The sequence below is a fragment of the Bos javanicus genome, chromosome 12 (assembly GCF_032452875.1).
Source record: "Bos javanicus breed banteng chromosome 12, ARS-OSU_banteng_1.0, whole genome shotgun sequence".
Classification (NCBI taxonomy): Eukaryota; Metazoa; Chordata; class Mammalia; order Artiodactyla; family Bovidae; genus Bos; species Bos javanicus.
The window spans coordinates 36,212,799-36,501,156 of record NC_083879.1 but is presented as its reverse complement, the minus strand read 5'-3'; the positions used below and the strand labels follow the sequence as shown (position 1 = coordinate 36,501,156).

Below are 288,358 nucleotides of genomic sequence, written 5' to 3'. Positions count from 1 at the left end.
TTAATATGACCCCAGCCCGAGAAGGATTTGCCATCCACTGGGTTAAGAAGTCCTGCCCACTGTTTAACTCTGAAGAGGTTGGCATCAGAAACATTTTGGTCCAATGGCAGTACTGTATTTAAATAATGTAAAAGATGGAACAGTTATTAATTTCCAACACCTGCAGAAAGAAGACAGAAAACAAGCTACTTTACCCAAACTTCAACCTAGCACAAAAATCTACTGAGTATTTCTTATATAAAAGACTTTAGCAAAGCAATCAAGGAATTAGTTACATATTTTTTTAAATGTCCTCAAAAAAATCCACACTGAGGGGATCAAAAATCAAAGTTCCCTCTGATTCAATCAGTTATGGATCAATTTACACAAGTGATAATCAATCAAGACCTAAAACTAAGGGAGCAGGATTCCCTGGTAGCGCAGTGGTACAGAATCTGCCTTTGCAAGAGACTTAGGTTCGATCCCTGGAAGAGGAAATGGCAACCCACTCCAGTATTTGCCTGGGAAATTCCATGGACAGAGAAGCCAGAGTCCATGGAGCCACAAAGAGTCAGACACGAAGGAGCACAACACAACAACAAAAAACCTAAGGGAGTTAAAGCTCGTCTCAGTTATTTGATTACCAAAAGAAAAACAAAAAAAGAAAGAAAAACAAGTCACTATCTATATCCACTACTACCCGCTTTAACCACTTTCAATGCTTCTGACTGTAGTCCAATACTGCTTCTTTGCCCAACCAGGGAAGCAGTGTTCCTCCTAGTTCCAGAACAAGTCACCACCACCCCAAGGCTTTATCTGGCACCGTCTCCTGTTGTCCCTTCCTCCTCTTCCTATAACTACCTTCCCGCCCACGAGGCAGTCTCTTATCTGTATCCCTAGAGGTCTCTGACATCACTATTTTGGCATTCCTCTCATTATTAGTGGCATTTTGTTTTTGTGTTCATAATCTACCAAGTGAACCATCCTACACTGTTGGTGGGAATGTAAATTGCTACAGCAACTATGGAGAATAGAATGGAGGTTCCTTAAAGAAACTAACAACAGCGTTACCATATGATCCAGCAATCCCACTCCTGGGCATACATAGAAAACTCTAATTCGAAAAGATACATGCACCCCAATGTTCACAGCAGCACCATTCACAACAGCCAAGACATGGAAGCAACTTAAATGTCCGTTGACAGATAAATGGATACAGATGTGGTCTATATATACAATTGAATATTACTCAGTCATAAAAAAAGAATGGAATAATGCCATTTGTAGCAACATAGATGGATCCAGAGATTAAATGATATCATTTATGTGTGGAATATTTAAAAATGATACAAATGAACTTATTTACAAAACAGAAACAGACAGACACAGAAAACACTTATAATTACCAAAGCAGATGGAGGGAGAATAAATTAGAAGTTTAGGATTAACAGAACTAAAGAGCCTCTTGATGAAAGTGAAAGAAGAGAGTGAAAAAGTTGGCTTAAAACTCAACATTCAGAAAACGAAGATCATGGCATCTGGTCCCATCACTTCATGGCAAATAGATGGGGAAACAGTGGCAACAGTGGCAGACTTTATTTTGGGGAGCTCCAAACTCACTGCAGATGGTGACTGCAGCCATAAAATTAAAAGATGATTGCTCCCTGGAAGAAAAGTTATGACCAACCTAGACAGCATATTAAAAAGCAAAGACACTACTTTGCTAACAAAGGTACATCTAGTCAAAGCTATGGTTTTTCCAGTAGTCACATATGGATGTGAGAGTTGGACTATAAAGAAAGCTGAGTGCCAAAGAATTGACGTTTCTGAACTGTGCTGTTGGAGAAGATTCTTGAGAGTCCCTTGAACAGCAAGGAGATCCAACCAGTTCATCCTAAAGGAAATCAGTCTTGAATATTCATTGGAAGGACTGGTGCTGAAGCTGAAACTCCAATACTTTGGCCACCTGATGTGAAGAACTGACTCATGTGAAAAGACCCTGATGCTGGGAAAGATTGAAGGTAGGAGGAGAAGGGGCTGACAGAGGATGAGATGGTTAGATGGCCTCACTGACTCAATGGACATGAGTTTGGGTATACTCTGGGAGTTGGTGATGGACAGGGAGGCCTGGTGTGCTGCAGTCCACGGGGTCACAGAGTCCAACAGGACTGAGCGACTGAAGTGAAATGAGGATTAACAGATACACACGACTACACATAAAACAGGTAAACAAGGATCTACAGTATAGCACAGGGAACTACACTATCTTGTAATAACCTAGAAAGGAAAACAAACTGAAAAGGAATATGTACGTATATATAACTGAATCACTTTTCTATTCACTTGAAACACAACACTGTAAATTAACTATACTCAAATTTTATTAAAAAAAAAAAACAAAAAAGGCTAGAAAATTTTCCTCCCAGACTGACAAGTGCATTTTCCCTCTGAGACTTGTCTAGATGCACTGATAAGGGGCATCACCATTGTGATGCAACACTCAGGCGTCTGCATCTGAAACACCCTGTGATCCTTGCCCAGGGGTCCTCAGCCTGCCTTTTGTCTGTGGAAAAACTTCAGCCAAAGAATAAGTTCAATCAGAGAAGGAAGGAAAAGCAGAAGTAAAGAAAAGCAAACAGGACAAAACAGTAACAGCTTAAGTCATTAAGCAAAATCAAGGCCCTGTAGTTCCTTGTCATGGGTTAGTGATAATATTGCGAGCCATTCGGGTGAGCGGTCTTGGAGAGACTGAAACTCCCACCAGGTGGAAGACGTTAACTCCATGATGACCAACCAGACACTAGCCATGACATAGCTGCTACAATTCTGAGACCTGGCCTTGAGAAAATGTGAACAAACCGACTCTGAAACTGAAGATTAACTGTACTTAAAACAAACAAGATGACCCCAATCAGAGGACCGTCATGACGGATTTCAAGATGACTGTCAGAGCCAACTGTGCTGTTTCTCCATGTAGGTGCCTCCATCCACCTAATGGAGAGGGGGTGGGTAAGGTCCTGTCTTCTTTCCACAAAACTTGCCTCTTTATTGGCTTTGAGCAGTGAGCAGGTGGACCCCGCTTTGGGTAATACACCTTTCCTCCACCTATAAAAGAAACCTCCACTGCTCCATTTCAATTTCATTACGATGATCCTGAAAGTATATTTACTGTCAGCATGATGCACAGAAATCCTGTTTTTTCAGCATAACCTGTTATTTATTATTGATACTAAGGCCTTGGTAAAGGGAGCATACTCAGCAGAATGCCTAGGACTATCAGCATGTGAACTCGGATTTTCCTATTATCAAAATCTGTGTGAAACAAACAGACAGCCTTAAGACCTCCAAAAACTGCTACACAAGCTTTCTTTAAAGCACCGGGGGAGGAGTTAAATTCTCGGCAACGCGAAGCAGAAAATGTAGACGCAAACAATTCAAACCCACCCTCAGGTCTTGAAAACCAATTTGTTGCTTAGGGAGGTGAATTTCCGGTCTCCCAAAGAACACGTCATTGAAACCCACCGACCCACAGCAAATCTTCAAACCCACAGCTTTGAATAACCGCGGACAGGGCACCCTGCACGGCCCCTCCGCGCCCAGTGGCGCGCCCCCACTGGCCGAGCCGGTCCCTCCGCGCACCGCCGGCCCGCTTGGATTCAGGACGGCAAACTAACCAGCTCCTTAAGTCCCTCCCCACGAGAAGTCCCGCTCGGAGGCCGGGGCCCCTCAGGCCTCTCAAGCCAGAGCCGGAGCGGGGGAGACGCTGCACTTACAAACCACCCGCCACTGCCGCCGCCGCTCCGCCCGCAGACCCAAAGGCTCCTGGAAACTGTAGTTCCTTCGGTCCCCCTGCGCTTGCGCGAGCGCGCCGTCGGACACACGCAAACTACAACTCCCAGAGAAGCCCGGAAGACACCCGTTAGTGGGAGCTCGCGGCCTGGCACCTTCCGCCCAGGCGTGGGCTCGGGGCCGGAGTAGTGGGCTGCTAAACAGCGGGGAGATGGCTGCTGCAGAGCACTTCCGGGTCCGAGCGACCCTCTCCCTTGGCCTTTGAAAGCTTCGCTGGCGCTCTCGCGAGAAGTGAGTCTCCTCGTCCCCGGAAACATGAGGCTGCGGATGCTCTGATCGGTGGAGGAAGCCTTTCTGCCTAGATTTCTTAGAGTTTTGTTGTCTTTGCCAGGCGGGACCGAGTAAAGGCAGTCAGCCATACTATTTCATGGCAGAGACAACCTTGTGATGAATTAACTGCTTGTCTTTATCGCTTGTCTTTGCTGCCTAATGCGTAATTGGCCGTGTGCGCAGTGTTGAAAATAAGTATTTTGAACACTGGCGTGCAAAGCTCGAAAACTGTTTTCTTAATTGCCATCGCAGAATGCTGCATAGAAGCGGACTCAGCAATGCAAGGTAGCATTGTGTACACAACTTGGGCTTTGTGCCTGTTTATAAATATTTAAAGTGTCCAACTCTTTGCGACCCCATGGACTGTAGCCCACCAGGCTGCTCCATCCATGGAATTTTCTAGGCAAGAGTACTGGAATGGGTTGCCATTTCCTTCTCCAGGGAAAGAAATCAAAAGAAGTGCCATTTGTAATAACCGGTATAAGAAAACAAACTAGCGCCTACTGCTGGCCCTGCAGGACAGGACAGGGCAGTAATGGACAGTTGTTGGGGCAAGGAATGATAACTTTATTCCAAAAGCCAGAAAACAGAGAAAATGGTGTACTTGGGCCCGTAAAGAATCATCTTGGCAGAGTTAGACTTCCAACTTCTTTTGCACTGAAAGCCTCCAGAGGCAGGGCAGGGCAGTAAAGTCACCTACTCCTGGTTCCCCTCAGCATCTGGAGGAGATGTGTTAATTTCTTCTTTCCTGCAGTCATTCAGGGCTGGGCCTGGTCAGGATGTTTCTAGTCAGGAAGCTTGAAATTGGGGAAAATATATATTTGGTACGAGTTCTACAAAAACAAAGGTACTTTAGCTAAACAAAGGTATTTTAGCTTAATACCAATTACCTGGAAGGCAGTGTTCCTAGAGATGAGTCATTATGTATAATTTAAGCTGATAGGCAGAGGAACCAGAGATCAAATTGCCAACATCTTGTTGGATCATAGAAAAAGCAAGAGAGTTCCAGAAAAGCATCTACTTCTGCTTTATTGACTACACCAAAGCCTTTGTGTGGATCACAGCAAACTGGAAAATTCTTCAAGAGATGGGAATACCAGACTGACCACCTTACCTGCCTCCTGAGAAACCGCTATGCAAGTCAAGAAGCAACAGTTAGAACAGGACATGGAACAAAGGACTGGAAAGGGAGTACAAATTGGAAAGGGAGTACATCAAGGCTGTATGCAGAGTACATCATGCGAAATGCTGGGCTGGATGAAGCATAAGCTGGAATCAAGATTGCCAGTAGAAAAACCAATAACCTCAGATGTGCAGATGCACAGATCTGCAGATAATAACCTTATGGCAGAAAGCGAAGAGGAACTGAAGAACCTCTTGATGAAAGTGAAAGAGAGTGAAAAAGCTGGTTTGAAACTCAGTGTTCAAAAAACTAAGATCATGGCATCCAGCCCCATCACTTCATGGCAAATAGATGGGGAAACAGTGACAGACTTTATTTTCTTGGGCTCCAAAATGACTGCAGATGGTGACTGCAGCCATGAAATTAAAATTAAAATTTTCTTGCTCCTTGGAAGAAAAACTATGACCAACGTAGACAGCAAATTAAAAAGCAGAGATATTACTTTGCCAACAAAGGTACATCTAGTCAGAGCTATGGTTTTTGCCAGTAGTCATGGATGTGAGAGTTGGACCATAAAGAAAGCTGAGCACCAAAGAATTGATGCTTTTGAACTGTGGTGTTGGAGAAGACTCTCAAGAGTCCCTTGGATTGCAAGGAGAGTCAACCAGTCCATCCTAAAGGAAATAAGTCCTAAATATTCATTGGAAGGACTGATGCTGAAGCTGAAACTCCAGTACTTCGGCCAACTGATGTGAAGAACTGACTCATTGGAAAAGACCCTGATGCTGGGAAAGATAAAAGGTAGGAGAAGAGTATGACAGAGGATGAGATGGTTGGATGGCTTCACTGACTCGATGGACATGAGTTTGAGCAACCTCCAGGAGTTGGTGATGGACAGGGAAGTCTGGCATGCTTCAGTCCTTGGGGTTGCTCGGAGTCAGACACAACTGAGCGACTGAACTGACTGAAGCTGGTAGGCAACATCTTTTTAGTGATTAACTTGTAATAGACTATGAAAGTTCTTTCCTATTACACTACCACTGAGTTAAAGATAATTTTAAAAAACAGGGACTTCCCTGGTGATCCAATGGCTAAGACTCCATGCTCCTAACTGCAGGGAGCCCAGATCAATCCCTGGTCAGGGAACTAGATCCCACATGCCACAACTAAAAGAATCCACATGCTGCAACCAAGACCTGCCTGCTAAGTCGCTGCAGTAGTGTCCAACTCTACGACCCCATAGACGGCAGCCCACCAGGCTCCACAGTCCCTGGGATTCTCCAGGCAAGAACACTGGACTGGGTTGCCATTTCCTTCTCCAATGCATGAAAGTAAAAAGTGAAAGTGAAGTCGTTCAGTTGTGTCTGACTCTTAGCGACCCCATGGACTGCAGCCCACCAGGCTCCTCCATCCATGGATTTTCCAGGCAAGAGTACTGGAGTGGGGTGCCATTGCCTTCTCCGAACCAAGACCTGGTGCAGCTAAATAAATAAATACATATATGTGTTTAAAGATTACTTTAAAGACACTTCGAAAAAATTGGGCTTCCCTAAAGCATTTTGCTAGCTACTTCAAAAATAGTCCTTCTTCCCGAAATCATGGTTTTCTTGTTTTTTTTTGTCTTTTTTTAATTATGGATGAAGTCAAAGCCCAAGACTTCCAAAGTCAAACAGCTAGATGGCACACAAGGAACCAAATGCTCATCCTCATTTATTATAGTCCTTTGGCTTAAAGCTTGCCCAAAAGTCTTATTTTTTTTCAAGTGTGTATCTTTTTAAAATAGTTAAAATATTTCCTACTTTCTTTGCCTATATTTTACTCTATTTTTATTCTAATTCAGTCCAAGTATCACATTGGTTATTGGTTGAATAAATTAGTCTTTTACTACATTCAAGTCTTAACTGACTTTTAGATCAATGTTATATAAATGTTCACCTGTAGCCCAGGTGCCCACTAATTTTAAAGGTTCTTAAAATCCATTACAAGGTAGAAGGGGGAAAGGGGAGGAACTACCAGACAATGAAAAATATTGCATCTTCAAGTCTTGCTGTAGAGAAACGTCAGACTAAGCGCTCCCACAAGGGATTTTAGCCACAAATTATCCATTCTGATACAATCTTTTATGTCATCACTGGAGGCAAGAGGGCACTGTAATATAATGGCCAATGGCCCATGCTTTGGAGTCAGGCAGCCTGGGATCAGAGGAGTTCTGTTCTCAGAAACTGTTCTCATCTGCAAAATGGGGATGTTAATAACACACTTGGCTCTCCTAACTGTGGTTCCACGTCTGCGGATTCAACTCAACAGAGATTGGAAAAACAGCAGGGAAAAAAATTACACGAATTTCCAAAGAGCAAAACTTGAATTTGTTGTGCACCCACAATTATTTACTACATGGACAGAAGAGCCTGGCGGGCTGTAGTCCATGAGGTCACAAATAGTCAGACAACTGAGCAACTAACAGTAGGCCTGAACACTACAATTATTTACATAGCATTTACATGTACTAGGTATTATAAGTAATCTAGAGGTGATTTCAAGTATAGGGAGGATCTAAGTAGGTTACATGCAAACACTATACATTTTATACGAGGGACTTGAGCATTCAGGGATTCTGGTATCCGTGGGGGTCTTGGAACCCGTCCCCCATGCAAACTGGGACACAACTGTGTCTGCTTCATAAAATTATCAGGAATGTTAGATCAAAAGAATATGTCTAGGGAGTTCCCTAGTAGTCCAGTGGTTGGTTGAGAATTCACCTTCTAATGCAGGGGATGTGGGCTCAATCCCTGTCAGGAAACTAATATCTCATGTACATAAGCCCTTAGGGCCTTAACTAGAGAGAAGCCTGTGTGCCAAGGAAGAGCCCTGCATGCCACAGCTATGACTTGACACAGCTGTACATAAATAGTAAAAAATACATATATATATGTAAAAGTATGACACTTACCATGTGGTAAAAATTTAGGAAATTTTTTCACTTTTTAAAATCCACCACACTGAAGTATGACTGACATACAAAAAGCTATATATAATACATATAACTTGATGAGTCTAGAGAAGTCCTCACCCAAGAAGCCATCATCACATCTATACCATAAACAAATCCATCAAGGCCCTTTCAATTTTATGACTTCCAGCTGTTGATGAACTCAGTTTGTCTGCCAAAGTCCAGCTCAATAGGTCATGTCAGATGGTTCTGCAAGATATAAAAATAATATGTAATTCTCAAGTCATTTGGTAAGAATACTATTTTAATTGGGCATGAAAAATCTTCAGAGAGTTGAGGAATTTTCTTTGCTAGTTATGATAGGAGTGACCGCTCTGTCCAGAAAGGACAGAATTTCAAGCCTGGCTATGGGAGGCTTCCCATGCAGATGCTGTCCAGGCTACACCGGGTGACCCCAGCAGGGGATGGAGGGGCCTGAGAGATGCGAGTACCCAGCCTCTAAGCAAAGGCAAGAAAAGCCACAGCCCACTTTACCTGTGGGAAGTAGAGTTCCTCACTAAGGTCCTAAGGCTCAGATTTCCAGAATGTTACCTCAGTAAGAAAATTTCTAACAACTACATTGGATGCAGAAAGACATCTTTAAAAAAAAAAATCTTGTCATTTTAATATGGACAGAACTAGTGCTGGTGGGTTGGGCTTGCAGCAAAAGGTCATGGAAACCTGTGAGTCTAAACAATGAAGGGATTATCACCTGCACTACATTCTAGAATGTCCAAGCAATAATTCGGAGTAGAAATAAAGAGGATTCTAGCCTGAATCTGCTGGGATCACAGCAGAGCAATACAATGATGGTTAAGACTTTACTGTAATTATTGTGATGTGATGGTTCTTGACACATTCTATGGGTTTTTATGCTTCAGATCAACTTGCAGCATTCTATGGGTTTTAAATGTTTTATTACACATTTTTAAAGCAGCACATTTACCCTTCAGAAATAAGATTACTGATTCCAGGGAGGGGAGATCAAGATGGCAGATTAGGAGGACACAAAGTTCGCCTACCCTTACAAACACATCAAAAATAGATCTACATGTGGAGCAATCCTCACTGAAGACAAATTGGAGACAGACAGTCTTGTAAAACCAAGCCTGTAAGAAAGATACACACAGAATCAAGGAAGGGAAGTAATTGGCTCAGGACCTGCACCCTGGAAGGGGACACAGAAGAGGAGAGAGATGACATCATGGGCCTGAAGACCTTTCCTGGTGAGGGGGTGGTTTTAGCCACTATTGGGCACCCTAGTCCTGGTGTCTGACATTGGGAAGACATACCCCCTTAGGTGGCGTGAAAACCAGTGGAATAAAAAGGCTATAAGAACCCTAGAATCTACTTGTGAGGGACATGCACAAGCCTGCTTACTCCAGAAACAAGGGGAAGCAGACCGACGCTGCCTGGGTTCTGGCTGGTTTCCTGGGACTGCCCCAGCACACAGCCCAGCACATACCCATAGCTTCATGTTAGGGTAAAGGTGCAGCACCTGAGGCAACTGCAAGACTGTGAGGCACAGAACAGGCTCAGACCCCTAAACCGGGTAGGGGAGGCATAGGTGCACTTGCTGAGGAGCGCATCAGAGGCAGCGCAGCTCTGACTGGTGCTGCAGCCCATGCCAGCTACCTGCTCTAATCCCACCTGCTCCAGCCCTGCGCTCTTGAGAGCAAAAGAAGGGTCCTGTGCAGGATCCTTGCAAGGGTGGGCAAACCACCCAAGTAAAGCCTCCTCGGATCAGTTCCTACCCTCACCCTATTTAAAGAACCAGGTCGCCCCAGCTCCTGGAGCAGGGGCACCTGATGTTTGTTTTCACGTCCTCTTACTGCAGCACAAGTCTGACCTCATCAATTTCTATCGATAAGGAGTCCAAGGGGACTTCCCTGGTCATACAGTGGATAGGAATCCTCTTGCCAATGCAGGGGACACCGGTACCCTCCCTGGTCTAGGAAGATCCCACATGCCTTGTAGCAACTAAGGCCATGCTCCACAACCAGAGAAACCACCACAATGAGGAGCCTGTGCACCCCAACAAAGAATAGCCCCCCTCGCCGCAACTACAGAAAAACCCACGCAGTAACGAAGACCCAATGCAGCCAAAGATTAAAAAAATATATAAACAAACATTTTAAAGAGAGTCAAGGACCCCAGTCTATAACATTTATACATCTGCTTGTTTGTTGTAAACCTTTGACTATCTTCTAGGATCTGGTAAGGTACTTTCTGACAGGTTTTGTCAAGTTTTAAAAGATGTTTCAAAAATAAATTTAAGAAACTGTTTTGGGACTTCCCTGGTGGTCCAGTGATTAAGACTCCGAGGTTCCACTACAGGGGGATAAGTGTTTAATCCCTGGTCAGGGAACTAAGCTCCCACATGTTGCTCCCACACACAGTCCCCCAAAATTGTTTTGGGGTAGGGATGGACCTTGTACCATTTTTGCTGATGTCAGCTAAATTGATTCTCACACAATCTTGTAAGGTAGGGGCCCCCAACCTCTGGGATCTAATGCCTGATGATCCTAGATGGAGATGATGTAATGATAATAGAAATAAAGTGAACAATAAATGTAATGCGCTTGAATCATCCAACCCCTTCTGCAGAAACCGGTCCCCTGGTGCCAAATGGTCCCCATGGTCATCTTCCATGAAACTGGTCCCTGGTGCCAAAACTGTTGGGGACCGCTGCTGTAAGGTAGCTTGTCCATAATCCCCTGGGAATTAAGTAGTAAAGTCAGGATTCATATCCATATTCTTTCTACATCTTTTTTATTCCCATTTTATTCACTATTTGGAGAATTAATTTCCCATTAGGTCTGTCTAGTCAAAGCTATGGTTTTTCCAGTAGTCATGTATGAATGTGAGAGTTGGACTATAAAGAAAGCTGAGTGCCGAAGAATTGATGCTTTTGAACTGTGGTGTTGGAGAAGACGCTTGAGAATCCCCTGGACTGCAAGGAGATCCAACCAGTCCATCCTAAAGGAAATCAGTTCTGAATATTCACTGGAAGGACTGATGCTGAAGCTGAAACTTCAATACTTTGGCCACCTGATGCGGAGATCTGACTCATTGGAAAAGACCCTGATTCTGGGAAAGATCGAAGGCAGGAGGAGAAATGGACGACAGAGGATAGGATGGTTAGATGGCATTACCGACGCCATGGACATGAGTTTGGGTAAACTTCGGAAGTTGGTGATGGACAGGGAAGCCTGGCGTGCTGCAGTCCATGTGGTCGCAGAGTCGGACACGACTGAGTGACTGAACTGATCGGCCCTCTACTCAGTGAGTGGCCAGCCCCTCCTCTCTGGAATGGCAGATTGTTGTCGCCTTGTTTAGCCCATAAATCCTGTTTGACTCTGTGCGACACCCCGGCGCTCCCCACGCCCCGCCCCGCCCCGCCACACACACACACCCTCCCCCCTGGACGGCAGCCCTCCAGGCTCCTCTGTCCATGGGATTCTCCAAACAAGAATAACTGGAGTGGGTTGCCATGCCTCCACCTCCAGGGGGTCTTCCCGACCCAGGTATCGAACCCGGGTCTCCACAATTGGTAGTCCGATTCTTTACCATCTGAGCTACCAAGGAAAATACATATTTCTAATTACTCAGTAACACTACCAAGAACTACAAACTCTGAGAATCCTGCACTAAAATTAGCCTCATGTTTCCCCAATCTCAAATCCTCTCGAAATTGTTCCTTTCCCACTCCGGAAAACTGCCCTCCTTCCTCAGGCAGCACCACCACCGCTTTCCCCAAACTACGAAGTTTGGAGTTCTCCTCATAGCCCAAATCCCGCCTGAAAGATGAATCCGGGTCCTGACGCTGGAAGACCGCGCACAGTCCTGTCGCCATCCGCGGCGCTATACGGCTCCGCCGTGCGCGCCGCGGCCAGTGCAGGGCGGCGCCGGAACCCCAGAACCCGGAGCGGGGGGCGCGCCCGAAACCCGGAAGTGCCCGGACACGGGAGTCCCGAGTCCTGAAGTCCCGGGAGTCGGAAGGCGAGAATTCAAGGCCGCCAGCGCCTGAGTGGGCCGGAGCCTCAGGCAGGTGCGTGGGCGCCGCTGCGGCCGACCGGTCGGGCGGGGAAGTCAGCTGAAGGTCCGGGGGTGAGGCCGAGAAGGGGACCGCGCCGATCGTCCGGGAAGGGCTGGCCCCCTCGCCGCGGCGGCCGCTGCCGCCGCCAGCTGGGAGACGCCCCCGCTGCCGGGTGCCTCGGGGTGTCCCCAGCTCGCAAAAGCGAGCAGATGGAGATAGAACTTAGTTTTTTCTTGGGTGGTTTTTTTTTTTTTTTTGGATAGTTTTTTCTTGTTTCCAATGTGCTAAATAGGCTTTCTTCTGAAAGTTAGGTTCCAGAGAAAGAAACTTGCCTAATACTGCATTTTGGTGACTAATCAGGGACTGTAGCCCGACGTGGCGAGTGACAGGGAGCCCGGGACGGAAACACGGAAGATACCTGCGAGTCCAAAGTGGAAAGCCCGGAAATGAGTAGCTGATGCCTCGGCAAAGCGCACGGACGTGGGTGCAGTCTCAGCTCCTTAGAACATGCTGCTGCCCTGTGTGGAGCCGTGAAGTGTATTCTGGGGCGGACGCAGTGCCGCAGCGTGTGGGCTTTGCCATTGCAGGGGTTTTAACAGTCCCATTAGAGATGTGCGGAATTAATGACATTTAAGCCCAGAAATGCAGGTTTTGTCAGAAGGGTTTTGGGTTGTTTTTTTTTTTTTAAATACTCCTAGGCTTAAATTCCGGGAGAAGGCAATGGCACCCCACTCCAGTACTCTTGCCTGGAAAACTCCGTGGATGGAGGAGCCTGGTACGCTGCAGTCCATAAGTTCCGGCTTCCCTGGTGGCTCAGACAGTAGAGAATCCGCCTGCAATGCAGGGGACCCAGGTTCAATCCTTGGGTCAGGAAGATTCCCCTGGAGGAGGGCGTGGCAACCCACTCCAGTATTCTTGCCTGAAGAATCCGCATGGACAGAGGAGCCTGGCAGGCTACAGTCCATGAGGCCACAAAAAGTATGACAGGACTGAGCGACTAAGCACAGCACACAGCAGGCTTTAATCATGCTTGGAAGAGTTTATAGTTAGCAAGCGTTTGTTGAATGCCTGCTGCTGTTGCTGCTGCTGCTAAGTCGCTTCAGTTGTGTCCGACTCTGTGTGACCCCACAGACGGCAGCCCACCAGGCTCCCCCGTCCCTGGGATTCTCCAGGCAAGAACACTGGAGTGGGTTGCCATTTCCTTCTCCAATGCATGAAAGTGAAAAGTGTAAATGAAGTCGTTTAGTCGTGTCCGACTCTTCGCGACCCCATGGACTGCAGCCTACCAGGCTCTTCCATCCATGGGATTTTCCAGACAAGAGTACTGGAGTGGGTTGCCATTGCCTTCTCCTGTTGAATGCCTACTGTGTGCCAAAAGATGTCTAGATTCCAAGGATATAAAGATGACCAAGGACCAGCTGTTCACATAGGCTTGCCATCCTGGAGACACTGATAATCTTAAGAGTGCAGGCCATCCCATGATTACAGAGAGATGTGTGATTAAAGCCACTGCTGTGGGCTCTTGAAGTGAAGGGAAAGCGTTAGTCCCTCAGTCCTGTCCAACTCTTTGCGATACCGTGGTCTGTAGCCTGCCATGCTCCTCTGCCCATGAAATTCTCCAGGCAAGAATACTGGAGACTGTTGCTGTTCCCTTCTTCAGAGGATCTTCCCTACCCAGGGTTTGAACCCAGGTCTCCTGCACTGCAGGCAGATTGTTTACTATCAGAGCCATCAGGGAAGGAAATGCCAGCTGTAAAGATGCCAGATTGGGTGGCAGTGAGCCTCTTGCTCCCAGATGCATCCATGGTTTCTGGATAGAGACAGGATTTGTGAGGGGAATGCTAGAGTTTCTTCGGACCTGAAGCTGAACTGGGCCTGATGGGTGGAAGACACCCAGAGCTCACATACGACAGAGCAGTCTCCATTGAAGATGTGAGATTGACTTCATGTAGAGAACGTATGAGAAGAAGATATTGACAGATGGTGTGTGTCTGTCAGGAAGCTGCTCACAGAAGAGGCAGGTGTTTGAGGGAGACTCCAGACAGAACCTGCAGGAAGACAGGAGTCAAGGCCAGACTTGAAGTTTCACAAAACTTAGTGTTAGTCTCTCTCCTGCCCATGCAGCCTCTGCTGGACCAGAGGAGGCTCACAGCCACCCAGTCTGGCATCTTTTCAGCTGGCATTTCCTCCCCTGGCGGCTCTGACGGTAAACAATCTGCCTGCAATGCAGGAGACCCGGGTTCAAACCCTGGGTAGGGAAGATCCCCTGAAGAAGGAAACGGCAACAGTCTCCAGTATTCTTGCCTGGAGAATTCCATGGACAGAGATTTATTAATATGTTTAAAATCTTTATATTCTGGTTTCACAATGTGAATATACTTAATGCTACTGAGCTGTATGCTTAAAAATAATTATTGTTGTTCGGTCATTCAGTCAGACATGACTCTTTGCAGCCCCATTAACTGCTTCCCTGTCCTTTCCATCTCCCAGAGTTTGCTCAAACTCACATTCATTGAGTCGGTGATGACATCCAACGATCTCATCCTCGTTCCCTTCTCCTCCTGTCTTCAATCTTCCTCAGCATTAAGGGTCTTTTCCAATAAGTCTGCTCTTTGCATCAGTTGGCCAAAGTATTGGAGCATCAGCTTCAGCACCAATCCTTCCAGTGAATATTCAAGGTTGATTTCCTTTAAAAATGATTAAAATAGTAAATTTTATGTTACGTATACTTTGTTGTTGTTTAGTTGCTAGTTATGTCCAACTCTTTTGCAACCCCATGGGCTGTAGCCAGCCAGGCTCCTCTGTCCGTGGAATTTTCCAGGCAAGAATACTGGAATAGATTGCCATTTCCTTCTCCAGAGGATCTTCCTGACCCAGGAATCAAACCCACGTCTCCTGCATTGCAGGTGGATTCTTTACTGCTGAGCCACCAGGAAAGCCCATGTATACTTTACCACACAGGAAAAAAAATGTATATACTAACACTTTCTTCAAAATATATAATGAACAATTTTAGATAACCAAATACCTGATGACAGGGTAGGAGTTAAATAACAGAAAACTTATGCCCCACTACAAATTCTTTAAAAGAACATTTAGTGCCATAGGAAAATTCTCATGAAAAGTTAGAGAAACTGTCCATAAACTTAAATAAACAATATGAATAAATAACATTTTATAAGAATACTGTACAAAATAGTAATGATATGGGTAAAATAATACCAAAAAGAAATATTGCCGTATTAACAGTTGGGGTTGTTTCTGGATGGAGGGATCACAGGTGCTTTTTCTTTAATACATGTGTGCTACATACACGTGTGCAGAGTTGGTATAGTGGTGAGTGGTGGTATAGTGGTGAGTGTAGCTGCCTTCCAAGCAGGTTCGATTCCCGGCCAACACAGCATTCTGAGTGTTGGAGACTGAGAGCAAAGTGGATGAACCTGAATAGCATAGTCCCATATCTTTCACAGTGTCTATCAGCATTCTTGTCTATGCACAGTGCTAATTATCAATCTATCTGCATGTGAAAGACAGTCAACACCTGTGAAGTTAAGGAGTTAGTAAACATTAATGCCGCAGAAAGGCAGAGTTAAATCCAGGCACTTCCGTTTAACTGGATCTTAGACCATATAAGAAACAAGAAATGTGAAGCCTTAGTTTGTTGATTGTTGGGCAGACACCACTAGGTCCTGGGTGGGATACAACAGTGTGAGTGGCGGCAGTGGGTGGGTCCCGGGGAGAGGAACAGCTGTGTGAAGGCCCTGAGGGTTTGCCAACCTGAAGAAAAGCCACCTGGGCCAGGATGAGGCTGCGGGGAGGCCATGTCTTGAACCCTGACAGGGAAATTGAATTTGATTTGAAGCATAATTTTCAAAATAAGAAAATGGTTATTCATGCTTCAGTGTGGTGAAGGAATGAGAGGCGCAGGGGAGCGGAGGTAGGGAAACAGGTTCCACTGCCGGGGGTGGGGGGAGGTAGGTGGCTGGTAGGGGAGTAGGGAGGGCTGTAGGGGTGGGAGGGAGCCTGGCTCCAGAGCTGAGGAGAACAGTTGCCTATGGCAGGTGCCCGTGGCGGGTGGGGCCTTGACCTAGAACCACAGCCCAGTGGGGGCTGGCCAGGAGGAGACTGGACATGTCAGGGGCCCACGCTGAGACACAATAGACCTTCTGTGCTAAACTGGGGGTCGTTGGCACACAGGTGCATTGTGGGTCTCCCGTGGGCACTACGACCCAGCAGAGGGCCTAGGGTGGGACTCCAGCCAGGGGTACCCAGTGATCAAGGGCAGGTGCAGCAAAGGAGGCCATCCTGAGAGGTCACCTGCTCACTGACCGTTTTCAACCCAGTGGGACCCGAAGCCTTCTGGAAAGTACCAGCTCACTGTGGACAAGCTGTCAGAGAAGACTCCAGGTTCAAAGCTTGACAAATAGCTACTGTCTATTAAACCCAATATCTCACCACTCATTAGTTAAATACACATAAAAGTTCTTTCAGTTAAAAATATGCTTATTTTTCTTAGAAGTAATTCTTTTTTTCTATGTTATGTCTAAAAACAACAGTATTTTTAATATTAATGGTTCAAATTTTTTCCCCCAGAGTGGTTTTACAGAAACTTGTGTAACTAATGAGCCTCTTTGAGTTTAGAGAAGAATTATATGTAAAAATTCATGGCTTCACTGTCACATAATCTTAATTTTTAATTTAGAAATAAATGCTTCTATGGTCTTAAAATGGGCTTCCCTCATAGCTCAGTTGGTAAAGAATCCGCCTGCAATGCAGGAGACCCCGGTTCAATTCCTGGGTCGGGAATACCCGCTGGAGAAGGGATAGGCTACCCACTCGAGTATTTTGGGGCTTCCCTTGTGGCTCAGCTGGTAAAGAATCCGCCCACAATGCGGGAGACCTGGGTTTGATCCCTGGGTTGGGAAGATCCCCTGGAGAAGGGAAAGGCTACCCATTCCAGTATTCTGGCCTGGAGAATTTCATGGACTATAGAATCCATGGGGTCGCAAAGAGTTGGACACAACTGGGTGACTTTCACTTTCATAGTCTTAAAACACACCCATTTATAACCGATACCTGCTACATTTTCATGAAGATGAGTATCATGAGTCTATGCACAAGGATTTGGGGGTGTTACAGTATTAGCCACAAAAATTAGAAACCAACATGCAGTTTACAAATTTGGATAATGTTGAGATTTTGTGATTATAACATGATTGCAATATCTTTTAAAAAAAATAACATCCAACTGCCCCACAGTTTTCCTGTAGAACAATTCTAAATTCAGTGTCAATTATATTCACTGGAAAGAGAATCCTTAAGAACTCAGACTTGAAACTTTTTTTCCTACAGGATGACTGTGGGAATCTTCGCAAACTGTACCTTCTGTTTGAAAGCCAAGCACTTAACTCGTCAACAGAAGAGAAAACTACAAACTGATATTAAGGAAAATGGTGGAAATTTTTCCTTTTTATTAAATGCTCAGGTATTTTCAAATTTTATGACAACTGTATGATAAACATTGTGCATTACCTGAGGGCAAGTCATGGTTAGAAGGGCAAGCAGAGGAAATCGGCAGCAGGAGAAAGCCAGAAAAGGCAGGAGAAAGTGTGCAGTTGTTTCCAGTTTTCACTGTTGTGGACAGTGGTGTGCTGGATGTTTTCTTGTCCCATCTTCATACATTTCTTTAGTTACTTCCTTAAGAGTAGAATGAGCGGTTCAAAGGCATTCATTATTTCTTTTAATTTGTTGATTTATAATTTTATCCATTTATTTTTGAATAAATATGAATATCTATACGTTGTAGAATATCTAAAAAGTAAAACAATAATAAGTTAACTTATTTCCCACTGTGGTTCCCGATTCTGGAGCTGCTCTCTGCATAGATAGCACACACGAGGACATATGAGTGCACACAAGCACACAGCTCTGTTTCAGCCCAAACGCAGAAAACACATTCTGCACTTACTTTTCCACTTCACAATTTGAGAGATCATTCCTCACTGTCACGTATCGAACTACTTCCTTTGTTATAGTACCTGGTGTGCACATTTCAGATGTTTATATATATTGAAAAATAATGTCCAAAAAGATTGCAAAGTTTCTAAAATTAGAGACCCTGTTGGCATTCTCTACCCAGAAAATGGACTGAGAATAGGCAGGAATTATTCATCTATCCACAGAGATGGTGAGGTAGGTTAAGTTGTATGATTCTGCCTAACTGGTGGCAAATTGGGACATTTCATTTCTGACATTCACAGGCAAAGTATTAAATGCCAGAGAAGCACCCAGTACCTCCTGGCTGGAATAGAACGTACCTCATAGAACAAGCAGGCTCCCTGTGGGCTGTGGTCCAGGATGGTCCAGGATGGGAGTTGGCCCCCCCCGCCAGTGACCCAGAGGGAAGCGCAGCCTAGGGGGCAGGCCCTGCATTTCAGGCCTGGGGTCTAATAACTGGACTTCAAGTTTTACTTTTTATGATGAGGTGGTTAGTTGGTTAATCAATTATGGTACACCCATATCCATACTCTGTTGATTTTTAAAAACTTTTATGTAACTAGAGATTGTCATTCATAAAAGTTTTAGAAATCTGAGAAATATTAGTACCAATGGGGTGAAAAACAGGTACAAATAATTTATTTTTGTCTTTACTAATGCATAATTACTTGTTTTTTCTCAGTGCACACATGTAATCTTAGACAATGCTGATGTTCTGAGCCAGTATCAGCTGAAGTCTATTCAGAAGAACCATATTCTTATTGCAAACCCAGATTTTGTATGGGAATCTATCAAAGAAAGAAGACTGCTGGATACAAAGATTTATGGTCCCAGTGAGTCATTGGACATCACATCAGCTTCCAGTGAAGAATGGAGCAGCCCTAGTAAGTATTTCATGTCAAGTGCCTAATGTTTTGGGCTTCCTTGGGGCTTCCCAGCTGTTGATAGTGGTAAAGAACCCACCTGGCAATGCAGGAGATGTGGGTTTGATCCCTGGGTCAGGAAGAGCCCCTGGAGAAGGAAATGGCAACCCCCTCCAGTATTCTTGCCTGGAAAATCCTATGGACAGAGAAGCCTGGTAGGCTATAGTCCATGGGGTCACAAAGAGTCATACACAACTTAGCGACTGAGCACACACACTTAATGTATTAGAGTTTCTACAGTAAACATTTTGGTATATCAAAGATATTATTGACAAAAGATTGTCCAAATACTATGAAACTAAGCAGGCTTCTTATCATCCCAGAAAAGGGTCAGCAAACTAGTGAAGGGCAAAATACTGCTTTAGCAATAGAAATAGATTTCTCAATATTCTGTCTGGTACACTCAGATTCAAAATGACTACAAAAACACTGATAATCTCAGAAAGCTTGATGTGTAATTTTTTTGAATCTATTCAAAATTTCATTGTCATACAAAGGCTACATTAGGTTAAATACAAAAAATACTATGAGGCAATTTTACATTTATTAAACTATTGTTCAAAGCATAAATTTACACATTATATATACACTGAACATATCTGCTGAAGTCAGGACTGGTCTTCCATTGACATTTGATACATCTTAGTGAAAGATGTTGACTTTGCAAAACTTTTTAATGTGAATCCTTAATATGAAAACTTGTACTACTTGTATGTAAATTGTTTAATGGGGAATCCAGTGAGTAGGCTTCCATCACCACCACATCCTCCATTTTGTTGCATATTTAATTTTAAATGCATATAAGGTAGGGCAAAGCGTCAAGTTTAAATCTGAACACATTACCTAAATCTCCCAATTACCCACAGTGAATTATAGATGAAAGCTGGTTTGATCTGGTCCCAAACACCTAATACTAATGGTTTTTGTTTGCAAGAGAATTAACAGAATAAAACTGTTCACATGGTTCCACACTGGAATGTAGACTAACTTCACCTGCTACTTCAGATCTTTCTAAAGAAAGTGCTGATGCCTGTTGAAGCATCAGTGGAGAAGCTGTCTTGGAGGCTTGGCTGAGTGGGTGAAGGCACAGAGAAGAGCTTTCATCATTGTGTCCGAAGTGATTGCAGCATCCTCCCCTCTTGCCAGTCACTGAATGACATCCTGTGATAAACGGCTGGCTCTGAAAAAGCGTTCAAAGCAGATGGTTTGTGGAAAGAATCTGCTTCCATGCTATCAGAGAAAAGCCAGCCTCCAATATTCAATAAGAGAGTTTTCCACAGTTTGATCAAGCTCATCACAGGATGGACCCCACAGCCTGCTTGTAAACTTCATCCTTGTATTTCTTGTGAATCTTCGGGATGGTATTTAAGTCCTTAGACAGTTTACTTGCAAAAGAACCATAAACCCCATCATTCGGATAATACACAAAGTCTGGCTCATCACTTCTGGTATTTTCTATTCCAGAGAAAAATGTTATCACTTTCAATAGCTTTCTTTTCAATGATGTTAATAGCAAATGTAAAGGCGGAAGACACCTAGTATCTTCTAGGTCCTGAAGTTGTCTTAATGCTAGATCCTTCTGGAAATTGGAACATCCAGCACCGGCTGGCAACATATGAACCTCTTTCAGCTGAAGTTTAGTTCCTGTGACCGTCCCCCTCCCCCATCCACAACGTCTAGCGTGTTCATTGTGAGGCTGAGTTCTGCAGCCACGTCCCACACTGGGCATCTGATAGAGCGTGGGTGTTTACTTGAGAGTCTTTGCAGGCCCTTGAAACATGAAATTTGACTCCAGTAATTTAGACACCAAGTTCCTTAGCACATTGAAAAAAAAACACCTATTGTTCTTCAGGGTAGTGCTGCCCTCGGTGTTAACCTTCTGCTGCAGTAGGTAGTGAGACCTCAGAGAAGGGGAGATGGGGCAGGGCTGGTCCATGCCCACAGCAGCACATGTCGGGCCTGCAGACTGGAGCTGTGTGGACGGTGCTAGCGCCCCCAGACCCAGGACTGGAGAACCAAGTGAGCCTCACAAAGTACAGTCTAGATTACAAGTCTTTTATGTCTCCTGCATTGGCAGGCAGGTTCTTCACCACTAACGCCACCTGGGAAGCCCATAGCTAATTTAAAGTGAAAGTGAAAGTGAAAGTCACTCAGTCGTATCTGACTCTTTGCAACCCCATGGACTATACAGTCCGTGGAATTCTCCAGGCCAGAATACTGGAGTGGGTAGCTGTTCCCTTCTCCAGGGGATCTTCCCAAGCTAGGGATCAAACCCAAGTCTCCGACATTGCAGTCAGATTCTTTACCATCTGAGCCATAAGGGAAGCCCATAGCTAATTTAAGGACACCTAAGAAAACATAACAGCATAGCAAGATTTATTGTTAACTAATTTTAATATATATTTGGGTAGTAAACATGCTTTGTTTGTTTTAATTCTAGAAATGGAAATGAATGATTCTTCATTCCTGGACAGTTCCACAGAGAAGGAGAACACTGTTGAACTCACTAAGTAATCTACTTTTTTTTTTTTTAAGTTTTTTTTTTTTTATTTTATCAACTTCATACTAAGTCACATTGTTCAAAAATAAAAAGGGACATTACCTAATAAACACAACAAAGTACTGCTAAAAACAAAGTCACAGTATATCCAGAGAAATAAAAAAAAATAAAATAAATAGAAACACAAACTCTCAGACAGTAAAATAGTAAAAGAATATCATATTGAGACATTTCTGACATTATTATATTGTATACCTGAAGATTAATATGAAGTTGTATGTCATTTATACCTCAATTTTTGTGTATTAATTTTGTATAATGCAACTTTACTGACTTTGCTGACTAGTTCTAACAATTCTTGGTGCACTCTATGATTTTCTATTTACAAGATCATGACAGTAACATTCAGAGACAATTTTATTTATTTATTTATTTATTTATTTTGCTTGTAGTTTTCCTGAGTTTGTTTATGCTTTTGGATATTTCTTAGTGAATTCAAATAATTTTATTTAAATTTTTCCCCCATTTTTTTTAAAATTTTATTTTATTTTTAAACTTTACAATATTGTATTGGTTTTGCCAAATATCAAAATGAATCCGCCACAGGTATACATGTGTTCCCCATCCTGAACCCTCCTCCCTCCTCCCTCCCCATACCATCTTTCTGGGTCGTCCCAGTGCACCAGCCCCAAGCATCCAGTATCGTGCATCAAACCTGGACTGGCGACTCGCTTCATACATGATAGTATACATGTTTCAATGCCATTCTCCCAAATCTTCCCACCCTCTCCCTCTCCCACAGAGTCCATAAGGCTGTTCTATACATCAGTGTCTCTTTTGCTGTCTCGTATACAGGGTTATTGTTACCATCTTTCTAAATTCCACATATATGCATTAGTATACTGTATTGGTGTTTTTCTTTCTGGCTTACTTCACTCTGTATAATAGGCTCCAGTTTCATCCATCTCATTAGAACTGATTCAAATGAATTCTTTTTAATGGCTGAGTAATACTCCATTGTGTAAATGTACCACAGCTTTCTTATCCATTCATCTGCTGATGGACATCTAGGTTGCTTCCATGTCCTGGCTGTTATAAACAGTGCTGTGATGAACATTGGGGTACACGTGTCTCTTTCCCTTCTGGTTTCCTCAGTGTGTATGCCCAGCAGTGGGATTGCTGGATCATAAGGCAGTTCTATTTCCAGTTTTTTAAGGAATCTCCACACTGTTCTCCATAGTGGCTGTACTAGTTTGCATTCCCACCAACAATGTAAGAGGGTTCCCTTTTCTCCACATCCTCTCCAGCATTTATTGCTTGTAGACTTTTGGATCGCAGCCATTCTGACTGGGTGAAATGGTACCTCATAGTGGTTTTGATTTGCATTTCTCTGATAATGAGTGATGTTGAGCATCTTTCCATGTGTTTGTTAGCCATCTGTATGTCTTCTTTGGAGAAATGTCTATTTAGTTCTTTGGCCCATTTTTTGATTGGGTCATTTATTTTTCTGGAATTGAGCTGCAGGAGTTGCTTGTATATTTTTGAGATTAGTTGTTTGTCAGTTGCTTCATTTGCTATTATTTTCTCCCATTCTGAAGGCTGTCTTTTCACCTTGCTAATAGTTTCCTTTGTTGTGCAGAAGCTTTTAAGTTTAATTAGGTCCCATTTGTTTATTTTTGCTTTTATTTCCAATATTCTGGGAGGTGGGTCATAGAGGATCCTGCTGTGATGTATGTCGGAGAGTGTTTTGCCTATGTTCTCCTCTAGGAGTTTTGTAGTTTCTGGTCTTACGTTTAAATCTTTAATCCATTTTGAGTTTATTTTTGTGTAAGGTGTTAGAAAGTGTTCTAGTTTCATTCTTTTACAAGTGGTTGACCAGTTTTCCCACCACCACTTGTTAAAGAGATTGTCTTTAATCCATTGTATATTCTTGCCTCCTTTGTCAAAGATAAGGTGTCCATATGTGCGTGGATTTATCTCTGGGCTTTCTATTTTGTTTCATTGATCTATATTTCTGTCTTTGTGCCAGTACCATACTGTCTTGATGACTGTGGCTTTGTAGTAGAGCCTGAAGTCAGGTAGGTTGATTCCTCCAGTTCCATTCTTCTTTCTCAAGATAGCTTTGGCTAATCGAGGTTTTTTGTATTTCCATACAAATTGTGAAATTATTTGTTCTAGCTCTGTGAAGAATACCGTTGGTAGCTTGATAGGGATTGCATTGAATCTATAAATTGCTTTGGGTAGTATACTCATTTTCACTATATTGATTCTTCCAATCCATGAACATGGTATATTTCTCCATCTATTAGTGTCCTCTTTGATTTCTTTCACAGTGTTTTATAGTTTTCTATATATAGGTCTTGAGTTTGATCTTTAAGACTTTACATAGTTTGTAAAATGTTTTGTAAACCTCAGTATTAAAATGCTATTAGTACATCAGTATTTTTATAGTATTTTAATTTATCTTGCTTATCTAACTATTAAGTTTTTACTTATTCACTTACTATAGTGATAATTATTTTTATCAGTATTATATGAGACTAGATGTAATTATTAGGTTGATTTTAAAAAAGAAAAACCACTGGAGATGAGATTTGGGCAGTCTGCTCTTTCTGTTACCTTCCTGAACAGCGTTCAGAATAAAGACCATTCATTAGTCTCTACCTGATACTTTAAAAGACCCTGATACTGGGAAGGATTGAAGGCAGGAAGAGGAGACAACCAGGGGATAAGATGGTTGGATGGCATCACCAACTCAATGGACATGAGTTTGAGCAGGCTCTAGGATTTGGTGATGGAAAGGGAAGCCTGCCGTGCTGCAGTCTATGGGGTCACAAAGAGTCAAACATGACTGAGCAGCTGAACTGAACTGATATTTTAAATAAATAGAGATAGAAATAACACAACCTTCCCCAATGACATATATGAGTCTAAAGTTCTATATGGACTCTTAAAGTGTACATACCCTCAGCTGCACTGTCATTTAAACATCACAGTTGATCCCACTTTATTGTTAATCTTCATGTTACAAGAGAGAACAAATATCAAAAATAAAAATACAGATTATAGGAAATCTGATACCCTTAATTAATTAGTTTGTTAATTAGCTAATTATTGTAAAGAGGACTTGAGTGTAGTCTGGAGAGGTATGGGTCCCTCTGGAGTGACTGGCTTCCACGGGCCAGAGCCCAGGGTGAACACAGGTCCCCCTGCCCCCATCTCCGTGACACATGTCACCCTCCCCACACCCTGTTGTAGACTCACAGCACTCAGAGCTCTAGAATTGTGTACAGAAGGGATCAATCCATTCTCTCCACAGGACCTTGTTGCCATCTTTAGAATATCTAAGGAGGTGTTAAGAACTTAAATTTTGTATGGAATTAGGAGAGCTACAAGAAAAATTTTACGAAAAGTCTGTTTAGTCTAAAGCTTCATTTTAATGTTAATATTGTATTATACAAATTTCAGGTTTTATGCAGAGGGTGTTGAAATTCCTCATTTTCCTCAAGATTTTGAAGTTGCAAAATATAACATCTTGGAAAAAGTAAGAGTCTAATTTCTAGTTGAGGGAACAAAGCTGTTTGAAGTCTTCTGATTATTTTTCCTGTTTGATAATCTTCCCGTTTTTGAAAAATTATGCATCTCCTGAATAAATACTCCTTAATATATGAATTGATTTTTAATAGTAAAAAAACTTCACATTTAAAATGTTTAATTTTAGTGTTTTTATTATAAAAGAAATGCATGCTTATAATAAAATATAGTAAAAATATAAATAGCACAAAAACTTAATATGACATTAAAAAATGAAGATATTCCTCTCTGTTAACAGTTTCTTGTATTTTAAAAGAGTAGATTTCACACCAAGTATTTACACTATGTTGAATTTCCATTATTTTTCATTAAAAAGAAAAACAAAAAACTTTTCCTCTGACATCATATAAATGCAAAATAACAGTAGCATTTAAAATGATGCTCCATTTGTATTTTTAAGATATTTTAATAAAATATAACTTGAAAATAACATTTTCTCTGTGATTAAGAAAATGTGAAAAGTGGGATGGTTTAAACATATACAAGTATATTTATAACAAAAATCCCAGAAGGAAATATAAAAAAATATTAATAGTGATTATATATCTGTAGTAGGACTCCAGATGATTTTTATTTTCTATTTACTTTCTAAATTATATCTGCAAATGATATAATTTGTATCAGGTTTATAATCAACATTTTTAAATGGCATGTGTAGTTTGTTATTTAATGAATGCAGTTTATGAAAGAGCAACATGTTTTCCAGGTTGTGACAGAGGGAGGTAAGGAGACCGCAGTGGTGGAGCTGCAGTGCCTCCAGGGCCCTGGGGACCGTGGCTTTCTGATATGCACACACTTCCTCCTGGCCACTGGCACCCAGGTAAGGGCTTCATGGTGACACCTACGTTTTTATTGTCCACCTTGTTGATAGCGAATTTGGTAAAAACTGGTAAATTGAACCAGCCAATCTGTTAGCGTCTCTCTTTTTAGCTAGTACCATTTTGAAAAGTGGAGAGGTGCTCTTTTGGGATATGGAGGTGAGGAGTGCAGGCTGGGAGCCAGGAGAACATTCCCTGGGGTGCAGGTTCCTGCTCCTGCTCTGAGTTACTTACAGAAACTTTGCTAATGTTTGTACCTTGGCACTGGATCCCTTCACTCACTTCATTAAACACCTGCTCTGTACCAGGGAGTCGCCTAGAGGCCACTCCTAGTGTGAGGTGAAAAGACAACACACCCACCCTTGGAAATTGGGAGGGACAGCAAATCATGGTCCTGCCCCCGCCGTGACTCAGCTGCTACTGAAATGTGTGAAGTGCCTGGGCTCAGGGACAGCAAGTGGGGCTGTCCATGCCCATGACCTTCTCGAGGTCAGTGTCAGGTCAAGGGCAGGGTTCTGACCTAAGACAGGTAGGGAAAAAAAACAACCCAGAGCCTACACCTGAAGTTCCAAGTAAAGCCTGCAGCCCTGTCAGAGTCTTCTGTGAGATGCTAACTGACCGGAGGCTCACAGGCTCCCCTTCGAGTGACCACACAGTGGTTCTCTCAGGCTCAGGACGCGCCTGCCTCACCCATTCCCCACAGTGGGGGTCAGCTGTCGTCCAGGAAGGAGACATCTCAGGGCCCAGACTGCTGGTGATGCCCCCGGGTTCCTGACGCCCAGCAGGGAGACAGTTACACAGTCCTGGGCCCAGGGCTGAGGCTGGCCATCTGTCGGTGTACACTGCTGACCTCCAGTCCTGGTGTGGAACTCCATTACCCAAGCAGTTCTGCCAAATATTACAGCTGGTATCCCACACCTATCAAGATTCCATGAGGACATAAAAGATTAACCCAAGGTCAAGTGTGTCCAAGAAAGAGAAAGACTTTGTTAACCTTTTACCCAGAAATGTAGACCATGTTTTGTGGAGAATTTAGGTATGTGGGTGAAAAGTAAGTAAAAATCAAGTTGAAAACCAGGTAGAATGTGTCAGAGCTGCTTCTGCCTTCCCAGCCTCCCTCCTCCAGCCTGGCCCTTCTGCTCCTGGGTGAGTCTGTTCCCTCAACGGGCATAACCCTCCCTGATGAAAGAGACAGAGCTTCTCTGGCCCTTGTCCTTTGTTAATCCATTGTGGCAGAAATCTTCCAAAATTAGGTTAAATTTTACCTTTTTTTATTTTGTTTTTTTTGCAAAAATTGATTTTATTGAATCTTGGCCCTTGTTCATTTTTTTTTTTTTTTAACTTTCCCTGCTTGAATGGAGTGACATGGACGTGGTGTGTGTCCTGCGGCCAGTGGGGCAGGGTTATTGGCCCCATGCGATCCAACCCCCATGCACAGCCCGCAGGGTCTCCACAGCCCACTGGGCAAGCCCTCCATGTTCGCTGAGGTTGGGATGGGGCAGGATTTGGGGGGGACAGACACCCCATCAGGACGGCAGGAATGATCACGGTGTTTGCCTCTGCCTTTGTCTGCGTGACCTGCCAGCACCCCTTCCTGTCTCCTTGGCTAGGGCAGTCCTTTCGTTTAGGCTGTGCCTGTCTCCAACGATGCCTCATCTCTGAGGTATTTTTCTTTCCTCGCCCCGCCCGGTTTTTCTTATTTCTGGAAGGCTAGAAGCCAGACTTCAAAGCGGGGTAGGATGGTGTGTAAGGTCAGATTCTGGGCTCTGAACACATGTCCTGAGGCTCTTCCGTGAGTCCAGTGCTTCTTTCCCACCTGCCGTGCCTCTCAAACTTTCCCCCCAACTTGCAGATTTTAGGCTGTTTTGTCAAGAATTGAAAATGTGAAGTCATTCCTTGAAATACTAGTTTCTCAGCTCTGTTACAGCAGGAAACTAGCGGAGGCGCCGTATCTGTGACCCTGTTCCCCACCCCCACCCCCACCACGGCACCCAGTAGGTGTTCAGCAAAGGTCGATGTGCTAATAGGCTTCCATGTGCTCATGTCATGACACTGTGCTGCGTGCTCTAACTTACAGACCAGAAGGCAGTCCTCTGTGAAGAAAACCTCTGCTGACGCAAGTGAATACTATGAGAATTATATTGAGGAACTGAAGAAACAAGGCTTTCTACTGAGAGAACATTTTACACCTGAAGCAACCCAGTTAGCATCTGAAAAACTGCAAGCAGTAAGCTTGATTTCTACATATTCTTCTGTATTACTGATTAAATAGATTTAACAGAAATGTTTTCTTCATGACAAATAAAAAGCTGGCAGGAGATGAGAATAGGAGTTAAAAGAAGGGAAGAGGGGCCCACAGAGAGGCTCAAAGTCGAGTGGGGAGTGAGTCCCAGGATGAGCCACAGACCTCCTAGCTTCCCAGAGATTTTACTGGGAGCCAGGCCCAGGAGTCAGGGTCCTCAAACCCTTAATGCCACTTGATCTTTAATGCCACAGCAGGCCTAAAGAATTGCAGAGTGAATAAAAAGGCAGGAGGGAAAACAGCATGGGGGTAAAAGAGAAGAGGGTCAAGAGAGGAGGACAAGGAGCAAGGGCAAGTTGGGAGGGGCCCGGGGTTAACAGTCACCCTCTCCTGGGATGACATGGGCTGTTTCCTCTCACACCTCTGCTTATCTCAGGTTTAAAGGAGCACACTCATGAACTCTTTGTGGATGTTTCTCTATTTCTCTGTGGTTGCAGTTGCTTTTGGAGGAGGTAATAAACTCGAATGCCCTGAGCCCCGAGGTGAGCGGCTTGGTGGAGATGCTCTGGGCAGAAGCCCTCGGCCGCCTGGAGGACACACTGCTGAGACCTGTGGGCATGATGAGCCTGAATGACGTGAGTGCCGTGTCCTGGAAGCAGGTTCTGCCAGGCAAGCCTGCCTTCTGCTTGTGGCTTAGAGGCCTGTGCCTCATCTGAACCAGGCTCCCGCTGTGCTGCTGCTCTTCCTTCTCTCGATGGAGAGAGGGGCACGAGGGGCGCTGCTGGGAAGTGGACTTCCGAGGAAACTAGAGTCCCATCTGCAGCATCAGCCTCGGGAGCAGAGCAGGGCAGGCCTGGGACATGGGCGCTGCAGATCCTCAGGGAGAGGTACAGACCCTGGTCCACTTCAGAGTGACCGTCTTGAGCCTTCGACCGTGTGGGGAAGGGCAGGTGCACCTGCAGCCATCAGGAAGCTCTTCTTGACTGTGTACAATTGAAGGAGCAGGTGAAGAAGGTGTTCCCAGGGGTAGAGCATGTGTGGCTGCACCAGCACATTGAAATAACTCGTGGAGAGAGTAATGGGATCAAGTCCAAAGGCACTTGTGTGATGAAAAAGGTGTTCTGGTGGGCTTCATCCCTGAGCCTGATCCAGACATCTTTCTAAATGTCTCGTGTGGAAGGAAGTCCCCTAGTGAGAACTCCTCTCTGTGGACTCGAACGTGGATGCAGACACGCTGACACTGAGGACTCTGGTTCCCTCCTCTAGTTAAGCCCAGCCCAGTTTGGAAATGAGATGCATTTTCAACAGCATCAAGCTTGCTTTGTACGTGTCCAGTCGAAAGCTAATAGTCATGTATCTAAGAACCATCTTAGGTATTTTTATACAAGTTACTTTACTTTTTCTATATTATCAAGTTAAATTTTAATAATCATGTGTCATCTTCTATTTAAAGGTGAGCAAGGCAGAGGGAATTCTCCTCCTGGTAAAGGAAGCAATGAGAAATGGAGAAACACAGGAGCAACTGCAAACGATGCTGACCGAGTTCTACAGATTAATCCCTCACAGAGCTGCTGTGGCCGAGAAGGTCAGCCTGAGCCTGCTGGCTAAGAAGGAGGACCTGTGCCAGGTAAGCCTCTGCACCTTGGGGTTCAGTTTACACTTTGTGGGGACAGGGGAGAGGGGTCTTCACATCTGACTGAGATAACACTGGATCACAAAATTTGGCTCTTGAGATTCCTCAAAAACAAACGGTTGAGCCATTTGGGGGTGATTGGGGTCCTTATGGAAGTTACCTGAATCACACTCCCAAAGGAGCCTGTGTTGGAAGAATGGTGCAGAAGCAAGTGTTTAGAATTGTTACGCTGGGGACTTCCTGATGGTCCAGTGGTTAAGCATCTGCCTTCCAATGCAGGGGATGTGGGTTCAATGCTTGGCCTTGGAACTAAGATCCTACCTGGTCCCAGGCAATTAAGCCCACACACCGTATCTAGAGAAGCCTGTGAGGAAGACCTAGCACAGTCCCCCCGCCACACACACACACACACACACTCACATACACAAAAAAAGAATTTTCAAAATTGCTATGTTGTGAAATGACTTTCTGGATCAGGAGATAGGTAGGATTCTTTCCTAGAAGAAACAGAAAGCTGCTCCTGACTTGAACAATGAGGAGGCTTGTCACCCTGTAGGACGAGTAGTGCAGCTGTGGGGTGGCCACTGGTCCAGTTCACTCAAGGCTGCGACCTCACTGGGGCCTGGTCTCTTCCCACTTCTGTGCTTCCTGTAGGAATGGCTCCCCCCTCTGCCAACTCCCCTTCCCATCAGCCCACAGCATCCTTCCTGGATGGTTTCTTCTTATGTTTCTTGGAGGATGCCCCCAGTACCCTCTTATTTTTCTTTTTATTATTATTTTTAAATTAAGTATAGTTCATTTATAATATAGTGTTAGTTTCAGGTGTACAGCGAAGTGGCTAGGTTTTATATACACACATAGCTATATACATATATATTGTACACATATATATACACACACGTACTTTTCTATGATAGGTACTGTAAGATGTTGGATATAGCTCCCTATGCTACAGTAAATCCTTGATTTTTTATTTCTTTATATTTACTTCTTTTATATGTAAGGGTATGTATCTGTTAATCCCAGACTCCTAATTTATCCCTCCCCTTTTGTAACTATAAGTTTATTTTCTATGTTTGTGAGTCTATTTATGTTCCATAAATAAGTTCATTTGGCTTCCCTGGTGGCTCAGACAGTAAAGAATCTACCTGAATGCAGGAGACATGGATTTGATCCCTGGGCCGGGAAGAACCCCTGGAAAAGGGAATGGCTACTCACTCTACTGTTCTTGCCTGGAGAAATTTCATGGACAGAGGAACCTGGCATGTTGCAGGCATGGACAGAGGAGTCTATGGAGTCACAAAGCATTGGACATGACTTAGCAACTGAACAACAACAATATTGATTCCACATACAAGTGACATCATAGATATTTGTCTTTGTCTGACTTACTTCACTTAGTGTGATAATCTCTAGTTCCATCCATATTGCTGCAAATGGCATTATTTTAGGCATTATTTCATTCTTTTTTATGACTGAGTAGTATTCCATTGTATATATGTATTACATCTTTATCCATTCATCTGTCAGTGGGCATGGGTTGCTTCCATGTCTTGGGTATTTCTTTAGCCAGAAGCAAGTCATGTGTGCATAGCTAAGCCAGTTTCTGCTGAGGAGGATAGGATTACTGAGACTGCTCGGAAGTGGGGGAAGGAGCTGTTCTTTCACAGAGAACAGCAGGAAGGCAGACAGGGCTCACCCTGTCCCGGGTGAGGCAGCACCCACTCTGACTCTGGGTTGCCACATCTGAACATAAAGGATTTGGGACAAAATCAGAGATCCATGACCTCTAGACTTCAGAGGAGTTTTTGGATGTTAAATTTTGCATGTTTGGGGGAAATTACAGCTTCCCACAGATTCCCAAGTGGTGCTAGTGGTAAAGGACATGATTGAAGCGACTTAGCATGCATGCACACACCGATTCCCAGAGGAGTCTGTAATCCAAAATATGTGAGGAACCAACAAATGAGATGAGCTAGTGAATGAGCTGACAATGGACCTCCATGTTTAAAGTTCCATGATTTCCTCAACACTGAGTGTAACTTCAGTTCCTGGTTTTGCTACTGAGAGGGTGTGTGTGCTGCCCACCCAAATACTGTTAACCTGAATTCTGTATTTTCAGTAGATCACACATCCCCATGATTCAGAAGTCAAAATTATATTTAAAAGGTGTACTATGTTGCACCCTGTCCCCACCACCCCTATTCCAGCTCCTCTTCCCGAACACATAACCATGCTTGTTAGTTTCCTGTTTGTCTTTGCACCATTTCTTTATGCAAATAAACGTGAAAATGAACAAGCATACTTAGTCCTTCCCCCTTTTTCTATGTAAAAAGTCATATACCCTCTTCACTGTCCTACACCTGTTTTCTTTACGTGACATAATGTACTCTGAGTGTGGAGACCACCCTCATTCTGGTCCACGGTGGGACATGCCCCTGGGTGGGCATCCTCCACCCATCCCCGCCAGACACAGTGAATGACGCCACAGGAAGTAAACGCTCTGTGTGTCTGGTGTCTTGTTCTTGCGCAGGGACATCTCTGAGAGGCAGTCCCCAAGGGAGAAGTGCAGCCCGAAAGAATAAACACGTCAGTAACGGGTGATTTTGTCTGCTTCCCTCAGGGTTTCTCTGTGCTGCCCTCTCACGGCCGATGAATGACAGTTTCCTTTTCTTGTCATCTTATGAGCTGTGTCTTTGTCAAACTTCACCATGTGTATGCACTAGAAACGGCTTCAGTGTAGTGAGTCTGAGCACCTTTCCAGATGTTTTAGGGATGTTTGTGTTTCTTCTGTGAACTGTCTGTTCATGTCCTTTGCCTCTTTCTCTCTTGGGTCTTGATGTTTTTATTCATGGTTTTTAGGACCTGTGTAAGTTAAGAAGCTTAATCTGTGTTATGAATTGTGACTATTTGGCAGTTTTTGCAGTTTATTTGGGTTTCTTTCTTTGCTCATACTGAGTTTGTTGGTGGTGAAAAAAGCTTATTCAACCTTTTTGAGAAATGCAGTATGATATAAATTATTTTGATATGTGGTCGTTCTGACGTGTCAGAAGTAGAAATGACTGTAATCATTTCTGCTTACAGCTAATAAGAGACATGGTTAATGTCTGTGAAACTAATTTGGCCAAACCCAACCCACCGTCTCTTGCCAAATACCGAGCTTTGAGATGCAAAATTGAGCATGTTGAGCCGAACACTGAAGAATTTTTGAGAGTAAGAGAAGAAGTGTTGCAGAATAATCACAGGTAGGATTACAGGAGATAGGTGAGGGTCTACTCTTTAACTTGCTTCAGATTTTGGTAGAGCAGATCTTCACACACCTAGATAATTAATCCTCACTGCAGAGTAATCACGATGTGATGACAGATACTCACTTCTGTGTCTATAATAGGGCTCAGAGCTGTGTTCTGTGCTTAAACACTCCCCACTGTTGCAGTCCATTCCAAGTTCACCTACTGTTGCACAGAATTAAATTCTAAAAATTGAGATGTTTTGTTTGTTCACAAATGCAGTGTTTAAGTGCTGAAGGGTATTGCATGGGAAAATCCACTCAAATTAAGATTTTAAGGTGAAGAAACATGTTTTGGATCTCTCTCTGAACCTGGCTGGACTGCTAAGCAGCACAGAAGGTCAGCTGTTTATTACTTTCTTGACCTTGTCTCGTCAGGGTGTCAGCTTGGCAAGGCTGAGACCGTGTTTTCTTATTTCTGTTGCTGGTAGAGTACTTAGCACAGAGTATGTTTGTTAAATGAATGCATGAATGTTGAACGAAGGAACATATTCAATTTGTATATTCTGTATATGTTTGATAAAATACGGGATATTTTGTATGATGTTTTATAGCCTACTTATAACACTTACATCTTACTATAAGTTTTGTTTCACATCCTTACTTATTTTTAAGAGAGTATTTTTTAATGGCTGCATAGTATTTCCAAGAAATGTTGCATTGTGATTCATTGAATCAGTTCTCTAATAATGGACATTTGGGCGGTTTTGGGTTTTCTGCTGCTGCTAACAATTTTTTATTGTGCTTTCAATTATGTAATCTCTTCTAATTCTACAGTAAGGGTCCAGTGGACATCTTGCAGATATTTAGAGTTGGCAGAGTGAGTGAAACCACAGAGTTCCAGGGCCACCTTGGCAATGTCAGGCACTTGCTGCATGGGTCTCCTGTGCAGAGCTTCATGGGAATCCTGTCCCGGTAAGAGCACACCATCTCTATTTTCCAGACTTTCAGCTCACAGTTAGACTTTTTTTGCTGTAGTACGTGGATCTATTCCATTGAAGTCAGCCAGCTTATTGAATTGCAGAGAAAACTGAACACTTTATAGTTAAGTGTGTAATTTAAGTCATATGTTAATTATTATATATTTTAAAGTGTAGTGCATGGAAATGAATTGCTTCTTGAGGAAAGGGGATTCTCTATGTCCTGAGTCTTCTCTGTGTATCTAACTCAAAGATAGTCTAGAAATTAGAGCTCCCAGATGCCACGAATTATCTATTCAAAACATAGCTCTAATTTCTGTTAGCTTTGAATAACACTTAATATTGGAGTTGAAACTGAAGTCACAAGGAGCAAGGGAAAGCATAGTAAGTCTAGATCTTAGTTAAATCCCCTGCTGCTGCTGCTGCTAAGTCACTTCAGTCGTGTCTGACTCTGTGCAACCCGATAGACAGCAGCCCACCAGGCTCCCTGTCCCTGGGATTCTCCAGGCAAGAACACTGGAGTGGGTTGCCACTTCCTTCTCCAATGCATGAAAGTGAAAAGTAAAAATGAAGTCGCTCAGTCATGTCCGACTCTTAGCAACCCCATGGACTGCAGCCTACCAGCTTCCTCCATCCATGGGATTTTCCAGGCAAGAGTTAAATCCCCTACCAAAGACTTACAAACATGCAGGCTCCACCTGGAAAAAGCTTTAACTGCTTCAGAAGAACCCAAAGACAAGCTGATTAGAAAGATACAGGTTTTCCTTGAATTGACCTATGCATTTTGTGCTATCACAATAAGAATACTAACAATACTAACAATTGACTTCCCTGGTGGTTCAGTGGTAAAGAATCTGCCTGCTAGTACAGGAGACACGGGTTCAGTCGCTGATCTGGAAGGATTCCAGATGGTGCGGAGCCACTAACCCCATGCACCACAGCTATTGAGCCTGTGCTCTAGAGCCCAGAAACTGCAACTACTGAAACCTGTCCACGCCAAAGCCCATGCTCCGCAACAAGAGAAGCCACCACAGTAAGAAGCCCGTGCACCACGACTAGAGAGAAGCCCATGCTCGCTGCAACTAGAGAAAGCCCACGAGCAGCAACGAAGACCCAGCACAGCCATAAATAAATAAGTAAATAAACCTACTAACAAGATTTTTTTTTAAGAAAAGAAAAGCTGATTCTATAGCCCATATTTTTTTTTAATTTGAATTTACCAGGGTAATTCTGAAAAAGAAGGATAACCAGAGAGGATTAACCAGTCAGATGTTAAAAACATAAAGCTTTACTGGGTAAAACAGTGAGGTGAGAAATAGATGAAGCAACAAAATAAAAATCCACAAATAAATGCAAAAACATAGGGGATTTAATATATGATAAAGTTAGCTTTTATCTCTATGGGAAAGTTTATTTTCTTCAGTACCATATATGGATATAAATGGTTAACTGTCTGGGAAAAAATATAAAGTTGGATCCTTACTTCATTCCTCACACAAACTCCATGTGGATTGAAGATTTGAAAATTTAAAATAAAATGAAGCAGTAAAAACAATCTTTGAGTAAGAAAGATTATTTTAAGTACATCCCAAAAGCCATTTTACAAAATTAATTCTATTTCATAACACGGAACATAAACCAGATGTAATAAAAGGCAGGAGTCTCTCTTTTACCACCTTCCCAGAGATAATCTAGTTTGTTTGATTGCAGAGAGTTCTAGAAAGCAAGAATCTGCAATGGGAGCACAGTCAGCCTTGGCCTCATGGCTGTTCTGGTGAGCCCTTCATGGGCCCAGCCTGAGGGTGGGCAATGGCTAGCTGGCCAACCAGTCCAGATGGTGATGAGAAATAGCCTTGGCTGGGTCCATTTCAATGGCACCTGGAATTCCTACTCTGAGGTTACTTTGAAATATATTTTTCTTTTCACTTCATGCTAATTATTTATTTATTGACTTTCAGTTGGTATATTTTTTCCAGGTTTGTTGAGTTATGATTGACAAATAAAAATTGTGTATCTTTAGGTTGTACAACGTGACTTCTTAAAGTTGTACAACATGATGGTTTAATATATGTATTTATTATGAAAAGGTCTCCATGATCAAGTTAATTAGCATATCCGTTAATTAGCATATCCGTCACCTCGCAGGCTTACCTTTTCTTTTTCTTGTGGTGAGTACAGAAGGTCTAATACTATCTTAGCAGACTTCCGGTGTACAGTATCATCACAAACAGTCACCACTGTAGGCATTGCATCCCCAGAGTGTTTTCGTCTTGTAACTGGAAGTTCGTGATTTTTGACTAGCACCACCCCCTGTAGCTTCCCCCACCCCCAGCCCCTGGAAACCACAACTGTACTCTCTAGGTTTATGAGTTCGACTTTTTCAGATTCCACGTAAGTCTTGTAGTGTTTGTCTGTGTCTGGCTTGTTTCACAGAAGTGCTTAAATAGTTTCTTTCTTGGCCAGAATTGTGAGGCTATAGTGAAAGATTCCTTTTTTCTAGTAAATCACTATAATGTTCTTTTCCAGTGGGTTGCTTTTACCCAAAGTAGTTGAAGATCGTGGCATGAAGAGAACAGACATTGGAAATCTTGGGAGTGGGATATATTTCAGCGATTCAATCAGGTCAGTACCTTATCTTTTTAATTACATCATATACACCCGTCACCAAGGAGACATGACCAATACTTGCTGCAAGTTTTCACCAAGTTTTCACCTGTCTTTGCTTGGTGAGGATTTCTCACCAAGAACAGATAATTAAAACAGCCAGTTTTCTCAGTATATTGTAGAAGCCTGTCTTATGGTGGATATTTGGGAAAATTATATTTGAAATCATCTTAGTGATTTTACTATCCTAAGAGCTTTTACCTGTATTTACTCACTCAGTCTCACAGCAAACCTCTGAGGTCAGGCCTTGTGACTCCCACCCCGATCACAGATGAGAACACTGTGGGACAGTGGGGGTGACTTGCCGTAAGCCACACAGAACCTTGTATTCTCCAGAGCCAGCGGTCCTGACTTCTGCAGCACATGACCTCGCTCACAGACAGGGCCTGGAATAATATCTGAGTCTGTCTTCATTTCAGCCACAGCATATTGAACTTACTAAGCACCAGGTTTAGTGCTTCAAGTATGTTGTTTGATAACCTCACAGTGGTATTGGGAATCATTTTATGAAGATGAAACACGTTTATGGAGTTTAAGTAACTTGCATTCAGGTCACAAAACTAAGAAAATGACAGGTTCAGGCCCAGGACAGAGGATGATTATCCAGGAATTTAAGGAGTCCCCCCAAATCAATGAGAGGAGGAATACCCAGTAAGCAAAGGGCAAAAGATATGAAGAGGAAACATGTATGGACACACTTGAAAAGATTAGTGATCAAGAACGTGAAAATCAAACCAGAATGAGACCATTTCACACCTGTTGTATCAAAAGACACTTCAACACCTTTAGGTGTTGGTGAGTCTCCCCTCCTGGAAAAGGGTCCCATCATCTCATGGAGCTGAAGAGCAGCTGTGCTGATGTGACTCAGCGGTTGGGAGTCAGCACACCCCATCCTGGCTGCACGTGGAATCACCCTCGAGCTTTCAGACAGTGTTGGTGCAGAGTTCACTCAGATCAGCTCAGTCAGGGTCTCGGGGGCTGAGATTGGGCTCCCAGTAGTTTCTCTGCTCCGTGTATGACTTTAACACACAATCTGGGCTGAGAATCACCACCCTAATAAATACTGGTATACGTAGACAAGTGGGGATTGGACAGTGGGGTGGTGTTGTGCTGGTGTGGTCCAACGTTTCCATGTGTGTGTGTGCGTGGGTGGGTTAACCAGGTGCCCTCCACCTGCACGTGTCAAATGGATGAGCCTTAGAACCAGATCACAGAGTGACTCTCTCCACATAACATTATTACCGAGGGGCATGTGCCTATGTGCTGACTCCGAGAAAGAAAGACAAAATAATGATGCTCTTTTTCCTGAGCTGGTGGCAGCTACGATAGCTGTCTTATTATTGAGACTGAATATTTATAGAATAAATGCTTTCCTCTGTACAAAGTATTTCCAAGTAAGCACTTTTATATGTTAAAATATTTTTCAAAAGACAAACTGGCAGTCAGTTGAATTTAAAGTCCTCAGTGGATATGGACAGTGGGGTTTTGGTGAGGAAGTGCAAGCAGACCAGACTGCAATGGGTTGAGAGCTGGTTCACAGACAAGCCAGAGAAACAGTTGCTGATGGTGAGGAGCGAGGAGGGAGGAGAGGGGGGCGAGGGGAAGGGGAATAGATGAGCAGGAGGAGGGTAGGGTAGTCAGGGTCCTGTGCTTATAAATATGGAGCACCCATTAGCACAAACAGAAGTGCAAGTTTTAGAGGTGTGTCCTCAACAGTGCCCCCCAAGGCGCCCAGCCTGAATTCTTGACACAAAAGTTATTTTATTAAAGCTGTTGGTTCCTAAGAAAGTTAAATGGAATTGCTCATTTGGGCATCACTTGACATTTTGTTTTTCCACTTGGATCCAGAAGGCTTCATGAGGGTGCAGCATTGTTTGTCCCTTGACCAGTTCTTACATGGCATTTCATGTTCTTTCTGAACTTCAGTGCCAGGAATTAATCCACTTTTTCTTCTTATCAGGTGGGCTTCTTCCTTCTCTTTCCTCAGTCTGTATATTTTAGTAGCTGATAAAGAGCTGCCTAGCACAGCAGAGGAGCAATAAATGTGTGTTTTACATAAAAATTTTAAATAAATAAGTAAATAGAGTTCTAAATGGAATCTTCAGAGATATTTCAATAACAGTAAAATTTGAAATATTCTACTAGCAAAGTCGTTTGGATTCTAGTTTTCCTACATGTATAAAATAGTGTTGCCATGCAACTGTAAAGTAAACCACATATGTGCTTACTTCCTGTGACATGCAGTACAAGCATCAAGTACTCGCACCCTGGACAGACAGATGGCGCCCGACTCCTGGTCGTCTGTGATGTCGCACTCGGCAGGTGCATGGACCTGCACAAGCGAGACTTCTCCCTGACGGAGGCACCACCCGAGTACGACAGCGTCCACGGGGTGCGGGGAACGGATATGGTCAGCTCGGACTTTGAGGTATTTCTATCGAGGCAGACAAACAGGCTCCTGTTTTTATCAAATATGTTTAAGTTTAAATAATTACTGTATAGCTACTGTCTGAATTCAACAGTTTCTAAATTAACAAACATGAAATTCTGCTTTTATGAAAACATTTGCCAATAAAGTTTCTTTTCCTTTATTATTAAACTTCTGTTTTCTCTAGGATGATGAATTTGTTGTATACAAAACCAATCAGGTTAAAATGAAATATCTTGTTAAATTTTCTGTACCTGGAGATGAAATAAAGGACTTTCATCCTTGTGACAATACGGAACTAGAGGAAGACAGACCTGAGTTTTCAAATTTTTCAGCAGTTGAAGGTAAGATGGCTTTTTTGACTGCTGTTCTCTATGATGTTTATAGAACTTAAACATTGTATTTTCAGTGAAATTTATATTCATGTCTGGTAACTATATCTCTGATTTCTTACATAAATGCTTCATTTCCTTTTTTATTTTGTAAAAACAAAACCTGGGGTGATTGAGAGATCGGATGATGTCAGAGCCCCCTGTTACTTCATTAACGCGCTGAGGCTGAGCTACCACCCCCCCCGAACCAAGTCCAGGTGTCGTAGTGTAGAAAACGAAGCCTTAGAGTTGAGTAGCTTGCCAGTTACCAGGCTGTGCAACCTCAGACAAACCTCATAACCTTTCTGGGCTCAGCTTCTCCCCTGTGGGAATGAGATCAACACCTGCATTACGTGAAGGGGCTGCAAAGTCACCATGTGCAGCTTGTGTGTCAGCAGAAGGTGACCGCTTCTCAGAAAATTGTAAATTCAAACTAGTATAATATTAATTGATAGCATTTAAAAACACATCAGCATTTTAAACTGTGATCAAATTATTTTTTATCAGAAATATATGGCTTCATGTAGAACATAACCCCTGTTTTCTGCTGGGAGTCACTAAGTGTGTATCTCCTAAGAGTGTATCTGCCTCTCTAGCCCAGTCCGGCACCTTCCCCACGTGACTCATGGGGACATGGGCTTCCTGGGACTGAAGTCTGAGAGACCTTCTGTTGCTGCAGTTCTATGGCACAGTGACAATGCTGACTGAGCAGGGAGTGCAGAAACCCAGATTCATACTTGAGATACACTTAATAGGTGTTCTGAAGACCTGTGTGTGCTTGTGTATGTTTAAACTCTGAATTTGCGAGATGATGCCGCGTAGTTAGTAGACTTTAAAAAGGCAGCATGCCCGTTGGGAATGCTTCCCTCACCCCATCTCATGTGGGTTAACTTTTCAGAAATGGTGACTGAGAATCATAAAATGCTATTTGTCCACTTACCCTAAAATGCAACATTTGAAGGGAAGGGGAAGGAATAAAGGTCAAATTGACAGAAACAGACAGTGGAGGGAAGGCTTTCAAAGCTGATATGAATGTTTCTGACTTGCAGATCACAAGCTTCCAGGCAGCACGCCTTTCCCCGACATCAAGGCCGGCCTCCAGGATGCCTCTGGGAATTCAGTTCCTCTGGAGGACGTTCACATCAAGGGGAAAATAATAGACTTTGTAGCCCAGGTATGTTCTTTGTGGTTTTGTGATGCTTAAACTAAATGAATATAAATCATACACAAGAATTGGATTACAGTTGTGTGAACTAAACACGTACATTTCTAAAATTTGTTCATTGAGCACCCAGTGTGTGCCTGGGGCCGTCCTAAGCTCTAGGTGAACCGCAAGGAGCAGGCTAAGGAAAGCCTGCCTGGTAGAGCAGGACCAGGCAGTGCACTCGGGAAATAAATCAAATATGTAACATGGGCCTTCTGGAGAGAAAACCAGGGCAGGTAGGAGGGGATGGACTGGTGAACATGGTGGCCAACAAGGCCTCCTGAGAAGGGACATCTGAGGTGCCCATTCCAGGTGGTGGAAGGGCATGTGCAAAGGCCCTGAGGCAGGAGTGCACCTAACATGGGGTGCACCAAGGACCAGGGTGAAGAGGGGTGGGGGGAGCACGGAGGAGCAGTGGGGGCACCAAGGAGCAGGGTGGAAGGGACACTGAGGATCAGCATGGGGGGTGGGGGGCCCAGAGGAGCAGCGTGAGGGGGCCATGGTTGGAAGTGCATGAGGAAGCGGCAGGCACTCTTGTCAGGCACAGACAGACACACGGTGTGAGCGGAAAGCCTTTGGAAGACATTTGCAGTGACGTGTCAGAGCTGTGTTCTCACGGGATCACTCCAGCCCCTGCCCTCCTCCCCAAGTTGAGGACAGTCAGAGGATGACCAGTTAGGAGATACAGGTCTGTCCAGGAGCACACCGTGCAGGGATGCGGGCTGGAGCAAGGCCTGCAGGGGGAGGGAGGCAGGCTGGCCAGAGGGACTGGCTGTGGTCCTTCAGAGGGAAGTGGGGCTGGTCTTTAGTGAGCACCTGACTGGGGAAGGCGGGGGTGGGGCGGGGAAGAGCCTGCCTGCCACCCCTGAGGCTGACACCGAGTGGGTATGTCTGACCTCCACCCCTGCCAGTGCTGACCCACCCCCACAGCCCTGAAGCCTCTAGGGGCACCATGTCCGGCTATGGGAAGGACCCAGGTGTGGGCTCCAGGCAGGGCACTACAGGCGCTCCTCTCTGTGGGGCCGTGTAGAAGCTGTGAGCACATGACTGCCACTTCCTGTGACTCAAGCTTCATCTGCACGTCAGTTCTTCCCAGACTGCACAGGGTGAGCACTTGTACTGTTGTTTGAACGAGGAGGCACTGAACAATATGATAAAGACCAGTCTGAACTCGTCATTCCGACTGGATAGTCTGGGATGGATTGAGTTGTGGGGGGACTGGTGTTGACTGCAGAGGAGCCCTGGGGTTTGAGAGCCCAGTTAGGAGTTCGTGCTCATCCTTCTCCAGCCTGATCATGTGGTGGTTTCCTCAGGTGTAGATGAGACAGCAATGCTGGGCTGCCCATCGGTGGTGGCTGTTCCGCGTAGTTTCCTCAGGTGCAGCTGAGACGGTAACGCTGGGCTGCCCGTCGGTGGTGGCCATTCTCCGATGGTTTCCTTGGATGTAGATGAGACGGTAATGCTGGGCTGCCCGTCGGTGGTGGCCATTCCACAGTGGTTTCCTTAGGTGTAGATGAGACAGTAATGCTGGGCTGCCCATTGGTGGTGCCTGTTGCGCATAGTGAACGTGATAGTCCCGGTGCACACAAGTGTTGCAGGAGCGGCCTGTGTCCTCCGTGTGTCACTGTGGATTAGACACTGTTTGATGAGGCTTTTCCGTGGAGAAGTTTGCCCCACACATATCTCGTGGTGCAGCTGTGAACCTTCCTCTCATTTCTGGATAGCTGGCCTGTTGTTTGACTTGAGTGTCCACACAGGCCGGCAGCAGGGAACTTGGCTATACGTGGCCCACTCTGGACTTCTCAGAGTGAGCTTAATGTTTTCAGTTTAACAACTAAACTGAACTAAAACACTAATTGCATTTGAAGGAGGAAGATTAAGATGTCAAAAATGTGTACAGAGTATTGGTTTCTGTTGTAAGTCCTAGTAAAAATCCTCCATCATCTTTACTTAAAATTTCTTTCTTTTGGTGCCTGTGCATCATCAAAGGCAGTGACTTGGATGTGGTCTTGACCTCTGGGCCTTACATGCACAGCAGTTTCCATTAATAGCTGTTCCTGCAAACATCATTAATGCAGTTTCATCAAATATATGGGTTTTTCTTCTTCAGGTCATTGTTTTTCAAACATACACAAACCAAAGTCATGTGCCCATTGAGGCAAAATATGTTTTTCCCTTGGACGACAAGGCAGCTGTATGTGGTTTCGAGGCTTTCATCAATGGGAAGCACGTGGTGGGAGAGGTAAGGGAGAACCCCGGCTGTTCTGTGGGAATGGGCCATCCTAAGTCCCTTAGTTTCGGGCTGAGTGGCAGCCTGGTCATAAAACAGGATGTTCCTGGAAGAGTCAGGCCCTTGTACAGCCAGCCTCCACTCAGACATCTGGCGTCCCTCCCTGGTTAGCTAGCCTCTGTCCCTGCCTGTCCAGATTCCTTGTCCAAACACTTCAACAAACAGTGATTTCAGTATCAAAAGTTTGAGAGACACATTGGAAAATTGGTGAAGCCCTTTATGTATTTTTGCAAAAATACTGATCCTTTGTACCCTGCTATAAAAGCCAACTGAAGTGAAGAAAAATATGTCCAGAAGAAGTATAAATTGATTAATTCTTTGTTTATTCTAAGAGTCCACAGTTGCAATAGTAACTCACATTTTATCAAATTTAAGACGAACTTAATTTTTTATTTATTCAGAGTAAAGCTCCAAACTTCCTTTTCACTGTCAACTCTCAAATATTTTCATCCCAGCTTTTAAAGAGCATCCTCTTCAATTGGCCTTTTCTGATTCAAATTCTTATTAGATAAGTACATTTTTATGATCACTGTATGTAAGTTTTCATTCATCTTAGATGCTTAGTTTTCTGTTTTTGCCTGGGTTTTAATAAATGTTGATGAAGTTTTCCTTATTAAAGTCTGAAGTCACTGTTCATATCGTGACTGGTACAACGCTGTCTTTTTCAGATTAAAGAGAAGGAAGTGGCCCAGCGAGAGTACCGAGTAGCGATCAGTCAAGGTCATGGCGCCTACCTGATGGATCAGGACACACCCGTAAGACTTGATGTTCATCCAAGTCAGTTCCGTGTGCTTGCTAGAAAGGGGAGAATAGGTGGAAATTTATTTAGAATATGAAATTCTAATTTTCACTAGAAATTTAGCATATGAAATTCTAATTTTCACTAGAAAGTGGAATCATTTTTACTGGTTTAGGCTCTGGAGTTTCATGTGGTTGGGAAGGGAGGTTGGGCTAGTGAGACCCATATGACTTGTTTAGATAAAGGAGGAAATGGCCAGGGTCACCCAGCGGATCCTAAGAGCCATTTCTGTCCTTGGGAACTGCATTCCCCAGACGTGACAACGGAAAGAAACCATGTGGGCACATAATTTCCATCTTCCCGTAGAAGCGTAAGATATTTACATTTCCCCCAGAACTAAGCTAACTTAGCAGTTTATCCAGTTTTCACAAGTTGTGTCTCAGGAAGGCGCATCTGCAGGGCTTGGACTGGTTCCACGGTTAGGGTTAGGTCTTCACAGGGTCAGATGTGGAGATCTGGGAGGAGGAGCCACAGGGCCGCGTCCACGCTCTTCTTGCCTTAACTGTAAGATGTTTTAAGTATGCTTCAGGCAGGTGCTGGGCCGCATGCAGCCTCTCCAGCATAGACACATCAGTCGTTTGTAAAGACAGCCACAAGCTTCAGACACACCTCTGAGGAGGACTCATCGCCAGAATACTGTCAAAATGTGATGTTTGGAGCAAGCAGTTATTAAAATTACAATAGATTTAAGGGATAAATCTGCAGAATGGGGATTAACAAGAAGAGGTGATTATTCCACAGGGAGCTCACTACCCCTGTGCTCAAGTGCTGGGTCCCCTGGGGTCCCTATAGGGGCATGGTGCTATTACACAGGCCCCTAGTGCTCTTTATGCAGGTGGAGGCCCAGCTTGGAATCCCAGTGTTTAAGTGGTGAAGTAACAAGAGAGGTTAGATAAAAAGTTAATGGGAAAACAAAGAGAAAATTTGAGTGCCAAAAGCAAGGCTGGAAACGGTGCCCAGCCTCTGTGGAGAAGGCCTGCAGGAGTTAGACCCCTGTGTCAGGAGGCCCAGGTGCCCTAACCATGGGTCCCCTCTTCCTCTGAGGGATCAAGCTGAAATTCAGTTCACCTGGCTGCCTGGCAGCTCGGCCTTCCTTCAGGTTTGGGATAAGTTAGGATTCTGTAGGGGACCTGGGTGACACCACATGGGTGACAGCTGGCACCCATCCAGACCCTGTATCGGCAGTGCCACCATACACCTCCAGTGGTGCCTCTCCAGGAAGCCCTGGCCTCCATACCCTTCCCTTGAGGCTGAGCGCTGCTGCCGTGTGATAATCCTGTCTTCATTGTTTATTCCCACCTTGATGTCAAAGATAACAACAATTGACTCCTCAAATCCACATTAATCGTGATATCATACACCCCTAGTCTAAGCACACTGAGTTTTCACAGCAGCACTGTTGAGTGAAACAGAGCACAGGCTTGGCCATGTCAGGAGGCACCCAACATGGGTTCAGAGGAAGTGATCCAGCCTCTTTCTGACCTCACTAGGCATAAAGTTGTTTCCTTACACAGTGATTGGCAATACTCACTAAAAGAAAGCAAAGCAATTACTCTGAAAAGTAAGATGATGAATTTTCTAGAAAAGAGTTAAATGAGGGCCAAGCTTGGTGTGACAGGCTCCAGCTCTATAGCCAGGAGGAGTCTCCTGGTATACTGTGTCCGCAGAGAGGCCTTGGGGTTGAGGGGGTGGTCTCCAGGGAGGGGCGGGCAGGCATCCTGGGCAGAGCCCTGCGGCCACAGAGAGGCCATAGAGTTGCAGCGGGGGTGAGGGGGGGTAGTCTCCACTGGAGCAGAGGCCACTGGGTGCAGCTGCTCGGATCCCAGACCGCTGGGGAAGGGCCCTGGGTTCTTCTTCCGCACAACCAGTGCTGGTCTGGAGGCCACGTCCCCTTCTCTGAGGAGGAAGCAGGCAAGTTGTGATCAGACCATTTATGTAACAGGAGGGGATCGCCCAAAGGATAGAGATGCTTCTGAGACACAGGCTAAGTCATGTACTTCCATTTCAGGACATCTTCACCGTCAGCGTCGGGAACTTACCCCCAAAGGCCAAAGTCCTGGTCAAAATCACCTACATCACGGAGCTGAGCATCCAGGGTGCCTGCGCGGTCTTCTTCCTGCCGGCCACGGTGGCGCCCTGGCAGCAGGACAGGGCTCTGAGGGAGAACCTTCAGGTCTGTTTGGCGACAGCAGCTTTGTTGTGATTTATGCAGAGGGAAGAAACAGCATCTAAATAACCTAACCTTTGGGCCATAGAGTCAATTGTAGTGACATTTAGGGATTTAGACACAATTGTAGTGACATTTAGGGATTTAGACACATGTAACGTCTGCTTTATTGACTATACCAAAGCCTTTGACTGTGTGGATCACAATAAACTGTGGAAAATTCTGAAAGAGATAGGAATACCAGACCACCTGACCTGCCTCTTGAGAAACCTATATGCAGGTCAGGAAGCAACAGTTAGAACTGGACATGGAACAACAGACTGGTTCCAAATAGGAAAAGGAGTACGTCAAGGCTGTATATTGTCAACCTGCTTATTTAACTTATATGCAGAGCACATCATGAGAAACGCTGGGCTGGAGGAAGCACAAGCTGGAATCAAGATTGCCGGGAGAAATATCAATAACCTCAGATATGCAGATGACACCACCCTTATGGCAGAAAGTGAAGAGGAACTAAAAAGCCTCTTGATGAAAGTGCAAGAGGAGAGTGAAAAAGTTGGCGTCAAGCTCAACATTCAGAAAACAAAGATCATGGCATCTGGTCCCATCACTTCATGGGAAATAGACGGGGAAACAGTGGAAACAGTGTCAGACTGTATTTTTCTGGGCTCCAGAATCACTGCAGATGGTGATTGCAGCCATGAAATTAAAAGACGCTTACTCCTTGGAAGGAAAGTTATGACCAACCTAGATAACATCTTGAAAAGCAGAGACATTACTTTGCCAACAAAGGTCCGTCTAGTCAAGGCTATGGTTTTTCCAGTGGTCATGTATGGATGTGAGAGTTGGACTGTGAAGAAAGCTGAGCACTGAGGAATTGATGCTTTTGAACTGTGGTGTTGAAGAAGACTTTGAGAGTCCCTTGGACTGCAAGGAGATCCAACCAGTCCATCCTAAAGGAGATCAGTCCTGGGTGTTCATTGGGAAGGACTGATGCTGAGGCTGAAACTCCAATACTTTGGCCACCTTATGTGAAGAGTTGACTCACTGGAAAAGACTCTGATGCTGGGAGGGATTGGGGGGAGGAGAAGAAGGGGACGACAGAGGATGAGATGGCTGGATGGCATCACCGACTCGATGGACATGAGTTTGGGTGAACTCCAGGAGTTGGTGATGGACAGGGAGGCCTGGCGTGCTGTGATTCATGGGGTCGCCAAGAGTCGGACACGACTGAGTGACTGAACTGAACTGAACGTCTGTGAGATGAAGAGAATAAACACAGATATGCTCAATGACATCCTGTTTTTATTCTGTTCAGTCTCTTTAAAGTTTATGTTGGTACTGCCTGCTCATTATGAAGAATTTTGATAAGCATAAAGAACGCCAATAAGCCAAAGAGGAAACTTTAAACCATCCTTAATTCCGTCGCCAGAGACACCACCAAAGCTGCTGTTGCTGCTTTCCATACAGTGTTCAGACTCCCTGCTTTGTGTGCATCTGTATAAATTGTGTACTTGTGTGTGTGTGTGGATTCTTGTGGTGAAACTGAGCAGATACTTAGTTGTGCATATGTATTTTTCTTTTCACAGGATACAGTGGAGAAGATTTGTATAAAGGAAATAGGAACAAAGCAAAGGTTAGTACCTAAAATACAAAAACCTGTCAATCATTCAGTGAACATTCATTTTATAGCTTAAGTTATCATTAAAAATTACACAGAAGAGCTGCATGTAGTTGGTCAGTAATTGGGATGTTGGATTGAGCCACCTCTCTGTTCACTTCGGTAGCTTTTCTCTGAGCATGTCTATCGAGATGCCGCACATGATTGAATTCATCTCCAGTGACACGCACGACCTGAGAAAAAAGGTTAGTAGGTCTTTGCTTTCACTTCTTAAGAACTCGTATTTTAACGTTAGTTTTCCAAAGCAATACATGCATGTGGTTTAAGTTAAATTACACCAAATTACATCAGCTTATAATCAGGAGCAGCAGCTGGTCCTGCCTCACCCCTCCCCACACCACCGTCTAGGGACAGAGACTGACTTTACATGGTTTAGCTCTTTTCTGGTGGCTTCCAAAGATTTAATTAAATTTTTTACTGCTTGTTCTTGTTTCAGAAGAGCAAACATCTGTTCCAGAAGTTATCTTTTTTTTTTTTTCCATGTGTGCTTCTGTTTATTTATGTTATGGCCATTATGTGTGTGCACATGTTAAGTCTCTTCAGTCGTGTCCAGCTCTTTGCGACCCTATAGACTATAGCCCACCAGGCCTTGTCTGTCCATGGGATTCTCCAGGCAAGAGTACTAGAGTGGGTTACCGTGCCCTCTTCCAGGGGGTCTTTCTGACCCAGGGATCGAGACCCTGCATCTCTTAGGTCTCCAGTATTGACAGGCAGGTTCTTTACCACTAGTACCACCCAGGAAGCTCTTATGGCCATTATATTGAATATAAATTTTTACATTTGTTTTTTTCACTCTACTTTGTATTGTAAATATTTTTGCAAGTATTCAAGTTATTCTGAGATACAGCTTTTTATAAGCAACTATCCATTGTGACTATATAAGAATCTATCATTCACCTCTCGTTAAGTTTATAGGTTCTTGTTTTGTGGTTGTTGATTTTAAAAAAGCTCTCCAATGTCTATCTGCTTGTCTTCTCTGGTCTCCATTCCTTCTTGCTGGAGGATCTTTCTCCATCTAGTCTTTCTTAAGGCTGCCAGAGGTATCTATTCTCTTTCTCTTATGGCAGATGAAGATGTAACCCACTTGCCCTCCTCTCACCTCAGTGCACATGTTTCTAACCCACTTATTCCAAGAGTTATAGTATGGTTTTTGGTTAAATCAATTTGCTGCTATTATTTAGTCACTAAGTCCTGTCCAACTCTTTGCAACCTTGTAGACTGTAGCGCTCCAGGCTCCTCTATCCATGGGATTCTCCAGGCAAGAATCTGGAGTGGGTTGCCCTTTTCTCCTCCAGGGGATCTTCCTGACCCAGGGATCAAACCCATGTCTCCTGCTTGGCAGGCAGATTCTTTACAGCTGTGCCATCTGGGAAACCTGGTTAAATCAATAGTAAATGTTTAAGTTATTATGAGTACATAAATGATAATTACACTGAGCCAAGAAATGTATTATGATGGCTTTTTTCTTTTTACTTCTTTATATTTCTTGGGGGGAAAAATTGCCATTTTCTTCGTCTTCTAGTACTGTTTCTTCTCATTTGTTCTAACCTGTCATGTAAAGCCCCTCTGGGGCTGTTTTCGCTGTCTCAGTGAGTCAGCAACTCCTCTTCCCTGACCCTGCCTGCTCCCCTGGGGCTGCTGTCCACGAGGCTTTTCCTCTTTAGTTCCCAACACCTGACAGCACAGTCTCCCTTATAACCCGAACGTCTGAAAACATCCTCTTCTGCGTGCTTCTGCGTGGGTAGGTGATCCCACTCAGAACCTTGAAAAAATTGTCATCCCGCCCCCAGCATTACTTCCGAGAGATTAAACCTTTTTATCCCCTGTTCTTGATAGGCAGTTGTTTTGTTTTCGAGCCCTGAAAGAATTTCATGTCTTCTCTTTATCCCTGATGTTCTGAAAGTTCATCAGAACCTGACATTCATTCATCATATATGTAATTCCTGGCCTTTAGTTCTGGGGGATCTTCTTATATTTTAATGCACAAGTGTCCGTCTCCCCTTCGCCTCTCAGTGGCTCTTAGTGAGACGTCCCTGAATTGAGCCCCTTGTTTTCTTACATTTTCTCTCCTGTTGTCCATTTCCTTGTCCTTTCATCCTGCTTTCTGGGTGATTTTCTCAGTTGTAAGTTCCAGCCATTTTATTTAAATTTTCATTCTCTCTCTCTTTTTTTTTGGCAAGAGCTCTTTTCTGTTCTGTAAGTATTCTCTTTTTTTCTGGCTTTTTGCTCAGTTGGCCTCCATTTTCATGTTAAAGGCTTTTCCTCCAGCATCTGAGTGGCCTCTCTCTATGTTTGTCCTCAGAAGTCAGTTACGTGCTGTGTGGTAAGTGGGGCAAGTGGGCCCCGGGTCCCGGGGGCTCGAGGCTGGTGGCAGCTGGTCAGCTGGTGTCGGGGTGAGTCTCTTGTGTGTTTTTACCCTTGCGGGGTTGTGCAGAGTACCTCCAGGGTGTTCACAGGTATGACTGGGGATGCCAGCCTTCACTTCACTGCCCTCTGTGTCTATGCTTCGTTATACTTAGGACTCCCGAGTCTGGACTCTACTTGGTTAAATTTCTCTAAGTAATAAATCCTCAATTTCCATTAGTGAGAAAACAGGTGCCAGCTGCTTGCTACCAAGGGCAGGGAGGGGACCTGGGCTAACAGCTCAGGGCATGATCTGCTCTCCGGTGCCTCTGAGGGGTCCTTCCCAGGGAGCTGCAGGCCCTGAGCCCACAGCTCATGGCTGCCCCGCCATGGGGCTCGGGCAGTGGCTTCCTCTCCTCTGGCTGAATCACTTAACACAGCTCTGTCAGTTCTCCATCTTCTTATTGAAATTTGCTGGCATCTTCTCTGCTTTTATCTTTGTTCCCATTTTCAATGTCTTTATGCCCTTTTTATTGTAGGGAGTTTTGGGATCTTACTAGGGAATAGAGTTGTCTATGTGCTCAGTCGTGTATGACTCTTTGCGACCCCATGGACTGTAGCCTGTTAGGCTCTTCTGTCCATGGGATTCTCCAGGCAAGAATACTGAAGTGGGCTGCCATTCCCTTCTCCAGGGGATTTTCCTGACCCAGAGATTGAAGCTGTGTCACTTGCATCTCCTGCATTAGCAGGAAGCTTCTTTACCACTACACCACCTGGGAAGCAAGGGAATAAAGTTAAACACATGTAAATAAATTCTTAACAAAGAACCCCTTGGCATCAGAGCTTTTGCTGTGTAACAATCCCAACATTTTGTGGATTAAAACAATAAGCATTTGTTGTTTCTCAAGCTTTCCTCCTGTTGCTGGGGACAGGATGGGCTGGGACAGGTGGCTGACGGCCTGGTGTCAGCCAGGGTGCTGGCCCTGGTCTCTCACCTGCCATAGGTTAGCTCAGAGCTCAGCACAGCAGAGGAGGGCAGCCCGTTCCACAAACACAGCACAAGCCCCTGCCTGCATTCCATCTGCCAGTGTCCCCTTGGCCACAGCACATTCAAGGGCAGAAAAATGGGCACGACCTCCTGAGAGGAGGAGCTGGAGAGTTTTACTACAGAGGGCAGGCCCAGAAATATACCATGCCGCCTTTGTCACTTAAAGCCTCCCCTCTGTATTTTCAGAAGGTATTTTATACTTATAAAAATACTATTTTACAATAAAGGCATAATTCTAAAATTCCCGTTGGATTTTCTGTTTTACTATTCTGTGTTGTAATTATCTTCTGCATCCAGATAACGGGATACACAGACCAGTCACCTTTGGGTCCAGGGTCTGAGACTGTCTCCAGGGGGTTGAGTTTGCTTGTGTGTATCCACTGTAGATGGAGAAGGAAATGGCAATCCACTCCAGTATTCTTGCCTGGAAAATTCCATGGATAGAGAAGCCTGGTGGGCTACAGTCCATGGGGTTGCCAAGAGTTGACCATAGCTGAGCGACTGAGCACATGTACCTTAGAACCAAGAGGATAAAAACATGATCTGGTGAATGGATAGGAAAGCTATGGTACATATACACAATGGAGTATTACTCAGCCATTAAAAGAATACATTTGAATCAGTTCTAATGAGGTGGATGAACCTGGAGCCTATTATACAGAGTGAAGTAAGCCAGAAAGAAAATCACCAATACAGTATACTAATGCATATATATGGAATTTAGAAAGACGGTAACTATAACCCTGTATGCGAGACAGCAAAAGAGACACAGATGTATAGAACAGTCTTTTGGACTCTGTGGGAGAGGATGAGGGTGGGATGATTTGGGAGAATGACATTGAAACATGTATAATATCATATGTGAAACGAATCGCCAGTCGAAGTTCGATGCAGGATACAGGATGCTCGGGGCTGGTACACTGGGATGACCCAGAGGGATGGTATGGGGAGGGAGGTGGGAAGAGGGTTCAGGATGGGGAACACATGTACACCCATGGCGGATTCATGTTGATGTATGGCAAAACCAATACAATATTGTAAAGTAATTAGCCTCCAATTAAAATAAATAAATTTGTATTAAAAAAATAATAAATGAATTTTATTCTTGTTTTAAAAAAAAAAAAACGTGATCTTGGTCACACTTGTAAAACCTACAGTTCACAATTTGGGGATCTGTTGACACATTGTTGATTTTTAATAGAGTTATGTAAATCATGCATGGATTTGCTACTTGATAGTATGGTGTAATTCACTTATTTACTTTGTTCTCACGGTTGTTTGTTTGCAGAGAACAGACTGCAAAGCTGTGATTAGTACTGTGGAAGGCAGCTCCTTAGACAGCAATGGATTTTCTCTCCTCATCGGTTTGGTTGATGTGTATCTCCCAAGAATGTGGGTTGAAAAGCATCCAGAAAAAGAAAGCGAGGTATACTCATTCTTACTTAGAAGTAGGAGATACTGTTGAAAAAGTATTTTAGGATAGATCATTTAAATTTGGAAATGATTGATAGTCTTGAAAAGCTAGCGTTACATAAAGAGCTCTCACCACCCCAGGACTTTACAATGAAAAATATTCGTGATAGAGGAGATTCCTTGGCAGTCTAGTGTTTCCACAGCAGAGGTTTCAGGTTCAATCCTTGGTTGGGATCCCTGCATGTGAGAGGCACAACCCAAAAATACTTAACGACATCAAGAATGAAAAATTTTTGTGGTTTCAAGCAAAGCCCCCATGTGGCATATTTCCCATAAAAATTGTCATTTTTACCTTTGTTGTTGTTTAGTAGCTAAGTTGGGTCTGACTCTGTTGCGACCCTATGGACCATAGCCCACCAGGCTCCTCCATCCATGGGATTTTCCAGGCAAGAGTACTGGAGCTGGCTGCCATTTTCTTCCTCAGGGGATCTTCCCAAACTAGGGATCGAACCCAAGTCTCTTGTGTCTCCTGCATTAGCAGGCAGATTCCTTACCACTGCACCACCTGGGAAGCAATTTTTACCTTAATAGTGTTCGTTGCTCAGTTGTGTCTGACTCTTTACGACCCCTTGGACTGTAGCCAGCCAGGGTCCTCTGTCCATGAGATTCTCCAGGTAAGAATACTGGAGTGGGTTGCCATTCCCTTCTCCAGGGAATCTTCCTGACCCAGGGATCAAACTCAGGTCTCTGGATAAAGGCAGATTCTTTATTGTCTGAGTCACCAGGGAAGCCCTAACTTTTTTTTTTTTACCTTAATCCCTAACAAAAAGAAAATGTGCCTTCATATATTACATTGGTTAGTCTGTATACTTTTTACAGCTTTTAAAACATTGATACTGTAAAAAGATAGAAAATTATTTACGGCTGTTAGACCATATTATGTGGCTGTTATAATCTCTTCTAATTAAAATAAAAATTGAGAGCAATATCAGCAAGATGGTCAAATAAGACATCCTTTGTATGTACCCCAAACAAATGGGCAACAGGTTCATGAAAAGATGTTCAGCATCACTAATCATCGAGGAAATGCAAATGAAGACCTGTGGTATCACTTCACACCCATTAGAACGACTGTTTTCAAAAAGACAAGTGTTGATAAAGAAGTGGAAGAAAGGGAACGCTCAGACATTATTTATGGGAATGTAATCCAGTGTAGCCACTATGGGGAACAGTGTGAAGGATCCTCAAAAAATAGAACTACTAGGACTTCCCTGATGGTCCAGTGGTTAAGAATCTACCTGCCAGTGCAGGTCCGGGAAGATCCCACATGCTGCAGAGCAGCTAAACTCATGCTCCACAAATACTGAACCTGTGCTCTAGAGCCTGGGAGCCGCAACTCCTGATGCCCAAATGCCCTGGAGCCCTTGCTCCCATCTCTGCAATGAGAAGCCCGAGCACCACAACTAGAGGGAAGAGCCTGCTCACCACAGCCAGAGAAAGCCGTGTGCAGCAACCAAGATCCAGCACAGTCAAGAATAAATAGTAAATAAATATTACAAAATAGAACTACTGTATAACCCTGCAATCCCATATCTTGGTATATTTCAAAGGAAATGAAATTGCTGTCTCAAATACTCGCACCCCAGTGTTCATTGCTGCATTATTTATAATAAGACATGGAAACAACCCAAGTGTCCTTTGATGGATGAATGGATAAAGAAAATTAAATATATACACATATGTGTAACATGTGCAACACATATGTAATATATGTTACCTACACATACAGTAGAATATTACTCAACCATAAAAAATAAGGAAATCTTGCCATTTGCAACAATACAGATAGACCTTGAGAGTATCATGCTAAGTGAAACAAGTCAGACAGAAAAATACAAATACTGTATAATCTCATTTACATGTGGTGTTTAGAAAAAGCTGGGCTCACAGAAACAGAGGGTAGAATGGTGGTGGTTACCAGGGCTCAAGGGTGGGGGAGTAGAAATAAGGTGGTGTTGGTACGAGGATACTAAAGTCTAGGTATAACACAAATAATTTCTGGGGATCAAATATGTAGGATGATGATTGTAGTTAGGCATACTGTGTTGTGTATCTGAAGGTTGCTAAGAGGCTAAATCTTAGATGTTCTTGCTAGCTAACCTTATTGTGGTAGTCATTTCACAGTACTGTGTGCTAAATGGTTGCACTGTAAATCTTGAACTTACACAATGCTGTATGTAAATCGTGTCCAGTAAATCTGGAGGAAAGTTTTCATGGAAAGTAATAGTAGTTCTATTTTGAGTGTTGGTTGGTTATAAGATAAAAGGTCAGTGTGTGCATTTCAGTCATCACACACCACAGTGCCAGAGACTGGGACATATTCATTATTTATTCATCCTGAAGACACTTTTGATATCACAGCAATGTTCAGATATTAATTCTGTATCAGTTCTGAACCTCTCAGGGGTTTATGAGGTTCACGTTGGGAACCCCAGCTCTGACATTCTGCTTTTTGTTTGATCTCCTATAGGCCATCTCATTTTTGAATAAATCTTATTATTTTTGTTTTTATAGTAGTATTTTGCCTGATTATAAAGTTTTCAGATTTTACAAGTAAATCTTTTCCAATAAAAATTACACATTTATGCCAGATGTTGCAAATCCTAGGTACATGTGTATCTTGTTTGTACCTTAGAGGGTTTTGTGAGATACTGCTGCTGCTGCTGCTAAGTCAGTTTGGTCATGTCCAACTCTGTGCGACCCAATAGACGTCAGCCCACCAAGCTCCCCTGCCCCTGGGATTCTCCAGGCAAGAACACTGCAGTGGGTTGCCATTTCCTTCTCCAATGCGTGAAAGTGAAGTCGCTCAGTCGTGTCCAACTCTTAGAGACCCCGTGGGCTGCAGCCTACCAGACTTCTCCATCCATGGGATTTTCCAGGCAAGAGTACCATTGGAGTGGGGTGCCATTGCCTTCACTAGGTGTGTACAAACTCAAGGGTCTTTGAAGTGCAACAGCTGATTGTGGTTTAAAGGGGCAGGGTAAGTTGCTGAACCCTGTAAGTAGCAAGAATTAGTACCTTTTCATTCATCTTGCCTGTGACGTGGGTTGTTGTACACTTGCTATGCTCCTGATGAAGTGCACACTCCTATGTACATTAGTGTGGGGTGTATCTCCCTTCTGGAGGCTTAGAGGATTTTTTTTTTTTTTTTTGCCAGCCATTCCCATTGACAAGTGGCACATTCCCATGAGGCTCTGAGAAGTAGTGAGAAACCATGGGCCTGAGCCCATAGGGCCTCATTGTTTAGATTGGTGACTCAGTGTTTTATAACTGTCCCAACTATGAGTGCATCGTTCAGAAAAGCTGTGGCATGGGTTTTAGAGTGAAGTTCTGGGTCTCTGGGTGCATGTAAATAACCAGATGAACTCAAGTGATAAGAAGCACCAGCCTAGCTCCTGTTTTTCTCCCTTTAGGCCTGCATGCTTGTGTTTCAACCAAATCTTGGTATTACCGTCCCTGACGAAGCTGAGAGGAGTGAAGTGATTATTTGTCTTGATTGCTCCAATTCCATGGAGGGCGAGACATTCCTGCAAGCCAAACAGATTGCCTTGCATGCACTGTCCTGTGTGGGAAAGGAGCAGAAGGTGAACGTCATCAAGTTTGGCACAAGTGAGTGCTCCGCCCTGCGCCTCCTCCAGAGTGTCAGCACGTCAATGGGAAGGGGTGACTGTAACCTGTCTGTGGAGTGAGCGGCAGCACAGCGAGGTTCAAAAGCAAGAACTCTGGAGCCAGGTCCCCAGCTTGAATCCCAGCTCTGCACCTGAGCCCTGGATGTGGCCTTGGGCAGCTTACTGGAACTTGGTTCTCTCTTCTATAACAGGAGAGAAATAGTCCCTCCTCATAGTGCTGTGGTGAGGGTTGAGCTCATGTATTTAAAGGACTTTAAACAATGCCTATCATATAGAAAATGCCAGATGAGTATTACTATTGTTATTGTTACCAGTTGAACTGAGTGTGAGACCCTTGGTTTGATGAGTTCGAGGGTCCAAGGATCAGGACAGAACCTCTGAAATCAGCACAGTGGTAGAGGAGCTGTAAGGAACAGTCTCAGGAGGCACCAGACAAGCCCCACTGAAGAAAGGACTGTCCCCTTCAGGTGGGGTCCAGGGGCCTCTCAGCCCCTCGGAAGGAGCAGCATGGGGTGTGGGGACAGCCACACCCTGCTGATTATTTACTGTGCCGTTTGGTGGAAGAGGCAGCCCCTTCACGAAGGAGGAAGGAGCCAGGGTCTGCTGCTGCTGGTGGGGAGAGTTCAGATGAGCAGGGACATACTGAGGGCCGGAGGGCGGCGTGGCCTGCTGCCTGGGCTGTCCCAATGTCCTGTGTCTTCCTCTGCACGTAGTTGGCTGAAGAGCAGACTCCTCATGCACAGCCTGACCCAGGTCGTTTTTGCTCAGTAAAGTGCGTCATTTGAATGCAGTGGAATTTTTTAAAGGAATGCTGTGGTGAATTTTTTTTATGTATTAAAATTACCAACCATTATTATTGTTTGTTAGTGGTCAAAAAGTGAATATTTAATGGCAACATCTTACGCCAGTCTTATCATACAGGTTACAAGGAATTATTTTCATATCCTAAGTGCATCACGAGCAATAAGATGCCGACAGAGTTCATCATGGTGAGTACCAGTAGCTACCTTTGTCCTCTGTCTTCTCTCCGTCAGGCTTCAGTGGTTCTGCCAGTCTCCCCAAGAAGCCCTAGTCCTTCCATTTCTGTATGCGGATGGGCTCTTTTAGTTCATTAATAAAAGTGACATGAACTCATTAAGAAAATGGAAAATTAAAAAATAAAGAAAAAATCATTCACAGTCCCACCATCTGAATACAATCAGCATTAACAGCTTTGAATGTTTTGCTCTGTCCCCTTTCTTTCTTTCTTTTTTTAAATTGAGCAAACTAGGAATGACCAATTGTGTCCTCGGTCCAGACTAGCTGGCAATCCCAGGGGTGTTTTGATGTAATAGTTCTTTGAAAACCGTAAAGAAACGCCAACTAATAATATTATAGGTACTGTGTGACATGAAATAAACTAAAAGGATAGTTGTTCCACAAATGAATCATTAGGAAAGAATTTCCTTTCGGTGACAATAACCCTCAATAAGGGGTGTGCTTCAGTAAGTAATTACAGTTGGTGGTGAAGACACCCCAAAAGAAGTAAATGATTTTGCTTCAATTCCTCCAGTCTGCTACACCTACCATGGGAAACACAGATTTCTGGAAGACACTTCGATATTTAAGTTTGCTGTACCCTTCCCACGTGTTACGGAACATCCTCCTCATATCCGACGGGCACCTCCAGAACGAGAGCCTGACCTTGCAGCTCGTAAGAAGAAGCGTGCCACACACCAGGCTGTTCTCCTGTGGGGTCAGGTGAGCACAGGCGGGCCGGTCCCACGGGGAAAGTCAGCAGGTGGGAGCTGCTTGGTGCAGAGGGGCCAGCTCTGGGCTCTTGGCCCCGGCCGCTGCCTGGGTCTCAGAGCCTGAGCAGCCTCAGGTTAGCCGTGCCTCTGGGGGGGCACCTTCACCCTATTCTGTGAAGTGGAAATGACAGAGGGTCTAATAAACTTACTCTGAAAATCTCGTGAACTTGTATACATGGAAACAGCCAGCAAGCTCCACTTCAGTATTGGAGACTGTTACTTGAATAATTGAACCTAACCTGGCAGGCCGGGCACACCCAGGGCTGATGGTCACCCCACCCCACCCCACCCCCGGCTGCTCTGTCCCTTCCCTGCACCCCTCTGACTGATGCCATTTTCTCACTGGCATTTGCTCACCCTGCTGTGTACAGGAATCTTTCTCTAGAGAAGCTAAAACCCACGACTGTTGGGGTTCACTCCCTCCCCATTTATAGTTAATGTTTTTGCATTGAATTGAGGATTATGGTATAAAAATAAGGAAGACAGCGGAGAGCAGGGGCCATGCTGGCATTTGCACACAGCATGCCTGACCCTGCCCCCCTGCCCTCCCCCGCTGTGAGGTCACTGTCCTGACCAGTGGGCATCGGCCTCCCTGGGCAGGACGTCCCGCTGCACAGGCAGGGGTGAGGAGGGATGTCCAGGGCTCTCCTATCCATAGTCATAGAGCAAAGGGAGCAGATCATGATTTGGGGGGGGAGGTGACCCTGAGCTTGGACACAGTTTGTCCAGTTTTTAATGTTTTCTACGGGTTTCTTCTTCATTTTATATGTACGCATTCGTGTTCACATGTTAACCACATTTCGTGAGTCTTCAGGAGCAGAGACTGTTTATTCCACCTGTTTAACAAGTGGTCCTCTCAGGCTCACATGGCACCCTCACTAACCTGTAAAAGCTGTAAATACATATAGACTCTGTCTTAAGGATTTTCTAATCAGTGTTGTAATCAAATCAGTTAGTTTTTATCACCGAAGACATACCCACGTTATCAATAGGCTGAAGTGTATTTCCAGAATATCTTTCTCAAACTCTTTTTCTGAAAAAATTATTGATCACTTGTCTAATACTTCAGGAGGAACTTCTCTAACAAAGTACTCTTGATTAGTTGTAGAATAATTGAGAGAAATGTAACAGAACATTGTCAATTAAATATCAAAGATTACATTTGCCGGAATGAAAGTTACTTCCTAGTTCTTTGTCATCTAAATGTGGACCAGATTTTAAGACACAGGCTTGGTTAACTCTTCTGTCAGCCTTGACTTTAGAATCAGCTGAGGGCAGCTTTGACATTCATTGAGAGTGGATCCCAGTCACCATCCCTGTCACAAACACTCCGGAGGTTTCTCAGAATCATCTCCTCCCTCCTCCAGTGAATCAGAAGCCAGAAATTTATGCTTTTTTCTCTTGTGAAAGAGACATGAGTCTTCTGATATGTGGGAACATGGATTACCCAGACCTGTAGATGTTTCCTACTTTCTGGCCTAAGTTTTATATCTGCCTTCAGCTGCAGAACATAACGTGTCTTCCACTGAGTCCTAAGCTGTGTCAGTATTCACTATGTGTACTTCAACATGTTTCTAAAATTCCGTTAAAACGTGAAATGTTATCAGTTCTACAGCAAATCGTCATGTCTTACGGAGTCTGTCCCACTATGGCGCTGGAGTATTTGAATATTTTAACTCAAAATCCAAACATAGCTGGAAAAAACAGGTATGTGTCTCAAACATCTTATTTCAGTCTTATGTTTAAATGTGGAAATCTTATCTTCTTAGAAATCTAGTGACAGTAACTTCTGTGTTTTCATCAATGGAAAAGGGAGCTAGAAAAAGGCAAAAAGGTACCCAAAGCATATGTAACCCACCCTTAGTTACCCCTAGCCTTCCCTCCCACCCTTAGTTACTGCTAGGCTTGCACAGGAAACACTCCACTGGGGCGTTCTTCTAGCTAACTTTTTTTTTTTTTTCCAATTCATGTATTATTGCATGGATACAAGCCTTAACCCTGGTTCTGACAACATGAATTCCTCTTCCCATCTTTAACCACTGATTACTATAAACCTCGGCATACTGTTTATTTTAGCCACATGGAGCTTGGCCATTTATTCCATCTTGTCATCTGGATGAGCTTCAGATTCAAAACACACACTAACCAGAGCCCTGCAGGCAGTTGTAGCTAGTGGTTTGATTTCTGCTTTATATAATGTCATGGGTTGGTTTTTAAAAGTGAAATATTACACGTTTTTTTGGCTCAGATTAATTTTTTATTGTGGCAAAATATACATAAACTTTACCATTTTCAGGTGTACAATTCAGGGTTATTAAGTGAACTCACAGTATTGTGTAGCCATCACCATGATCTAGCTCCAGAACATTTCCATCATCCCAAACAGGAAGTCTATCCCTAATTCTTTTCTTTTTTTGGCTGTGCCATGTGGCATGTAGCAATCTTAGTTCCCTGACCAGGGATCAAACCTGTGCCTCTGCAGTGAAAGCACAGAGTCTCAACCACTGGGAACCCAGGGAAACCCCCTACCCCTGGTTAAACAATGACTCCTCACCCCTGCTCCCCCAACCCCCTGGCACCCACCCTCTTCTGTCTCTGTAAATTTAGCTCCTCTAGGAACCTCATATCAGTGGAATCCAGCAATGTTTGTCTTTTTGTGCCTGGCTTATTTCATTTGGCATAGTGTTTTTGAAGTCCATTCATGTTGTAGTATATGTGAGAATTTTGTACCTTTTTAAGGCTGAAAAATATTCCATTATATGTATACACCACATTTTGTGTATCCATTTATTGTCACTAGACCCTGGGGTTGTTTCTGCCTTTTGACTGTGAATCATACTGACCTGATGATTGGTGTACAGGCATGTGTTGGAGGCCCTAATTTCAGTACCCAGAAGTGGGATTGCTAAGTCATGTGGTAACTGCACTTAGTGTTTTAAGAGCTGCCATTCTGCGGAGAAGGCAATGGCACCCCACTCCAGTACTTCTGCCTGGAAAATCCCATGGACGGAGGAGCCTGGTAGGCTGCAGTCCATGGGGTCGCTGAGGGTCGGACACGACTGAAGCAACTTTGCAGCAGCAGCATACTGTTGTTCACTGGCATTTTACATTCCCACTAGCAGTGTGCCAAGGTTCCAGTTTATTCCACATCTGCATCAACACTTATTTTCACACTTTTTGATTTTATATAGCCCTCCCAATGGATGTGAATTTGTATCTAATTAAGGTTTCGATTTGCATTTCCCTAGTAACAACATGTTTTCATGTGCTGATTGGCCATTAGCATATCTTCTTTGGAGAAATGTCTATTCAAGTCCTTTGTAGGGTTAATTTTTATAACTGGAATCTACTACACGACAAAGTTGTTTATTGGTAATTAATTAATAGAATAATTCTAAGATGGTTTGTGAATTTAAATTGTGTGCTAGTGCTATTATTAAAAATTTGACTTAGAATCCTGTTGGAAATATACCCAGTAGCAGGAAGGAGGGAAAAAAAAGAGCTACAATTCCCAAAGGACAGAATGTAAAGTCATTTTTAAGTGTTAGGTAACTATTTTCTGAATGTAACACTGAAAGAGAAATAACTCCTCTTGATAAATAGATAGAAGCCCAGATGGATAGGCTGAGTTCTCCCAGTTGCCACTCGGTCTCCGTCAAATGGCAGCAGCTGAGCACGGACACGCCCGCACCCCTGCAGGCCCCCACCCAGGTGCAGTCCCTGTTCCACAGCGAGCGACTCCTTGTCTACGGGCTCACTCCTCACTGTACACAGGTGAGGAGCACGCAGGCTTTTTATTATGGGAACAGCAATGTGTTTTGCTAATAACTTTCTTTTTCTTTTTTCTTCCCTTTCCTTTACCCCCCAAGTCATAATATGCTACACAGTTTTTCCTGGGATCACAGTGCTTGGTTAACCAAGGGCACTGGAGAGCCTCTTAATTCTCATTAAAATCACTGAAAGAATCACTGTTGAACTAACCAGGACATTATGAAGTAGAAAAACTATAAGGAATTTTTTTTCCCATTTCAGGCAACTCTACATGCGCTGATTCAAGAGAGAGAGTATTCTACAGTGGTGTCAACTACTGAACTTCAGAAGACAACTGGAACGGTGAGATTAAAAACTTAAACTGTGCACTCACTGTTTTTGAAAGTTAAAATAATTCTGTATTTTCATATTTAATGCACCACGTCCTTCCTGCATTGTTTTCTGTGTTGACATCTTAGCACCTGATGTGATGTGGAGGGTTGTTATCTCCACAAGCGAGGACACTGACCATCAGTTTCTAAGGCAGCAGCTCTTCATCCGGGGTCTTGAGTCCAGGAGTATCCACAGGGGCATCAGTGGGCATAAATAACTGCAGTTAAACCTGGTGTTTTGTGAATGAAACCTTTAAAGGTGGTTCTCAAAGATGTGCATGTCTCCCTACAAGTTCAGTGTACCTGCAGTGCCTGGTCCTTGCCTCTTATTTTAGAATACTGAGTATAACTGTACTGGATTGCCGGGGACCAGCCCCAGCTGATCCAGGGTATTCGAAGGAGAGACGGCCTAGGCGACTATTTATATGCTAATTAGAGATATAAAGAATAATAGAATGAGGATAGCTCAGTAGGAAAATTCAGTGGAGAAAAGAGGCTGAGTAGCTTGGTTTACGCGGGAGACCAATAAAACTTCAAGACAAGAAGTTTGCACCACTTATGTAGGCCGCAGGCGCCCTCTCAAATAGCGGAAGGTGCCTCACCCTAGACACCTTCTCGAGTGGGTCTTAGAAACCCAGGCATAATTAGTAAGCGTGGTGGGTTCCGCGCTCCAGATGGAGACTCAGCTGGAAGTTAAAGGGAAGAATGACATGGGGAGACCAAGCGCTGGTGAGCAAGGCCCATAGCTTTATTTTTAACAGGGGCTTTTATACCCTAAGTTACACATAGAGGATAATAGGGGATGCAAAGTCAGCAGTCTTTGATTCTTATCAAAAACCAGGGTTTCTTTCCTGCAAATTTATCGTATACAAATGGTTTAGGTGATTTACATCATCTTCTGGCCAGAAGGCCTACTAACATTTTATGACTCTTGACAAGGACTTATCAACAAAGACTTATTTTCTCTAAGAGTAATTATTTTAAGGTGTGGCGCCATCTTCCAAAGATAAAATTGCATTCCTATAGGGCGGATGTGTAATGGGTTTACAACAAAGGAAAGAATTTATTACCTTAAGGGTCTAAAGTTACTAACACCAAGGCCACTACTTATTTTTTCTACATACCCACTATTAATTAATACACATTCAAGGATACAATTCAGAGGATGTGAAAACTTGGCAACAAGCATTGACTCATCAATGAAATCCTTTACTAGTTTATTCTGACAGTTTTTAACTCTCTGAGAGGCTCTAAGCTATTTGAATACCTTAAGCTTTCCGTGCCTCTCGAGGCTGGGAGACTGTAAACAATCGTATGCATAGCTGCAGGAGTCCGGGTAAACTTGTCAGGCGAGTTAGAGAGCCATCTGAGGGGTTTGGATTTAAACACTCCTAATTGCCCAGGACCTTTATTAATTGGAGCTGTAAGTTAACTCTTTGACAGAGAGAGGGAGATGGTGGTAGGGGACAGCCCCCAGTAAAGTCAGAGGTGAGAGCACAAAGCAGTAAAGTAGGCAGACTCTGGTTTTTTGGGGGGTAGATGCTCGAGAATATCCGGGGGGACTCCTGAGGCTCGATCCCGCCTTTGCATTTGCCGAGCCTCATTCCTCATGACCTTTGTCATGAGTGGAATGCCTCACCGGCTCCCGGCACTGGATGATGAATAAAACATTGTATATTGAGGATGTGTTTTTGTTTTTCCTATTTTTGGATTAAAAGCAAATGAATTTGTAGTATTTGCATTAGTACCAAATCTGCTATAGTTAGATCTGGAAAACTCCTAACCTGTCTATGCTGTATGCCTGGAGAATTCCATGGACAGAGGAGCCCAGTGAGCTACAGTCCATGGGGTTGAAAAGAGTCAGACACGACTGAGGCAGTAACTACTACTACTATTCATAGGAGTATTTATATAACCAGACAACCATTCCTTATTTATATCTATATAATCAGACATTGCTGTGGCTCAGTGGTAAAGAATCCACCTGCCAATGCGGGGGACACAGGTTTGATCCCTGGGTGGGGAAGATCCCCTGGAGAAGGAAATGGCAACCCACTCTAGTATTCTTGCCTGGGAAATCCCATGGACAGAGGAACCCAGCAGGCTACAATCCACGAGGTCCCAAAAGAGTTGGACATGACTTAGTGACTAAACAACAACAACAACAACAACAAAACTAAAGCAAAGCTTTCATTTTGGCATTGAATGAAAACTTATTACTTGCCAATGACTTATGTATAGAATTTAAGGGTATCTTTGTATTGTCTGAAAAACTGAATCTCAGTGGGATTTTACCTGGGAGCAGGTCATTTTCCATAAAGTCACAATTTTTATAGTTGTCTTTCCACTGTGAATCGTGGCCTTACCAGTAAAAAATGGCAGGAGTTGGAATTGTCACTGATGGGAGACGTTGCCTTTTGAGTCCTGTTGTTTCAGCCATTTGAGGAAAGGGTGGTGCCCTGGCCCTTGACTTCCTGGTGCTCTGGCTGTGGCCCCTTCAGAGTGGAGATCACAGTCAGGCCTCACAGCCCTGGGCTGGCTCTTCCAGTAGAGCAGGTCACACGTGTATAGAAAATGCCAACTATAGGGACAGAATGGAGACGAATGGGTGCCAGGACTGGAGGTGACTGCACAGCGACACGACACGAGGTTTTAGTGGGAAGAAATCCCCTTGTCTGTGTTTCAGTGGTGCTCACACACCGTCTGTATGCATGTATACTCAGTCACTTCAGTCGTGTCTGAATCTTTGTGACCCCATGGACTGTAACCCACCAGGCTCCTCTGTCCATGGGATTCTCCAAGCAAGAATACTGGAGTGGGTTGCCATGCCCTCCTCCCAGGGATCTTCCCAACCCAGCGATCAAACCCTGATCTTCTGCATTGCAGGCAGATTCTTTTCAGCTGAGCCACCAGGGAAGCCCCCACATACAGTCTGTGAAAGTGAAAGTCGCTCAGTCATGTCCGACTCTTTGCGACCCCATGGACTATACAGTCCGTGGAATTCTCCAGGCCAGAATGCTGGAGTGGTAGCCTTTCCCTTCTCCAGGGGATCTTCCCAACCCAGGGATCAAACCCAGGTCTCTCACATTGCAGGCGGATTCTTTGCCAGCTGAACCACCAGGGAAGCCCACACAGCATCTACATTAGTTAAAACTTATCAACCTGCACACCTAAAGGGGGTGAATTTCATTGTATGCAAATGCATCTCAATTATGTAAATAATTTCCTATGTATGACATGAATTAGAATCTTTTTTCCTTTGGTGCCTGAACAGATGATTCACAAGCTGGCAGCTCAAGCTCTGATAAGAGATTATGAAGATGGCATTCTCCACGAAAACGAAGTGAATCACGAGGTTTGCTTTTTCATGTGAAAGCCATTGTCTGTTTTTTTGGCCTTTCTTGAGTTGCTTTATCCTTGGAAATGTGAATGAGGATCAGCAGATGGAAAGGGACCCCTATCATCATTGCCGTGTTTTCCATGCCGGGGTGCAGGGTGCCCCATAGTTACTTGATTTAGTTTTTAGTTAGCTTATTTAATGAATTATTGACAGAACAAAGGAAACTCAGACACCTCCCTCGGTGCCTGTAAAGACACCACCTAGGTGCTTGTGTGTTGTAGGGTGAATGTCTCCATCTGTGATGAAAAGGCCGGGTCTGGGGGGCTGAGCCGCCTGGGGAGCTCAGCAGAGCCAAGCCCACCTTGCCCCCCCCCATCACTGAGCCACTGAGGCCCTGGCAGGGGACTCCCTCTGCTACCCCATACCCAGATGACTGCTGTCAAATGATGGCTGGAGCATTAGCGCTCAGCACACTCCTCCCCAGGCAGTTGGTTCCCTCAGAGGTCAGCACCCTCCTTCTCACCCTCAGGTCAGCAGCCTTGGTCCTGCTTTGCTCAGGGTCCTTTTCCATCTGAGGGCAGCTGACCAGCCGCACTGGCAAACCAGCCTGGACCAGTCCCTCTACCTCCTGACACCCCTGGGCTCCTCATCTTTACAGTGAGAGACAGACTCAATGTGACAGGTCTTGGCAGCTCAGCAGCCTTGACCTTGAGGGCTCCTTATAAACACACCACAAGCCACAAGAAGCTCATGAATATGAATTGCTGTTTCTGTACTTTAGCCTCTCGTTGAGCCCAATTTTTGCAGGAAATGGCAGGTTAGCCACTTGAGATACTTAGGCAGAGCCATCGACTCAATGTTGCGTTGGAAATCCTAATTATAAAATTGCTGCTAAGTCACTTCAGTCGTGTCTGACTCTGTGCGACCCCATAGACGGCAGCCCACCAGGCTCCCCCATCCCTGGGATTCTCCAGGCAAGAACACTGGAGTGGGTTGCCATTTCCTTCTCCAATGCAGGAAAGTGAAAAGTGAAAGTGAAGTTGCTCAGTCGTGTCCGACTTTTAGCGACCCCATGGACTACAGCCTACCAGGCTCCTCCATCCATGGGATTTTCCAGGCAAGAGTACTGGAGTGGGGTGCCATTATCTACTTCTTATAGAAAGACACCTTTTTGTATTATGTAGTATTCATTTAATTGGTCAATAGGACATGATTTCATTTGTTATTCATTATTATTCTGTCTTATTATTCATTTTTCTTAGATGAAGAAGCAAACTTTAAAATCTCTGATTATTAAACTCAGTAAAGAAAACTCTCTCATAACACAGTTTACAAGCTTTGTGGCTGTGGAGAAAAGGGTATGTATTGTTAATTCACCGTCATTTTATCTATATTTGCGGGCTAAGAAGATGATTCTTGCCTTCGCTGTCACTGGTGGCCCCTGCGTCTGTGAAAAGCAGCAGAAAGCCTCTTATCCACGCAGGGCACAGGGCTTGCGTGATCTCTGCATGAGTTACCTGTGCTGTTATTTTAATGTTACAGTTGAATTAGTACACAATTAATAAAGATGAGAAATGCCAAAAATGTAACAAATTGTTGAATATGTGAATTTTAAGATATACTACAATTTGTTACATTTTTGGCATTTCTCACCTTTATTAATTCTTGACCCTCAGAAAATAAGAGAGGCCTGGGCTCCCCTTACCCTGTGAGTGGCCCTTTCGTCTACACAGTTTGCGAGGAGAGCCCTCCAAGGCACTTGGTACAGCGCCACCCAGCAGGTGCTCTATGAAGGGGACCCTCACCCCAACCTGACCATCTTCTCCCCCAGGACACAGGATCCAGTCCGACCCCCAAACATATTCCAAACCAAACATTCATGAGGCTTTAGAATTTGTAATAATAATTTAATGTGATAATGTCTGTTTTCTCTTTACCTGATTGTTATTCAATATAGTATGGTAATGAGTCACCTTCTCCTGATATTCCAAATACTTTGGAACTTATTGCCAAAGAAGACATAGATTTTCTGCCATACATGAGCTGGGAGGGGGAACAACCAGATGCCAGCAGGATGCAGGTGAGTGTTGATTACAAATCAATTGATATAATTGTGTGTACAAGTTGTGATTACAAATCAATTGATACAATTGATCAATTGTGTGCTCATGCTTTTATGATGGTAAGGGGAACCCTTCGCTAAAATAGCACCCTTTTGATCTGTATACGCAGATACTGATGTCTCCCTGATGATGGGAATTTTTGCACATTTTTAAAAATGCTGTTATGTGAGAAAGGCTCCATTTACAAATGTAGCTATAAAGTGTAAAAGAGGAACAATAGTGGTTACAGACAAACTGTGGTTCAGGAAGCCAAAGGCCTTATCTCTAAGAGTGACAGGCAGTTCATCCTGAAAGTAGTGATAAAAGCCTATCTAATTATCTAACTTCACCACCAATATTTATTAAAGTTTGTAGTGCTTTATGCTGTGGCCTTTGTGACCACATGATAGAAGTTGAGAAGCACAACTTAAATAAAAACTGGAAGATGTTAGTCACTAGTCATGTCCAACTCTTTGCAACCCCATGGACTCCCACCAAGCTCCTCTATCCTTGGAATTCTCCAGGCAAGAATACTGGAGTAGGTTGCCATTCCATTCTCCAGGGAAATAAAACCTGGAAGATATATACAAAAGCAAAGGAACAAAACAGTGGTAGTAAGACTCTGGAGTATCCAAATTAGAGAAGTAAAACTGCCAAAATCTAAGGATTTAAAATCCAAGGGAAAAAATTTATGTGCTTCCAAGGTGGGCCCAGTGCTAAAGAACCTGCCTGCTGACACAGGAGACATAATAGACACCAGTTTGATCCCTGGGTCAGAAAGATCCCCTGGAGGAGGGCATGGCAACTCACTCCAGTATTCTTGCCTGAAAAATCCCATGGACAGAGGTGCCTACAATTGGCGGGCTACAATCCATGGGGTTGCAAAGAGTCTGACACAACTCGGCAACTAAAGAACAAAATGTAAAGGATCTTGGCTAGCTAAAACACCTTTGAAAAGGAAGAAGAGGTTGGAGGCCTTACACCATCTGATATTGAGGCTTACTATAAAGCCACAGTAAGTAGGAAAGTGTGGTATTAACATAAAATGGACATCTAGACCATTGGAACAGCATGGAGAATCTAGAAATATATCCAGATATATAGGGCCAATTGTCTACAGAGGCCCAAGGCTATTCAATGGGGGAAAACGATCTTTTTAAAAAAAGATTCTGAAAAGATTGTATAGTCATGTACCAAAAAACAAAACAAAACCCCTCTACCCTTAGTTCACTCCATGTAAAAAGATTGACTGGATTATTGGCTTAAATGTAATAGCTGAAACCTGAGTATCTGGGAAGAAAACAGGAGAAAACCTTAATGAGCTAGGGTTGTACAAAGCTTTCCTAAATTTAAAGAACAAACCACAAAAAAAAAATTGGTGAACTGGACTTTATTAATATCAAAAACTTTTATTCTTCAGAAGACACTGTTAAGAAAATGAAAGGGCAGACCACAGACTGGGAGAAAATGTTTGCAAAACATATCTGACAAATATGTTTATCTAAAATATATAAAGAAGTCTTACAATCCGATAATAAGAAAACAACCCAGTAAAAAAAAATAAGCAGAAGATCATTTTAGAAAACTCTCAGTTTCTTAAAGAGTTAACTATACACCTATCATTTGACCCAGCCAAATGAAATGAAAGTATGTGTTTACACAAAGACTTGCGCATGAGTATTCATTGTGGCTTTACTTGTAGCAGCCAGAAGTTGGACACAACCATCAGGAGATAAATGAGTAAACAAATTGTGGTACAGCCTTACGAGAGTAACTACTCAGCAGTAAAAAGGAGAAATAGTCTCTCAGCCGTGTCTGACTCTTTGCAACCCAATAGACTGTAGCCTGCCAGGCTCCTCTGTCCATGGCGTTCTCCAGGCAAGAATACTGGAATGTATTGCCATTCCCTTCTCCAGAGGATCTTCCTGACCCAAGGATTGAACCCAGATCTTCTGCATTGCAGGCAGTTTCTTTACCATCTGAGCTACAGGGAAGTCCTGTAGCTCAAAAAAAGGTTAAAAAGGAGAATTAACCATTGATATATACAACAACATGGATAAATGTCAGGGCAGTTATACTAAGTAAAAGTCAAAGAATATAAGCTGTAAGCTTCCATTGACACAAAATATGTGCAAACCAATCTGAAGTTACAGAAAGCAAGGAGGAGGAGTGAGATGCGGCACAAAAGGGCACGCTAAAGGAGTGTGTGCTGAATATGTCATTGCCCTCGTTGTGACAATGGTCTCAGGGATGTATATTTATGCCAGAACTCATCACTCTAAGATGTAGTTGTTTATGTCAATTATACCCAAATAAATCTATTTTGAATATCTAATTAGCTTTAACCAAATTGCCTGTTTGCGTGTCCAACTCTGTGGCCCCATGGACTGTAGCCCATCAGGTTCCTCTGTCCATGGAATTTTCCAGGCAAGAATACTGGAATGGGTTGCCATTTCCTACTCCAGGGGATCTACCCAACCCAGAGATCAAACCCGCCTGTCTTGCATCTCTTGCATTGGTAGGCAGATTCTTTATCTCTAGAGCCACCTGAAAGCCCAAATTGCCACTACATAGGTTATATCAGTTCACTCTCCCATCAGAAGCACTTGAGAGGCTGTTACTCTATTCTCTCTTTAACCCAGTATATTATTCAAATTTTTGATCTTTACAGATCTGGTAGGTTAAAAGTATATTAGTGATATTTTAATTTTCATTTATTTCTTTATGAATGAAAAGGAACATGTTTTCATATTCCTAAGAGCCCACATATTCATCTTTTCTAGGTATCGTCCATTAATGTCTTTTACCTTTTTAAATTGTGAGATTAGTCATTTTCTTGTTTATCTTAGGAAAATTATATTTTGTAGGGAAATTAGGCCTTTATGATACGAGTTGCAAAAATTTCTCAGTTTGTCATTTGTATTTTGATGTTGCTTATCATCATTTTGTCATGCAGATATTTTAATGAAGTCAAGCATTTTCATCTTTGGGTTTCTTTGTTTTGTATTGCTTTGTCTTTTGTCATGCTTAGAAATCTTTCCTTCAGATATTATGCTTTATAAAAATTTCCCATGATTTCTTTCTTTAAATAGTTGTATGGCTTCATGTTTACGTTGAAATTTTCTTTCCTGGTATAAGATGGGACATATGGGAACAACTTTATTCCTTTCCAGATGACTTCCAACTTTCTCCAGCACCATTTATTAAATAAGTCTTCTTTTCCTCTAATTGATTTTAGGAATCTTTGTTGTCTTTATCATCTCCTAACTCCCAACTTGTGTTAGGATCTGTTGCTGGACCCTGTATTCTGTTTCCTAAATCAGTCTGTTATAATTGTAATTTTATAAAAGTCTTTAATGTCTGATAGGTCTGGTCCATCACTTGCTCTTTTTTCACTTTACTCATCTAATTAAGAAAAATTTAACCAGAAAAATTTAAATATTATTTTAAATGTGTGTCTTGTCCTGTGTCCTGCAGTATTAATTATATGTGCTGAGCTGTGCTTAGTCTCTCAGGCATGTCTGACTGTGTGTGGCCCCATGGACTGTAGCTTACAAGGCTCCTCTGTCCATGGGGATTCTCCAGGCAAGAATACTGGAATGGGTTGTCATGCCCTCCTCCAGGGCATCTTCCCAACCCAGGGATTGAACCCAGGTCTCCCACATTGCAGGCGGATTGTTTATCCTCTGAGTCACAAGGGAATCCCAAGAAGACTGGAAGGGGTAGCCTATCCCTTCTCCAGGGGAGCTTCCCAACCCAGGAATTGAACTTGGGTCTCCGGCATCACAGGAAGATTCTTTACCAGCAGAGCTACCAGGGAAGCCCCATTAATTATTTAAATATACACATTTGTCTGAACTGGGAAGGGACTACTCCTTTTAAAAAAAAAAACCTCATTTACATTGGTAAAACTAAAAGCTGATTATTTTCAAGATATCTCAAGGACTAGTAATTCATATAAAATTTGATTTTATTTACATGTATGTTTTTAAGGAATACTCTTTAAAATTTATTCAGATAATAGTAGTGACAGCATCCCTCATTCTCTTTTTTTTTATATATTTTCATATTCTAATATAAAAGACATTAATTTACTTAAAGCTTTGGAGTTTTTTTTTCAGTTTTCTCATTTTCTTAATATTTCTTAAAGCAGTATAAAAGACTGGAATAATTTCATTCTATCAGTTTATTTTAGGGCTGCTAAGTTGCTTTAGTTGTGTCCAACTCTCTGTGACCCCATGGACTATAGCCCACCAGGCTCCTCTGTCCATGGGATTCTCCAGGCAAGAATACTGGAGTGGGTTGCCATGCCCTCCTCCAGTGGATCTTCCCAAACCAGGGATTGAACCTGCATCTTTTATGTCTCTTGCATTGGCAGGTTGGGTTCTTTACCACCAGTGCCACCTGGAAAGCCCATTTTAGGACTAATTTGACACTATAATATTGCTTATTGTCAAGTCTTTGGCAAGTCTCTTTTATGGTCCTCAGTTTCCTCTTGTGGAAAATAAGGGATGTTTAAAATTCTGTGATTCTAAGAACAGAGAGAGATTAAGATATTTGGTGTATTTACCACTGATATTGTCTCCAGCTCTCCAACTCCATGTCTGTAAATGAGGGCACTATAGGTAAGTGACCCTGAGTGTCTGGTCTTCTCAGTGCCCTGGGACAGACAGTTTCATCAGTGCTGAGAGGTCAGCTCCTAGGAAGCCTGGCTTCTTGATCATCATCCACTTAACCTGTGCTTTCCTTATATTGTCACTTCTCTTTCTGGCAGACACTTTCAGCATCGTCTGAATGGAACCAAGAACCCAAACGTAAATGTAAACGTAAACAGACTAAAAAGAAGCGTTCATCACTTAAGATGATACTTTCTGAAGATTTTGAAGCCTTTAGCTCAGATGCCCCAGAAGAATCTGAAGCGGTCAGTTTTGTCTTCAGGGATGCGGAGGAGCCCTGGGGTTTGGGTCCGATGGAGTCATCTAAACAAACAGAAGTTAAACCACAATTCACAGAAGCTATCTCACAGAAAACGGCCGTTTCTGACATTCCTACTGCCCCTAGTTTCTTAACTACACCCCTCCATGTTGGCTCTGGTTTCTACCTTCAGGCCAGTTCAGCACTGTTTGGTTCTCCAGCTGGTCCCAAACACTTCGGTTCCCCTAAGAAGTACCTGGAAATGGGCAGTGGTGCCGACGTTTCCCTGGACATGGCGTCTTTTCCCAGGCTGCATCTCCAGGGGTCACCTTTGCAACTTGCTGCTGCTCCCAGGGTCTCGTTTAGCTCCAGGTCTCAGCTGCCCAAAACCAATCAAGGGGGTGCCACAGGCTTCAGTGCCCTCACTACCCTTCAGCCAGACCCTCTCTCACGGCCGAATCTTTTTTCCTGTTCTGCAAGTCTTCTCCCTTGTCCACTTGTAAAGTCTGTCTTTTCTTCCCCTGCCTCTCCTCCCTCCCTACCCAGGGGCGTTGTTCCCCCTCCTCCCCCTCTACCTGGGTGGTGTGGTGTTCTTCCTTCTCCCCCTCTTCCCCCTCTAACTGGGGGACTTGTTCCCCCTCCTCCCCCTCTATCTCAGAGGGTTGGCATTCCTCCTCCCCGTCCTCCCCCTCTACCTGGGTGGTGTGGTGTTCCTCCTTCTCCCCCACTTCCCCCTCTAACTGGGGGACTTGTTCCCCCTCCTCCCCCTCTAGCTGGGTGGGGTGGTGTTCCTCCTCCTCCCCATCTTCCCCCTCTATCTGGAGGAATTGTTCCCCCTCCTCCCCCTCTATCTCAGGGGGTTGGCATTCCTCCTCCCCCTCCTCCCCCTCTTTCCTCTCCTCTTCCCTCTCACCATCTCCCATCTCCTAGGAGTGCCAGTTATAAGCTGCCAGTGGCTCCATCTGGCCCTGCTGAGGATGCCCGGCTGGACATTCCTCTGTTAGCTGTGTATGATAAACCTTTGTCATTAGACTCCCTCCAATATGACTGTTCATTTTTTAAATGTTCTTCTGAAACGGAAAGTGATAAAACAGGAGAACTTCTGGCAAGTAGGATTTTTAAAAAGCTGGCAGAATATGACCTGAGAAGTGGCTTTACTGCAAGTACTCAGGCACAAAAAGATGAGGATGGCCTAGTTGGCAAAGCAAGCTGGAGGAATTATGTGCCTTCGACTGAACTCTTCAGGCTTCAGACCAAGGTACTAGTCTTCTCTCTCCATAAATCTGCTTCATTAGCTTCAAAGTTCAGGATGGTGCTACACAAAGTAGCTACTCACCAGACTGCTGCTGGTCCACACTGACATGAGGAGCTAGTCCCAGAACGCAGCTTCCTTCACTGAGAAGCCAGCCAAACAAACAGTGTGCTTGAGAAAAGCTGGTGCTTACCTACCTATTTTTAACTGTTAGGCCAGAATATCATGAAAGGGAGTGTTAACATTCCTCAGTTGAAGGTTAGCATCCCTCAGTGGGTCCTGGGGTAAGACATTAATCTCCTAGGTTCTAAAACTGCTGAACTGCAATTCACACAAATTTCACATTGCAAAGTAAAGCACAAGTGTTGTAAGTACACTTTAAATATTAAAAGTTCTCAGGAATATGACTCAACATGTGAGCTTATATTAGAGATTAGCATTCCATTTGTGAAGCTAAATCACACTATAAATTTAGTTCTTGCACTGGTACTAAGACCCAATCTGATATCTGTAATTAACTTGTTTTGATGTAATATGCTCAATCTCTCAGCCATGTCTAATTCTTTGCAACCCCATCCACGGTAGCCTACCAGGCTCCTCCATCTGTGGAATTTTCCAGGCAAAAGTATAGTAAAGTAGAAAAGTAACTTGGTTTAGTGTCAGTTCAAGTCCCAACCCTTCCACTCTGTGATCCAGGGCAAGTCAGTCTTTCAGTCATCCACGTAATGAAAGTAATAAAAGTGTCCAGCTCGCAGAGAGGTAGACCAGCTGCCCGCAGCCTCCACCTGGAGAAATGCATGTGAAAACAGCATAGCACAGCAACAGTCTTTGAGCCAGAGTGTTGAGGTTTAGGTCCTGCTGCGACTGCTTGTCAGCTGTGTGACTTTGGACAACTTGCTTAAGTTTTCGTACCTCAGTGTCCTCATCTGCACAGTGGGTTCAGTGACAGTACTTCACAGGAAGCAGCTCACAAGAAAACAGCACTCCACACTAGGTGAAGGCCAGCTGGCACAATGTGTCACTCCTGTTAGTTTTCAAATTGTTGCCATAGATCCTTTCACCCATGTGCTTGCCTGCACCCCACCTTCGCCTCCACGCCCTGTGTTAGTTCACCTTGGACCTGGAGTCTGTCTGCTTCTCAGTTAGGATCCCAGGATCAGGCTTGCAACACTTCTGTAAGCATGTGATGAAGATCCGTCTTAGCTGGAGTGGGCAGAGTATGTGAGCACAAGGAAGGTAGTTTCAAAGAGCATGTTCAACATAATTTTATCTTCAGTAGAAAAGAGTCATTTTCATATTTCATCATAAGGACACATTTTAATGTTGAACAAAAGGAACCATGTTATTTAAAAGTTTGAGAAACATTGTTTCAAAGAATTATTAGAAGAAAAAAAGTATAATACTATTTTAAAAAACGTCCATACGTGAACCTCTCTACTGCTTTATTACAAATGCTACCAGATATAATACTTATTGTCCATAGTATTTATGAGATTCCCAATAATACTGTGTTTGCACATGAAGAAACTTCAATTTTACAGTATAGATGTCTTAATTCCCTGAGTGGAAAACATATTATTCATCACATAACTCATGTGATGAAATTGTAATAATGTGGCTGAAATTTTGTTTTGTTAATTTCTTAGGATGGATGCTGGAAACTTACACAAGAACTGGGATTTATATTAAAACTTAATACAAATATTTTAAACAGCTTTCTTGAGCAAAAAGGCATTCGATCTTTAGGTATGTCACTAGTTTTCTATTTATAAATGTCACGCTCTTAAATGTTACACGTTTTTGTAAACCAGTGTTCTAATATATTTGTTTCTTCCAGTCCAGCATTTCTCATGATGTACTCTGCATATAAGTTAAATAAGCAGGGTGACAATATATAGCCTTGATGTACTCCTTTTCCTATTTGGAACCAGTCTGATGTTCCATGTCCAGTTCTAACTGGTGCTTCCTGACCTGCATACAGATTTCTCAAGAGGCAGGTCAGGTGGTCTGGTATTCCCATCTCTTTCAGAATTTTCCACGGTTTATTGTGATCCACACAGTCAAAGGCTTTGGCATAGTCAATAAAGCAGAAATAGATGTTTTTCTGGAACTCTCTTGCTTTTTCCATGATCCAGCGGATGTTGGCAATTTGATCCCTGGTTCCTCTGCCTTTTCTAAAACCAGCTTGAACATCTGGAAGTTCACAGTTCACATATTGATGAAGCCTGGCTTGGAGAATTTTGAACATTACTTTACTAGTGTGTGAGATGAGTGCAATTGTGCAGTAGTTTGAGCATTCTTTGGCATTGTCTTTCTTAAGGATTGGAATGAAAACTGACCTTTTCCAGTCCTGTGGCCACTGGTGAGTTTTCCAAATTTGCTGGCATATTGAGTGAGCATGTTCACAGCATCATCTTTCAGGATTTGAAATAGCTCAACTGGAATTCCATCACCTCCACTAGCTTTGTTCGTAGTGATGCTTCCTAAGGCCCACCTGACTTCACATTCCAGGATGTCTGGCTCTAGATGAGTGATCACACCATCGTGATTATCTGGGTCGTGAAGATCTTTTTTGTACAGTTCTTCTGTGTATTCTTGCCACCTCTTCTTAATATCTTCTGCTTCTGTTAGGTCCATACCATTTCTGTCCTTTATCGAGCCCATCTTTGCATGAAATGTTCCCTTGGAAAGCTGGAATCAAGATTGCCGGGAGAAATATCAATAACCTCAGATATGCAGATGACACCACCCTTATGGCAGAAAGTGAAGAGGAACTAAAAAGCCTCTTGATGAAAGTGAAAGTGGAGAGTGAAAAAGTTGGCTTAAAGCTCAACATTCAGAAAATGAAGATCATGGCATCCGGTCCCACCACTTCATGGGAAATAGATGGGGAAACAGTGGAAACAGTGTCAGACTTTATTTTTGGGGGCTCCAAAATCACTGCAGATGGTGACTGCAGCCATGAAATTAAAAGACACTTACTCCTTGGAAGGAAAGTTATGACCAACCTAGATAGCATATTGAAAAGCAGAGACATTACTTTGCCAACAAAGGTCCATCTAGTCAAGGCTATGGTTTTTCCAGTGGTCATGTATGGATGTGAGAGTTGGACTGTGAAGAAGGCTGAGCGCCGAAGAATTGATGCTTTTGAACTGTAGTGTTGGAGAAGACTCTTGAGAGTCCCTTGGACTGCAAGGAGATCCAACCAGTCCATTCTGAAAGAGGTCAGCCCTGGGATTTCTTTGGAAGGAATGATGCTAAAGCTGAAACTCCAGTACTTTGGCCACCTCATGCAAAGAGTTGACTCACTGGAAAAGACTCTGATGCTGGGAGGGATTGGGGGCAGGAGGAGAAGGGGACGACAGAGGATGAGATGGCTGGTTGGCATCACCGACTCAATGGACGTGAGTCTGAGTGAACTCCGGGAGTTGGTGATGGACAGGGAGGCCTAGCGTGCTGCGATTCATGGTCGCAAAGAGTCGGACACAACTGAGCGACTGAACTGAACTAAATATATTTGTTACATGTGAAAGGGATTATATTTGTTAATCATCAAAGGATGGGACTAGTTTCTAGTCATCTTTACCATTAAGTAGGGTACTACCTGTGCAGATCTATTTGCACGAGTAGCAATGACTGCTGTAGAAAGATCCAAGTAGCCTAAACACAAAGATCGCTTTCACGCACACCTCATAGTCAGGTGTCGGTCCATAGGAAAGTCCCACCCCATACAGCGGTTTGGACACGTAGACTCCTTCTATACTGCAACTCATCCATCACCAACATGTGTCTTTACAGTTACTCCTATTGAAAAGAAGAAGAAAAGATTACTCTGGCATCATCCACCTGGTAGACCAGAGGGAGAAAGAGAAAATGTGGCAAGGATGAGGCTCTGAGCCCCACCCAGATATTAACACAGGGAGTTGGGAAATGTACTCTTTGAATTGCACTTTGAATTGCATTAGACGAAATGTAACAATGAAAACTTGCACAAGCAGAGTGTTCTAGTTTCTGGAGTGAAAGAAGAGCTGATTAACTCCTGCCAATAACATTTATTAACCCTAGACAAAGTATTTTAAAACCACTCTCTGAAGGCCTGGAATATAATCAGAAGCAGGCAGAAACTAGCAGGGACACAAACTTTGAAAGAAGAGAAACAAATTAGGTGAGCTCCACTTTTATCCAGCTTTTCACCTGAAGGTGCGTCTCAGTTCACGAGGCACATGGAGGTTAGAACTGAAACAAAGTGTTCATGGGATGATAGCACAGGGGTCAGCGTTTGAGGCTGAGAGCACCTCGAAATTAAAGGTGAGAATACTTAATGGAGGGGACCGAAGAGCAGGGAGCTCTGAAAGCTGCACTGAAAGCTCCCTCAACTTTTGTTTTGGGATTGTGTGTTTGTTTTTTGTTGTATTGATTTATTTGCTTGTTTTTAGAGAAACAAACTGCTACATCTGCTAGTGGAAGAAAATGCTTTGGTTTGCTCTGAAGATTCTGCAATTGTTCAGGTGTATCATAGTTCATAGATTGCCATGAATAATGCTAATTAAATGCCAGTAAACTTTATTTATTCTTTTTGTATGGAATGTACAAATTTCGGGGGATGATCGTATCAGTGGGCCCTGTTCTTAACTTACGTAAAACATTCTCATCAATATTGGCATCATCTGTGTAATACTCCCAGTAGATTTTCTCAAAGTCTGTTCACTTAAAATTGTATGGAATGACATAATAAAAAAATCTGACTTACGCACACACACCTCCCTCAGATCCTTGGCTGTCCCCTAACCTATACATACACCAGTGTGCCTTCAAGGAATCCAGAAAAAAGCAACAATCCAGAAGCTAGAGGGCTGAGCAGAGATTTCAGCTGTCACCAAGTGTTAGGAAGACAGAATTTGGTGTTCAGATTACAATTTAGACTTGATAAATGTCTCAGGCTTTCCACTGAAACCCTAGAAGAGCCATAAAGACTGTATATCATGATCAAGGACTGTCTGACAGGATGAGGGGGGGGAAACTGAACAGTCCCACCCTAACAAGGCCTAAAGCAAAGCCTTCAGAGGATCCACCAGAACAAATGTAAAACTATGAAAGTCCTAGAAGGACACAAGGAAAACTGAAAAATTGAAACATATATGGAGATTATGCAACATGTTACAGAAGAAAACGTGAGTCAAAAGAGAAATTAAAAAATACCTTAAGACAAATGAAATTGGAAATTGTGGTGGTTGTTATAGTTGTTTAGTTGCTAAGTCATGTCCAACTCTTGGGACCCCACGGACTGTAACCTGCCAGGCTCCTCTGTCACCTGGTGGCTCAGCAGTAAAGAATCCGCCTGCAATGCAGGATGTGCAGGTTTGGTCCCTAGGTCAGGAAGATCCCCTGGAGAAGAGAATGGCACCCACTCCAGTATCTTTGCCTAGGAAATCCCATGGAAAAGAAAAGAGAAAATGGAAATACAACATGGCAAGATTTATGGGATACAGCAAAAGCAGTTCTAAGAGAGAAGTTCATAGAGATAAGAGAGAAGTTCATAGAGATAAATGCCTAATTAAAAAATAAGATGTTTAATAAGCAATCCAGCTTTTTCTGCAGCCATTGAGATGATAATATGATCTTTATTCCTCGATTTGTTGAACACATTGATCAGTGTGTGCATATTAAACCGTGATCTTAACTCTTCTCTACATATTTTGCTAGAATTCACTGTGAAGCTGTCTGGTCCTGGACTTTTGTTTGTTGGGAGGATTTTGGTGTGTTTTTTTTCCCCCTAATTCAGTCTCATTACTGATAACTGATCTGTTGATATTTTCTACTTTTCTTCCTGATTCAGCCTTCTTGTTGTTCAGTGGCTCAGTCGTGTCTAACTTTTTGCGACCCCATGGACTGTAGCACACCAGGCTTCCCTGTCCTTCACCACCTCCTGGAGCTTGCTGAAACTCATGTCCTTTAAGTTGGTAATGCCATACAACCACCTCATCCTCTGTATCCCCTTCTCCCCCTGCCTTCAATCTTTCCCCTCATAAGGGTCTTTTCTAATGAGTTGCCTCTTCCCATCAGATGGCCGAAGTATTGGAGCTTCAGCTTCAGCATCAGTCTTTCCAATGAATATTCAGGATTGATTTCCTTTAGGACTGACTGGTTTGATCTCCTTGCAGTCCCAGGGACTCATGAGTTTTCTCCAATACCACAATTCAAAAGCATCAGTTTTTCGGCATTCAGCCTTCTTTATGGTCCAACTCTCACATCCATACATCACTACTGGAAAAACTATAGCTTTGACTAGACAGACCTTTGTTGGCAAAGTAATGTTTCTGCTTTTTAATACACTGTCTAGGTTTGTCATAGCTTTTCTTCCAAGGAGCGTGCGTCTTTTAATTTCATGGCTGCAGTTACCATCTGCAATGATTTTGGATCCCAAGTAAATAAAGTCTCTCACTGTTTTCCCATATATTTGCCATGAAGTGATGGGACTAGATGCCATGATCTTAGTTTTTTGAATGTTGAGTTTTAAGCCAGCTTTTTAACTCTCTTTCACCTTCATAAAGAGGCTCTGTAATTCTTCTTTGCTTTCTGCCATAAGGGTGGTGTCATCTGCATATCCGAGGTTATTGATATTTCTCCCAGCAATCCTGATTCCAGTTTGTGCTTCATCCAGCCTGGCATTTCACATGATGTACTCTGCATAGAAGTTAAATAAGCAGGGTGACAATATACAGCCTTAACGTGCTCCTTTCTGAATTTTGAACCGGTCCGTTGTTCCATGCCTGGTTCTAACTGTTGTTTCTTGACCTGCATACAGGTTTCTCAGGAGGCAGGTAAGGTGGTCTGATATTCCCATCTCTTTAAGAATTTTCCACAGTTTGTTGTGATTCACACCATCAAGGGCTTCAGCATAGTCAGCAAAGCAGAAATAGATGTTTTTCTGGAATTCTCTTGTTTTTTTTGTATGATCCAGTGGATGTTGGCAATTTGTCCTCTGGTTCCTCTACTTTTTCTAAATCCAACTAGGACACCTGGAAATTCTCAGTTCACATACTGTTGGAGCCTCGCTTGGAGAATTTTGAGCATTACTTTGCTAGCGTGTGAAATGAGTGCAGTTGTGCAATAGTTTGAACATTCTTTTGCATTGCCTTTCTTTGGGATTGGAATGAAAACTGACCTTTTCCAGTCCTATGGCTACTGCTGAGTTTTCCAAATTTACTGGCATATTGAATACAGCACTTGGGAGATCCAGTCTTGGAAGATCATATATCGCTAGGAATTTTTGCATTTCCTCTGTGCTGTGTTTAGTCAATCAGTCGTGTCCGACTCGTTGTGACCCCATGGTTTGCAACCTTCCAGACTTCTCTGTCCATGGGGATTCTCCAGGCAAGAATACTGGAGTGCGTTGCCACGCTTCCTCCAGGGAATCATCACAACCTAGGGACAGAACCCAGGTCCTCCCACATTGCAGGCATTTCCTCTAAATTGTCCATTTTCTTGGCATATAACTGTTCATAGTCATCGACGATCACTTTCAAAAGCAGTGTACATCACAGGAATGTCAGTCCCCAGATCAGAAGAGTGTTTATTTTGAAAAGCTGAGGGAAGGTTGGAGTGTAAGTGGATGGATTGGAGGACGTATACAAGGGGGGCTTCAACTTAAAATATTTTCTTTCTTTTAAAGAAAAGAGAAAAATTCAAAACGTGGAAAACTGTTAAGAGTAGATAAGCTATGAGGTGATGGGGATATTCATCATATTGTTTTTTCTACTTTTCTGTAGGCTTCAGATATTTTTTAAAAAACCATTGAGTGACTTTGTTGTGGTGATGCAAACAGTGCTACGTATCGGACATTTTGGAAACAGTTAATTGACCTGGGAAACTACACGTGTACATAGGCGTGTATGTAATTCAAGTTGTTTCTTTCTCTTGTTACTCTAATGATGATGAAGATTGTAGGAGAGGAAAAATAACTCTCTCTCTACCCTTCTGGTTCTTGGCTGAGACTCCCCTGTAATTAAAGGTTAACAAGAGAGAAACAACTTGAATTACATACGTGCATATGTACGTGTATGTATGGGAGCCAAAGAAACATGAGACTCAAAAGGCAGCCAGGCAGCTGAGAAAGGGAGAGGGACAGGGGCTGTAGGGCTCCCTGGAGGGTGGGGAATGGGCAGGTGAGGGGACAGAATGTGTGGTAGACAGATATTTGCACTGCCTGGCGACAGCTCTCTTCCTGTTATAGCCCCTCTCCTAATTTATTTTAGACTGTTGTGGGTGGGGGATGTAGTAAAAAGCTTTTCCTGAGTCTCCTAAGTGTTGATTGCCTTTAGCTTTTCACCAAAGTGGTAGATTCTGGGGTGGCTTATTTTGAACCCAAAAAGATGTGGAAAGTTTGGTTTCACAAAGTTTGGGATTGGAAAAGTAATATTTAAAATGAAAATATTTGTATAAAGTCATCTCAAATACATAGGTTGCATTTAGGAAATAAAAATGGGTCAATTTCTGGGCTCAGTAGATATAAGCATTCATTTTCAATGTTGGTATTTTTCATAATAGAGTAAAATATCTTGATTTGGATAAGGACACTGGTTACCTGTATGCACTGTTAAAATCATCAAAGAGAGCAATTTATTGATCTTGAAAAGCAAAAAGATTTTAATCTCACACTTCATAAAGCAGGCAGACTCCAGTCTCGAGCCCAGAGAAGGCACAGTAAGGAAGGGGCTCTTAGCTTTTATAGGAGGGGGCAGCAGGGGACAGGAGGTGCCTCTGATTGACTGGTGCATATCCGACTTCTCAGAAAGACCCAGGAACAAAAAAATAAGCAGAGACCCTAGGAGCTGATTTAAGAGTTGCAGGCTTGGCTGCCTGAGTGTGTAGTGCTTCTGGTCAAGCAGAGCATTTACAGGAACATGAAAATTATCTAAATTTTGTTTTACTGACAGGGCCCCCAAGGCACCAGTAGTGCTAGAAAGTCTATTCCAAGACTACTGATCACTTAGGAATAATTTGATATTAATACAGTGGTCTAATCAATGTATCAGTTGTTCATCTGTTGTATGCTTAGGTTTATCCCCCTGAGGTATTTGCAGCAGGAGCCTAGAAACTAAATTTCTTTCCATGAACTTCGCACATCTCTGGTTATGTGGAAAGTTAGGGTGCAGGGGGGACTCTGGATGGAATTCAGTTTCCTAACAACCATCAGGATATTATGATAAACCCTTGTTCCAGTTGCCCTCCTTTTTTATTTAAATAGCTGGTTAGTTAAGGACCTTGTTAAGTATTACAGAGTTTTGTGATGTGCTCATGTGTTATGGTTTAATAGTAATATTAATGTAATTCTTCAACAGAACTGTTATAAACAGGTACCGTTTGGGATGCAGTGTCTCTAACAGACATAAACAAATGCTTCACTTCCAGGTGTAAGAGGAAGAGAGCGCCTTCTAGACCTGATCGCCACGTTTCTAGTGCTGCAGTTCCTTCGCACCAAGTTGGAACAGGAGGGAATAATCGTCAAATCGCTGATGAGACTGGATGATGCTTCCATTCCCAGGTGACTTTAACTCATTTATATTTTCAGTCATTTCTTTTATTATATTTGCTTATTTATTTGCCCTCAGCCTGTTTGTTTCATCTTGTTTGTTTTCATCATGAGCAAAAGAAGCTATATCAAGTGTATGTGTGTCGGCCAGGTTTTTATTGTACTGTTTTGTGGATCCAGTGTAATAATTATGGAGAGTAATTCCTAAATTAACAATGATGCCCCTCTTCCCCACAGAATTATCTTAATCAAGAAAAGAAATTGTTTAGGCTACAGGGAAATACATTCCTATTAGGTACCCTAGTTAGCAACCAAACTCTTTCAGTGGATTTCTTGTAATAAGCAAGACACGGGTAGAGAGCAGGCCAGGAAGCAACTTTAGGTGCTCATAAATAGCACCCCAAGTCTTAAAGCATTATGTATAAGGCTAAAGGAAAATTTGTCTTTATATATATTTTTTATTCCAGAAAATAGTGGAGTAAATAGGGAATGATTTTTTTTTTATTTTTTAAGTTTTTGTGTATAATAAGCCTCTACATTTTGAAATCATCTTTGAATTTATCTTTAAAAATTAACAAATTTTTTCACATCCATGAGTCTTTTATTGGTCATTTATATGCCAGGTAGCAGCGTCAGCAAAAACAAACAAAACAAGCGTTTCCACCTAAAACAGCATCTTGTCTCCTCATTTGCCTTTTCATGGAGTGCTTCTCTCCCAACTCTAGATCCACATAGATGAAAACAGCTTTACTGGCAACAGATCTTAAGGGGAAAAATATTGATCAGGAGGCAAGAAAGCTATTGATAAACACCTCCCAAATACAAAAATACTAGCCAGCAGTTATTACACCAACTAGCAGTTTCACATACAGTCTCCCTTTAAGGCTAAGATGATCCTATTTTATAAGGGGTAGAGGCAACAAGTTCCAAGAGAATTCAACCTTCTTTGAAACTAGCCCACATGCTCTACAGCAGACACTATAAGCACAGCTTTTATGGCCACCGAGACCAGGGTTCAGATCCAATGGGAAAGGGAACTGGAGAGTAACAATTTCTTTAAACACTTTTACATTGAATAAAAGTGGATCATAATTTATGCTGATCAATTACAAATCAGCTATGTTTTTACAAAGTAATTGGAAGTAACTATTTTACAACTATTTCCTATTTGAAAACATTTTTTCAAGGCTGTAGTTCACAAGTGTGTGTATGGAGGGCAGGGATGTGGAAAAGATGAAGATGGATTATTTAGTTAAAAAAAAAAAGGCTCAACCATTTCTTAACTACCTTGTAAGAAGCTGCAGCGAAGTATAAGCACAGAGATAACTGTTCAAGGGAGCCTCTCACCGGAGCTCTCCCACTGTGTGTGGGTCAGACAGTGTTTTCACAGGAAACGGCTCAGAGAGTTACTGTGCTGCTGGGTCCTGGTTCAGTGCTCCTCTCACTACAGCACATGGCTTGTATGTGCTTCTGGAAAATCTAACATTTCCTGGGCCTGGGACAAGCATACAAATAGAGATTCACATGCTATATGTCTTAAGTATTTAAAAATTGCAGATTAAACCTTCAGTTAAATATGTTTAAAGCTCTACTCCAACAAATACAACTTTGTAACCACCTAGAAGACCAGGTTCAGATTTAGAATTCTGGGGCCTCCCTAAGTTTTATGCTTAAATGTGGCAGCGTGTGACAAGTGTGTGACAAGTTCTGGGGCCCCAGCCCTTGGCTGATGCCTGGTACCACGGAGGCCTTGGGGGCAGGTATGAACACCCTGCTCGCTCATCGAAGCCGCATCTGTACCCATGCATATGGTACAGTGTTGTGTGTGTACACATATGCACACACACATACACAGTGTTTTTTCAAAAAAGGCAAGATAAGGGGAAAACTAACAAAACTAATAAAATATTTTCTTTGGGGGAGAAGGAGGAGACAGGATGGAAGTTAGGTTTCTCATGTACTTTGTTTTATGATTTTGACTTTGAAACTGTGTAAATCTTTTACCTAATAAAGACCAGGTATCAGAGAACAGAGATTGAGCATGTTAAATTATACCATGGAAATGTAGTCAGCAGTGTCTGGAATATGAGGAAATAAATGACAAGAGAAAAAAGAGAGGAGAGGTGAAACCTATAAATTAAAGGACATTTAAAAAAAATAGAAGGACGTTTGAAAGGAGGCAAACGTAGCCCTCATTTGGATCCTGATTTGAACAAGACCCATTGTACTTTTTTCTTTTAAAAAAAGACAGGGAAATTTAAACATTACCTGAATATTTTGTGATATTAAAGAATATTCATAACTATTTTTAAGTTTCACATTTAAGAAAAAGTTGTCATCTCTTAGAGATAATATAGACGAAACTAAAATAAATAAGTAAATCTACTTGTACCTTCTCACAAGGACTGATTAAATTCTCCACTTCTGGGGAATTCCCTGCTGGTCCAGTGGCTAGGACTCCACAGTCACTGCCAACAACCCAGGTTCAATCCCTGTTCTTAGAACTAAGATCACACAAGCCACGCAGCTCAGCCATAAATAAATTAATAAATTCTCTACTCCCAACAGCATCAGACCGGAGAAGGCACTGGCAACCCACTCCAGTACTCTTGCCTGGAAAATCCCATGGATGGAGGAGCCTGGTGGGCTGCAGTCCATGGGGTCGCTAAGAGTCGGACACGACTGAGCGACTTCACTTTCACTTTTCACTTTCATGCATTGGAGAAGGAAATGGCAACCCACTCCAGTGTTCTTGCCTGGAGAATCCCAGGGATGAGAGCCTCGTGGGCTGCCATCTATGGGGTCGCACAGAGTCGGACACGACTGAAGCGACTTAGCAGCAGCAGCAGCAGCAGCAACAGCATCAGACACAAAGGAGGTACTCATAAAATAATTAACTGAGCATTTTACTATATGTAAGCAACATGTTTTAAATGAATATCTGGAAAAATACATTGAAGAACTAGTGGAAGGGACTGTTTGATTTACAGGCACAACCAGTGAGCCACCTCCTCTTTTTAAATCTTTTCCAATTATGATAGCCACTGGAATAACTTTGAGTCTCCTTTTGAATTGTAGTGGCACAAACTATTAAGTGAAGATTTTGAAAAACGGTGAAGTATATTCCATCACACATCATAACACCCATGCTGTTACCCTATCACTGTTATTGTGTGGGCAAAATTATTTGTTGGCACTTTACAACAATATTTTAAGGAATTTTTGTTTCGTATTTATGCATATTTAAAGCTTTTATATATTTTCGGCTTCATGATATATATAACATTAATGCAGTAGCACATTGCTTGGAGGTATATGATCAAAATTTTCATTTTAGTAGAACCATGAAAATTTAGAGGCCATTTGGATTCGTGAGAATATTTAAAATCATCTTGCTGCTTTCAGTAGTTAGTAACTGTCAATAAACTAATAATTAGTGGGTCTTTTTAACCATGTTGGGTATGCCAGCTATTTAGTATGTTCATGTCATCATATTCAGCTAACATTTATTGATTGCCCACTTTGTGCCAGAGACTGTTTAAATTCATGCTTTTTGTTAATCCCCACAGCAAACCCATAGGATCTTGTATCACTGTCATAACTGAAGAAACAGACTTCCGGTGATAAATGAAAGCTGTAACAATATCACACAACTAGAGAATTCCCTGGTGGTCCAGTGGTTAGGACTCTGCAGGTTCACCACTGAGGGCCAGGGTTCAGTCCCTAGTCAGGGAACTAAAATCCCACAAGACAGGTGGCCAACAACAACAAAAAACCAATATCACAACCAGTGAGTGCTCTGTGATCACAGAGGCAGGATTTGAACCCAGCTCTTAACCACCACACTACTCTGATGGCCTTTTCCCAGTTCATGGGGGGGCGGGGAAGATGGAGAAAATTCTCCAGGTTTTCAGTTTCCCCCATATTCTTTAGTATATATCAACATTTGTTTGCTAGCAAGTTCTAGCAGACAACAAACCAATGAGGAAGTAGCTAACTAATACTAATGAGCAATCCCACGGTTTTTCTGAGTCTTTAGTTTGAATAATTGACACCATTTTCTGGACACAAACTTGAAGTTTTTATGTTACGCACATTTTACAAGTAAGTTGTTCCTCGTTTGTGTGCTAAAATTAGATATATACCAGTATCTTGGGTGACTCTCAGGTACTTTACAAGTAAACAATGGAGTTGAGAATTCCTGGGACAATAAAAAGGAGAGAAAAATGAAAGCCTTTGTAAAATAGCATCAAGCTTGTCCTTGAAGGATAGAAAGGAGATGACAACAAGCAAACATGTAAAGGGCCAGAGAAGCGATAGTTGTCCTGGAGCGAGAAGAACATGTGTCACATGCGGGGAAGCTGGGCAGTGAGGGGGCTACTCTGTTTCCAAGTAGTTGAATAAGTTAAATGCACCATGTCAGACAGGTGGAAGAACTTTCACAAAACGTCAGAGGAAAAATAAAAGAGAACTGCTTTTATTAAGTATCTTAATTTTTGACAGATTTTGTCTGATTTATATAATGTGCTAGATTTGGCACCACATGACATTTCGTATGTAATTATATTCTGAAATTGATGGAAAGATGTGTTTAATCTAGGAATATTCCCTGGGATTGCGAGAAAATAAAGAAAGCCAGTGAGTGGCTCAGAAGAACTGAAGGGCAGTACCCATCCATCTGCCAGCGGCTGGAGCTGGGTAAAGACTGGGACTCCGCCACCAAGCAGCTGCTGGGTATCCTGCCCAGAGATGCCGCCTCCCCTCCTCACAGGCTCCTTAAGCACAGCCAAGGCTGACGCACATGCACTTGTCTTTTAACATGCACTCATGCCTCATGTATATGATAATCAGATATAATAGATGCCTATAATGAAATCTAATTATGATTTTATTCAGTATAGCAATCACTTTAAAATAAATGGAAAAAGGCTATTGTTTCAGTGAACTAACAAGCAACTATACAATAAAAATTTCAAGGAATTCCCTGGTGGTCCAGTGGTTAGGACTCCAAGCTTTTAACACTGTGATTCTGGGTTTGATCCTTGGTCAGGGAACAAAGATCCCACAAGTCAAGCAGTACAACCAAAAAAAAACTTTTTTAGATAAAAATTCTAATATTACAGACTTTTTTTTTAACCAGAGGTTGGGGGAGGGTGGAGATTGGATGAAGGTGATCATAAGGTATAAACTTCCAGTTACACGATAAATAAGTACTAGGATGTAATATGCAGCATTAAAATATACTTAACACTGCTGTATAGTACATGTGAAAGTTGTTCAGAGACTAAATCCTGAGTTTTCATCACAAGGAAAAAATGATTTTCTTTTTCTTTTACTCTATATCTGTATGAGGTGGTGGATATTCACTAAACTTACTGTGATCATCATTTCCTGATGTTTGAGAGTCAGATCATGCTGCTGCCATCTTAATCTTATACTGTGCTATATGTCAATTATATCTCAATAAAACTGGGAGAAAAAATTAAATCACTACCCTCTTTGACCTATAAACTCCACTGGTAGGAATTGTACTTATAGAAATTAATCTTACAGAAACATGGACACATTGACGCGTGCAGGTATCATATGTGCATATATACATAGTGCCATCACCCAGCGTGTGCAATAGAGCTCATTTTAAAAGTTATATAAATAGGTGTTTATGAGATAGAACTCTATAATGTCATATTCCAAACTAGTTACCTTTGTGGAATAGAAACTTTATTTCTGTCTTACACACTTTGAATTTTAAAAGTTGAAATTAAAAAAATTAAAAAATTTTACAGGGAATGTATGTATTTAGTTTTTATTTCACAAATACATAAAAGCAGAGTAAATAGTGTAATGACCCCCATCAAGACTTAAAGTATTTTGTCAATTTTTTTACATGTATAACAGTCTTCTCTCCCCTCTTGCTGTCTTACCAAATGTCTCACATTCGGATATGTCTGACTGTGTCCATTTCTTTTTCCCCATATTTCCTGTAAACTGGGAATTAAATCTGTAGTCCCAAGGAGATTAAGGATCAACATTTTTGTCAACCTGAACCATGAAGTCTGGTTGATCTGCTTTAATAATGTTAACACTGATTAGCAGGTTTCCTATATGAAGTTGTTTCCGTACAACCAGCATATATCTGTGGAGAGATATACTTTGACATCCAATTCCTTATCAGTCTTTCAGCTAATGATGCTGTTGTCTGAATCATTTTAAGAAATATTGTGATTCTCTATTTTATTTCCTTCTCATTAGCTAGAATTCTGAAATAATAAGCTGTCCCCCATCAACTAATATTGCTTTATAATATTTTTTAAATTATAATTTAAATATTTTATTTTATTTAAAATATTGTATTTAATATTGTAAATATCTCAAGTTATTAGAATTGCTGTCCTTCTTTAGAGGCTGAGAGTCCCTGGAGGGCAGGCTGTGATGTATTTATCTTTATGTTCCTAACGCCTAGGATGCTCTTAGCGAGCCAGCACAAAGATCTGCTGCATCAGTCGTAATCTGTTAATTTAAAAGAGTTAATTTTGTAAATTAAGTTGTCAACTAAAAACTGTCACTTGCCATCTGCCTCTACAAGGATGAGGTCATTAGTCACTGCAGTCTCTGACCTACAACACCCCCTAAAAGGAACTTGGGGCCAGGATTAGGAATGAGGCTCTGTGCTCTGGGAAAAACTCGCAAGACTGGCTTCAGATAGATATTTTCTGGAGATTTTATGAGCCCAATTCTCACACCTCCTCATACCTAGAAAAGCACTAAAGTCATTAAAAAGGACATCTGCTCCAAGCAACTAGCAGCGGCCCTCTGCCAAAGCAGGTGCTTGAGTGTGAGTACCCTCTTCACCGAAGTCACACCTGTGCTGAGCCCCCACCTCTTTGGAGCAGTTCCTCCAGTGCTGGAGAGAGCCTGTCATCTGCATAGAGTTCTCATTTTACCCCAAATAAGACTTCGCTCACAATTCTCACCTTGTGCATTTATATTAATCAACAAAATTCAAGGTTAAAGAAAAAGCTCCACTGCCACAAAGTCTCTATTTGCTTATTTGCAATTCAAAGAGAAAAATATTTCACCTAACTACTGTGGGAGCAAAGAAGAACTAAAGAGCCTCTTAATGAAAGTGAAAGAGTGAAAAAGTTGGCTTAAAACTCAACATTAAGAAAACTAAGATCATGCATCCGGTCCCATCACTACATGGCAAATAGATGGGGAAACAGTAGAAACAGTGACAGACTATTTTTTTGGGCTCCAAAATCACTGCAGATGGTGATTGCAGCCATGAAATAAAAAGATGCTTACTCCTTGGAAGAAAAGTTATGACCAACCTAGCAGCATATTAAAAAGCAGAGATATTACTTTGCCAACAAAGGTCTGTCTAGTTAAGGCTATGGTTTTTCCAGTAGTCTGAGAGTTGGACTGTGAAGAATGCTGAGCACTGAAGAATTGATGCTTTTGAACTGTGGTGTTGGAGAAGACTCTTGAGAATCCCTTGGACTGCAAGGAGATCCAACTCTTTAGGATTGACAATCCTAAAGGGAAACGAGTCCTGAATATTCATTGGAAGGACTGATGGTTAAGCTGAAACTCCAATACTTTGGCCACCTGATGCGAAGTACTGACTCATTGGAAAAGACCCTTATGCTGGGAAAGATTGAAGGCAGGAGAAGGGGACGACAGAGGATGAGATGGTAAGATGGCATCACCGACTCGATGGACATGAGTTTGATTAAGCTCCCGGAGCTGGTGATGGCCAGGGAGGCCTAGTGTGCTGCAGTCCATGGGGTCGCGAAGAGTCGGACACGACTGAGCGACTGAACTGAAATGTGGGCGAGAATTCATTTGGGGGGGGGGCACTTTTTGTCAATCACTTATAACCTGGGCAAATTACTTTTTATCACGTTCTCTGATTTTCCGAGGCGGGGGGGGATGGAGGGGCGGAGAATCCCACCTAGAACTTGGAAAATAAACGTTTTCCTTATCTTTAAACAGCACGCCCCTAAACCGTAACAGCACTATGAGTTGCGTTTGATTGGATCCTAGGCGTTTATCCTAGCTACATCACCCAGATAAGAATCCCGGTATCTGGACAGCATACGGCCAGGGAAGAGGTTTCGCCGGGTTATCTTTCTGGCCCGCCTGCTCCACTGCCCGCCCGCTTCCCGCAAGCCCCGCCCGCCGCGCTCCCCACGGCGCTCCCCGCCCCGCCCACCGCGATGCCCAAGTCCCTCAAGCCCCGCCCCCCGTCGCTGCCCGAGACTCTCGCCGCGGCCTTACGTCACGGCTCTTCCTTCCACCCAAGGCACTTCCCGCCTTGGCCCGCCCACCCGCTTCCTGTGGGCGGTGCAGGGCTGAGGCGCGCCCGCGTTTACGTGTTTGTTGTGCGCGCGCGTCGCATCTCGGTCCCGAGCCCGCCATTGGCGCTTTCCAGTTAACCGCGCCCGACTGACCGGGGTTCGGGGCTGAGAGAGGGGCGCGCGTAGCGGCCCCTCTCCTGGCAGCTCGGAGAGCTCCGTTATGGCGGAGGCGAAGGCGGAGGCGGAAGGAGCGAGCGTGGCTACAGTTCCTGGTTCGGGTGCCGACGGCAGTGGTCAGTTGCCTGCAGTCGAAGGAGAGGGATTTGGGGCGAGGGGTAAAGAGAAGGACGCGGCCGCGAAAGGAAAAGAGGCCGGCGGGGACAGCGAGGAGGACGGCGAGAATGTGTTCGAAGTGGAGAAGATCCTGGACATGAAGACTGAAGGGGTAGGTGCGGGCCCGGGGTGATGCTGCCCGCGCAGAGGGGGCTCCGGAGGCGATGTGGCGGAGGTCCACGGCGCGGGGGCGCTGAAATCTCGGCTCCCTCCTAGGCCGCCGTCCTCGGCGCGAGGGCGGCGTCTCGGCTCCGAGAACCGAGTGTCCTCGCCGCGCTCTGCCCAGCGCTTCCCCATCTCTCGTGGGGAACCCTGCTCAGTGTCTTGTTTGACCCTGGTCCCCTCAGAGTGAGGTGCTTCCTCCGTTTGTGCCCTTACGAAACTTTGTGTAGACCTCTGTTTTACATTTCAAGACTTCGTTCTTTACATGTTGGTAGTCTGCTAGACTGTGAACTCCCTTAGTACAGAGACTGTGCTCTTTATTAACTTGTTAACGCTGGCACTTGAATCCGGTGCCTAGCATGCAGTAATTGCTTAATGTGTATGAGGTTGTTAAGTGAGTGAATCATTTGTGGGCTGGGGGAAGGTGAGTGGGTGAAGGATGGGCAATGGGAAGATAATATATTTTAGTAAATAGGTGTAGGGCGACCAAAGGCCCTACACGATCGTCCTCTGTGTGTTGTGTTTTTCAGTTCAGTTTCTCAATCATATCCGACTTTGCAACCCCATGGACTGCAGCACTCCAGGCTTCCCTGTCCTTTTTATTCCCTATGTTTTTTTAATTGTCTCTCATTTCCCATTTGTCGTATGCTACCTTTTTTTCTTTTTTTTTTTTTTTTGCGCGTTCATTTCGGTAGAGTTTTGCTTTCAATTACTGCCTGGTAGGTGCCGTGTTAGGTCCTGAGGATATAGAGATGAATTGTAGCATACACAGTTGCTGACACAAAAGATTCTCTTGTCCAGTGGGGGATAAATAACTAAAATCCAATGTCGACAATATTATTGTTAGTTGAAGTTAGGGACGTTCTTATGTATTTAATTTTCCCAATTAAGTTGTAAGTACCTTGAGGTGAGAGGTGAAGCAGTCTTACACTTTTGTATCACTTGCGTTTAACATAGTGCGAGGCAGGTGGAAGATATTCAGAAAATAGTTAAGAAGGTAATGTCTTCACAATTAAGATGATTCACTTCTTAATACAATATTTTCTCTTGTTAGCTTCGAAGGATTGTAGGAACTGCACCTAAAGCCCCATTTTTAAAATCTTTTTCCTTTAAGTGGAATCTCACTATATTTGTTTGGTGTGCATCTGCTCTTTTTGCTCAGTAACATCTTTGTGAGGTTTAATCCCTGCTGTTGGAGCTATAGTTTGGTGTTTTTTGGTTGCTGCTTAGTACAGTTGACCTCAAACAACTCGGGCCGAGGAGTGCTTGGCCCCGCACAGTTGAAAAGCCAGTATAACTTTTGACTCCCTCAAAACCTAATTACTAAAAGCTTTTATACCAGAAAGGGAAGCCTTACCATAGTGTAAACAGTTAACAAATATTTTGTATGTTATGCATATTATATACTGTGTTCTAATAAAGGGCTTCCTTGGCTCAGCTGGTAAAGAATCCGCCTGCAATGTGGGAGACTTGGGTTTGATCCCTGGGTTGGGAGGATTCTTAATAAAAAAGTAAACTAAAGGAAAGAAAATACTAATAAAATTGTAAGGAAGAGAAAATATATTAATGGTATTGCCTACCCTATTTACATCATTTGTTTACAAGGTGAATTACCTGTCAGAGCCTACATCAATATTGTCTTAAATAAAACATTGTAGGTGTTGTATGTATTACTAATACTGACATCAACAATGAAAAGATAATGTGAAAAAGTTGAATGATTCAGTGTTTTATGGTAGCCTAGTGTAATCAGTCAGAGAAGGCAGTGGCACCCCACTCCAGTACTCTTGCCTGGAGAAGACCATGGCCGGAGGAGCCTGGTGGGCTGCAGTCCATGGGGTTGCGAAGAGTCAGACACCACTGAGCCATTTCACTTTCACTTTTCACTTTCCTGCATTGGAGAAGGAAATGGCAACCCACTCCAGTGTTCTTGCCTGGAGAATCCCAGGGATGGGGGAGCCTGGTGGGCTGCCGTCTATGGGGTTGCACAGAGTCAGCCACAACTGAAGATCCGCTGGCGGAAGGCATGGCAACCCATTCCAGTATTCTTGCATGGAGAATTCCATGGACAATCCATGGGGTCACAAAGAGTCAAACATGACTGAAGCGACTTAGCACAGCACAGCAGTCTAACCTAGACGCTAAAGAACAAATCATTAGAAAATTTTTATGGCATACAGTATTACAGTCCTATTTATAATATAGTATGAGAAACACTGTTACATTTTTAAAGACATCATTTACCTTGAATAATAGGCTAATATTCAGTTTCTCCAATTAGAAAAGAATGATATAATTCTTTGAAAGCAGAGTTATAACACATTAAGAAAACTTAACACATTAATTTTCCATTAACTGTCACTCATCTTATACTCTTGTAGTAATAGACCAACATCTGCATATTCTTCATGCATTCTTTTCATACTTTTTTCTTAATTATTTTAACATTTCTAGACTATATATGGTTCATCTGCAATTTTTTGCAAATTGTTGAAAATCCCTAAAAATCTTTCCAATATATTTATTGAAAAAAGTCTGCATATAAGTGGATCCCACAGTTCAAACCCATGTTGTTAAAGGGTCACCTGTATTCAGTTGTATGAATATATTACAGTTTTATCTTTTCTACTACTTTTGATGGGCACCTGGGTTGTTTCCAGTTTTGAATAATGCTTCTGTGAACTTTACTGATGGAGAAGGAAACGGCAACCCAGTCCAGTATTCTTGCCTGGATAATTCCGTGGACAAAGGAGCTTGGTGGGCTACAGTCCATGGGGTCACAAAGAGTCAGACACGACTGAGTGACTAACAGGCCAGGAACTTTACTGGACATGTCTCCTGGTGTATTGTGCACAAATGTTTCTCTCGGTTGTATTGCTGTGTACCTAGGAATGGGAGGTATACACCTCAGAGGACAAGATGCATATGTCTTCAGCTCTAAGAAACTGTTTTCAAAAGTAGTACCAATTTACACTACTACTACTGGCTTATGAGAATTCCTTTCGTTTCACATCCTGTCAATACTTGATATCATCAGTCTATATTTTCAGCCAGTAGTGGTGGTGTATTTGTTGGTATTTCCTACTTATAATTTATATTTTTCTGGATTTTATATTAGAAATCGGCGTTGAAATCATTGAGCGTCTTTTCATATATTTATTCATCATTTGGTTATCTTCTATGAACTGCCCTTTCAGATCTCTACTGAGTTGTCTTTATTGATTTCTTGTATTCTGGATTCAAACCCTTTGTGAGTGGTGTCATGTAAATCTCTTTTCCTGCTATGTCTTTTTGGTAAATAGAATATGATTAATGTAGGAAAAGTTAATCTTTGTCTTGGTGTTGAGTGCTTTTAATGTCTGGTTTGAGAAAGCTTTCCTTACTCTAAATATTCTTTTTTTTTTTTTTCTGAAAGCTGTGTTGTTTTGTCTTTCTGACTTATGTTTGCACTTACTTGTAATTGATTTTGTGTATAGTGTAATGTAGGAGTCAAGTTTCATTGAGCACATCTTTTTTTATTCTTTAACAATGCCTTGTAAATTTTAGAATCAAGTTGTCAATTTCCTTGCACACAAAAACTTTGAGTTTTTATTGAGGTTTGCATTGAATTTGTGGATAAATTTAGAATTAATTAAATTTTTTAAATAATACTTTATAACTCTTTTAAAAAAATATTTATTTGGCTGCACCTGGTCTTAGTTGTGATGTGTGGGATGTTTTTTGTTGTTAGTTTCTGCAGGTGTGATCTCTTTAGTTGCAGCCTGTGAACTCTTGGTTGCAGCATGCAAATTATTATCTGACCAGGGATGGAACCCAGGCCCCCTGCATTGGGAGCAAGGAGTCTTAGCCACTGGACCACCAGAGAAATCCTGTTTTATAACTTTTTATGTTTTAGTAAATTGATTTTTAGGTGTTATTGATTTTTCAGTGCAGTGGTAAGTGATTTTTTGAAAAGTTTCCTTGTCTTACTGTTTGTTGCTTATGCAATTAATTTTTGTATATTTACTCTTTGTTAAAGAGATTCCCTTTATTTCTGGTTGCTAAATACTTTTATTGTGAATGGATGTTGAATTTTATTAAATTGTTTTGCTGCATCTAATAAGATGATTGCATAATTTGTCTCCTTTATACTTCTAATGTGATGAATTACATTGATTTCAACTTCATGTTCATAGAATAAACCAAAGTTGGCTGTGATATTATCCTTTTTAATATTAGATTATATAGTTCTTAATTATTTCATTTATTTCTGCTTTTTCTTTATGATTTTCTTTCTTTATTTGTTGGTCTTTTTCTAACATCTTGAGATGGGTGCACAGCTTTTTAAAAAAATATTTATTTTTAATTGATGATTGTTTTACAGTATTTGTTTGATTTGTCATACATCAACATGAATTAACCATAGATGTACATATGTCTCCTCCCCTCTTATCTCCCTCCCACCTCCCTCCCATCCCACCTCTCTAGGTTATTACAGAGCCCCAGTATGAGTTCCCTGAGTCATATAGCAAACTCCCATTGCTTGTCTATTTACGTATGATGGTGCGTATGCATTCATGCTGCTCTCTCCATTCATCTCACTCGCCCTTGTCCATAAGTCTGTTCTCTATGTCTGTGTCTCCACTGCTGCTCTGCAAACAGATTTGTCAGTATCTTCCTTCTAGATCCCATATATATGCATTAATATAAGATACTTGTTTTTTTCTTTCTGACTTACTTCACTCTATATATTAGGTTCTAGGTTCATCCACCTCATTAGAACTGACTCAAAAGAGTTCCTTTTCATGGCTGATGTGATTGTATATACGTACCACAGCTTCTTTATCAGTTCATCTGTTGATGGACATCTAGGTTGCTTCCATGTCTTGGCTATTGTAAATAGTGCTGTGGTGAACATTGGGGTACATGTGTCTTTTTCAGTATTGGTTTCTTCAGGGTATATGCCCAGTAGCAGGACTGTTGTATGGTAGTTTTATTCCTAATTTTTAAAGGAATCTCAATACTGTCTTCCACAGTGGCTGTATCAATTTATGTTCCCACTAGCAGTGTGCTGCTGCTGCTGCTAAGGGGCTTCAGTCGTGTCCAACTCTGTGCGACCCCATAGACGGCAGCCCACCAGGCTCCCCCATCCCTGGGATTCTCCAGGCAAGAACACTGGAGTGGGTTGCCATTTCCTTCTCTAATGCATGAAAGTGAAAAGTGAAAGTGAAGTCACTCAGTCGTGTCTGACTCTTCGAGACCCCATGGACTGCAGCCTACCAGGCTCCTCCTTCCATGGGATTTTCCAGGCAAGAGTACTGGAGTGGGGTGCCATCGGGTGTAGTGGTTCCCTTTTCTTGATACCCTCTCCAGCACTTGTTATTTGTGGATTTTTTGATTATGGCCATTCTGTCTGGCATGAGGTGATATTTCATTGTAGTTTTGCTTTGCATTTCTCTAATAATGAGTGGTTTTGAGCATCTCTTCTCGTGTTTATTAGCCATCTGTATGTCTTCTTAGGAGAAATGTCTGTTTAGGTCTTTTGCGATTTTTGATTGGGTTGTTTGTTTTTCTGGTATTGAGTTGTATGAGCTGCCTGTATATTTTGGAAATTAATCTAACTCTGTCAGTTGTTTCATTTGCTATTATTTTCTCCCATTCTGAGGGTTGTCTTTTCACCTTATTTATAGTTTCCTTTGCATAGCTCACTGTTCTTAGCCTTTCTTTTTTCAAATAACATACCTTTATGTTATGTTAAATTATGTTCTCATCTTACTTTAGTTGCAGTTCATAAATTATGTTTGTTTTCATTCAGATAACATTATTTTCCAATTTCCATATATTGTGTACAAATACATTGCTTAATTTCCAAACATTTGAGTATTCATAAATGTTTCATGCGCTTTAAAAGGATTTTTTACTTTCACTGACGTAAGTTCTTATGTTGTTTTACATTGAATATTTGCCTGATTAATTGTCTTGAAACCGTTCAACTCAGTCACTCAGTGGTGTCCAACTCTGTGACCCCATGGACTGCAGCCTGCCAGACTCCTCTGTCCATGGGATTCTCCAGGCAAAAATACTGGACTGGGTTGCCATTCCCTTCTCCAGGCGATCTTCCCTACCCAGGGATTGAACCCAGGTCTCCTGCATTGTAGGCTAATTGTTTATCATTTGATCCACCAGGGCCCAATTGGGTTACTTGAAACCTATAATACATCTGCCAGCAAGCAAATGAACCATTAGTTAAGAGCTTGAAACTGTGGGAGAATGGGGAAGTAATGTGAGAATAATTTGAATGCAGGAGGCTATTCTCTGTTTCATTCAGTTTCAGTTCAGTCGCTTGGTCGTGTCCAGCTCTTTGCAACCCCATGGACTGCAGTCCACTGGGCTACCCTGTCCATCACCAACTCCCCAAGTCTACTCAGACTCTTGTCCATTGAGTTGATGATGCCATCCAAGCATCTCATCCTCTATCATCCCTTTCTCCTCCCGCCTTCAGTCTTTCCCAGCATCAGGGTCTTTTCAGATGAGTCAGTTCATACTTCATATTCTTCATATTATTGATTAGTATAACTGTCATTTTTTGTGATGTGTTTAAAGCAGTACTAAAAGATACCAGATATTTTTACTTCTTTTATTACTCATTTTTTGCCTCACCATTTTAGAATATATTCGCTATTTTTACTTCTTTTATTTATTTATTGCCTTGAAACAAGGCATCCTGACCAGGGATTGATCCCCCAACACCACATGAGAAGTGCAGTCTTAACCATTGAACCTCCAGGGAAGTTCTTGCTTTTATTATTAATATACTTGAAGTCCATTAAAGTGCCTAATTACAGTTGTGCTTTTTTTTTTTTAATTTCATGTTCATAATACACTCAGACTCACTGGCCTTGAGATTTTTTTTTTTTTAACTAATTATCTAGTATATAGAATCTTAAGAGGATAGGAGGACCATCTCCTTCCTTATAGTTTGGCTCATGGGTTAAGCTCAGCTACCAAGAAAATAGAGATTATGGTAGTTTTGAAGATAAGTTTATAGATCCCAGGACTGTCATGATATTTTTTAGTATACAGCAAAGTCTTGGGCAATATATGGGTTGACATTATTCCTATTAAAAAAAGAAATATAATTCAACGATTTCATTTCTTTTGTATACTGCTGTACACATAGTGACCCTCAGTAAACATGTGTTGAATGAATGAATGAAGCAAAACTGCTGAAATAAAGGCTGTTATTTATCAGTCAAGTCTGGAGCTAAAATTGAGAATGTGCGCTTTATACTCAAAAATGATTATTAATATTCTTCATTGTCATTGACTAGATCAAACTTAATTGATAACTAATATTAAATTTATATCTATGTTCATTGTTGAAATAAAACTTTACTAGTTTGTTTTTTTTTTTCCTTAAATCAGAAAAGCTGCAAGAATTGTGTAGAATCTCCCACATGCCTTCACTCATATCCCCCAATTGTTAATATTGGCTTTGTTTTTTTTCCTCTATATACCTTTTTTTTCTGCTCATATGAAAGTAAATGGTGTTTTTTTTTAAAGCTCCCTTGAGTAATAAATTTAGCATTATTTTTATCCACACAAAAATCAGGTGGCCCCAAAGCAAGGATCATTTGTTTCCATGCCCTATTGTTGGTACATTAAGGGGTTTTTCCACTCTGCTGTAACAGTGTAACTTCTCGTGTGATACTCCTACCAAGACCAAGAATACTGCTGCTTGAAGGCAGTACAGCACACTATTGACTAAGGTTTTTTTCCTTTGCCTCCATTGGTACAGTGGAGTTCAGCATCATGCAACCATGCTGTCTCACCTTGGTGTATCTGGTTTTAACTACACCTTCATAGAAGCTCTTGCAATGTTGTATACTAATTCTCTTTTTCCACACTTTTGCTAAAAAAAATGTGCATACATTTTCAGTTGGTATAATCACTCCTCCCCTGCCCCCGCCCCCACAGCTGCATAACTGAACCATTAAACTGACAGACTTTTTCTTTTTTTGGCCACTTTACGAGATCTTACCCCACTCCAGTACTCTTGCCTGAAAAATCCCATGGATGGAGGAGCCTGGTAGGCTACAGTCCATGAGGTCGCTAAGAGTCGGACACAACTGAGCGACTTCACTTTGACTTTTCACTTTCGTGCATTGGAGAAGAAAATGGCAACCCACTCCAGGATTTTTGCCTGGAGAATCCCAGGGATGGGGGAGCCTGGTGGGCTGCTGTCTATGGGGTCGCACAGAGTCGGACACCACTGAAGTAACTTAGCAGCAGCGGGATCTTAGTTCCCTGACCAGGTACTAAGAGAGCCTGCTCACCCTGTAGTGGAACCAGAGAGTCTTAACCACTGGACCACTGGGAAGTTCCTACGTAGGCTCTTAATTATTATTTTAAAATTATAAAGATTTTCAGGATTATTGTTGAAAGTTAAGAGGCTATATACTTTTCCCATCATCTTTCACTTTCTCACCCTTTTAAAGGCTGATACTGAGTCTTCCTACAGGTAGCAGAGTGTCTGGAAAGCAGTGTGGGCATGACTGGGGGCTGACCTGGGAGGGCACTCAGCTTGGAAAGCTTGTGGCCTTGGTGGCTGTGTGAATAAAATCAGACAGTGTTAAAAGCAGAGCCAGAATGGTGCTCTGCAGATTGTGCGGGAACTATTGAATTGAGGGCTTCTTGCTTCTCAGTGAAGTTGGGCATTAAGGAGAAAAAAAAATCAGAAATCTAGAAAAGCAAGAATTTGGAATATATATGACAAAGACTTAATAGTCATCAAGTATTAAAAAGAAAGGGACCTCTCTAGTAGTCTGGTGGTTAGGACTCTGTGCCTGCTGTGGCCCAGGTTTGATCCTTGGTCGGGGAGCTAAGATCCTGCAAGATGCATGCCATGACCAAAAACAAAGGTTTTAAAAAGAAAAATTCTTATAAATGAACAAGAAAAATGGACAAAAGACACAACAAGGAACTTTAAAATGTTTTTGTTGTAGTTTATGTATATGGGCTTCCCTGGTGGCTCAGATGATAAAGAATCTGCCTGCAATGAAGGAGACTTGAGTTTGATCCCTGGGTCGGGAAAATCCCCTGGAGAAGGGATATAGCAATCCACTCCAGTATTCTTGTCTGGGAAATCTCATGGATAAAGGAGCCTGGTGGACTACAGTCCATGGGGTCACAAAAAGTTGGACATAACTGAGCGACTAACACATACATATGCATTCTATATGTGTATCTTGAATTTTCCACTGTAACCACTCTTCAGTGTACAGTTGAGGGGTAATTAAGTACATCCACATTGATGTGCAGCAGCACCTCTGTCCAGCTCCGGAACTTTTCCATCTTCCCAAAGTGAAATTCTGTCCCCATTAAACACTGATTCCCTTTTCTCTCTCTCTCAGCCCCTGTCTCCTTTCTGTCTCAGTGAGTTCCCATGTTGTAGGTGCTTCATGTAAATAGAATCATAAATATTTTCCTCCTGTGCCTGGCTTATTTCACCTAGCATGTTTGTAAGGTTCATCCATGTCATAGCATGTGTCAGAATTTCCTCCCCTTTTAAGACTGAATACCACGTTTTGATTATACATTCATCTATTGATTGACTGATTGGGTTGTTTTCCACTATAGCTATCGTGAATAATGCTGCTCTGAAATGTGTGTTCAAATATGTCTCTGTTTTCAGTTCTTTGGGATATATGCCTCATAGTGGAATTGCTGGATTATGAGGTAATTCTCTTTAACTTTTTGAGGAATTGCTGAACTGTTTTCCATAGCAGTTGTATCATTTTACATACCCACCGTCAGTGTGAGAAGGTTCTCATTTCTCTACATCCTCACCAACACTTGTTATTTTCTGTGGTTTTGTTTGTTTGACCTAGTAGGTGTGAGGTAATATCTCGGGTTTTTTACATTTATTTTGGTTGTGCTAGGTCTTCATTGCTGCACAAGCTTTTTTCTAGTGGTGGTGAGGGGGGCTACTTTAGTTATATTGCAGTAGCTTATCTTGTGTGGCTCCCCGGCTCTAGAGCACAGGCTCAGTAGTTGTGGTGCACGGGGTTAGTTGCTCCTTGGTATGTGGGATCTTCCTGAATCGGGGATCAAACCTGTGTCTCCTGCATTGGCAGGCAGATTCTTCACCACTGAAGGGAAGCACAGTTGCCTATTTCTTAATCCGATTGGTTTTTTTTTTTTTTTTTACTGTGTAGTTGTATCGGTTCTCTCTTTTGTTTTTTTGGCCACGTGGCACGCAGGATCTTAGTTCCCTGATCAGGGATCGAATCCACAGCCCTGCATTGGAAGCCTGGCGTCTTAACCACTGGAAGTTCTCAGTTCTTTATATGTTTTGAATTTGACTCTTTATCAGATACACGACTTGCAGGTATCTTCCCATTCAGGCGGTTGCCTTTTCATTTTGTTGATGACTTGCTTTGCTATTAGAAGCTTTCTAGTTTGATGTAGTGTGGCTTTTTTGCTTCTGTTGTTTTTGCCTTTGGTGTGATACTTTTTTTTTTTTTTCATATTTGTTTATTTACTTATTAGGCCGTGCCAGGTCTTCGTTGCACCACCTGGGGTCTTTAGTTGGAACAAGTGGGATATAGTTCCCTGACCAGAGATTGAACGTGGGCCCCCTGCATTGGGAGTGCTGAGACTTCACCACTGGACCACAAGGGATACTTTTTTTTAAGGCCACTTGCTTCAGGAGAAGAACTCCCCCCACACACACATTTTATTGTTGTTGTTACTTAAAATTTTATTTTTTTTAATTTAAAAATTACTTATTAAGTGAAAAATACCATATATAAAACAGATTGAAGATGAACTCTCCTTCCGCTCTCCTCCCCAGAAACTTGGAATCACTGGTTTCTGTCTTAGAACATTTTAAGAGATGCTTTTAGGCCAGTTCATGTTAGGAGGGGACAGAAGTTAAAATGTGACTGATGTCTTATTATTCCACTGTGGTAAGCAGTTGCCCTCAGAGGAGAAACTTTAGCTGGACTTGGATTGGGTAGAATTTCATTACGTGTTTTAAGGAATTCACAAATGATCTCAGGAGATGAATTTTTTTAGATGAACCTTCTTTATCATGATTTTAATCTCCATTCTAAGTTGATTCATTTGTTCTCAGCAACCGTATGGCTTTGGAACTATAATCAAGTCTAATACCTTTTATTTGCCTGTTTTTAATTTATGTTACAGGGTAAGGTCCTTTATAAGGTTCGATGGAAAGGATACACAGCAGATGATGATACCTGGGAGCCTGAGATTCACCTTGAGGACTGTAAGGAAGTTCTTCTTGAATTTAGGAAGAAAATTGCAGATAACAAAGCTAAATCAGTGAAGAAAGATATCCAGGTATTATATTTTATCTCTTAGTGGTTTTTTTTAATATAATAAGTTTACTATAAATATAATGGTATACAAAATGTACAGTATGGAATTTACAAGGAAAAATGAAATATACAGCATGTTTATTGTAAGCTCTGTATAGCCAATTGATTCTCATAGAATGCTTTCATTGATTTTTGCCAAACTGTTCTTTCTGTAGCCAGCCTGTGATTGCAGGTGACAAACAGCTATAGTTTGGACATGTTGATTAAGTTACAAGTAAGAAGAAAGTGGGGAGAAAAGAGACGTGGGGAATTTTGTTTGTTTGTCCATGATGTGAACATTCTGTTTTTGTATACCTGAGGAATACCTTTTGTGCTATTCACGTTACTACTGCAGATACAACACACACTTTTATATTTAATCAGCTTTCAATTCAGTTCAGTTGCTCACTCATGTCCAACTGTTTGCAACCTCATGAACTGCAGCACACCAGGCATCCTTGTCCATCACCAACTCCCAGAGTTTACGCAGACTCATGTCCATTGAGTCGGTGATGCCATCCAACCATCTTATCCTCTGTCGTCCCCTTCTCCTCTCACCTTCGATCTTTCCCAGCATCAGGGTCTTTTCAAATGAGTCAGCTCTTTGCATCAGGTGGCCAAAGTATTGAAATTTCAGCTTCAACATCAGTCCTTCCAGTGAACATTCAGGACTAATTTCCTTTAGGATGGACTGGTTTGATCTCCACGCAGTCCAAGGGACTCTCAGAGTCTTCTCCAACACCATAGTTCAAAAGCATCAATTCTTTGGCACTCAGCTTTCTTTATAGTCCAACTCTCACATCCATACATGACCACTGGAAAAACCATAGCCTTGACTACATGGACCATTGTTGGCAAAGTAATGTCTCTTGCTTTTTAATACGCTGTCTAGATGGGTCATAACTTTTTTTCCAAGGAGTAAGCGTCTTTTTATTTCATGGCTGCAGTCACCATCTGCAATGATTTTGGAGCCCAGAAAAATAAAGTCTGACACTGTTTCCACTGTTTCTCCATCTGTTTACCATGAAGTGATGGGACCGGATACCATGATCTTCGTTTTCTGAATGTTGAGCTTTAAGCCAACTTTTTCACTCTCCACTTTCACTTTCATCAAGAGGCTCTTCAGTTCTTCACTTTCTGCCATAAGGGTGGTGTCATCTGCATATCTGAGGTTATTGATATTTCTCCTGGCAATCTTGATTCCAGCTTGTGCTTCCTCCAGCCCAGCATTTCTCATGATGTACTCTGCATATAAGTTAAATAAGTAAGGTGACAATATACAGCCTTGACATACTCCTTTTCCTATTTGGAACCAGTCTGATGTTCCATGTCCAGTTCTAACTGGTGCTTCCTGACCTGCATACAGATTTCTCAAGAGGCAGGTCAGGTGGTCTGGTATTCCCATCTCTTTCAGAATTTTCCACAGTTTATTGTGATCCACACAGTCAAAGGCTTTGGCATAGTCAATAAAGCAGAAATGGATGTTTTTCTGGAACTCTCTTGCTTTTTCAATGATCCAGCAGACGTTGGCAATTTGATCTCTGGTTCTTCTGCCTTTTCTAAAACCAGCTTAAACATCTGGAAGGTCACAGTTCACGTATTGGAGAAACCTGGCTTGGAGAATTTTGAGCATTACTTTATTAGCATGTGAGATGAGTGCAAGTATGCGGTAGTTTGAGCATTCTTTGGCATTGTCTTTCTTAGGGATCGGAATGAAAACTGACCTTTTCCAGTCCTGTGGCCACTGCTGAGTTTTCCAAATTTGCTGAAATATTGAGTGAAGTACTTTAAAATCGTCTTTTAGGATTTGAAATAGCTCAACTGGAATTCCATCACCTCCACTAGCTTTGTTCGTAGTGATGCTTTCTAAGACCCACTTGACTTCACATTCCAGGATGTCTGAGTCTAGATGAGTGATAACACACCATCGTGATTATCTGGGTCGTGAAGATCTTTTTTGTACAGTTCTTCTGTGTATTCTTGCTACCTCTTCTTAATATCGTCTGCTTCTGTTAGGTCCATACCATTTCTGTCCTTTATTGAGCCCATCTTTGCATGAAATGTTCCCTTGGTATCTCTGATTTTCTTGAAGAGATTGCTAGTCTTTCCCATTCTATTGTTCTCCTCTTTTCCTTTGCACTGATCACTGAAGAAGGCTTTCTTATCTCTACTTGCTATTCTTTGGAACTCTGAATTCAAATGGGTATATCTTTCCTTTTCTCCTTTGCTTTTTGCTTCTCTTCTTTTCACAGCTATTTGGTGTGAAATAGTGATTAGTAAAACTAATCACCTTTAGTAACATATTTCTAAGTCTGACTTGTCTGCTAATTAAAACAATTCTTAGATCACTTTATAAAGCTATAGTTTTTAATCTATAACTTAAAAGCTATACTTTTAATCTATTTCAGATTATTCACAAGTCTGATTCAGTTTTTAGCCACTTTATTGTTTTTTAGGAGCTCTTGTTGATGCTAAGGAAGGGTAACGGATTCAAAGGAACTCAGATGAGTTAAACTTCCTTCATCAGCGGTTTGTAAAAAGACTTGATGGTGGTTGAAAGTGGGATAATGTTAAAATTAATGCACAAATTGGCTCAAGAGTTTCCTTCTAGGGGTTTATCCGTTGTTTTATCTTTGATTCTTGTATTCCACACATTATTGAATTGACTTTATTTATGAATCTTCTGAGAATTTCCTGTTTTACTATAAGTTTCATTTATAACTTTTATTTATAAATCAAACCTACTCTTGTGCAGTTTCTTCTTTTTGCTTTTAGTTTTCTTTTTTATTAGAAATAATTTTCATTTTTTAGACTGACAAATGTTCTTGAACTTAGAACTATTAATATACAGTGAAAATCACTCACAACAAAATTTCTTATTGAAGTTTTTATTTTAAGGACTGAATATTGATCCCTTCTTTCCCTACAGTTTGAATTTTACTACATACTTAGTATCTTTTAAATGACAAAAGCAATATTAGGACTTGACTGTGTGTAATGGTTGTTAATAATAATTGTAGTGATAGAGGCACCTCTGCCTGGCTAGTGCTTGTACTCTGTATGTACCAGATACCCGGCCAGCACTTTTATGGACTAGACTGGAAAACTGAGGCTCAAATGAGCTAAGTAACTAGGCTCAGTTCACCAGTTAGTACTGATGGAGCCAGACACTATGGTAGGCTTTCTTTTGGTTTAGGCTGTAGTTTAAAATTGATTTAGAAGAGTGGAATTACCAGTTTTTAAAATGTATGGTGTAGTGGCAGGGTCTTTAATAAATAGTTTTTAAATTACTAAGGAAATTCTTTAGTGCTTTTTAAATTTTTGTAAAGGAAATACTTTATGAGTTCAGATTAGAGCCTTTTTTCCTTAAGTGTTTTGCTATAGTCATACTTCACTTTTCTAGAATGGGTGCCTACTCTCTCCTTCCCTATTTCTTTCATTAAAAATACATACATACAAATCCACCCATCGTACTAGGTGATTGGTTCATAGGCAATGGCACCCCATTCCAGTCCTCTTGCCTGGAAAATCCTCTGGACGGAGGAGCCTGGTGGGCTACAGTCTGTGGGGTCGCTAAGAGTCAGACACAACTGAGCAACTTCACTTTCACTTTTCACTTTCATGCATTGGAGAAGGAAATGGCAACCCACTCCAGTGTTCTTGCCTGGAGAATCCCAGGGACGGTGGAGCCTGGTGGGCTACCATCTATGGGGTCACACAGAGTCAGACACGACTGAAGTGACTTAGCAGCAGCAGCAGCAGCAGCAGCTCTCAAAAGTTAGACATTTTGATTGAGTTTTCTTAAATTTATCTTTAACTTTACTCCCTGATTAGTGAGATAAGTTTGCTGAAACTTTTCTCAGAAAGTCTTGACTCATAGAACACTGGCTTTGTTGTCCCATCACGTCACCAGGGCTCTGCTTCAACCCAGCTTGCACAGGAGTCTAGATGAGAACGACTCCTGATAGACTGCTGGGTTTGAGGCTGCTTCTTAAGCTTAAAAATCCTTGTCCTAATGGGAGATACTTTTCAACTAGAAAGTGTCTTTTTCTAAGTTGTCCTTACTATTTTATAAATAACTTAAAATTTCAGGCACTAATAATGTTTTGAATCTTTATAAGACTGAAATCTCTATTTCTCTTTATTATTATTTTTTATTTTATATTGGGGTATAGCTGATTAACAACATTGTGATTGTTTCAGGTGCATAACTGAGCAACTCAGCCATGCATATACATGTATCCATTCTCTCCCAAACTCCCCTCCTATCCAGGCTGCCATATTAACATTGAGCAGAGGTCCCCTGGGGTACACAGTAGGACCTTGTTGGTTACCCATTTTAAATATAACAGTGTGTGAAAATGAATGTGTTAGTCACTCAGTTGTGTCTGACTCTTTGCGACCTCATGGACTTTAGCCCTCCAGGCTCCTCTGTCCATCATGGGATTCTCCAGGCAAGAATACTGGAGTGGGTAGCCTTTCCCTTCTCTAGGGGATCTTCTTGACTCAGGGATCGAACATAGGTCCCAGATTATGGGCAGATTCTTTACCGTCTGAGCCACTAGGGAAGCCCATATTTATACAGTATTCCAGTATTTATATTGCTATGACTTTCAACCTAATTATTAACCTAATGGTGTCAGTAGACAAGCCTATGGCAAAAATGCAACTACTCATTAACCTTTTCCCACTTTAGCAAAATAGTTTTGCTGTTCATAAGTTCTTGTGATTCTTTCACTCTAGGTGTAGAAGTAGAGAGTAGGAGAAAATGCTTCATTCATCTCGTCATCACTGTTCATGTAAGAAACAGACATGTGCCGCCTGTAAAAAACGATATTTGCCTATCACCAAAATCTTTGTCTTATGGAAAAATGTTACCAATTCTGGGAACCCTACTTGTTCAGGACTCAGTCAGCATCACAGAAACAGAAATGGTTTCTACCAAAAAGTGATTGTTGATTCTATTCACCAGAAAATATACATCATGCAGAAATGGTATTTGTTCATTAAAATACTTTTTTTTAGCATTTGGATACCTTTATCTTTTGCTGACCATCCGGCAGTTTGAGATTTTTTTTAAAAAGCAATGAAGTATTGTTTAATGTTGATTTGTGTGATACAGTCTAGACCTTCAGTTTTAGTCAACTAAAAATCCACAGCTAGGCACTGGCTGGTTTCCTTGAGAGCTCTGATGATGATGTTACATGACAAAGAATAACCTCTGCTGGACCATCCCAGCAACATTTTACTGCTTTTACCTTCCTGGTTTTCTTTTTTAGGGGTAGCATTTTTTTTTTTTTTTTTTTTAAGTAAATACCAAGTGTCTTATATGGGCCAGACTCTTAAATGGTCTTAGTTTTATGAGAATAGATCATATCTATCTTTTGTTCTTGAGAAGCCTTACAAGTTGTCCATGTGTGATCTTACTTTTAAGAATAGTTCCATATACTTGCCTTCTGCCTTTCTTTTAAAATAATTTTTTATCAGTACATATTCTAGCCAGCAAACAGATGTGTATTTTAATAATTAACCTGTGTCCCTACTCCTCAGCTAAGAGATAGTTTTGCCTTTATTTTAAAAATTTTCTGAGGCTAGTTTTTTTAGCTTCTTGAAATACTGGCTATAAAGTAATACTGGCTAATTCGTTTTAATATAAAACATGAGAATTTGCACACCCAAATAAGCTTTATTTTTAAAAGTGTATATTTTGTGAAGTAAACATTTATTCCAGTAGTGCCATGAACCAAAATATTTTTAAACTTACTGTTTTGCAATTGTCTTCATAAGAATGTGAATGTCATGCAAGAAAATAATTTCTAATGACGCCTCCTTTTTGTGTGCAAAAAAATGCATGAGATGATGGTCTAACAGTGCAAAAGTGCACTTCCAAAAGTTATTTGAGCAGTGGTTGCACTGTCGAAGAGCTCATGCTTCCCAGAGGTGATTAGCTAGAGGGAGTGACCTTGAGGGGGGTGTATATTGTGCGGTGATTTTGTCATCACACCTTGTTCATCAGGTGTTGACCTAGAGGAGGAGGGTGACTGAGTCAGCCCCAGTGTATGCCTGTTGACTTACTGTAATCATGATCAGAGCCCCCCTTCATTTTCAGATTTTCCCTAGTTTGTATAATAAATAATATGCTTGTTGTGTGTGTGAAACTATTCAAGTAAGTAAAAAGACATTACTAGTGTACTGAAAGTGCTCAGGTTTGTGATATGTGTGGTTTTAATTTTATTCGCTTTTTAGTTATTTTAAAAGTTAACACTAATTCCTTTCTATCATCTAATACCTGTTTATCAGTTGGTAACTAATTTTTATATCCTGACTTCATTGAATCTGGCCAGTTATTCCAGGGCTGGATCACCCCAGTGCAACTAACCCGGCGATTCATTTGAAATCAGCTAGATAATTTCACAATGTGAAGTTACACTTTTTTCTTAATATCTTCTAATATCTAATCTGTTCAGTTTCTCTCAGTTGTCTCAAACAAAGCATGTCTTTGTTGACTTGATTGAACTAGGATTCAAAAAAGGTCTGGATATTATATATCCTTGATAATCTCTGCATCTCTCTTAATCTATAACAGCTTTTTCCTGTAACCTTCCTCCATTTTTCCCCATCATGTCTATTTGATGAAGAGACCAGATTATTTTTCTGTAGAGTTTCCCGTATTCTAGATTTTGAGCACATGGTGTCTGTTAACGTGTTCCTCTGTCCCTCCATGTTTTTGTGAACTGGTAGCAGATGGAGAAGCAGGATTGCACGGGAGTTTATTGGCTTTTTTATTGATATTTTGCGCAGATGGTCGTGAGCCTTGCTGTGACCTGTCAGAATGCCCATCTTGTCTAGTTGACTCCTCTCCCGTGAGGTTAACAGAATCTCCGAGATGAGTTTCAGTCTGATCCATGTGACAAATCCTCACATTTCCTGTGTAGGTTTTATGAGCCACTGATGGTCATTGCCTGGAATCATTATTTCATTACAGCTTGTGATTTTGTAATTCTGACATTCCTTTGCCTTTATTACTTTCATTACTGGGAAGATGATTCTGAGACGCTGTGGTCCTGACTGACTCTGGAAGGGGAAAAGGGAAGAGCTGAGTTGAGGTGGTGAGGTGCAGAATTGATGCACAACCGTCAGTGGCTGAGGGAAGAGCGGACTCAAGAGACAACTCGAATTACTGGATTGGGAACCTAGATACATCATGATGTTATTTAGGGAACAGCTCCAGTTTTGAACACATGAGACTGTAGTTATTTGCTTGTTGTCCAGGTGAAGATGGCCAGTCTCCCGTTGGAAACATGGGTCTGGTCTGAATTGAAGAGGAAGATTTTGGCTAGAAATGTAGATTGGGGAGCTGGTGGTGTGTGTGGGATACTTTTTCTTTTTTTTTTACAATATTTACTCTTTATTCATTAATTTTGTCTCTGTGTTACATTTATTTTTTTTTAATTTTATTTTTAAACTTTACAAATTGTATTAGTTTTGCCAAATATCAAAATGAATCCGCCACAGGTATACATGCGTTCTCCATCCTAAACCCTCCTCCCTCCTCCCTCCCCATACCATCCCTCTGGGTCATCCCAGTGCACTAGCCCCAAGCATCCAGTATCGTGCATCGAACCTGGACTGGCAACTTGTTTCTTACATGATATTTTACATGTTTCAATGTCATTCTCCCAAATCTTCCCACTCTCTCCCTCTCCCACAGAGTCCATAAGACTGTTCTATACATCAGTGTCTCTTTTGCTGTCTCGTACACCGGGTTATTGTTACCATCTTTCTAAATTCCATATACATGCATTAGTACACTATATTGATGTTTTTCCTTCTGGCTTACTTCACTCTGTATAATAGGCTCCAGTTTCATCCACCTCATTAGAACTGATTCAAATGTATTCTTTTTAATGGCTGAGTAATACTCCATTGTGTAAATGTACCACAGCTTTCTTATTCATTCATCTGCTGAGGGACATCTAGGTTGCTTCCATGTCCTGGCTATTATAAACAGCGCTGCGATGAACATTGGGGTACACGTGTCTCTTTCCCTTCTGGTTTCCTCAGTGTGTATGCCCAGCAGTGGAATTGCTGGATCATAAGGCAGTTCTATTTCCAGTTTTTTAAGGAATCTCCACACTGTTCTCCATAGTGGCTGTACTAGTTTGCATTCCCACCAACAGTGTAAGAGGGTTCCCTTTTCTCCACACCCTCTCCAGCATTTATTATTTGTAGACTACTTTTTCTTATTAACTCTGTTTCCTCTGATAATCTGACTATAAGATTGACTGTATTTTGGGGGGGAAAATTCAGTTTTAGAATTCATTTAAAAAATTTTTGAAGCAGTCAAAGCTTTGTCTGTTCTTCCTCTTCGCCCCCCACCACCACCCTGCTTTCTCCCCTTTTTTTTTTCTTTTTTGCAAAGAAAACTTCATTAAATGCTTTGGAAAGACTGACTAAAAATGAGTCACTTAAAAAAATCACAGTTGACAAAGAGACATTACATAATGAGGAAAGTTTAAATTCTCCAAGAAGATATAACAGTTCTTAATTTGCCCCCTTTATCAATGCAGAAAATTTAAGTAAAAACAGTGTATTCTGTTTGGAAACAAGGCATCACCACTGTTTCAAGAAGGTGGAAGTCAGTTGTCAACTCTTCAGGATTGAGGGAAATTTGAGAAGGTCTCCTACAGGCAAGTAGTTCTGTAGACAGGTGTCCTGCAGAACTTGCTTAAAGCAGAGGGGTAGCTTTCTGGTGAGTTGCTTTCTTGATTGAGTTGCAGGCTTTGCCCTTGGTTTCTGCGTGTGTATGTTCGACGCAGCAGAGACCCTCTTCTGTGTCAGGGCGCGTGACACCTCAGCAGCGTCCGGCAGCAGCGCTTTTGTCCCAGGTGCAGCCGGAGTCTGGCCACACTGTGTGGGTTTCCTGGTGGTCCTGGGGGGGTCCGTCACCGACCTCTGTCCTGTCTTCTCGGTTTCCTCTCATCTAATACCCCTCAGAGCCCCCCTCCTTTTCAGAATCCAGGCCAGTAGTTTTATAGAAGCTTCTTCATATTGGAATTAGATGGATGCCAATTAATGTTAAATCACAAATCGTATTTTCAAAATTGAAATTAGATGATTTGTAGATTAAGCATAGACATTGGGCACATGTATTCTATGGGTAAGGTACATGACATCAATAGATGAGTCCTGTGTCAGTTATCTCATTGCTGGTGTTAAATTATAATTATGTGATAAAGTGAGGTCTATCATTTTTTGTTCCCTTTTAAAGGGAACTTTCCCCCTGTAAAATAGTAAGTAACCTTATAATAAGTAACCTTTCAGACTGTGAGAATCACTTCTTCAACAACCTCTCACCCATGATTTTAAGATAATTTTGAATAATTTTGCTTTAATTGGTTATTACTGTGGTGGTTGCAAATAACAACTCTTCTAATTCTGTTTTCTAAGCTTTTTAGTTTGTGTCCTATAAAGAACAGCTCCTCCCTCCCCGTTAAATTTTTTAAGTAGCGGTACACACTCTTGGAGTCTTCTTACTTGATTGCTGTTGTTAAACCAGGCCCACCCCTGGGTGGGAGGCCCTGTGGGTGAGCTGCTGCGTCCTCCTGTGGTTTCCCTGTCTGTCTGGGCACGTCTTTGCTCCCTGGACAAAGTGTCCCCATGTACTCTCCTCCAGCTCTGGCACCAACCTTTATTCAGGGAATCTTGATTCTTTTTAGGGCAGAATAGAATTTAGAAAGCAAGATGCAGTTATTGCTACTGGGATATCATTATTTCTAGGCCCTTTAGACAGAGATAAAGGGGGAAATACATGTTAGTTTTAAGTCAAGTTCATATTGATGTCTAATTTCAGTCCGTCACCACTGTGTCTTCCTGTCATTTTTAGTGTCTGTAGTTCTGTCTCTCTTTTCTTCCATGAGAACTCTGGTGTTCTTCAATATTATATGTAGTCATTTACTGAGCCCTGCAATAATTAGAAATTAGTTTCAGATTTACTATGCCCATTCTACTGTGAAATTCCAAATTTATTTACAGTTGTTTTTGTTCCTACAGTGTATTCATTTCTGGTGTTGATTGTTCAGAAGTTACTTGGATTAATTCTTTTTTTTCTTTGCTGTGGTTATCAATTTGATAAATAGGTTATTTGATGATGTTGATTAGTACCTGTTTTCTCACATTCTTCCCTTTCCCTCCACACCCAGTTTGAAATACGGATCTCTAATGACAAATCTGAGTTTCTTTCTCTTAAATGACTTGGTCTTTTTTACCTGATGCCTCAAATTTTTTTATTTTCACTGTTTTGTATAAACCAAAATTCAGCTGAGTAAATTTGAAGCTCTGATTAGCTTTATCCAATTCATGAATCAGACAGCATCTATCTAACAAACAGAAGGATGCCCCCAGGGAGCTCATGAAAGGAAAGGTTGTTAATTGGCAGATGGAGACGATTCAGTTCAGTCGCTCAGTCCTGTCCGACTCTTTGCAACCCCATGGACTGCAGCACAGCAGGCTTCCCTGTCCATTACCAACTCCCAGAGCTTGCTGAAACTCGTGTCCATTGAGTCAGTGATGCCATCCAACCATCTAATCCTCTGTCGTTCCCTTCTCCTGCCGTCGGTCTTTCCAAGCACCAGGGTCTTTTCCAGTGAGTCAGTTCTTTGCATCAGGTGGCCAAGGTATTGAAGCTTCCGTTTCAGCATCAGTCCTTCCAATGAATATTAAGGTTTGATTTCCTTTAGGATTGACTGGTTTGATCTTGCAGTCCAAGGGACTCTCAAGAGTCTTCTCCAGCACCACAGTTCAAATGCATCAATTCTTTAGCACTCAGTGTTCTTTACGGTCCAACTCTGAAATCCATACACGACTACTGGGAAAACCATAGCTTTGACTAGATGGACCTTTGTCGGCGAAGAAATATCTCTGCTTTTTCATATGCTGTCTAGGTTTGTCACAGCTTTTCTTCCAAGGAACAAGCGTCTTTTAATTTCATGACTTCAGTCACCATCTGCAGAAAATAAAGACTGTGAGACTATTTCAGACCAGATCACCTTCCCTCACGGAGAGGCTGGGGGTCCTATTAGAGCAAGTAGTACCCTTCACCAATGCTGATCAGGAAACTCTAGACTGCTGGTTTATAATTCTTAGTGTGGTTAGATATTTGTCTTGGTGGGCTTAGGATCAGCGACCACATTTGGGGCCTGTTGTTTCTTTCTAACAGTAGGTGTGTCTCTCTTGCATCCTGTTGTTCTTTTTAGGTTAATTACTCTGTTCCTTTGTCTGCTTTCTCTTATAACAATTTAATAAAATACCCTGCTTTAATCAATTTATATTGCTTATATTTATATGAATTACTTTTTTGAAATTTTAGTAGGCAAAGGAGAACAAGATAGTATTTTTTAACTTCATGACTGCTGAGCAAGCTTTATTTATTTTATGAAGAATCAGACAGTATAACCTCAGACTTTATGAGGGGTTTTGGGGGCTCTAGTTTCACCCTGCCACCACCACCATTGTTGATTAGTCACTAAGTCATGTTCAACTCTTTTGCGACCCTATAGGCTGTAGCCTGCCACCACCATCACTTATATCTGAATCTTCTATTTTCTTTCCCCTTCTTTGTTTGGAATCTGATCTCAGCAGTTTCTCATGGTGGGGCCTTTTCCGGTACACCTGGCAGGGAGCATCGGCTGGTTACTCTAGAGAATGCTCAACCTGGGCCATCCCTTCACGGTCCAGTGCCCAGAGCTCCTGCCCTTTCAGCAGCTCCCTTCCCGGTGACCCGCTAGACTCTTGAGTGATTTCTTCCATTCTCCTTGCTACCTTTGCTTGCTCCTGTGTGGATATTTGTACCACAGGGGTCTATTGCTGTTACTAGTTTGTTCCTAAAGTGAAAAGTAAAGTCACTCAGTCATGGACTATACAGTTCATGGAATTCTCCAGGCCAGAATACTGGAGTGGATAGCCTTTCCCTTCTCCAGGAGATCTTCCCAACCCAGGGATCAAACCCAGGTCTCCCACGTTGCAGGAGGATTCTTTACCGCCTGCAGTGTTTGTTCTACCAGCTTATATTCTGGGGTTCATTGAAATACTTGGACACTTAATTTTGTTGTAGATGTTGTCTGTGGTATGGGGTGGGGGGCGGGGGTTGTTTTGCTGTCCTGGTGAAACTGTGTACCTCAGGTTGGGACTTGAACCCACTGTCTTTTTAAATCCCTGATCATACCTGGGACTTAATGAAGCTCAAGTACTTGATGTCACAGAAAGAATTCAGTGAGAGACAAAGTGATGGGTAAGAAGTGAGTTCACTTAGAAACAGTCCACAGAGTGAGGGCCATCTCAGAAGGCAAGAGCAGCTCCAAGCTATGAGATTGTCAGTTTTTATAGGTGAGTAATTTTTTATACTCACCTATATTTTTTATAGGTGAGTAAGTTTTTATAGGCTGATAAGTGGGAGGAGTATGCCAGCTGTTTTGGGGAAGGGGTGGGGATTTCCAGAAATTGGACCACTTGTTGACCTTTTGTGCTCGACCTTGGAACTGTCAACACTTCCCAGGTGGCTCAGGTTCCCTGAGAGGCCCAGGTTCAATCTTTGGGTGAGGAAGAGCCCCTGGAGAAGGAAATGGCTACCCGCTCCAGTATTCTTGCCTGGAAAATTCCATGGATGGAGGAGGAGCCTGGCAGACTACAGTCCATGGGGTCGTAAAGAGTCAGACATGCGGAGCCACTAGCACTTTCATTTTCTTGGAACTGTCATGGTGCCTCTGGGTATGTCACGTAGCCTGCTGGTGTGTTACAGTGAGAGTACACTGAGGCTCAAGGTCTAGTGGAAGTCGTCTTCATCATCTTGGACCTGGTTGTTCATTGTTCAGTCACTTAACTCATGTCCAACTCTTTCGGCCCCATGAACTGCAGCACACCAGGCTTCCCTGTCCTTCACTATCTCCCAGAGTTTGCTCAAACTCATGTCATTGAGTCAGTGATGCCATCTAACCATCTCATCCTCTGCTGCTCACTTCTCATGCCCTCAGTCTTTCCCAGCATTTGTGTCTTTTCCAGGTAGTCAGCTCTTTGCATCAGATGGCCAAAGTATTGAAGCTTCAGCATCAGTCCTTCCAATGGATATTCAGGGTTGATTTCCTTTAGGATTGACTGGTTTGATCTCCTTGCTGTCCAAGGGACTCTCAAGAGTCTTCTCCAGCACCGAAATTCAAAAGTATCAATTCTTGAGCGCTCAGCCTTCTTTATGGTCCAACTCTCACATTTGTACATGACTGGAAAAACCATGGCTTTGAGTATACGGAACTTTGTCAGCAAAGTGATGTGTCTGCTTTTAAATACGCTATCTAGGTTTGTCAGACCTGGTTAGTTCTAACCATTTATGTCCTCTCCTTGGGCCATGTCATTCTTTTAAAGACTGTGCTTTACCACTCTCCCTCCTGTTTCACTAGTCACTTTTTTATGAAGTGCTATAGGAAGAGTCAGAAAGTTTTGCCAATGCCACCACATTTCCACTACCTTATTCAACTTGGTGGTGGTCTTGCTGAAGCACCACAGGGAAAACTTAAAAATACACCTATCTTTATTCTCCTTTTTGTCCTTCCCCAAGTCATTTAGAAGAGATTGTGGGGAAATAGGACCTGAAAATGCTTTGCATAGTGTTTTTATATCTAGACAGATACTTAATTCTTAAAGGGTTATTTTGACATCAAATAAATAAATCTTTACAAATTACTTATTGGTGTTTTGGAAATTTTGAAGTTGAAATTATACATAACCCACCATACATATGATGTTAGCACCTACAGCAGCACTGATAATTTCTGCCCGTCTGTGTTTGTCTGTTTCCTTAAATTGATGCTTATTGTCACCTCCATTTCTTAAGTTAGCAATGTAAGTAAGTTATACAACCTCAGTTACATAAACAATTTTAAGAAGTTGAGAAACTGGAGGAAAAAAAATTCCTACCAGATTTCATTAGTACGAGTATTCAAAACCTTTTAAATTACTGTGTTCTTAATGAGTTTTTAAATCTTTTTTATACTTTATAGAGACTGTCCTTAAATAATGACATATTTGAGGCAAACTCTGATAGTGATCAACAGAGTGAGACTAAAGAAGACACTTCTCCAAAGAAAAAAAAGAAAAAAGTAAGGCATAAGGAAGAGAAAAGCCCCGACGACCTGAAAAAGAAGAAAGCAAAGACTGGGAAACTGAAAGACAAGCCCAAACCAGACCTGGAGAGCTCCTCTGAAAGTTTGGGTTTTGATTTAAGGACAAAGAAAAGAATTTTGGAAGCCAAAGAAGAATTAAAGGAATCCAAAAAGCCCAAAAAAGATGATATAAAAGAAACTAAGGAGTTAAAGAAAGTTAAAAAGGGTGAAATAAGAGATTTAAAGACTAAAATAAGAGACGATTCCAAAGAAATTAGAAAAACAAAAAAAGAGAAATGTGTTGAATCTCAGGTGGACTCTGACCTGGGTGTACTTAGTGATTCCCCGCTTCAGGAAGAGGACTGTGAAGATTTACAGGTTGACAACAGAGAGGAGAAGCAGAAGTTTAGAGGTGCTAAAGATAAAGCTGAGCAAGAAGCCAGTCTAGATCCTGCTTCTGACATACAGCAGGATGGCAGTGTAAGTGCTGATGAGGACGAGGTCAAAGCAAGGAGGAAAAAAAAGAAACCAAGAAGGACAGAGGAACTTAAAGAGAGCAAAAAGCTAGAAAACAAGAGCCTCTTCTTAGAGAAGAAGACTACACAGAAAAAGCAAAGGAATCAGGACAAAGGCCAGAGCAGCACAGAGTTGGATAAGCCAGTGCCTGCCTCTGCTCTGACACCGCCGAGGATGTCCAGGCCCACAGACTCCCCGGGGGAGGTGAGTATGCAGGTCCGGGTGGAGGGTGGTTGGATCCCACGAAGGTTTGCGTCTGACAGAATACAGGGACGTTCCACTCAGGCTGGTGCTCTAAGTAAAGACTTGGAGACAGTGGAGCACAGCCCATCCTCATTTCGTTTCACTTAGCAGATAGTGCGTTTTTTATTAGACTGAAGGTTTGTGGCATCCCTGTATCTGAGCCGGTCTTCCTATAGTATCTGCTCACTTCTGTCTCCGTGCCCCATTTTGGTAATTCTTGCAATATTTTAAACTTTCGTTTTGCTTTTTGGCCACCCTGTGTGGAACTTTCCTGACCAGGGATGGAACCCATGTCCCTGGAGTCTCAACCACCGGACCACCGGGAAGTCCTAAACTTTTTCATTATTACTGTACTTCTTACAGTGTTTGTGATCAGTGACCTTTGATTTTGTTTTTGCAAAAGCTGAAGGTTCAGGCAACAGCCAGCATTTTTTTAGCAATACAATATATATTTTTAATTAAGGTAGGTATGGCTATTTTAGACATAATGCTGTTGCACACTTAATTCTATAGTGTAAATGTAACTTATATGCACTGGGAGGCAGAAAAATTATAACTCGTTTTATTGCAATGTTTGCTTTATTTCATGGATTTGAAGCCAACCCTGTAGTGTCTCTGATGTGTGCCTATAAGAGAAGTTCTTCTACCATTACAGAGTTAATACTTTATCGGGAGATTTTCTTCTCCCTCCTAGATTCTAGGTTGCCTGGCTGCTCTAGAATTGAACTGACATGAAACAGATTAACATGGGGAAAATTAAAAGTTTACTAACACTTACACATGAAAGAGACCTAGGAAAACTGAGTAACTCTCCAAAATGGATGAAACCCTCACCTCAGACACCACCCTCAGCCAAAGACAAAAGAGGATGCTGAGGATGGGGAACCAGTCCTGGGAGGAGAAGCACCGTAAACAAGGGCGAGGTTGCCACACTGACTGGTGAGTCCTCGCCTGCCACTTGAGAACTCTTAGACGCCCTTGCCAGAGGAGATTTCCCTCAGAGTTGCAAATGTCTCTCAAAAGGGTGGCTCTGACTTGACTTTCAGAGTTTTTTCCTTGCCTGCTGTTACTTATCAGTAACCAGCTTAAAATAGTTAAAATGCTAAAGAGACTATTCCCCTACTCCCCTACTAGTCTGTCTGTGCGGTGCTTAGTCGCTCAGTCATGTGCTACTCTCTGCAACCCCATGGGTTGTATATAGCCTGGTATTCTCCTCTGTCCATGGAGATTCTCCAGGTAAGAATATTGGAGTGGGTTGCCATACCCTCCTCCTGGGGATCTTCCCAACCCAGGGATCAAAGCCAGGTCTCCTGCATTGCAGGCAGGCAGGTTCTTTATCAGCTGAGCTCCCAGGGAAGCTCTGGTCTTCCCACTAGTCTGACTGGTGGGAAGCAATTATAAATGCTAGTGATCCCGCTTTTGAAAGCACCTCAACTCTTCCCTTAGTCTAATCCAGACTTTCTTTTGGACTGACCGCAGCTGGAAAACTGGGGGCTAATTTGTGAACAAGTCAGGGTTTTTAGAGGAATTCAGATACGATGTAGCATTGTGAAGTAAAGCTTAGAGCTTTGTCGGCTTACTCTATTAGCTTTTCACATCCTACATATATTTTCCCCATGTTCTTTTAAGAATATACCACTTCTGGGAAAAAAAAAAAGAATATACCACTTCTGGAACTTCCCTGGTGTGTGTATTAGTTGCTCAGTTGTGTCTGACTCTTTGAGACCCATGGACTATAGCCTGCCAGGCTCTACTGTCCATGGACTTCTCCAGGCAAGATTATTGGAGTGGGTTGCCATTTCCTTCTCCAGGGAATCTTCCCGACCCAGGGATCGAACCCCAGTCTCCTGCATTGCAAGCTGATCCTTTACCATCTGAGCCACAGTGGACTCTACTGGTAGTCCAGTGGCTAAGACTTCCGTCTTCCACTGCAGGGGGTGCGGGTTGGAAACTAAGATCCCACATGAGTGCAGTGAAGCCACTCTACCCACCCCAGCTTGTGACGAAGAAAAGGGCAGCCTTTATGGGAAAGGCCCCAGTGCAAGGAGAATGGGTGTGGCTCCTGCTTGAAAACCCCAACTCTCCAGAGGGTTTCAGCATAGCATTTTTAAAGGGGGGAGAGAGCAGGTGGTGGCAGGACCTGTGATCAGTTGTGCACAACTCTCTGGTTCATTGATGGTGAGATTAAGTGATGGTGTCACAGGGTTAATATTGATCCTTAGACTCCATTAGGCTGGGAGGGCCATGTCTTCATGGTCCTTCATGGTCATCAAGCAGTTAACTAACACCTTCCCTTTGGTGGGGGATTTCACATCAGTAAAACTACACAGGAAGTGTGCACCGGACACTCTTACCCAGGTTCTCCAGAGTGGTTAGCTGCAGCAGATATGGGATGTGCAGTGGCGGGGGGTCTGCCCTGGGAAGGCCCCATGGGGCTCCTGCTCTGTTATTAAACTAATGCTATATCAATAACCTCAGATGTGCAGATGACACCACCCTTATGGCAGAAAGTGAAGAGGAACTAAAAAGCCTCTTGATGAAAGTGAAAGTGGAGAGTGAAAAAGTTGGCTTAAAGCTCAACATTCAGAAAACGAAGATCATGGCATCCGGTCCCATCACTCCATGGGAAATAGATGGGGAAATAGTGGAAACAGTGTCAGACTTTGTTTTTTGGGGTTCCAAAATCACTGCAGATGGTGACTGCAGCCATGAAATTAAAAGACGCTTACTCCTTGGAAGGAAAGTTATGACCAACCTAGATAGCATATTGAAAAGCAGAGACATTACTTTGCCAACAGAGGTCCGTCTAGTCAAGGCTATGGTTTTTCCTGTGGTCATGTATGGATGTGAGAGTTGGACTCTGAAGAAGGCTGAGCACCGAAGAATTGATGCTTTTGAACTGTGGTGTTGGAGAAGACTCTTGAGAGTCCCTTGGACTGCAAGGAGATCCAACCAGTCCATTCTGAAGGAGATCAGCCCTGGGTTTCTTTGGAAGGAATGATGCTAAAGCTGAAACTCCAGTGCTTTGGCCACCTCATTCGAAGAGTTGACTCATTGGAAAAGACTGTGATGCTGGGAGGGATTGGGAGCAGGAGGAGAAGGGGACAACAGAGGATGAGATGGCTGGATGGCATCACTGACTCGATGGACGTGAGTCTGAGTGAACTCTGGGAGTTGGTGATGGACAGGGAGGCCTGGCGTGCTGCGATTCATGGGGTCACAAAGAGTCGGACACGACTGAGTGACTGAACTGAACTGATACTAGCCTGTCTAGTCATGAGGGAAAAAGTTAAGAAAATATAATAGTTGGGGACTGTTAAATATCCACTGAAATATTATGAGGTCAGCATAGCAAAAACAGAAACATTTACAAAATGTTACGGTGAAGAAAACCATACATACATGCGAACAAAGTAAAGTAAAAATATCTATGCAGTGTAAATAAAAATAAATTTTAAACAACAAAATTATCTGTAAAATTACAGAGATCCGAGGGACAATGTGGAGAATTAAAAATAGTTATGTTTGGTTAGTATGACTCTAGATGAAGTGTTTTGGAATTTTAGTAGTAGTAATAAAAAATTCTTCAAGGAAACTTGGTGTTGGGTTTTGAATGTGATGTTTTGTGAATTATCGAGGTTGGGGGTAAACTTGACCAAGGAAGCAGTTGACGTGAGTCGTCAGGAGTCATGTGCACAGTTCACAGAAAGGGGGCCTAATGCCAGAAACCTGTTTCCCAGTTTTCAGAATCAGTATCAGTTCTGTCTGTGTTTGGGGTCTTACATGTGTCTTTTTCAGGAGAGAGAGACCAAAAAATATGAACCCAAAGAAAAATACCAAAAAAAGCAAGATTTGGACAAGGAAGAAAAAGGCCGAAAAGAGCCCAAGGCATTAAAGAGTGAGTGAATAGTGACATTTGTCATTTATGTTGGTCTTTCAGACAGAGAGTCTAGTTCATTGTGAAGACAGACTCTCTTCTAACCTGCAAAATTTGTTCACTGGGGACTTGAGAACATTATGCTACTGTTGTTTACCAGTAATCAATGTATACTAGTATAACAAACTCCTCCCCCATCTAATCATGTTTTTCTTTTTCCTTTTGGGTATGAGATGAAATACGTTATCTTCATTTTTTTTTTTAACTTTAGTTTTTTAATTGAAATAGTCAATTTACAATGTTTTAGATTCTGGTGGGAATACATTATCTTTCAAGAGACAGGAAATTAGTTTTGACAGAAAAGTAAATAAGTATCTCTTCTAGTAGATGCTGAGATAAACTTCTGTTTAATCAATTTATTGTGTTTAGCTCTGTGTCATTTGTATAAATAAAATTAATATACATTTTGATCACATCAAGATTTAACTCAATTAAGAATCTATAGTGCATGTTAGTATTAGAACAAGTACTTTATAAAACATTCACCATTACAGTGTTTGAATAAAACTGGATATTTCAGTTCACACACCAAAAAGTACTTGGAAAACAAGTTCTTGTGGAAGCAGTGATTTCTAAGAGATGGCTGATTACTTGAGAGTGTTCTCCCACAAACTGTGTACCTGAGGTAATACTAAAAGTGAGTTTGGGCTCTAAACCTCAGTTCAGACTTGGCAGGAAGTGGCAGCTTTGATGGAATCTGGGAAGGAACAGCTTTGATGGCTTGTGTGCAGGTGAGTGATGTAGAGACTATGCTTCTTCATGGTGATACTGCAGCTCTAAGCCTCTCTTCAGAGAGTGACTGGAGATTCAAAATATTGTAAGATTAGAAGTCATTAGGAACTTTTTCTTCCTCTGAGTATCTGTCAGTTTCAGGTACATTTTTACTGTGAATGTTCAGTCTGTTCCTTAAGTTCAGAAGGCCACACCTGGAGTCCGATTTTCAGTATTCCTGCTGCTAAAACCTACCTGCTTCCACCCCAAGTCCAAAAGGTGCTATGGCTGGGACTCTGCCGGCCTCACTGTGTCTGCAGTTTTTCAGAGTCTGTTGACCGTAACCTTGCAGCTTATATATACCTGTGCTTCTGTCTGATCCTTGGCTCCCAGCCTCCAGGACAGAAATAAAATTGCATTTGAGGGTATATTTTGGGAGTGTGTCAGAATCGGTGAACATGAGTCTTTACATTGCATTATGCTGTGTTACAATGGATTCAGCATCCTCTTCATACAGTAGCTTGGGAAAATACCAGAATTCAGTTGCCTTCAGATTTAAATGTGGAAAAAAGGACTTACCTGTGGAAAAAGGAAAGAATGGTTAACACTTTTATTTCTGAACATTGAATGAGATGTTCCACTTGCTATTCTCTATTTTTGTTACTGGACTGGTGTTCTATGTAAATAATCAGGATATTCAGAGTTTAAATGTCTGGGACAAGCAGCTTTAGTGCTGCCACTGTGGTATTATGTTCTGCATATGTCGTTTTGTTGTGTCATATACTTGGTGAGGTTTCCTCAAGGCACATAGAAAACAAAATTGATAAATTGCTCAGATTCCTTTCACTGTGATTTGGAAATGATACATCTTGATAGAATGAGAGCCTTTTTTTTGGACTAGCTTTCTTATAGAAAAAGAAAAGGTTCAATTTGTGTTGGTTAGCACTGCATTCATGTAATGCTTGCTTTTCCTCTGGTCACACTGTGTTGTGCCGTTAACCAGGATACCTCTACTCGTAGCAAACTGTCAACCCACTCCAGAGTTCTTGCCTGGAGAATCCCAGGGACAGGGGAGCCTGGTGGGCTGCCGTCTATGGGGTCACACAGTCGGACACGACTGATGTGACTTAGCAGCAGCAGCAGCAGCAAAACTGTTTAAGCCTATGCAGTTCTTACAGAGGAAAATAAATGAGAGATGTCATCTAAAAGTACTATTGAGAAGGTATTCCTATTTAACATAAAAGAATTCAGAATTTAAACAAAACACCTGTCTGCTATATACCTAAAATTTATAGTTGTTCACTCTGTTCTGTTCTACCCCTTTTTGGGTGTTGTTATTACAGATCTGCTGCTTTGCCAGTCTTCTCTCTGCTTTGTCTTTAAAGCGAGTGGATTATCGCAGGCATCAGGTGCAGTGTTGCTGGGCCACAGTCAGTGTGCTGACACTCTTTCATCTCCCAGTCTCCACCAAAAGTCATTTTTGTACCAGGTCACTTCCGGGCACAGTGGAGGCGGTGTCTCAGCAGAAGGGTGGTTGGTGACATGACTAGGATTATTCTGAGGCTCATGGGCTGTGGTCACCTTTGTCAAAACTGCGAGTAGTTCAGACCCCCAGAAGAAGAGCCATTCACTTTGGCTGTCCTTTCTAAGTACGGAGCAGCCAACACAAAGATGAATGGAAAGGCTTCATGGCTGTGATAGTCAACCTGATCAGGCTTTCTAAGCAAGGCAGATATTAGTAAGAATTAAGAAAATATCCAGTACTTTGGCCACCTCATGCGAAGAGTTGACGCATTGGAAAAGACTCTGATGCTGGGAGGGATTGGGGGCAGGAGGAGAAGGGGGCGACAGAGGATGAGATGGCTGGATGGCATCACTGACTCAATGGACGTGAGTCTGGGTGAACTCCGGGAGTTGGTAATGGACAGGGAGGCCTGGCGTGCTGCAGTTCATGGGGTTGCAAAGAGTCGGACACGACTGAGCAACTGATCTGATCTGAAGAAAATATCTGTGTGTTTTTTTTAAAACACCCAGATTTTCTTTTGATTACAAAGAAATTAGTGACTCATATCAATTTTATTTTTTTCCAGTAGCATTTAAGGAAATTAGAAATGCGTTTGATTTGTTTAAATTAACTCCAGAAGAAAAAAATGATTTTCCTGAGAATAATCGGAAGAGAGATGAAATACCGCCAGACTATAAAGTCACAGAAGACCACAAAGCCAAGGAAAACAAGCCGTTACTTAAAGAAAGAAGAAATACAAGAGATGAGACTGACACGTGGGCATATATAGCTGCAGAAGGTGACCAAGAAGTTCTGGACAGCGCGATCCGAGTGGAGGAGAGTCCTGGTGAGTTTGTGTGACTGTCTGCAGTTTTCTCAGGGCTGTGTGCAGAGCTCTCTCCTCACCTTCCTCTCCTCTCTGCACTTGTTATGGTCTCGGGATGGAGTAGAAAACTGTTTCAATCTATTTTCTGATTCCCTGTAGAATAGCTCAGCACATTTACAATTACAGAGATTTTTGGTTTGCTACCTTATCTCCTCTTGTCAAGTTGTCTGATTGTATCTCTTACTATATTGCTTTCAGAAAACTGTCAAAATACAGACTTATTTGTATTCTTCCCTTTCAGCTTTGTAGTAAATAACACTAAATGAGGTTATATTGTGAGTGCTGTTCTGAAATACTGGAATTAGCTGAGGAGGCAAGGGCTGTGTATAGAATGAGGAATAAAAGTATATTTATGTATTTGTAACTAGGGCAGGGGTTTAGAGATTTGTCTGATAAAACTTTGTATAATTTATAAATCTTGTAAAACAGTTGAAGTTTTGAAATATTTGGGGATATATAACAAGCTAGATGTTAGGTGACCCTCTTACTGCAAAACGCCTAGGTTCTGGGATCCTTGGTAACACGATTGCCCAGCTGGTTGGAAGCTGGGTTCGTTTCTTCAACCAGCATACGGTGGGGGTTGCAGGGGCCGGGAGGGGACTGGGCTGCCCAGATGTCAGATAGCAGTGCTGCTGTTGAGATACCAGGCAACAAAGAATAGTCCCTCATCAGAAAGATCCCCTGGAGAAGGCAATGACAGCCGATTCCAGTATTCTTGCCTGGAGAATCCCATGGACAGAGGAGCCTGGCAGGCTACAGTCCACGGGATCATAACAATCAGACATGACTTAGTGACTTACCAGCAACAAATACCTTTTTAGGGGTGGGGCTACTATACATATATGTTTGTATGTAAGCCACATCTTTGTTTTCAGAGGACAAAGGTGTGCAATTAAAAGTCAGAGACAGAGTCTGTCATACAGAGTGAAGTTAATCAGAAAGAGAAAAACAAATATTGTATATTAGTGCCTATTCGTGGAATCTAGAAAAATGGTATGCTGGTGCTAAGTCACTTCAGTCATGTTTGATTCTGTGTGACCCCATAGACGGCAGCCCACCAGGCTCCCCCGTCCCTGGGATTCTCCAGGCAAGAACACTGGAGTGGGTTGCCATTTCCTTCTCCAGTGCATGGAAGTAAAAAGTGAAAGTGAAGCCGCTCAGTCGTGTCCAACTCTTAGCGACCCCATGGACTGCAGCCTACCAGGCTCCTCCGTCCATGGGATTGTTTCTGTGTTGGGATGTCCTTAAATCCTTTTAACTTTTTTTTTCTCGAAGTATAGTTGATACACAGTGTTGTTAAAGTGTACAGCAAAGTGATTCAGTTACACATACACACATATATTCTTCTTCCGATTGTTTTCCATTATAAGTTATTACATGATACGGAATATAGCTCCTTGTGCTATACAGTAGGTCTTTGTTTATGTTATGTATAGGAGTTTGTATCTTTTAATCCCAAACTGCTAATTTAGTCCCCTCTCCTTTCCCCTTTGGTAACCATTAGTTTGTTTTCTGTGAGTCTGTTTCTGTTTTGTCAGTAAATTCATTTGCATCTTTTTTTTTTAGATTCCATATGATATTTGTCTTTTTTGTGTCTGACTCACTTCACTTAATATGGTCATCTCCTGGTCCATCCGTGTTGCTGCAGATGGCATGATTTCACTCTTTTATGGCTGACTAGTATTCCTTTGGATATGTATATACATACACATATGTGTACACACACACCACATTTTCTTTATACATTCATCTATCGATGGACATTTTGGATATTTAAGTTGCTTCCATGTCTTGACTGTTGTAAATAGTGCTGCTGTGAACATAGGGCTCCATGTATCTTTTTAAATTAGTTTTCATCTTTTCTAGATATATGCCCAGGAGTAGGATTGATAGGTCATATAGTAGTTCTGTTTTTAGATTTTTGAGAAACCTCCATATTGTTCTCCATAGTGGCTATATCAATTTACATTCCCAGTTTGTAGAAGGGTTCCCTTTTCTCCATGCCTTCTCCAGCATTTATTGTTCGTAGATTTTTTTTAATGATGGCCTTTCTAACTGATGGGAGGTACTGGCTGTCGCTTTGATTTGCTTTTCTCTAATAATTAGCAATGTTGAGCATCTTTTCCTGTTAGTCATCTGTTTAAATCCTTTAACTCTTACCATCAAACATTTGTGCCTTTCACTATTTAAAATAGTACAGCCATTTTGAGTTCTTCCCAAATGTCCTCTATTCCACTGCCAGTTAGGGAATAAAAGATTTTCATCCCTAGTGTTGATGAGTCCATGGGTCGGACATGGGTTGGAAACTAGCACTTGCATCATTTGTAGTGGGGGTATCTCAGGGCCCTGGTGGCTGTGGGGCTTGGTGCGAGTACTTGCAGGGGGAGAAGCTTGAGCCAAGTCTGACAGGATCACAGGCAATGACTTATTTATATTTAGAGTTTACCTACATGAATATTGGAAGCAGTGTACATTCATCCCTTGTGTAACGTTAACCCTCTGTCTCTGGCCCTTCTGGTTGCGGGGGGGCTGACCAGCTGTCCAAGAAGAATGGCCAAAGGAACAAATCACAGGGCTTCCTCTTACTGAAGCCCTGTGATTTCTCGCTTTCTTTCAGCTACTAAAATTCATGTTACTATTTTACAGTTAATAAAATACCTATTAGTCTTTATGCCTCTTCTTGTATGACATCTAAAAGTGGACAATTCATATTACTACCCAAAGAAAGTCAGAAATTTAATGAGAAACTCAGATAATGATGTAAGTTTAAAGTGTAACATTTGGGTTAGGACACCATATGCTTAAATAAAAATGGCATTGTATTTTTTATAGTCCATAAAAGTATATCTTAATAAGGCTCTTCTGTGTCGCAGATGGCAAACAGCAGGTTCTGAGTCTGGGCATGGATCTGCAGCTGGAGTGGATGAGACTGGAGGACTTCCAGAAGCATCTTGATGGAGAAGATGAGAAAGTTACTACAGCGGATGTGATTCCAAGCAGTGAGTAGTTTTGGAATTATAGGGATCTTCTTCATGAATCTAGTTATTGAAACCTAATTTATCTTTTCTTTCATTTTAGATTTATTGAGGGATGCTGTGAAAAATGGGGATTATATTACTGTGAAGGTTGCACTTAACTCAAGTGAAGAATATAACCTGGACCAAGAGGTGAAGTGTCTTTGTAAAAATCTGATGAAAGGAAGATGGAAAATAGCTCTATTAAAATAACTCAGGTTTATTCTTTAACTATAAAAGTAATACATGTTCACTTTATAAGAGTCAAACATTGTAGAAACGTGTAATAGAATTACAGTTCTTGTAATTCCAGCCCTGTATAATGCCCTTTAGTTACCATGATATGCCTGGTTTTGTCTATGGTTTAACCTCTGCGTTTTGAGGGGAAAGTGACTCCTTGTTTTGTCACCATTTGTTTTTGATTGATAGTTGCCTATTTACAGCAACTGCCCCTGTCTATTGTTTTGGGGTTTTTTTTGACCATGCCCTTGGCTTGCCAGATTTTATTTCCTGGACCAGGGATTGAACTCATGCCCTCTGCAGTGGAAACACAATGTTAACCACTGGACCTCCAGGGAAGTCCCCAATCTTTTATTGTTGCTAGGTTTTTTCACACTGATTTATAAGCATACTTTAATAGAAGCATATTAACCCTTTCTGTTTTATGTTTTTGAATCTTACTGCTTGGTGCTTGGGGAGATTTTATTTTTAGGTAGTTACATCATTTGATCTTTTCCTTTATGGCTTTTGGTCATCTAATCTTGCTTAGAAAATATTTTTATATATTCCTTTTTTACTTTTCTTGCTTTAATTGTGGACTTTTTAGGTTTAATCCCTTAGGATTACATTAAAATAGATTAATATGGCTCAGAATTGACATTTTAACATTTTGAGTCTTTTTTTGAGAAACGTATCTACTCTACATTCATTCAGCTCATCATTTCTTCTCTTAAACCAAATTCTTTGGGTTTTTTCTTCATGTAGTTCTTGTACATTTATTTTAGATGCATTCATACAAATCATCTTATTGTGTTCATTGGGATCTTTCTCTCCCACACTTTTGCTACCACGTGTGTAACAAAACCAACACAGGATTCGAGCGGGATGACACTGCTGATGCTCGCGGCTGCAGGAGGGCAGGACGACCTGCTGAGGCTGCTCCTCAGGAAGGGGGCGAAGGTGAATGGTCGGCAGAAGAATGGGACTACAGCACTCATCCACGCCGCCGAGAAGGTGGGCCCTGCAGCATGCTGTTCTTTCACAGTCTTGGAGACAGAATCTGTGTCTGTGGGGCAGTGTGCTAGTCACGCAGTCACATAACTTAGTTCAGTTCATCTATGACTTGTCATAAATCAGTGTTTTTATTGACAGTTGTACTTTGAAACTTCCAAATATCGTGTATCTAGCTGGAGGTGATTTGTATTGAAAAAGAAGTTCTGATTAAGGTATTAATATTGATTTAATTCTTAGATTTTTAAAAAATCTTTTCCAATCTAAAGTATTCCTTTGGTTAATAATTTAATTAAAATATTCCCATGTTATCTTATTAAAGGACTGAGATGAAGAGGTTCTTTATCTTGAAATCAGTGGTTAAACTTGAGGTTGAAGTTGCTGGCAGACAGTGTGTGGCTGTGCAGGGTGCCAGTGGGAGGGGCCGCTCCATGCAGGGTCTTCCTGGGACCCTGGAGGGCGGGGGCGGGAGGGAGGAGCGAAAGTGGTGGTCTGTGGTATTCACCAACCTGCAGGAGATGGAATCTGAGTACTTTTGCTAATGGCTAGAAATTTCAAAACATCTTGAAATATCTTGTAAAGAATTTGAGGGGATTAAATCCTTTTTTTTTGTTTTTTTTAACAGAACTTTTTAACTACTGTGGCTATTCTTTTGGAAGCAGGAGCTTTTGTAAACGTCCAGCAGAACAATGGTGAGACGGCGCTAATGAAGGTAAATGCCTCCCTGGGAACATGTTCCCACAGGACCTCCCACTGCCACTGTACTGGGACTGGTGATCAACGGGGACAAGACAGTCTGTGGACTTGAAGGGGTTGCAGCTGAGTGACAGAAACAGTCCCAGAAAGACGGAGTTACTGAGTGTGACGAGAGGAAGCACAGGGAGCTGTGGGCTCTGTAACCTGGTGGCCAAGCTTTGTGGATTCAAGCTGAGCCTTGGAGGGAAGCTGGCAGCTGGCTCAGCTGCATCCTGAAGACCTAGGTTGGCTGGGATAAACCGTGTCAGTGGAAGGGGACAGGGTGTGCCCTGCAGAGACCCGGGCATGGAGCATATGGACGGGGATTCGTTACTTCACATTGGTGACTTCATCTCCTTGGCCTCAGGTTTCCTCACCTGTGTGTGGATTGTGGAAGCTTGGAGAAGTTCCCCACTCCCACCCACAGCTCCAGGTTTTCTGGCCTGAGGTGCTGTCCACCCACCAGGTTGTGACCCTGTTGTGGAGGCTGTGGCTCCCGCCTCCTCCATGAAGGGAGAGCTCACCAGGGGCTGGTGGCTGCAGTTCCTCTTCTAACCTTCTTTCCTGAGTCAGGCAGATGGTCAGACCCCTCGTTCACCGTGGGCCGGACCCTAAGGCTGTGCTGGACTCCGCCATTCTTCTTCCACACTAGGGGGTTAAAACTTGTTCACTGCTGGTGTTTCTGTTTCATTTTTGGTTCATAGAAAACTTTATTTTGTTCAGGCACCCTCTTGAATTTTAGTTATCCTTTATGTGTTCCTATTGAAGTATGTTTAGAGCATAAGTGGCAGCTGAAAGCATGAATTTAAAACTTAGTGAGAAATCACCAGGCACATTCTAAACAACAGATATTTAAATAGGAGCATAAAGGGTGTGTGTGGAGTGAGGGTTGCACAAAACTGTCTACATCTGTGCCAAGGAAGTAGGAGTTCATTCAAATAGCAGCTGGGAGCCTTCAAAAAGTTTAACCTCGAGAAAGACTTAATCCGAATAGAGGCTGGACTTTGATGCTGCTGTGTAATATCCCCCATTACAGTGGGTGGCATGGATTGGTTTGCAGACTTGTGGTAGGATTTTTATACATATTGTAAATGCTCAGGTGTTTAACATGTGAATCTTAAGCTCAGGAGAGAGGCAGGCTAAACTCAAATTGGGAGGGAAATGGCAGAGAAGCAGGAGGGAGGGACAGTCGCAGGAGGACCACAGGACTTCTATTTCCAAGCCAGTTTCCAGCCCCAGGGATCCTTCTCCATGGAGAACTCTCAGCTCAGAGAGAAACAGACACTGATCACAGCTGAGTAATTTGTACTCCTTTACTCCTGACACAGGCTTGTAAAAGAGGAAACTCAGACATTGTCCGGCTGGTCATTGAATGTGGAGCTGACTGCAATATTCTGTCAAAGCACCAGAACAGTGCGCTGCATTTTGCAAAGCAGTGCAACAACGTGCTGGTGTATGACCTGCTGAAGAGCCACTTAGAGACGTAAGTGTGGGAGGAGTGTGCCCTGGATGTAATGGACAGTGTGTATGTAACAGCTCAGAAAAAGATAAGTACAAGTCACAATGGGTTTCTGGTCTAAGAAGATGAATTTTAAAAGTGGTGTACAAAGTCTGCAAGTTATTGAGGACTTAGAAACCTTCAAACTTAACGCTGTTCTATCTAGGAGTATCATCTTAAAATATTAATTACACTCTTAACTTGGCTTCCAAACATTTTCTTAAAGCCATTTAAACTTCATTGTTTCTAAGAGATACAATTTTTGAGAGCAGTTTTTAGATTCTGAGCGAAGTTGAAAAGAAAGTAGCGATTTCCCACATGCATTGTCCTACCCTGGCAGTGAGGCTGTTACAGTCAATGGACCCACCATCATGGCTGACCCACACATCCCCCTGACCTAGAGCCCCCCAAGGTTCCCCTTGGTGTCACAGATCCTGTTTTCGGGCGAATGTGTGATGACGTGTACCCACCATCGCCCTGTCACACACTCAACTCACCACCCTAAACATCCTCTGTGCTTCCCCATCTGTTCAACTTGCCCAAACCCTGGAGACCACTGATGTTTTTACTGCTAGTTGGACTCATACACTATTTGCCCTTTTCCAGGTTTGCATCTTTGTGATAAGCATTCATGTCTCCCCATCTTTACGCAGCCTGATAAACTTGTTTTAGTGCTGAATGGTTATTACATTGTCTGGAAATTATCACAGTTTAGTTATTCAAGTTCCTGCCTTTTCAAATGAATTCAAAATCATCAGATGTTATTGGAAGTCCATAAAAGTAATCTAGTAGTTTTTTATTACTTCTCTTGCTCACATGTAACAGGTGCTTCAGGAGCAGTACTGTTGTAGGTAAGGTGCTTTCTGTCAGGTAGCAGAGCCCCTCTCCTCCCCACCCACCAAGGGTAAGATAGGACTTGGATCTTCACACCTGAAAGATGGTTATTCTCATTCCAGATATAAGCAAATTTCAGACAAGAGACAAAAAAAAAAGGCAAAAGGGGGTGTTTCTAGCAACCTGGGCTGCCATCCCTGAGAGCCTCAGCAGCCAGGTATTGGTTATAGGTGGCCACCAAGTAGAGAGACTAGCCTGCCTGCTTTGCCCACAGCTGAGGGGGGGTCCGGGCATTGCTGGGCTTTGTTTCACATCTGTGAGTAAATGGTTTTGGAGATTTTATGCTCCTTAAAGCAGAGCATCTTTTGGAAGGTGGCAGGGGGGGTTCGGGTCAGATCAGTTACACTTTACCTGCAGGATAGTCTCAAAATACTTTTCTGAATTAGCACCAATCATTTTATTTGACTGCTTTCTAAACCAAGTACTATAACAAGACTTTGTGTGACAATTCTTGGCTTTATTTTCTAGCAGAATTCTTATTTCTGATTCTCCTTGATCATTCATACACTCACTTGACGAGTGTGTGTTCAACTCCAACTGTGTGCCTGGCACAACGCAAGAGACTCAGGGGGTGGGGCGTGAGAGGACATCTAAGACAGACAGGTGTGTGCTGAGCACACAGGAGTGCTCAGAACAAAGAGCAAGGGGCAGGAGTTTTTCAAGATGGCTCTGGGGAGGCTTCACTAGTCCTACTGTTTTGTGCCTCAAGATTCTTACATGAACAGCGTTTACTCTGTTTTTTTATTAGACTTTCGAGAGTAGCTGAAGAAACTATCAAGGATTACTTTGAAGCACGTCTTGCGCTACTGGAACCAGTCTTCCCAATAGCGTGCCATCGCCTCTGTGAGGGGCCAGATTTCTCAATGGATTTCAATTACAGACCCCCACAGACTATACCAGAAGGTAAGCCTTGTTTTTCTCCCACTTTGAAATGTGACATTTTAAACATTAATAACCTTTTCTTTGAAGAAAACCTTAACAAACTCCATCATGTATACTAATTATATAAAATAGGTAAGAACAAAATGCAGCCGATACCATTGTAGCTGACCCTGAGAAGTCTACACAGCAGTCTTTACATTTGTTTTAGAAGTTTAATAAGTTTAATAATACTTTTTATTAAAATTTACTGAATCTAGCTTTCAACATGGTTTAAGTCCAGAATCAATATTTTTCTTGAGTTTTATTATTGAGTCTTGCCCTTTAGAAGAGATCAAGAATAAAGAAAATGTGTTGCCCCATTGTAAAGTTGAGTAGTAAGAGATGAGAATTTCAGTCCTGCCTCCTATGAGTTTATGCTTAACAGCTACTTGGCAGGTGAGACCATGGCCGCCTCTAGGACACGGGTGCCGAATATATGGAATGGAGACAGCACTTTCTTGGCCTGAAAGGTGGGAATTGGGTTGGGTTCTGGCTTTTGTTTTGTTTGTTCTTGTTCAGTTGCTCAGTCGTGTCCCAACTCTGCAACCCCATGGACTGCAGCATGCCACACTCTGTCCTCCTCTGTCTCCCAGAGTTTGCTCAAACTCAAGTCCATGGAGTCAGTGATACCATCTCATCCTCTGCTGCCCCCTTCTCCTCCTGCCTTCAGTCTTTCCCAGCATCAGGGTTCTTTTCCAGTGAGTCTGCTCTTCACATCTGGTGGCCAAACAATTTAGGCTTCAGCATCAGTCCTTCCAGTACACACTCAGGGTTGATTTCCTTTAAGATCAACTGGTTTGAAATGTTTTGTTTAAATATTTGTTAATGGAAACTTAAGCTACAGCTCTACCAATCAAAGCCAGTCATTCCTAACATCTTAGTTGTTAGTCAGCTGTGGATTTGACTGTCCAAGTGGACCATTTGCTGGGCACCCACACCAGTGCTCTGGTGCAGCTGGACAGCCCTGGGTTACATGTGGCTTTTTCTGCACATGCACAATGTCTGCAACCACTAACAATGTTTTCTACTCATCTGAAATCTTACCAAGACAGCCAGCTATAAGACAGCCAGCTATCCTGACTCTTGAGACTTGGCATATGGTCTTCTCAGTCTGCTCTCAAAGTCCCACCCAGACCAGGACTTTCAGCCAACACCTTTAAAAGTACTCAAGTTTGACAGACATTGACCTTGGTATCTTGAGGGGTATGTAGCTCTTAAAATTGAAGGAAAACAATTTATATTGATAACCATGAAACAAATGCCAGCAAATTGACTAGAGTACCTTGGTCATACCCTTTGTTTGGATCAAGTATGTGTCTTGTCAGACTAGGGTTAAGGACCACTCTGCTCCTGGATCCCAGTCTCAGGTTGGCAGGAACATAAACATGACCTTCATGAACACGTTTTCTAATAGGATTCCCCTGTGGATGGCCTGTGCACTTAAGCTCTCATGATGTCCTCAAGCTCTGCGAGGTGCCGTCTTTGGATGGAAATTAAAATCTGTATTTACATCTCCTCGATTCAGGCTCTGGCGTCCTGCTGTTTATCTTCCATGCAAACTTTCTGGGTAAAGAGGTCATTGCTCGCCTCTGTGGACCATGTAGTGTACAAGCTGTTGTTTTAAATGATAAATTTCAACTTCCTGTTTTTCTGGTAAGTCTCTGTAGTTCATTACTGATGAGTACATTCTTCTAATCAAAAGCAGGGATGACCTATAAATTCTTCTATTAATCGCAGTTTTTGGAAATGGCAATAACCCAATAATCACTGTTTTAAAATTCTCGGTCTAGAAACTAATTTTCAATATGCCTTTAAATGCATTATAATTACAAATGTTCACTTAAAATTCAAAAAGAAAAGCATGCTGTTGATGTTTCAAAAAATCCCAGTGCAAACACTGTGCTGTTATATAGTGACCATTTTACTCTAATTTTTTTAAGTTAAAAATGCCCTTGAAGATGTTCCCTGGTGGCTCCGACAGTAAAGCTGCCCAGAATGCAGGAGACCCGGGTTCAATCCCTGGTCAGGAAGATCCCCTGGAGAAGGAAATGGCAACCCACTCCAGTACTCTTACCTAGAAAATCCCATGGATGGAGGAGCCTGGTGGGTACAGTCCATGGGGTTGCAAAGAGTTGGACACGACTGAGCGACTTCACTTTCACTTGCCATATACAAAAGTCTGTCCTTAGGCTGAATTAAAATTAACTGGTTATGAAGATTTTTAATACTCATGTTATATATATATGTCTGGATACATATTAATGAAGGATTTATCTCTATATTGCTTTTCCAGATGAAGGTATCTAAGTCAAGGGAAAAGTAATCACAGCATGTTGCCTTATAAAGAAACACAAACAAAATGTATTTTCTTCTGTGTCATTAGAGTCTAAAGATGTCTGGAGTCCGGCTGTTACTAGATAGAGATGGCTGTCTACAAAAATGCTCATCTTTCATTTGCTCTCTTCCCCAGGACAGTCATTTTGTTTACTCATTCAGCCCTGTGGCAGGCCTCAATAAAATGTTCATAAGGCTGACAGAAGCACCTTCTGCTAAGGTGAGAATCCTTTCCTTGCATCTATTGTCACTGCTCGGGTGTTCCTGCCTGGATCTGAGATGGGCTCAACCCTCTTGATGTCCATGGAACACAGCCGTAGGGGATGTTCTATACTGTGATACCTAATTTTCCACGTGTATGATCACTAGCTAGACTGAATAAGGGAGTAACCTAAAAATTCAAGTACTTGGATCTTTAATTAAAATAATGGTACTCTATCCACTACACCGATAACCAATTTGAGAGTCCTGCCAAAGAGACAGGGTTTTTTCCCCCTCTCTTCTAACTAAGGAAAACTAGAAATATATCCTCGTTTTTTTTTTTTCCTTTCAACAGGTTAAGTTGCTAATAGGTGCATACAGAGTACAGCTACAGTGACCAGAAAGAATTGGAAGAGTTTCTCTTAAGACCTATTTCTAAATACTCTTTGAAGCAGTTTGGAATTCTGGCACAGCTAATATTTCCAAATTTAAAGTTTCTTCTGTAAGCCTCTTGCATTGAAGGCCAGTCATCTGTTACAGTCTGTTGAGATGGGACACAGTGGGTCTAACATAAAACACAGCTGTAAGTATTTGTGCAAGTGTTCTGAGTCTCAGTGTTGTGTCCAGACTATGTTTTTCCACAATGTGGAATGGTACATATGAGGATTATTTAAGAAAATTAAAACTTTTTTTTTTTAACTTGAAATTTTTTTTTACTAGCCCTAGTGAATTTTTGTGTTAAAAAACCCCAGCAGGAATGTTACATTAAGTTATCCAGGCACTAAGATAAGGTATGAGTTTGCAGCCCTCAAAGTAGGACGAATCTTAAAAAAACACGAGGAAGGTTGAAGGTTTGACCTTTCCAACAAGCTGTTGACATCAATCCTGAGTAAGTGACAGCTTTGTATATGTGCAGTTATCCTTTATTGTTTGCAAAGAAAATAAACCAGAATCTGAGATATAGCAGAAAAAACAAACTGGGACATTACATGAGGCATAAAAAGTGATATTACATGTGAACTGTATCCTTGTTCTTGAACCCAAGTCATCAGATGGTCTGTTATTCTGAACACTAGGAAGGCCAGCCACACTGTGCCTCCAGTCAAGTGATTTCCCACGGGGCTAATGCTTCCATTCTTTCAAGAAACATTTGGCAAACTAATAAACCAAGATGTCTGGATTATTGAAATGTATAAAATCATTAAGTTCGATTGGTTTTATAATTGAGTTAAATTTTAATGAAAAATTTTCAGAAATGTCTGGGTTCCAGAACCCTGTCAGATACCAAGATCCAAGATGCTCTAGTCCTTTACATGAAATGATGTTGTACCTGCATTTAACCCGTTTGAGTCCCACCTTTTACTTTTAATCATCTCTGGACTAACAGTACCTAAAACAAAGTAAATGCTAGGTGTTAATGTTAATTCTATGTAGAGGGTTCCTGGTGTGCTTTAGGGGAACTTTTTTCTGCCCTAGACTCAGGCAGAACTTGTGGATACATAGAGCAAACCACATACACTGTATAGACATTTCAGGGTTAAACTGACTTTTCCTATAGTGTCCTCAATAAAATACAATGTTTGTCTGTTTTCTATCTCAAGTCTCAGAACTTCAGCAAAAAGGTGATGTGAAATGTCTGGAATGTCTGGTTTAGCAATAGTAATACCTGCGTTAGACTTTTCAACTGTATTGGATCCTGTACTCCTCTGCATCTGACTTCACAGCTGTGAGATCTATGTCAGCAGCAGTGCACTTTGTCCAGGATTGTAAGAGAAGTGAGTTTTTAAAGAACATTCCTGTTATCTTAAGAGCACACCTTTACAAGAGCACTGGGAATATAACCACTTGTAGAGCCATGCAGGTTAATATAGTTGTTTTCATCTAAACTCACTTCTCTCTATAGTAGGTGAACCTAAGCAGATGTGCTCTTGGGTGGGGAAATTCTGACCCTTGTGGCTTAAGGATGATGAGGTCTTGAACCTCTCAACTGCCAACTGACAAGGCAGCTGATTAGATCAGATCCTTCAGTTAATATTTCCATATGTGTATATAATGATTGCTCTGAAAAACCCAATTCTCAAGCAGTACCTTATCAAAGGTTTGCAGATTTGCTGCTACTACTATTGAGTAGAAACCAAAGCCATCTCAAGCCCCATAACTACAACTGAGCTTAGGGCCACAGGAGATCTCAACTATAATGGGATTGCATTGCTCATTATCCAGATTCACTGAAGAGCCATTAGTACACATTTTTCTACTTCAGTTTTCTCTTAACTCTAAAAACCTTGACTCCTCAGCAATTACTACTTTCCAGTGTATATACTGGGAGAAGGAAATGGCAACCCACTCCAGTGTTCTTGCCTGGAGAATCCCAGGGACGGGGGAGCCTGGTGGGCTACCATCTCTGGGGGCACACACAGTCGGACACGACTGAAGCGACTTAGTAGTGTATATACTGAGGTAAGAACATAATGCAAAATTGGGTTGTCAGTTTAACTCATCAGAGAACTGGGCAACTCTCATGAATGTGACTCCAACAGAAAGCACATTATACATCCTTGTTTAGGGTACCAGCACCAAAGAAAAGTACCTAATATACCTACCAATAAATGCTGAAGTATGGCTGGATGGGGAGTTACTGCCTTTGCTAGACATTCTCATCTTAACTCCTTAAGTAAGTGGAATGTCAGGAAGTTTAAATTTGAAGCTCAAGTGCTACTTTTAAAATTCTACTTGGAACTGTTACACTTCCAGATTTGTCATATGAAAATTTGCTAGTTTATTTAGTAGTAAGACTTTAGCATACAGAAAGTTGACAGACTTTAGTGTGTTTTAGGGTTAGGGTTAGGGAATAACAAAACATGATTTACAAAATAAGAATTCAGAAAATTTTGGGACTTGCCTGGCAGTCCAATGGTTAAGACTCCATGCTTCCAATGCAGTGGGTGCAGGTTCAATTCCCAATCAGGGAATTAAGATCCCACATGGACAAATATATAAAGTCTTTGAGAATTTAGAAAAATTTCATGAATGCAGTAAAATCTGTTTCACAGCATAATACAGTACAAACCCTTTTAAGTTATTCTGAAAAACATTGCTAGGTAAGCTCAGGACACTGAGGGCGTCTACACCACTTCCCTCTGCCAACCTGCAGGCAATGAAGCTCTTTTCCAGGCAAACCTGGCGTTTCCAGGCCTGACTTCTTCCAACTGGTACAAAAGAGCTTTACTCATGGGCTGGAAAATGGTAATAACAACGGTGAGGTCCACAATCTAGTCAAGACACACTCACCCTGAGCTCCCCAAGAACCACCCTCCTGTCTGCCATCATTTTGTGGAAGAAGCTGACTTGCAGAAGCTCTACCACAGTCTGTCTTGATTCATGTCTCACTACTTCCTTCCCTTGGGCCAAGATACATGTCAGTAAAAACATGATTCTTCTCACTTGAACAAAGAAAAATTTCTTATAAGTAGTTCCTTTGTCTTGGGGACTAACCCAAAATTGTAGGTTACTTGGGGTATTTTTTTCTTTTTTTTAAAACCTACAACAATTTCTAGTTCCAGGGGGTAGGGGCTGGGTCTGTGGTAGTCAGTCAGTGTGCCAGGGGAAGGTATACAATTGAGGAAAACAAACCTGGATAAAGTGTCATGACTGCTCATCTATCCACAGGTTGTTTATAATGGAGTGGTAATAAATTGAAAAATAAAACAAAATTCTTCTGGCTCATTTCTCCTTGTCATGAATTTCTCCCACAGAATGATTTCACCTGGGGGGAAAAAAAGTAAATTCATTGTTAAAAAATAGTAATAGTATATATTTTCTAAAGAAAAAATAAGGTTTCTGTTACAAATAATTTGCTGGGATAGAATTCAACACCTGAAGTCATATATTTGACCTATAAAACTAGTATTTTGTTGTGAACTCGTATACAGAGATTAAAAGTACCTTAAGAGTTTGGAAAACCAGGTCCCTAGCCCAGAGCAGCACCACCTTGTTAAGAAAGGAAAATTCTTGGGCCTTTAAGTCACAGAGTGGGGCCCAGCAGAGTGGGGCCCAGCAGTCTGTTGTATGATTTCTGGCAGAAAAATAAGACACTTCTTCCTTCTTCTAGAATTAAATATACATCTTCCATTTTATTTAACTGTCAAAGTTACTGTTTTCCTTGAATGAAGTTTCTTTTCACTGACCAGAAACTAAAGTCTGGAATGAAAAGCAGTAGATTGGCCATATAAAACCATATCTTCAGCATCATAGCACAGTTGGCCTATGTACATATGGGTTTTTTTCTTACCTGTATTTTTTTTTACTTAAGTAAGGAACCTACGTACTAAAACACTTTGAAAATTTAATGCCAACAAAATGCCCAGAGTATAAAGTAATTCTCTGTAAACCTATTTTCAAAGGGCAATTATAAATTATAATTGATCAGTAAAAAAAGGGTTTTTAAAAGTAAAACATTATTTTTAAAGGGGGCAGCAGGGTAGAGCTCCTTGGTCTAGAGCTTAAGAATCAGTGCCTTCACTACCATGCCTTGGTCAGTGACCTGAAATCCCAATAAGCCATGTGGTGTGTTCAAAATTTTTTTAAACTGCTGGATCCCACCACACACCACCCCCCACCCCCTGCAAGATCCTGTTCAGTAGACAATGTGTAGAGCTGGGAATTGGCATTTCCAGGAAGTTTCCAGGTGATAATGATTCTGACTCGGAGCTTCAAGAACAACAACCCAATGTAATTCCAAGGCTGGATAAACAGCTGTCATATTGTGTGTCCATGAGACCTCAGATGCTTTGAAAAGGTGACATTTCCCAAAAGTGTGGCCCCGGTCAGTGCTGCTCACTCACTGTGGATGCAGATCCCCTGGGACCCTATTAAGCCAGTGCTCTGATGTCATCAGTCTCATCTCACAAGCGATAATCAAGAAAGGCTGAGGTTCCTGCTCCCCAAGACCACTGTAACAAGAACAGATTAAAATCACCAGATTAGGGGTGTGGGTGAGGGAAAAAATATCCTTAATACTTTTGGGATCTATTAGGATGACAATATACCATTCATGACGGTTGTCATCATAATGACTCTAAAGAACTTTATAATTTTTAAAAATATTCGAAAATCTGTTTCTAAAATCCTCTTTAAAAGGTGGAAAGCAGCAAGGGAAAAAACGGAGTTCATGTCCCAGGTTGAATCTGAGTTTACGATGTTGAGTCATTTTTAAGATTATACGCTTTCCTAAGGGACACAAGACTAAAATTTTAGGCTGAGAATGACTAGAAAACAGGAGGAACTTTTTTCTGCATAAATAGGACCCTGTTTATTGCATTTCTATTCCCTGTCCAGTCTCGCCTAAAGACTAATCAGTATATTACTACCAGTGGGGGAAATTGGAGCTAAAAATAACCTCAAATCTTCCACAAAGAGAAGAGCAGCAACCCTCTGAATCACATACAAAGACAGAGAAGCACAGGTTTCAACTCGCCCATAAACTGTTGTACTAATGCTAACACATGGACCAAGTCATTCAGCAAATCCTGGCATCGGGAAGATGAAAGCAGTGGTGACTGCAGGTGCTGGCTGACCTGAAAGGAAACTCTGGCAGGTTTTCCTCAGCTCTCAACTTTGGGCTCACACAGGAAGCCAAATTTCAGGTAGCTTCATCCATGTTTCCTTTTCTCCTAGGATTACAATAAAATCCGATTTAGCCATTTAAAAACAAGTTTAAATGATCAATTAAAAACCATGTGTTATCTCATTTCCCACAGTCCACGACAGTAATTAAGTTCCACCAAGACGCCATTTAAATCTCTACCTCATCTGATTATGTCCATTCAGTCAAGATTGTTTGTTTCGTCAAAGAACATCAACTGACTTAAAATTCTGCTCAATTTTGTGTTTCAGCAGCAGAGAAAACACTTCAATCCTAGATGGTAAAGTGTCCTGTTTTCATCTTCCATAGATAGGTCCTCTTGTCTGGACTGCTGGTCCCTCATCACAGCCCTGTGATGCTTGTAATACAAAATCCTACATAGGATCCCGATTCCTATCCTATCTACAAAATGTTATTCGGCTTGTTCCAAGGTAGGGCACACAAAACCTGCTGTGCTCCATCAGATGACTTCTTACCTACCAAGACAGCATGCACTCCAGGTTTTCTGCTGGGGTACAGTTTGTGTTTATTGTTACCTCATCCGTATGAAGTGTGTCTTAATAGCATCCCTGAAATACTAGTTCCGTAGTACACAATTATAATTGAGAAGTAAATAACTAGTTTTAGGCTCACTACTACTAGTGACCCAAATATACCAGAAGTAACTATCCTCAACTGGTACTTTTCAAACCCGTTTAGGTCTCAAATTACCTGAGAATTGGATGAAGTATCACCCTCCCTGCAAAAAGCATGCAAAAATTATGTGAAAATCCTGGGTGTGCAACAGGCTCACAGCCAACTCCATAGTCCCAGTTTAAGAACCTTAAATATATTTTCAAGCAAAGCATGCCATAAATCAACAAAAATTATGTTTTATATTATTTCCATCTGCAACTAGCATTCTACGTTAGTTTTATAACTGTATTACCTATATATATTAACCTTTGGTAAAATCAAGGATGAGAAGAAAAATGGAAATAAATCAAAATGGACACCCGCATTACTTAACTCTTACAGACACAATGACACCAGGACTACTAAAGATTTTAATTATCTTCAGTGAACCCACAAATTTTGCAAAGCACTAACTACACTGAAAACTAAAAAGGTACTCTCCAGAATTTAGAAACTGCTAGTTGGCAGTCTTAAAAAGGGTGGTTTACCTTAATCCTTTAATTCAATATTAAAAAACAATCACTAGAGTTGTTTAAAGAAGTAGTCTCTGGGATTCCTTGGTGGTACAGTGGTTAAGAATCCACTGCCAATGCACAGGACACAGGTTCGATTCCTGGTCTGGAAGTCCCACATGTCCTGAGGCAACTAAGCCTGTGTGTGCCACAACTACTGAAGCGCACCCACCTTAGAGCTGGTACTCTGCAACCAGAGAATAGCCCCCACTCTCCACAACTAGAGAAAGCCTACACACCATCGAAGACCCAGCACAGACAAAAAAACAAAAACTAAAATAATGACGTAGTCTCATACCAAATGTGGCCAGATTTACTCTGCACTGGGTTGTAACCAATACCAGTAAGACACACACAGGTGTCCTGCTACCCACATCCATTCAGTGATGCTCATAATTTAGAGTTAGGAATCTGAGGAGATGTAGAAGTTTGATATACTTTTAATATGTTCTGATCCTGAGGAATATTCAAAATGTGAAGATCAACCAAAAATTGTATTTAAATAAAAATAATTTTTTTCACAGTGCCACAAGGCTTGTGGGAAATTAGTTCCCCAACCAAACAACAAACCCAGGACCGTCAGTGAAACTGCCAAGTCGTAACCACTGGACTGCGAGAGAATTCCCTAGGAAAAGTCTTTAACTAAAACCTGAAGCTGTAACTATACAAAAACTATGTGACAAACGTGGTCCGTTTTTAATTTTAGGATAAAAGGCTCAGTCAGAACTTTGTAAGGTCTTCACAGTGCATAGGAATCTGCCTGCAAATGCAAGGCACACAGGTTTGATCCCTGGTCTGGGAATATTCCATATGCTACAGAGCACCTAAGCTCTCGTACCACAAATACTGAGCCCACGTGCTTCAAGAGAGAAGCCACCACGATGAGAAGTCCGAGTACTGCAACGAAGACTAGCCCCCACTTGCCAGCACAAAGCACCCATAAATATTTTTTTAAGTCATAGGCAGAGTTACTTTAAAAAAAAAAAAAAGCTGTGTGAGAATTAATGTTTGATTTTACATTCCATTCCAGTACATCTGAAATGGCTGGTAACAGTGAAAACAAAAATGACTCCAACCACACCGTAAGATTTTTTTCACATAGTCAGAAATGTGAATGGCCGATACCACATGTACTTTTCTGATGACTTTTCTCAAAGAAACAAACATTAAAAATACAGAAGGCATATTCTTAACAGTCAACTATGTACCAATGAGATTGAGTACTCACATTCTCATTTTCCGCTGAGTTAATACAAGTCAATCATTATTACATAGTCTATTATATAAATTACATATAAATAATAGTACATTGCAAGAAATTACTATGGAAGATAAATACTACATAATTCAACAAGTATGGAGGTTGAGGAATACTCTACAAAGCTCTTCCAATTACAACACATGAATTGTAAAAACTGAATAAACAGGATTTTAATAATGGCTCATGGTGAAAAATAATACCTTGCCAGAAATCACCCCCAAAGGTAATGTTCTCCTCTGGAGCAGACTCCTGTGGTATTGAACCATAAAGGAATCACATTCTTTATTAGCAAGCTCACAAACGCCTTCTGAGAAATTCTGAAGTTCGTAGTTATGGAGAAGGGGACATCCTCATGATTGTCACCCTCTGTGATCTTATGCAGAACCAAACATGATCCTCGGCCTTGATGGCAAAGACACCACAATAATGGCCACAAAAACAATAAACCAAAGGCAATTTACAACAGGCAAAATATGTACTGTACTCTTTACTGAAGTAATCTCATTCTGTTACCTAATACATTCTCTTTAAGCAACAAAGAATATGTCTTCAGAGATTATAGAGAAATGGTTTGTGATTAAGAGAACAGTATACCAAAAATTCAGAAGTCATTATTTTCCAAGAAAACGTAAAAGCAGTAAATCTGTTAAAAACATAACAATATATATATTTACAAGTTCTTCCTGCTTTTTGATGTAATACAATTTCAACTGATGAACACATGATACAAGAAAATACACCTTAAATTGACTGAATTCATCAGAAGGTAGACATTTTTTCAACATGACTCTAATTTTCATGACTTCTGGATTGAAAATCTGCAATAAAACTTAAAAACTCTAAGGCTTTGACTTTCTATCAGGTTCATGGATCTTCCACCCATGTTATCATGACAGAAGATATCACACCGTAAGATTTTTTCAACTAATAAGTTTCATCTTTCAGCTGGCATTATACAAAAATATGTAATAAAAACATTCAATTTTGGATTCCCAACATCATCTGGCTTTTCAGAATTCTAAAAGCTATCTGTACTTAAAATATACATATATATTATCTCATAGGTTATATACACAGATCAGTGAGTTTTATATCAACTAGTAATGAAACTTACACAACCTAGTTGTAAACAGCAGTTAAAAGTATGGTAAAAGAAAGGCAAATGTGCTTCACTAAAAAGGTACCTTAATGGCCAAAACTATCTGAAAAGATAATCAACATGAGAAGTTACTAGGGAAACATAATGTGCCTGCATCTCAACAGTGAATACCAACAGGACTGATGCTGGCATGGATACAGAGCTGTAGGCATCATCACTGCTCGGGCTGCAAGGCCAAGCAACTCTGGAAAACTGCTTGGCTGTTTCATACGCAACACTCAGCAACTCCACCCTTAGGTATTTTCCCCATGAAAAATGAAATGTGTAACTAATTTGCAGAAGAACATTCATAGCAGTTTTATGAAGAGCCCAGATTTGTATGTGTCTGCCATATGTGCAAAATCGATTGTCATGAGAGAAAGAAAGACCTTGGAATTGAAAAACACCACTGAAAATTGTCAAACTTAATTATGTTTCCAAATTCCTACAAGGCATTTTAAGTTAAAAAAAAAAAAACCCCAAAACAAAGAAACCAAAACTCTTCAAAACAAAAGTGAAAAAAAAAAAAAATCCAGGGACTTTACTGATGGTCCTGTAGTTAAGAATCTGCCAGCCAATGTAGAGGACACCGGTTCAACCCCTGGTCTGGGAAAACCCACATGCCTCAGGGCAGCTAAGCCCCTGTACCACACACCGGAGCTCACAAGCTGCAACTACTGTAGCCTACGCACGCCAGAGCCTGTGCTCCACAGAGAAGCCCATGCACTCCAACTGGAGGACAGCCCCTGCTCTTTGGAACTAAAAAAAAACACATGCAGCAAGGAAGACTCAGCACAGCAAAAAAATGAAATTTTAAAGGGAAAAAGCCCAGCAGCATTATCGGGTTGTGATAGTATTTCTCAAGTGCCCTCCCCAAAAAAGCCAAAGAAAACCAGCCTCTGTGGTCGTATACTCAGGTTAAGTTTTAAAAGCAAGTTCAGCTACAGCAACAATAAACTGTGTTTTTTGCTCAAGATGACATTACTTGTTCAGCCTCCACTGTTTTCTTTAAAAATTCAATATTCCAAATACATTACTGTCACAAAGAATCCCACAGTAGTTACTTCACAAATTAACCGTGTTCACATATAATGAAAAGGAAAAAGAATGAACTATCAAATGACAGTCAACAGTTATTTCAACATATACTTCAAACCACTTAAACACAGCATTTAACATTGAAGATACCATGTAAATGAACAAACTAGGAAAAGCATTTCTTGCAGAACCCATTACGCATTCATATGCAGTGAATAATATCACAATGCTGTACTTAGGAGACGTCGTTCTTTAGTTGCTCAGTTGTGTCCGACTCTCTTGCAACCCCAAAACATCAAACAAGTTTAATGTGCACTGTTGTGAGTTGATCATCTACTTAAATACAAGGTGGAAATAGGTGCTGAGCAACCTTAGTGAGGTGGCTGGAGGGTCACCATCTCAGAGACACTCTTTCACTCTGGGTGCCACCTACCAAGCCCCTCTCACGGGAACTGCTGAATTAGTGTGTCCCAAACAGTATTTCCCTGAAAATTCGGCAGGCGAAAAAAACGTCTGTTTGGGTTCTCCATAATAGCTTACAGAAAAAAATCTAAATGAACTTTTTGGCCAACTCAATACACTGAGGTGGTTAAATGTCTTAATGCTCTGTTCATAAGCACTGCACAAGATTCCAACCATTTCTTCAGAAGAAAAAAAGAAGGGGGGGCTGAAAAGTCTAAAAATGGGAGAGATTTTTAAAAATCCTGTGTCACATTTTTTAAAAGCACAAAATTTTTTTGATTATTGGGGAGTTTGAGAAATGCACACTCTGCAAACTAGATGACTAGAAAACATTAAAACAAGGCTTTTTTTTTTTTTAAACATAAAATCATCCATCATAAATCTCATTTCTCAAACTTTTTATGTCTCCACAACATCTGAACATGCAACATGCTCACCTCAGCAAATGCTAGGAGGGCTGCTTGATGTCCCACCACTTGGCCAACGACTCCACAACCCTTCACAAAGCACCACAGGAACTACAGAAATGTGTGGGCACTTCGGCACTCCCTTGAGTACCTTTTTAGACTATATATGCTATCGTATTTCCCCTTTTTGGTCACCATGAGGACTTATAAAGACATATTAAAAATATCTCACTGTGACTTCCAAGAACTCCAGTGAGAGCCTAGAAAGTTGCCTGCTAACTGATTTCACAAAGCGAGGTGGGCAGGGCAGCAAGAACCCCGTAAGAGCCTCAACTCATACCAGTGTCCCTCCATAAACTGCTCCAGAACTACTTTACTCCAAACAGTATTCAACTTAAACTGTACACGTACTAATGCATGAACACTGCTACTGTGGTAAAACAACAAAAGAGAAGGCAGGCTTTTAAACAGATCCCCCCTTTTCCCGTCCCAGAAAAGTCTGGAACAAAAGGCATAAGATATAGGGGCACGTTCCTGCTGAGACAAAACAAAAAGTTGAAACAAATCTGGAGTTTTGAACATTCTCAATTTGTGCGTGTGGGATCATATAGCTACATCCAAGTGACTGAAAAATAGAAAATTTAAATGGCTTCAAGGATGAAAATCAGACTCCACACTCTCTGTCGTTTCCTGGCTAAACCTCACTGAGGCCCAAAGATGAGCTCCCCTCAACAGTAGACACCTTTGATGACCATCAAAGCTGAGCCCACTGCATCTGAGTCATCGAAAACCTATGTGGACCAAGCCCAGCTCCCCTTCCCTTCTCTTTACTTGTCATTGGTCTGCCTGTTGCTTGCATCCTGGGCTCTCCTTCAGTCAAGTCCTTCATCAGCTGCTACAAGCCTTTCAGGTCAGGTCAGTTCAGTTGCTCAGACATGTCCAACTCTTTGCGACCCCATGGACAGCAGCATGCCAGGCTTATCTGTCCATCACCAACTCCTGGAGCTTACTCAAACTCATGTCCATTGAGTCGGTGATGCCATCCAACCATCTCATCCCGTTGTCCCCTTCTCCTCTCACCTTTAATCTTTCCCAGCATCAAGGTCTTTTCCAGTGAGTCAGTTCTTCACATCAGGTGGCCAAAGTATTGGAGTTTCAGTTTCAGCATCAGTCCTTCCAATGAATATTCAGGACTGATCTCCTTTAGGATGGACTGGTTAGATCCCCTTGCTTGGGAACTCTCAAGAGTATTCTTCATTCAATACCACAGTTCAAAAGCATCAATTCTTCAGCACTCAGCTTTCTTTATAGTTCGACTCTGACATCCATACATCAGTACTGGAAAAACCATAGCTTTGGACCTTTGTTAGCACAAACCAGGTCACATCACTGCCCGGCCCGGCCCAAGCCTTTTCTCTGGCTTCTCATTTCAAGTAAGAGTCTCGTGGCCTCCACATACGTGGCTCTAGACTTGTGTTCTCAATAGGCCAGAACTGCTCCCAAGAGGGAGAAAATTAGTTGGTCAGCAAAAATTTTAAATTTTATGTATAAAGCACAAATACAATACACAAACAGCTATCTGTGGTGCTAAAATTTCACTGAATGGGATGGTTGAGGGCTTCAGTCAGACAAAAATGGGAGGAAAGAGGGGTAAGAACCCTCGGTTCACTCAATTCCAGCCACAGTCCCTTCCTTGCTATAAATGGTACCCCTCAGCTTGAACAGGGCTCACCTTCAACCTCTAACCTCCCAAGCCCCCTCCTCCTGTCATTCATAGCAGCTCAAGAGCTGCCACCTCTCCTCAGGAAAACCTCCGGGGCTGTCCTGGCTAAGTGGACAACCCGCCCCCTCCCACCACCCCCAGTGATGTGGATCCCAGCTGCAGCCCCAGCACCAGCAAGGCCACACCACATGTTCAAGAACACTGCTCACCTGCACTAATAACCACCACGCATAAGGGAACAAACACCATGGAGAGAACACTCATATGACAGTAGATACTGGGAAAGTGACCTGTGACCAAGGACATTCCAATGTTTCAAAGAGCAAACTACTCAGTCCTTGGGTATACAACATACATGTAATTATTACTACCTTAAGAGACAGAAAATTTTTAATTAAGTCATTTCACGTTGTTATATAATGTTAAATTTATATAATAATTCATTGAATAACAAACTGCAATCCTTTGGGAATGAACATAAGCGTTTCTAAACATTTTATTAATTTTACACAAAACTTAAAATATAGCTTAGGGACTCCACCATTTTTGGCTTATAAATGAAGTATATCTCCCCCTCCAGTATTTCCAAGTAATATCAGATTTTAAATTCAAAGTGAAATTTTAACAGCAGCAAAGAGAGGGAGGATTCTTCTAGAATAAAGAATTCCCAGTTCTTCCTACTCATGCTATTTAAGAAGTGAACTTCAAGTCAAGCACACCACTGTTAATACACTGACCCATTAGCTCTCCCCAGTTCAATCATATAATTTCTCTTCCAAGACTTTTACCATCACCTGCAAAGATGCCATTATTTCCTATCAACATATGACATTTACTGAGTTTATGCCCTCAGCTAAGGACTGCTGGGGGTAACGTTAAGTTGCCACTGTCCACAATAAGGACAGGCAGCATCTGAAAAAAAAACATTAAAAACACACATACCTGGGCTTCCCTGGTGGCTCAGTGGTAAACAATCTGCCTGCCAATGCAGGAAACATGGGTTCATTCCCTGATCTCGGAAGATACCACATGCCACGAAGCAACTAAGTCCCTGTGCCACAACTACTGAGCCTATGTTCTCTACTGAAGCCCATGCCCTAGAGCCCATACTCTTCAACAAGAAAAGCCACCGCAATGAGGAGACCAAGCACCACAACTAGAGAAAAAAAGTCCACATAGCAACAAAGACCCAGCACAATCAAAAGAAAAAAAAGAAGACCCCAAAACCACACATACCCTATGGCCTAGTACTCTATGTCCTACAGACATAGTCACACACAGTCTCTATTCTGTGTACCCAACAACATGCTACAAAGCATATAATGGGGAAAAAAAAAAGAATCAATGAAACACTATCCCCAAAAGATCTGGTACACACACCTATGACCTACCAATAAGTATAAGAAGAGTGAGGGATCATTTAGAACACTGAAAATAGAATATTGTGAGATGATTAATAGGAGTGTGTAGTTGCTTGCATATGTATTTAGAATGTAAACAAACATGCCTGTGAATGCACAAAACCTTCCAGATGGATGCACAAGAAATTGTGACCATGGCTGCTCCTGGACAGAGAAACTGGGTGATGTGTAGACAGTAGCAAGAAAGTTTCACTGTGCACCAATCTGGATCTCCGTGTTTGTGTATTAGATACATATTATTCAAAAACTCACAATATACTGAATTAGTTTATGCATCAATAGTATTTGAAGGCCTCTTGATTTTTATGAGATGTCGCTGCTGCTAAGTTGATTCAGTCGTGTCTGACTCTGTGCGACCCCATAGACGGCAGCCCACCAGGCTCCCCGTCCCTGGGATTCTCCAGGCAAGAACACTGGAGTGGGTTGCCATTTCCTTCTCCAATGCATGAAAGTGAAAAGTGAAAGTGGAGTCACTCAGTCGTGTCCGACTCTGTGCAACCCCATGGACTACAGCCTACCAGGCTCCTCCATCCATGGGATTTTCCTGGCAAGAGTACTGGAGTGGGGTGCCATTGCCTTCTCCTTATGAGATGTTAATGCTTTCTAATACACAATGGTGTGACAAAGAATTTCCAGGTCTCCAAGGACTTGAATGCTGCTACAATACACAGCCTGCACTAAACAGGGCTTATTCCACCTCTGGTTTCCACACTGTCTAATGCTGGCCATTAACCAAGTATGAATTAAGTAAGTCATTTAAGTGTGCATTTCTAATGAATACAATGGCAGTATTCTATGGAGCCTTAAAGGTTTAGCTGTATTCCAGTATAAGACTCAGTTCACCAAAGCCTTCAAGTTCAAAACCTAAACATCCACAGAGATGTGTGAAGGGTGTATCAGCCCCTAAACTATATACATGTGCACTGGTCAACTATCTGCTTCACACTTTATCAATTGGTGCTCACTGTTGATGACTGTCAAAATTCTCAAGCCAAGATCATTTCCTAAGCTGAATGATTTTCCATACTCAGCACCCTTTCTAGATGTCACAAGAACGTGAAGAGCTCCATCCTGACCTCACTGCTCTGTTCCTGTAAGTTGGTGGCACCAAAATGGTATATCGGACTTGGGGTTCAAAACCAGTCAATCTTGCCTTTCTTCCACATAACCTCCCCAACATTCAATTAACCACCACCTTCTGATCATTCTGTAATTCAATGCTATATCTTGGTTTGATGCCTACTTTTACTCTCCAATCCTTTTCCTGATCTCAACAAGCTGTCTGGCCGGCAGTCTGAGTTTAACCAAAGTTGTCCTTCCACAATCCAGGTAACCTTGAGATACAAATCTCAGGACTTACTCTCTTGCCAATACATTCCTTATGGTTATTATGGAGTAAGAGCTGACTAGTTTTCCATTCTCACTTTGGCTAACTTCTCACTTCACACAGCTTTGTTCATACAGAGTCCTCTTTGATACCACCTGCTCCCGAAACAAGATGCAACTCACCCTGGAGACAATACTAGGACATCTCTACCTCCCCAAACCTTGGACACACTCATGAAGTAACTCTCCCCTTATGTTCTGAAGGGTCCTCTAACCCTCCTGCCCTGAACAAAAACATTCCCTTCTCATTCATAGTATGCATATCCTTCCCAACTAGTTTATCTTATTTCCATTTCTCTTCTCCAAACTCCCTGTAACAATTCTGAACAGGTTTCATGTGTACTGTACCAAGTTGCCAAGTGTCCCCAGCACTGCCACTGAACTGTGCACACAGCAGGTGATTATTTCACACGAACACACACTCTAATAAGCCCAGCACAAGGTACACTCTTTCCTGATAACAACACTCCAAGACTTATTGTGTATTCACACATGCTCTCTTGAATTCTCCCTTCTGCTTCCCAATTCATGCAGATATGACCAATCTCAACCCTGCTGGTGTTCACCAGCCGTCCCTGCACTGCACTTTAGTTCCTGTGCTGTACTTGAACCGCAAGAGTTGAAGTTGCTCAAAAACATGAACACCTTGTGTCCACCCAACACTGGCTCCTTGACCTTAAATGAAGCAAACCCTTTTCGTATGGAGCTAATAGACCTTCTTTGGAACCAATGATTCAGAATCACCAGCCACTTCTAGTGAATACCTAGGCTTTATCCACATCTAACAATAATGTGATCACTTACAATTCATTTGTGAGCCCTATACGATTTTTAAAAAATCATTTATTGAAAAATGTAGTAGTAGCATATATCCAAGTATCATGACAGCAATAAAATGTCTACATTAAATTAGCATTTTTAATACCTACATCATGATGTGATAAAATTCATTTAAAGAAAAAAAAAGCAAAATTCACTGTGGCACTAGCACCCATGGTAAGTGTATGTGCGCTCACACACTGTCCAGAAGAAAAGAACTAGTAAAGGACAAACTGGAAGAGAATTGTAGTTAACAGTCACGGTGAACTGTCCAGGGTTCACTTAAGGCTGATCTTGCCGAGCACATGCCAAGAGGAACACATGGATCCAGCAGAGCCCTGGAGCGTCAAGGGGCCCAGGGCCGCTGCAGCTGTTGACAGCTCGGGTGGGCGCAGACAAGGCCAGCCTCCAGAAGGCGCCACGTAAAGACAGCGATGAGAAGCAAGGGAAACTGAGGAAATGTTCAAGATAAAGGGCACTGGGAACATTTTATGAAAAACTGAAATAGTCCAAACACCTAATTAATTGGTCTTAAAAAACAATTCTCTTTCTACACTAGTAAGTATAAAGGCAGGAAATTGAACCATAATTCAAATAAATGTATTAAAACATATTTGTATTTCAAATACTACATATTTGCTATATATATAAAAAAATTAAACCTCTAACTCAACGTGATTATATTTGACCTTCATTAGAAGTTAGGACAATATACACACAACTGTAACATGCTGATTTTTACCTGAAATGGCACTATATTGTAAACTAGAAAAAATTTTTGATCCTCTCCAACTGCATTTATCTCCTAACTTTTCAGCAGCTCTGACGTCAGGAGCAAAGAAATCTCAAAACAGAAAACTGCTGCTTGCAGGTTCCCAGGTGGTGGCACCCCACCCACTCTTCATACTCTGCCCACATTAAATTTGTCTTCACCGTAAAGCACCTAGTCAGAAGACTTACAGAAGCCAAAATGCAGGGACTAAGTATTATCACTATACAGTTAAGTTTACTATATAATCTATAAACATTTCAAAACACCATCTCAAAGGGAACCCAGAAAAGCAAACAATGACTGTAAGTAATTTTAAAAATCCCCAGAAGCCATCCAACTGAACAGTAATAAATGTTAACCAAAAGACCACAATAATGGAAGCAAACAAGGGAAAACAGGGTGCAGTGAAAGGGAGCCAGCAGCCTTAATCAGGGTATGGAATAATGACTCACCCTTGAATAATAGGAATTAACAACACAAAAGACCAAAAGAGAGAAAATTCTTCAAATTACGTATTACATGCTTTTTCTCCTCCCAATATTTGCACAAACTAATATCTCAATCTTTTTTGATACAATACCCAACTTACTAAACAAAGCCTGAGAAGAACAACTATTCCCTTCAAAACAGAGCATTACTGAACTATTTCTCCTGGAAACCATAACCACGGAGCCACCTGACAGTTCAGTCACTGGAGGAATTATCACCATCACCATCCGTGTCCGCTGGAGTACACATGACGATCACACTCCCTGAGAGCTGTTCTGGCCCACTTGTCCCCTTCTCTCCAGGTCATACCAATGCCAGGAAAACAAGACCGGAACCTTCAAAAACCAGCAGCCTTTGATTGACACTCAATTAGAGAACACCAGACTCCCCTGCAGAGGACAATGGCAACCTGCTGCCCTTTCTCATGTATGCCTGGGGCTCCTCCGGCACCAACCTCCACTGCACGGAGCTCAGGCACTCACAAAACTGCAGTGAGAGCCTTTTTAAGTTAGAACTGATACCAGCAACCTCGCCTCCCCAGGCTCCCCTGTCCGTCCCAAATCACTCCCTTTACATTCTCCCTTCTTTCCTAGCTCCTCACTCTTTCTTTTTAGACATATTTCTATAGATGTATGTAAGGGCATATAGTCTCCCAAATTCTGTTACACATGCGGCTTTGCTCAATGTTCTGCCTCCTCTTCTTGCTCTAACTCCCCACTGTGATGACAGCTAAGAACTTGCCAGTTCTCACCGCGTTTCCCTCACCATTCACCAGACTCCAAGCTCACAGCAGGGAGAGACCAAGTCTATTTTCTTCATTATTTACACACAGGCTAAGACAAAAGCTGCTTAAAAACTGTCTACTTAATGAATAAGCAACCTGGGAGGCTCATCCACACACATGAGCTGCAAACTCTCAAGTCTATGCCATTTCCTCTTGGGTATCTCCTCAGACCAGTTCAAGAAATAGAAGTACCAACTGTGCCATGATACTGGGAACATTGATAAAAGATAAGTAAAAGGCAGGTACAACAGACAAACAAGCACCACACACTGACGAGGTGACAGTAATGAGAAGAAGTGGTCTAGTTCTGTGGGGAAAGGGTCCTCCTCAGAGACCCAGGGAAACAGGTGCCATCTCAGGGCTCAGTGTGCAAGGGCAGAAGGATGGTGGGATGGAAACAAGAGAGCAGGTCAAATAATGCCCATGGCCAACAAGACAGCAGGGGCTCTGTTCAGACAGAACTACTGCATCTGGCACAGGGTAGGAGCCTTTTAGAAGGAAGCACAGGATATTATATGGAGAATAACTGCAAGAGGGACAGTAAAAGCAGGACCAGCATGAAGTGTACTAAGTCACCTTCAGTGATAAATGACAAGGCCTTTCTAGGTCACTGTTCACCAGAGAAGCTTTATACAGTCTTTAAAACCCCAACAAACCACTGTAGGAACTCAAATCCAAAATATTACAAAACCCAGTGGACAGCCATTCTCTCCCTCAATCAGCTACACCCCATGCCCAGTCCTGAGCACTTACCTTCCGTGTCTCAGCAAACAGTATCACCACTGGCCCAGCACTCAGACCAAACACCGCAAGGTCACTAGCACCCTAACCTCCTGCTCCCATCAGATTACTGCAGCCAGCCCTGGGCATGCGCAGGGGGCTGGTTCCAGAACCCCCTCAAAACACCAAAATCCACTATAATATGGCAAAGCATTTGAATATAAATCATACCTCCTATATGGTAAGTATCTTTAGATCACTTACAATACCAAATATAAATGTTATGTAAATAGTTGCCTATGACAAATTCAAGTTTCAATTTTTGGAACTTTCTGGAATTCCCTACCCCTCCCACCCCCACACTTTTCAGTCAACTGTTAGTTGAACATGTGGATACAGAATCCAGGGACACAAGAGCCAACTGTCGTCTCAAACTGCACTCTATGTGTAAAATACTTAGCTGTAATCTGAAGAACCCTCATAAATACTAAAGATCCTGTCAAGGAGCAAGTGTAGCTGGGGAGTGGGGGTAGGGAATCAATGGTCTATGTGGTCACCTGTCTTTCCATTTATGACCTAGCCACTCCTGTCCTGACCCCTCCTCACCTCAAACTCAAAACTTAGCAATCTTCACTTCTCCACCCTGACTCCTGGCCCTGGATAGCTCCTTGTTAACTACTCATTGCCCCCGAGTCCTCTCTCCAACTCCCACCTAAAAGTCTACCCTGGGCACTTACTTACTCACCTTTAAGTCCTGCTCAAAAATGATCATCTTAGTGAAATCTTCCCAACATGAGTGGATATTCGCTTCTGGGTTTCCAGAGCACTTCCTAATTGTTTCATTACTATCAACTGGCCTAATAGTTTGCTTAATCTCAAGAAGGTGCCGTATTTTGTTCATTTTTGTATTCTCATTAGTGAATACAGAGTCTGTCTTACAGTTGGTGTCATTCATCCACTAAATATTTAGTAAGGACTTGCTAGGAACTGAAAATATATCACTAATTGACAGATAAGGTCCTTAACTTTCTCAGAACTGACATCCTAGATTAAATGGAGTAAATAAATGAAGAAAATTTCACAAAGTTTTAGGAGAAATCTTACATGACAAAGTGTCTTCAGGAGTTAAGAGTAAATATTTTATAAAGAAAGTGTCAGGTAGATAATATACAAAAGTAAAGGGAGTAAAACGTGTGTCGCTACTTCCTGAGAACTGGGAGTTCAGCCGCGCTGGCCACTCCTGCACAAACACCAACTGATCATACAGGAATGCTGTCCCACCCTGACACCTCACAGTGAGCATACACTCAGCAAACCCTCAACCTCAAGTTATTCTTTTTAAAAGATAAAAATAAACAGATTCATAACTACAGGCCATGTAACAGGATTCGAGGATTACAATCATGTAAGGAAAATAACAGAATTTGACAGTTACTATCCTAGACCAGCATTTCCCAGAAGAAAAATAATGCAAACAACAAAAGAAATTCTAAATTTCATAAAAGCAACATTGAAGGGGGAAAAAAAGCAGCAGATGAAATTAGCTTCATAGTAAACTTTATTTAACTGAATATATCCAAAATATTACCAATCCAACAAGTAGTCATATGAAAAGTTAAGATAGTTTATTCTTTCTTCATACTAAGTCTCTGCAATTTTGTGTCTATTTTACACATCTACTTCAAATGGCAAATTTTCTTCAATACTTATGTATTAGGTTTCATTAAATTTAAGATGCAAAAGTAAATTCACATATCCAAATTACCCCAAATATGTTTACTACTGCATTGATAACCGAATTTAAGTTAATTATAATGCAATTAAAATCCAGTCCCAGCCTCACCAGTCCTGTTCCAAAGACTCAACAGCAACCTGTGGCCGCCACATGGAACAGTGCAGCTACCACGTGGACTGACTGTACCACTCACTCGACCACAATTCTGTTTTATCAGTACAGACTACATTTAAGAGAGTTCTGTCCCTTTATCTCCTGAGATGGTCATTTTCCAGTCTCCTTTAATAAAACAGCTATCATTTTCTCTAGTCATCTCAACTATCTGTCACTGAGTGTCTTCAGATCTAGAATGCAAATGCCAGAGAGCTGAAGGCAGGACTGTCTTTGGCACAGCTGTCTCTGCAGTACCCAGGCTGCGGGACACTACTGCCAATATCCAACTGCTGAAATCAGTCTTGTTTACATGTTGCTAAATTATTTAGTATATGTATTATATGGATATGACCAAAAAAAAAAAAAAGACTGGACATGTTGTGTCAGGCAGTGTTCTTCCATATTGTTCAACTAATTACAAGATAATTCAAATTATCAGATCTGTATTTTTAACCCAGAGAAATCATCCAGTCATTGTCTAAAAGATCATAATTTGAATAACTTGGCTTACCTTATCTCTAACACTTGAAGCACAAACACTAGAATATATATTTAGTCTTCCTGAAATATAAACACATTACATTGCAAAGCAGAAATTAAGAATCTGAATAGGTATTTTCTATATTGTACTTCACAGCCCCCAAATTTGGAACATGTCATTTTCCAAGAACTTCTGATCTTCCTCCTACATATAATATACATGATTTAATGGCTCAAGATAAAGGCCCATTAAGCATAATATACAGCTAACAAGCAAAAAAACAAGGTCTCTTACATTTTCCTAATAAATCATTATGCATAAATCTAAATAGCAACAACACATCATAAAACTTTGATGGCTTCCTGGGAAGATAATGGTGGGGGGCTGTAAGAAGCAAACGTCAAGTCTGAATCCAAAAACTACAGTAATATAAAAACTATAAACAGAAACCCAAGACAGTTTCCTTCTTCAAAATTTATCATTTTTCTGCATTCATATGCCTAAAAATAGTTAAGCGCTGACTTTTGTAGATGTCCAAGGACTTCCCTGGTGGCTCAGATGGTAAAGCATCTGCCTACAGGGTGGGAGACCTAGGTTCAATCCCTGGGTCAGGAAGATTTCCTGCAGAAGGAAATGGCAACCCACTCCAGTATTCTTGCCTGGTGGGCTACAGTCCATGGGGTTGTAAAGACTCAAGACAGGACTGAGCAACTTCACTTTCACTTTCAAGGACTGCCAGCCACAGGACTTGGCTGAAGAAAACTAGCAATAAACATTTAAACAGGAAAAACAAATACATTTAGAAATCTATATAAATTTGCTTTAAAGGATGTATGAAACAAAGCCTTCCTCTCATTGACCTGCATGAGAATTTCTGTTTGAAAAACAGGTTAACAAGCCACCCTAGGATAGAAGTTGAGCCTCTTAAGTCCTGGACTCTGAAGGAGCAAAGAATCTGACTCCTTAATGGGGTCTGTGGATATGACGACTTTCTAGACCACAGTTAACACTCCTTCCTGGACCCACACCCATTTCTAGCTCATAAAAGAAAAAAAAGCTTGGTCGAAGTGGATTTACGGTGTCAGGGTTATTAGTCTGGTGGGAAGCAGGACAGAGAGGCACCTAGGAGACAGCTGGATTACAAGGAGAAACAAGTCTCCACACTTGTTTGCTTTGCACAGATATTCTTAACTAACATATACCACAATGTTCTAGAAACTATATTCCAAGATATTTAGAAGGCTGCAAACCAGGCGATTATTTCTTTGCACTAACATAGTCACAACTGTTTGGAAGAAATTATTGTCAGTATATTAACTATGTGCTCTCATTATGAACCAGTTTGATTATTTCAACATACTATATAATTTTAAATAGACTTTTAAATCACATATATATGTAGCATACATATATATCAATATATGTAGCATACATATATATCAATATATGTAGCATACATATATATCACTGTAAGGTCTCACAAAGCAGGTTATAACTCTACCTAAAATTATTTAACAATTCTCATTTACTAAACTGCCAGATGGGTATCACTAAAGTGCGTAATAAAAATTGAAGCTGCAAAGCAAAAGAAATTACATTTAGTAAATATACACATGGTCTTAGAAAAAATAATTTATCAAAACTTTACCCTCAATCTGGAAAAGCAAAAGGTGAGCTCACTTACAAAACCCATTATTTCATCAAAATAGTATCATTCTATTCATATTCACCAGGATGGGAAGTAAAGATCAGCAGTTTTCTAGCACCTTCACAGGTCATCTGGCACAAGCACATTCAAATACACTGACACAAAAACAAATTATTACACTGTTTCAACCTCATACTGGTAAGGATAGCTGAGAATCAGTTAAGTGAAAAAACTTTACATTTCAAAGTGTGTATTTCTCTATACGCCCCCTTCACTTAAACTAACTAGGTTTATGAACACACACATAATAAAATCCTACTTCAAAAAGAGCATTATGTTTAGGACTCAGCACTCAATAGCCAAGCCATAGCCTGATAACAATAACAGATTTTTTGCAGTTCTTGCCAGTTGGCAGAACCTGGGAAAGCTTGAAGAGTGTTTTGGTTTCTCTTAACGATTGGCTAAGGGTTCTACTCAACATACAATGTACCAGGACAATCCCCTATGCCACCACCACCAAAAACAACCAACTGAAAGAGTTACTGTGCCTCTTCAGAGGAACACTTTAGAAAACAGGTTTTAAAGTGGGGTCCCCAGACCCAACATATGGGTATCACCTGGGAACTTGTTACAAATGCCTGCTGTTTAGCCCCACCTGAGACCTGCTGAATCAGAAACTCTGGAGTAGGGCCCAGAAGTCTGTTTTACTGAACCTCCAGGTGATTCCAGTGCACACTTAGCCTGAGAGCCATCAATTCAGAGGACATCCACGACTACTGAAATTTATAGCAGGGATTTTTTCCCCCACTGTTGTATCTCAGCTCTGGAGATGGGTCCAAAATACAAGAGGACCTCTCAATACATAACTGGTGCAACAAATAAACAAATATAGTGAATTCTTAATGACAGAGCTCCCATAAACATTTTTTGTCATAAAATGATATATTCGTATTAGATACCACACCATTTATTTCTCACAACCCAGTTTGCTAAGTTTGCTAAACTGTTGGCTTCATAGTTATTCTGTTTAAAATATTCTAACCACAGGCATAAAAATGTAAATATTTTAACCACAGGCATAAAAAAAGAAAGATTATAGATTAAATAACCACTGAGCAAGTTATTATTATTTATAACACTAAAAAGGTCAGAAATTATTAAAAGAGAATCACTATGTGAAGTTGTTTAACATCTGTTTAGTACATAAAAAGTCACACTTGTAAATCTAAGCAATGTATCATATTTTATATGAATTTACATTATCTAAATTAAAACATACCTTGACAAGAAATTAACTAAAATCATCCTGGCAAAATGTACAATGAAATAAGATGGTTTGTTTATTTTTATGTATTAGATAATATGAATAATCTGCAGAAAATAAATTTTTAAACAAGCATACAAAAATAAAAATGTACATAACTTGCACAGAACACGGCAAGGATAAAACATACACAAAGCTTCATTCACAGAAGCCTGGTTCACTGACACTTCCCATAAAAGACATCAGAACTCGAAGACTATTTCTTAAAGATCCACTCACAAATATGCCATGAAACATTATAGATTCCTACAGCTTTTTATATTATTTCATATATATATATTTTACCTTAAACTGAGATGTATAACACACAATAAAAATGAACTTGATCCTGTAGTGACAATTTCAGAGCTGGAAACAAATTCCAGGTGTAAATATCAATTCTAAAACCTTCAACAACATGCCATTTAAGACATATGGTACACTTACATTATTACGGAACCAATCAACACAGGGCCCTTGTATTTAATGAGTAAATTAAAACCATTTATTTTTTATACTTTTTAAAAATATAAAGAATACGTAGAAAGAAAAATTCACGTATTCAAATTATATACACTTCATTCTACCTAATCCTAACAATTCAAGTCAATTTTTACACAGAAGTGAACTGCCTGAAACTTGACATTTTACTTAGAAGCAATACCATCTCTTTTGAAACTCATTGCTTTAATTCGGGATGACAAACTGTAATTTTAATGAAGATTTTTAAATGAACAGTCAACAAAATCTGAACAGAGGAGTTGGTAGTTACAACACTGATTTAAGCTATAATACAATATACTTGAAAAAGAATTCTTTTAAATATGCATTACAAACTCTGGCTACATTACTCTAAGAAATGTGATATTCTTCATCTAGAAAATGAAAGTTTATCATATTGAAAGTATCTCAAAACAAAAAAGTACACACTGCTAATTCCACCAGGTGAATAAAAATATACCCTAATAATAGGTTTCAACCAAAAGGAATCCTTAAAGATACTTATAATCTAAACACGATTTTATAGAAAAAGACAAAAGGTCAAATAATATTCCCAAGGTAACACAGCACTTGGACCTTTAAATATTCAGTCATGTAAGATTCAAACTTCAATCAGTAATAACATTATTCAGTAATCAAGACCCTTTGAAACAAAGACCCTTTCAAGATATTTTTTCCTATACTCAGAAGATAGTGCTATTGATTTTAAAAGAACTAATACACAATATATAATCCTGATTTTAAAGATCAGAAAACTTTTTAAAAAATCAGATTCTATAAAAATAGTGAAATTCTTCACCATTTTCCCAGAGTGACATTCTATAAATTACTTAACCACATTCAATCAGGAAACTGTATGTGTATACTTCATTATACACACTGGAGAAAACCAGTATCTTATACTACTACAGTTTCCCATTTTTAAAAATTTAGTAATGAAGGGTACTGGAAAGGAAACAATGCTCTTGAAAAATGTAAAACTACTGTCAATTTATTTAACCATTATTTGTTTACAATGAAATAACCCATACTGGGCTACATGTACCACTTAACAGATGGCCTGGCTACTTACTCTGAAGTAGCCCCTCCTCTGACCCCAGGAGTTCCTGTGGAGGAGCATCTAACCAACTAGGAAGGAAAAGACAGGGCAACATTTACAATGGTGAAATCTAGGAGTCAGGAATGTGCCTTATTCTTAAAAGTAAGTCTGACTTTAAAATCAGTTATGCTCTCAAATTTCACGAATATGGTTAAACATACTACTACATATTATAACAAAACTCCTAACATACCAAAAAACCCACATTTAAGTATCATACTCTTCCCTAGTAAGGTATCTTTTTCATTTCTGACTAGCACCATTTGACACTAAATATCAAAAATTTTAGAGGTTTAAACACACATTTATCACATTCTTCCACAAACCATCTCCATTCAATCACACATTTATGTACTTTCTCTCATTCATAACCTAATTTGTAATTATAAACCCACCCCCAAATCATTAATGTGACTATTAACCATTCACTGTGACATTTAGCAATTATTATAGAGTTTACATGTAACACCAACTTTCTGAAACTTGTATGTTCGACAGGTACATTTCTGAATAAAATGTGATAGCATAATTCAATTAGGTATTTGAGAAACAAAATCCAATTCAGATACTGTCATTGTTGATCATCTCTGGTTCTATTAAATGGCAATTCTAGGTAAAACAAATATTTTTCCCATGTTACTGATATTGTAGGATTCAAAACAAATATTTAATATCTTCCAATGAATGCTCAGCACTGATTTTAAGCATAAAAATCTAAAAACTCAAAATAACAAATTGAGCTTTATGAAATACAAGTTAACCAATAGCTTTTTAAAGACAGAATCACGTCAAGAAGAAAATGAATACATTCATTCTCAAAATAAAAACGGAGAAATTAACAAAATACATCACTAAAATAAAACAATTAGGAAAATGGATATTCATTTTATTTTGTGCATATTAATAACAGCATATGAAACCTAAATCATGCAGACTTTAAATGCAGTGTTTCAAATCATTACACAAAAAGAAACATAATACTGTGATGTTATACTACTAATATTGTTTCATATTATCTTTTTAAGAAAAGAATTATGGGAGCATGGATGACAAAATCACATTTATTTAGAAAAGCTAATACTATTCTTTATTTTTATATCTACAAGTTTTAAGCAAATTGCATTCAAATGTTTTCCTTGGCATACTTTTCCACAAGAAAAAATAATGACTGAGCCACAAAGTTGTTTAACTGGACAAAAACACTAAAAACTTGAGTAACTAGGAGTTCACAGATGCTCCACTTGACTCACTCAGAAGCTGTTTCCAGGGTAAACTTGGTAAGAACTGGAACAAGGACTTTCTCGATGAAGGGAAAAAGCTGTGTAGAGCTCTGTTCTTGGAGCCAGAATGAGCCGGACACTAGAATGTTCAGATTAGGGCATCTCTTTGTGCAATGGTTTCAAATGTTCTTGAGTGAATCGTACGGAATTTCACAGCCTTGGCCAAAGCTAGCTTGGTATTAACATCAAGGACAAAGTTTCTCCCAATTTTAATTCAGTTTTGAAGCAAAATACAATACTAAAAATTACCTAAAGATTTTAAGAATAAAAATACAGATGACAGGAAAGGTATATTCAGGTGCAGCAGATATCACTTAAAAATTATAGCTGATGTTAAAACTCCCCACGCTGCAATTAATGTCACAAACATTACAAATTACACACCCCTTGCCAACTCACATTCACAGAAAATGTGATGAGAATAGTCTATTATTTTACAATCTCCTTATCGTGTTTTCAAAGATTTGCCAAAAACAATAGAATGCTGCCAATTTTGGAAAATAACTACATCCATATTGTTGTGTCTAAAAAAATAGAACATAAAATAGTACATAAGAAAAATTTGATACAAAAGCATGCATCTCAAGCATGCCTTATAGTCAATTGCTTTTATGCAATCTTAAGTAACCAAACTTTTTTCAAAGGATGCCTTCCAGCAAAAATGGGTATTACCATGCCTGGGTAATATTTACACACTGCTCACTTTTTTAAAACACATTCTTCTTCAGAAAAATGCTAAAAGCATGGTATAGTAACACACTGAAATGTTATGTGAGAAGTAACTGTGCTACAACCAATGCCTGATGCCTTAGATTTGTGGCTTAAATACATGATTCCTCAAATGTAATTTTAAATTAAACATGGCTAACATACAAAATTTTTAATGAGAACCGTTTTAGAATAAAAATCCTAATGTGATGTTTCTCCATACTACTGAAAATCAATCTTCAAAACATAATTGATAGGAAAGAGATCTAATCTGATTGCTGTAACACTCACCACATGAACCATATTTCTCGGAGACAAGCACACCTCGCCTGTCTGACTGCAGAGAGACTCCTGAACATTCATAGCCTGCAGAGTCAGGCTACCTTGAACATTTCTGGAAACAAACATGCTCAAGAAGTGCCCAATTTCTTTTAAATACCACAGCAAATTCCCAACTAACATCCTAGCTAATGCTATTTATTGTTTGATTTTAAAGAAAATTTAAAGAGTAAGATCTAGATATTGACACCAAATAAATAAAAGCCGGTAAGATTAAAAATAGATATTTTATAAGCAAAAGAGATTTGCCTTCAAACATTTTTTTTCAAGATTCAAAAGATTTATTTGGAAAACTCGGCACAAGACAAAGATATCCTTAATATTCCTCCTGAGAATATCTGAATATTCAGAATCTGTATGAAATGTAGACAGCAACTCTGATTTCACAGGACATCAATGGTGCATACAGGTGTAATCCCCACACCCGCCCTCCCCCACTTGCTACTCTGTCTGCCCCTTACTGACATCAGTTTTCACTAAGCTCCTATTTCAGGGCAACTTGCACAAATGAAAATCATTGTCATTTGTAAATGGCTGGGGTTAGTTAAAGCAATCCAAGTATTACCGTTACAGCAAAGTTTAATAAAACTGTAAGAGAATACCACTAATAACAGTTTAAAATTATCCAAGATGATTTCTTTATTGAGATTAACTACACAAAATTCACAGTACTGTGGCATACTTATATTTAGCTAAAGTCACAAACACATTTGAACATTCACAATGATGAGTATCATCATTACCATTCTAATCTACAAAGCTTATGAATAAAGAAAAATACAAAAACTTCAAGTATTTAAAAAAAAATTTAAAGTCTAAATACAATAACAATAAAACTTTTCTTCTAGGTAACAGGTAAAAGTTATTTTTCTCCTCTAAACAGTCATGAACGAAAGACTGTTTAGTATCTACGACGCTTGTTAGGGCCTTCAAAGTTGGCCCCTTGGCTCCCTCTACCAAAACCACCAGGACCACCACTAACAGGACCTACGCCACTCATCGGTGCTTGAGGGGTTTCAGAACCTGTTCTACTACCCATAGGTGATCCCATCTGAGACGGTGGTCCTTGCGGAAATCTATCATTGTGCTAGAATACCACATAACAAATGTGAAGTCCATTTGGAACACGCCAAATATAAGTGACAAGAAAAATTGGCACAATCCCAAGTGGTGGTGTCATGAAGTTCAGCAGAAAGTCCAGCAGAATCAGGATCACACATAGAAGGAAGAAAGGAGCAATTTAATTAGTTACTATGTTTTAAAAATAAAAAATAAAAGAAGCATCTGAATGAAGAGTTACATTTTGCTAATGCTATGCCCCAATTTCATGAAAAACGAACTGATTTTACAAAGTGAATGCCATCTTAAACTTAGTTATTATTTTACTGTTCTGATCTCTCTTTTTATTTGTATTTATTTTTCGCTTGGCCATGCTGTATGTGGCTTGTGGGACCTTAGTTCCCTGACCAGGGAATGAACCCAGGATCACAGCAGTGAAACCACACAGTCCTAAATACAGACTGCCAGGGAACTCCCTCTCTTTCATTAAAGTTTATACTGCATGTAACAGTTCAATTAATAAACGTACTGTGTTTTAAAAATCAGAGACAAAACTGGGGAGCAGCATCACATTGTTTGAAGAAGTACTGGGTTGGCCAAAAAAGTTCATTCAGGTTTTTCTGTGCCATCTTATGGAAAAACTCCAACCAACTTTTTGGCCAACACAGTAAATATTATAAAAATTTCAACAGTAATGCATTTAACATAGAAAGTATAAATAAACACAGTTATAATTTCAGCATGAAAACTTTCAAGGAAGGTGCTTTTCTGTAAAGACTATTACTGGGGAAATAGTTTTTAGAAGTCAACAAAAGGCAGAATTAAACATGAATTATGTATTCTGAAAAACTTCACAGTAATAACTACATATCATAATTGCAAAGGTTGAACAGAACTCCCTATAAGCAGTAGTAAAATACCACTGTGAAAAAGACTAAGAGGGACATTTAAATAAATGTTACCATTTCTGTGTGAGGTAGGTAAAAGCAGACCAGTTACTTTTACTAAGTCTCTGCTGATTACATGCTACACAAAACTTTAACCAAAGTATTTTTACAAGTTTTTACTAGCTCTCAGACACTTTACTACGAAATAAGCCTCCACTGAAGGACACAGGTACACTGATCAGTATGTAACACCGGATCTGATCACAGTCAGTATTATGTTACTTCCTCGGTATCTGTGTAGATACTCATTTAAAAAGCCTGTTGGCATATCCAGTTTGTCCAAATTCTTAAAGGACTATATTTAAAGTAAATAAAATTTAAAATAGAATAGTGCATCCATCGGTTCTAAGACCCATATTCACTGCTTGTGTCTCTGAGATCAAGAGGGTTTAGAGCTGATGGCAGGTCTGAGTCTTAACAGCAATACCTTCTCTTTCTCAGCAGTAATGGTATCTTCTATTCCAGAACTGAGCTTCCTTTCCCAAATACACAGTCAACTAATTTCCCCTTTCTTAATGTTACTTAGGACAACCATTAACAAAAACCAAATAAGAAAATGTTTTACCAATATAAAGTCTCATTTAAATAGTGACAGACTTTAAGGGAAAAGAAAATGGTATGAGTCTTGTCACTGATACTTAAAATATGAAGTACAACTGAAAAACATTTTTATAATATGTAACCCAGGCAAAGATATCTTCACACTCTCAAACCAAGATATGAAATTGCCTAAATTTAGTAGTAAATGTAACTGAAATTTCTAAGTCTATTTAGTGAGAATGCAATATCAATATGTTTAAAATATACTTTAAAACTTTAATGAAAATTTTTTTACAGTTAAATTCTCTGAAATTACTCATAAGTGATTTTTTTTTAAAAAGACAGAAAACTGTGTTTTCATACATATTGGGGCTTCGTACCTCACCAAAGGTAAGGAATTCAGAGGAAAAGAACACAATCACAAAATACTAGAATGTACGCTGAATGGTGGTAAGAGGTGTATACAAATGAAAATCACTGTAAAATGACTGTAATTAACATATACATCTGCCATACACTCATATACAAAAGCATGCCGTGGATCATAATCCTAACTCTTGAGATAATAAAAAATTGCCTCTCATAAATCAACATCTAAGTTCATAATATTATCTTTTCTTCATTGGACACTGATCTTTACTGACAAAACAAATGATGCCAAATTATGTTAAGTGTGAAGTTACCTTTGGGGCAGAAGTAAATACTACTGATATAATCACAATAATGCGCATGATACATTACCACTGCTCCATTATCTGGCATCATTGGAGTTCCCATATTTGCAGCTCCTTCTGGCCCCATGGCAGGACCAGGACCCATTGGCGGGCCAGGAATAGTTCCTCTGTTGTTCATATTCATACCCATCATTGCAGGAGGACCTTGGTTACCAGCAGGTGCTGGGCTAAACGCATCTACGCAAAACAATCTATACTTAGAGCTGTCCTATCTTAGTTGAGTAAACATTTAAAATTTAACAATACTTAGGCAATCTATATAACAAGAATATTATCAAAATCATTTTACTTCCTTAAGAATGGAACACTCAATTATTGACTCTGATAGAGCACTACATTTGCTAAACAAATGTACATATAACAAATGAGAAAACTATCAATTATTTTATGTCTGAGACTATCAAAGCTTGAAAAGTTTTCTTTAAAACATCAGTATTATTTGCTGCAGTCTGCTTTTTAACCTAATTAATACTCCCTTATGAGTGAAGAAAGTATGACATCTCTCTATCAGTTTAAATTAACAGCAAAGGATTAGCACTTACAAAACCACTTAATTTTCTTATAGTCATGACTAAAAATACTGGCATGTAAACTATATTAAATTGTGATGGAAGAAACCACACCCTCATATATAGGTATATATGTGTGTGTATATGTATATATAGTGTAGGTATGTGTGTGTGTGTACATTATATATATACATATATACATACATATATAACACCCCACTCCAGTACTCTTGCCTGGAAAATCCCACGGGCAGAGGAGCCTGGTAGGCTGCAGTCCATGGGGTGGCTATGAGTCGGACACGAACTGAGCGACTTCACTTTCACTTTTCCCTTTCATGCATTGGAGAAGGAGATAGCAGCCCACTCCAGTGTTCTTGCCTGGAGAATCCCAGGGACGGGGGAGCCTGGTGGGCTGCCGTCTCTGGGGTCACACAGAGTTAGGACACGACTGAAGCGACTTAGCAGCAGCAGCATATATATAAAGTTGACTGTAAACAAACTGACTTTTACATAGTTACTGAACGCCTCCCAAAATTACAGGAGGTACTTGTTAACTTTATATAGAAATATACAATAGAAACAAACTAAAAAATTGAAATGATTCATCATGACAAAACTTTTTTCTAAAAGCAAATGCAACCAAATACAGATAAAATATTGATACAGCTATTTGAATTTTTTTTGAAATACTGAATAAAGAAATTCTGGAAATGAGAACAATCGGATACCTCAAATTTTTTTTTCACCAAGACATCCATCCACCTGCCTCATGTTAACTACAATAATGTTTAAGCTGTAATACAACATTTATAATGACTTCAAATACATTTTTAGGTATCCTCTTGTAACTTTTTAAACTTTTAAACTAGTTATACTTGTTTATTATTAAAAATTCATGACAAAGACTGAATTTTCTTCTAGTATTAGCTAATTTCATGACATTCAGAACTCAATTTCTCAAAAACACATTATAATAGGAGTGGAACTTGTCATTCAAATTCACAATTCAGTATCCAATGAAGCTCAACTTTGCACAAGGCCGAGTACAGGAGCAGCTGAGGGAGGAAGTCTGACTTCCTGTTGTCCTGGCAACATACTCTGTGGCTCCTTCTGAACCCAATCCCCAGACCCCAGCCACTTCCTGGAAAGGAAGAAGTTCCTTAATCCCAAAAAGTTCTCACTAGTAAATCTACACTTGAACTACCCAACAATGTTTCTATTCCCTTAGGATAGCTACAAATAAAATTTTTTACTGCTGCTGCTGCTAAGTCACTTCAGTCGTGTCGGACTCTATGCGACCCCATAGACGTCAGACTCTATGCGACCCCATAGACGTCGGACTCTATGCGACCCCATAGACGGCAGCCCACCAGGCTCCCCCGTCCCTGGAATTCTCCAGGCAAGAACACTGGAGTGGCTTGCCATTTCCTTCTCCTAAACTTCTACAACTTTTCCCACAAGCAAAATGATTAAGGGCAGAGGCATGATCCAGGAGGAATCCTACCTCAACTTTCCCCAAAAAGAACAGATCAAGGATTAGGGTTTTGTTTTTTTTTTCTTTTAATTAAACGTAATTATCACACCTAACTTCTAAGATACAATATAACTATACAAGTATGTGTATAATAAAAGACAAATATTTTCAAATATCAACAGTTGAAGTACTCTTATTTTTAGTAATTATGTTCTTCTACCAGATGGCTGTAATTAGACTAAATGTAAAGATCTAATAAGGAATGTTAGAATTATCTGGTCCCCTGAAAAGCAATTTTATAAACTGTGTTCTACGTGGAGTACACCAGAAAACCTACTGTCACATATCATCTATGTAACTGGAGAGAATACGACAATTTACCAACTGAACAGTGACAATCAACTGCATGATAAAGACTTAAAAGTCATAACTCTCACTTTGAGGATAAACTCTCACTTTGAATAAAATGTAAAAAGGAGAAAATTAAATGGAGTGGATGTTAGGGGAGCTAACTAAGTGTTCAAACAAGGTTCTTTAGTGAATAAATTGCCATCAAAACTTTTAAATCTCTTAAATTCCTAACTAAATAAGAAATCTAAAGGTATATTCTCCCATTTCTTCTAATAAAGTTGCTCATCAAGTCAGACTGTTTTCATGGTCCCTAAAACATCAGAAATATTTCAAGTTTGGTTCCAATGTTAATGGACAATCTAACAATTATGGTGGCATTTCAAACTACCTGTAAATGGCATTTCAACCTCACACTGAAAATCCTTAAATCCACCTGGATTATATTATACACCAGCCCACAATTCACTCTGAAAATGATATAAACACTCAACTACTTGTACATCACTATACCCTCAACTGTACTACCTGATTTAAAACTTCTCATGTACTCTTGGTTCTCTGATTTTTTTTCATGTACCACTGTACTACAATTGTACTACACAATTAAGTTCTTTGAGTTAAGGGCCATGTTTTGTGCTTCGTCTGCATCTCAGAGATGGTCAATAACCACTTTTTTGCAGGTAAGAAAAGTGACAAAAGTAAACAGCATTTGTCTTAAATGATTTAGATTAGCTAATTGGCAAATGGCAATAAACTGGCATGGTGGGAAGTGGTCGGTCATGAAAAATGCTCGACCTACATATTAGATGCTTTCAGATTTCTTATTCCACACACCGTGCATACATTCTAAGCACAATGTGGATCTCCTCACTGGGAGTGCACTTGACGCACTGGAGTGTTCAGGTGATGTAATCCTTGCAACAATATGTACACTTGACTTATGTAGATTTAACCTCAGCTTCTGTGAAACTCTTATAAAACTTATTTATCTAAATCTCGAAGGTGTGACAGTTAAAATTTAATAAAACTTATGAAAACATGCCACTTATGTTTCTCTTAGCTTATTTACTTAGTATTGCTCCCCTGACCACCTGGGTAGACAAGCAATCAATATTAAAGTGCTACTATGAACATTTTCTTAAAAACTTCACATCAGTTCTAAAGATATACATGAGCTTAAATATGTAAGACATATCTCATTTACTTGACAAGTCACACATGTCTCCAAACAGTGCATTTCTGTGTACGATACTGTGGGCTAGTGCAAAAGAAGTTAAACATTCAGTAAAATAAATAAAAATAGCTTCAAAGTTATGCAAAATGTTATGTTAAAATAGAAATATATAAAATACTCTCAAAAAGTTTAAAGACACTATAACTCAGAAGCTAGCAAAATTCCAACACCAAAAAAATTGCAGGGCATGAAGTTTGATTTTTAAAAGTACATCATTGCTGTATTATATCATGTGATGACTACAAGTTTCAGGTTGTTAATCAAAACCTGTTTACAGGTTTCTTTCGTTGCATCTATTAAAACATAATACATCTTTTAGCCTTCGAATAAACAAAATAAAATTGTTCTTCCTAGCACGTACTTTAAATATACTGATTTTTTTCTCAGTTTAATAAATGTAGGAAATTTCACCACTTACAAATGTTGGTTCCAAATTTTTGTTACTGACATACCACAAATAGCATGTATAGTTCCCTGAAAAATGACAAGTAAGTGACAGAAGCCTGTGCTTCAAATCCCTACCTCCCATGTTTATTGCTCCACGGGGACCCATATCACCCATTCTCATTTCCTGTTCTCTCTGTAAGTAAACATAGTTGTCACAGTCAACCTATCGATCTTAGGACTTAACATTTCCCATCTAAAATTAAAAAGAAAAAGATAAATTGGGACATAATGTTCCATTAAAATTTTAAATTTCCAACATCATTTACTTAATAAGAACACTGAAAAGAAACCACTCTCACAGCGTTAATTAAACATATTACAAATGCTTAGGGCATCCAATTTATACTTCTATATATTACCAGTGAGTAATACATAAAATCTATTACATGACATTTTTAATATTATTCTTCCAAGAGATCATAGACACATGCCTAGAGTCTAGAAGAAGAAAAATCTAGTAATAACAACCAAGAAGACCAATTATTTCTCCCACCTAGGTCTCTAAAGTCTTAAAACAGAAATGACCATTACCGCTTTCACATTCAAATGTATTCAAACACACAACACAGCTGTGGGGCACTAAGCCAAAAATAAGGTTATAGACAATTTTCATTTTTGCAATATAATTCACCTTTGCATTTTTCTTCAAGTCCTCTGGCATTATTTCACCAGGTCTTTCAGATATACCATAAACCCTCCACTACATACAAGCAATTATTGAAAGCTCAACATAATATTGCTTCCTTTATCTGAATAAGAATTTTTTTAGAAACTGAAATAAAGTGTTATCACACAGTCATCAAGTTCTGAAACAAAATGCTCTTGAGGTTACCTATGACATAAAAGGCCACACAAATGTACAAAACATTTTAAGTTTCAGTACAAAAACTAGTCCTTAAAAACTCATTTACCAACAGTTACAATAGAACTAACTTCAGTGAAATCTCTAGGTGAAATTACCCAACATATTGTAATTGAAATTTACACTATTATTTAATGATCTTTTCCAATACCAAACAAGTGTTACAAGTAGCAATCATAAAAAAATTCCAAGTGATGTCTAAATCTAAAAAAAGCCTAATTTTTCTATTTTCAAAAGCAGTTTTATTACAACGAGTTGGTTTTAAAATACTAGTGAAAAGTACCTATAAAGCTAGAAATGAAGGAAATAAAAAGCCTATAAACGGAGAAAAACCACTAAGCAGCAAGTCAACTGCCCATCTAACCTAATGGAGGTACCTCTAAAGCTAACCCATAAGGAAGCTACGACATGAGAAAAACACCACTTATGTAACAGTTGCATGAAGAAATGTTTCTCGTTGCCCAGAAAATCTGAATACCAAAGCTTTCTCAAAGTTAACGTTTAACTTTCCAAAAAATAAATTTGTTTCATCATAAAACATTTGACTATTAACAGATAGTATTACTGACCAGCAAGAAAGCTAGACTATTTTATAAAACTGATTACCAATGAAGTCATGTAATTCTGAAATTATAGGGAAAATATTATTCTATAATCATACTTCACACTATTATCAATAAATTAAGCCAAGCTCTCATTTCCTCAGTAGTAGAGCCTAGTGATAACGTGTGGACTCTTTCAGCAAACCCAAAATCTTTAACGTTATTATTTACAGAAGATACGTCTCACAAAGAGCTGGCTGCACTCCAGTACCAAAGTAAAATACATGGATTTTATGGTCCCAACATGTTGGAGGGAACAAAGGTTTAACTTAGGTTTTTACTTTTGATTTGCCTTAACTATGAAAGACTAGGTAGGCAATAGCTAATCACTGACAGAGAGTAATTATTAGTCTCACCGTTTGAGACTTCAATTTTCAAATCCCCCTATGTATTCTAACACCCATACTCAATGCCTGCAATTCATGGTGGGGCATCAGAGAATCCTTTTTATTGTTTAAGCCTCTTTATGATTTCAGCTTTACCTTTCACCTTCTGAAATAGTAGTGTTTAGTTTTATCATTCATAAAGTACTTTTTAAAAAAACATATTGTATTAGTCTATTTCCTTCATTAACAGAGTTTTGCAGAAAGCATATTAACATACTGAAGAGATCTATGGTTTTAAGTCAACTATTCAACAGTGGCCGAAACAGTCCCCTTTTGATGCTCTGTTATAAACTATTTCCAGTTTTAAAATATCTTTAAATGAGACAATCAGAATGTCATAACATTCTAAGGTAGCAGATCATTGGATTACAGTAACAATTCATGCTATTACACCATTTTTCACTAAAAATGCATAATTTGTTAATATTTCCCTAAAGGAAACTTCTGAGTACTATTTTACATATCTATAATCACAATATTAAGAAAAGAGATAATAATACAGATGACAGATCAATTTTTAACTAATTTAGAAAAAGCAAAAATTTTAGCTCCCTAGTTGTATTTTAAGGTTATTGTAACTTTCTATAAACCCATTGCTACATACTTCCAGTAAAATGCAAGAGGCAGATATAATATTTAAGGGTAGTGCTATCAGAAGAAATTAAGACAGTCCTTCTCATAACTTGATATATTGAGTATCAATAAGGAGAAATCACTTGAAGTTCACTATAACTATATACCCACCCAAAAACAATACATAAGACCCTCAACTGCTCCTGCAAATCCTTCTAATATATTTTAAATTGGAACTGATACAATAATATGTGTGATATTTTTATAATACAAATTTTAATGACATTATTACTTAACCAAAATTATTGTGGTTTAACAGGCAACAATTTATATGTAAACAAAATCTCAAAAGACTGCAGCGCTATATAAAAGGAGAAAACTAAGATGACAGTTTTAATTAATTCAACAAATCCTCACAGCAACCCTATGAAGTAAGATCGAATGTTATCCTATTTTAGAGATGATAAACCTAAGGCCCAGCATTGTTCAATAACTTATGCAGGGTCATACGTGTAGCAAAGTGATTGAGCTGACCTATAAAAATCTGCCCAAATAGAGTTCATGGAATTATCTTCTTCACATTCTTCAAGAATCTTATTAAAGACTAACAAAAAGCAATGGTTTTTAATATGTTTTTACCATATTATTAAGAAGGTGTTCCTTTCAATTATAAGAATTATGCATATGTATTTTTGAAAACTGGTTAGTGAAACATGCTTAAATACACAGTTGACCAAAAACAAAAGAAAAGTACAACTGATCCCAGAGCCACATTGTATCAGAGCAACAGTTCATCAACACAAAGTTCTCAAGATGTGGTTCATGGAGTGAAAAGAATCTCCCAAGACGCGCCCAAGATGTGCACGACCTCAAAGCTACTTCACAGAACACAGTTCTAACATTGTTTTATCTGGGCTTTCCACTGAGACACTCTAGGGCACGGTGCAAGAGCAATGGTAAGCAAAAATCCTAGTGTTAAGAGCACAAAGCAAGGCATCTGCACTCAATTTTTACTAGCAATCACTGTACTCTTCACATTACAATTGCAGTTAAATAACTTCAGTCACGGCTGCCTGGGCCAGAGCACCTGGAAAAGACTAAAGATTAGATTGTAAGAAAAGAAAATATAGAAGCCACATTTCAAACACCTGTACTTTATTTTCATTCGTTGTGGCTGAGTCAAGGCATATGGGATCTTAGTTCCCCAATGCAAGCGTGGAGTCTTAATCCCTGGACCACAAGGAATGTCCTTAAAGACCTGCTGTACAACATGGGTCTGAAATAGCTATCAGTTTGTTTCACAAAGCATCTCTGAATTGTGTGCAGTTACTTAGTTGAGTAGGTCAGAACCCTGTCATGAGACAGGTGAAAGGGAAAAAACCCAGTCACAGTATTTTCTCTAGCAACAAATGAGATGTGGTGATCAGGGCAAATGAAGCCTATCAAATGGGTTACATCAGTCAAAAGACAATTCTGACCGGGCTTCAGAGATGCAGCACATCAGTTTTTGAAAAAGAGGTGTCGAATTTATGTGGAAGGGAAAGCAGACTATGGCGAATATATGGATGAAAGAAATGTGAGACGACAAGCAACGACAATTACAGCTGATGTTAAATTTCTAGGTGACCAGACAAAAGACAAGGCATAGAATGCATGATTCTTCTTTGGCCATTGTGTGGTACAGTCTTACTTCCAAATCATGACAAACAGTATTTACATTGTATAAGGACAAGAATTAAGATACTTTATATTAAAAAATAATAATTTCAGCTATGAACACCTGGATGAAATAGTAAAAAGGATTAATTTTATGAACTTTCTATCTTTAGGTACATGTCTTTAATTATTCTATGCAACAAAATAGATGTCTACATTAAGCATTTCTGCTGCATTCTGAAATAGGGTGGATATTTCAAGAAAACCACTTCTGTGACTGGGCTGCAGCTGAGTAAGACATTTTCTTGGAGCAAGATTATTACTTGAGACAGCATTTGACAGACAAGCAGATTACTGACCTGTGTAATTTCTTATAAGTGGATGGTATTAAGAAATGTGACTTGTTTTAATTTTGTATAACAAAATACATTAACATTTAGATAGTAGGTGAAACTCAAGGGATCACTATTTTTCTGTTTGGTACATTACAAACTCATGCACAGGAAAACAATCCACTCAAAGATAAGGTAGACGAATGGATTCTAATGCAAAAGAGTACTTTTAAGAAACTACTGCTTGTCAAGTTTCACTGCAGTATCAAACAAGAATATTTCAATTATCTGAAAAGGTTAAAATATATATACTTGTCTCCATTTACTTATCCATGTGAAACCAGGTTTCCTTCATGCTCTTTGACCAATAGAGCAGTTTGCAATAGGTGGAATGCAAAAGCAAATATGGGAAGCCAGCTATTTTCTTATAAAGCCCAAAATTAAAGAAATTCACAAAGGAGTAAAACAATACCACTCTTCCACTACACAAAGTCGAGCACTAGAGAAATTTGCAAAAACTGTAAAATAAGGTCCCTCTTTCCACTACAACACATTTTCTTTTAAATGTCTCTTTAAATTTTTAATATAGCATTGATATAGTGTAATTAAAACCTTTTTGGGGTCCTCAATAATTTTTAATAGCTTTTAAAAAAGGTTTGAAACCAAAAAGCTTAAGGACCACTGCTTGTAAGTTCCTGTCAGTATTTACTCATGAAAAAGTAAAGTAGCAGAAAATTTGCCCTAATGTAAATTAACTAAACCAATATACCTTAATGTAGAACTAGACATTATTTTATGGAGAATATTGACTTTTTTCCTTAATACTTAATGTGCTAAAATATGTATATGAATGCCTAGGGTTTAGGAAACAGTAAACTAAACAAAAACTGACTTTACATAATTACCAGCTGGAATAACATTCTGCAAGCAATGATATGGTGTGTTCACCCAACACAATGATCAATCTAAGTACTCGTCTGAGTGAATATAGTCCCAACAGCTACTATCCTTCTCCTTTAATCCATCAAGTCCTTTCTCGGGTATATCTCTAAAGAAATATCTAAGGATCACGATGTGCTGTTTCAGTTCCATGCCTTAATAAAGAAAATGCTAAAAATCCTGAAATAAAACTCTAGAGAAATGTATAAGTTCTGGCAAGTAGCAATATTCAACCCATCATTAAATATTCCTAGAGTTTTTCCTAAAAATAAATTCTTGTAGCACGTGGAAATGTATCTTTTCACTAGAGAAGTTTACATAACAAGAATAACTAGACTGTTAGAGAGTCAGACTTTCATTAGAGAAGACAAACTGTCAGCATCTAGAAATATTAGGGAATAAACATATTTATAAACAAGAAAGCAACAGAAATCAATTACGTAAAATATTTTTTAAAAAACAGGTATAAAGAAAAATAAAATCACAAAAAAAGGTAGGCCACTTTGCCAAGAAATTATCCACTCATTTAAAAAGCGTTATTAAAAGGTGTGCATCAAGAAAGTAATCTTCTAATAAACTAAAATAGGAAATAAGAAATGTTCCTATTAATAGAACTCAAATAACAGCATGCAAACCTTCCAACATAACCAACAGAGAAAGGCATGGAAGACTTAACACTCTAAATTCAAGTAATAAAAAACAGCGTTTTCCAAGACATTTATATCATTCACTGCTATATGGGGAGGGGGGAAGATATTTTAACATAAGACAACTATTAAAATATAAACTATACAGTATGTTTTCTGTTCAATTCGAATGCATGCATTCCAAAGTATCTACACCCATGAGTATGGAGGAAACATTCCTCAGTTTATGACTGCCAGAGTGAACCATTAATTCACACTTCATTAGGGAACCACAAAGAAACAGTTATCAGAACACATCTATTAGAATATCCAAAATCCTTAACAGTGACAACAGGAAATGCAGGTGAGGTCGTGGAGAAACAGGAATTCTCATTCTTTGCTGGTAGGAATGCAAAACAGTATGTCCACTTTAGAAGACAATTTTAACAGGTTTTTGGTGTGTGTGTGTTTTTTTGTTTGTTTGTTTTTTTAACAAAACTAAGCCTCCTCTTGACATATGATCCAGCAATCATACTCATTATTTACCCAAAAGTATCAAAAACCTATGTCCACACAAAAACCTGCATACAAATACGTATAACAGTATTATTCCTAACTGCCAAACAAGATGTCCTTCATTTGGTGACTGGATAAACTGTGGTACATCTGGGTAACGGATTATTATTCAGTGTTAAAAAGAAATGAGCTATCAAGCCATGAAAAAACAGAGGAGGAACCTACTTAAATGTGGATTACTAAAAAGCCAAAATGAAAAGACTCTTCATTCCAACTATGTGACATGCTGAAAAAGGCAAAAATATGGACACAAGAAGGGAATCAGTGGTTGCCAGGAATTATGAGGAGGGAGAAATACTAGGTGGAGCACAAAGGATGTTTAAGGGCAATGAAATTAATTATTCTGTGTGGGTATGTGTCATCACACATTTGTCAAAACCCAAGAATGTGCTGCAACACATATAAACTATGAACTTTTGGTGATAAGAATGTGTTAGTGAAGGTTCACCTGCTGTAACAAGTAGAGAAAGAGATCTCCGTGTGCTGCAGGGATCTAATGTAAGGGAATATGACAGTGAGGAGTCTGTAGGCATGTGGGGTGAAGGGAACATATTTTTTATCTAAAAAAATAAGTTTACTTTTTTAAAACTTTAACTGTTTCTCTTTGAATAAATTTTATCTTAACTTACATCAAGTTTTAGTCATGAACTTGTTAAATACTGAATCAGAAACAGAAGGAACCCCAAATACAAGTAGGGGATTTTATTCTTACCTTACTGTATTCATTAACCCAAACACATGTGTCTCTTAAACTACATTCACTCAACAGTGCATTTCTAAAGCCTGGTTCAGGTAACTTAGTAGACATAATGTTTGGAAGTCACTGTCAAATTCAACTAAGTAGCAAACTTAATTGCTACTTGTTAATACATAGGATGACTCTAATTGAAAATGAATTAAGTGTAACTACATATAATCTAGCCATACCCATCAAGAGATAGAAGGGAATAAATATTTTAAACAAATTAATTTTTAAATAAATTTTTATTGAGAGGAGAATTTTATTTCTAACCTGTGTATCTAAGGGACATTTTCAAGATCACTCTTTTCAACTGTCATGGAAAATTCCATTTGAAAAGCTGCTTTAAAGAACTGAAATTAATTAGGGGTATATAATTATTCCTCAAATTTAGTTATTTTATCTCAAATGCTTAAAGAAATCAGCAATCTGGATATCAACTACAACACATACATAATACTTTTAATTGTATCTTACCAATGTACATATAATACAGGTGACTGGTTTGCATTTCTTTACCTATAACTTCTTACCCAGTACACTTCCATATCAAAATCAAAACAATTATCATGACTGGCCAGATCAAAGGATGAAAGACGAAACAGAAGACCAAATATCAGCTGCAAGAGAAGCGATTTCAAGTCGGTCTCACCAACAGAAGAAAGCTAATAATAAAGCATAAGTGTTTCAATGTATGAAGAATTATGTATTTAGTAGATGAGAATAACTTTTTCTATTTGTGATAGACATAAAACAAGTTATCTTAGTAGTCTACCAGAAGATTAAAATCTTGACAAACTAGTTTCTAAGTAGTTAACTCAAAGCAAGAAACTCAATATACAGTAATATTTAAAAGTACTTAAATAATACCTAAATACAATTCAAGAAGTTACTTAAAATTTACATTTATAAGAGAAACTACTATACAAGCATTTAATTTTGTTTAAAAGCAAGATTTAGGGAAAGTAACAGCACACCAAATTAAGATGTTACATCTTGAGAATCACTACTTGTAGAATCACTATACAAATTTATAACCAAAAAAGACAGGATTTGAAATGTGGTTGTACAATGTAGTGGAGGATATCACAAGACAACTAGGCAAACTTACCCATATACGTTCAAGAACTTGGAATTCTAAACAGAAGTCCATTTCACCAGCAGAGCATGCTTATAAACTCAAGGTTCCTGCTCCCTACCACTCAGTTCAGTTCAGTCGCTCAGTCGTGTCCGACTCTTTGTGACCCCATGAATTGCAGCACACCAGGCCTCCCTGTCCATCACCAACTCTCGGAGTTTGCCCAAACTCCATCGAGTTGGTGATGCCATCCAGCCATCTTATCCTCTGTTGTCCCTTTCACCTCCTGCCCCCCCAAATCCCTCCCAGCATCAGGGTCTTTTCCAATGAGTCAACTCTTCGCATGAGGTGGCCAAAGTACTGGAGTTTCAGCTTCAGCATCAGTCCTTCCAATGAACACCCAGGACTGATCTCCTTTAGGATGGACTGGTTGGATCTCTCTACCACTAGTAGTTAGTAATTACACAGGGATACTGACATTCACATTTATCTCATTTGATCTGGTAAAAAATTCTGACATTTCAGGTGATACTACAAAGCTTCAATACAAAGTACAGAATATACAAAATACTGATTGGCCTTAGAAAAATTTTTTTTACATAGCTATCTCGTAGGATAACTCCTGTAAGAGGTTCTAAATGTTATAAGAAGTCACAAGGGAGAAGTAACAAGTTTTTATGCCTTCATAAAATGTTTTGTTATGATTTCAAGCTACTTAATAATTGAACAAAATTCCTATTATTTACACTGCACATAGTGGACATTTCAAAATCTATGTTCACTCTAGTTCACTTGTATTGGCAAATACAAGTAAGCTCTCTTCTCCAGCCTCTCTTAAAAAGATAAACATTAGCTAAAGTGCTTACCATTCTGAACCAAGTAAGATGAAAAGAACTTACCATTTCAAATATACCTACAACACAGCAGAATAATAAATCAATCACATTAGCTTTTAAAATACACCCAATATAGCCCCTCAACAGTGCAGAGACTACACACTCTTTCTCAAGAAGGCAAATTTCTCTAAACTTTCAGAACTTTTTTTAGCTGTGTCTCTTAACCTACTCTACATAGGTCCTGTGTACCTAAAATATTCTAAAATCCTCAAAGATGTGTGTGACCCTAGGCTTGATTTCTTTCTGTATCCTCTACAAAGCTCAGGACTATTATAAACACAGGAAAAACAGTGAACAAAATTTCCTTACTAAAGGAAATCTTCAGTCTTCCTGTAAGTCTAACAATCTTGAAGGGATATTCAAGTGGAATGCGCCTACTAAAAAGTTATATGTGTGAAAACTAAGCATAGAAAATGGCTATTTTACTCTTCACTATGTGATACCATTATGAACACTACAAAAATACATCAACAGCTACGTCTCAATGCCACCTATGTTTCAAAACTACTGATGATGAACATCTGAGACTTGAGTACTCAATAAAAAATACTGAGGTTTGGTGGCTCTTAAAGAACACTCAAAACCATGTGATTGAGCTGCTTGCTGTAGTCTGAAGGACAACTATTTAACCCTCACAGTTTACATTTAAGTAACTATAACAAATACAAAACAACCGCAAAAAACTCGAGAGGTCAACTATTGAACAAAAATGTCAGAAAATAATTAGAAGGCAATATAAGTACTAAAAATCATATTAAAAATGATCCAGGATCACAGCTGGGGTGAATAGTCAGAGATTATATATGTGCTGAGCACACACATTCTCCATGAGGGAAAAAGGGATATGGTAGTTTCTGTGGAAAATAAGCCTCTTTGAGACTATAATGGAAGGTAAGGTCAAAGAAGTCATCTAATATGACACAGAGATAATTAAGTCTAACAAACTATTCTCTGATGAAGTGAAGTGTAGAATGTAGATGAAGTAAAGAATCAAACCACTTCCATCTGGATTCATTCAAAAGATTTCAAAATATGAATGATAAAAGAGAGGGGGGAAAATGCTGTTCATAATCATAACAAGGGAACAAGGGTGACCACAAACACAACTTGATTTGCCGAAGATGGCTTATTGTATACCTGCTATTTAAAAAAAAAAAAGAGAGAGAAAATTTTACCTAGTATCATATTCACTTGTCCTAGTCTGGATAAAAACTTAAAGTTTTCCCTACAAATAATTAGGTATTATTAAAATAAATAAATAAATCCTTTTGAGACATGATCAAAGAGTTAACAGCTGGTTAAAATGGTATTATATCTTCAACCCAAATTACACAAATCATTAAAATTCTAAAGATCATCTAGATTCTATGTTAGCTAACATTATAAAAATGTTATGTTTGCTTTTATTTGATTATAAAGTCTATGTACCATCCTAAAATATTCAGAAAAATTCTTCGCTCACTGTAATAAATCAATTAAATTATTTTAGTAAATAAATGAAACCATATTAACAACAAAAAATGGTCACAACTAGTGCATCCTATGAAAGACCACTGCAACAAACCTATTATCCATTTTAATTTTCACCATCAGGCCCAAACCATCAGAAGTGGGCTTCCATTATACCAGCAATCGGCAATGACCTTCCCACACCTAAATCTGACACCAAACCCTACACCAAATAACTCTTATTTCCATAGGATGATGAAAAGTGTCATCCTATGAAATGTGTCAGTTACTTAACCCTTCCAAAATAATGCAATTTTCTACTGCAATACAACCAAATCACTTGTTAGAACTAAATAATTTACTGAAAAAAAGAGAAGTAATAGCCATGAGAAAACCACCAAATTTTGGCAGCTTCTCTCAAAAACTCAAAAGCCATTTAAGAAAATGTATTTGGACCTACTCATTACTAAGTGACAAGTTGGCTCTGCCAGCACCTATTAATGAAACTTTATTACTGGCTAGAATTGCTGTTGAGTTTTATACAGGGAAAACGGGGGACTGTTTGGGGGGGGGGGGGGAGGTTATAATTAAATCAAGTGATAATGATAAAGAGAAACAATAGCCACACAAGAAGCAGGAAGGGACTGGAATAAAATTAAACAAAGGCCAAATGTGGCAATCCGGATCAAAGGATTTGCCTCAACTGACTGAAAAAAAGAGACTTGACCACTCCAAGACATCAGCAATGTGGCTGTGACGCTGTATCGGCTCTTCCCATAACTTCTGCTCTGACTTATAACCATGACTACCAATGAACATTCAGGACACTAATCTGGATTCTTCAGAACCAAGAATCAAGGTTCTAGGATATGAGGCATTCTGCTCAATAGGCCTTCTAAAAACACTGGAAAAAAAAAAAAAACAAATTAATAAAATTACATCTTAAATTACAAATTCTTTATGAGTTTCGTTAACATGGGGCATTTTTTATAGATTCCCTCCCCTAAATGAAAGGTTGTTGCTGAGCGGTGGAAGACGTCAGGATTCTCAGCCTCAGGAGGAGAGGAGGGGCCAGTGACGAGGTTGATCGCTCAGAGAGTTTGTGTGATAAGGTTTTGTTAAAGTATAAAAAAGATAGAGACAGCTTCTGACATAGACATCAGAAGCAGGCAGAAAGAGGACCCCCCCCCCACCAGTCTTTAGCCGGATGTTATATAGCTACTAACAGGATGTTAGAGAAAGGAAATGTCTCAAAACTCAGAGACTGGCATCAGGCCCCTCACCCAAAACATGTATTTTGGGATGACATTGGCACAAGGTGAGTTGTCCTGGGCCACAAAACTATTGACATGAATCTTTAAGAAGGGCAGGTTTCCAAGCAAATACTAGTCTCATGAACATAGCTTAAGAGAACATTTGCATGAGTAAACCATACTGGTTTGTCAAGTCAGTTCTGAGTCTTAGGCAGAACCAACTTGAAGACAGAGTCTAGCTTAAGAAAAACATTTCCGTTAAGGTTCAAGAAAAGTTAAGTTCAGGTGGAACCAGGTGTCGTCATGGCAACACAGAATTTTAAAAGAAACCTCTTTTTAAATCTGTATAGAGAAGGGAAAAAAAATCTAACACTTGTAGTTTGTTTCTTCCTGCTGCTTAAGAGAGAGATAAAAAACGACACTTGCAGGCTATTTCCTCCATTTGGAGACCCCTGGCCTTCCTGCCTGTTACCCTCTCACAACTTTCAAACTGGCCAGAGATCACAGGTCAGCAAACTTTTTTGGGAAAGGACTGGATAGTATTTCAGGCTCTGCTGACCATACAGTCTTGACACAACATCAGAGTTATGTCACCACTAGTCAATGCTGCCATTCTGGGGCAAAGCAGCCATAAGCAAAACATAAACATGACTGCATTCCCATAAACAGGCAGCACTCAGATGTGGCCTGACTTACCCTAGTCTGCAGACCCCCAGTCAAATGAAATATTTTAAAAACAAAAAATTAATGTATCATTTGAGACAATACTCCCTTCCATATAAAGGATGAAAGTCCAACAAAAAGTTGCCACACCAAAAACCTACAGAGCAGAATTCACACAGAAGGCTGTGCCATTTGTACTGTTAACTAGGTGAGCCCTATTTCTCATGCAGAATGAACCTAAGTTCTCACTTCACCCAAAGTCCCCAGGTTCCATAAAAAATTCAAGTAGTATCACTATATTCATCTCAATATATGTCTCATTTCAACATCTGGCCAGTGGTTTCTGACCTTCGCTAATGAAAATAAGTAACCCAAAGAGCTTTTTAAAATGCTGATTCCATGCAACCCAGTCCCATTGGACTATATCTCAGGCACTTTTCTAAGTTCCACAGAAATGCTGCAAAGGTTGAAAATTACTGTATTTTCAACCAGTATGCTACCAATGGATAATCCATCAGAATCTACTAAAATCACAAAATGAATCAGTGAGTAGGATGGAGACCTGAGCACCCACCTTTTTTAAAAGCTCCCTGATTCCTTACTATGCATGATCAGAAATACTACCAAGAAGAGGCCTCTCTCTCTTAGCTGGGCTGCATCCCCTCACTGCTTGTGGCCTTGCTGTCCAATCCCAAGAGCTACAATGGACACCTCTGACTAAGGAACGAGGGTCAAATTACTGCCTTGGCATGTAATAAACATTCAGGTTTTTATGCATATGTTCAATTCTCCAGGGCTATTCCTACCTACTCAAAAAGGAATAAAAATTACATATATATATATATATGAAAAAGATATGAAGCGCTATTCTTTTCTTTACTAAAACCCAAACATTAATATTGACCATGCCAGCCAAAGAAACTACTTAAGTTTTAAAACAAAGTAGCATCCAATCTCAGAGAAGGCAATGGCACCCCACTCCAGTACTCTTGCCTGGAAAATCCCATGGAAGGAGGAGCCTGGTAGGCTGCAGTCCATGGGGTGGCTAAGAGTCGGCACGATTGAGCAGCTTCACTTTCACTTTTCACTTTCATGCATTGGAGAAGGAAATGGCAACCCACTCCAGTGTTCTTGCCTGGAGAATCCCAGGGATGGGGGAGCCTGGTGGGCTGCCGTCTATGGGGTCGCACGGAGTCAGACATGACTGAAGTGACTTAGCAGCAGCAGCATCCGATCTAAGCACTGATCCAATTCTCCAAGTCGAAGTATTTTATAATTACATGATACCACTACTAAAGCCAGAAAGATATTTACATGTTTTATGACATCGTCATTTTTCCAAGAATTACTCCAAGAAACTGCATTTTTAAAATATTCTAATTAAAATTTCCTCTTTACTCCAATACAAGCTATATCCACAAATAAAGACTGGTACATACATAGCAGTACTTAAATTTTAAACTACTGAATCTACAAGCAGCAAAACAACCCAATTAAAAAAAAAAAAACAATCATACAGATTCACAAATTCTTAATGTTAACTGAATAACTTCTGTGTTCAAAGCTGTAAAATTGTGATAAGTAGAAAATTTCAACCTAGAAATTGGTCTGTCTAGAAAATGGTCCCATTATACTGTAGTAAAAACAAACCTAAATGAAATTAAGGAACGGCATAAAAATATATACAGTGTTACAGGAGTCAAAAAAATATTATATTGCAGGAGTGAAAAATAACGTTTAATTTATAATTACAAATGTATTATCAAAGAACATGACTTCCTCTAAGGAGAAATAAGGTATGAAATTAAAATGACAGCTTCTAATTGATGAAGAGTTGGCATATTCTTCAAACTCTTAAAAATATATTCCTATGCATGTTATAATATTATGATCAATTTGAAAGCTAACAAAGAAAAACATGATCAAACATAATAGGTCTTTTGCTACATTAAAAAATATATACTATTCAAGACAAAATAAGTATTTATTTTATACTCCGAAGCAGCTACTATTTGTTGTGTTGGAATATTCCTAACAGGAATATTAGAAAGAAGTGAGAGGTGGCATCTTAAAACAAACCAAGTAAACCTACATGACTTTTATTACTCAGGCAAGCTGAACACTTACCATGTGATTCCTCCCTTTACACTGAACAGGGAAATAAGAGAAGCACATAAGAGGGCCTAATTTCAAAGCTTTTAAAAACAAAAACAAACATTAAAATTGTTCAACAAATTTTTCCAGAGACAGTTTTGAAAGTAAATGAAGAATAACTGATGCAACAATGGCCTCGATGTTTTACTATTAACACAAACCACTTAAGACCAGTAAAGAGCTTTTGTTAATATTTCTTTAGTGCCTGATTAGCCTGATTAGTTTATACTAACAAGCATTATGAAGCTAGGAACCAAATAAAACTGAGACCAAAATGATGAAAAATTTATCTATTCATAGTTTCTTATCTCAGAAAAAACTAAAAATAGAATGAAGACTGTATTTTCCCCTACATATTAAATATCATTGCTACATACTATTTTAAATGATTCCTTTCCAAAAAAAATTAAGAACATACTAACTTTGGGGCCTAACATGACTATTAATTAAAAAGAAAAAATCACCAATTCCAGCCCACTGTTCAGTAAACTTTTTCTGTAAAGAGTCAAAGAGTAAGTCTTTTAGGTTTTAATGGTCACAAATACTGTTTAGTAGTCTTTTTTTTCCTTATCTATCAACACTTTAAAAATGTAAACACCATTCTCAGCTCTGCAGTAGGGTGGTACAAAAATGGGTGGAGGTTCCAGGCTTCCTTTGCAGACCTCTACTCCACCCAAATTAATCCTATGATGCTTCAAATATGTAAAACATTCTTTTGGTAACTATTTAAAACTCTATGTTAAAATATTTAATCATCTAACTTTTCTGACAGCATAATCGTATCAAATAATAAATGAGCTACTTCTGAAATTCCACTAAACCTGCCATACTTTTAAATATCTAATTTATTTATTCTCAAAGTTCCCTGGCTATTACATCTTACCCACCATTAAAATGAATTTGAAACATTCCAATGTTTTAAGTATTTGCAGAATTTCAATTTTAAACTGTAGCAAGATTTCTAAATAGTTTTTGCATTAAAAGTGAAAACTATCTGTCCTTCATTAATTATGCCTACCACTTGGACATATTAAAAAATATTGATGTAGGTTTTTAAAAACTGTGAAATTTCAAAGAATCAGAGTTTGTAATCAAGCTTTCTATGTAGCCAACTTAAGTTTAACAGAACATAGTAATCATTTCCTTCTGGTCCCTTAATGACTTAAATCATTAGACACAGCTACATAGTTGCTCCAAGGACATAAAGTTCATGCCAGAAAAATTTTAAGAAAGCTAATCCCACCGGTTTAACTATAGACAAGCACTTTAGAAACTGATATACTGAGGTACACAGAAGAACTAGGAAGAATTTCCTAGTCATCAATGGAATGAAATAAAATTTCTCTAAAAAATGTATCACATGTACTTTTCTATATTTTAAGATTAAAACACTTTACTACTTTTCAAAATATACACATTTGGGAACATTTTTAAATTCCACATTCTTTTACCACTGTAAAATATTCTCACATTGATAAATCCAACAAATTTATATTAAAATTTAACAGTGAAAAAGAAGACCACAATTTTAAAATGTCACTATGTAAGTATTATGTACCCAAGAAGAAAAGAGAATTGCAATAAAGCTAGAAATTACTAAAAAAAAAAACCCAATGCTCAGAAAACTTACTCAACTAATTTGCTAATGGGATTTAAAAATCTATTAACTTTTAGTGTGATTATAAATAACAAAAAATTTTCTAAGGGAATTTAAATAAAAATGTAATTTTCATTCAAAGGATATTTACTTGATGGAAGGCAAAATAAAAAGTTCTTGATTATTATTCTACTTAGGATTTACTTTGCTGTATTCATTTTAATTTAAAAAGCTTTAAAATTTTTCAGGGACAGAGACAGTCAGAAAAAAAAGGCCCCGGTGATTTGAATTACTACATTTAGCCTCAGAAACTTTAGAATCATGGCTTTAAAACAGAGAAAAAAATATTGGTAAGTATTTTTTAGAGTCAGTTGTTAAGCTGGCATTCATCTAAGGTGAAGAACAAGACTCTGTTATTTAGAACCTGTGGGTTATAACACATTTGAAGTATCCTTTTTTGCCCTACCATTTTGCCTCCCTAAAACAAAAACCTGAGTCAGATAAAGTCTCTAAAACTAACTTCCAGTTTGTAAGAAACTCAGGCATAAAAAAACTTGTTGAACATCACTGCCAGGATATAATCAACAAGATCCAGGATGTGAAATATTCTTTATGACGGGCTGTTTCTTTAAAAATAAAAACAGTAAGGAAACAATGGAAAAAAAGAAAAAGAAAGAAAACCTACAGATTAAAAAAGAATGGATGCATCAACCCATTTGAAGAAACCAAATAATTTTTTTAAAAGATTGAAGACTTGGACAAATTGGGGCTTTTACTACTTAAGTAACTGACATCTTTTAAAGTATGATAAAGAAATTTTTTGAGAGTCCTTATCTTTTATAGGTCTACACTCACATAAAATTATATGAAGTCAAGGTTTTCATATCAAAAATTTCAGGATTACTTAAAGATGAAAAAGATCAGCCAAGTACTAATAACTGTTATGGCTGACTAATAAGCATATACTACTCTACTTTTCTATATGTCTAAAATCTTCCAAACTAAAGAACTGACATCAATTAATGGTGAACATCAGTCAAGTGGAGATGATGGGATTTATCAAGATTCCTAATTTAGCAACAATTAAAAAAAGATAAAGTGAAATAAAGCACAATTTAATATCCATTTCATAAAGCATGATTATCTTCAGAAACTAATTTTGGTTTACTACCTGTAAGAGGTTAAGAAACTTGTTAGTTTACCATAAACATGACGATTCAGAAAGATTAGAAAATACAGTACTACATAAAGCAGTGTATAAAGAATTCTAAGTATACATCGTCCACCTGACAATATAAAATCACTTTAGTTAACTAGTACTTTACTTACATTTTCCATATAGTTTGGCTTAAAGCCCTCCTGCTGTCGCCTCAGCTCCTCCTGTTCTCTGTGTCGGATCATTTCCTCTTCACGACGACGGTGCTCTTCCTCATGCCTGAGAGATTTGTAAATAAAAACTCAGGGTGTGACACATAAGCCATAACCAGATATCTTATTTCAGGCAAAAAAAATCATTAATGTGTATCATGTATTTATACATTATGCCAGTCTTTGATAATGAGTGGCTTATCAAATTTATCTTCCTTTTATTTTGCTCTAACCTCTAATAAATCAAACAAACCAATGAAATGGCAATTATCTAGGGTAAATTAAAAAAAAAGTAAAATAACAGCATCCTAGCTATATGCTTACAGTCAAAAAAAATCCAGCCTCCAAAAGCTCAAACTAGTACTCTATTACGGAACAAAGAAAAAGCCTGGGATTCACCATTGGCAAAGCAGTTAGTACCAACCATTGCAAATTACCACACTGCTGAGACAAAAATCCTACTATGTACAGAAGGAAGCCTTCACAAGCCCCCTCTCCCTCATTGCATCAACCCACTGAGGAAATCTCCTGGGAGCAGGTATCTATATACCACCTATTTTTGTAAATTTTGGAACAATCGTTCACTCACTGTGGCTACCTCTGGGTTAGAGCACTGTTAAATAGTTGAGACAGAGACCATATGACATGGAAAGCCTAAAATATTTACGAAGGAGCCCTTTCCCAGAAAATGTTTGCCAACCTCTGCCCCAAAGGTATATTCAAGCACGGAACAACAAAAATCCAATGTGTATGTAAAGGATTACTATTAAATAATAATTAGTTGTAATATGATCAACTTAAAAGACTTAAAAGACTTAAAAGACTACAGTATAGTACAAAGGTGACTCTTTATTGAGGTATTCTCTTGATTGTGGTAGCCTGGAACCAAACCCACACTAACTCTTTGTTATGCCTGTATTACTGCAGTATTCATTCCTTGGTAATTTTCTCTCAGGCTCCTTTCCTATTTATTATTTGGATTCTACTTCTAACAACTAAGGAAAAGCTGTCCATTCTCCTCCGTTTATTTACTTATTCATTAAATTACTTTTATCACCACAGACTCATGGGTATTTGACCTGAATAAATATCATTTGACAAATGTACAACCTATCATTTCTTATTTTGTTGTTGAAATTGTTCCAACTTTGGCCTTTAGGAGCGTCTTCAGTTTAGCTCCTGTGTTCTTTCAACAGGCCTGAGCTTAGTTCAAGGACTTCCCTTCACTCTGGCACAACATCAGTCAACTTGGACTTTTTAATACTGGAATCAGCCACTTTTCCAAAAAGCCCTGGTTCCTTTTATTGGAGAATGATATTCAGAAACAAAAATCTGGGCATTATTCCCGAGGCATCACTGCTTCTGGGTAGACAGAGCTAGGAAATATATGTATGTATACATATGAACCCACATATATACACATCTATATATATACACATCTGTATTTCTGTATTTGTCTAGACTAAACGGCACTCAGTTCACACTGATACTGATCCCCACTGAACATGACAGGATTCATTTTCATTTTAGCCTTTCCGCCTTCTTTCTTTCTCCAACAATGAGAAACCTCAGGTCATATTTACCTAATTTATTCATTTAAGAAAGTATATACATTATTCTCAATAAAGTCTTGATCAAAAGGGAAAAAAGTAGTTTCAGAATTGCAAACCTATATCCTCTATATATTTTTTCATTATGGTTTATCACAGGATACTGAATATAATTCCCTGTACTATTCAGTAGGACCCTATTGTTTGTTTATTCTATACATAATATTTTGCATCCCACACTGCCTACTTTTAATTACTTATTATTTCAGCATAAGTAAAGGGCACTAATTTTAAAAGCCTAGCTGTAAAGGATAAATGTAAAAGGAGAAAGCTAGATTCAGAAAGGTTTATTTTAGAAGAGAGGAGGTTTCCTTTTATTTGGACAAGTAGAGACTTAAACACAATTACACAAAACAGAAAAAAGCAGTAAGAAAGAAACTGAGGATGTCCCTAGTGGTAAAGAATCCACTTGCCAATGCAGGGGACATGGGGGTTCAACCCCTGGTTCGGGATGATTCCACATGCCACAGAGCAACTGAGCCCACGTGCCACAACTACTGAGCCCGCACCCTAGAGCCTGTGCTCCACAACAAGAAAAGGCACAACAACAAGAAAAACGTGCACTGCAACTAGAAACTAGCGCCTTCTCTCTGCAACTTGAGAAAGCCCATGGACACCAACAAAGACCCCAGTGCAGCAATCAATCAATAAATAAATAAAAATTGTTTTAAGAAAAGAAAAGACACTGAAAATGGCCCCTCGGGAAAGGAGTTAATTGGGAGTTTCTTTTACAACAGTGGTTTCCTAACTTTAGAATGCCTCAGAGTCACCTGGAAGGTTTATCACAACACAGGTGAGTCAGCTTATGACTCAGCAGTACTGAGGCTAAGATGCTGATGCGGCCTGCCAAGTACTATAAATTGAGAGTAAGTAGGTTAGAGTACGGAGAAGGCAATGGCACCCCACTCCAGTACCCTTGCCTGGAAAATCCCATGGACGGAGGAACCTGGTAGGCTGCAGTCCATGGAGTCACTAAGAGTCGGACACGACTGAGCGACTTCACTTTCACTTTTCACTTTCATGCACTGGAGAAGGAAATGGCAACCCAATCCAGTGTTCTTGCCTGGAGAATCTCAGGGACGGGGGAGCCTGGTGGGCTGCCGTCTATGGGGTCGCACAGAGTTGGGACATGACTGAAGTGACTTAGCAGCAGCAGCAGGTTAGAGTAAAATCAGAGTAGTCCTAATACAGAAACACACATACACTGGTATCATCAGGTACAAAGTTGAAAAAAATATACTATACGAATATACCATCTACCTCCAGACCCTGAGGACACGTCAAACTCATTAATAGCTTTTCACTTTCTTTCATTTCCCATGATCACCTTACTTCCCATCACAGCACTTAGTACTTTAACGGCACTTTCAAAACAAAATTTTAAGCTTGCTTTAATCTATCATAGCCGTGCTTACAATTCCTAATTAAGACTGTTGAAACATGTAAGAGTAATATTTATCTTGTATTTTACAATTAAATCTTGCAGATGCAAGAAAAATTGTTACTATTTCTTTCCACATCTTAGATCAACTACTCCCTTAAACTTCCTTCCTTAACCTAAAAGATTTTAAGTTGCCTGTCACAGTTGTCTATCATGTACTGAGATCTCTGATGCTCATATTGTTTTCACCGTGGATTCCACCACCAGATTATCTTTTTTAAGTAAATTATCAGAAGAACAAAAATGAATAATGGCATTCAAACCAGTCTTAAACACATGGAAAAATCAAAACTAAGAATGCAAATATATGCATCTATAGAAAAACAGTCCAGTAAAGCACAGTCCATTTTTACAATAAATTGTATGAAATAATGCCTAAGCCCTCTAAGTTCACAGTGTCTGTGAAGTGTCCACAACTGGCTAGAAACAATCATATTGATAGAATAATGAATTATGGGAGACTGTTAGTAATCCCATAACTGTAGTCAAAAATGGACAATTCTGTTATTAATATTAAATACAACTTGTCAATAACAGACATTGGAGTTTTATTAATAACATACGCAATAAAAGCTACATATATTCATATATATGTTATAACGATGTTCTTTACCTCAGCTGTATTTGCTTTCGTTTTTGTAGCTCTTGATTTCTGAGTTCTTCCAAACGTCTGAGTTCCTCTTGACGCCTCATTAAATCTACAAAATATTGACTACAGATTAATATTTTTAGCTTCTTCTTCTGTATTTTTACATCTATAAGCATAAAGGTTCTCCAAGACTGGCAATATATATAGTAACTTATTTATACTCATGCACCTAGCTTCTCTTTTTAAAGTCTTACCGCACCATTCTACAATGAAAAATTATAAGCTTGTAATGAACCAGATCAATATCATTCCTGGGCCCATTTCTTCAGGTATATGAAGAAAATAAAATCTACCCTTATGCTAAAAAATTAAAATGGGTAGTAACTGCTTTAACACAGGGTCTGGAACATACTAAAAATAGAATGAATAGCTACATTTTCATTTACACAGTTTTAAGCAATTACAATTTTTTTCAGCAGCAAGCTCGAAGCCCAAAATGATACCTTGGGAAGCATCAGCAGAGGGCAGATTAAGCATCAGACCAGGAACAGTAGGAAAAATGGGATTGGACACAGCATAAAACCCCAAAACATCCCTCCCAACACTATGAGCACGTTTCCTCCTGCATCAAGTCAGCGTCACATGAAGAAAAGAGGGGACGGTTCCTGAAAGGGGAAAAAGGGCTGAACACTGATGTGAACAAGCCCACTTTAAACAGGACAAGCATTCCCACTGTCACGAACTCATGTCACATTATCAAGAACAAGGCTTTCAGAGTGAAGCAACACAACGAAAGATGCCCATTTGAGAAGCAGTTGATAAACCTCCCAAGTGTTAAAAATATCTTTGTACTATCCTACCAAATTATACATGCATGCATGCACTAATAAATATATTTTAAAATATATATAAGTACTCCAGATAACACAATTATTGGTTTTCTTTTTCCTATAACCACGTTATCTCAAATTTCTAAAATGAACATAAATTATCTCAAATATTTCTTAATAAAATACTATATTCAGAATTCTTATAATCCTAATGGTTCAAGTTAAAATCCCACAGGCAAATAATTCTAACATCTTAACTATAACAACAGGGGCATCATAATTATAAAAAGGTAGTTATTATCCTCCCTGAAGGTTAAAAAAGATTGAATTATGTATTAATTATGTAAACAAAAAAAGATTCAGACAGATTATATGGCTCTAGTCATCTAGGCATGATATGGTTCACTGGGATATATAGCCAAATCTCTCAGTATTCCAAAGCTCCTTCCAAAATGCCACATCCCAGACCTGGATGTTCAGTCTCAATTGAGAAACTTAAAAAAACAAAAATTTAAAAAAAAAATTTGGGGACTCTGCTCAAGGAAAGTCTATATGCACCAGGAACCAGGTGATTCAGATAACATTTAGCTATCTAAAAAACATGACGACAATGATCTTCTAACATTTTTACCATTAACTGTGAACCTTACTAGCTCATCAGAACTGCTCAAGTGCCTTTTAACCACAGATCAGTTAAATCAAAATCTCTTGGGATGTGAACCAGCTATGAGTTTTTTCTTTTTTGAAGCTCCCTAGATGACTTCATTATACAACCAATATTGAGAGCCCATAACTGTCATATAATTTCTATAGCTGGTGAGACTGGTAAAGACCAAAAATATACAGTCTATTTATATTCCTAAGGGGAAATGCTTCAATAAGACAAAACATGGCAAGGCAAATATCTTACTATCATTAACTAAGAAGTCAATACAGTGTATCCTTTAACAATTTTATTGATTTTCTAGGTTTGCTGCTCTTAAAACAGGAACATACATAGTAATATAAAATATATAAAATATATAAAAATATAAAATATATAAAATATATATATAATATATAAAAATATATACTATATTTTCTTCCATGAAAAGGAGTAAGAAAAGAGCATGAATATTTCCTGAAAACTGAATTTTCTTCTTTTAAGCTGGGCCAGTTAAGAAAGCTGCTTTGCCCTCTCAGATCATGCTTCCTCACCAGAACAGGGTACAATAATTAGCTCAAAGGATCTGACAATCAAATTATCTGATAAACACACTATCTAATATGAAGCAGGAGCACGATCAACTTACAACATTTTGTATCTTCCAAATTAATTCCTTTAAGTTGCTAATACCCAAAGTTTCTGAAATTTCACAAAAAGTTATATATTTGTATACCGCCATAATAATGTACTTCTGGAGGAAAGTATTACCCAAAAAATATGTAACCTGAGGTGTTTTTTATCCTTTAATCCAGTAAATAACACTCACAGGAATTCTTCTTAAAAAAAAAAAATAATTATAATAATCCAGGAGGCTTCCCTGGTGGTCCAGTGGTAAAGAATCTGCCTGCCAATGCAGTGGACACAGTTGTTCAAACCCCACTCCAAGAAGATACCACATGCCATGGAGCAACTAAGCACTTGCACTACAACTTCTGAGCCTAGAACCCACAAGCCACAATTAATGAGCGCCTGTGAGCCACAACTACTAAAGCCTGTGTGCCCTGGAGCCCATGATGCGCAACTAGAGAAGCCAACACAATGAGAAGCCCACACACCACCACAAAGAGCAGCCCCGGCTCACCGACACTAGAGAAAGCCTACATGCAGCAACGAAGACCTAACACAACCAAAAGGAGGTATTTTTTCAAAGATTATAAATATAAATAAAATAATGAGTATTAAAAATAACAGGCAAGAAGAGTTACGACTGGAGGAGGGAAAGAAGATGGGAGATGGTAGAGCTGAGGAGTCGTCAGCAATAGGAAACAGGGCAAGCTGCAATTTCACTCACACTTGATGCAGATGGAACACATCTTTGAAAGCTTGCAACTTTAAGATTCCTATTGAGAGGACTTACCGTATATATTTAAACATACTAGTGTATGATATGAATGAGTTAAATTTTATTAGAAAAAGAGTGACTTTACAGAAACATTAGGTTTAGGGTACCAAAAGAAACCAAAAATATCTGACTAGTTTCTGTTATTTGCTGAGCTGGATTTTAACTTACTTGGCACCAGCAGTTATTCAGTGACTTGACTGAAACTGCTTCAAAAACATGAACTAATTGTGTTAGTCGCTCAGTCGTGTCCAACTCTTTGCAACCCCATGGACTGCAGCCCACCAAGCTCTTCTGTCCACGGAATTCTCCAGACCAGAATACTGGAGTGGGTTGCCATTTCCTTCTCCAAAACATGTAATGAACAGGCTAAAAAAAGCTAAAGTGGATTTTATACTAAAGAAAATGATAATCTACCATATAAAGATTTACAGATGAATGCTGACCAAATGGCTGATTCATGTCAATGTATGGCAAAAACCACTACAATAATGTAAAGTAATTAGCCTCCAATTAAAATAAATACATAAATAAAAGAAAATACTGGCTCTAGTATAAAGAATAGTTTAGAGGAGGCCAAGATTAGATGACATAAACTCCAATAAGAAAGCCTCTGCAAACTTCCCTGGTGGTCCAGTGGTTGAGACTCTGTGCTCTCAATGTAGAGTGCACAGGTTCAATCCCTGGTCAAGGAACTAAGATCCCAAACGCTGTACAGAAAAAAAAAGACTAGTTGAGTCAGTAAAATTATTTCACACTTCACTTCATAAAAAATAAAAACAATGTATAAATATATAAAAGAAAGAAGGCTGCCACAGAAACCAGGCAGCTATCTGTAGCACCTTCATCTCTGACGGGCAGCCAAGAAAAGATAGATAAAGGTTCTGTTGTTATTGTTGTAGTCATTAAGTCGTGTCCAACTCTTTTGCGATCCCATGGACTGTAGCCCACCAGCTCCTCTGTCCATGGGATTTTCCAGGCAAGCATACTGGTGTAGGTTGCAATTTTCCTCCTCCAGGGGAGATAAAGATTTAGTGAAATACTAAATTTAAAAAAAAAAGGCAAAAAATTTAAGAGCAAAGTAGAAAGCAATTAGATGCTTTAAAGAAATGCAAAATTCTGGCAATTCCCTGGTGGTTCAGTGGTTAGGACTGCACACTTTTACTGCATGAGCACAATTTCAATCCCTGGTCAGGAAGCTAAGATCCTGCAAACCACACAGCACAGCCAAAAAAAAAATTTAAAGGAAAAAATAAATAAAAAGTTTTATGGAAAATGGAAAAGTGATAGGAAGAATCAGAAAAAATTACATGGAGTATTAACAGAAAAGAACAAAGGGGAGAGAGAATATTAAGCAGACATAATAAGAAACCTAGAAACAAGGATGGGAAAAAGTTAAGCTTCTGATATATACTTAAGCAGCTTGTCACATTAAGTATCTGACCAGTGAATATTAATAAACGTATGTTATGCATAACACCTACTATGAGTGCTCTTAAAAATTCAGTTAACAACAAAAAAATCACACACACAAAAAATTCAGTTAGCCCTGTCTCAAGTGTTCAAAGCGTTCTTGCAAAATACTAAGAATTTAGTCTTCCTAAATTCCCATATCCATCAGCAAACCTGAAATCTTTTTCATCTCTGCCAAGGAACATCCATCTGTAATCTTTTGACACGTAATAAGAATCTTAAATAGTCAGCTTTTTTAATAATTTTTTTTTTCCATAAGAAAGTTCTCTCAGAAAAGCAAAAATTTTATTTCTAGTATTTTGAGTTTGAACTGTCTTGAAACTCTTAACTAGCAACTTCAATAGTAACAGTTATCAATGAGAAAAGTACCTTGCCGCATAAGCATCAGCTGGTGCTCGTGCCGGGCCGCTTCCATCTCCGCCTCCAGTTTCTCTTTGGCTTCTCGGATGTTTCTGTCAACCTGCTCGCGCTGCTGCTTCTCCATTTCATCCAGAGCCTTCCATCGAGATGCATACTCAAATTCAAATGTCCCAGGCTGAGCAAAACGTGGTGGCTGTTCTCTTTCCCTAAGTTTACATGAAAAGACATTAAAAGTTTTTAAACATATGTTTAAAAACTAAAACAACATATAAGAACAACAAGCATTACCATTAACTAAGCTTGCATAGTGTTCATGGCACTATCTGAAAAGTAACCTCCAAGAAATACTTCACAGCAATGCTGTCAAGCACTTTAACAAGCCTAAGTTTAAGAAACTGCCCAAAGATGCCCAACTAATTAATAAGCAATAGAACCAGGATTCAAACCAAGACAACAAGATACTACAACCTGCACTCCCCAAATTACCACCTCCAATAAGGCCTTTTTGGTTTTCAATCAACAATTTTATATAAGGCAGTCTGTAACATATGAAGCAAATGTCCCCCAAGTTAATGGTCTGAAGTCAGATTTTTCTAAAAGTAATAACTTTTAGGGACAGTAATAAAGCAGAAACAGTTTGTTGAGTGTTATGTGCCAGGTTAATTGGCTACACCAAATAATACAGGCCTAATTTACTTCAAATTGTTTTACACTTGTTTGCCTTGCTAGACTGTAAACTCAATGAGTATATGAAATTCCTGTAAGCCACTGTACCTAAGTACCTAGCACATACCTAGCACATTGTACACATTTAGTATTGATTTCTTAAATGAATGAATGAATGTATGACGGGGAAAAAAATCTTTTAAATGAAGACCTATGAATGTACCCAACATTCAAAGAATTTCAATTATTCAAAAGTATTTTTATAAGAACACAATTCTCACCCACCAATAAAACTACAGATGCCTTGTAATCATAAATTTTAACTTTTATTTGGGGATGGGGAGGGGAAGATGGTGGATGGGACAAAGTTGGGAGATAGAGGAGGAGGTTGTCACAGAGGGAAAACATAGTGACAAGAAACAGCTTCAAAGATATTCAGGGGGTAGATAAAATCAAAGTTAACCATGATCAAGGGATTCCAGACCTAAAAATAGACTTGGATCTTTTTCTTTTTAAAGCACTGACTGGAAAAGGGAAAGGAATAGAGAGATCCACCACCCACTAATTTTTCTGAAAGAACTGTTTATTAGTTAGCAGTTCCTAAGTCAGGTGTTGACTACAGTAATAAATATAAAAACTTCATTTTCTCCCAAAAGAAACACTATTAGAAACAATATGGATTTGGGGGCACCAGAGCTGAATTTGAATCTTGACTCTTAAGTTTCATGAATATTCCCTTCAGAGCATAACTCTTTAGCAGTAAAGTTTAAAAATATCATGAGATCATGTAATATTTGCTGGAATAATTAAGTCATTATATAAACAAGTTTGATTTTGGTTTTGTTTTTTTTTTTCCAATAAACAAGTACAATCTATAAATTCTACTTCTTTTAACACCTTTATAATTTCAGTTCTCTAATTCCTGAATGCAAAAGGATGCTCTACTTAAAATCTGTAATAAGCTATAACCAGAAATCAAATGAATAGGAAATTAAATGTAAGCCTTTGAGAAACAGCATTTAAGAGAAATTTACATGGCTGAGTTACAACTGATTACTACCAATCCCTTGCTTCTAGGACACATTCTGCTGGGTGTCCCTCCCACTGCTCCCACTCAGTCTCTGTTGATTCCTTTTGACCTTCCCAACTTCTGTCAAATGAGCAATCTGGAGTTGGTCCTTTGACATTCTTTTCCATCACACTGGTAACTTGAGCCCAAACAGCACATCTGAATTCCAGACACAAATCCAACTATCTTGACAACAGATCCCAAAACAAGGTTCCTGATCCTACTCCCCCAAATCAACTCCTCCAGGTTCTCCATGTCAGTCACTAGCAAGTCTATACTTTCCAGTTACTTAGGCCAAAAACCTCATCATCACTCTTTTAACTCTCTTTCTCCCACATCTCCATATCCATCAGCAATATCCAATCTAGTTTCAAACCACATTCAGAATCTGACCACTTCTGGTCATCACCATTGTAACCACTTCCTGTCAGCAGGATCCTAAACTTACCCCCCCAATCCCACCATTGGCTCTTTATAATCTATTATAACAGAGCAGTTACAAAGCTGCTTTAAATTTAAAATTAAATCACTATCCTGCTTCTTCCTTTCACATGAATCACAGAAGTCAAAGTTAGTTCAATAGACCACAAGCCCCACAGTCTACACTCCTCCCACTATGTCCTAAATCCTCTTGATCGCTACAAGGCTCCCCATACTCACCCTGGTCCAGTTAACCTAGCCTCTTCACTGCACCTGCACCATGCCAGTCCTCCCCCAAAGCCTGCAGAGCCGTACCCCTCAGCTGACTGAGATCCCTATCCCATCTGGTGCCCTCACCTCCCACCCCCTTCCCCCTACCCCCGCTTTCAAGTTGTGAATCAAATACTACCCTCACAAAAGCTTCCTTAACCACCTGTATAAAAAGAGGCACAATCTTCTGCTCCCCTACACCCACTTTTCCCTGGTTTTCTGCCATCTTTATTTTATTGTTTACCCCCTTCTTCCCAAGGGCTTCCATGATAGCTCAGTTGGTAAAGAATCTGCCTGCAATACCAGAGACCTTGGCTCAATTCCTGGGTCAGGAAGATCTGCTGGAGAAGGAACAGGCTACCTACTCTGCCACATAGCAAGAATTTCTGGTTTATTCTGTTCATTGATACATCTCCAACACCAGTTAAAAATAAGCACCCAGGGACTTCCCTGGTGGTCCAGTATTTAAGAATCTGTCCTGCAATGCAGGGGACGTGGGTTCAATCCCTGGTCGGGGAATTAAGATCTCAAATGTCGTGGAGCTACTAAAGCCCTCCAGTCACAACTATAGAATCTGTGTGCTACAACAAAAGCCAAATCAATCAATAAAAAAGCACCCACATTTGTCATTTAAATCAACTACAAGGAGAAAACCAGTCTAAAATCAAAGAGTGCTATTAAAACATGTGTAAAACGTTATTTTGAACACAAACTATCAAATCTTAAAATCATAACCATTTTTTGGTCAGGATGAAGAGAAATAAATACTTTTATGCATACACCAATGAGTATAAATTGGTATAATATTTTGGGAGAACCATCTACCAGAATTAATCACCATTAAATATGCATACTGTTTGATCTTAGCATCATACCTCACTTTAGTGGTTTTAAATGGTATTTCTCACTACTTAGTGTATTTATTAAAACATTATTCTTTGGTTCAGTATTTATTGTGTAGCCCTGCCACTAGAAAGGTAAGCATCATGAGGGCACTGGCAGCATCTAGGACAGTGCCTAGCACAAAGGCAGTCCAATATTTAGGTTCATGCACGCAAATATTACAGTGTTTTTTGTTTTTCAGTCACATCACATAGCATGTGAGATCTTAGTTCTCTGACCAGGGATCAAACCAGCGGCCCCTGCTTTGGAAGCACAGAGTCTTAACTAATGGGATCATCAGGGAAGTTCACTACAGTCTTACTTATTATAATAAACAACTTAGTAGTTAAGAACAACACAATGTATTCACACAGTCAGCTTACATAAAAATATCTGAACCACACTGAATGAAAAGTAATTGTTAAAAGGTTATTTTTCTTTTTCATCTCTAAGAATTCTTTGGAGAAGGAAATGGCAACCCACTCCAGTATTCCTGCCTGGAAAAATCCCATAGACAGAGGAGCCTGACAGTCTGTAGTCCATGGGGTTGAGCAGGACACGACTGACAGAGCATGCATGCATACACACACACACAACTTTGGTAGATACCACAGATTAATAAACTTTTAAAAAAAGAAGAATTCTTACCCTTTCCCAAGTTCTTTAACTAGAATCATCTTTCTACTCCTGACAAAGTCTCCTCTTAATTCATAATATACCTGTAGCATACTCAATACAGAAACTTTTGCATCTAAAATTCACTGTTTCTCTGGCATAGGTACTACAGACAGTATACGCTTATGGAACCCACCCATGCCCCAGTTATAAAAGTTGAACTTTTCGAAGTCAAGTTAACCTTTTAACAATATACACAAGAAAACTAGCATTCCATGTAGACCAGCCCACTCTATTAACCAGATTGTTACTGGCTAACAAGACTAAATAAAACACCTTATAATCCAACAATATTCAATAACAAATGTAAAGTAATAAACACCCTTGAAAGCACATTCTAAATTTATCAGAATTTATCTTCTTATAAAATCTTACTTATGATACTGCTGAGTTTTCTGCATTAGTTTCTCTGGCAAACCATCTTCATCATCAAACTGTTCCATGGGCTCCACAATGACCGGACGAGGGGTCCTGGACAGGTAAAAAGCATTAATAAGAATTAAAACAGTATCTAGAACTAAAATCCTCCTAGAAATCTTTTATAATAATTCCAAGATACATACTTGGAAAATTTATCTGAGAAAAAAGTCTTAGTAAGTATCACATATACACACAAAATCAGTCAATAAACACTGGCTGCACCAACACAGGTGAACATATAAGTCAAAGATGAGTGCTTATTTTTAGAGCATGGAGTCTATTCGGGACCACAGAAAAAAACATCAACATAGACCTGCCTGACCACTGCAGTTAACTTCTACAAAGAGCAACGCAGAGGAGCAAGTATCCAACTCTACTGTGTGTCTCATCCACACACATACCCGGACTCCCATCCCCTCCATGGCCTCAAACTCCCAACTCCACCCAGCTCCCAACCTTCCATTGTCCAACCAGTCTCAAAAGGAAAAGTCTTTCTAAAACTTAAAATATATCAGCCTAAAAGATATCAGTCAAGCAAAAGGGAAGGGGGTGTAGAGGGGCAGCCAGAAGCAACAAATCAAGGAAGAAATGGGGTGTGGGGACAAGAAGAGTAGATGATCAAAGAGCTGACCTGGAAACCCTCCTTCTGTATTGTTTTCCTAAGGAAGGGAAGGCTCACTGAGGAAAGACAAGAGAAATAAGTGGAGGAGATGACATACTAATATTAAAGTTTCCTTGCTATCAGTCTCTCAGCATGAAAGCAAGTCTGAAAAATGAACAGAGATGCTTTAAAGAGAAAAAAAATCATGGCTAACTTCTGAGGTGTTAACAGAGGAGCTAGAGAGGTGAAGGAGCTTTCAGGGTTCAAAATATTTCTTTCCCTTTATAAAGACCCAGAGATTAACAGAGACTAAATCCTTCTCTATATGGAAAGTAAAGCTATACAATGGTCACATAAAAAATTATTCCTGAGCTAGTGAGACATTTGATAGAGAAAAAGAATTACAAGCACGTGTAGAATACCTCGGAGTAATGAAAACAATGCAATTAGAAACCTCAGGTAAAGTGAGTGGAAACCCAAAAGAAAAGGAACTTACAGGCCTCATTCTCCAGTCTGAGACCTCATGTCCAAGAAGTAAAAACAGAAATGTAATAAAGAATGAGTAAATACAGCCTCAGAGAGTTCACACAACTCAGTGAAGTTTGAGAAAGCAGCTGAGAACTGAACCCACCCAGCCCACAGGAGGATGTGGTACTTCTAAGAGGACCCAAAAGGGCCCAAGGACAAAAGGAAGACACATCATACGGACCACTTACCCCCCTAGAAGCTGAGGCAGGGCCACCAACATTCAAAGAGTAATAGAGCCAGGTAAGAACTACACCTGAGTAATTAAGTGTTATACAATTCCAACTTCAGGGACTTCCCTGGAGGTCCAGTGGTTAAGACTCTATGCTCCCAACACACTGGGGGAAGGGTTCAACCCCTGGTTAGGGAACTAAGATCCCAGATGCTGCAAGGCTTGGCCAAGGAAAAAAAATTCAATTTCAACATAAATGTGGCCACTAGATACTTTTCTACAAGTTCTCTAGCAGAGAACTTGACAAACACACACTAATGTTATATATTTACATCTATTTCCACTATTCCATTTCTCAAGAGATACACGAGTGAGTAAGGATCACACAACCATTCATCATATTAAGACCATGCATGTTGTATACAAGGGACATCTTTAAGGGACCGTGTCTTGTTTTATTGGGATACGTGCTAAAATGTGAACATTTATGGTTTCACTGTATGCACCATTCCTGTGTCCAACCGACTTTGTTTATTTAAGTTTTAAACTTAACATAAGGACTCCAAGTTCTCACTGCTGAGGACCTAGGTTCAATCTCTGATGAGGGAACTAAGAATCCACACCCCACAAGATTTGGGCAATGTGGCAAAAAAAAGAAAGAAGGAAAAGCTAACTTAAATTTTGTCTATAGGACTTTCCTGGTGGCTCAGTAAGTAAAGAATCTGCCTGCCAATGCAGGAGACACAGGTTTGAGCCCTGATCCAGGAAGATCCTACAGGCCCTGGAGCAACTGAGCCAATGCACCACAACTACTGAGCCTATGTTCTAGAGCTAGGGAGCTCCAACTACTGAAGCCCAAAATGCACCACCACTAGAGAAAAGCCCATGCAGCAACAAAGACCCAGCAGAGCCAAATAAGTAATTTTTAAAAATTTTGTTTATACATGTAATTATTTAATTTACTCCTTCTACAAACATAGGTAAATATTATATAGAAAAAAAGACTGACAACCATGTGTTAAATCTGGAATTGTTGTGATACCTTTTCCTTCTCACGCTGCCCCTAAATTAATCATTACCTTGACTGTAAAACTGATAAATGTTCAACTGTGAAAAAATTTAAACAATATAGTATTTTTATGTAAGAAAGTAAGACCCAGGACTTCTCTGGTGGTCCGGTGGCTAATACTCAGCATTCACAATGCAGGGTCCCGGGGTTCAATCTCTGCTCAAGAAACTAAATCCCACATGCCACAACTAAGACCTGGTGCAGCCAAATAAATAAATAACTTTTTTTAAAAAGTATAAAATACATTGATAGGCAATGGAAAAATTTTTAATATTCAATTAAGATTAAATTCTGACATTCAATATTAAATAATATCAGGTAAGCGTTGTTTCCTCAGTGTGACAATTACACTGCAGTTCTGCAAGAGAATATTCAAAGGATATACATGCCAAGTACTGTAATTCAGTACTGTACTCTGCACCTGACTCAAATTAATTGGCAAAGAAAAAAGAAAAAAAAATATGTATGTATTTCCCATAATGAAAAAGCTATAACAAAATGCTAACAATTAGTGAAGATAGGTAACATTTACACTAACATTAAAGGATTCTTTAAAGGGAAAATACCTTTCTCTAAATTGAAATTAAAAGACACATTTTCCTGTTTCTAAGGAAGCAATTCCCACAAAATTTTTAGGGTATAATTCGGAAAAGAGTAAGAACAGACCACTACATCTTCACTTAAGTTAACCTGCAATGATTCTTAAAACAACAACAAAAAAGTGAAAGAAAAATTCGAAAACTGAGCACTTTTCATTATCATTATGCCTCCTCAATTTGAGTTCTAAGCATGAGCACTTCTGCTGCTCTAGATATGATTCTAAAGTTTAAAGATGTGGGCATACCATTATAATAATAAATTTTTTTAATTAATTTTTAAACTTTACAAATTGTATTAGTTTTGCCAAATATCAAAATGAATCCGCCACAGGTATACATGTGTTCCCCATCCTGAACCCTCCTCCCTCCTACCTCCCCATACCATCCCTCTGGGTCATCCCAGTGCACTAGCTCCAAGCATCCAGTATCGTGCATCGAACCTGGACTGGCAACTCGTTTCATACATGATATTATACATGTTTCAATGCCATTCTCCCAAATCTTCCCACCCTCTCCCTCTATGATCCAGCAATCCCACTGCTGGGCATACACACTGAGGAAACCAGAAGGGAAAGAGACACGTGTACCCCAATGTTCATCGCAGCACTGTTTATAATAGCCAGGACATGGAAGCAACCCAGATGTCCATCAGCAGATGAATGGATAAGAAAGCTGTGGTACGTATACACAATGGAGTATTACTCAGCCATTAAAAAGAATACATTTGAATCGTTCTAATGAGGTGGATGAAACTAGAGCCTATTATACAGAGTGAAGTAAGCCAGAAAGAAAAACACCAATACAGTATACTAACGCATATATATGGAATTTAGAAAGATGGTAACAATAACCCTGTGTACGAGACAGCAAAAGAGACACTGATGTATATCATCATAAATTTTTAATTTTCCCTTTTTATTTTTCTGCCTCGTTAGTAATTTCAAAACAGCATAGATACATAACTTATACATACTTTTTCAACTATGTGTTAATCATTATACATACTGTATACAAAGCTGTTTATCTAAAGCCATGTACAGTATACATTTTATGACAATTTAGAGATATTTTCAAGAGAAATCTTAATTATAAAAGATGTCTACATTTCGAAACAAAATCCCTGTAATATCACCTTTATAAATCACTTGTATTAACTAAGATATGTGAGATTCAGTTAGTCAATAAATCTGATCACCTAACAGGTTCCAAGACTAGTTGGAGCTAGGGATCCAAGGATAAACAAAACAATCCCTACAAGTCTTCTAAAAACTGCTCCCGCCCCTACATGAGAAAATAAAAAGATCATTTTAGGGCCAAGAAAAAACCACACTGTCAGAAGGAATAAGAGAGAAGCCACTTTAGATAAGGCAGTCAGGAAAATCCTCTCTATAAATCAACACTTCAACTGAGACCAAGTATTCAAACAGCAGGGAGGACATCTGGAGCTCCATGAGAAGGTTTAACAAAAGACCTGAGCAAGAAGAATCTACAGAAAGTATAAACCACTCCACCTGTGGCATACTGTAAGAAGCAAGGAATTTGGCATCAGACTGAAATCCACCATTTATTAGCTGTGAAATCTTAAGCAAATTACTTAACATCTCTGAGTCAATTTTCTTATCTGAAAAATGGGATGAATAATAACCAGTTCTCCAGAAATCCAAGTGATCGTGATTAAGAAATAAGACAGATAAAATGTTCAACACCTTGCCCATTCCCTCTAAGTGCTGTGTGTTAAGTGTTAGTCAATCAGTCATGTCTGATTCTTTGTGATCCAGGGACTGTAGCCAGCCAGGCTCCTCTGTCCATGGAATTCTCCAGGCAAGAATACTGAACCAGGAGAAGGAAATGGCAACCCACTCCAGTTTTCTTGCCTGGAAAATCCCAGGGACAGAGGAGCCTGGTGGGCTACAGTCCATAGGGTTGCAAAGAGTCAGACATGACTGAGCGACTTCACTTTCACTTAAAATCACTGCAGATAGTGACTGCAGCCATGAAATCTAAAAAAAAATTTTTTTAATAAAAATAATAAAAAAAAAGAATACTGCAGTGGATCACCATTTCCTTCTCCAGGGGATTTTCCCAACCCAGGGATTGAATCCAGGTCTCTTGAATTGCAGGTGGATTCTTTACCATCTGAGCCACCATGGAAGCCCTCAAAACTGTATATAAATTTTTTTTATATAAAAGTTAATTGAGTGGTCTTTTGGGGGAATCTGATGCATCACCAGTGTATTACAACTGGACCACTAATCTTGTAGCTTCATCAACATTAACTGGTATATTTTCACGATACTGCTGAGAAACCAACTGTTTCTGCAGCAGCTCAAAGCAAAGGCCTTTTGAGAAGGCCTTTGTTTATCCTCTTTGTTATCCTCTTGTTTATCTACAAAAGCTTTATCCACTGTTAACTTTTTCAGCATTCACAATGTTTATATTCTTAAAGATTAGTGGTAACAGGTTTTACTTTATTTTTAACCTTAAAGCTTTTTTGGCTAGTTATGTGGAATACATTTCTGGACTTCTGCCCTTTTAGTTTGTTCTTGGCCATCATCAGACCTCCAAGATCCTTGTGCAGCTGCTCAAGTTCCAGGTGATGCCATCTGCATGTCATTTATAAAGTATTCTAAAAGCTACCTGTAAGAAATACTTTGGCCACCTGAGGTGAACGGCTGACTCACTGGAAAAGACCCTGATGCTAGGAAAGACTGAAAGCAAAAGAAGAGGGCACCAGAGGATGAGACAGTTGTATGGCATCATGGACTCAATGGACGTTAATCTGAGCAAACTCTAGGAATTAGTGAAGGACAAGGAAGCCTGGCATGCTGCAGTCCACGGAGTCACAAATGTCTGACATGACTTAGTGACTGAACAAGAAGAAATAGTTAAATATTTATCAGTGCCCGATTATGACTTTAACTAGCAGCAATTAATCAAAGCTTACAGCAGAAAATATATACTAACTACATGCCTTGCCTACTGCTTTAGGACTTACCTTCCTTCACTCTTTAAATAACTATTGCAAACTTACTAAGAATCCAGGAAAATACCAGAATACAAGTGTCAGGATTACAGTGTTAAACGAGACATAGTCCCTACCCCAGGGGAGCTTACATTCTAGGTAGAGAATGCAACCTTAAGTGCTATGAAGAAAAGTTAAGTTGGAGAGTAAAGCATTAGGCTATTTTAACGTAAAACAGTCAGCTTCCCTTAAGAGATAATATCTTACCAAAATGTGAATGAAATGTGAGGGCAAGACCTGTGATGACAGGGAAAGAGATCATCTCTCTAAAGCAAAGGGAATGGGAACAAGACCAAAGTCTCTAAGAGAACAAGCTGGCAGAGCTGTAAAATGTCTGCTCTACAAGAGCTTCAGCACAAATGCTTAACTGTCAAAAACAAACTGAAAAATGCTTCACAAGTCACCAAACTAAGCTCCCTGGAGGTAGAAAACAATTTTTCTACATTGTCTTTGTATCCAATTCCCCAAACCCTAAATATTTGAATGATTCCAATCAATAGCTCAAGTGCCAGAGCTAAAAGAAATCCATTCAATAATCAACTTAGGAACTTCTACAAATTCAGTCTGAAGACTAAGAATGCACACTGAGAACTTTCTTGTGGACAAACTGAAAGGAAAGCCATGTTAATATGGCAACAGGTTTAATGACCACTATAATTACTTTAAAATATTTTTAAGTAAATGGAGAAACACATCACGTTCATGGATTGGAAAAGGGCTGATACTGTGAAGATGTTAATGTTCCCCAGAATGATCTGTAGATTCAAAGCAATTTCAACCAAAAGCCCAGCAGAACTTTTTTAATTGACAAGCTGATTTTAAAATCAGTAAGGATATACAAAGAAATGATAATAACCAGAACAATTAAAAAAAAAAAAAAGAATAAAGTTGGATGCTACTATCTGACTTCAAAGTCTAGTATAAAGTAATTAAGAAGTACAGTAACAGCATAATAGACATACCGATCAAGAAAACAGGAAAGAGAGCAAATTTGTTTCCAGTTATTTGATAAAGGTAAAAGGTAACAAAGGGAAAATCATAACCTTCTCAATTAATGGTGCCAGAACATTAAAGCAATGAACTGCTACCTCACATCATACTCAAAACGTATCACAGGTTTAAACAAAAAGCTACAAAATTTCTCAAGAAAATACGAGAAAGCTTTGCTACTTTAGGAAAGGCAAAGATTTCATACACAAAAATTCCAAGGAACAAACCAAGTAAGAAAATAAATTGATAAACTGGACTTCACAAAATAGAACAACTTCTGCTCTTTGAAAAACACGATTAAAAAAAATTAAAAGGACTTCCTGGTGGTCCAGTGGCTAAGACTCTGCGGTCCCAATGCAGGGGACCTGGGTTCAATCCCTGGACAATCCAACATGCCGCAACTAAAAATCTTGCCATGTGGCAACTAAAGATTCCACATGCCCCAATTAAGATGGAAGATCCTGCTTGCTGCAACCAAGACCAGGTGCAGCCAAATAAATCAATTAAATAAATTATCTTTTTTAAAAAATTAAAAAGCAAGCCACAGACTGGGATGAAATAGTGTTAATACAGGCCTGGACCCAGATGTGTTAAAAAAACATTACGACAAACCAGCCAATTAAAAAACAGGCAAGGAACTTCTCTGTGGTCCAGTGGATATGACTCTGTACTCCCAATGCATGGGGGCCGGGATTTGACCCCTGGTCAGGGAACATGACTTACCTGACTTAGCAGTAGCAGTAGCAGGGAACTAGATCCCACATGCCACAACTAAGCCATGGTGAAGCCAAATAAATTTTTTTTTTAAAGGCAAAAATATCAACAGACATTTCACAAAAAGACACATATCCAAAAAGCACATGAAAAGATACTTATCGTCAGTCGTTAAGAAAACAATATTTAAACCACAAAGAGACATCACTACACTTACTAGAATATCTAAAAATTTCAAGTGTTGCTGAGGGGACATGATCATTAGAACTCTCTTATTCACTGCTAGCGGGAATGTAAAATGATACATGTATCTGGAAAACAGTTTGGGAGTTCCTTATAAAGTTGAACATACATTTGCTGCTGCTGCTGCTAAGTCGATTCAGTCGTGTCCGACTCTGTGCGACCCCATAGACGGCAGCCCACCAGGCTAGGCTCCCCCATCCCTGGGATTCTCCAGGCAAGAACACTGGAGTGGGTTGCCATTTCCTTCTCCAATGCATGAAAGTGAAAAGTAAAAGTGAAGTCGCTCAGTCGTATCCGACTCTTATCGACCTCATGGACTGCAGCATACCAGGCTCCTCCATCCATGGGATTTTCCAGGCAACAGTACTGGAGTGGGTTGCCATTGCCTTCTCCGGAACATACATTTACTTCCTCAGTATTACCAAAGTCACATGAAAGTATACTGTTCCGAAGAAGTTTTATACACAAATGTTCGTAATAGCTTTATTCACAAAGGCCAGTAGTTGGAAGCAACTTTGGGTGAACATCCACCCAAAGGTCACCACAGTTGTAATTTGGCCATAAAAAGGAACAAAATACTAATATAGTGATATGGATGAAATCTCATAAACATTATACTAAGCAAAAGAAATCACACACAAAAGAATACATACTATTAATATATAACTTCATTTATATGAAATATAAGAAAAAACAAAACTATAGTAACAGAAAGATCAAGAGCAGTCTAGGCAGGGATAAGAGGAGTAACTGCAAAAGGACAAAAAAGAATTTTTGTTGGATGCTGAAAATGTTATCTTGATTGTGGTGGAGGGTAAATGACTACATACATTTTTTAAACTTCACATGCAAAACTGGATGCATTTTAACATATGTAAATTACATTTCAAAACTGATTAAAACCTCATTCATTAAATGTAACGTTTGGCTTTGCACCTAATACACATTCAGTAGGGTGAATAAAAATGGTAACACAAAACATTCCCGAGATTCCTTATGGATTAATACACTGAAGTTTGAGTAAAGTATTGATTCTCGACTCCTGGAGGTACACAAATATACCCTTATTTGTATTCACTGAGTACTTACTCAACACCTACTTACCACATGCCAAGACAACATACAGGGAAGGAACTACAAAGAAAAGAGGCAGAACAGAAAGAACCCTATGTGTAACTCTATAAAACAAAGACTTTAAAACTTACGTTGTTAGCAAGAACGCCCCATCACCACATCTTTCCAGAGCCTTTCGTGCTGGAGGTTTTGCTGCAAATTCCACAAAACCTTTTCCGGTGGCTCTACCACGATCATCCACAACAACAACAGCTTTCTCTACTGGACCAAACTGGGAAAATGCTTGCTCTAGTAGCTCATTGGAAACCACCGGAGAAAGGTTCTTAACAGTTAGGGCTGCTCCATGTGTAGCAAAACGAATTCGGAGAGGTCTGCTCTTCAATATGGTGCCATCCAGCTCTGCTTTTGCAATTTCAGCCAGTGTTCTGGACTCCTTTTTAGGAAGAAAAAGATCACTTTTTAAAAAATTAGTTAAAAAAATTTTAAATAGTGGCTTCTTTCTAAAGAGGGCTGGGTAGTTTTACAAAATGGCTGATAGGGCCACTTTGTTTCTGTGTCTTTCAGTTATGGTATCACACGTATTTTATTAATTTTTTTAAGATAAGTAATTTTAAACATTTTAATAGAAAGTTCCAACCCCAACGTTGTTAAAAATCATCACTTAAAGATGATCTGTTCATAAACAGATTGCTATTGTTTAGTCGCTAAGTCAAATCCAACTCTTTTATGACCCCATGGAGTGTAGATTACCAGCTATTAAATATGCAAGCAGTATCTTTTATAAGTCTCCTAAATGTATTAAAGGAAATACAGAAATACTTTTTAAGACCAAGTATCAGTTACTAGAAACTATTATTGAAAATAGTTTCTCTATACACTTCATGTTTGTTATTTATATCTTAATAATGTGTACCACCTCTCCAATGACAGACAAACCCCTTTTCATTTCCATTTCTTTTACATTATCTGTAAAAAAAAAAAGCTGTCATCAGGTGTTATTAATTACTTCTTCTAAAACATTTTCATGGGCTACACATTTCTCCCACTACACTAAGAAAAGCAAATACCCATTCATGGGCTATAAGAAGTCTCTCCATTAAACAGAAAAGCATGTACACATATCCTTATTATTATAAACTAGAGAATATGTTCATTGCTGAACTACAAGATAAGAGAATTTCCTTCTTGAAGAACTCAAAAGTTTCTACAAAATACAGGCATCTAATACAGCAAACTGGTAAACTTACTACAGGTATGTTCTTTTTCAGTTGTGAGAACTTCCAGCAAAAAACTGAAAGAGGCTTAATATGCATTTTGTGAGAAGAGTACAAATTGCATTTTCTTATGAAAAAGTCTTAAGATCACAACAGCTTTTTATTCAATCTCTGAAATGTTCACAACAGCTTTAAACTACTTCACTTATGCGAAAATCTACCTACAGAATTAATTTTACAAAAACAAATGAACCTAACCTCTTTAGCTATTCAAAATGGCCATTTTATTACTCTTCAACTGTAGTAGCAATAGTACCAGCAAACATTTCACAAATACCTAATAAGGGTTATGTCCTTTGCAGCTAAGATGTCAGTAATTCAACAACTGTTGAGAGGTAACTTTTAGGAATGGAGACTTGGATTAGAATGCTGTCACACGTATAACTAGGAATGAGAAGAAACATGAGCAAATTTCATGGGGTGATGATAGTATCTTGATCTAAAATCACAAGATTATACACTAAGTATCTATGCATCTCATTATATGTAGGTTTCAAATACCTCAAAAAACAAAATTGGACTCTAGTTAATGATAAGCATGCTGAGAGTCATGGACTGATGGATGGACTGAGATAGAGATGAACAGATACGTGAAAAAATTACAGCAAAATTAAATTGTAGACTCTAGGTACTGAATGTATGAATATTGAAGTGTATCAGTGTTCATTTCCAAACTCTGAAATTAGTCATAATAGTATGTTTGTGGGCAGCGGAGGAGAGAGAGCCTGGTGAGGACTCCATAAAGTGTTTCTAGAGAGCATCTTCTGTTCAGATTCAGTCAGATATAATGACAAAGTGTGACATGTCATTTTTCAAGATAAACAAATCTTCATTTTTATGTTAAATCAAGTACTTTTTTATTGTTGGCAACAAATACAATTTTTAATACTTTCTAGGACAAATAATAAAATGTTTATGCTATCAAGAATTTCATGCCATAGTGCATCTTCAAAGTTTATACTTTTGGTCTTAAATGGTTGTACATCAGAGTTTCCCAACCTCAGCATATTATGAACAAGGTAATTCTTACTGTGGGGGCTGTCCCGTGCCCTGTAGGATGTTTATGCCAGTAGAACCACCCCTCCACTACCACTGTTTAACAACCAAAAATGTCTCCAGACATTGCCACATGTCCTCTGGGAAGTAAAACCACTCCATTTGAGAACTACTGCTCTGTATGTGTACTGAAGTAACTATCAAGACAATTAAAATTATGTACTTGAAACAAACCAAGGATTTCCTTACTTCATAGCTCAGAAGTGACAATAACTTTTACTAAATGGTTATTACATGCCAGTCATTTATTCCTCCCCCATCTATTAATACACATACACAGGTCTTTGCCTTATCCTTCATCAGCCTCACCAACAATCTCATGAAGTGGGTTTTGCTACTATCCTCATTTCACATAGGGAAACAGGCTTATAAAGGTTCAAGTAACTTGTCCAAAAACACACACAAATCTGATTTGAACCTATCAAAATCCACAATCCACCAATACAGCCTTCCAGCTCTATCTCTGAATCACACTCTTCATAAAACGTTCAAATTACAGGTTCTTAACTAAAGGAATACAGAAAACAAAAAACTGAAGTTACTACCCCAAGAGAGACTGCTTGAACTTGGGTCTAACAACCTCCACTGGCTCCACTTGCCACTTACACAGCACAATGGCTGTAGTGTGTTGTTTAGTTGCTAAGCTGTGTCTGACTCTTGTGCGACACCAAGATCTGTAGCCCACTAGACTCCTCTATCAATGGGATTTTTCAGAAAAGAATATTGAAGTGAGATGCCATTCCCTTCTCAAGGAGATCTCCCCAACCCAGGGATGGAACCCGCCTCTCCTGCACTGCAGGAGAATTCGTTACCACTAAGCTACCTGGGAAACCCCACACCATTACCAATATTCAGATCAGGTACTTATATTCAGATCAAGTATGCACTATGATTTTCCTAAACAGAAAAAAAAAGTCTAATAGCTCAGAAATATTTTAAGTTTTTAAATTCACCTGTTAAAAAAAAATAAAATAAAATAAATTCACCTGTTAAACACAGAGTTCAGATTAAACAGTAAAGTTATCCATGAAGTCAAATCTCAAACTAAATTGTAATTTCCAACTGAAAAATTTTTAACATTCTTACACAAGTATTTAGGGTGATGGCTCTGAAGAAGCATATCTCAAAAGAGCAGACAATAGCAGCCCTTCTCACCTCCCCATTTCACAATCCTATAGAAAGCTTTTTTAAAGAAAAGTGAGGACCTATGTTATACAATAATAGCAGCCACAAACCACATGTGGCTATTTAAACTGAGAACAAATAAAATTTAAAATTCAACTCCTCGGCCGCAATAACCACATTTCAAGTGTTGAACACTCACATGGTTATACTAGTGTCACTTAATTAAGATCACTTTTCTCCATATTAAGATTTTTGCTTTGTCCACTCACGGAGAGAAAACCTATTAAAGTACTTGAAATGAACCAAAGATTTACTTCATAACTCAGGATAATAACTTTTACTAAGTGGTTATTACAGGCCAGCCATTAATTCCTATCAAGGTTTAGATGAAACGGGAAAAAAATGTGTGCTATTCTACTACCACAGAGTGTAAGGGAGACAGAGAAAAGCGGTAAGTCCTCGTGGGAAGTTCCCTCACGCGAGCCATGCGACAGCAGCCCGGCTCTGGGGCGGGCGGGGGGGTGGAGGTGACGGGGAGTCGGGGTGAGCCGGGGACAGGAGAAAGGCGAGATGAGCGGAGGGAAAATGAGGGACCTCGCAGCGCCCCAGCCCGCCCCTCACCAGGCGGATGAAGCCGAAGCCGCGGTCGCGGTTGATGAAGACCTCGCTGGGCTCGCCATAGCGTTCGAACAACCGCTTGAAGTCGTCCTCGGTGATGTCCGTGGGCAGGTTCCCCACGAAGAGGCGGCAGCGCTGCGTGTACGTCTTCTCACCCGGCTTGAGGAAGCTCTTAATGTCAATGGTGAAACCGCCCTCGTCAGCCGGCCGGTCCTCTCCGGCGGGCGCGGCGGGCACCGGCGGCTCCCCTGGCAGCGCGAGGGCCAGGGCCGCCGGGTCCCCCTCTCCGGCCGCCGACTCCAGAGCGCGGAGGCGCGCCGGGTTCTTCTCAATGCGCACTTGCTTCAGGTTTCCTCTCAGCATCATCTCAGCGCGTGCCCCCAGAGCCGGCCTAGAGCTCGAAATGCACGTCGGTGTCGACCCACGGAACAGAGATCGGGAAGAACTAGCTCCGAGACACCTCCGACCAGCCGCCCGCACTCACGCCCAAAATGGCGCCGCTATAGCCGCGGTCGGAGGGAGAGACGCCACGCAAGCCCCGCCCCTCCAAGGGCGCGCTGAGTCCGATGCGCCTGCGCACTCCTGCGCCAACGGCGCCCTGGCGGCGTGCGCATGCGCACCAGTGTGCGCGCGTTCCTGTTCCCAGCCTTCCCAGGGCTCGGAAAGATGCAGGTTCGAGATAACAGTGGCGGTGGGTGTTGCAGCAGTGTGAAAACGCGATGATTCAGGGAAACATGCACATTCTCCTTGACATCCAGCTCTATTTTCAATGACAGCGGGAAAGTGAAGACTTGCAGATTTTATACATAGCATGAATAACAATGTATTTCCCAGTAATTGAAACAAGTGAAAACACATTTCCGCCCTTTTAAAGAGCAAGGTTATTATATTTCGTAATGAAAAATCCGGTTCTATATAATAGTTGTGATGTTGATTATTCACGTCAAAGAAGGACTCCCTGAACTATGGACCACTCTAGGACAGGGTCATCAAACGTTTTCTGTAAAGGGCCAGATGGAAGATATTTTAAGATTTTCAAGCCATATACTATGTCGGCCGAACTACTCAATTCTGCGCGGTACCGCTCCCGGCAGGCACATGGTAGGTCTTCATCAAGTATTAAAAAGAAATGCATTCACGGTCACTTTACAAACCCTTCAGCAGTTTCTCGTGAATTTAAATGCTTACTTTAGAATGGGCAGTGTTGCTGTGCTGTGCTTAGTCGCTCAGTCGTGTCCGACTCTTTACGACCCCATGGACTGTAGCCCCCGGACCCCTCTGTCCGTGGGAGGCAGGAATACCAGAGTGGGTTGCCATGCCCTCCTCCTGGAACCTTCCCGACCGGGGAAGATCTCCAGGGTCTCCCTCATTGCAGGTAGGTTCTTTACCCACTGAGACACCTGGAAAGCCCAGAACGGCAATAATACTTAGTAAATCTGTCGGCCAAGATTTTGCATGAGACGTTTAAATTAAAAAATTGGAGAACGGCAATCCCTCTGCTATTTACCCAGCTGAAATGAAAACCTGTATTCACACAAAGACCGGTATGAAAATGTTTATAGGGATTTTATTTGTAATCAACGAAAACTGGAAAGAATCCAAATGTCCAACTGGTGAATGGACTAACTGGTACATTCATATAATAGAACATATTCAGCAATAAAAAGGAAAAAACTACATATAAACGCAATAATGTGACTCAAAGGCTACACACTGAATATATGACATTCTGGAAAACTAGCTACAGTGGTTGCTAGAAGCTGGAAGAGAAAGTAAGGTTGACTAAACAGATACAGAGAACTTTTTGGAAAGACGGAAGTAAATCTTAGCGACTGCCCGACAGTCCAGTCCTCATGGCCCCAGGTTCAATCCCTAATCGGAAATAAGATCCTCCCCACGTCACTCATAGCTGATATTGTCAAATTTGTTAATTTCACTGAAGAAAAAGACAATCAGAAGAAAATTGCCTCATTCTATCAGCACCAAATCAACCCACTTAATTCCATATGTAGCCAGCCATATGTGCTGCCTTATGTCCTGTTATTAATAAATTGAATGGTCAAAAATCCCCTCTAAGGTCAAACCACTGGATGGCATCTTTTAAGTGCTTTGCTTCTACAGTTACCTAATCCCCTTCCAAAGTGAATTGTTACTTGATCTAATAGTTAATAGATCATTTCTACTGAACTATTCAGTTCTACTGAACTATTCCCACCAGCAGAAGAAACTGTTGATGAAACTAGCATCTTGAAAAAAAAAAAAAAGGGAAAAAACTCTTCCACGACCACAGGTTGTCCTTTAGTTACCATTTCTTGTTGAAGACTCTTGAGAGTCCCTTGGACTGCAAGGAGATCCAACCAGTCCATCCTAAAGGAAATCAGTCCTGAATATTCATTGGAAGGACTGATGCTGAAGCTGAAACTCCAATACTTTGGCCACCTGATGCAAAGAGCTGACTCATTTGAAAAGACCCTGATGATGGGAAAGATTGAGGGCAGGAGGAGAAGGGGATGACAGAGGATGAGATGGTGGGATGGCATCACTGACTCAATGGACATGGGTTTGGGTGAACTCCAGGGAGGAGGATGGACAGGGAGGCCTGGCATGCTATGGTTCATGGGGTCGAAAAGAGTCGGACATGACTGAGTGACTGAACTATAGTCAAGAAAGAAAGGAAACAAGAGTTGTTTGCTTTGTCTTGATTCACTCATCACCTGATTTCTCCTTCAGCCACACGAGCAGATGTCTATCCCACATTCCATCCCACTGAAACCTCTCTTGTCACCATGGGCAATATCTCTCACTTTGATCAGAGACAGCTGTCCTGTCACAGATCTTGCAGTAGCATTTGACATTGTAGATCTGGGCCTGAGTTTCATCATGTGTCATATGGAAAAAATACCTTCTTTGCAGAGTTTTTGTGCATGTTAAACAAATTAATTCAAGTACAGTCTGCGACTTCCCTTGTGGTCCAGTGGCTAAAACACACTCCCAGTGAGGAGGGCTTGGGGTTTGATTCCTGGTCAGGGAACTAGATCCCACATGCTGCAACTAAGATGTAGTACAGTTAAAGTATATAGTCTTAGGGAAATAGTCTGGCATCATAAATACAACTCTATTATTAATGATCACTTCCCTCCTACTTTCTTAAAACAGTGTTTTATCTTCTGCACTATGATATTCCCTGATATTCTCACAGCCACTGGCCACTCTTCACTCTCTGTCTTTCCTGGGAATCTGCACTTGAGAATGTTGGAGAACCACAGGTCTGAGTTCTCCTCTCCTCTTCTGCCACACTCATTCCCTAGGTCAGACCATCCACACTGAGGTGCCTCAGAAGCATTGGAACAGGTTTTCTTAACTTCAACACTATTGATATTTTGGACCGAATGATTATTTATGGTAAGGAAATGTGTAGCTGCATGGCTGGCTTCTACTTACAGGGGTGCTATTGTACTGGGCATTACTCTAATTGCTTTTACTTATTAGCTCATTAATCATCACAACAATCTTTTAAGATATGTATTATTATTATCACCTTAAATTTTTTTTTTTTTTTTGGTTATGCCGAGTCTTTGTTGCTGTGTGGGAGCTTTCTCTAGTTGTGGTGCTCAGGCTTAGTTACTCCACAGCATGTGGAATCTTCCTGGACCAGGAATAGAACCCTAATCCCCTGCATTGGCAGGCATTCTTAACCACTAGACTATCAGGGAAGTCCTCATCTTTTTTTAAGACTCTTTTTTGGAGCAGTTTTCCATTGGCTGCAAAATTTAAGAGGAAGGAATATGCTTTCCTATACACTTCTTGCCCCTACACCTGCACAGTCTCCTCTACTATCAGCATCCCCCACCAGATGGGACATTTGTTACAGTCCACGAGCTTACACTGACACGTCATCAACAACCAGAGTCATAAGATGACATTAGGGTCACTTTTCATGTTGTACATTCTGAGTCAAACAAATTATAATGACATGTATCCAGCATTGTAGCATCACACATAGTATTTTCACTACTCTAAATCTCTTCTGTTCTCCACTTATTCATCCCTCTCCCCATCCAACCCCTGTAACCCCTGATCTCTCTACTGTCTCCATAGTTTTGCCCTTCCAGAACATCTCAATATTGAGTCTTCCTATTCATCAACATGGTATGTCTCTCCTCTTATTTACTTCTTTGATTTCATTTATCAGAGATTGGTAGTTTTCCTCATATACATCTTATAGGTAATTTGTTAATTTTTATCTAAGTATTCATTTGTTTTGGGTGGTAATGGCAGTGGTATTGTGTTTGTAATTTTAAGTTTCACATGTTCATTGCTGGTGTGTAAAAACATTAAAGTCCATGAGGTCCCAGAATCAGATACAATTTAGTGACTGAACAACAGCAACAACAACAAATTACTGACTTTTGTGTATTAACCTTGTATCCTTCAATCATCTACTTACTCTTTTTTTTTTTTTGGCCATACTATGTGGCTTGTGAGATCTTAGTTCCCTGACCAGGGATGGAACCCGGGCCTCCCAGAAATGGAAGCACAAAGTCCCTAACCAGGGAATTCCCCCATTTAAATACTTTCAATTTATATATGCCTTTAATTTAAAGTGGATTTCTTATACACGACACAGAATTGGGTCTTGCTTTTTGACCCACCCTGACAATCTTTTTCTAATTAGTGCATTTAGATCAATGACATTCAAAGTGATTACTGATATAGCTTGATTACTATCAACCATTGTTTTGGAAAATTTATTTATTTAACTGCATCAGGTTTTAGCTGAGGCACTAAGGATCTTTCCTGGCGGCGAGTGGTCTTACTTGCCCTATAACATGTGGTAAAGATTTTAGCTCCCCAACCAGGGATTGAACCCTCGCCCCTGCGTTGCAAGGCAGATTCCTAACCACTGGACCACTAGGGAGGCCCCTATAATATTTTTATCATTTTCCACTTGTTGCTCTTATTCTTTGTTCCTATTTTTTAATGGTTTTTAATTGAAATACAGTTAATGTACAATGTTATATTCATTACTACTCTACAGCAATGTGACTCATTTATACACATATATTCTTTTCCATTATGGTTTATCAAGTTACTATTTTTGTATACCACTCTTTCTGCCTTTTGTGATTTTAATTAAGCATATTATAGTTTCATTTTCTCTCATTCATAGCGTATCAGTTGTATTCATTGTTCTGCTTTAAGTGGTTGCCCTAGATTTTGCCATATACATTTATTTACAACTAATCCTAAGACCACTTTCAAATTATACTGATTACTTCACTAGTAGTGTAATTTATAACAGTAAAATAATCCTGATTCCTCCCTCCCACCCCTTCTATCTCTGCAGTCATTCATTTCATTTATATATAAGCATACATAAGTGGGTAGCCATTCCCACACTTACATTCCCAACGTAACCAGGGCTGAGAGCTATGGGCCTCCCCAAAGCCTTTCTCGACAGGAGCTTGTGGATTCCAAATAAGAGTATCTAAAGCATTGTCTGAAACTTTTCAATTATGTACACGGAGCAGGGTTTTATACTCAGATAATCAAACATGCAAACAAAAATAAGCCAGGAGATGAAGAGGAAGGTCAAACCAGTTAGAGATGATGCACACAGAACCTGGAGTCAGGACAGGGTCTGCTTCTCAGGGAAACAGGAGGATTAGAAAGGCAAGTCTCTGAGGGATGAAAGGAAGGATCATGGATGAAGCTGAGAGTACAGATGGTCAGGCCTGATAGGCAGTGTCCTTGTACCAAGCCCTGAAGCTGGTGTGTCCTCTCGAAACCCCTATGTTCAACTCCTGTCCCCCCAGGACCTCAGAATGCAACTGAGGATTTGAAGATGACATTTTAAAGAGGTGATTAAGTTTAAATGACGTCATTCAGATCAGATCAGTCGCTCAGTCGTTTCCGACTCTTTCCGACCCCATGAATCGCAGCACACCAGGCCTCCCTGTCCATCACCAACTCCCGAGTTCACTCAGACTCACCTCCATCGAGTCAGCAATGCCATCCAGCCATCTCATCCTCTGTCGTCCCCTTCTCCTCCTGCCCCCAATCCCTCCCAGCATCAGAGTCTTTTCCAATGAGTCAACTCTTCGCGTGAGGTGGCCAAAGTACTGGAGTTTCAGCTTTAGCATCATTCCTTCCAAAGAAATCCCAGGGCTGATCTCCTTCAGAATGGACTGGTTGGATCTCCTTGCAGTCCAAGGGACTCTCAAGAGTCTTCTCCAACACCACAGTTCAAAAGCATCAATTCTTCGGCACTCAGCCTTCTTCACAGTCCAATTCTCACATCCATACATGACCACAGGAAAAACCATAGCCTTGACTAGACGAACCTTTGTTGGCAAAGTAATGTCTCTGCTTTTGAATATGCTATCTAGGTTGGTCATAACTTTCCTTCCAAGGAGTAAGCGTCTTTTGATTTCATGGCTGCAGTCACCATCTGCAGTGATTTTGGAGCCCAGAAAAATAAAGTCTGACACTGTTTCCACCGTTTCCCCATCTATTTCCCATGAAATGGTGGGACCGGATGCCATGATCTTCGTTTTCTGAATGTTGAGCTTTAAGCCAACTTTTTCACTCTCCACCTTCACTTTCATCAAGAGGCTTTTGAGTTCTTCTTCACTTTCTGCCATAAGGGTGGTGTCATCTGCATATCTGAGGTTATTGATATTTCTCCCAGCAATCTTGATTCCAGCTTGTGCTTCTTCCAGTCCAGCGTTTCTCATGATGTACTCTGCATATAAGTTAAATAAACAGGGTGACAATATACAGCCTTGACGAACTCCTTTTCCTATTTGGAACCAGTCTGTTGTTCCATGTCCAGTTCTAACTGTGACGTCATTGGGGGGCCCCAATCTGATGTGACTGTTAACTTTTTAAGAGTTTAGGGAATTCCCTGGTGGTCCAGTGGTTAGGACTTGAGACTGTCAATGGGTCAGGGTTCAATCCCTGCTTGGGGCTGTGTGGCATTGCCAAAATAAATAAATGGGTAAGAGAGGATGGCATATAATATTTCTTTCTTGTATTATTCTTGTTAGGTGGTGTTGTTTACTTGATATTTGTTATATTTGTTACTTGATATTTGTCTAGGGTATTTCTGACCTTGTAGAACAAGCTAGGACGAGCCCTTTTCTTTCCATTCTCTAGCAGTGTGTGTTCAAGATATTGTCCCTAAGGAAGAGAAGGAATCTGAGCCTATGGGTTTCTTTGTGGGAAGGCTTGTAATTTCAGAGTCAATTTCTTCAATAGGGACAGGCTATTCAGATTTTCTATTTCTTCTTGGGACAGATTTGGTAAGTCTTTCTCAAGTGATTTGTCTATCACATCAAACTTATCAAATTCTTGACCTAAGTTGATCATAATACCTCATGCTTTTAGTGTCCATAGGATCTCCAGTGATCTTTCATGTTAGTTATTTCTCCCTTTTTTGATCCCCTAATCAGTTTCAATAATGAAACTGAGTAGAACCCTGTGGGGTCTGCCTAGGTATAAGCCTCTCCCTGTTCCACAATCTTTTGTCTGTAGAAGCAGCTTGGTCTCTGAGACCTTCCCCAAGTTCCTCCTCAAGGAATGTAGGTAAAAAACTGAGCACACCCTTGAGTCATTTTACAGAAACCAGGGCCCCACCACATGGAATCAGTTCAATTCAGTCACTCAATCATGTCCAACTCTTTGCAACCCCATGGACTGCAGTATACCAGGGCTCTCTGTCCATCACCAACTCCCAGAGCTTGCCCAAACTCATGGAAACTGCTTAACAAAGCCAGCGCCCCCGGACACACTGGAGCCAGAATGACGGAAACCTGTTAAGACCAACCAATCAGAACCATGTCCACACATTTAAGATCCTTACCCTTAATTTTAGTCTCTAAAAACACTTGCCTTGAAGCCACCAGGGAATTTGGGCCCTTTGAGCCCTGGCTGCCAGGTTTACTTGCTGGCACCTTGCAAATAAACATTACCTTCCCTCCCCACAAGCTGGGTCAGTGCATTGACTCTGGTCAGTGCCTCAGGTGGGCAGACCAGAGTTCGGTTTGGCAAACTAGTGGTTTACAGTTCTATTAATTTATAAGCATATGACTTATGAAAGTCTTTTTAACACGTGCCTGACTGAGGTGTTAGTGCCATTTCCCAAGTTTCAGGTTTCCCTTGCTTTATACGTAGGTATGAAATGAATTAATTGCTCTTCACTTCAAATGTGACTTCCACAGCAGAGACTCATAACCATCTAGCAATACAATCTCAGCTCCTAAGACTTCCCTGGCGGCCCAGTGGTTAAGACTCAGTACTTCCACTGCAGGGGGCATGGGTTCGATCCCTGGTTGAGGAACAAACATCCCACCTGCAGCAGCCAAAAACAAAAGAGTTTTTTCAAAACCTTCTCTACTCTGGAACATTACACCACTATCTTCCCAAACTATCTTACTTTCTGAAAAACCAAGACATAGGTACTTGCTCACATTTTTCTTTCAGCTCTAGTTAAATTCTCAGATCTCAATTTCATCCTAATATGGTCACCCTTTATAGTTCAGTATTATAGAGGACTGCTCCACTTCTCAAATTTTGTACTTTGTCGTTATCCACAACCTCTTTCCCTACTGTCAGCCACTAATAACTGTAGCTAACAACCTTATGCCAAGCAACTGGAGTTTCAAACTGAAAGCAACGGGGAGCTTCCAAGCTTTGAAGCAGAAGTGATGCAACCTATAATGATACAGCATCATTCCTTCCACTGAACTTTAGCTGAGCTCTTTACTCCAAAACTTAGCTAAGCTCTTTACTCATTCACTTCTATATCCTATGCAGTAAATTGTGACTTGTACCTATGAAGGGGCTATTAGCAACTCTTACTTGACTACAGTAGTAAGTAAAGGAGGGACGGGGGGAATCACAGGAAGAAAATGGCTCAAATAAGAGTCTTAAAGATAGCAATTTTGAAAATCTGAGGTTGATAAAAAAAAGTCAGTTGTCCTCTGTGATATTAACAAAACCAATAAATTACCATTTTTTGAGGACTGTTATTCTAAACTGTCTTTCCTAATCTTTGATATTAAATTTGCAGTAGAGGATAATTTTTTTTCTAAGACTTGCATTTGTTTCCTTCCTTCCTTCCTTAAGGTGAGCACATACTAATTTTACAATGTAAAAAATAAGAGCTAGATAAGGAAAAAGAAACTAAATGATTCACCAGGCTAGAGAGATATACTCTTATCATCTTCAGAATTTACAGTTTCTTCAACATCTCACTATGAAAAATTCATACACACTAAAAAGTTGAAATTTACAGTGAACAAGGATAAACTCAGCACCTACATCTTTTGAATTTTTCACACCTAACTCATTATACATGCCTCACAGGTGTGCCTGCAGTGTGCTGAACATGGCCACTGGTTGATTTCATTAGTTTGGTCAGATTACACAAGCGTCTAATACAACCACATGACACATCAGTAATTCAATTAACTGGTAAGTGCTCACAAAATAATGGGCACACAAAGCATTTGCAGAGTAATTTCAGAACCTGTTATGCTCTGGGTATCCTCGCGGGCCTCTGAAGAAACTGGATTTTGGAATTATTCCAAAGCCTCATTCAGACCCAAGTATGAAACACACTGAAAACGACCCAGTTGTCAGGAAGCAAAACGGCTATAAACTAATGAGACTGATGTTCTGGGTTATTTCCCAAAGTTTTCTGTGCTGACAGAGTCTTTAAGTGCCCCATGTCGTCCTGCTCCAGCCACCATTCACATACCATTTTGTTTCACAGGAAAAGCCTTGAGACAAGGGTATGTAAGGATGGAATATATGACAGAACTGCTATCAGAAACCAGAAACAAGGGAGAGTTAGTAAATACATGGTGAAGGAACATGACTGACTACCTGAAAAAAAAAAAACCCTTCTTTCAATTTTCATGAGTGTATTTTTACTTCAGATGAAAACCAAAAAATTGCCACAACACATAAAGATTAACTTAATATATTTTTATTTTAATATTTATACCAACAATATATTTTATATTTGTACCAACATAAAAATAGGTATATTCTTTATGCTTATAGTTTTCACATGACAATAAAAGCTAAAACATTTATAAATTAAAACAAAACCAAAAAACAAATTAACCACCTTAATTCATTTAACATAACAAATGATGCTGCTTTGTTCAAATAATAACATTTTGCCCAAATGAAATAAACCATAAGTATTTGGTTTACTAGCAAAAAGCTGCAGTTTCAGATCCCATTCTATTTCTAAATAACAATACTTGTTCACATATGTATCTTGTTCAACTGGTATTGATAAATTCAAGGCTTTTTCTCCCTCTTTCAAGATAATCAGAACAAAATATTAATCACACCGGTCAAAAGTCAGTCCTGAAATGCCCATTTTAAAAGATGTGAATTGAAAGACTGAAAAGATCAACAACTGCCTTCACTGGAATGGGCATTAATCATGAGAACCTGGAGCAGAAACCATCTTTACGAGGTAACTTGCTATAATTACTAATGAGCGGAGGAAGCACTATCTGGGAACCTCAGCACAAAGCACCAACTATCAGGGTACAACTCTGAATAGTATTCAACCTCTTCATGTCATGTCAGATCAGGTCTAAGGTGTACAACAGCTTCACACCATCCTTCCCCTCTCTCTCCTGTAATCTGTGTTCTGAAGCTTCAACAATTTTACTTGTTTTCAAATCAGATTTTAATTTTGAATATTTAACGCTATTGTTGATGTGCATTTCACTCTCCTCGTGTTTGCTAAGAATATGTGATAAATGCTGCCAATCTCTGCACCCATTCTCATTCTTCAGTTGATTTTTTCCCTCCCCAAAGAGTTTGCAGTACAGACAAAACACAGAATCTTTCGAGGTCGAATAAAGTAACCAGGATCTAGTGGTTTTCTCACCATTTGCAAGAATTCTTGTATAGTAAGTTTCTGAAAACTTCCTCCCTGTACTGTCTTTTGGGAAGTTAAAATTTCTTACTTGAGGTGGATCATTTTCAACTAGAGTGTCCCTCTGTTTAATACTCAAAATTCGGGGCCATGTACCTGGATCTGCAGAAAGCACAGCTGGAATAATGGAGTCTTCTGATGGTTTCTCTCCCAGTTGCTCTTGAAGTTTATCAGCTATGTCTGACACGGAAGGAGGTAAATTCACATTCTGTTGGACCACTGATGCGTCTAGGCTACATTCTGCTGAAACCTGTAATTCTGAAGTCTTTTCCTTTTTTTCTGGTATTTCTTCTGTTTTTTCTGGAAGTATGTTCAATGATCCATACAATTCTCTTTCATTTTCTTCTCCAACAGCATTCCTTTTTCTGTTTTCTGATGCTAGTATTTTTTTTAAGTTTGTTTCTATCATCTGAGGAAAAATAGATTATAATTTTCTTACATTATTAACACTGAAAAAAGTTAATGTATATACAAATGCCCAGTAAGCATATGAAAAAGATGCTTATCATTAATCATCAAAGAAATACAATTCAATACCATTACAAATCACCTCATACCCACCAGGATGCCTACAATAAAAGGAGTGATAATAACAAGTGTTAGCAGAGATGTAGAAAAACTGGAACCTTCCTAAGGCACTGATGGCAATGTAAAATGGAAAATAATGCAATTCCTCAAAATTAACAGTCACTCTGTAAGACACCCTATGTCATCCTATGCTGACACATATGGTCACCATAGTGACCCTATGCCACTTTTGAAGAGTGGCAATTCAAAAATGAAAATACATTAAGACTTGTACAAAATGATCACAGCAGCATTATTCACAAGAGCCAAGAAAATAGAAATAACAGTGTGGTATTATCCATACAATGAAATATTATTTGGCAATAAAATTAAGTGTGGTAAAGATACATGCTACAACTTGGATGAACCTTGAAAACAGTATATGTGAAATTCAGTCACAAGGTACCATATAGTATATGATTTCATCTAATAAAAATTAAAATTAGCTATTCTGGGGTCAAAAATGTACACACACACACACGAGTCAAAAAAAGAAATGTATGCACTGTGAAGGGCATCTGCTAGCTCTAGTATTTTAGTACAGGGTACAACCTGACCACGGTAAACAATGGAGTTCAGGAACCAAGAGCACTGCTCTGAGGCAGTCCTGCATGCAGAAGCAGCACCGAGGCAGAGCAGGAGTGACATGATGTGGCGTGTGCCCTGGAAGACCACCCTGACTGCACCCTGGTCTCCAGTGCTCAGGGAAACCAGGAAACAGAGACGGCCAGGAGGCTGTGGGGCCAATTCTGGCAAGAAGGGACGGCGGTCAGGTCTAGGACTATGGTAGTGGGCACAGGGCAGAGCCAGGAGTGGGTTAGGAAGTAGAATCCAGGTTAGTTGGGAAATGAGTGGCACTGGGGGCTAAGACAGAAGAGTAAGGAATAACCCAAAGTTTCTGCTTGGACACCTGACTGGATGGGGGGTTATTTACTGATTTGGGAAACAAAGAAGGAAAGTAGGCTTGGCGTGTCAGTTGTGGACAGAGTTCCAAATATTTGTGGAACATTCAAATGGAAATTAGACAGACATACTGGTGTGAACCTGAATAAATATATATTCCAGATATATTCTGGAAGTCATCAAAATACATGCTGGCTGAAACTATGGGACTGGTAAGACGATACCAAAAGAGCATATTTAAGAAGAGACAGAATGCCAAGGACTATTGCTAATGTTATTTTTTTAAACAACCAAACTCAAGCCTTGGTCTTCTTTCTTTCCTTCTTGAGTGTCTTGGTAATGAATAGGTAGTCAAGTTGTCACAATTTCCCCCACATCTAAGACTCATCTTCCTGGGGATCATTAAATTGAATTCAGTGTAGATCATCAGGAAACTCAAGGCTTACATATAATTAAATGTTGGCATCAGAGCGAACACAGCATATACATATACATATTTTCTTGCAGGATCTTAGTTCTTCACATTACCTAAGGTATTATACATGAGGTAGAACCTAGCTGTGTGACTCTGGGGAAGACCCTGTCTGAACTTCAGTATCTTTAATACTATTTCGAAGGTTTTATTTAATTGAAAGTTAATAAACATTTAGTAAAGAGAATCAACCAGTTACATCTAATTAAAAGAAATAATTCTATTAATTAAAACATCCCTTTTCCCAGAAGTACTTTGAACATTTTTAGATGATTCTTTCCATATTTATTTCCAAGTATCACAACATGTTTGTATCACTATTTACTGATTTTTCCTCCCACTTTTAGGCATTGCTATCGACTTCTCAATGAGGAGGGTGCAAGTTTAGTTCTCTCTGCCACTGTGCTTACCACATACAGTCACCCTCCAGCTGCCTTCTCATCCTTTTTCAACTTTGGCACCAATGATATATTGGCCAGGTCATTCTTTGCTGTGAAGGCCTGTCTGGCCCATTGCAGGTCTGTCTGCATCTTTAGCTCCCACTCACTGATGCCAAGCTCTTAGCTGCAGCATGCGGGATCTAATTCCCTGTCCAGGGATTGAACCTGTGTTCCCTGCATTGGAAGGCAGAATCTTAACCACAGGATCAGTAGGAAAGCCCTCCCACACAAAATTAACTTGAGATGGATCACAGATATAAAATTTAAACCTAAAAAGAAGACAAGATAGGTAAATATCTTCATAACCTTGGTAGGCAAAGACACCCTAAACAAGAGACAAAAAGTATTAATCAGAAAAGCAAACAGTAAATTGGACTTTACCAAAATGTAAAACTTGGGCTTTTCAAAAACACTGAGAAAAGACAAAAACACTGTCCAATAGAAAAATCTTCCAAATACATTTTACAAAAGAAATGTATCTTGAATATATAAAGAATTCCTATCACTCAATAACAGAAAAGACAACCCAATAAAAAAAGTGAACTAAAAAAAAAAGTGAGCTAAGACTTGGATACTTTACAAAAGATATACACGTGATAAAAAAAGGAACAGCAGTTATCAGGAAATTAAAACCACAATGAGATAATCATTTCATATTCACTAGAATAGATTAAATCAAAACAGACAACACCAAATATTGTTGAGACTACGGAGTAATTGGAACTAGTGGGGACGCAAAACGGTACAGGAGAAAATTACTTCTTGTAATGTCTGCAAAATGTCAAGTCTTAAAGCAAGCAAGCTTAGATCAATCAATTTCAATACTCATTTGAGAGTAATATTCAATGAAAGACTGACAAAAGAACTAAATGAGATTCTAAGAAAAATCTGCTTAATGAAAGCTATCAGGACGGTTACTGCAAGCTTGATCATTTAAAACTCATTAAAAGAGAATTACCTGTTTATACTCGTTAACACAACTTTGGCAGCAAAAACGCATCTGCTGACCTTCAATGACCAGGACATTGTTCCCAGCTCCTTTGCCGGGCAGGTACTCGCCACACTGCTCACAGCAATTCATCACTAGACCATTGGCCAGCCTGTACTTATTAAAGCACTGGTTACTGCATAGCTTGTGTGTCACGTTGTTAACGCTGACTTCATGCCGAATCTAGAAGAAAAACCAATTTACTAAATAAATCAACCAGATTTGCGTCATACCTGATATATCTATTTTTTTTTTTCAACAAAGAATCTCCAGTAATTTCTCAGTGGAAGAAACATTCAGGTAAAAGACATTAAAAAGCACATTATACTACTCTTTTATTTTTATCTTTGATTTCTTGTAAAAAGGAAAAATAAGATTCATAGAATAAAAAGCAGTAAAATAAGAGATATTTAAGAATAACAGAAAATGAATTAGATAGGTTTTGATATGACTTGATTAAAACAAATGGATAGGGAATTTGTAGGTATTATAAACTTCACTGCCCTAGAAAACAGGGGTGGGGGATGGCCAGTGGGCACCAGTATCACCCACTTTCAGGATGGTGTCTGTAAGGACCTAAGTTCTTGCTCTGCTCAGCTCTGTGGTAGCTGAGATAAAATCCTGTCCAGAATTTGCATGGCTACCTGGTAACCCAGACCAAATTCAGCCAACTGAGCACTCCCTGGATGCCTGGGAAGACAGCAGTGACACCTAGGCAATGTGGGATGACCTACATAGGTCCACTCCATTTATTCTATGTGTTCTTCTAGGACTGGTTGTTTCCTTCATGTCCTGAACCTACATTCATTGTCATTTAGCGTGGCCAATAAGAACAAAATCCACCATGAAACCACTGCTTTCTTTATGACTGCATTCAATTCCACATAAGCACATGTTTACTCCTCATTCTATGGGAAGGGGACGTTTGTTAGGAGACAACTCTAACATACGCCTATTCTTCCCTTCAACTTCACTGAGGGAATTCAGGACACATCTATTAGGTAGATCGCAGAACATATAGTAGCACCTAAAAGTTAAAATTATCCTGGTTAATCTAGATAGTAACTTAAATAAAACTCCAGACCTCTGTTAGTTTATTGCAGATTGTACATCTTGATTTGTTCAGAACTCTTTTTCGAAGATTCTGGCTGTCTTCATAGGGAGACAAATGAGATGTACTAAAACATTTTGGGAAGGGTTCACTTGACTCCCCTTGAGGAACAACAGTAGCTTTTTTGGTAGGTGCATCTCTGAAACGCAAAGGACAGACACAATTTAAGAACATTTCTTTTTGGTCGTGCTGTGTGGCTTTCAGGATATCGGTTCCCTCAGCACCCCAACCAGGGACTGAAGCCAGGCCACAGAAGTCGCCAAGGAACTCCCCAGAATACTGCATTTTAATAGAAGTCAAATATATGAATAACAACTGACATTTTTCATTTTCTCATGATTTAATCCTAGGAATCAACTATAATTTTTGGATCCATCCAGAAAAAATCCACATTTTGGTTTCACTGCTAAGAGTTCCTAAATAATATGGGAAGAGATTCAGAAATATTTTGTTGAGACTCATGGTCGTCCAGTGGCTAAGACTCTGTGCTCCCAATGCAGGGGGCCTGGGTTCAATTCCTGGTCAGGGAACTAGATCTCACATGCCACAGCTAAAGATCTTACATGCCACAATGAAGACTGAAGATCCCAAGTACTGCAACTTAAGACCCAGCACAGCCAAACAAATAAATAACCATAAATTAACTAGAGCAAGTATTGTCATCATAGGTTGACCTTTAGAACCTTGCCACAGGTTATGACTTCTAAAAGCATACAAAAAGGGGACAATCAACCAGGTAGACAAGATAGAGCGTGGGGGAAAGGGTGAGGAAAAGGCAGTGGAAAAGAGAGGGTCCATTTATCTCAATACCTAAACTCCATTTTCCTGCCAAGAGTAAGTACAGTACAAATGACCCACAGCTCTGATGTACGCTAAGCTAACTCAAATTCTGTAAAGTGGAAGACACCTGTGCATCGATTCTACCTATCAATCTCTGCAACTCTGTAAGGACATTCAGAACACACATGCATACTACCAGTGTCCAATCATATGGAGGTGTGTTGAAGGGTACAGCTTACTTTTTACATGTCACATTGCGTTTCTTTGGAGTACGCTTATGAGAGAAGGAAGAAAGGCAGGTGGTAGAACAGAAGAGATGAGCTGATCCTTTTCGCTGATAAGCTGTCTGTCCCTTCTGTAAAGGTTTTTTGCAGTTTGCACAAGTGATTTTAGCTGCTTTAGTGGGTTGCTGTTGGGCAGAAGACTGGAATATCTGTTTAGGAAGCGAGGCCACTGGTGATAAAGAATCCACCCCTGGCTGTTTCTGATTACGGGGAAAGGATGCTGACTGGGAGATCCAAGAATCTTAAAAATAAAACACACAAGAAAGTCACGAAACAGTTAAACATTCACATCAGAAAGATACTTAAAAATTTTCATTTTGCACAACAGAGTATTAAGGCAGGCTTGTTTTACAACCCAGCAGAACAATCTGCTTCATATTCTAAGTGAATAAAGCTATACTGTGCCAGCAACAGAAATGGTGGTCCTGGAATAGTACACTGAGTAACCAGAATCTCTAAGTAAGACCCTCTGTGCTACAAATTTGCAAGTAATTTAAACTGAGCCTTGGTTTTCTCAGCTACAAACTGCAGTAACACCCGACCCATCAGTGTTATGAAATCTAAATGAGAGGGAATTCCCTAACGGCCCAGTGGTTAGGACTCTATGCTTTAGGTGCCAAGGGCCTAGGTTCAGTCCCTAGTTGGGGAACTAACAAGCCAAACAGCAGGAAAAAAATAAAACGCCGAATGAGGCAATGCATATACTAAAGCATCACTTTTGTACACAGAGCATTTCCTAAAGCACTTTTTCTCTTCTAAGAAAATATTAACACATTATAAAAAAATGTGCAAATATAGACTACAATCTAGTATGCTGCTGCTGCTGCTAAGTCACTTCAATCGTGTCCAACTCTGTTCGACTCCATAGACGGCAGCCCACCAGGCTCCGCCATCCCTGGGATTCTCCAGGCAAGAACAATGGAGTGGGTTGCCATTTCCTTCTCCAACTCATCAAAGTGAAGTCCCTCAGTCGTGTCGGACTCTTCGGGACCCCATGGACTGTAGCCTACATCATGAATGTAGGTAGGCTCCTTCATCCATGGGATTTTCCAGGCAAGAGTACTGGAGTGGGTTGCCATTTCCTTCTCCAAAAATCTAGTATATGATATCCATTTTGATAACAACTTCCCCCTAACATTATGAAAAATTTAAAGTATATAGAGAAGCTTAAAGAATTTTACTGTGAACACCCACATGTCCACCAGGTAGATGCTATACTATTTTACTGGTTTTGCTTTATCACACCTTTCTATTTATTCATTTATTCTATTTATTCATTCAAGATAGATTTTAAATCTATGTAGTTCAAGTAACTTGTAGATATTAGTACACTTACCTCCATAATACTTCAAAATACATGAAATTTAGACATAGCATTTTAAAGCAACTCTGTCTACAGGTACTGTAGACTATTTCCAGGTATCAGTGAGGTGGTATGGGCAGGAGACCCAGCTCTCCTACCTTTACACAGGCACTCTGCTGTTTGCCTCAAAATGGTACAGGTTATGTATGGGTTACAGTGCCTTAACATGCATACGATCATTTGGGAATCTTGTTTACACAGAGATTCTAAACTAGTAGGTCAAGTGAGGAGCCTGAGATCTGCATTTCTAATTCACTCCAGGGTAATGATGAAGCTTTGAGAGAAAGCCCAAGAGTGAGATGAGAAAAATGGCCCAAGAGTACTGAATTATTTTGTAATCGCTCTTCAAAAATAGCTTTTGTCATTAGCAGAAGGCCTATGGCCCCCTCACTTATTACAGCTCCAAACAACTTTCAGAATACTAGCAATATTAACAACTCTATTTTCACTTCTAAATTCCCATGTGCTGCTTCTAATTTTGTCCTTTTTGACATTTTATCTTAATAGGCAAAAACAAAACAGAACCAAAAAAGTAACCAAAGAAATTCTTTCACTCCACAGGAAGATATGCTGGCAAACATGAAGTATATTCCAATAAAGATTTTTAGATTTCTTTTTGGGTATAAAACACATCTTATAGCATCTTATTTCCTTGACCAGGGATTGAACCTGGGCCCTCATTCGAAGTCCTAACTACTGGGCTGACAGAGAGTTCCCCTGATAAAGTTTTTATTACCAAATGCCCGTAAGTTTATTGCTTCACCTGCCTACTTCTGAACTATTTCTTTAGAAAACAAAAATTACATGTTCCATCTATAAAATACAGGATGCATTCTGGGATCAACTTCTCTGTAGATCATGTGGATAACAAAGCAGATTTAATGACAGAAATAAATGCAAAGCACTGCAAGATTTCCCATTACCATTACTATGAAAGAAAAACTGGGCTTTTTATTTTTAGCCATGCCAGGTGGCTTGTGGGATTCTAGTTCCTTGACCAGGGACCAAACCCATACTCCCGGTGTGAAAGCATGGAGTCCCAACCACAGAAACGCAAGGGGATTCTTTGGGCTTGTAAATTTGTATACTTACCCACACTTAAAGGGGACACAGTTATACATAATTATGAAAAGTAAAACTTCTACTGCTAAAAAAATAGATTTTCTTTCACTTTAGCTTTGATGCATACATAAATAGAGCAAATGTTTTCTTTGTTCATACTGCAACCATTTAATTTATCCTAATTTCCAAGTTTATTTTAGTATTATTTATCTTTGTCTGCACTGGGATTCTGTTGCTGTGCATGGGCTTCTCATTGCAGTGACTTCTCTTGTTGCTGAGCAGGGGGCTCTAGGGCCCAAGGGCTTCAGTAGTTGTAGCTCACTGGATCTACAACATAGGCTCAGGAGTCATGGCCCACGGGCAGCCCTGTGACATATGGGATCTTCCAAACCAGAGACCAAACTCATGCCCCCTTCACTGGCAGGTGGATTCTTAACCACTGGACTGCCAGGGAAGTCCCTCAAAGTTTCTTCTTCCATCAAATTCCTATTTTATTAGTGTCTCCAGGTTAAATAAAAGAAGTCTCAATCACATTTTTCCACGCTCTGTCCCCAGAGTAAATTTTAAGAGAAGGGGCCCAGTAGATTAATGCAAACCCCTCCTTACACGCAAGAAAAACCAAGACTTAGAAGGCAGAGGTGGTCTGCCTGAGACCAGTACATGCCAGACACACTATTTTGAGTTTTAGGTATTCTTTCTTCGCACATCCAAACTCTACTTCCTAAAGAATAACATCTTAGTATTTCTTAAATGTTGGTCTGAGTGAAGTTACTTTAGTGTCTCAGTGGGGTTTTTTAGTTGTTAAAGAGCAACACATACACGTGAAGCTTGAATATCTTAAGTGCAGAGCTCAATAAAGAAACCACCTACCAATGCAGGTGCCACAGGAGATGCAGGTCCGATCCCTGGGTCAGGAAGATCCCTTAGAAAAGGGAATAGCAACCCACTCCAGTATTCTTGCCTACAGAATCCACTGGAAAGAGGAGCCTGCCAGGCTACAGTCCATGGGGTCACAAAGAGTCAGCCATGACTGAGCATGCACACACCTATACTTTTATGACCACCACCCAGATAAACACACAGAAAGGTCCTCATGTCTTTTCAACTCAATCACTTCCCTTCTTTCCCACAAGCCGTACCTGTCCTGACGTCAGAGTAGTTGTCTTATTTTGAACTTCACATATGTCATCACGTAATCTGTACCCTGAGTTTCACACACACTGAAGATAGCTGTTCATCTGTTCCCACTGTTGAGTATTCCATTATGTGGTTCATACTATTTATCATTCTATTTCTGATGGACATTTGGAATGCTTCCAATATTTTGGGCTGAGGGGACATCAACAGTTTACTGGATAGGGGGATCTGATAAGCAAGGTCTTGAGTGACATTTCACTGTGTATGACACAGAGTGGGCAGGACACAGGACCGATCTTTGCTACTCAGGGGAGGAAGCTACAATGTATAGGGGGAGGACTGTCTTCCAATTTTTTTTTTGTCTTCCAATTTTTGACCATGATTTCTGTACATGTCTTTTAATGGTTTCCAGGGTATTTATCCTGTTCAGTATTTGTAAAGATTCTCGAATGCAAAGGTTAATGTTTTTTCTCCATTTTAGAAAATCTTCAGTTACACCTCTTCTGCCTCATTTCTTTCTTCCTTTCTGGGACATTAATTACATGTCCTTTTCATCAAGTATCCTAAGTCTCTTCCATTCTTTTCTGCATTTCCCCCTTTCTGGTTCTCACTCAGTCTGGATAATATTCTGATAAACCTAGTTCATTCACACTCTCTTCAGCTGTTCCTACAGGTAACCTACAGTTAAAATGTAGACAGATAATCCTATTACCACACCCCTCATGGACTCACTTCTAGCATCTGCTTTTTTCTCTTGATTGTGTTGTTAGATGGCCTGCCTTCTCATATCCCTGACTACCATTTCTTTATGAAAAACTGGGGAAAACATTGAGACTCTGGATTATGTTCACATTCCCAATCCACAGGTCAATGGTTTTTGTTGTTTGTTTTGAAACCAGTGTCCTTCCTTGCAGGCCCCCATGAGTCTGCTAAAAGTCCCCTTTAACTCAGTGGCCATTTCCGGAATTGACCAAACTCGAATTACAGAAGAGCAACCCCAAGAAGATAGCGTCATCTCAGATATGACAAACCTCATTTTCCCAGTGTATTTGTAGCTCTATAATGCTTCTGACATTTCATACATTTTGTCTCCCCGCCATTATTCTCTGTAGGAGGGACAGGAGTTACCTATCAATTGTTAGTTTAAAATCTATTATTATCAGAAGCAGAACTTCCTAGAATCAGTATCCAGGCCAAAAATGCTTATAATCCAACAAAGATACAACACAGATGCCAAGAACAATTTCCAGGTATTCTCTTGGATGAGATTTTTGCCATTTACATAAAGATACATGATGACCGAAGAACTTTCAGTGTAATACAGTATACCCTAAAGGTTAATGAAAAAATTAAATAACACAAAGTCCATTCTAATGGACACAATTCTATTTTCATAAGCTGTTAAACAAGTTTTATCTGTCATTTATGCAGAGCCATAATTTTTTTAGGATAAAATCTGAACCCATATATTTAAATATAACTCAACTCCAGAAATTCTCATCTTGCTCTTTTTTTTTTTTCCTGTGCTGCAAAATATTCACAGCAATTAAAGACAGACACTTTGAGGGAGCTTTGACTCTGAATAATAACAATTTCAACAGTAATATAATTGCCGCCATCTTATTCTGTATGTCTTCTGATAAAATTCATTAGTTTTACCAAAGCTGACAGCAGGCAAAAACAAAATTTGGGATTAACACTAAAATTAGACAGCTTTCAAGATGCTATATTCCATTTTAACAAAGAAAAAAGCAGCAACAAGGCATTCCTTTTGAAAAGTGACTCCACCTTTCAGAAAACTTGACACATCTTCACCATCACTCTTCACCTGACAACTTGGTAGACACTCTCTTAAGAATTCTGGACCAAGTGGTATTATTTAAAAGGATATAGTCCGTAAATTCTGTCCCCCAAAGTAGAACTTCAGAGAACCCAGGAACACTGTAAATTCATTCAAACTTCATAGATAACAGGAAGGAATTGCCTCAGCATACACAAAATAGTTCAAATGTAGCTAAGAACTTCTTCATATATATGAATGAATATCAAGTGAGTCCTTTAATGCTTGTTTTTCTGCTATATTTTAAAATCACTGATATTTCATGTCATGAGAAAATATCATAGTAATATACAGTTTTGAATTAATGAGATAAAAGGATGACAAGAATGAAAATACATCTAAGTAATCTAAACAACTTTTGCAAGTTTCAATTATGTCCACTATTTGAGTGGAGTGACAGTATCACATCTAACCACAGTATGCTCCTTTATAGTTAAGTTTATCAAGTTTATGTGCTATGCTTTTAAATTGAAAACCATGTTATTGATCCATTTCACCATTAAATACACAACTTCAATTTACTTCAGAAAGTGAAAAATAGGTCAAGGCTGAAGCATCAAAGATATACATGGCAAGGTTTATGATTTTAACTTAAGAGCTTATATGTACATAAGATTGAATTCATGCTTCCACAAATATACATCTAAAATTTAGGAAATAATTACAAAACAAGAAATAAGTGAAAGAAACAAATCAATTATATTAGAAATAAAATTTTTTTAAAAGAAGAGTGAACAGATCCAAAAGAATGATTTTTCAATGAACATTATTTCAAGTCTTCAACATTTTCAACTGTTTTTAAGCTTATCACCTCATTCTTCACAGAGATCACAAGTTTTTTATATTATTTCTCATGTTTCACTCAATCAATAAATAAAAGATGTACATGGTAATAAGTAGATGACAAACATGAATGAATAAATTTATATTTTGCAAATCTATTTTTAAAAGTTCAGTGATATATAAATTTGGGCTTTCCTGATAGCTCAGCTGGTAAAGAAGCCACCTGCAATGCAGGAGACCCTGGTTCAATTCCTGGGTCCAGAAGATCCCCTGGAGAAGATAGGCTACTCACTCCAGTATTCTGGGGCTTCCCTGGTGGCTCAGCTGGTAAAGAATCCGCCTGCAATGCAGGAGACCTGGATTTGATCCCTGGGTTGGGAAGATCCCCTGGAGAAGGGAAAGGCTACCCACTTCAGTACTCTAGCCTGGAGAATTCCATGGACTGTATAGTCCACGGGGTTGCAAAGAGTCAAACACAATTGAGGAACTTTCACTTCACTTCAAAGCATTCTTGGCTAAAAAATTCCATGTACAAGAGCCTGGTGGGCTATAGTCCATGGGTTCGCAAAGAGTCGGACATGACTGAGCTACTAAGCAAGCAAGCATGATATATATATTAAGGAAGTTATCACCTTTAAATGGTCAGTTTAGCAAACATTAAACAATATTCCTACTCCTGAGGACAGTTTACAACATGGAAAAAAGCCCAGAATTTTTTTATGAGGGCCATTTTGCATTTACCATGAAAAGCTTTAAAAAACTGACATCTGACTTAGCCGTTTCACCTACAGAAACTTTTCACTAGAAAATAAGTGTGCTAAACTTAGAGATTTGACATGTCAATCAATATACTACTGATGAAATGTCAAATGCTTCCCCCCAGGTCAAGAATAAGACAAGGGAGTCCAGTGGTTAGGACGTGGTACTTTCACTGCTGAAAAGTTGGGGTTCAATTCCTGATTGGGGAACTAAGATCCCACAAGCCCCACAGTGCTGCCAAAAAAAACCAGACACGACTTTATACTTTGATCACTCCTACTCAACATTACATAAGAAATAAAAGAGGATGTGCCAGGCTAAACTATTTTCATAATAAAACAGATTATTTGTCTTTTTCACTATGCTGGCATTTGCACTAATGGTGCAAAAGCAATGATGAGTAAAACTGCTCACAGTGGAACCCAACTGTACTAGAAAAGTTGTCCTCACTATCAGGCACATTTACTTCTGCTGTTCTTCTTCCAATACCGACAGGTCGACACGATTCTGATACTAAACACCTGGAGTGAGCACCAGCCCTGCTTAAAGACACATCCACAACAAGACTGCCCTCCCTTCACATGCCACCTGGATTCCTGGCCAACTGGCTGCAAATCCGGGAGCTTCCTAAGGCCACTTCAGGTTTGATAATTTGCTAGAATGACTCAGAGAACTCAGGAAAGCTTTATACTTATCATCAGTATTATTTAAAGGATACAAATCAGGACCTGCCAAATGAAGAGACATACAAGCTGAGGAGAGGGAGGATCCCAATGCAGAGCTTCTGCCCATTCTCTGTCAATCAGGTAGTGTCACCCACCGGGCATGGATGAGCTCACCAACCAGGAGGCTACACTGATCTCAATGTCGAGAGTTTGTACTGGGTTTCATCACCGTGTGGACATGAATGATGGGATTATTTGCTGCAGGTGATCAGACAATCTCAGCCTCTTTCTCCTCCATGGAGGGTGTGCTGGCTCAAAGGCCCAACTACTTGAATCACATGGTTGGTCTTTCGACCTTCCCTTAGCCTTAGAATTGGTTAATCTCAAGGGTTCAGCCTCTCTCCCAAGAAACATGGACAAAGACCAGTGAAATTATTTATTATACAAAAGAAGTCCTTGATGAAAAAGTAAAACTTAGTATGAATTTTACTAAATTTCAGCCTCTGATTACATCTTAATACTCTGTATGATGAACGAGGAAGCTGTATGATGAATGGGGAAGCATCCAGAAGCCACTTCCTTTTCATAACAAAGTACAATGAGACACAGTGGAAAAGCACTTGCAAAACTTGCACTGCAGGCTGAACTAGCCTTGAAAGAATGACAAACTGGTTACATTTTCTTAAATTAAGCTTTTCATTTCAAAAAAATAACTGTTTGTTGCCAATGAGAAAATTTGATGTTTCAAGTGAAAATCAGAATGTTTGAAAACTTGCATCTAACACTGCTAGCTTTCTAAGGTGTCAACATTTAGAAGACCTAGGTAACTCAGTGAATCAACACTTACAAATAATGAAAGCACAATGTTACCAATTCATTCAAAGGTAAAATTCATCTGAAGATTAATGAATTTTAGTGTAATAATGTATGAAAAGTTCATTATACAGTTTCAGATTCCACACTGTAAGAACTTTTAAGAAATGACCACTTATCAAGTTTTGGAGCTATGTCAAAAGGAAAAGAAAATATCCATAATTAACTAAAAAGACTAGTAAAATATCACTCCATTCTACAATCATGTATGCATGTGAGGCCAGATTTTCTCCTTATACTGCAAACAAAAGAAGACAATGCAACACATTCTATGTAGAACTCAATCGGAGGAGCTAAATATACTGTCTTCAACTAAGCCAGAATAACGTCACTTTTTTCACTAAATTTCTTTGAAAGTAGTTATATTTCATTAAAAATATGTCACATAATACATAATTATTGTTAAGTACTTTTCAAATTTAAGTTTTAATTTCTAGTATGATAACAGATAAAAACAAACAAAAAACTCTGGGTTCCTCAATCATTTCGAAGAGTGAAACTGAGTTTGAAAGTTTGAGAACTGTCCTTTAGAAATAATAAACAATGTAAACAAAGACATTTAGTGTGTGGAGTTTCAACAGTTAAAAAAAAATGACAAAACATAAATGCCTTTAGAGGAATAAATATCTCAGACAACAGAATATTTTATAGTCACTGAAAATTCTGTTTTTAAAATGACATAACATACTTAAAACTTACATTAAAAAAGTCAAGAGAACACAAAACTATATACAATATGCTCTAAATTCTATTTTTAAAACCACAGAGGCAAAATGACTGATAGCAAACAAACTAAAATTTTAACAGCTATCAGTCACTTCTACTTAGTGGGTTGGTAACAGATACTAGTTCCTTATTTCTAACTATGATTTCTTTCAAATGTTGTGTAATGTTCTCATAATCAGAGAAAAAGATTAATTTTAAAAAATTTTAAAGAAAAAAATATACTAGCATTCCATTAAACAATAAGTGATTCGGTTCTTAGCTCTTGTTACTTTCTAGTTCTTTTCTAAAATTCTAAGTTGATAGATGGCCAAAAGCAAACACAAACAAAAACCAAAGAACAAACAAAAAAACAAAGGGCACATTAAGTCATGAAAAAGCTGAAAAAAAAAGATTTGCTAAATTTTAAATAACTTTCATTGTATTTTACCAGAACACGAATGGCCACAGAAGTGTATTTAAAATATAGATCTCTGATTTAAAGAAAGTTTTCCAAATTTAAAATGAAGAAACTAATAAAGTGCTAATTTAAAACAAAAATCAGGAACAGTCCAAGAGTAAACACTTGAAAAATCTGAAAAATCAAGTTATGTAATTACAAATTAAATTATTATGTAATATTACTTTAATCCTTTAGTTCACTACCCATCTTTTATCCTAAGAATTTTACATTAAAGATGGTAAACAAAGATGGAGGTAAGAATTATGGGAGTTTTCAGTTAAAATACAAAACACTTGGGTAAACTGCAGTTTTACTAAGTAAAAAAAAGTCTATTTTAATATGAAAGTTAACAAAAAAAATTTCACATATAGAATAAATAAACTGGATATAGGTACTAAGAGTAAAAGCCAAAAGCTTACAAATTTAGGGTGAAAGGAAAGTATTTAGTATCACTCACTGCTTACCAGGACTATGATGAGTTGTAAATCCTCCATTCTGAAATTCACCTCCTGCCACATTCATTCTACCAGGATTAAAAGGTCCTACTGCAGTCTTGGTCTGTGAAGTTAAAGACGGGGTGTATGTTTGCATATTAACACCAAAATTACTTGACTGAAGTCCTTTAGCGACATCTCCCAAGTTGGAATTCTATAGTGATGTTATATTTGTAATCATTAAGTTCATATCTCGCCCATCATTCAGAGCTTAAAACCTGCTTCTAAAGTTGTAACATTAGTAATATGAATTTCACAGTCGATTCTGTAGTGATAACACCATTACCCATTCCTGCATTTACCTTACTTCTTGAAAGACTGGAAGTGGAGAAATCCAAATCTTTGGTTCTGTTTTTAGTTCCAGGAAATCCCCATTCAATAAAACTGGAAGAAACTGTCTTTTCCCTTCCATTTGTTTCCATGTCCTCTTCATCATCAATAACAATTGTCTCACTTGTATTTCCCTTCTGAGAAGCCAAATATCTTGAGGAAGGAAGAATTACAGAATAATGTCCTTGAAGCTTTTTATTTCTTGATGCAGGAAATACAAAATGTCTTTGATCAGCTATTACTGGAGCAGAACTTGAAGGAGGTTGTATAGATTCAATAAACACAACATCATCATCATCACCATTATCACCTTCCACCAATGAGTTTCTAGATCTATTAACTAACGGACTAGCTGGGTCACCAAATGAGTCTCCTACATCCATGAGACTAGCTGCCATGGCTTTACTCCCTAATAAGATAGGAGTCTGTTCAGTCAAGTCTAATCTTCCTGCTGAACATTCACCCATGCCAAAGAACCTGTAACAGAAAAGAAAAAAAGTTCGAGTAAATTATGATTATTACATTTTATTGCAATTAAATAGCATAAGTGAAATTTAAAATTCTTTTCTGTGATTCTATCTATTAGTAAGTTCTTCACTGAAATAGAAAATAGTACAAAATAATTCCATCTCCAATAACCCAGGGCCCAAATACAGTTAGTATACCAGATATATCTTTATCTACTAAAATTATTATATTGTCCAAACTATGTTTCCCTAGTGTGTGTTTTTCAAATTCTCTGCTTCCAATATAACTATGTAATTAAATCATTATGAAACTTTTTTTGTCATTGTCCACAAATTGCCAGATACTATATTATAGGTTTACGTAAAATTCTGAAAAAACCCATGAGGTACATATAGTTTAATTCATTTTATAGATCAGGAAACATATGGGTAAGCCCGAATAGCATTTCCACTCAGGGCTCTAATTTTAGGCCCCAAATTCTTAGCCTTGGTTTTATTTAACAAACACTTCTGTGTACCTATATGCACTAGAGAACGACAAAGGAAAAGATCCAGATCCAAATAATTGGAAGAATTTGGAGAAGTGAAAGATCAATGGAGCAAAGCTCTCAAAGCAGATGAGACAAGAGGAGGATGAGGATATGCACAGCACCAGGTGGTAATGAAGCTAATCATGAACAAGAAATCACCTTTATCTCAAAAGCAAGAGGGAAAAGTTAAGTGTATGGCTGTCCCTCAGTACCCACAGGGGGTTTGGTCCCAGGATATCCACAGAGGCTCAAGTCCTACAGTTGGCCCTCCGTATCTGAGGTTCCACATCCACAGATTCAACCAACCCTGGATCCTGCAATACTACAGTATTTACTGAAAAAAATCTATGTATTAAGTGGATCTGGGCAGTTCAAACCCATGTTGTTCAAGCGTTTGTCCAATTATAACTGGAACGTATATAAGTATGTAGAAACAATAGATGGAAAGCTGAGCTAAGTTTACAAATGCTGGCTTCAATTTTCTTAGAAGCTCAAGACAGTGAAAGAGGTCGGATCTGTAGGGGTACTGAATAATTAAGAGAACTCATACAGCAGTCATCATTCAATTTTAAACATTTCATACTGAAATATGCTAAGTAACATTCTATTCTAAAATTTTCCCAACTAATTTTAAGTGATAGTACTTAGTCATACAATAGATAATGTTTATTCTTAATGGGTGCTGTATCATTAAATATAGTAATTCAGTAAATGCTTAAATAAGTGAGGTAGGAACTATTCTTTGTCTCATTTTACTGATCAGGAAACTAAGACTCAGAAGACGGTAAGTAATCTGCCTGGCCTGCCCAAGTCTCCACTGCTGGAAAGGGTGGAATCAGAAGTCAAATCCAAGAAATCTGACTCTATAATCTATTTCATAGACACCACATTATATGCAATTATTGTATACAATTTCTTAAGTCCTTGTTTTATTAAGATGAAACAAAATTAACAGTCATGTAACTGTACTTCAAAGATAAATAACAAATCTAAGGAACCAGTTAAAAGGGTTATAAAGGAAATACGAAAATTAGGATCAGAATTAACACCTATCCAATAAGCTTATAATGTGGTTGATTTTCAAATGAAAGAGGCAATAACTCGCCTAAACTAAATCATGAAATTTAAGAACTGTTATTTACACACACACAAATTCTTGTTAGTTCTTTCTGTATTTGAATAAATCTAAAAAGGAAAAGAACAATTTCTGGGGAAGAGCAACAGCTGACTCCATGGTGCCCTCTGGTGGCTGTTAGGTTCTATCTTGATCTTCCCAAAGAAAATAATAGGGGATTCTTTATGCTCAGCTCATTCCAGTCATCTATTTCTGAAAAAAAGATTAAGTATTTATCTATTTTCAAATTTCAGGTTGTAAAAAAGTTAAAACCCAACCCTGCTGCTGCTGCTGCTGCTGCTAAGTCGCTTCAGTCGTGTCCGACTCTGTGTGACCCCATAGACTGCAGCCCACCAGGCTCGCCCAACCCTGGGATTCTCCAGGCAAGAACATTGGAGTGGGTTGCCATTTCCTTCTCCAATGCATGAAAGTGAAAAGTGAAAGAGAAGTCGCTCAGTCATGTCCGACTCCCAGCGACCCCATGGACTGCAGCCTACCAGGCTCCTCCGTCCATGGGAGTTTCCAGGCAAGAGTACTGGAGTGGGATGCCAGGGCCTTCTCCGAAACCTAACCCTAACCACTATTAAAAGTCACTGTTTATATACTTTAATTATCATTTTCTTAATTCTATAAACATAAGCCTACAAAAAAGTTTTAAATATTTCTATGATATTATCCAAAAAGAGAAAAGGTTAAAGTTTAGCTAAGGCACTAAGCAAATTACCTCACTTAATTGAGTTTTACTTTTCTAAACTGTGAACTTGTTCATACTATAAATGGGGATAAAAAAAAAAGACTGAGGTTTTTATTGTGATAACTGGACATACAGGTCCCTGGTCTCTGACTGGATCATATTAAAGAGTGCAAAAATGATAAATCTCTCTCTACCGAGAAGGTATGTAGGCAAATACTTTGGCTCCACCCTAGGATTTCAACAAATGTCTCAGATCAGATCAGTCGCTCAGTCATGTCCGACTCTTTGCGACCCCATGAATCGCAGCATGCCAGGCCTCCCTGTCCATCAACAACTCCCGGAGTTCACTCAGACTCACGTCCATCAAGTCAGTGATGCCATCCAGCCATCTCATCCTCTGTTGTCCCCTTCTCCTCTTGCCCCCAATCCCTCCCAGCATCAGAGTCTTTTCCAATGAGTCAACTCTTCGCATGAGGTGGCCAAAGTACTGGAGTTTCAGCTTTAGCATCATTCCTTCCAAAGAAATTCCAGGGCTGATCTCCTTCAGAATGGACTGGTAATTAATCTTAAATATTTTGTCTTCCTGTGGTATCTTTTGGAGAAGGCAATGGCACCCCACTCCAGTACTCTTGCCTGGAAAATCCCACGGACAGAGGAGCCTGGTAGGCTGCAGTCCATGGGGTCGCTGGGAGTCGGACAGGACCAAGCGACTTCACTTTCACTTTTCACTTTCATGCATTGGAGAAGGAAATGGCAACCCACTCCAGTGTTCTTGCCTGGAGAATCCCAGGGACGGGCGAGCCTGGTGGGCTGCAGTCTATGGGGTCGTACAGAGTCGGACACGACTGAAGCGACTTAGCAGCAGTAGCAGCAGTGGTGTATTTTTGTTAAAAATCTTTATTGAATGTGTTACAATGCTGCTTCTGTTTCATGCTTTGGTTTTCTGGCCAAGATGTATACGGGATCTTAGCTCCCTAAACAGGGATTGAACCTTCACCCCCTACATTGGAAGGCGAAGTCCTAACTCCTGGACCACCAGGGAAGTTCCCTTCCTGTGGTATCTTATTCATCTACAACTATTTAATTTTCATCTCGATACAATGAAAATTAATATGAAATTAAAGGAATATCCACACAGAGATGTGTGGAATCTAATGGGAGTTCCCTGGTTGCTCAGTGGTTAGGATTCCAGGTTTTCGCTGCTGTGGCCCAGGACTCAATCCCTGGTCAGGGAAGTGACTTCCCACAAGCCTCACAGTGCAGCCAAGAGAAAAAAAAAACTGGACTAGAATTTCAGCCTAACTAAAAAACTAGGCTGAAACCCAAGCAAGACTCTTATATGCAAATTATCTCTAGGCTGTAGGTAATAACCTTGCAACGTTAAGAAGGTATTTCATTATCGGTAAAGGTAAGAGTTAACACTAAAACAAAGACACAAATTAGGGTCCTTTGCCCTATTGTGTTTACTTTTATTCTAGTTTTTATTTCCTAACGATTGCTAGTTATCTTTTCAAAAGATTACACTAAAATATATATAACATAAAATGCTATTTTAATCATTTTTAAGTATGCAGTTCAGTGTTATAGTTTTTTAAATATGCCTTTTTAAAGCTGCAAAAATGTCTGCTGAATTCTTAAGTTACAACTCAGTATCATTAATTTCCTGAGATCACCTTCAATTAAAAAAAGTTGAATACTTTACTAGCCAGTCAATACTCAATTATGTTTATGCACAATTTGGTAGAACTTACATATTAAAATGACTCAAAAAACAGTAGCTAAAATAGAAATGGTGTTATTAATATGACAAGATTAGCACTTGATGATAAAGGTAAACAAACCTGCTCACAAACCTTCAAATATTAAAATCACCAAGAAAGTATTTTCAAATATTTAATCACTGCTCCAAAGGTTCATTTTTGGCTACCTATTACCACATCTATATCTTCAAGGCTCTATGAAACATAAAGGACGCATGCTATAAAAATTTGTTGATCACTTAGTAAGTTCTAGAACACATTCTAGGGCATCTCTGAACTTATACTGTAACAGATCTTTTGTAATATAAAAATATTTGTATATTTACATAAAAATAACATCAATTTCAAAGTTAGCTTCCTGTTACAAGGATTCCCATTTAAAATCAAAAACTAAATAAAGGTGTATGATGATTCTCGAGGTTTTACTCACAACTGTAAAGAGACAGGAAAAGGAAGAATCAAATAAACAATCACAACAAACAGCAGGAGAACTACTTAAGTACCTAATAGGCACTTAAGAGACGGTAGATTGATCACACAAAACTAACTTCAATCCCTTCTAAAATCCCCATAAATGACAGTAAAGTTCCTACTCACAATGAAAAACTAAAGAAGAAACAAAAGCAAAAAATCTGATAAGCTGAAGAGCAGGTGGATGAATAGTTAACCAACTCTGCCTGAGACAGCCTAACTCTAAAACAGTAAAGGAAAAAACTGAGAAACCTCTGACTTAAGCTGCGGAATCATCAAAAGGCTCAAAGCCTGTAACTCCTGATATCACTGGAATAGGGAGCAGACAGCTAAAACAAGGAGGATGTGAAATTCCAGGTCCCTTCCCTTTCTCACTTTGATGATCACAGGTCTTCCCCCTTTCTGGCCCAAGTTCTAGACTTCTCTTCTTTGGAGAGGATAGAACAAAAGATCTTTGTTTCAGGTTTACCAGGCACTGGTGAATGCTTCAATATCATGTATTTGAAATGCTCCCTTTCCCGGCTGATTTCCAGAGAGCGGGCATCCAGACTTCAATCTTTCAAGCAGCAGACTCTTCCCCAGAAAACTTCTTTCTCAGAAACACTCCTTTCTGTGGAATTAGGAACCCCCCAAAATGAAAGACCTAAAGATAATGACTTCAGAGGTTCTCCATCAATTGGCTAAAAAGATTCATCCTACAGTGAAGCTCCAAGTTGAAACATTCCACTCATTTTTCTAATCTATTTTCTATTTCTCAATTCTTAACCATGAGTAGACCAACCAAGGATTATAAAATATCTGAAGAAATCCTCAAATAAGAAAAACAGTCCTGACATATATATATACTATTGATACTGTGCATAAAATAGATAACTGAGAACCTACTGTACAGTTCACTAAACTCTACTCAATGCTCTGCAGTGACCTAAATGGAAAGGAAATACAAAAAAAGAGGGGATATATGTATATATACAGGTATAGCTGATTCACTTTGCTGTACAGTAGAAACTAACACAATGCTGTAAACATAACTATACTCCAATAAAAAATAATGTAAAAGAAAAAGTTGTTAAAAGAAAAAAAGGAGAAAGAGAAAAGTGCAGGAAAAAGAAAACAAAATCGAAATCCACACAACTATCAGAACTCTAGCCGGACACATGACAAGCAAAAGACCATAAAAAATTGCTATTTCTAGTATTAAAAAAGAACTTCTAGAAATAAAAAGCTTACCAAAAATGGAAAACTCAGTAAAAGGACTGAAAAATAAAGCTGAGGAAATATCAGAAAACAAAAAAACACAAGAATTGTAGCTACTGTTAACAATGTGTGTGTGTGTTTCACATAACTTACGGGCTAGGCACTGTACAATCTTCATAGCAATTGGGAACACAGACACAATTTACTCACGTATAAAATGTGGATAAAAAAGTGTATTTAATTGAATAAGATGTGCATTTATAAAGGTTCAGTTATTGACTCTTATTTAGTTTGCACTTGCCAAAGTAATAAGAGAGCAGAGATATAAACCAGGTATGAAATCTGACTGGCACTAAACCTAGTCCTTCCCACACTGTGCTCACCTATGCTAGGAACCTGCTGTTGAGAAAAGTGGATTTTCTAAGTGGTAATAACTGAGCCAGCGATTTGTTATCCTTCCAATCTTTTAGTCTCCACTAGTTCCCTTTTCCTAATAAAGTCCCTCATAGCTCTAGAACCCTGTCCACATTCCTTCACCTCACACAACTACCACATAATCTGAAATATCATTTCAGGTATCCTATGAAAATCACCCAGTCAAAACAATATCCATTCCTAAAAGCTGTCTAACTAATGAAATGTGCCATGAAGCATATCAGAGTAAGTGCACAGTCGAGTCTGGCAAGAAGCAACAACAGCAGAGGAAAGACAGGAATAATACTATGAGAAAGAGCAGTATTCACAAGTTTCTTTTTGATGACTGGTGAAAAACTGACCAGCTGGAAGGACAAAATAGGCAGGATCTAAGACTGTACAGAATCCCAGATAATAAATGTAGAATCAGAGATTTTTTTTAAAAAATCATTTTGAGACACTTTACAAAATTGACTCAGGCAAGGATTGGTGTTAAAGTCATTAACGCCAACAGGTGACAGGGAACTGGGCATTTTATTGTACCAAAATGAACAGCACTTAGGTTACTTTTTAGTAACAAGAAAAAAACACACATCAACTTGGTAATGGAGACTGTCACTACCAATTTAGTAATTCGGTGGTCAATGAGAATCGCTACTAGGGTAAGAACTAGATTATCTCTTAAAAAAAAAAAAAAAATCTCCTGATGTGATGCTTGCCAGAGTTTTATCAGGATACAGAAACACAAATCTTCCTCAAATATTAGACAAACACACACACAAAGTATTGTGTCCATCAACCTTAGAAAACGATAAGATTCAATCAGTCTAGTTAATTCAACAGTATGGAAAAAATTATTTCTAACCATTAGAAAGCAAAAAAAATGTTAAGAAAGCATTAAAAATGGAACATCTTAGAACTCTAAGAGAACACCAGTGGTGTAAATATGAGCAGGCACTCCCCATGCTTTCCCAGGGACTTCCCTGGCTTGGCTCTGGGGACAAGGTCCACTCCAGAAACTAACTCTCTGCCTTCAAGGTAAGAGAAAGGTAAGTTCCACAGAAGCACACTCTGCTGCTGCTGCTAAGTCGCTTCAGTCATGTCCCATTCTGTGCGACCCCACAGACGGCAGCCCACCAGGCTCCCCCGTCCCTGGGACTCTCCAGGCAAGAACACTGGAGTGGGTTGCCATTTCCTTCTCCAATGCATGAAAGTGAAAAGTGAAAGAGAAGTCGCTCAGTAGTGTCCGACTCTTAGCGACCCCATGGACTGCAGCCTACCAGGCTCCTCAGTCCATGTATTTTCCAGGCAAGAGTACTGGAGTGGGGTGCCATTGCCTTCTCCGGAAGCACACTCTAGTACTGCGCTAACTGTATTCCACAGACACGCAGGGTAAAATTACTCACCGTCGACGCTTTCCTCCTTAATTACTATCACCGAAGTATCACCAGACTGTCCTGAAGGTGATTCCTGGCCCTAGAACGAAGAATGAAAACGGACTTCGTTATAGCCAACCTAGACGCAGCACCAGTTCACCAGAGAGGAAGCAAAGGGACAAGAAGCCTCAGCGCTCCTCCACACACACACCCCCCCACCACGGCCGCCGAGGCACCAGGTACACAAACACCGAGGCTCCGCCACCACCACACAACCACACAGTCCCTGCGAGCCAAAGGCGGGAGGCGGAGGGCGAGCGCGGCCTCGAGCCCGCGGAGACGCCTATCCCCCGATTAGGCCCGCTCGCCGCCGCCGCTGTCCCTCAGGAACCCACTCGCCCGCAGCTCGCGTCGCCGCGGGGCGGAAACCCCCGTGTTGGCCCGGAGCCCGAGACCTGCCCGCTCCGCGTCCGCCATTAGAAACTCGCCCAAATAAGCCGTGAGAAGACGCCGCGCCAGGGTCTGGGCGGCCGAAGAGAGGACCTGGTGCGGGGGAACTGTGTCCTCACCCCCAAACGTGCGGACCCAGGGTCGCTGCCGGGAGAGTGCGAGCTCGGCCACGAGAGCCCACAGAGGCGCCCCTTCCCCCACCCGGCGACCCCCGAGGCCCGTCGGCGGCCGCCTCACTCCGCCCTCGCGGCCGCGCCCGCACTCCCGCAGCCCGCGGGCCGCCCGCCAACGCGCCTGGGACATCAGCGGAGCCGCCGGCAGCCGGAGGCCCCGAAGCGGCAGCGGCGACGGCGGCCGCGCCGCGGGGCGCTCGTCCCGGGTCGGTGGGAGGCTTCGGAGGCCGCCCTCACCCATCTCCGCCTCCCGGCGCCCCCGCCTCCGGAGGCTGCGCCGCTCCCGGCCACCCCCACTGTCGGCGGCCCTGGACTGGAGACACGGCGGGGACAAGCCTCACCCGGTTCTGGATGCGGCTCAGCGGAACAAACCTCCCCGCCCCCGGCCCACCCCCCTTCGGCAACACGCGCAACTACGCTCGGTCCAGTGCCCGCATTAGCGCTGGTGAGGAGGCGGAGGCGGCGGCCGCGGCGGCGCGGCCCGACCCGGCAGGCCCTGCCCGCTGCGCCCTCACTGGCGGCCGGGAAGGGCGGGCTGAGCGCCTCGGGGACGCCCACTGGCTGCGTCCGCCTTCCTTCAGGACCCCCTCCTTGAGGGGGTGGTCCGATGCCCTGTCCGTCAGCCGTAGGCCACACCCCCGCGCCTCCATTGCACTCCCCGCCTTTTCCGCCTGGATCCCCGACCGGCGCGTCGCAGTGTAGATACAGTCTGGTGCTAGCTGCGGTGGCCAATGGTTGTTGGGCCGCAGCGGCCCGAAGACCTGAGCTGGGCCACTTGCCCTCGCAGCGGCTGCTAGCGCCGCGGCCTCGATGTCCCATTCGCCCTCCCTGTCCAGTGTCTGGGAGCCCCGGGAGACCTGGGCGGGCAGGGGTCTGGAAAGCCGGCAGCGGGGACCCGCGCCCTCCGAGGGCTGGAAGCGCTTCCCTTCCCCTCAGCCCCGTGGGGAGGCGTCTCCCGCTCCCGTCATGGCTGCTGGAGGAGACGACGTCCTCCATCTTGTCGGGGCCGCGGGTGGAACTGGGGACAACTCCGACTGGTCCCAGGAAGCCGGGGCTGGGCCCCGCGGCGGAGACGGCGCCTGATGCCGGCTCCGCACCTGGGCCCGGCCTCAACTAGAGAAAGCCCCCACGCACCAGGAAGACCCAATGCAACCATATAAATAAAATTTTAAAAAAGAAGATCAACAAGAACATAGTTGAACTCAACACCATCACTCAACTGTATATAATGACATCAAAAGTCTTATCCAATATATGGTAGAATATATATTCTTCTCAAGCTCACATGGATCATTCACCAGGACGGTTCTAGGTTCTCAAACACACCTTAACAAAATTAAAAGGACAGAAATTCTACAGTGACTGATCTTTGACCATGATAGAATTAACCTAGAATTAAATAACAGATAGCTGGAAAATCTCAATAAATGAAGACTAAACAACACAGTTGAGCAAGCTCTGGGGAGTTGGTGATGGACAGAGAAGCCTGGCCTGCTGTAGTCCATGGGGTCCGGTCGTAGAGTCGGACACGACTGAGCGACTGAACTGAAACAACACAGTTTTAAATAACACAAGTCAAAGAAGAAGTCTCAAACTGAAAAATACTTTGAAATAGATGAAAATGAAAATACAATTTATCAAAATTTGTGGGATACAGTGAAAGTAGTACTTAGAGGGAAATTTACAGCACTGACTTCATTGACTGGAAAAGAAGACCTAACATTAATTAGTCAGCTGAGTTTCCACCTAAGGAAACAAGAAAAAGAAAAGCAAATTAAATACAGAGTAAGCATAAAAAGGGAAATAATAAGACTCAGAGCAGAAATTAAATTGAAAACAAGATGTCAATAAACAAAAATCAATGAAATTAAAAGCTGTTTCTTTGAAATTTCAACCAAATTAATAAGCCTTTAATTAATAAGCCTCTAAACAGGCAAACGGAGAAGGCAATGGCACCCCACTCCAGTACTCCTGCCTGGAAAATCCCACGGGCAGAGGAGCCTGGTAGGCTGCAGTCCATGGGGTTGCTAAGAGTCAGACAGGACTGAAGTGACTTAGCAGCAGCAACAGCAAACAGGCAAACTAAGAAAAAAAGAAGACACATTGGACTTCCCTAATGGTCAGTGGCTAAGAGGCCAAGCTCCCAATGCAGGGGGCCAGGGTTCCATACCTGGTCAAGGAACTAGATACCACATGTCTCGACTAAGAGTCGGTATGCCACAACTAAAAGACCCCACGAGGGTCAAATGAAGACCCTGTGGACCACAACAGACATCAAAGGTCCCACGTGCTGCAACTAAGACCTAGTGCAGCTGAATGAATAAATGTCTTGAAAAAGAGAGAGAGCATAAGAGAGCAGACACAAATTATTAATATCAGAAATGAAAAAAGGGGGAAGGGCTTCCTTGGTGGTCCAGTGATTAAGAATCTGCCTTGTAATGCAAGGGGCTCCAGTTCAATCCCTGGTCCTGGAAGCTCCCACAGGCTACAGAACAACTAAGCCCATGTGTCACAACTACTGAGCACCAGCACCTAGAGCCCTTGCTCTGCAACAATAAAAGCCACTGCAGTGAGAAGCCCACACACCTCAACATGGAGTAGGCCCTGCTCTCTGCAACTAGAGAAAGCCCCGAATACAGCAACAAAAACCCAGCAATGAAGACCTAGCACAAAAATAAATAAATACATATTTTTTAAAAATAAATGAAACAAGCTGCTGGCCCCGGCTAGGTTCCCGAGTGTCTCTTCATCTCGGTCAAAGTTCTACATTCAGGAACCGCCACATGGCAGTCCTAACTGGCTGAAAGTTGGCTTGACCTTGGGCACCTCCGTTTTTTTGTGGATCTATCTCATCAAACAACATAACGAAGATGTTTTAGAGTATAAAAGAAGAAATGGATTGGAATAAACTTTTGAAATACTAAAACAGTGTGTTCCGTAAAGTGATTATAGCAGTTCCTCTGGATTCACGAATCTGTTGAGTTGTAAACGTGAGAGAAAGAATTACGTGTGAATATATGTCAAGTCAGCATTTGTGTTTTACATGATTAAATTAAAAATACTTCCGTATTCTTCAAAAAAAAAAATAAATAAATGAAACAGGGAACATTACTGAAGATCCCCGGACATTAAAAGGATAATGAGAAATAGTATGAACAACACTATGCCCACAAATTTGGGCATAACTTACTGGAAATACACCAATTCTATTTCCAGTAGAAAGATACAGTCTGCCTAAACTCACATGAGAATAAATGGACAATTTGAAAACTATGTAATTTTTAAAAAACTTTTAACAAAAAGTTTTTTAAAAGTACACATGAGCCAGCTTTAATGGGTCTCACTAGCTATAAGAGACTGAATAACATCCTCCAAAGATACCCAATTCCTGCAATCTGTAAATGTTTCTTTATATGGCAAAGGTTTGCAAATGTGACTAAGTTAAGGATCTAGAATTAGGGAGATCATGGGAGCATAAGTGTGGGTCCTAAATGCAGCCACATATATCCTTATAAGAGGGATTTTTGTAAGATCTGACACACAGAATAAAGCGATGTGACCATAGAGGTACATGTTGGAATTATATGACTTCAATTTAAGGCAAGCAGTAGCCACCAGAAGATGGAAATGGTAAGGAGTACATTTTTTGCTAGACCCTCCAGAGGAAATCCAGACCCACCAACACCTTGCTTTGAGCCCAGTTAAACTGATTTTGGACTTCTGTTGCCCAAAACTATGAAATTACATATTTTTTCATTTTAAAAAATGCAGTGATTATTCCCCCATTTCTGTGGGTTATAAACCCAGGTAGGGCTTAGCTGAGTCCTCTGTTTCAGGGTCTCATGAGGCTGCAACTGAGGCATCGGCCTGACGACTGCATCCTCACATGTAGGCCTGACAGGAAAGATGCCACTTCCAAGGTCAGTAAGGCATTTAACGAAATAATTTCTCTAAGGCTGTCTGACTAAGGGCCATAGTTTTTTCGCTGGCTGTCAGCTAGAAGCTGTCTGGAAACCCTGGAGGTTGCCCACAAGCTCTGGGTATGTGGGTTCTTCCCAGATCAGTGCTCTTATCACTGAGCCAGAGAGGAGAATCTCTCTCTCTTCAGTCTGTAAGAGGGGTCCTTACATGATGCAACTTGATCAAGAGGGTGACATCCAACACCCATGTGTGCCTGGTGAGGATCCAATCACTAAAATCGTTTCCCACTAAAAACCCAGGCTCCTTGGAGAAATGACTGCATCAGGTGGGGGGCAGGACATGTGTCAGATGATCCTGAAACATCATGTCATAACAGAGACCAAGGAAACCAGAAGGATAACTCAAATCACAGTGAAAGGGCTTAGGAGCAAAGCTGAAATGACCAGAGTGACAGATATGACCATTAATAAATGATAACTACAGAAGAATAAAACTATCCTATATGTTTCAGTCCCTGAGTTAATAATGTGCTTATTCTAATAAAATAATCTCTTTGAAGGATAACTGTAAAACAACTCATGATCTTGAAAACTAGCAACTAAAGTAGTCAAGATTTATTTTGCTATAGAAACTGTATCTCAGAATAAGGAAATGACAAACACAAGGATCCTCTCTAAATATTCCAACTAATCAAATATTTTAACACCTATAACCTGTAACAGATGTGTTGTGAATGCAGGTCTGGCCTTTGCCCTTAGGTCCTCAGAGGTGATTTCTTGGTCTAGGGAGCAGGAGAATCTTTGTTTGCCTATAGCTTTGACCACCGGAGAAGGCAATGGCAACCCACTCCAGGACTCTTGCCTGGAAAATCCCATGGACGGAGGAGCCTGGTAGGCTGCAGTCCATTGGGTCCCGAGGAGCTGGACACGACTGAGTGACTTCACTTTCACTTTTCGCTTTCATGCATTGGAGAAGGAAATGGCAACCCACTCCAGTGTTCTTGCCTGGAGAATCCCAGGGACAGGGGAGACTGGTGGGCTGCCGTCTATGGGGTCGCACAGAGTCGGACACGACTGATTCGACTTAGCAGCACCAGCAGCAGCTGTGACCACAGGACAATCTGTGGCGTGATTTAGGATGGGGGCTTCAACTGTGCCACATTGGTTCCAACCTCAGGGGAAAGTGGAGACTGAGGAAGACTAGAACTCAGTTCTGCCCAGGGGGGCAGCAGGTGATTGCCTGCTAATAAAAATGTGAACCCCGAAAGTGTAGTGAGCTGACTGGCTGGCAACACTGTGCACACATCACACCTGGGGTCGGGGGCGGGTAATATCCCCAGAGGGGGAGAACAACCAGAGATCTGCCTTGGGACCCCTTCTTCGCCCTAGGAAGATTTCTACCTGTATCCTTTCTCTGTGGAGAAGGAAATGGCAACCCACTCCAGTATTCTTGCCTGGAAAATCCCATGGATGGAGGAACCTGGCAGGCTACAGTCCATGGGGGTGCAAAGAGTCAGACACGACTGAGCGATTTCTCTCCACTTCACTTCGTTTCTCTGCAGCACACCAGTGAACACAATAACTTTCTGAGTCCTTCACAAGCTGTCACATATGAGAGACAGTCTGTGTACTCGATCTTGCAATTTGACTCAGTACACAAACAGGAGGCTGGACTGCCAGTACCGGCTGGCCAGGAGAAGCACGACCAAGGTGACAGTCTGAGGAGCGACTGCCACCTTAAAGGCCAAGATGGGGTCCAGGAGGACCCGCCACCTTCAGGGCAAGGACCAGACCCTACTGCAAGAAGACTCAGACGGACCCCAGGACGCTCCCACCTTCAGGGTCTGCAGGGTGTGGTATGACCATAAGTCTCAATGTCCGAGGATGCTCCTTGGGGCGGCACCGACATAACTTTCTGGAAATCTACTCCTTAGCGCTTACTAAGGTTCCTGATGCTGTGCCCAGGTAACTTAACTGAGGCCTGCTCCCAGGAACTCGCTGAGATTCACTCTGGCTCGCCTGGTCACTCCTGCCGTGGGGTTGGCTCAGGGAAGCGGCCGCTCCGTGCCGGGCAGGCCCAGGCCCCTCGGAAGCTGGAGCCTGCGGGGAAGGACCCGTGGAGGCCCCAGGCTGCAGGCGGCCGGATGTGCAGCGACCGCCTGGACCACAAACCACCGGCAGGTGCGAATCCTTTCCTTCCATCAGCGCGCTCTCCAGCGCCCCCTGCCGACCACCTCGCGGTCGTGCCGGCCGGAGGAGGAAAAGCACCCAAGGCCCCCACGCGGTTCGCCAAGGAGGCGGAGACCGTCTGTCCTGACGCACCTGGTGAAGCAGCCTGGCAGCCCGCTGCCGCCGCTGCCTGGTGGCCCCTGCAGCCATGGCCAGGACCTCTTTCCACCAGGGTCCTTGTTTTAGCTCTCCTTGAATTAGACACGATTGTTTTAATTCATGCAGTACGTGATTATTTGTGCTTTCTTTTTTTCTTTTCCTTTTTTTCTTTTATTCACACGCTCTTTCTCTACCATGTTTCCTGAATGCCACTCTTCAGGTCTTGAGTAACATTCCTGCTTGTTCGCAGTACCTCAAGAATTAATTCTCTCAGTGAGGGTCAGTGAGGGGGAAACCCCACAATCTCGGCCAGGGGAAGTGTTTGCTCTTACTTCTGAAGGGCTGTTTAGGTAGGAACAGAGTTCGAAGTCCACCACTATTTTCCCTCAGCACAAAAAAAAAAAAAACACTACTGCATCGTATTCGGATGTGTATTGCACCTAATGAGAAGTTTATGATTATCCTAATTTGACTTTTAGTATGAACACTTTAATTTCTCTTTTAGAAACGTGTTTTGTGTCTTAAATATTCTCTCACTTTACCATGATTGTTTCTGTGAGGACTTGTTTTAATTAACTTGTGTAGAACTGAGTATGCTTTTTCATTCTGGAATTCATATCTTTCTTTAATACTGGAAAATTCTCAACTATTTAAAAACAATTCTAATTATCCCTAATTTTTCCTTTTGGAACTCTTAACAGACATGGACACACAAAAAACTCCTATTAAACTTTTTTTAAATTGTGGTACAATACATATAAAATTTACCTTTATATTTTGGCCACGTCCCAGCAGTGAAAATCTAGAGTCTGAACCACTGGATCACCAGGAGATTCCCCAAATTTGCCATTTTTTAGGTGTACAGTTCAGTGGTGTTAAGTACATTCATATTGTTGTGAATGTACATCACTACCATCCAGCTGGTATTTCATCTTGTTAAACTGAAATTCTGCCCTCATTAAACATAATCTGTCCAATCTCCCCTCCCCCAGCTCCTGGCAACCACTATTCACTTTCTGTCTTTATGATTTTGACATATAAATGGAATTATATGGAATCTGTCTTTTTGTAACTAGAGGCAATGGCAACCCACTCCAGTACTCTTGCCTTGAAAATCCCATGGACTGAGGAGCCTGGTAGGCTGCACTCCAGGGGGTCACAAAGAATCGGACACGACTGAGCAACTTCACTTTCACTTTACTTCACTTAGCATAATGTCCTCAAGGTTCATCCATGCCTTATTTTTTTTACTTTTTCTTGCCTAATTTATCTGGCAATTTGGGAAAAGAACAGTCTTTTCAACAAGTGATTCTTAGACTACTATCTATGTGGATATCTACGTGGAAAGCAATGAACTTTGTACATTTTTACAAGTGGTTTATATACAAAAATTAACTAAAAAAACAAAATCACTCAAAATGGATTAATGACCTAAATGAAAAAGCTAAAACTCTAAAACTCTCAGAAGAAAACATGGAGTACATTTTCGTGACCTTGGATTTGCCAAGGATTTTTGAGCAATGAACAATTAAATAATTTGAACTTCATCAAAATTAAATACTTGTGCATCAAAGGCAATTACCAAAAAAGTGAAAAGACAGCCCACAGAATTCAAGAAAATAGTTGCAAATCATATATCTAATAAAGTCTAGTATCCAGAATATATGAAGAACTCTTAAAATTCGACCATCAAAAGACTCTTGAATCCATCAAAGAAAATCACTTCTTTTTATAAGAACTATCATAATGAGCTCATGGTTTTAAACATATCTGATGTGTTTCAGTCTATTGAGCTTCTTTTATTTACTGCTCAGTTTGCCTTATCTTTGTCAAGCAGGAGCCTCTTCACTTTAGCTTTCAAGCACTTCAAACACAATGCCACTCGTGTCTTCACTACCTCGGTGACACGATGCTCTGGCTCCTAGTGTACATTTCCCACCCAAGACAGGAAATCAGTCATGCAGCCCTGGCTCTTCAATAGACAGAGCAAGGAAATCCCTGTCTCTATCTACATTCCCTCCACTGCAAAGAGGAAACACTTCCTGAGTTCACATCCATACTGTCAGTTTAGGACTAAAGGTGTTCACTTAACCTAGTCTATTGTATATCTGTGCTTTCTTTTTTTTTCACACTGAAAATAATTATTCTAATACATATTAGGAGTGATATAAACAGGCTATAACTCCTCTTATGCTGTAGCCCATAATATTCATAAAACAGATTTAGAATAAAAATAACATGGGATTTTAATAACAGAAGTTTTTAAAAAAACATGTTTGTCTATGCTCTCCTTTAACCATTTTCTCCACAGTTTTGTTGTGTCTAGTTTGTTAGGGTGTATAGTCATTAAATAGAATTTGCCCCAATTTGCTATGTCACATATTCATTAAACACTATATTCTCTTCCTTGTATCCCAAATATATTCCGTGTTCTATATGGAAATCCAGGCTCACCATTTCTTTTTAAGTCAATCAGTGTCATTCCTACTACTCTGGTGCCCCAAAATAATTCTCCAGGAGACTTGGAAGAAAGGACTTGGGAAACAATATTCTCAGTTTTTTCCTTCAAGTTGTGGACAGTTTCTCTACATCCTTCTGACTTGAAAATTGCTTGCTGGCTATAAGATTCTTGGTTCATATTTTTCCCCTTGATTTCTTTTTTTTTTCCCCCTTGATTTCTTAACTATATTAATTGTCTTCTGTCATAAAGTATTGCCATCAAGAATCTCTGGTGACAACTAGCTTTGTTTCATTACCTGTACTTTGGGACCCAAAGAATTTTTTTTTTTAATTTTTTTAAAAAGTCTAACAATTTAGGACTTCCCTGGTGGCTTAGTGGTAAAAATTCTCCTGCCAGTGCGGAAGACACAGCTTCAGTTCCTGATCCAGGGAGATCCCACATGCTGAGGAGAAACTAAGTCTGTGCACTGCAGCTCCTGAGCTTGCGCTCTAGAGCCTGGGATCCGAATAAGAGAAGCCACTCCACTGAGAAGCCCACACAGTGCAGAGAGTAGCCCAACCTCGCCACAACTAGAGCAATGCCTGCTCAGCAACAAAGATCCAGCACAACCAACACAGCCAAAAAATAAATAAATACATAAAAATAAATGAACAAATAATTCATTTAAAAGTCTAAATTAAAAAAAAATATGTTTTTATGTTTGTCATTCAGGGTCAATTTTCCTAGATGCAGAGTTTATCCTTTCAGTTTTTAAATGTTGGTACAAAATTTTCTTGAAATACATATATTTCTTGTACTTATTTTTCCTCTATATGTATATTTATTTTTAGCCATGCCATGTGACATGTGAGATCCCTAACCAGGGATGGAAGCCATAACCCCAGCATTGGGAGCACTGTTTTAACCACCAGTGAAGTCCCTTGAATTATATCTTAAAATATTTATTCCTTGCTCTAATTTCGCTTCCGTGACTTTGGCTGCATTCCTACCTGTGGAGCCTTGTCTGACTGTCTTCTCTATCAGCAATTCCTCTTAAGTATTTTCTGTCCTTCTTCACTACTTATTTGTTTTTTGTCTTTTTCTCTTCTATAAGAACTTCTCACATTCATTTTTGTTCTAGTTCTTTTTTTGTTTCTGAGGTGATTCTTTTCCGAATTCTGTTACCTGATTCCTGATTTCTCTGGTTTTTATTTACATTGTTTTTCAATTCTTTATAATGTCTTCTATCCAGTTGTGAAATACTAGGCTGTTGTTTCTGTTTTGTAAGCACGCAATCCTTTCATTTTCTGTGTGGAACTTGTCTTGTTTCTTCTCTATTTTTTAAAAATATTAACTTTGCATAAGATTCAGCATGGATATGTTTCAGTTAATTTATTTTTACATTCTGTAAATAAAAGTTTCCCAAACTGTAAGAGGTGTAATTCAGTATTGTTTTTCTAACTTTACAGCTCTATGGCGCCATCTTCTGTTGCCTTTCGATTCAGTTCAGTTGAGTCGCTTAGTCGTGTCCGACACTTGGCAACCCCATGGACGGCAGCATGCCAGGCTTCCCTGTCCATCACCAACTCCTGGAGTTTACTCAAACTCATGTCGATTGAGTCGGTGATGCCATCCAACCATCTCATCTGTCATCCATTTCTCCTCCTGCCTTCAGTCTTTCCCATCATCAGGGTCTTTTCAAATGAGTCTGTTCTTCACACCAAATGGACAAAGTATTGGAGTTTCAGCTTCAGCATCAATCCTTCCAATGAATATTCAGGACTGATTTCCTTTAGGATGGACTGGTTGGATCTCCTTGCAGTCCAAGGGACTCTCAAGAGTCTTCTCCAACACCACAGTTCAAAAACATCAATTCTTCGGTGCTCAGCTTTCTTTACAGTCCAACTCTCACATCCATACATGACTACTGGAAAAACCATAGTTTTGACTAGGCAGACCTTTGCTGGCAAAGTAATGTCTCTGCTTTTTAATATGCTATCTAAGTTGGTCATAACTTTTCTTTTAAGGAGTCTCTTAATTTAATGGCTGCATTCATCATCTGCAGTGATTTTGGAGCCCCCCAAAATAAAGTCTGTCACTGTTTCCATTGCTTACCCATCTATTTGCCATGAAGTGATGGGACCAGATGCCATGATCTTAGTTTTCTGAATGTTGAGCTTTAAGCCAACATTTTCACTCTCCTCTTCCACTTTCATCAAGAGACTCTTTAGTTTTTCTTCACTTTCTGCTGTAAGTGTGGTGTCATCTGTATATCTGAGGTTATTGATATTTCTCCTGGCAATCTTGATTCCAGCTTGTGCTTCATCCAGTCCAGCTGGATGAAGAACATCCAGTTTCTCATGATGTACTCTACTCTACATATAAGTTAAATAAGCAGGGTGACAATATAGAGCCTTGACATACTCCTTTCCCGATTTGGAACCAGTCTGTTGTTCCATAAGTGTTTCTTACTGTTGCTTCTTGACCTGCATACAGATTTCTCAGGAGGCAGGTGAGGTGGTCTGATATTTACAAATATCAGGTGGTCATCTCTTTAAGAATTTTCCAGTTTGTTGTGATCCACACAGTCAAAGGCTTTGGCATAGTCAGTAAAGCAATAAAGTCTGTTGCCTTTATGAAAAGCTAAAAATTAAAAGGCCACTGACTTTCTGAGATCCCACCCTGCCTCTCACTCCACCCTGTTTTACCTGGGGTCTCTTTTTCCTTTTCATCCTTTGTTTCTGAGCTGCTTAAATTTTTAACACTCCTGTTGTCATTGTTGTTCAGTCGCTATGTTGTGTCTGACTCTTTGTGACCCCATGGACAGGTTCCTCTGCCTTCTACCAACTCCCAGAGCTTACTCAGATTCATTTGCATTGAGTCAGTGATGCTATCTAACTATCTTGTTCTCTGTCACCCCCTTTTCCTCCTGCTTTCGATCTTTCACAGCAACAGGGTCTTTTCCAATGAGTCGGCTCTTGGCATCAGGTGGCTAAAGTATTGGAGCTTCAGCTTCAGTATTAGTCCTTCCAATGAATATTCAGGATTGATTTCCTTTAGAATTGACTGGTTTGATCTCCTGCAGTTTAGTTCCCATGCAGCAACTAAAGATCCCACGTGTCACAGCCAAGGCCTGGTGCAGTCAAATACATACATAAATAAAAATAAATACTAAAAAGATAAAAATAAAATGTCCTCCAGTTGCTGAGTTTCTTATGGTGCTCACTGATACAGGATTCAGTACCAGGAAGTAGGTGCAACTCAGAAGGGTTGGAGGAGTGAAAACTAGGCTGTGATGGCTAATTTAACGCCTGAGCTTCTCCAGATAATGGAGTGCCCAAATATTTGGTTACACATTATTCTGAGTGTGTGTGGTTTTTTTAAAATTTATTTATTTTGGCTGTGCTGGGTTTTCATTGCTGCTCAGGCCTTCTCTAGTTGCCACCTGCTGTGCGGGGTTCTCATTGCGATGGCTTCTCTTGTTTCCAAGCATGAGCTCTAGGGTGCTCAGGCTTCAGTAGTTGCAGCACGTGGGTTCAGTAGTTGTGGCTTCCAGACTCTAAGACTCCAACTCCAGACTCCAACTACTAAGACTCAGTAGTTGTGGTGCACAGGCTTAGTTGCTCCACGGCATGTGGAATCTTTCTGGATCAAGGATGGGACCCGTGTGTCCCCAGAATTGGCAGGCGGATTCTCAACCACTGAACCACCAGGGAAGTGCTCTGAGTGCGTCTTGAAAGGTGTTTCTGGATCAGGTTGCTGTTTGAGCTGGCTGTCTAAAAACAGCAGACCTTCCCCCCAGTGAAGGTGGACCTCAGCCAATGTGCTGAAGGCCCAGATATATAAAAGGCTAAGTGAGGGAAGCTTCCACCTTCCAGACTGTCTTCCACTAGGGATGTTGGTCTTCACCTGTCTTAGGACTAGGACTCAGAGTGGAAGTTATAGCATCTCACTGTTCCCAGGCCCCAGGATCTGGACTAGACTTAGACCATGACCTCTCCTCTTTTCAGGCCTGTAGCTGTCCTGTCCACTGTCTCTGGCTGCCAGCCTGCTGACTGCACATAGTCACTGAGCCAATACCTTAAGATCTCTCTATCTCTGTTTCTTTCCACCTATCCTATTAGTTCTGTTTCTCTAGAGAACCCTGACCAACAGATTTTGGTATCCACTGGTTCTATAGGAGAAGAGTATTAAGGGTGAGTTTTCTGAATGGGTTCTGGGGTTTCTGAAATTGGCCCCTAATCTAATTATATAAAGATGCTGTTGACTATTTCCAGTAGTTAAGAGTTTCCTAATAGTGCATGGTGTGATTTGGTGATAGAGATGCACAAAGTTTCTCCACTGACGACTTGTAACTGACCGCTTATAAGAAGCAAGGAAGTCAATGACTGTGTATGTGATATTTTAAGCATTTATCTTTGTAGCCTCAGAGCTAAGATGGCAGAAAAGAAAAGCACAGTCTTGTCCTGTGATTTGCAGCTTATCACCCTGCAACCTGGACGGCCAGTCTGGCAGTGTATTTGCTGTTGACCTGAAGGCGCTGCTTTGGGAGGATGGGAATGCTGCATGGTGGGGTGAAAGTGTGTAGGAAGACCTTGGGGAAAGTGGGGACTCTGAGCCCCAGGTGCTGATGAATCTTTTTGGACAGATGGAGAGCCCCCATCCCCCAGGGGAAGTAACTCCCCCTACCCCACCTGCCACAACTAGAGAAGCCTCTGTTCCACCATACAGAGTCTGCCCAGCACGCCCCCCCCAAAAAAAAAACTGATTAGATCTAATAGACTAATGGACTCAGTGATCAAAACACTTGTAATAAAGAAAATTAGATGTCTTTTCTAGTGATTTCTTAATTCATTCTATAGAGCTACCACAATCTGATACCAAAGCAGGACAAAGACACATAAGAAAACTAAAGACTAATATCTTTTGTTGCTGTTGTTCACTTGCTAGGTTGTGTCTGACTCTTGCAACCACATGAACTGCAGCACACCAGCCTTCCCTGTCCTTCACTATCTCACAGGGTTTTCCCAAACTCATGTCCACTGAGTTGGTGATGCTACCTAACCATCTTAGATATTATCTAACCATCTGCAGCACCCCCTTTCCTCCTGCCTTCAATCTTTCCCAGAAACAGGGTCTTTTCCAATGAGTTGGCCCTTGTCATCAGATGGCTAAAGTATTGGAGCTTCAGCTTCAGCATCAGTCCTCCCAATGAATATTCAGGACTGATTTTCTTTAGGATTGACTGATTTAATTTCCTCCCAGTCCAAAGGACTCACAAATCTTCTCCAACACCACAATTTGAAAACATCAATTCTTCCACACTCAGCTGTCTTTATGGTTCAGCTCTCACATTCCTACATGATTAGTGGAAAAACCATAGCCTTGACTTTATGGGCCTTTGTTGGCAAAGCGATGTCTTTGCTTTTTAATAGGCTGTCTAGGTGTGTCATGGTTTTCCTTCCAAGCAACTGTCTTTTAATTTCATGGCTGCAGTCACTGTTTGCAGCGTTTTTGGAGCCCAAGAAAATAAAATCTGTCTCTGCTTCCACTTTTTCCCCTTTTTCCACTTTTTGCCATGAAGTGATGGGACTGGATGCCAAGATCTTAGGTTTTTTTATGTTGTGTTTTAAGCCATCTTTTTTACTCTCTTTTACCCTCATCAAGAGGCTCTTTAGTTCCTCTACACTTTCTGCCATAAGGATGGTATCATCTGGATGTTTGAGGTTGTTGATATTTCTCCTGGCAATCTTAATTCCAGCTTGTGATTCATCCAGCCTGGCATTTCTCATGATATATTCTGTGTATAGGTTAAATAAGCAGGGTTACAATATACAGCTTTGACATATTCTTTTCCCAATTTTGAACCAGTCCATTGTCCCATGTCTGGTTCTAACTGTTGCTGCTTGACCTGCACATAGGTTTCTCAGGAGACAGGTAAGGTGGTCTGGTATTCCCATGTCTTTAAGAATTTTCAATAGTTTTGTTGTGATCTGTAGTTTTGTTGTGATGCACACAAAGGCTTTATCATAGTCAGGGAAGCAGAAGCAGGTGTTTTTCTGGAACTCCTTTGCTTTCTCCATAAGAATGTTGTAAATTTGACCTCTGGTTCCTATGCCTCTTCAAAACCCAGAATTGTGAGTGAAGTAGAAAAGGATAGCTTTATTGCTTTGCCAGGTGAAGGGAGATGAAGGGAGACACTCTTGGCTTCTGCCTGGAAAACTATGTGTTTCCACCCCAGAGAACCTGATGAGGGTTTTTGTAACAGTGGATCAAAGATGGCATCTATGACAAGACTAGGGTGTGACAAGACTATGTATGTGTATGCTCAGTCATGTCCAACTCTTTGCAACCCCATGGACTGTAGCCGTACAGCCTCCTCTTGTCGATGGAATTTTCCAAGCAAGAATGCTGAAATGGGCTGTCATTTCCAGGGGATCGTCCCAGCCCAGGGATTGAACCTGAGTCTCTTACATCTCCTGCGTTGGCAGCAGATTCTTTACCACTAGCACCACCTGGGAGTCTCATCTCAGGTGATCAGTCTCCTAATGAGGAGCTTCTCTGGTTCCTTTTGTCTTGTCTCAGGTGGTTTTTTGGCTGCTCCTCCCTTGGTTAGCAACTGTTCAAATCCACCCTTTGGAACTCAAGGTAGGTCATGGAGGCTGGAGTCTTGCCTACGAGAAATGGGAAACTGAAAGGCCTCCATGCCTGGGAGCCTCACAAATCCCCCCTCGGTTTCGTACTGGCATAAAAAACCTATAAACAAGTGGAAGAAATAAAGAGCCCAGTATAAACCCTCACCAATGCTGTCAAGTGACTTGCAAGGGGGCCAAGACCACCTCAGTAATATTGTAACAGCCTTTTAATAGACAAAATTCTCCCAAAATTGACTTCAGTAGTGAGGGAAGCCAGCCTCCTGAGCTAGGCCCCATCTTAACAGAAATTTAATCCATCTTTTTCTAACTCCTTTTCAAGAAAGCTGCAAGTTCAACTGCCAGCAATTCCTGATCCTCCAAATGCTGACGTTATAACACAAATTATTGTCCATTTGGAGACACTCCTGCTTGGTAGACACTGGCTTATCTCATTGTGTCCAGCATTGCAGCACCTCCATGGTGCTCAGAGAGGCAGGGATGACAGCCCAGCTGTCCACTGAAAACCCTTCTACAGCAAGTCTCTCACCCCCTAGCTGCGCATCACATTGCGTCCAGCCCAGCTGTAAGGGATGGCTTCTATACTGATATTTTCCTCACCAATTCTCTGGGCCAGAGTTGCTGCTCAGTAATTTTCCTGCTGTGGGATATGGAGGAATGTCCTAGGAAAGACTATCAGATAATGTCCAAGTCTAGACATCTGTTCTAGAGCTACTTTTCAGTGAAGTAAAAAATGACTATTAGCAAACACTCATTAGCTATGTGAATGGCAAAGGTATTCACCTCAGTGTAACCCTTTTTTTCAGCTTCTATGTCAGGAATCAAAAAACACAAGGAGGGTTTCAAGAGAGTCTTTTTAAAATTCTAAGCATGATTTGTGTTTGTTAGATGGAATGAGGGCCTCTCCAGTGAGCAACAATAAGGTATTTGAAAATCTTAGTCTCTTCTATGCTTTTTAATTCTCAAAGTCCAACATGTACAAGTATAACACGGAAGAATGTCTTTGTAATATTATTTTCCAAATACTTTTCCAAAAAGTATTTATCATGAAGACAGTTTGCTTCAGGCTTTTCCAGAATTAAAGGATTGTATCGTATGCAATTTTTCCCATAAAATAACCTCATCACATGAATCTTAGAAAGAACATTTAGTGGTTTTGGTACATATAATATTTTATTCTTGTCTGCTCATTTAATCATAGATTGTACTATTAAGAAGCTTATTTTTGCAGATGAGGGATTTTCTAAGTCAGGAGAAGTCATATAATTTTTTTTCAAAAGAAGAGAAAGAACTTGAAAAGCATTGATGAGTAGTCTGCCAAGTAAAAAAGGTTCTTAGTTTCTTTCCTAGTATCTAGTAATTTCTATAATTCATATATTTACTAGATCTTTTTTTTTTGGCCACATGCACGTGGGATCTTAGTTTCCATGACCAGAGATGGAATCTGTGTCCCCTGTGCTCTGAGTCCTGACCACTGAACAGCCAGGGAATTCCCTGAAATCATTCTTTTGTTATGCACCTTATCTAGGGCCACTATCCTGTTTTCTCCATCCTGAATCCCTCAGGAGACAGGAGACCTTAGGGTGGGGGTGGGGCAGCAGTCCCTGAGAACTTTATCACTACATCCTTTGTATACTAACATGACATTTTTTGTCCACATGACCCAAGTTAACCTTCCACTTTGACATTTTGACAAAAGAAAAAATGTATCTGGATTAGCTTTAAAACATTTTCTCATAAGTATTTAATCTACTAGATAAAGTGAACATACTCAGTGTAAAACATTTTGTGATCCCGTTGACTGTAGCCTGCCAGGCTACTCTGTTCATGGAATTCTCCAGGTAAGAATACTGGAGTGGGCTGCCATTTGTTTCTCCAGGGGATCTTCCCAACCCAGGGATCAAATCCAGGTCTCCCACATTGCAGACACTTGACCCTCTGAGCCACCAGAGAAGCCCTTAGTAGGAATACAAACTGGTAGATGAATGCAAATAAAATTTACATATGCTATGATCTCATTCTTTTCTTTTAATTTTTTTTCAAATTAATTTCAAAAAATTTCAATTAATTAAAAAATTTCAAAAAAATTAAAAGAAAAGAATGAGATCACAGTATATGTAAATTTTACTTGCATTCATCTACCAGATTGTATTCCAACTATTCATATATGAGAGTAACTAACTCTTTCCTCATATTTCATCAGCACTGGTTGTTAACAGTTTTGGCTGAAGCAAAAAGTTAAGAAGAACTAAAGAGCCTCTTGATGAAAGTGAAAGAGGAGAGTGAAAAAGTTGGCTTAAGACTCAACATTCAGAAAACTAAGATCATGGCATCTGGTCCCATCACTTCATGGCAAATAGATGGGGAAACAATGGAAACAGTGACAGACTTTATTTTGGGGGCTCCAAAATCACTGCAGATGGTGACTGCAGCCATGAAATTAAAAGACCCTCCTTGGAAGAAAAGTTATGACCAACCTAGACAGCATATTTAAAAGCAGAGACATTACTTTGCCAGCAAAGGTCTGTCTAGTCAAAGCTATGGTTTTTCCAGTAGTCATGTATGGATATGAGAGTTGGACTATAAAGAAAGCTGAGAACCAAAGAATTGATGCTTTTGAACTGTGGTGTTGGAGAAGACTCTTGAGAGTCCCTTGGACTACAAGGAGATCCAACTAGTCCATTCTAAAGGAAATCAGTCCTGAATATTCATTGGAAGGTCTGGTGCTGAAGCTGAAACTCCAATACTTTGTACACATGATGCAAAGAACTGACTCATCTGAAAAGACCCTGATGCTGGGGAAGATTTAAGGTGGGAGAAGAGGCAGATGACAGAGGATGAGATGGTTGGATGGCATCACTGACTCGATGGACATGAGTTTGAGTAAGCTCCAGGAGTTGGTGATGGACAGGGAAGCCTAGCGTGCTGCAGTCCATGGGGTCGCAAAGAGTTGGACATGACTGAGCGACTGAACTGAACTGAACTGAAGAAGCAAAAAATTGTTGAGAAGTTAAAAATTGTGTAATTTTTGTTCCAGGATGCTCACTGAAGCTAAATTTGTGACAGTAAAAAATTGAAAATACCCTAAACAGTAATCACTATATGAGTAATTGCAAATTAGGGAATATACTTATTATGAAGGTGAAAGTGGTAGTCGCTCAGTTGTGTCCAACTCTGTGTGACCTCATGGACTGTAGCCCACCAGGTTCCTCTGTCCATGGGATTCTCTAAGCAAGAATACTGGAGTGGGTAACCATTCCCTTCTCCAGGGGATTGTCCCAACCCAGGGATGGAACCTGGGTCTCCTGCATTGCAGGCAGATGCTTTACCATCTGAACCACCATGGAAGCCCATTTATTATGGAATACCTACTACTAGGCATGAAAATGAAAGAGATGGAACTACAGGGTTTTTTCCCCCAACCTCTGGTAGTACATAGGCCCTTGTGCCAGGACAGTATTATAATAGTACATCAAGGCTTTCAACTCTGATTACAACCCCATATGATAAAAATGGACTATCATCATACCTAACTTGTGTTAAGAACAAAATTTAGCTGTGTAAATTTGGAGAGCTAATTGGTTTTTTCAGTGATTCATGAACTGGGTAGCATCCATTTTAGGAGACAGCAGGGCCCTCTGAGGGAGCTGTGCAGAACAGAAGCTTTTTATAAGCTGTAGGGCGGGGCAAGGAAGTCATAGCAAAAGGAAAGAAAGGGTTATTTGGGGCCAGGACATCGTTTTTTGGGCAAAAGGACTGGTTTAATCCTGCAGACTGTCTCTCCTTCCTCTGGGTAGGGGTGGGGAAAGTGTGAGGATTAGAGAGGACCCACATGAAAGTTATTTCATTGGTGCCAACCAGAAAACTTCAAACTGATTGATTAAGATTACATTTTTAGGGAAGGTTGAAACTGAAATTAGATTAGGTATTTAATCTAGGTTGTACCATTGGCTTTAGCACAAGTGATGCCATTTTGGGCCTATAATTTTTCCCTTTGACAGCTACAAATGAGAGAAGCAAGGCAGTATGGCATAGCAGTAGTGTGGACTACAAAGCAGCAATTAAAAAGGATTAGGTGGACCTATTAATATTTGTACTGATCTGGAACACATCTGTACTATATGGCTAGCTGAAAAAGCCAATGTGAGAGTGAGAAATGATAGGATTCCACTTGATATTTTAAGAATATGAATGTTTATGTAAACATACCTGTGTAAACACAGAACCAAATACAGAATATTATTTAATTCATAATATGGACTTGAAAGATTTGTGAAGAGGGTTCCAACTGATGTCTTAGTATCTAATTTGTGTATATGTGTGTGTTAGTCTCTCAGCTGTGTCTGACTCTGTGCAGTCCCTTGGACTGTAGCCCATCGGGCACCTCCGTCCATGAGATTTTCCAGGCAAGACTACTGGAGTGGGCTATTATTTCCCTCTTCAAGTATCTAATTTAACTAATTTTAAAGGAAAGAAAGGAAAAAAAAAAGAGGGGGAAGGAAAAGAAATAAAATATATGAAATAGAGTACACCCTTGGAACTTCCCTGGTGGAACAGTGGTTAAGACTCCACGCTTCTAATGCACAGGGGCGTGAATTAGATCCCTGGTTGGGGAACTAAGATTCCACAGGCTACAAGGCCAAAAAATAAAGTTCATCCTTAATGGTAAGCCAAAACTGGGGGTTAGGCCATGTGTTAAGCAGTTGTTTTCTTCCATACAGTGATACAGAGAAGAAAATTATTAATCTACTCAGATTTTGGAAGCAATTCAAAGCCAAGACTTTCCCTTACTTTATATAAATAAAGTCGTTAATTTTTCTCCAGTCATGCTACATTACACACTGGTCACTACGACACCAGCTTCCTGTCCATCCTTTACTTGCTGTACTAACTGGTCTCCAGATTTTTTTCTGAAAACAACAAATGATTTTGTTTCTTAAGCCCATTAGTTTCTCTAATCTTCATTTAGCTTCTCCATGTTTCTGTAAGAGAAGCCCACTAGACTATACTACAAATGGCTTGGGGCCATTTACTCAGTTCCAATTAAATTTCTCCAGGTAGAAACAGACATTTTTTCAGTGCATTTGGGGATTAAAATGCGTATTTTCCCAGAGGGATGCTATAACCTACTCCCACTGTAAACTGTAGGACATGCTCTGTATTAGGAAAAATTTTATGAACTATATAATAGAAATAAATTAGGAAGTCCCCGGTGGCTCAGTGGTAAAGAATCTACCTGACAATGCAGGAGACACAGGTTTGATTCTGGAATCAGAAGATCTCTTGGAGAAGGAAATAGCAACCCACTCCAGTATTTTGGCCTGGGAAATCTCATGGACAGAGAAGCCTGGCAAGCAACAGTCCATGGGGTTGCAAAGAGTCAGAAACAACTGAGCAACCAAGCAGCAGCAACAGCAGTGTATACATGTCAATACTACTCTCTGAATACATATGCCCTCCTTCCTCCACTGTGTCCATAAGTCTGTTCTCTAAGTCTGCACCTCTATTCCTGCCCTGCAAATACATTCATCAGTACCATTTTTCTAGATGCCATATATATGCATTAATATATGATATTTGTTTTTCTCTTTCTGACTTAATCCACTCTGTATGACAGGCTCTAAGTTCATCCACATCACTTCAGCTGAGTCAATTTCATTCTTCTTTATGACTGAGTAATATTCCACCGATGGGAATACCAGACCACCTTACCTGTCTCCTGAGAAACCTGTATGCAGGTCAAAAGCAAAAATTAGAACTGGACATTGAACAACACACTGGTTCCAAATTGGGAAACGAGTACATCAAGGTTATATGTTGTCACCCTCCTATTGTCACAAAGAAGATTTAACTTCTATGCAGAGTATATCATGCAAAATGCCGGGATGGATGAAGCACAAGCTGGAATCAAGATCACTGGAAGAAATATCAATAACCTCAGATATGAACATGACACCACCCTTATAGCAGAAAGTGAAGAGCCTCTTGATGAAGGTGAAAGAAGAGAGTGAAAAAGCTGGCTTAAAACTCAGCATTCAAAAAACAAACATCATGGCATCTGGTCCCATCACTTCATGGAAAATAGATGGGGAAAAAATGGAAACAGAGACAGACTTTATTTTCCTGGGCTCCAAAATCACTGAAGATGGTGACTCCAGCCATGAAATTAAAAGACGCTTGCTCCTTGGAAGAAAAGCTGTGACCAACTTAGTGTTTAAAAAACAGAGACATTACTTTGCCAACAAAGGTCCATCTAGTCTAAGGTACGATTTTTCCAGTAGTCATGTATGGATGTGAGAGTTGGACTATAAAGAAAGCTGAAAACCAAAGAATTGATGCTTTTGAGGTGTGGTGTTGGAGAATACTCTAGAGAGTCCCTTGGACTGCAAGGAGATCAAATCAGTCAATCCTAAAGGAAAATCAGTTAAGTTCAGTTCAGTCACTCAGTCGCGTCCAACTCTTTGTGACCCTGTGGACCATGCCAGGCCTCCCTGTCCATCACCAACTTCCAGAGCTTGCTCAAACTCATGTCCATTGAGACAGTGATGGAGTCGGTGATCCCATCCAACTATGTCATCCTCTGTCGTCCCCATCTCCTCCTTCCTTCAAACTTTTCTTTCCTAGCATAAGTGTCTTTTCTAATGAGTCAGCTCTTCACATCAGGTGGCCAAAGTATTGGAGTTTCAGTTTCAATATCAGTCCTTCCAATGAATATTCAGGACTGATTTCTTTTAGGATGGACTGGTTGGATCTCCTTGGAGTCCAAGGGGCTCTCAAGAGTCTTCTTTTTTTTTTCATTGATTTATGTATTTTTATTTGGAAATGTTTATACCAGTACAGTGAAACTAAATTTTAGACACTGGATGTCATTAGCTTGGATATCGTTAGTTTATTATAAAAGAGAAACATGGAAATTATTTACATGATGAAAGATTTCAGAACTTCAGTGGAATGGGCAGCTTCACGTGATGCCATTTCAAAAGAGTCTTCTTTAACACCACAGTTCAAAAGCATCAATTCTTCCGCACTCAGCTTTCTTTACAGTCCAACTCTCACATCCATACATGACTACTTATAAAACCATAGCCTTGACTAGACGGACATTTGCTGGAAAGTAATGTCTCTGCTTTTTAATATGCTGTCCAGGTTGGTCATAGTTTTTCTACCAAGGATGGTCTTTTAATTCCATGGCTGCAGTCACCATCTACAGCGATTTTGGAGCCTCCAAAAAAAAGTCTGTCACTGTTTCCATTGTTTCCCCATCTATTTGCCATGAAGTGATGGGACCAGATGCCATGATCTTAGTTTTCTGAATGTTGAGTTTTAAGCCAACATTTTCACTCTCCTCTTTCACTTTCATAAAGAGGCTCTTTAGTTCTTTGCTTTCTGCCATAAGGGTGGTGTCATCTGCATATCTGAGATTATTGCTATTTCTCTTGGCAATCTTGATTCCAGGTTGTGCTTCATCCAGCCCGGCGTTTCTCATGATGTACTCTGCATATAAGTTAAATAAACAGGGTGACAATACACAGCCTTGATGTACTCCTTTCCCTATTTGGAACCAGTCTGTTGTCCCATGTCCAGTTCTAACTGTTGCTTCCTGACCTGTGTACAGATTTCTCAAGAGGCAGGTCAAGTAGTCTGGTATTCCCATCTTTTTCAGAATTTTCCACAGCTTGTGGTGATCCACATAGTCAAAGGATTTGGCATAGTCAATAAAGCAGAAATAGATGTTTTCCTGGAACTCTCTTGCTTTTTTGATAATCCAACGGATGTTGGCAATTTGATCTCTGGTTCCTCTTCCTTTTCTAAAACCAGCTTGAACATCTGGAAGTTCACGGTTCATGTATTGCTGAAGCCTGGCTTGGAGAATTTTGAGCATTACTTTACTAGCATGTGAGATGAATGCAATTGTGCAATAGTTTGAGCATTCTTTGGCATTGCCTTTCTTTGGGAGTGGAATGGAAACCGACCTTTCCAGTCCTGTGGCCCTGCTGAGTTTTCCAAATTTGCTGGCATATTGAGTGCAGCACTTTCACAGCATCATCTTTTAGGATTTGAAAGAGCTCACCTGGAATTCCATCACCTCCACTAACTTTGTTGGTAGTGATGCTTCCTAAGGCCCACTTGACTTTGTATTCCAGGATGTCTGGCTCTAGGTTGGTGATCACACCATCATGATTAACTGGGTCATGAAAATGTTTTTTTGTATAGTTCTGTGTATTCTTGCCATCACTTCTTAATATCTTCTGTTTCTGTTATGTCCATACCATTTCTGTCCTTTATTGTGCCCATCTTTGCATGAAATGTTCCCTTGGTATCTCTGATTTTCTTAAAGTGATCTCTAGTCTTTCCCGTTCTGTTGTTTTCCTCTATTTCTTTACATTGATCGCTAAGGAAGCCTTTCTTATCTCTCCTTGCTATTCTTTGGAACTCTGCATTCAGATGCTTCAGTTCAGTTCAGTTCAGTTGCTCAGTCGTGTCCGACTCTTTGTGACCCCATGAATCGCAGCACACCAGGCTTCCCTGTCCATCACCATCTCCTGGAGTTCACTCAAACTCACGTCCATCGGTGATGCCATCCAGCCATCTCATCCTCTGTCGTCCCCTTCTTCTCCTGCCCCCAATCCCTCCCAGCATCAGAGTCTTTTCCAATGAGTCAACTCTTCGCATGAGGTAGCCAAAGTACTGGAGTTTCAGCTTCAGCATCATTCCTTCCAAAGAACACCCAGGGCTGATCTCCTCTAGAATGGAGTGGTTGGATCTCCTTGCAGTCCAAGGGACTCTCAGGAGTCTCCTCCAACACCACAGTTCAAAAGCATCAATTCTTCGGCACTCAGCCTTCTTCACAGTCCAGCTCTCGCATCCATACATCTTTCCTTTTCTCCTTTGCTTTTTGCTTCTCTTCTTTTCACAGCTATTTGTAAGGCCTCCTCAGACAGCCATTTTGCCTTTTTGCATTTCTTTTTCTTGGGGATGGTCTTGATCCTTGTCTCCTGTACAATGTCACCAACCTCAGTCCATGGTTCATCAGGCACTCTATCAGAGCTAATCCCTTGAATCTATTTCTCACTTCCATTGTATAATCATAAGGAATTTGATTTAGGTCATACCTGAATGGTCTAGTGGTTTTCCCTACTTTCTTCAATTTTCTTCCCTACTTTCTGAATTTGGCAAAAAGGAGTTCATGATCTGAGCCACAGTCAGCTCCCGGTCTTGTTTTTGCTGACTGTATAGGGTTTCTCTATCTTTGGCTGCAAAGAATATAATCAATCTGATTTTGGTATTGACCATCTGGTGATGTCCATGTGTAGAGTCTTCTCTTGTGTTGTTGGAAGAGGGTGTTTGCTATGACCAGTGTGTTCTCTCAGCAAAACTCTATTAGCCTTTGCCCTGCTTCATTCCGAATCCCAAGGCCAAATTTGCCTCTTACTCCAGGTGTTTCTTGACTTCCTACTTCTGCATTCCAGTCCCCTATAAAGAAAAGGACATCTTTTTTTGGGTGTTAGTTCTAGAAGGTCTTGTAGGTCTTCATAGAACCGTTCGATTTCAGCTTCTTCAGTGTTACTTGTTGGGGCATAGACTTGGATTACCATGATATTGAAAGGTTTGCCTTAGAAACAAACAGAGATCATTCTGTTGTTTTTGAGACTGCATCCAATCAGTCCTGAATATTCATTGGAAGGACTGATGCTGAAGCTGAGCACCAATACTGATGCAAAGAACTGATTCATTGGAAAAGACCCTGATACTAAGAAAGATTGAAGGCAGGAAGAGAAGGGAGCAACAGAGGATGAGATGGTCTGATGGCATCACTGACTCAATGGACATGAGTTTGAGCAAGCTCCAGGAGATGGTGAAGAACGGGGAAGACTGTCATGCTGCAGTCCATGGGGTCGCAAAAGAGTCAGACATTTCTGAGCAACTGAAAAACAACAAATATATGAACCACATCTTCTGGCATATTTATTCTTAAAAGTTTTATTCTGGCAATCATCCTATGATATTGCTCTGCAACAGAAATATGTAAATAGGTTTCAACTGAAAAATTTCTAGGCCCATAAAACTAAGTGTTAAACATTTTTTAATGAATGACATATAGATTAAATTGTTAACTCTTTGATTAAACAAACACAATGTATTACACACTTCAATTAATATTTTATAAAAAGTAGGACTTCCTTGGTAGCTAAGTGGTAAAGAATCTGCCTGTCAATGTAGGAGACATGAGTTTGCTCCCTAACATGCCTCACAGCAACTAAGCCCATGTGCCACTACTGTTGAGCCTGTGCTCTAGAGACTGGGAGCTGCAACTGCTGAGCCCAGGAGCCATAGAACCTGTGCTCTGCAACAAGAAAAGCCACAGCCATGAGAAGCCCCTGCACTACAACCAGAGAAAAAGCCCACACAGCCACCAAGACCCAGCACAATCAATAAATGAAGTGAAGTGAAGTGAAGTCAAGTCAAGTCGCTCAGTCATGTCCGACTCTTTGCGACCCCGTGGACTGTAGTCAACCAGGCTCCTCCGTCCATGGGATTCTCCAGGCAAAAATACTGGAGCGGGTTGCTATTTCCTTCTCCAGGGGGTCTTCCCGATCCAGGGATCGAACCCGGGTCTCCCGCATTGCAGGCAGACGCTTTAACCTCTGAGCCATGGGACAATCAATAAATAAGTAATTTTTAAAATTTATAAAAAGTAGAATTTTATATTAACACTTACTTAAGGTTATTTTTTCTACCCCATGCCCAAGGTCAGGGGTGGCAGCCGGGAGGAGCTACCCCACTCCTGAGGTCAGGGGCGGAGGCTGAGAGGAGCAACCCCACGTCCAAGGAGTGGTGGCTGCGCGGGTGCAGGAGGGCGGAGAGGAGCTACTCCACGTTCAAGGTCAGGAGGGGCGGCTGTGAGGAGATAACCCTTGTCCAAGGGGTATGTTGGATGGCTGCGCTTTGCTGGAGCAGCCATGAAGAGATACCTCACGTCCAAGTTAAGAGAAACCCAAGTAAGACGGTAGGTGTTGCGAGAGGCATCAGAGAGCAGACACACAAACCATAATCACAGAAAACTAGTCAATCTAATCACACGGACCACAGCCTTGTCTAACTCAGTGAAACTAAGCCATGCCGTGTGGGGCCACCCAAGACGGGTGGGTCACGGTGGAGAGGTCTGACAGAATGTGGTCCACTGGAGAAGGGAATGGCAAACTACTTCAGTATTCTTGCCTTGAGAACCCCATGAACAGTATGAAAAGGCAAAACAATAGAATACTGAAAGAGGAACTCCCCAGGTCAGTAGGTGCCCAATATGCTACTGGAGATGATTGGAGAAATAACTCCAGAAAGAATGAAGGGATGGAGCCAAGGCAAAAACAATACCCAGTTGTGGGTGTGACTGGTGATAGAAGCAAGGTCTGATGCTGTAAAGAGCATTATTGCATAGGAATCTGGAATGTTAGGTCCATGAATCAAGGCAAATTGCAAGTAGTCAAACAGGAGATGGCAAGAGTGAACGTCAACATTCTAGGAATCAGCGAACTAAAATGGACTGGAATGGGAGAATTTAACTCAGATGACCATTATATCTACTACTGTAGGCAGGAATCCCTTAGAAGAAATGGAGTAGCCATCATGGTCAACAAAAGAGTCTGAAATGCAGTACTTGGATGCAATCTCAAAAATGACAGAATGATCTCTGTTCATTTCCAAGGCAAACCATTCAATATCACAGTAATCCAAGCCTATGCCCCAACCAGTAACACTGAAGAAGCTGAAATCGAACGGTTCTATGAAGACCTACAAGACCTTTTAGAACTAACGCCCAAAAAAGATGTCCTTTTCATTATAGGGGACTGGAATGCAAAAGTAGGAAGTCAAGAAACACCTGGAGTAAGAGGCAAATTTGGCCTTGGGATTCGGAATGAAGCAGGGCAAAGGCTAATAGAGTTTTGCTGAGAGAACACACTGGTCATAGCAAACACCCTCTTCCAACAACACAAGAGAAGACTGTACACATGGGCATCACCAGATGGTCAACACCAAAATCAGATTGATTATATTCTTTGCAGCCAAAGATAGAGAAGCTCTATACAGTCAGCAAAAACAAGACCGGGAGCTGACTGTGGCTCAGATCATGAACTCGTTATTGCCAAATTCAGACTTAAATTGAAGAAAGTAGGGAAAACCACTAGACCATTCAGGTATGACCTAAATCAAATTCCTTATGATTATACAGTGGAAGTGAGAAATAGATTTATGGGACTAGATCTGATAGAGTGCCTGATGAACTATGGACGGAGGTTCGTGGCATTGTACAGGAGACAAGGATCAAGACCATCCCCGTGGAAAAGAAATGCAAAAAAGCAAAATGGCTGTATGGGAAGGCCTTACAAATAGCTGTGAAAAGAAGAGAAGCAAAAAGCAAAGGAGAAAAGGAAAGATGTATGGATGCGAGAGCTGGACTGTGAAGAAGGCTGAGTGCCGAAGAATTGATGCTTTTGAACTGTGGTGTTGGAGGAGACTCCTGAGAGTCCCTTGGACTGCAAGGAGATCCAACCACTCCATTCTAGAGGAGATCAGCCCTGGGTGTTCTTTGGAAGGAATGATGCTGAAGCTGAAACTCCAGTACTTTGGCTACCTCATGCGAAGAGTTGACTCATTGGAAAAGACTCTGATGCTGGGAGGGATTGGGGGCAGGAGAAGAAGGGGACGACAGAGGATGAGATGGCTGGATGGCATCACCGATGGACGTGAGTTTGAGTGAACTCCAGGAGATGGTGATGGACAGGGAAGCCTGGTGTGCTGCGATTCATGGGGTCACAAAGAGTCGGACACGACTGAGCAACTGAACTGAACTGAACTGAAGCATCTGAATGCAGAGTTCCAAAGAATAGCAAGGAGAGATAAGAAAGGCTTCCTTAGCGATCAATGTAAAGAAATAGAGGAAAACAACAGAATGGGAAAGACTAGAGATCACTTTAAGAAAATCAGAGATACCAAGGGAACATTTCATGCAAAGATGGGCTCAATAAAGGGCATAAATGGTATGGACCTAACAGAAGCAGAAGATATTAAGAAGAGGTGGCAAGAATACACAGAAGAACTGTACAAAAAAGACCTTCATGACCCAGTTAATCATGATGGTGTGATCACTCAGTAGAGCCAGACATCCTGGAATGTGAAGTCAAGTGGGCCTTAGAAAGCATCACTATGAACAAAGTTAGTGGAGGTGATGGAATTCCAGCTGAGCTATTTCAAATCCTGAAAGATGATGCTGTGAAAGTGCTGCACTCAATATGCCAGCAAATTTGGAAAACTCAGTAGTGGCCACAGGACTGGAAAAGGTCAGTTTTAATTCCACTCCCAAAGAAAGGCAATGCCAAAGAATGCTCAAACTACCGCACAATTGTACTTATCTCACACACTAGTAAAGTAATTCTCAAAATTCTATAACATGGCAAGACCCGACAGCTGTGACGTGCCGAAGGCTTTAATGTCTGTCGCTCCAATTCTTTGTTGTGGACAAGACAGAACCGAGGAGCGTACACTCACCTGACAGTTAGGACTAAGTTTGGGGCTTCCCTGGTGGCTCAGACGGTAAAGCATCTTCCTGCAATGCCGGATTCCTGGGTCCCTGGGTCGGGGAGATCCCCTGGAGAAGGAAATGGCAACCCACTCCTGTACTCTTGCCTAGAAAATTCCATGGACAGAGGAGCCTTGTAGGCTACAGTCCATGGGGTCGCAAAGAGTCGGACATGACTGAGCGACTTCACTTCACTTCACTTCACAATTCTCCAAGCCAGGCTTTAGCAATACATGTACTGTGAACTTCCAGATGTTCAAGCTGGTTTTAGAAAAGGCAAAGGAACCAAAAATCAAATTGCCACCATCTGCTAGATCATGGAAAAAGCAAGAGAGATCCAGAAAAACATCTATTTCTGCTTTATTGACTGTGCCAAAGCTTTTGATTGTGTGGATCACAATAAACTGTGGAAAATTCTGAAAGAGATGGGAATACCAGACCACCTGACCTGCCTCTTTAGAAACCTATATGCAGATCAGGAAGCAACAGTTAGAACTGGACATGGAACAACAGGCTGGTTCCAAATAGGAAAAGGAGTACATCAAGGCTATATATTGTCACCCTGCTTTATTTAACTTATATGCAGAGTACTTCATGAGAAACGCTGGGCTGGAAGAAGCACAAGCTGGAATAAAGATTGCTGGGAGAAATATCAATAACCTCAGATATGCAGATGACACCACCCTTATGGCAGAAAGTGAAGAGGAACTAAAAGCCTCTTGATGAAAGTGAAAGAGGAGAGTGAAAAAGTTGGCTTAAAGCTCAACATTCAGAAAACGAAGATCATGGCATCTGGTCCCATTACTTCATGGCAAATAGATGGGGAAACAGTGGAATCAGTGTCAGACTTTTTTTGGGGGGGGGCTCCAAAATCACTGCAGATGGTGATTGCAGCCATGAAATTAAAAGACGCTTACTCCTTGGAAGGAAAGTTATGACCAATCTAGATAACATATTGAAAAGCAGAGATTACTTTGCCAACAAAGATCCGTCTAGTCAAGGCTATGGTTTTTCCAGTGGTCATGTATGGATGTGAAAGTTGGACTGTGAAGAAAGCTGAGCGCCGAAGAATTGATGCTTTTGAGCTGTGGTGTTGGAGGAGACTCTTGAGAGCCCCTTGGATTTCAAGGAGATCCAACCAGTCCATCCTAAAGGAAATCAGTCCTGAATATTCATTGGAAGGACTGATGTTGAAGATGAAATTCCAAAACTTTGGCCACCAGATGCAAAGAGCTGACTCATTGGAAAAGACTCTGATGCTGGGAGGGATTGGGGGCAGGAGGAGAAGGGGACGACAGAGGATGAGATGGCTGGATGGCATCACCAACTCAATTGACATGAGTTTGAGCGAACTCCGGGAGTTGGTGATGGACAGGGGGGCCTAGCGTGCTGCAATTCATGGGGTCGCAAAGAGTCGGACACGACTGAGCAACTGAATTGAACTGAAGTGAAGGTTATTTTTTAAATTCCTGTTTTAATTTCTTCCTTGACCCATTGTTTTTTTAGAAGCAAGTTGTTTAATTTCCGTGTAAACTTTTTTCTTGATTCTTTTTCTGTGGTTGATTTCTGGTAATAGTTTCATGCTGTTATGGTGAGAGAAGATGCTTGGCTTCAGGGAAGATGGCTCTGAGGACCACACAGGGCGGGACTGCACAGCTAGCAGGTGAGAGCCGAGGCTCTCACAGGTGGGGTGCTGTTCTGGCCCCTAAGACCAGGGTGATGCAGAGGAAGAAAACTGACCCAGGAGCCTGCTTCTGCCCCTCACGTCCACTCATCCCAGGCAGCATTCAACTAACAGCACCCTGAGTAGAGCACAGGGCAGAGGGGAGCTAGTGTGGTCACCCAAGCAAGCGGCGGAGAAGGGCCAGCAGCTCAAGAGAGGACAGAGGGTCCTCTGGTCCACGATGGATGGTCGGGGAGGTCTGCAAAGAACCAGGAGGGCCCAGTCCTCACAGGATCCTGGTGAAAAGGGTGATGATAGATGGTTCGGTCCACCATTTGGTACCTTCCCATCCTGGAGCTGTTCTCCAGCAGACTCTCCCACATCTGCACCCGCCCCGAGGAGGGCCGAGCCCGGACTACCAGGAAGGACCATCGTGGAGGGAGCAGAAAGGCCCTCTGCTGTCCACCCTCCGGCTGGGGGTGGACCCGGAGGAAGCCATCTAGGGGGTGCAGCTCGGGGGCAGGACTGGAAGTCCGTGACCTAGCCCGGGGGAGAAAGCGTGTGGGACAGATCCAGGGTGCAACCTGAAGCCAGAGGTTTGGGAGCGGAGCCGCCACCCCTCACCTGGGATCCAGCTGCTCACCAAGCGTCCAGACGCAGTTCAACCCCTGAGGCCGCGAGGTTACCCCTGCCCTGGACCCACGAAGCTCCGCCGCCACCGCCCCATGGTCGGACTTCCCCAGGTGTCCCCTCCTCGGCCCCCCAGTTGTAACACCCCCGCTCGTCCCCCCGCTGTCCCCCCTCGTCCCCCGTGGTGCCCCCCGCCCCGTCCCCCCAGCTGTGACCCGCCCCCGCTCTCCCCCCAGGCTGCCCCCTCCGTTGACCCCCCCGGCTGTCCCACCCCGCTCGCCCCCTCAGCTGTCTCCCCCAGCTTTCCCCTCTTTCGCCCCGACAGCTGTCCTCCCCGTCCGCTCCCCCCAGCTGTACCCCGCCCCGCCCCCCCCCCCCAACTAGCTCCCCGCCCGGCTGTCTCCCCCTCCGCCCGGCCCCCCAGCTGTCCCCCCCGCGGAGCTCCCCCCGGCGCGGCCTCGGCCTCCGCGGGGACGTCCAGGAGATGGGGAGACCAAACTGCCCCCGCATCTTCCAGCTTGGCCTGGGCGCCTCCCTCCCTCTTCCAGCGGTCAGTCTCCCTCCACCCGCCTCCGCTGGGGGGTCCTGCAGTGCGGGCTGCGCCTTGCCCTGAGAGGCTACCCGGAGCCCTGCCCCGTTGTCCACGCGGCCAGATACCTCCCCCAAGGTCTTATTTCTGGGACACTCGGGCAGCTGGATGGTTATCCATAGACACCTGGGCAGCCTGTGCTGTGCTCTGTCGCTCAGTTGTGTCCGATTCTTGGCGACCCACAGACTGTACCCGCCAGGCTCCTCTGTACATGGGATTCTCCAGGCAAGAACACTGCAGTGGGTGGCCACGTCCTTCTCCAGGGAATCTTCCCAACCCTGGGCAACTGGACGGTTATCTATAGACACCTGGGCAACTGGGTGATACTGTCTATGCTCCTGGGCAGCTGGGCCATTACATATAGACTCTGGGGCAGCTTGGTTAACTGGAAAACAGGGGAAACAAGAACAGAAGGAAAGAAAATCCGCTTCACTTTTTTTTTCATACTGGGTTATTTCTAATATTAAAAAGAACTGTTGTGGTGTTATATGAAAGTAATTAAATTAGAAAAATAGAATTTGGACAGCTTTGAAATTAGTTATAAATAAGTCATTTATTTGTATTCAGAAGCATTTATGTATTTCTAACTGCTGTTTTTCCATCTAACTGCTGTTTTTCCATCTAACTGCTGTTTTTCCAAGTTTGTGAAAAAAGAAAGTAAAAAGCATTCGTAAGTAAAATGCTCAATAACATTTTACTTACAAATTTTGGACTCTGTCAAAAATCCAATCAATTCAAATTAGGATTAATTTCTTGTTCTATTTAGGATGCCTCCAATCAGCTGTCCTTGTTGATAGAGAGCTCCTATTTTTTTTTTTTTTAATGTACTTAATTCCTTTACCAGGTCTTAGTTGCAGCATGCAGGATCTTCAGTTGTGCATGTGGAATTTAGTTCCCTGACCAGGGATTGAACCTGGGTCCCCTGCACTGGGAGCAAGAAGTCTAAGCCACAGGACCTCCAGGGAAGTCCCTAGCTTCTATCTTTTTGTGAATCTTCTCATCTGTTCTTGAACAAAACTGATCAGATTTGCTAACACTTTGATATCAGAAAGTCTTTGCATATAAATTTCGAACTAGCTTCTTAGTCAAAGATTTTTGCCTCCCCTGCCCCCTGAAGTTAGGGATCTTACTTCCCCCAGCAGGGATCGAACCCGCACTGTCATTGGTGATAGCACAGAGCCTAACCACTAGATCACAGGGCAGTCCCTTCCAAGTTTTGGCACCTCACACAGTCAGTCCCCTCTACTGACTTCACAGCAGAGGCTGGTCTGGCCCAGACCACTCTGGCCACCCTTGAGCTAGCCTCCCAAAGTGCTCAGGGTTATCTGCTTAACATGTACAACATCAGTTTCTTATCGCCTTTTCACTTAAAAACCCTCTTTGTGGCTTCTCCATGACTTCCCTGGTGGCTCACACGGTAACGCGTCTGCCTACAATGCAGGAGACCTGGGTTCGATCCCTGGGTCAGGAACATCCTCTGGAGAAGGAAATGGCAACCCACTCCAGTACTCTTGCTCAGAAAATCCCATGGACAGAGGAGCCTAGTAGGTTACAGTCCATGGGGTGGCAAAGAGTCGGACCAGACTGAGCGACTTCACTTTCACTTTCATGCACTAAAATAAAATCCAGACTCCTCAGCAGGCCTACAAAACCCTCCTTGAACTATACTCTTGCCGGCTCTCCTGGCACCTGTGGTGTCACCCCTTCACCTGACCCTCTACTGTCTACCCTAGTCATCTCCAGATCTTAGGAGGATGAGCTTAATTCTTATTTTTCCTGCTGCCTACAATAATATTCCCCTTGTTATTCTTTTTTTTTCCCACCTTGCAAACTTTAAACTTTTTATTTTGTATTGGGGTAGGCTGATTAACACCCACTTCAGTGTTCTTGCCTGGAGAATCCCAGGGACAGGGGAGCCTGGTGGGCTGCCGTCTATGGGGTCGCACAGAGTCGGACACAACTGAAGCAACTTAGCAGCAGCAGCAGCAAGCTGATTAACTGTGGTAGTTTCAGGTGGGCAGCAAGGAGACTCAGCTACATATATCCATATATCCATTCTCTCCCAAACTCCCTTTCGTCCAGGCTGCCACATAACATTAAGTAGAGTTCCATGCACTGTACAGTAGGTCCTTGTTGTTTATCCATTTTAAATATAGCAGTGTGTACATGTCCATCCCAAACTCCCTATCTCTTTCCCTCCATCCCCCTGCCTCTGCTCCACAACCATAAGTTCATCCCCTAAGTCTGTGAGTCTCTTTCTGTTTTGTAAGTAAGTTCATTTGTATAATTTCTTTTTAGAGTCCACATATAATTGTGATGCTGGAGAAGACTCTCGAGAGTCCCTTGGACAGCAAGGAGATCAAACCAGTCAATCCTAAGGGAAATCAACCCTGAATACTCATTGGAAGGACTGAAGTTGAAGCTCAAATACTTTGGCCACTTAACTCGAAGAGCTGACTCATTGGAAAAGATCCTGATGCTGGGAAAGATTTAAGGCAAAAGGAGAAGAGAGAAGCAGAGGATGAGATGCTTGGATAGCATCATCAATTCAGTGGACATGAACTTCGGCAAACTCCGGGAGATAGTGAGGGACAGGGAGGCCTGATATGCTGCAGCCCATGGGGTTGCAAAGAGTTGGTTACGACTGTGACTGAACAACAACATGAGAAATGTCCTATGATATTTCTCCTCCTCTGTCTGCCTCCCCCTTCTTATTCTAATAGCTGCTCCTAGGGCAAATCTCTTTGGGCTTCCCTGGTGGATCAGTTGGTAAAGAATCCACCTGCAATGTGAGTGACCTGGGTTTGATCCCTGTGTTGGGAAGATCCCCTGGAGAAGGGAAAGGCTACCCACTCCAGTATTCTGGCTGGAGAATTCCATGGACTGTATGGTTCATGGGGTTGCAAAGAGTAGGACACAAGTGAATGACTTTCACTTCACTTTCAGGGCAGATCTCAATGGAAAGATCACTTGCTCAGAAAGGTGTACCATGGTCATTAGTACAGGTCCTGTACTAATGGAGATCATTAGTACAGACCTCAACAGGTCTCCAATGGTACTCCCTATTAACCAGCTCTGTTCTCTTACTAGCTCTCCGCTGTAATTACTTTATTCATTTCATAGATTCTTTGTCATGTCTAATCTAGGGTAGACTATATGCTCCATGAGGCCAAGGATTGTATCCGTCTTATTCTGTGTTCTAGCCCTCACACTTATCATAGTATCTGGCATAACTTAGACACTCAGTTAATATCTGTGGAATGAATGCATATACATGTCTTAAAAATTCCACACTATGCTATCAACAATGACTAATTTTTGTTTCTACCACTAAGCATTAGGTTTCTCTTTTTCAATTTTATTGAAGTAGAGTTGACTTACAATTTTGTGTTCATTTCTTCTGTACAGCAAAGTAACTCAGTTATATATATATACATATTCTTTTTCCTCTTCTTTTCCACTATGTTTTCTCACAGGATATTGAATACAGTTCCTGTGCTCTATAGTATCACTAAGCATTAGTTGATAAAACTTTTCTGTCTTATCAAGCTTGATGAATCTAACACTGGTTACATTTCTTCTTTATTACATTTAAAAATGATGATTGAACTCAAAATTAGTTTCTTATCAGTACAGCTATGGTGTCTCAAATGCATTTCCCACTAATTGTTTTATGTCACATCACATAAAAAATAAGCTTTTTTTTTTTTTTTTAAATCTCCCTACCTGTCATGAGTATGCAGCCATTCTGGGTCCTGCTTTTCCATAGGTGGGTTCTTGAGTTGATTTCTGTCTTAGAGGCAGAGGGAAGTCAAAGTGCAAGTCTTCCATAGCTACACATATTTGTCTCCACTGTATGCACCTCATCTTAAAATCTTTTTACTTATCTGACAACAATAAAGATGATGACTCTATTCTCAAGGACAATTTTATTCTTCTAGGTATCACCAGATTTTTTTTTTACTGAATCTCTTTTTCACTTCTATATCACATAATAAAAAATTAGCAAGATATACTTCTTAAGGATGATATAAATTTTTGAAAACATTCTGTGGAAAAATATTGATACATCAAAATGTTAACAGCAAGTAGAAACCACCTTGCTGTTACACACCTACTAAATGGTGAGAAACCAGAACACTGAAGGCACCAAATGCTGATGAAGACATGGACGTCAGGAACTCTCCTCATTACCAGAGGAGATGCAGAAGTTCACTGTGAAGACAGTTTCTTCCAAAACTACACGTACTCTTAACATAAGATACAATAGTCATGCTCTGTGGTATTTATCCAATTTAGTTGCAAACATATTTATAAAAGAGCCTGAACATAGATATTTATAGGGGTTTTATTCATAATTGCCAAAAATTTGGAAGCAACCAAGGCTTCTTTCTGCAGGTGAAAGAATAAATAAATGTGATATGTCCAGACAATGGAATATTACTCAGCACTGAGAAGAAATGAGCTATGAATCCACAAAAAGACATGGAGGACTGTTAAATGCTTACTGCTTAATGGAGGAAGTCAATCTAAAAAGGCTGTTTACTGTATGATTCCAACTATATGACATCCTGGGAAATATAAGACTATGGACAGTGTAAAGGTCAGTGATTCGCACGAGTTATAGAGATAGAGAGTTAAATAGGTGGAACACAGAGGATTTTTACGGGAGTGAAACTATTCCAACATCCATTTGTTAAAACTTATAGAATGTATTTATTAGTGTAACCTGTGTAACAGAAGTGAACCCTAGTGTAACCTGTGGACTTGAGGTGAGAGTGTTGTCAATGCAGGTTCATTCCCTGAAGCAAATGCACCACTTTAGAGAGGTTGTTGATAGTGGAGTGGGCTGTGCATGTGTAGGGCAGTGGGCCCAGGACACTGTGTATTTACTGCTCAGTTTTGCTGTGAACCTAAAACTACTGGGGAAGAGCATATGACCTGTTACCAAGAGCCAACCTTGGGTGAAGAATTACAGGTAATTTTTTTCTTTTGCTCTTTTTGCACTGGTTTTCCAATTTTTGTTGTTGTTATTGTTTGCTTTTTGTTTTTGTCACTGTGTGTTTGTTACCTATGGAAGTACGAAAAATATTTTTAAAAAAAGTATGCTAAATTCATGGAGAAGGCAATGGCAACCCACTCTAGTACTCTTGCCTGGAAAATACATGGACAGAGGAGCCTGGTAGGCTGCAGTCCATGGGGTCGCTAAGAGTCCGGACATGACTGAGCGACTTCACTTTGACTTTTCACTTTCATGCATTGGAGAAGGAAATGGAAACCCACTCCAGTGT

General features: G+C 40.6%; 5 protein-coding genes and 1 pseudogene across 21 annotated transcripts in view; 2 read left to right on the top strand and 4 right to left on the bottom strand.

Annotated features, from left to right (window-relative positions):
* Positions 1-12,796, bottom strand: part of CENPJ (centromere protein J) — a 47,282-nt gene extending 34,486 nt beyond the window's left edge. For 4 of the 8 annotated variants that reach the window (XM_061435028.1, XM_061435033.1, XM_061435034.1 and 1 more), the window contains exons 1-2: positions 3,654-3,743; positions 1-160 (exon numbers count right to left, since the gene is read on the bottom strand). The exon at positions 1-160 is cut by the window's left edge and continues 350 nt beyond it. In XM_061435028.1, coding sequence (XP_061291012.1) covers positions 1-94 — 94 coding nt within the window. In that variant the 5' untranslated portion in view covers positions 95-160; positions 3,654-3,743. The other 4 variants (XM_061435031.1, XM_061435029.1, XM_061435030.1 and 1 more) reach the window with 4 other exon arrangements.
* Positions 12,099-88,821, top strand: PARP4 (poly(ADP-ribose) polymerase family member 4). Its single transcript, XM_061435024.1, has 34 exons — positions 12,099-12,261; positions 17,602-17,734; positions 18,929-19,130; positions 21,610-21,679; positions 25,138-25,213; positions 25,970-26,083; positions 28,159-28,308; positions 28,821-28,958; positions 29,777-29,950; positions 33,041-33,201; positions 34,023-34,160; positions 36,692-36,787; positions 39,074-39,257; positions 39,445-39,601; positions 40,678-40,802; positions 42,943-43,074; positions 43,791-43,877; positions 45,930-46,094; positions 47,678-47,724; positions 47,876-47,954; positions 52,449-52,586; positions 56,047-56,242; positions 57,184-57,251; positions 57,815-58,002; positions 59,660-59,759; positions 61,656-61,826; positions 62,085-62,165; positions 65,469-65,549; positions 66,797-66,892; positions 67,492-67,614; positions 72,411-73,808; positions 75,449-75,548; positions 83,214-83,346; positions 87,935-88,821. The coding sequence occupies exons 2-34, from the start codon at positions 17,603-17,605 to the stop codon at positions 88,128-88,130; spliced, it is 5,496 nt and encodes a 1,831-aa protein (XP_061291008.1). The 5' UTR covers positions 12,099-12,261; position 17,602; the 3' UTR covers positions 88,131-88,821.
* LOC133258108 (antizyme inhibitor 1-like) lies at positions 20,171-21,245 on the bottom strand (annotated as a pseudogene).
* A 2,820-nt stretch (positions 88,822-91,641) lies between the features above and the next one.
* On the top strand, positions 91,642-136,853 carry MPHOSPH8 (M-phase phosphoprotein 8). 2 transcript variants are annotated; one of them, XM_061435037.1, is made up of 14 exons: positions 91,642-92,079; positions 103,317-103,472; positions 117,538-118,359; positions 122,197-122,296; positions 125,140-125,397; positions 128,310-128,435; positions 128,515-128,603; positions 129,543-129,683; positions 130,306-130,392; positions 131,744-131,898; positions 133,556-133,710; positions 135,254-135,381; positions 136,199-136,282; positions 136,619-136,853. In XM_061435037.1, exons 1-14 carry the CDS (start codon positions 91,855-91,857, stop codon positions 136,658-136,660), a joined length of 2,568 nt encoding a protein of 855 aa, XP_061291021.1. In that variant the 5' UTR covers positions 91,642-91,854; the 3' UTR covers positions 136,661-136,853. The 2 variants fall into 2 exon arrangements, with proteins under 2 accessions (XP_061291021.1, XP_061291020.1); XM_061435036.1 differs by having other exon boundaries at positions 125,137-125,397.
* PSPC1 (paraspeckle component 1) lies at positions 122,787-216,004 on the bottom strand. Of its 8 annotated transcripts, none has more exons than XR_009740028.1 (10): positions 215,641-216,004; positions 211,696-211,997; positions 202,511-202,606; positions 198,163-198,359; positions 193,470-193,554; positions 189,767-189,872; positions 141,840-141,935; positions 141,108-141,215; positions 139,897-140,029; positions 122,787-123,625 (listed from the first exon to the last, which is right to left on the bottom strand). XR_009740028.1 is itself a non-coding variant. In XM_061435040.1 (9 exons), the coding sequence occupies exons 1-9, from the start codon at positions 216,001-216,003 to the stop codon at positions 165,663-165,665; spliced, it is 1,563 nt and encodes a 520-aa protein (XP_061291024.1). In that variant the 5' UTR covers position 216,004; the 3' UTR covers positions 165,376-165,662. The 8 variants fall into 8 exon arrangements, 5 of the variants coding, with proteins under 5 accessions (XP_061291024.1, XP_061291026.1, XP_061291028.1 ...); XR_009740026.1 differs by lacking the exon at positions 122,787-123,625 and adding an exon at positions 136,198-139,499; XR_009740027.1 differs by lacking the exon at positions 122,787-123,625 and having other exon boundaries at positions 136,198-140,029.
* ZMYM5 (zinc finger MYM-type containing 5) lies at positions 215,987-251,592 on the bottom strand. Of its 2 annotated transcripts, none has more exons than XM_061435039.1 (8): positions 251,506-251,592; positions 250,676-250,745; positions 242,595-243,099; positions 242,263-242,356; positions 232,107-232,392; positions 231,061-231,226; positions 229,947-230,159; positions 215,987-227,015 (listed from the first exon to the last, which is right to left on the bottom strand). In XM_061435039.1, the coding sequence occupies exons 3-8, from the start codon at positions 243,087-243,089 to the stop codon at positions 226,248-226,250; spliced, it is 2,022 nt and encodes a 673-aa protein (XP_061291023.1). In that variant the 5' UTR covers positions 243,090-243,099; positions 250,676-250,745; positions 251,506-251,592; the 3' UTR covers positions 215,987-226,247. The 2 variants fall into 2 exon arrangements, with proteins under 2 accessions (XP_061291023.1, XP_061291022.1); XM_061435038.1 differs by lacking the exon at positions 251,506-251,592 and adding an exon at positions 251,215-251,309.
* Positions 251,593-288,358: the final 36,766 nt, after the last annotated feature.

Bases quoted from the DNA above. Each gene is read 5' to 3' on its own strand.
- PSPC1 (XM_061435040.1), bottom strand. From the start codon at position 216,003: ATGATGCTGAGAGGAAACCTGAAGCAAGTGCGCATTGAGAAGAACCCG. The intron at 189,873-193,469 runs GTAAAGAACATC...CAAATCTCTCAG, and splicing joins CGAAAGCAAATACAGCTGAG to GCATGAGGAAGAGCACCGTC. The intron at 172,190-189,766 runs GTAAGTAAAGTA...GTTTACTTACAG, and splicing joins AGCCAAACTATATGGAAAAT to AGAGAACAGGAAATGAGAAT.
- MPHOSPH8 (XM_061435036.1), top strand. From the start codon at position 91,855: ATGGCGGAGGCGAAGGCGGAGGCGGAAGGAGCGAGCGTGGCTACAGTT. The intron at 125,398-128,309 runs GTGAGTTTGTGT...TCTGTGTCGCAG, and splicing joins CCGAGTGGAGGAGAGTCCTG to ATGGCAAACAGCAGGTTCTG. The intron at 131,899-133,555 runs GTAAGTGTGGGA...TTTTTTTATTAG, and splicing joins CTGAAGAGCCACTTAGAGAC to ACTTTCGAGAGTAGCTGAAG.
- PARP4 (XM_061435024.1), top strand. From the start codon at position 17,603: ATGACTGTGGGAATCTTCGCAAACTGTACCTTCTGTTTGAAAGCCAAG. The intron at 21,680-25,137 runs GTAATCTACTTT...TACAAATTTCAG, and splicing joins AACACTGTTGAACTCACTAA to GTTTTATGCAGAGGGTGTTG. The intron at 58,003-59,659 runs GTGAGCACAGGC...AAATGTTATCAG, and splicing joins CTGTTCTCCTGTGGGGTCAG to TTCTACAGCAAATCGTCATG.
- ZMYM5 (XM_061435039.1), bottom strand. From the start codon at position 243,089: ATGGGTGAATGTTCAGCAGGAAGATTAGACTTGACTGAACAGACTCCT. The intron at 242,357-242,594 runs GTAAATGCAGGA...TTAACTTCACAG, and splicing joins CCAGTCTTTCAAGAAGTAAG to ACCAAGACTGCAGTAGGACC. The intron at 232,393-242,262 runs GTAAGCAGTGAG...TTTATTTTTAAG, and splicing joins TACAACTCATCATAGTCCTG to ATTCTTGGATCTCCCAGTCA.